The sequence below is a fragment of the Oncorhynchus gorbuscha genome, linkage group LG08, assembly GCF_021184085.1.
Source record: "Oncorhynchus gorbuscha isolate QuinsamMale2020 ecotype Even-year linkage group LG08, OgorEven_v1.0, whole genome shotgun sequence".
Classification (NCBI taxonomy): domain Eukaryota; kingdom Metazoa; phylum Chordata; class Actinopteri; order Salmoniformes; family Salmonidae; genus Oncorhynchus; species Oncorhynchus gorbuscha.
This window is the reverse complement of record NC_060180.1, coordinates 22,753,533-23,041,890: the sequence shown is the minus strand read 5'-3', so window position 1 is coordinate 23,041,890 and position 288,358 is coordinate 22,753,533. Positions and strand designations below refer to the sequence as shown.

General features: G+C 43.6%; 5 protein-coding genes across 11 annotated transcripts; 2 read left to right on the top strand and 3 right to left on the bottom strand.

Annotated features, from left to right (window-relative positions):
* Positions 1–51,862: 51,862 nt before the first annotated feature.
* On the top strand, positions 51,863–56,886 carry prph2b (peripherin 2b (retinal degeneration, slow)). Its single transcript, XM_046357906.1, has 3 exons — positions 51,863–52,857; positions 54,407–54,653; positions 56,345–56,886. Exons 1-3 carry the CDS (start codon positions 52,277–52,279, stop codon positions 56,549–56,551), a joined length of 1,035 nt encoding a protein of 344 aa, XP_046213862.1. The 5' UTR covers positions 51,863–52,276; the 3' UTR covers positions 56,552–56,886.
* Positions 56,887–61,789: 4,903 nt separating this feature from the next.
* Positions 61,790–106,513, bottom strand: ubr2 (ubiquitin protein ligase E3 component n-recognin 2). 3 transcript variants are annotated; one of them, XM_046358870.1, is made up of 46 exons: positions 106,324–106,510; positions 103,360–103,619; positions 102,825–102,903; positions 100,221–100,331; positions 99,915–100,045; positions 99,652–99,790; positions 96,204–96,266; positions 95,927–96,047; positions 95,563–95,670; positions 95,229–95,317; positions 92,634–92,732; positions 89,501–89,664; positions 89,240–89,339; positions 88,844–88,972; positions 88,423–88,606; positions 88,247–88,308; positions 88,036–88,146; positions 87,832–87,897; positions 87,608–87,730; positions 87,426–87,489; positions 87,134–87,258; positions 85,553–85,605; positions 85,220–85,371; positions 84,935–85,089; positions 84,695–84,797; positions 84,322–84,431; positions 83,917–84,000; positions 83,623–83,810; positions 83,299–83,498; positions 83,027–83,120; positions 82,698–82,856; positions 81,211–81,302; positions 80,946–81,009; positions 80,659–80,807; positions 77,511–77,566; positions 77,304–77,400; positions 74,125–74,192; positions 72,911–73,046; positions 72,593–72,689; positions 72,263–72,393; positions 71,273–71,381; positions 71,055–71,111; positions 68,542–68,619; positions 64,802–64,972; positions 63,796–63,897; positions 61,790–63,593 (listed from the first exon to the last, which is right to left on the bottom strand). In XM_046358870.1, exons 1-46 carry the CDS (start codon positions 106,405–106,407, stop codon positions 63,452–63,454), a joined length of 5,259 nt encoding a protein of 1,752 aa, XP_046214826.1. In that variant the 5' UTR covers positions 106,408–106,510; the 3' UTR covers positions 61,790–63,451. The 3 variants fall into 3 exon arrangements, with proteins under 3 accessions (XP_046214826.1, XP_046214827.1, XP_046214828.1); XM_046358871.1 differs by lacking the exon at positions 92,634–92,732 and adding an exon at positions 92,446–92,544; XM_046358872.1 differs by lacking the exons at positions 61,790–63,593; positions 63,796–63,897; positions 64,802–64,972; ... (5 more) ...; positions 72,911–73,046; positions 74,125–74,192 and adding an exon at positions 75,519–75,843 and having other exon boundaries at positions 106,324–106,513.
* A 911-nt stretch (positions 106,514–107,424) lies between these two features.
* On the bottom strand, positions 107,425–131,121 carry si:ch73-193i2.2 (transient receptor potential cation channel subfamily V member 5). Of its 3 annotated transcripts, none has more exons than XM_046358873.1 (21): positions 130,693–131,118; positions 130,293–130,434; positions 130,054–130,193; positions 129,835–129,921; positions 129,571–129,721; positions 129,306–129,467; positions 129,002–129,111; positions 128,755–128,878; positions 128,535–128,563; positions 128,304–128,407; positions 127,996–128,107; positions 126,360–126,530; positions 126,042–126,112; positions 125,743–125,910; positions 124,987–125,105; positions 124,633–124,837; positions 124,229–124,436; positions 124,005–124,090; positions 123,727–123,890; positions 123,217–123,289; positions 107,425–109,922 (listed from the first exon to the last, which is right to left on the bottom strand). In XM_046358873.1, exons 1-21 carry the CDS (start codon positions 130,774–130,776, stop codon positions 109,907–109,909), a joined length of 2,526 nt encoding a protein of 841 aa, XP_046214829.1. In that variant the 5' UTR covers positions 130,777–131,118; the 3' UTR covers positions 107,425–109,906. The 3 variants fall into 3 exon arrangements, 2 of the variants coding, with proteins under 2 accessions (XP_046214829.1, XP_046214830.1); XM_046358874.1 differs by having other exon boundaries at positions 128,316–128,407; positions 130,693–131,117; XR_006839929.1 differs by lacking the exons at positions 107,425–109,922; positions 123,217–123,289 and having other exon boundaries at positions 123,835–123,890; positions 124,229–124,378; positions 130,693–131,121.
* Positions 131,122–131,949: 828 nt separating this feature from the next.
* prkn (parkin RBR E3 ubiquitin protein ligase) lies at positions 131,950–228,334 on the bottom strand. The gene is made up of 12 exons (XM_046358875.1): positions 228,085–228,334; positions 219,324–219,487; positions 208,099–208,321; positions 206,005–206,123; positions 203,079–203,162; positions 202,832–202,947; positions 198,884–199,020; positions 140,668–140,729; positions 139,276–139,425; positions 134,334–134,420; positions 133,882–133,999; positions 131,950–132,168 (listed from the first exon to the last, which is right to left on the bottom strand). The coding sequence occupies exons 1-12, from the start codon at positions 228,089–228,091 to the stop codon at positions 132,059–132,061; spliced, it is 1,377 nt and encodes a 458-aa protein (XP_046214831.1). The 5' UTR covers positions 228,092–228,334; the 3' UTR covers positions 131,950–132,058.
* Positions 228,335–228,430: 96 nt separating this feature from the next.
* LOC124041361 lies at positions 228,431–252,928 on the top strand. 3 transcript variants are annotated; one of them, XM_046358868.1, is made up of 5 exons: positions 228,431–228,623; positions 246,335–246,476; positions 246,580–246,950; positions 247,913–248,141; positions 251,094–252,928. In XM_046358868.1, the coding sequence occupies exons 2-5, from the start codon at positions 246,338–246,340 to the stop codon at positions 251,213–251,215; spliced, it is 861 nt and encodes a 286-aa protein (XP_046214824.1). In that variant the 5' UTR covers positions 228,431–228,623; positions 246,335–246,337; the 3' UTR covers positions 251,216–252,928. The 3 variants fall into 3 exon arrangements, with proteins under 3 accessions (XP_046214824.1, XP_046214823.1, XP_046214822.1); XM_046358867.1 differs by having other exon boundaries at positions 228,431–228,667; XM_046358866.1 differs by having other exon boundaries at positions 228,431–228,685.
* The last annotated feature ends 35,430 nt before the right edge of the window (positions 252,929–288,358 follow it).

The following is a 288,358-nucleotide window of genomic DNA, read 5'->3' as shown; positions in this document are numbered from 1 at the left end:
GACCTCCGAGGAAGCCCCAAGCACCTATGGGCACTGTCCGCATGGGAGTACCCATGGAGAGGATCGCCATTGATCTCAATTGCCGCATGAACGAGACAGAACGCTACAATCGGGGTTCAAGACTATTTCACAAAGTGGGTGGGTGCCTACCTTCTGCCAAACGATCAAGCCGTGACCGTGGCTGACGTTCTGACGGCTGAATGGGTGTGTCGCTATGGAGCCCCACAGACACTCCACAGTGGTCAAGGCTCCAACTTCGAGTCTGAAGTCTTCCGAAGAATGCGTGAAATGTTAGGAGTCTAAAAGACTCGCACAACCCCTTTCAGACCACAATCGGACGGGCAAGTCGAAATATTTAATGTCTCTCTACAGAAGGCCACCACCACAGATCATTGTCATTGGGACTGGGACCTCATGATTCCTTTCGCCGTGATCGCCTATAGAGCAACAAAGCACAGCTGAACAGGGTTCACTCCAAACATGATGCTCCTTGGACGAGAAGTAACAGAACCCATCAACCTGAGCATGCCAAGACCCCTCCACAGTATGTGGCACAGCTACGAGATAGATTGGAACTTGCTCACCAGATTGCAAGGGATGCTTTGGGTCAGTCAGTGGAGTGTGCCAAAAAGCATACTTCATACTGGAACAGCTGGACAACTTGATTTACCGGATTCAAAAGAGTCCGAAAACAAAGGTGAAGGTTGTTCATCACGACAAACTCAAGTTGTACAACTCCCTCACGACTCTAGACAACAGCTGGGTGTTCACACACGCCGAAGCGTGGCAATCTGCAGAGGTCTTGTCGCCTTAGTCTGGATGCAGGACTCCACAATTCTGATCTGGATCTACCCAATCTGTTCATGGACGAACAAAACAGTGACAATGGTAGTGAGAAGGAAGCAGATTTTGCTTCTGATACCACTTCTTTTATGAGTGGGTCTGCGACACCAGATGGAGTTTAGTCGAATGGGGGTAGCATAATGCAACAAGGCCAAACATGGACTGTTACTCACCCTGCTTTGGGTCAAACTCCCACAGCGAGGCCAAAGAGGAACAAAAGACCACCGAACCAGTTAGGTGATTGGCTGTTGATGTTGAACTGAACTGTTACTTACAAACTGTTCTGGGACATTTAAAAAAAGGGCATTTATTTAACGTTGCATTATTGTTGTTAAAAAATATGGAGAGAAAAATAACAAAACACAGAAGGAGGTGGGATTGTAAATTGACGGCCTCAAATGATGTACAAGTCTTAATAAAAGTTAACTACTTCCGTGGAATTCCAGACTAACTCGAAATTAGCAGCGGATAAGATCCCCAAATGTGGGAATTACCCCAGAGCATCCGTAAATTGCTCTGGCCCTGGAGCTAGCAAGTGAAGGTCCCCCTGAGCTGTCACAACATACTGCCAAATTCTCTTAATCAAAATTGGAGGCGGCTTATGGGAGGGGAATTAACATTAAATTCTCCGGCAACAGCTCTGGTGGACATTCCTGCAATCAGCATGCCAATTGCACGCTACCTCAAAACTTGAGACATCTGTGGCATTGTGCTGTGTGACAAAACTGCACATTTTAGACTGGCCTTTTATTGGCCCCAGCACAAGGTGCACCTGTGTAATGATCATGCTGTTTTAACAGCTTCTTGATATGCCACACCTGTCACTAACAGGGATGTAAACAAATTTGTGGACAACATTTTACAGAAATACGCTTTTTGTGCTTACAGAACATTTCTGGGATCTTTTATTTCAGCTCATGAAACATGGGACCAACACTTTACATGTTGAGTTTATATTTTTGTTCGGTGTAGTTGCTTGACAAAGTCCTACATTTTCAGAAGGATAAATTATAAAAATGTTGACCCCTTGGGGGTCACAATTAACCCCTGTTGGCTCTTTTAGTGTTAAACACAGACTGGTGGGAGCGCAGGAGGACAGTGAAGGGCAGAGGGCGATGGAGGGATGAGGTTTTGTGTGTGTGTGTGTGTGTGTGTGTGTGTGTGTGTGTGTGTGTGTGTGTGTGTGTGTGTGTGTGTGTGTGTGTGTGTGTGTGTGTGTGTGTGTGTGTGTGTGTGTGTGTGTGTGTGTGTGTGTGTGTGTGTGTGTGTGTGTGTGTGTTTGGAGGGAGGGAGACCAGCCTTAATGAGACACAGGCACCTATCACCAGTCCTAACCTACTCCTTGTCTCTCTCTGTCTTTCCTGATTTATCTTCTGTCCTCACACTCTGTGAATATGCCCAGTCTCTCTGTCTGTCTCTCTGTTTCTGTGTGGTTCTGTGCCCTTGTGTTATATCTGCCTGCTATTTATCTCACTGGCCAAAGCCCTAATTTACACTCTTCAGCCACACAAATTTTTCTAGAAGGCGATACTCATTGGATAGACATGTATTTCTCAAGGAACAATGTGACCATCATTTGTGGATGGACTGGAGTTCCAACAGGGATCAGCATGGCCACCTCCAACGGGTGAGGTGATTATTGAGCTCATATAAGATAACTACCCTGCGGTGTATAATCACCTCTCCTCCACTTTGATTGACAGCTTAATGCTGTTGCCCCTGACGAAGGATTAGGCCAATGGAGCCTTTGTGCTGCTCAGAATGCCTCCACTAATAAAGACACACTGATCTCTGTTCAGTGGCCTCTCTGTGTGACAGGACTTTAATAAGCATGGGACTGATCTGTGATCAGAATCCTCACTCTGACAGGCCTTTAATGAAGAGAGGCAGGTCATAATGACATCGTACTGATGGGGGATGAAAGGTTTATAAGAAGGGAATTATTCGCCTCGTATAGGGCTGATGTAGCTACAACATATAACCCTTTACAGTGTGTGTGTGTGTGTGTGTGTGTGTGTGTGTGTGTGTGTGTGTGTGTGTGTGTGTGTGTGTGTGTGTGTGTGTGTGTGTGTGTGTGTGTGTGTGTGTGTGTGTGTGTGTGTGTGTGTGTGTGTGTGTGTGTGTGTGTGTGTGTAACTGTGTTTACTCAACACTTCACTCAGGTATAATTTATGAGCTCAGAATATGATTGGTAACGAAAGCGTCATGTTAAATTTAGTATAAAAAACATGCATTGACAACAATGGTCCTTTCAAAGCCAAGGCCTGGTGTATAAGCATGGTGTGCGTGTCCGTGCGTGTGCTTCCATGTGTGTGCGCATGCACGTCTGTGAGTCCCTGCGTGCTTGCCTGTATGCGTGCATCAGTGTATGGGTGTGTGTGATAGGTCCCTCAGGAATGCTGTACCAGTGAGATAAGCGTCCTCTCCCCTGCTACTTATTAGCGTTTATTAGAGACCAGAGGTCAACTTGGGGGCACGTACGCATCATCACACTGTGCCCCTTGTGCGGCAGCTGTCACAAAGAGCTCCTTTCTTCTCTTTATTACTACACTGCCCTTCACATATACGGACCCCACCATACACACACGAACACGAACAGTCGCACAGGCACACACACAGGCAAACACACATGCGGGCATGCACACATTCTCCCAAACCGTCATCGCTAACCGTTTTCAACATGTTGGTAATGTATTGAGATATGTGTAAAGATATAAATGTATCAATAAAGATGTATTAGTGTGGTGCCAGGACAACAGCCTCTCCCTCAACGTCAGCAAGACAAAGGAGCTGATCTTGGACTACGGAAATGGGGGGGGCCGAGCACGCCCCCATCCACATCGACGGGGCTGTAGTGGAGCGGGTCGAGATCTTCAAGTTCCTCTGTGTCCACATCACTAATGAATTATCATGGTCCAGACGCACCAACGCAGTCGTGAAGAAGGCACGACAAAAGCCTCTTCCCGCATGGGCCCTCAGATCCTCAAAAAGTTCTACAGCGGCACCATTGAGAGCATCTTGACTGGCTGCATCACCATTTGGTATGGCAACTGCTCGGCAAGGTGCTACAGAGGTTAACGCATACGGCCCAGTACATCACTAGGGCAGAGCTTCCTGCCATCCAGGACCTCTTTAACAGGCGGTGTCAGTGGAAGGCACTAAAAGGCCCTAAAAGACTCCACTGAAGTCCTTGACCGTTCTCTCTGCTACAGCACAGCAAGCGGTACCAATCCACCAAGTCTGGAACCAACAGGACCCTAAACAGATTCTACCCCCAAGCCATAACACTGCTAAATAGTTAACCAATAGCAACCTAGACTATCTGCAATAACCCCTTTTGCAGCTCTTTTGACTCAAAACACGTGCTGCTGCTACTGTTTATTGTCTATCCTGTTTCCTAGTTATATGTACATATCTACCTCAACTACGGCGTACCCCTGCACATCGACTCGGTACTGGTACCCCATGTATATATAGCCAAGTTATCCTTACTCATTGTGTATTTATTCCTTGTGTTATAACATTTCTATTATTTCTCCTTTTTTCTCTCTCCATTGTTGGGAAGGGCCCTTAAATAAGCATTTCACTGTTAGTCTACACCTGTTGTTTATGAAGCATGTGATAAATACAATGATTTGATTTGTATCTGTGTGTGTGTGTGTGTGTGTGTGTGTGTGTGTGTGTGTGTGTGTGTGTGTGTGTGTGTGTGTGTGTGTGTGTGTGTGTGTGTGTGTGTGTGTGTGTGTGTGTGTGTGTGTGTGTGTGTGTGTGTGTGTGTGTGTGTGTGTGTGTGCATTTCCATTTCCATTTGTGTATGTAAGTAGGCTATATCTGTATGTGTTGTGTGTAAGTGTGCATGCATGTGTGTGTGTGTGTGTGTGTGTGTGTGTGTGTGTGTGTGTGTGTGTGTGTGTGTGTGTGTGTGTGTGTGTGTGTGTGTGTGTGTGTGTGTGTGTGTGTGTGTGTGTGTGTGTGTGTGTGTGTGTGTGTGTGTGTGTGTGTGTGTGCATTTCCATTTGTGTATGTAAGTAGGCTATATCTGTGTGTGTTGTGTGACATGCCGTGTGTGTGTGTGTGTGTGTGTGTGTGTGTGTGTGTGTGTGTGTGTGTGTGTGTGTGTGTGTGTGTGTGTGTGTGTGTGTGTGTGTGTGTGTGTGTGTGTGTGTGTGTGTGTGTGTGTGTGTGTGTGTGTGTGTGTGACACCCTATAGCGGGAGTCACCAACCCAACATGCCATGACATGACACTTGTCGTTATGATTGTTAATTCGATTTGCGCAAAAGGACTTCAGCACCGCTTGTTTAAATCTGTATTAGATGAGCTTGACGATGCATACCGTGACCTGATTCTCCACGCTTGCGTAAGGTGGTTGAGTCGCGGGAAAGTACTGCAGCGATTGGTTGACTTGCTGCCCGAGATCAAATCATTTCTGGAGTCACGAAATGAGGAGCGTGAGGAAGTGTCTGATGATGCATGGCTGCTAGACTGAGGTTTCCTCACAGACATAACAGCAAAACTGAACCAGCTCAACTACGAGCTTCAGGGAAAAGACAAAGACGTGGCTACATGATTAGCGCTGTCAATGCCTTTAAGGGCAATGTGGGTGTGTGGGCAGTGTCCGAAATTAACTTCTTGGTTCACCTGCCAAGGAGACTGGTAGATTAAACAATCCACCAGCCAAGCATATTTTTTACCGTCAAAAATAATAAATGGCCTTTTTGTCTTACATTCATTACATTCATTTCAGTACTTCAGTATTTCATTGAGACGATAAGTTATTATGTTGAATATAAACTTAAAGAAGATTTGATCCTTTCAACATGGATACCAGAGGTCTCCAGGACAGGAAATGGTCCACCAGGGTTTCCAGTTCAGTGTCTCCAAAATCTAGAATAATTGTATACATTACATTACAACAAGCATCATGCAGTTTTAATTCTCAAACTAAAAAAATATGATCATGATGCTGAACCTAACCTGACTGACCTGTAATACAAAACATAATGTAACCTGACTGCCCTGTAATACAAAACAGAAAGTAACCTGACTGACCTGTAATACAAAACATAATGTAACCTGACTGCCCTGTAATAAATACAAAACAGAAAGTAACCTGACTGACCTGTAATACAAAACAAAAAGTAACCTGACTGCCCTGTAATACAAAACATAATGTAACCTGACTGACCTGTAATACAAAACATAATGTAACCTGACTGCCCTGTAATACAAAACATAATGTAACCTGACTGACCTGTAATACAAAACAGAAAGTAACCTGACTGACCTGTAATACAAAACATAATGTAACCTGACTGACCTGTAATACAAAACAGAAAGTAACCTGACTGACCTGTAATACAAAACAGAAAGTAACCTGACTGACCTGTAATACAAAACAGAAAGTAACCTGACTGACCTGTAATACAAAACATAATGTAACCTGACTGCCCTGTAATACAAAACAGAAAGTAACCTGACTGCCCTGTAATACAAAACAGAAAATAACCTGACTGACCTGTAATACAAAACAGAAAGTAACCTGACTGACCTGTAATACAAAACAGAAAGTAACCTGACTGACCTGTAATACAAAACAGAAAGTAACCTGACTGACCTGTAATACAAAACATAATGTAACCTGACTGCCCTGTAATACAAAACAGAAAGTAACCTGACTGCCCTGTAATACAAAACAGAAAGTAACCTGACTGACCTGTAATACAAAACAGAAAGTAACCTGACTGACCTGTAATACAAAACATAATGTAACCTGACTGCCCTGTAATACAAAACAGAAAGTAACCTGACTGACCTGTAATACAAAACAGAAAGTAACCTGACTGACCTGTAATACAAAACATAATGTAACCTGACTGCCCTGTAATACAAAACAGAAAGTAACCTGACTGACCTGTAATACAAAACAAAAAGTAACCTGACTGACCTGTAATACAAAACAGAAAGTAACCTGACTGCCCTGTAATACAAAACAGAAAGTAACCTGACTGCCCTGTAATACAAAACAGAAAGTAACCTGACTGCCCTGTAATACAAAACAGAAAGTAACCTGACTGACCTGTAATACAAAACAAAAAGTAACCTGACTGACCTGTAATACAAAACAGAAAGTAACCTGACTGACCTGTAATACAAAACATAAAGTAACCTGACTGACCTGTAATACAAAACATAATGTAACCTGACTGACCTGTAATACAAAACAGAAAGTAACCTGACTGCCCTGTAATACAAAACAGAAAGTAACCTGACTGACCTGTAATACAAAACAGAAAGTAACCTGACTGACCTGTAATACAAAACATAATGTAACCTGACTGACCTGTAATACAAAACAGAAAGTAACCCGACTGACCTGTAATACAAAACATAATGTAACCTGACTGACCTGTAATACAAAACAGAAAGTAACCTGACTGACCTGTAATACAAAACAGAAAGTAACCTGACTGACCTGTAATACAAAACAGAAAGTAACCTGACTGACCTGTAATACAAAACATAATGTAACCTGACTGACCTGTAATACAAAACATAATGTAACCTGACTGCCCTGTAATACAAAACAGAAAGTAACCTGACTGACCTGTAATACAAAACATAATGTAACCTGACTGCCCTGTAATACAAAACAGAAAGTAACCTGACTGCCCTGTAATACAAAACAGAAAGTAACCTGACTGACCTGTAATACAAAACATAATGTAACCTGACTGCCCTGTAATACAAAACATAATGTAACCTGACTGCCCTGTAATACAAAACATAATGTAACCTGACTGCCCTGTAATACAAAACAGAAAGTAACCTGACTGACCTGTAATACAAAACATAAAGTAACCTGACTGACCTGTAATACAAAACATAATGTAACCTGACTGCCCTGTAATACAAAACAGAAAGTAACCTGACTGACCTGTAATACAAAACAGAAAGTAACCTGACTGACCTGTAATACAAAACATAATGTAACCTGACTGCCCTGTAATACAAAACAGAAAGTAACCTGACTGACCTGTAATACAAAACAAAAAGTAACCTGACTGACCTGTAATACAAAACAGAAAGTAACCTGACTGACCTGTAATACAAAACATAAAGTAACCTGACTGACCTGTAATACAAAACATAATGTAACCTGACTGACCTGTAATACAAAACAGAAAGTAACCTGACTGCCCTGTAATACAAAACAGAAAGTAACCTGACTGACCTGTAATACAAAACAGAAAGTAACCTGACTGACCTGTAATACAAAACATAATGTAACCTGACTGACCTGTAATACAAAACAGAAAGTAACCTGACTGACCTGTAATACAAAACATAATGTAACCTGACTGACCTGTAATACAAAACAGAAAGTAACCTGACTGACCTGTAATACAAAACAGAAAGTAACCTGACTGACCTGTAATACAAAACATAATGTAACCTGACTGCCCTGTAATACAAAACAGAAAGTAACCTGACTGACCTGTAATACAAAACTAAAAGTAACCTGACTGCCCTGTAATACAAAACATAATGTAACCTGACTGACCTGTAATACAAAACATAATGTAACCTGACTGCCCTGTAATACAAAACATAATGTAACCTGACTGCCCTGTAATACAAAACAGAAAGTAACCTGACTGCCCTGTAATACAAAACAGAAAGTAACCTGACTGCCCTGTAATACAAAACAGAAAGTAACCTGACTGCCCTGTAATACAAAACAGAAAGTAACCTGACTGACCTGTAATACAAAACAAAAAGTAACCTGACTGACCTGTAATACAAAACAGAAAGTAACCTGACTGACCTGTAATACAAAACATAAAGTAACCTGACTGACCTGTAATACAAAACATAATGTAACCTGACTGACCTGTAATACAAAACAGAAAGTAACCTGACTGCCCTGTAATACAAAACAGAAAGTAACCTGACTGACCTGTAATACAAAACAGAAAGTAACCTGACTGACCTGTAATACAAAACATAATGTAACCTGACTGACCTGTAATACAAAACAGAAAGTAACCCGACTGACCTGTAATACAAAACATAATGTAACCCGACTGACCTGTAATACAAAACAGAAAGTAACCTGACTGACCTGTAATACAAAACAGAAAGTAACCTGACTGACCTGTAATACAAAACAGAAAGTAACCTGACTGACCTGTAATACAAAACATAATGTAACCTGACTGACCTGTAATACAAAACATAATGTAACCTGACTGCCCTGTAATACAAAACAGAAAGTAACCTTACTGACCTGTAATACAAAACATAATGTAACCTGACTGCCCTGTAATACAAAACAGAAAGTAACCTGACTGCCCTGAAATACAAAACAGAAAGTAACCTGACTGACCTGTAATACAAAACATAATGTAACCTGACTGCCCTGTAATACAAAACATAATGTAACCTGACTGCCCTGTAATACAAAACATAATGTAACCTGACTGCCCTGTAATACAAAACATAAAGTAACCTGACTGACCTGTAATACAAAACATAAAGTAACCTGACTGACCTGTAATACAAAACAGAAAGTAACCTGACTGCCCTGTAATACAAAACAGAAAGTAACCTGACTGACCTGTAATACAAAACAGAAAGTAACCTGACTGCCCTGTAATACAAAACAGAAAGTAACCTGACTGCTTCATCTCCTGACTCTGGCCAGTTGGTGAAGCTGACCAGCTTGGTGGCACACAGAACCCCTACACTGGTGAAGCTGACCAGCTTGGTGGCACACAGGACCCCTACACTGGTGAAGCTGACCAGCTTGGTGGCACACAGGACCCCTACACTGGTGTCCTGGAACCTGTCAGTCATACTCTCAACTAGTCTGTCGAGCATTTTGCCCTGTGAGGTGACGAGGGTCTTGCTGTCACCTCTGGTCAGCGAAATCCCCTCATATCTGTTGGCCGTTGTGGCCTTCATCATGGGCCCTTCTCTGATGACAACAGGCACATTTTAACATCCTTTCAGAATGTTCCTTTACAGCACACTCTCTCTCCCTCTCTTATTGACATAATCCTTTCTCTTCATTCTCTTCAGGTAAGTATTTCTTATTGCAGCTTAAATAAACATACCTGGTTATGTACTTCTTAAGTACTGCCTGTGTTGAGCACAAGGAGCTGTGGGCTTCTGCTATGGTGATGGTGGACCTCTGCAGACAGGTGGACAGGTTGCTATGGTGATGGTGGACCTCTGCCGACAGGTGGACAGGTTGCTATGGTGATGGTGGACCTCTGCAGACAGGTGGACAGGTTGCTATGATGATGGTGGACCTCTGCAGACAGGTGGACAGGTTGCTATGGTGATGGTGGACCTCTGCAGACAGGTGGACAGGTTGCTATGGTGATGGTGGACCTCTGCGGACAGGTTGCTCAGGTGTGTTAGTGTGTCATGCAGGAAGCCACAGAAGCCGATAACAACAGCCTCCCTCTCAGTACTGTAGTATTTCCTGGCCTTGGCCTGCTGGACACCTCAGACATTTTGGGCATCAGCAGATTGAATCTGAAATACATAAAGAACAAAGACATACAAACAGACAATGAATTGCTGTCCAAAAAAAACTATATTAGATATGACTCATTTTATCAGTCGATAAAGCATTGAAACATGATGTTACCAACGGTAACCGTGTTTGTTGTTATTTACTGGACATTACATATTGATGATGACTTTTGAAGAACTTAACATTGCAATCTAGAGCCACTACTTGTTCCAGGTGCTGGACAAGCCTCTGGTGATCTCACAGGAAGTGGTTCAGTGCACGCAATATGTGTCCTACCCATTGGGTCCCGCCAATTCTGGTGGGCACCAGTGGTGTGTGCCCAAGAGCAAGAGCCTGGAAGCTGTTTACCAGGTTTGCCCTGTTCAGCGGACTGGTTTAGTAGCAGGTGTAGAGCCCACTGAGGAGGTCTACTTTCTGAAACATCACGTTGGACCGGATGGCATCAGAAAAGGTCAGTTCAAGGCGGTTTTCCATACAGTGGATGCTGATGATGTAGGCCCTGGCCCCCTTCAGGCGGCTGACCACACCATTCTTGGTTCCGATCATCACAGCAGCTCCATCTGTTCCCAGAGAGACCAACTTGCTCCCCTCTACTCATCACGCACTCCCTCCATGATGGCACTGGTGGAGTTGCTTATGTGTGCCGCGTCTGCCTTCTCCACCGACTTGATGCCAACAAACTTCGACTCGATCTTGCCCTTGGGACAGAATCGGACATCAACTAACTCCTCCTCTTTCACAGAACTGTCTGTGGAGCCATCTGACACAATGGAGAGAAATTGGGTGGTTTTCAGATTCTCTCTGATGTTGTTTCTCTCCACCTCTGCAATATGGTGCATAAACTCTTTGGCCTGCTTCTCATTTCTATATGTTGAACCCACAGCGATTTCTTATTTTCCCCATCCAAACTGCAAAAATAAAACATCAAATTAATTCAATAATAACTAAATATACAATCATGTTATCCAATATAGCTGGCAGTTGATTGTGCTAAATGAGCCTTCTACCATTCGTTTACTTAAGGATCAACACTATAAGGCAGGTAAAGTCAATTGCTGTCACAATGCTTTAAAATGTAAACAGCATCTGGAGAACATTAATAATAATATAATAAAATAGAATGTTCCAGAGCCATAGGAGAGCATGGATATCCATGTCAGCATCAGTAGGCCTATCATTTTATGGTATTTATACACTATTTTGAGGTGGACCAAAGCTTATCAAGAGCTGAGAAATAACCTACAATACTGGACCACGTCTGCTAAATAGACTTGAAAAAGCTAGCTACAAAAGTACTAGTCTAGCTGCAAGAGTAACAGCATTTTCACTTCCTCGCACATCCACTCCAAGTCAGAAAGGGGTCTCGTCTTCTTGCCAATGGCATGTACAGTCCTAAACAATATGTTCATCTTCGTGCTGGTCTGCTCTGACATTGCCATTAGTGCCGTCACAGAGGGTGTCAAGAGGAAAGGCTCCGATTGAGCCCAGGACACAGACACGCAGGCAATGTGACACTTGCTGTGTTCACGGTCACGAATGTTCTCCAGCTTCATCGTTTTATTTCCGATTAAAAATTAGTTGTTTCTGCTTTTATCTTTAGCATACTGCTTCCCACATGTTTCAAGAGGGCCAGCATTGTTCCTGTTCCCAAGAAAGCTAAGGTAACTGAGCTAAACGACTACCGCCCCGTAGCACTCACTTCCGTCATCATGAAGTGCTTTGAGAGACTAGTCAAGGACCATATCACCTCCACCCTACCTGACACCCTAGACCCACTCCAATTTGCTTACCGCCCAAATAGGTCCACAGACGATGCAATCTCAAACACACTGCACACTGCCCTAACCCATCTGGACAAGAGGAATATCTATGTGAGAATGCTGTTCATCGACTACAGCTCGGCATTCAACACCATAGTACCCTCCAAGCTCGTCATCAAGCTCAAGACCCTGGTTCTCGACCCCGCCCTGTGCAACTGGGTACTGGACTTCCTGACGGGCCGCCCCCAGGTGGTGAGGGTAGGCAACAACATCTCCTCCCCGCTGATCCTCAACACTGGGGCCCCACAAGGGTGTGTTCTGAGCCCTCTCCTGTACTCCCTGTTCACCCACGACTGCGTGGCCACGCACGCCTCCAACTCAATCATCCAGTTTGCGGACGACACAACAGTGGTAGGCTTGATTATCAACAACGACGAGACGGCCTACAGGGAGGAGGTGAGGGCCCTCGGAGTGTGGTGTCAGGAAAATAACCTCACACTCAACGTCAACAAAACTAAGGAGATGATTGTGGACTTCAGGAAACAGCAGAGGGAACAACCCCCTATCCACATCGATGGAACAGTAGTGGAGAGGGTAGCAAGTTTTAAGTTCCTCGGCATACACATCACAGACAAACTGAATTGGTCCACTCACACAGACAGCATCGTGAAGAAGGCGCAGCAGCGCCTCTTCAACCTCAGGAGGCTGAAGAAATTCGGCTTGTCACCAAAAGCACTCACAAACTTCTACAGATGCACAATCGAGAGCATCCTGGCGGGCTGTATCACCGCCTGGTATGGCAACTGCTCCACCCACAACCGTAAGGCTCTCCAGAGGGTAGTGAGGTCTGCACAACGCATCACCGGGGGCAAACTACCTGCCCTCCAGGACACCTACACCACCCTGTGTTACAGGAAGGCCATAAAGATCATCAAGGACAACAACCACCCGAGCCACTGCCTGTTCACCCCGCTATCATCCAGAAGGCGAGGTCAGTACAGGTGCATCAAAGCTGGGACCGAGAGACTGAAAAACAGCTTCTATCTCAAGGCCATCAGACTGTTAAACAGCCACCACTAACATTGAGTGGCTGCTGCCAACACACTGACACTGACACTGACTCAACTCCAGCCACTTTAATAATGGGAATTGATGGGAAATTATGTAAAATATATCACTAGCCACTTTAAACAATGCTACCTTATATAATGTTACATACCCTACATTATTCATCTCATATGCATACGTATATACTGTACTCTATATCATCTACTGCATCCTTATGTAATACATGTATCACTAGCCACTTTAACTATGCCACTTTGTTTACATACTCATCTCATATGTATATACTGTACTCGATACCATCTACTGTATCTTGCCTATGCTGCTCTGTACCATCACTCATTCATATATCTTTATGTACATATTCTTTATCCCCTTACACTGTGTATAAGACAGTAGTTAGATTACTTGTTGGTTATTACTGCATTGTCGGAACTAGAAGCACAAGCATTTTGCTACACTCGCATTAACATCTGCTGACCATGTGTATGTGACAAATACAATTTGATTTGATTTGATTTGATTTGATATTGGCGACACACAGAAAACTCATCACCACAGCCTCCGTATCATACTGTAGCCAGCCTCTTGAAACTCCTTTATCTCCAAACCTCCATTTCTCACAAAACTTCTGTTTTTTTAAATGTGATTCGTCCTCCTTTTCGTAGGTGGGTTTTTCGTTTCAAAGGTTGGCTTACTCCAGGTAAATGTCACCACATAACAGGTATTGGATGAACGGTAAGTTAGCAGCAGACCCGCGGCAAGTGAGCGATGTCGAGTAGCTGATGTACAGTGCGGTAAACAGTGCCGTGAAACTAGGAGCATGAGAGACGGTCTGTGGTAGGCTGGCAAACATGAGTCATTTCCTCGAGCCATCATGCCAGATTTTATTACATTACTATTTTGGTGCAAACGTTTACCCGCCAGTGTGGCAGAAAGCCTTCTGAGATTTACTCGCAAACGGAAAATCGACCCGCATTTGGCGCTTGGCGGGTGTTCATTTCGGACCCTGTGTGTGGGCCTCTCAGCTGAGGAATGGAAGGCTGGTGCACTTCCCCAAACCTGGAGAAAATGTCGCAAAACATTGGAAACAAAGATGCTTTTCTCCCGCAAGAATTCTGTTCCCACCTGGAGAAACAGGCATACGAATTCAACAGGCTTTTTCAGGAGTTAACTGACATAGGGGAGGGAGGTTGTTGCATTTATCTCAAACCCTTTCCTCCCCAGTGAGATCGAGGAGATGTCCGCCAAGATTCCAGCAAGTGTTTTTCTTTACCAATCGGAGTTGACATGGAGATAATTGAGTTGCAAAATGACATCAAGTTGAAAGTAAGATCAAGAGACAGTGACTTTTGGGGTCTTGTAAACACTGAAAAGTTCCCCCTCCTTTCATCCTGCGGCGCTTAAGGTGAAGGCCTACTTTGGATCAACATATCTCTGTGAGATGGCCTTTTCACAGATGAAAATAATCATGTCAAAGAACAGGTCTTGTCTAACTAATTAGACATCTCACAGACAGTGTCGGACTTGCTGTGTCAAACTATGAACCAGACTACAGAGCACTTGCCGATAGTGTGCAATCACAGCCGTCACATTGAATGTGGTGTGGGGAGGGGATCTCATCCACAGCCATCAGAAGGAGTGAGTATTGCCAGTTTGAAATCTGTTTGTAGGCTACATAGTTTACAAAAGGATATGACCTGTGTTGTGTGTTGTTTGAAAAAGGGAAAGGCAAACAGTACTATACATGATTGGCTTAGGCCTGTAATGGACTGATTATTGAGGTTATATATGAATGGTGAAGGCCTGTAATGGACTGATTATTGAGGTTATATATGAATGGTGAAGGCCTGTAATTGACTGATTATTGAGGTTATATATGAATGGTGAGGGCCTGTAATGGACTAATTATTAAGGTTATATATGAATGGTGAGGGCCTGTAATGGACTGATTATTGAGGTTATATATGAATGGTGAAGGCCTGTAATGGACTGATTATTCAGGTTATATATGAATGGTGAGGGCCTGTAATAGACTGATTATTCAGGTTATATATGAATGGTGAAGGCCTGTAATGGACTGATTATTCAGGTTATATATGAATGGTGAGGGCCTGTAATGGACTGATTATTCAGGTTATATATGAATGGTGAGGGCCTGTAATGGACTGATTATTCAGGTTATATATGAATGGTGAAGGCCTGTAATTGACTGATTATTCAGGTTATATATGAATGGTGAAGGCCTGTAATGGATGGTGAAGGCCTGTAATGGACTGATTATTCAGGTTATATATGAATGGTGATTATTGAGGTTATATAGAATGGTGAAGGCCTGTAATGGACTGATTATTCAGGTTATATATGAATGGTGAAGGCCTGTAATGGACTGATTATTCAGGTTATATATGAATGGTGAAGGCCTGTAATTGACTGATTATTCAGGTTATATATGAATGGTGAAGGCCTGTAATGGACTGATTATTCAGGTTATATATGAATGGTGAAGGCCTGTAATGGACTGATTATTCAGGTTATATATGAATGGTGAAGGCCTGTAATTGACTGATTATTCAGGTTATATATGAATGGTGAAGGCCTGTAATTGACTGATTATTCAGGTTATATATGAATGTTGAAGGCCTGTAATTGACTGATTATTCAGGTTATATATGAATGGTGAAGGCCTGTAATGGACTGATTATTCAGGTTATATATGAATGGTGAATGAGTAATAGACCTGTGGAAATATTGAACAATGTAATATGACTGTTGTAACATGTTGAATGACAGTTGCACTTACTTCTGATTATACTATTTGTATAATTAAATGAATACTTTGCTTGTGACTGACAGGTAGCTAAATGAAGAATGTCAGAGTGGATCCACCTTGAGGCCTTGTTTTGTCCTCGTTTTTTGCAAGGGGTAGATGTTGGTGGACATTTGGACTTGGGATGTGATCTTAGGCTTGAAAAGGTTGGTGACCACTGACCTATAGTATAGTAAGCTTTTACACACACCCTAATTACACATTTGAGACATCAGATACCGTATATCCACTCAAGACACCGTGGGGGCACTTCTGGGAGTAATAACCACAGGTCAAGGTGGATCCACTCTTGTACTTCCGGGTTGGAGCGAGTGGTCGCATCGGCACTTCGCTCCCGCGGGTAGTATAACTTTTTCATTACATTTCATTATATTTCATTATAGCACAACGGTTTGATTTGTCTAATCTTAGCAATTTCTTCTCAGCTAGCTACATAGCCGTCTTTGTATCAAAGATAATTGCGTAATTATCGTATTTCGCCGTCCTAACGTAGTCTTCACTAGCCAGCTAGCTAACGTCCACTGATTAGCTGCACTGGAGAAACTATTACACTCATCTGAACGACTTGATTAGTGTAGTGTTAGCTAGCTACATAGCTGTCTTTGCTGTCTTCGTATCTTTGTATCCAAGATAATTGTGTTGTTTAGGTTTAGAGTGTGTAGTCTTAGAGTGATTATCTTAATTTACCGAGGTTAGCTAGCCAGCTATTTGTCGTCCTTAACGTAGGAGACTCTGCTAGCTAGCCAACGTCTTCTGAATAGAACTCAACAACCCGGTCGCATTCACAGGTAGTATCACATTTTCACTTCATTTCATTACAGTACAACGGTTTGATTTGTTTGATCGTAGCTAGCTACATAGCTAGCTACATAGCCGTCTTTGTATCAAAGATAATTGTGTAGTCTAGAGCGATTTTCTAGGTTCGCTAGCCAGCTATTGTCGTTCTTTTAACGCAACGTAACGTAAACAACACTGCTAGCTAGCCAGCTAGCCCCCGAATAGCAACACTGCAGAAACTATTACACTCAACGGAACGACTTGATTAGTGTAGTGTCAACAACGCACCCACTGCCAGCTAGCCTACTTCAGCAGTACTGTATCATTTTAATCATTTTAGTCAATAAGATTCTTGCTACGTAGCTTAACTTTCTGAACATTCGAGACGTGTAGTCCACTTGTCATTCCAATCTCCTTTGCATTAGCGTAGCTTCTTCTGTAGCCTGTCAACTATGTGTCTGTTTATCCCTGTTCTCTCCTCTCTGCACAGACCATACAAACGCTCCACACCGCGTGGCCGCGGCCACCCTACTTCTGTAGCCTCTGGAACTGCCAATCTGCGGTCAACAAGGCAGAGTTCATCTCAGCCTATGCCTCCCTCCAGTCCCTCGACTTCTTGGCACTGACGGAAACATGGATCACCACAGACAACACTGCTACTCCTACTGCTCTCTCTTCGTCCGCCCACGTGTTCTCGCACACCCCGAGAGCTTCTGGTCAGCGGGGTGGTGGCACCGGGATCCTCATCTCTCCCAAGTGGTCATTCTCTCTTTCTCCCCTTACCCATCTGTCTATCGCCTCCTTTGAATTCCATGCTGTCACAGTTACCAGCCCTTTCAAGCTTAACATCCTTATCATTTATCGCCCTCCAGGTTCCCCCGGAGAGTTCATCAATGAGCTTGATGCCTTGATAAGCTCCTTTCCTGAGGACGGCTCACCTCTCACAGTTCTGGGCGACTTTAACCTCCCCACGTCTACCTTTGACTCATTCCTCTCTGCCTCCTTCTTTCCACTCCTCTCCTCTTTTGACCTCACCCTCTCACCTTCCCCCCTACTCACAAGGCAGGCAATACGCTCGACCTCATCTTTACTAGATGCTGTTCTTCCACTAACCTCATTGCAACTCCCCTCCAAGTCTCCGACCACTACCTTGTATCCTTTTCCCTCTCGCTCTCATCCAACACCTCCCACACTGCCCCTACTCGGATGGTATCGCGCCGTCCCAACCTTCGCTCTCTCTCCCCCGCTACTCTCTCCTCTTCCATCCTATCATCTCTTCCCTCCGCTCAAACCTTCTCCAACCTATCTCCTGATTCTGCCTCCTCAACCCTCCTCTCCTCCCTCTCTGCATCCTTTGACTCTCTATGTCCCCTATCCTCCAGGCCGGCTCGGTCCTCCCCTCCCGCTCCGTGGCTCGATGGCTCACTGCGAGCTCACAGAACAGGGCTCCGGGCAGCCGAGTGGAAATGGAGGAAAACTCGCCTCCCTGCGGACCTGGCATCCTTTCACTCCCTCCTCTCTACATTTTCCTCCTCTGTCTCTGCTGCTAAAGCCACTTTCTACCACGCTAAATTCCAAGCATCTGCCTCTAACCCTAGGAAGCTCTTTGCCACCTTCTCCTCCCTCCTGAATCCTCCTCCCCCTCCCCCTCCTCCCTCTCTGCAGATGACTTCGTCAACCATTTTGAAAAGAAGGTCGACGACATCCGATCCTCGTTTGTAAGTCAAACGACACCGCTGGTTCTGCTCACACTGCCCTACCCTGTGCTCTGACCTCTTTCTCCCTCTCTCTCCAGATGAAATCTCGCGTCTTGTGACGGCCGGCCACCCAACAACCTGCCCGCTTGACCCTATCCCCTCCTCTCTTCTCCAGACCATTTCCGGAGACCTTCTCCGCTGGCTACGTCCCTTCCGTCTTCAAGATAGCGAGAGTTGCACCCCTTCTAAAAAAACCTACACTCGATCCCTCCGATGTCAACAATTACAGACCAGTATCCCTTCTTTCTTTTCTCTCCAAAACTCTTGAACGTGCCGTCCTTGGCCAGCTCTCCCGCTATCTCTCTCTGAATGACCTTCTTGATCCAAATCAGTCAGGTTTCAAGACTAGTCATTCAACTGAGACTGCTCTCCTCTGTATCACGGAGGCGCTCCGCACTGCTAAAGCTAACTCTCTCTCCTCTGCTCTCATCCTTCTAGATCTATCGGCTGCCTTCGATACTGTGAACTATCAGATCCTCCTCTCCACCCTCTCCGAGTTGGGCATCTCCGGCGCGGCCCACGCTTGGATTGCGTCCTACCTGACAGGTCGCTCCTACCAGGTGGCGTGGCGAGAATCTGTCTCCTCACCACGCGCTCTCACCACTGGTGTCCCCCAGGGCTCTGTTCTTGGCCCTCTCCTATTCTCGCTATACACCAAGTCACTTGGCTCTGTCATAACCTCACATGGTCTCTCTTATCATTGCTATGCAGACGACACACAATTAATCTTCTCCTTTCCCCCTTCTGATGACCAGGTGGCGAATCGCATCTCTGCATGTCTGGCAGACATATCAGTGTGGATGACGGATCACCACCTCAAGCTGAACCTCGGCAAGACGGAGCTGCTCTTCCTCCCGGGGAAGGACTGCCCGTTCCATGATCTCGCCATCCCGGTTGACAACTCCATTGTGTCCTCCTCCCAGAGCGCCAAGAACCTTGGCGTGATCCTGGACAACACCCTGTCGTTCTCAACCAACATCAAGGCGGTGGCCCGTTCCTGTAGGTTCATGCTCTACAACATCCGCAGAGTACGACCCTGCCTCACACAGGAAGCGGCGCAGGTCCTAATCCAGGCACTTGTCATCTCCCGTCTGGATTACTGCAACTCGCTGTTGGCTGGGCTCACTGCCTGTGCCATTAAACCCCTTCAACTCATCCAGAACGCCGCAGCCCGTCTGGTGTTCAACCTTCCCAAGTTCTCTCACGTCACCCCGCTCCTCCGTTCTCTCCACTGGCTTCCAGTTGAAGCTCGCATCCGCTACAAGACCATGGTGCTTGCCTACAGAGCTGTGAGGGGAACGGCACCTCAGTACCTCCAGGCTCTGATCAGGCCCTACACCCAAACAAGGGCACTGCGTTCATCCACCTCTGGCCTGCTCGCCTCCCTACCACTGAGGAAGTACAGCTCCCGCTCAGCCCAGTCAAAACTGTTCGCTGCTCTGGCCCCCCAATGGTGGAACAAACTCCCTCACGACGCCAGGACAGCGGAGTCAATCACCACCTTCCGGAGACACCTGAAACCCCACCTCTTTAAGGAATACCTAGGATAGGATAAGTAATCCCTCTCACCCCCCTTAAGATTTAGATGCACTATTATAAAGTGACTGTTCCACTGGATGTCATAAGGTGAATGCACCAATTTGTAAGTCGCTCTGGATAAGAGCGTCTGCTAAATGACTTAAATGTAATGTAAATGTAGGTCCCGGATCAGATATTATCTTCATCTTTGTAAAAGTTCAACTTAATTTAGGAATTGGGTAACCTGATCCTAAATCATGGATTAGGTTCAACCTATACCTTAGGCCCATTTTGTATTTGGCTTGTGATCGATACGGGTCAGGGTCAAAGGTTAGGGGTTAGTAGCAGGAGCAGTATGGCGCCATGGGGTGCTGATATATCCCCTGCCTGGGGGTTAAAATAGACAGTCCACCAGGCAGGGTCAACAGCACACACACAGCTGCTATGACCAGACGCCTGTCTCTATGACCCAGGGCCAGGCATTTACTGCAGAGCAATAACAGCATGACCCTAACCTGTTCTCTGTAGGTGTGTGAGGGAGTGGGGGTGGGCTTTGCGTGCCTCTGTGTCCGGGACTCCTTGCCTTTAGTAGGGCCAGGAGTTTTTCCTGGCATGAGCAGGAAAAACTCCTGGCCCAATGGAAGGTCTATTGAGCAATACTCTCTTGCTACTACAACATTTGATATCTCTCATTGGTGCATGCATCAGGTATAGTTGGTAGCTGCAGGCATCAGGGCTAATACACATTGATTGCTAATTGCTGCCACATTGGAGACCAACCTGTTGACCACGTAGTCCCTGGGTTCAGTAGAAGCGCCCCCCTCCTCCCATCCCAGGTCTGCACCGTCTCTGTCTTCCTCAAATCTCCTCTGATCGCTTGTGGATTCTTGGAATTCAGAGAAAGAACATAATCCAGGACCCGTCCACATCGACAGGGCCACAGTGGAGAAGGTGGAAAGCTTCAAGTTCCTCGGTGTACACTTCACTGACAATCTGAAATGGTCCTCAAACTCAGGGGGCTGAAGAAATTTGGCTTGGCCCCTAAGACCCTCACAAACTTTTACAGATGCACAATTGAGAGCATCCTGTCGGGCTGTATCACCGCCTGGTACGAAAACTGCACTGCCCACAACCACAGGGCTCACAAGAGGGTGGTGCGGTCTGCCCAACGCATCACCAGGGGCACACTGCTTGCCCTCCAGGACACCTACAGCACCCGATGTCACAGGAAGATCAAAAAGATCATCAAGGACATCAACCACCCGAGCCACGGCCTGTTCACCTCACTATCATCCAGAAGGTGAGGTCAGTACAGGTACATCAACGTTGGGACCGGGAGACTGAAAAACTGCTTCTATCTCAAGGTCATCAGACTGTTAAATAGCCATCACTAGCCGGCCTCCACCCAGTACCCTGCCCTGAATGTAGTCACTTGTCTCTAGCCAAAAGCATCTCAACATCAACTGTTCAGAGGAGACTGCGTGAATCAGGCCTTCATGGTCAAATTGCTACAAAGAAACCACTACTAAAGGACACCAATAATAAAAAATAGAATTGCTTGAGACCAAGAAACACGAGAAATAGACATTAGACCAGTGGAAATCTGTCATTTGGTCTGATGAGTCCAAATGAGAGATTTTTAGTTCCATCCGCCGTGTCTTTGTGAGACGCAGAGTAGGTGAACCAATGATCTCTGCATGTGTGGTTCCCATCGTGAAGCATGGAGGAGGAGGTGTGGTGGTCCTTTGCTTGTGACACTTTCAGTGATTTATTTAGAATTCAAGGCACACTTAACCAGCATGGCTATAACAGTATTCTGCAGCAATACGCCATCCCATCTGGTTTGCACTTAGTGGGACTATCATTTGTTTTCAAACAGGACAATGGCCCAACACACCTCCAGGCTGTTTAAGGGCTATTTGACCAAAAAGGAAAGTGATGGAGTATTGCATCAGATGACCTGGCCTCCACAATCACCCGAACTCAACCCAAATGGTTTGGGATGAGTTGGACCGCAGAGTGAAGGAAAAGCAGCCAGTGCTCAGCATATTTGGGAACTCATTCAAGACTACAGTGCCTTGCGAAAGTATTCGGCCCCCTTGAACTTTGCGACCTTTTGCCACATTTCAGGCTTCAAACATAAAGATATAAAACTGTATTTTTTTTGTGAAGAATCAACAAACAAGTGGGACACAATCATGAAGTGGAACGACATTTATTGGATATTTCAAAAAAAATAAACAAATCAAAAACTTAAAAATTGGGCGTGCAAAATTATTCAGCCCCTTTACTTTCAGTGCAGCAAACTCTCTCCAGAGGTTCAGTGAGGATCTCTGAATGATCCAATGTTGACCTAAATGACTAATGATGATAAATACAATCCACCTGTGTGTAATCAAGTCTCCGTATAAATGCACCTGCACTGTGATAGTCTCAGAGGTCCGTTAAAAGCGCAGAGAGCATCATGAAGAACAAGGAACACACCAGGCAGGTCCGTGATACTGTTGTGAAGAAGTTTAAAGCCAGATTTGGATACAAAAAGATTTCCCAAGCTTTAAACATCCAAAGGAGCACTGTGCAAGCGATAATATTGAAATGGAAGGAGTATCAGACCACTGCAAATCTACCGAGACCTGGCCGTTCCTCTAAACTTTCAGCTCATACAAGGAGAAGACTGATCAGAGATGCAGCCAAGAGGCCCATGATCACTCTGGATGAACTGCAGAGATCTACAGCTGAGGTGGGAGACTCTGTCCATAGGACAACAATCAGTCGTATATTGCACAAATCTGGCCTTTATGGAAGTGTGGCAAGAAGAAAGCCATTTCTTAAAGATATCCATAAAAAAGTGTTGTTTAAAGTTTGCCACAAGCCAACTGGGAGACACACCAAACATGTGGAAGAAGGTGCTCTGGTCAGATGAAACAAAAATTGAACTTTTTGGCAACAATGCAAAACGTTATGTTTGGCGTAAAAGCAACACAGCTCATCACCCTGAACACACCTATCCCCACTGTCAAACATGGTGGTGGCAGCATCATGGTTTGGGACTGCTTTTCTTCAGCAGGGACAGGGAAGATGGTTAAAATTGATGGGAAGATGGATGGAGCCAAATACAGGACCATTCTGGAAGAAAACCTGATGGAGTCTGCAAAAGACCTGAGACTGGGACGGAGATTTGTCTTCCAACAAGACAATGATCCAAAACATAAAGCAAAATCTACAATGGAATGGTTCAAAAATAAACATATCCAGGTGTTAGAATGGCCAAGTCAAAGTCCAGACCTGAATCCAATCGAGAATCTGTGGAAAGAACTGAAAACTGCCGTTCACAAATGCTCTCCATCCAACCTCACTGAGCTCGAGCTGTTTTGCAAGGAGGAATGGGAAAAAAATTCAGTCTCTCGATGTGCAAAACTGATAGAGACATACCCCAAGCGACTTACAGCTGTAATCACAGCAAAAGGTGGTGCTACAAAGTATTAACTTAACTCAAAGTATTAATTTTGCACGCCCAATTTTTCAGTTTTTGATTTGTTAAAAGTTTTTGAAATATCCAATAAATGTCGTTCCACTTCATGATTGTGTCCCACTTGTTGTTGATTCTTCACAAAAAAATACAGTTTTATATCTTTATGTTTGAAGCCTGAAATGTGGCAAAAGGTTGCAAAGTTCAACGTTGGCCGAATACTTTTGCAAGGCACTGTATATAGCTAGGAACACAAGCATTTCACTACACCCGCAATAACATCTGTTAAATATGTGTATGCAACCAATAAAATTTGATTTGATTGGTGGCCCAGATTCCACAGACCCTTTTGGCAGAGCACAGCAAGTTCAGAATCAGAGATGAGCATTTTTGGGGGTTTTAACCCATTTTATTTCTTCAACAGAAACTCAACTGATTCTTCACGTAACAAATGTGCGGGGGAAAGCTCACATAGTTTTATTGTATTTATTTAGCCTTTATTTAAATTTGAAACCTCATAACTTTATAGTGCACCAACGACTTTTACATTTCAGATCAGCGGAGGATAGGACCCACGCTGCAGCGGGTCAAGACTGTCATTGTTCTTTATGACCTCTTTGCCCTGTGTTCTACGTCTCCGATGACCTCCAGGGGGCACCAGACCTGCACCGACCACACCACTCTCCACACTCCCCCAGCTCAAACTCAAAGTGACAGATCTCCCTCACAATGAGGCGGGGATGTATTGTCTCATGGTCCCCATGGGAGTGTTCCCTAAAAGTCTTCAGTTTTCCACTTTCCCTGAGGCCAGAGGAGCGGGCCAAGTCTGAAGGGGAGAAGGCAGGAGGGTTCAGGGTTTCTGTGCACTCTGGCAAGGCCCGCTCAGCCCAACGGGACAGGACCCACAGAGCCTGAACCTCTCACTGGTACTGCTGAGATCAGACAGACTCTCAGCTGACAACTGTCTGTGTGTGAGAGAGAGAGAGAGCCCGGCTTCATCTGTCTGTGTACTCTACTTCAGTGTGTTTTAATGCATATGATGTTGTTGCGTTGTGTTGGTTTGTATGCTGTCTACTACCTTCCTGATGGTTTTTGTCTGTGCTGTACAGAAGGCAGTACTTATATTTTGTGCCATGTTGTGTTAGGGTTGATCTGTGCGCATGTATGCCTGCTGTGTGTGTCTGCGTGCGAGTGTTCGCATAAAGTGTGTTTGTGTGTGTCTGTAGGGAGCGTTCACATAAAGTGTGTTTGTGTGTGTCTGTAGGGAGTGTTCACATAGAGTGTGTTTGTGTGTGTCTGTAGGGAGTGTTCGCATAAAGTGTGTTTGTGTGTGTCTGTAGGGAGTGTTCACATAAAGTGTGTTTGTATGTGTCTGTAGGGAGTGTTCACATAGAGTGTGTTTGTGTGTGTCTGTAGGGAGTGTTCACATAGAGTGTGTTTGTGTGTGTCTGTAGGGAGTGTGGAGTGTTCTATAGAGGTGTTTTTGCAGCTGGATGAGAATAGCAGGAGACACCAGTGAAGCGGAGGCCCTCAGATCAACAGGGCTGTAACTGGAGAGGAAAAGCTGGAGTAACGGCCCAGCCTCTATCCCAAGCCAACGCACACACCCACGCACACACACACAGAGCGCAAACACACACACATTTCATCACACTCAAGCCTTCGCTGGCGTCCACCGCACTCACACCGTGAAGACTATGTTATATTTGTATTTTATATTTCCTCTCTCTCCTCGGCCTCATAACCACTTGTTTTTCTACTGAACACACCAGGAGTGTGTCTCTATGATTTATCTCTGTCTGATTTTACAGCCATGATAACATTTTATGTGGCATCGTTCAACCTGTGTGTGTGTGTGTGTGTGTGTGTGTGTGTGTGTGTGTGTGTGTGTGTGTGTGTGTGTGTGTGTGTGTGTGTGTGTGTGTGTGTGTGTGTGTGTGTGTGTGTGTGTGTGTGTGTGTGTGTGTGTGTGTGTGTGTGTGTGTGTGTGTGTGCGTGTGTGCGTGTGTGTGTGTGTGTGCCTGCCTGGAGATAATGGGAAGTGAGGGTTGAAGAGAAAAGTTTCTCCAGGACCCATGCTATGTTCAGAGTGTGTCTGGGCAGGTTGTGGTAAGGAGACCCCATGCTGGGTCTTGACATCCTGCAGCATCCCAGGGGTCAAAGGTCAAATAGCAGAGCTTATTTCATTTCCTGTCAGACAGTTAACACGAACAACACAGAGAGTATGCTAACTCTGCCTTGTGTAAATATGGCTGGTCGTTGTTTCACGTCTGGGCTGTTTCCCACATCTTGATAAATCAGGTTGTTTAAAGCAAAGGCTAATGGAAATCAAATGGGTACTTGCCAGTCGCTTGCATGCGTTCACATTTAACTGCCTCGTGAGAGATGAGTGCAGACGGGACTGTGGTTCTGTTCATCCTCCACATATTACCTCCCTCCTCTTCTCCCCTCCGTCTCTTCACTCTCTCCTGCTCTATCTGTCTGTGTACTGTACAGTATGTCTCTCTGTTAGAAAATGTTTTATGTGTCAACTTACCAAAAGCTGTCGAGTTGCCCAGACAGTAAAATTACCCAGAGCAGTCACTGTTAACGGCTTTATTCACTCACCTTTAGCCTCACATATCAAAACGGCATGTCAGGCCGTTCGACAAGAGGCGTTTTGGCCGGAGGGGGTTTGTATTCACGCCATGTCACTGACAGAAGAAATGTGCTCGTTTTTGGTGATGTGTCTTTTCTCACTTTTTTGGCTCAGGATTATTCCACCGACTGCACCATTTTCCAATTCAGTTACATCATAAAGAGGTGTGAGAGGCTGGAATGAGGGACAGTTGCAGACGCTACTCAAATGTCCCTTTCCACTTAAATGCTTTCAACTGAAAAGTCATTATGAATATCATTCAAATCATTTCCAAGCCGTTTTCAGTTGAACGTTGATATCTAAAGCATCTCTCATCGTATTGGGTTTAACAACAGCCACCAACTTTGACTCTTCCATCGACATGGGCAGTTCATAGAATTGAATTGTGAGTAGAGTAAGTCGCTATGATGGACAGGAAAGCGGTGATAGGTGTTTGTTTATACTCTACAGATCAGACACGCCGATCTTCTCTCTCTGGATCTGCAAGTCATTCCTTGCACTGCTCCAGCTCAGTCCACCCATGCCATTATGTACTGGACACAGACGTGTACACCCACCCACACAGAACAGCCACATGGAACACATACACAAACAAGCACACGCACGTTTACGCTTCTCTCTGGTTTCGACTGTCTGAAGTATGTGCGCACACTGACTGCTCGTTTGTTTTTCCTTCAGACAAAATTTTCCCAAATTGTCCCAATTCTATTGATTGAGTAATGGGCCATTTCGTCCCATCAGGCTGTCAGTCTGAGGGCTTGATGTGTGTGTGTGTGTGTGTGTGTGTGTGTGTGTGTGTGTGTGTGTGTGTGTGTGTGTGTGTGTGTGTGTGTGTGTGTGTGTGTGTGTGTGTGTGTGTGTGTGTGTGTGTGTGTGTGTGTGTGTGTGTGTGTGTGTGTGTGTGTGTGTGTGTGTGTGTGTGTGTGCGCGCGTGTGCGTGTGCGTAATCCTTGTGGTGACCAGAAGTCCTCACAAGCATAATAAAAGAAGGAAAATTCAGACAAGTGGGGACATTTTGCTGGTCCCCACAAATAAAAAGGCTAATTTAGGCTTAGGGGTTAGGTTTAAGGTTAGGTTTACAATTAGGGTTTGGAGTTAGGTTTTGGGGTTAAGGTTAGGGTTAGGATTCAGGTTATGGAAAATAGGATTTTGAATGGGATCCAATTGTTTGGTCCCCAAAAGGCTGGTAAAACAAACATGTGTGGGTGCGCGTGCGTGTGTGTGTGTGGGTGCGCGTGCGTGCGTGTATTGGGGGTAGAGGATGAGGAGGTGGATAAGCTGTCTATCACACAAGCACACAGCTCATCAGCACCCAACAGTGGCCAACTGAAGCTTGGTCCTTCACCCCTTTTCCCCTGTGTAGACTATTAGGCAGCTAGTATGAAAAACATGAATGCTAAAAGATGCATTATTCATAATAATTGCGTGGACAAAAAAGACAAAAGGGAGAGAAGAGGAGTAGCAGAGGATGAAGAGGAGAAGGATGAGGAAGAGAAGCCAGATGAAGGAGGAGGGTGGAGAAGAAGGGTGACGGTAGAGGAGGAGGAGGAGGCATTCCACAGGCTGTTGCAGCGACCTCAACATCCAGCCTATAAAAATAAATCACACATCTGCTTCCAATGAGGCTGTGACATATTAATGGTTTTATGCTTGTTATGAAATTCTTGTAACGTTCTCCTCCCTCTTCCTCCATTCAGGGAAGCGTTTATACACTCATCTTCGCCCTGGGGATTCTACTATCTGTTCATCACTCTCTCGATCACCGCAAAACGAGCTCCATCCTGCTCACCACATACAGTAAGTACACCTGAAAGGTCCCTTTCTTTACCCCACCCCCACCCTCCCTCCATCTTTCATTCATGTTGAGATACTCAAGCCAGTGGGGGTGTAGAGATTCACCAGCAACCACTATTCCAAAGGGACAGCTGGGAACATAGAACATAGAAGGCAGACAAACACAACAAAGACAGAGAGGTGAGAGTTGAGCTCTCTGCCCGTAACCTGTCCCAGGATGTCAAAACGGATGATTATAGATAAAATGAGGATTATGAACCAACACATTCCATTGTCCTCTCTTCCCCCACCTCATCATCACCGGGGGCCGGAAGCAGGGCTCGTTCTCACATGTGGCACTGTTTAGAGAACCGTCAAACCCAGGCGGAGAACGGAGGACAGAGAGGAGGGTGGCCACGGGCCTTTGAAACCCTCTGCAGGTCCTTAATTAGCCACAGACAACCATAATCCACTGTTTATTTGTGAGGGTGAGGCAGCTGAGGCCTGTGTGCCGCAAGGTAGGGCTGGAAACGGACTATCTAGGAGAGTGGCCATGTGGAAGTAACTGTGGTTTCCGTGACGATGAACTCAAAATATCCCTGTCCCACAACTTGAGTCCTAGGAGCTCTCAGCAGCATGCCAACTCCGGACAGAATTTTCTCAAGTTGACTAGAGTAGAGCAGGTGGATCCTACATATTTTCACTATGCACATTGAATTCCTTGTGAGGGTACAATTTCATGGAAAATAAGTGTGAACTAATTCTCAGCCAGGAGATGGCAGTGAGTGGATGAAGTTTTGGCATTGCAAACCAAGAGGTCAGTGGTGTCTTCACACATATGGCAAAGCCCTTCAGAGTGTGTGAGGGGGATAGACCATACATAATAAAATATTTAAAATGCCCTCCTCTAAGAATACCCTCCTCTAACACTTATGATAGGATTGTTTTGTGTCTCCATCAGTGACGTAGTGCAGTTTCGCAGGGCCCCTTCGGCAAGCTAATTTCCATTCATAAAAATATCAAAACAAAATGTTGGGCTTATGACGTGTTCATATGCGACCCGGGGGGGCCCGACCACCGGGGGGGGGTCCCCAAAGCTCATGGCTCCCCAGCCTTGCAGTGGGGCTGCGGGGGATGTGCTCCGCCTGTGGTCTCCATGTGAATAGTAATGATATAACATCTCACTACATAATCTCCCTGAATTGAAAGAGGAGTAAATACCTGTAAATCTAAGAATTAGGACAAACTGGAGACAAAATCACACAAAAAAAGATCTCTACGACAATTCATTATCAGGATTTGGACCCTTAAATCAGATCCAGCTTGTTTTTATCACATGTGGATTGAAACAATGTCATTTAACTTGGTGTCCTCTCCCCTTTTGCAGAGAGACCAATGTGACGATGATATTCATAGCTAGGGTGGGCTCACGTATGGGTGTGCCAAGGGTGTACCCATGCCTTCAGACACTGACGTACCCACCGACCCACTGTAGCTGGGTATAATAATACTGTTCTATTATGGATGGGCATGAGTGTTGCTGGGGCAGCTTCATTGCCGATCTGTGAGTGACTCTGTGCCTCTGTAAACGGATCGGACAGTAATTCACTGCAATCCCAAGGCTCACTCTAATCTCGTCACGTGTGTCCACAGCACGTCAATAATAGGGGTACCAGAACACACACACTTTCACTACATCCTCTCTAGGCGTTGTTTAACCACCCCTCTCACGACCTCCGTCTCAGCCCTGAAAGCTGTCCATCGATCAATCCTGCTGTCAAGCTCATTTCCCCACTCCTCAAACATTGGGGCCATGGTAGACCCAGTTTTCTCAATGCAAAAGCATTGTTCATCCCCTTGTTCATTGGATTTTATCCACTGTACATTTTGATTGGTCACCGAGAGGCATAGTAATGAAAAGCTTATTAACATAGTAATGCTCTTAATTAAGCTATCAGATAATCGAGTGCTGAGCTATCTCAATATCAGCCTATAGCACAGCTTGGTGTGGCAGCATGAACGCTATTCATCTTCAGAAATAAAAGGAAATAGTCCCTTTGAATAATTTCACACAAAAGAGATGCATATTGTAGCACACACAAACCCAGCACCAGGATAAAGTGACTAAGGGGACAGATGAAATCTTGCTTGTACCTGTCGTTTCCCCCCCCCCGTTAACGTTACAACCGCACAAAATGTTTCTAATGCCCTTTCAGACACCCCCGTAATGACTGAAATGGGCTCAATGGAAAACCTTGTCTTTCAGTTGCTTCTATAAGAATGCTAAAAGCTGCATCAGGGATTTAACACATCGTCTCGACACTTGTATCACAAGAAAGAGAAGACAAATACATTTTCTTTTTAAATGGGTGTTTTTTTGTAGAATGAAATTGAAAAAGGGTCTCATTTGATACAGTTGAAATGTTTACAAATTAGGTGTGCTGTACTCAAAGCAACTTCTGAAAACGAACACTCGGATTACAGTGATATTATGTCTGATCTTGCCAACAATGTAAAATATGTATAGATAGATGTAAATTAGAGTCAAGCGTGTTGATGTTTAATCTGAAGGTATCCTGCTATTGACATCTTTTTTGTTGAATTATGCAACAGAACGTGACAACAAGAGTAATTCATGAGGCAGTCTATACAGAGCAGATGAGTACAGGTAGACCTAGACAGAGCAGGTGAGTCCAGGTAGACCTAGACAGAGCAGGTAGACCTAGACAGAGCAGGTAGACCTAGACAGAGCAGGTGAGTCCAGGTAGACCTAGACAGAGCAGGTAGACCTAGACAGAGCAGGTGAGTACAGGTAGACCTAGACAGAGCAGGTAGACCTAGACAGAGCAGGTAGACCTAGACAGAGCAGGTAGACCTAGACAGAGCAGGTGAGTCCAGGTAGACCTAGACAGAGCAGGTACACCTAGACAGAGCAGGTGAGTCCAGGTAGACCTAGACAGAGCAGGTACACCTAGACAGAGCAGGTGAGTCCAGGTAGACCTAGACAGAGCAGGTACACCTAGACAGAGCAGGTGAGTCCAGGTAGACCTAGACAGAGCAGGTACACCTAGACAGAGCAGGTGAGTCCAGGTAGACCTAGACAGAGCAGGTACACCTAGACAGAGCATGTGAGTACAGGTAGACCTAGACAGAGCAGGTGAGTCCAGGTAGACCTAGACAGAGCAGGTACACCTAGACAGAGCAGGTGAGTACAGGTAGACCTAGACAGAGCAGGTGAGTCCAGGTAGACCTAGACAGAGCAGGTACACCTAGACAGAGCAGGTGAGTACAGGTAGACCTAGACAGAGCAGGTGAGTCCAGGTAGACCTAGACAGAGCAGGTACACCTAGACAGAGCAGATGAGTCCAGGTAGACCTAGACAGAGCAGATGAGTCCAGGTAGACCTAGACAGAGCAGGTGAGTCCAGGTAGACCTAGACAGAGCAGGTGAGTCCAGGTAGACCTAGACAGAGCAGGTACACCTAGACAGAGCAGGTGAGTACAGGTAGACCTAGACAGAGCAGGTGAGTCCAGGTAGACCTAGACAGAGCAGGTACACCTAGACAGAGCAGGTGAGTACAGGTAGACCTAGACAGAGCAGGTGAGTCCAGGTAGACCTAGACAGAGCAGGTACACCTAGACAGAGCAGGTGAGTACAGGTAGGCCTAGACAGAGCAGGTGAGTCCAGGTAGAACTAGACAGAGTGAGTACACCTAGACAGAGCAGGTGAGTACAGGTAGGCCTAGACAGAGCAGGTGAGTACAGGTAGACCTAGACAGAGCAGGTGAGTACAGGTAGACCTAGACAGAGCAGGTGAGTCCAGGTAGACCTAGACAGAGCAGGTACACCTAGACAGAGCAGGTGAGTACAGGTAGGCCTAGACAGAGCAGGTGAGTCCAGGTAGAACTAGACAGAGTGAGTACAGGTAGACCTAGACAGAGCAGGTGAGTACAGGTAGAATTAGACAGAGCAGGTGAGTACAGGTAGACCTAGACAGAGCAGGTGAGTCCAGGTAGAACTAGACAGAGTGAGTACAGGTAGACCTAGACAGAGCAGGTGAGTACAGGTAGACTTAGACAGAGCAGGTGAGTACAGGTACACCTAGACAGAGCAGGTGAGTACAGGTAGGCCTAGACAGAGCAGGTAGACCTAGACAGAGCAGGTGAGTACAGGTAGACCTAGACAGAGCAGGTGAGTACAGGTAGAACTAGACAGCAGGTGAGTACAGGTAGACCTAGACAGAGCAGGTGAGTACAGGTAGACCTAGACAGAGCAGGTGAGTACAGGTAGACCTAGACAGAGCAGGTGAGTCCAGGTAGAACTAGACAGAGTGAGTACAGGTAGACCTAGACAGAGCAGGTGAGTACAGGTAGACTTAGACAGAGCAGGTGAGTACAGGTAGACCTAGACAGAGCAGGTGAGTACAGGTAGACCTAGACAGAGCAGGTGAGTACAGGTAGAATTAGACAGAGCAGGTGAGTACAGGTAGACCTAGACAGAGCAGGTGAGTACAGGTAGACCTAGACAGAGCAGGTGAGTACAGGTAGACTTAGACAGAGCAGGTGAGTACAGGTAGACTTAGACAGAGCAGGTGAGTCCAGGTAGAACTAGACAGAGTGAGTACAGGTAGACTTAGACAGAGCAGGTGAGTGCAGGTAGGCCTAGACAGAGCAGGTAGACCTAGACAGAGCAGGTAGACCTAGACAGAGCAGGTGAGTACAGGTAGACCTAGACAGAGCAGGTGAGTACAGGTAGACCTAGACAGAGCAGGTAGACCTAGACAGAGCAGGTAGACCTAGACAGAGCAGGTACACCTAGACAGAGCAGGTGAGTACAGGTAGGCCTAGACAGAGCAGGTAGACCTAGACAGAGCAGGTGAGTACAGGTAGACCTAGACAGAGCAGGTAGACCTAGACAGAGCAGGTACACCTAGACAGAGCAGGTAGACCTAGACAGAGCAGGTACACCTAGACAGAGCAGGTGAGTACAGGTAGGCCTCGACAGAGCAGGTGAGTACAGGTAGGCCTAGACAGAGCAGGTGAGTACAGGTAGACCTAGACAGAGCAGATAGACCTAGACAGAGCAGGTACACCTAGACAGAGCAGGTGAGTACAGGTAGGCCTAGACAGAGCAGGTAGACCTAGACAGAGCAGGTGAGTACAGGTAGACCTAGACAGAGCAGGTAGACAGAGCAGACCTAGACAGAGCAGGTAGACAGAGCAGGTGACAGGTAGACAGAGCAGGCCTAGACAGAGCAGGTGAGTCCAGGTAGAACTAGACAGAGCAGGTGAGTCCAGGTAGAACTAGACAGAGCAGGTAGACCTAGACAGAGCAGGTACACCTAGACAGAGCAGGTAAATACAGGTAGACCTAGACAGAGCAGGTAGACCTAGACAGAGCAGGTAGACCTAGACAGAGCAGGTACACCTAGACAGAGCAGGTGAGTCCAGGTAGAACTAGACAGAGTGAGTACAGGTAGGCCTAGACAGAGCAGGTGAGTCCAGGTAGAACTAGACAGAGTGAGTACAGGTAGACCTAGACAGAGCAGGTGAGTACAGGTAGACTTAGACAGAGCAGGTGAGTACAGGTAGACTTAGACAGAGCAGGTGAGTACAGGTAGACTTAGACAGAGCAGGTGAGTACAGGTAGACCTAGACAGAGCAGGTGAGTACAGGTAGACTTAGACAGAGCAGGTGAGTACAGGTACACCTAGACAGAGCAGGTGAGTACAGGTAGGCCTAGACAGAGCAGGTGAGTCCAGGTAGAACTAGACAGAGCAGGTAGACCTAGACAGAGCAGGTAGACCTAGACAGAGCAGGTGAGTACAGGTAGACCTAGACAGAGCAGGTAGACCTAGACAGAGCAGGTACACCTAGACAGAGCAGGTAGACCTAGACAGAGCAGGTACACCTAGACAGAGCAGGTGAGTACAGGTAGGCCTAGACAGAGCAGGTGAGTACAGGTAGGCCTAGACAGAGCAGGTAGACCTAGACAGAGCAGGTGAGTACAGGTAGACCTAGACAGAGCAGGTAGACCTAGACAGAGCAGGTAGACCTAGACAGAGCAGGTAGACCTAGACAGAGCAGGTACACCTAGACAGAGCAGGTGAGTACAGGTAGCCCTAGACAGAGCAGGTAGACCTAGACAGAGCAGGTGAGTACAGGTAGACCTAGACAGAGCAGGTAGACCTAGACAGAGCAGGTACACCTAGACAGAGCAGGTGAGTACAGGTAGGCCTAGACAGAGCAGTTGAGTCCAGGTAGACCTAGACAGAGCAGGTACACCTAGACAGAGCAGGTGAGTACAGGTAGACCTAGACAGAGCAGGTGAGTCCCTAGACAGAGCAGGTGAGTCCAGGTAGAACTAGACAGAGCAGGTAGACCTAGACAGAGCAGGTACACCTAGACAGAGCAGGTGAGTACAGGTAGACCTAGACAGAGCAGGTAGACCTAGACAGAGCAGGTAGACCTAGACAGAGCAGGTACACCTAGACAGAGCAGGTGAGTACAGGTAGGCCTAGACAGAGCAGGTGAGTCCAGGTAGAACTAGACAGAGTGAGTACAGGTAGACCTAGACAGAGCAGGTGAGTACAGGTAGACTTAGACAGAGCAGGTGAGTACAGGTAGACTTAGACAGAGCAGGTGAGTACAGGTAGACTTAGACAGAGCAGGTGAGTCAGGTAGACTTAGACAGAGCAGGTGAGTACAGGTACACCTAGACAGAGCAGGTGAGTACAGGTAGGCCTAGACAGAGCAGGTGAGTCCAGGTAGAACTAGACAGAGTGAGTACAGGTAGACCTAGACAGAGCAGGTAAGTACAGGTAGACTTAGACAGAGCAGGTGAGTGCAGGTAGGCCTAGACAGAGCAGGTATACCTAGACAGAGCAGGTAGACCTAGACAAAGCAGGTGAGTCCAGGTAGGCCTAGACAGAGCAGGTGAGTACAGGTAGACCTAGACAGAGCAGGTAGACCTAGACAGAGCAGGTGAGTACAGGTAGACCTAGACAGAGCAGGTAGACCTAGACAGAGCAGGTGAGTACAGGTAGACCTAGACAGAGCAGGTAGACCTAGACAGAGCAGGTAGACCTAGACAGAGCAGGTGAGTACAGGTAGACCTAGACAGAGCAGGTGAGTACAGGTAGGCCTAGACAGAGAAAGTTTTCGTTGTTGCAGCCCTGTTCTAGCCTTTATGTTAATATATTCATATATGCAAACACACACCCTGTATTTATGCAAATGAAGCACATATAATTGTATTTATTTTAACACAAAAGATCAACCAAAAAACAGCTGATACCATTAGAAAATGTATATATTAGTACATTCTGAGAAAAAAGTAAAATTATACAATAAATTGTTTACCTAAATTCCCACCAAAATCCATGAACTCCATTTGTTATTTGTCCGTGCCAGTACAACGTGTTATGTACAAAAATCTGATGGATTTTAAACTTTCAAAACGTTTGGAGTATATTCATCCACTGTCCAACTGTTGCATTTATTAGAATGATTTTGAAAACCTTTGAACAATTTGAAGGGCCGTTGCTACTCTGTGTGTGTGTGTTTACGTTCTCTTTAAGATCCACCTCGTACTCGGCCAACATAACACACTGGTATTTGCTCATCATAGCTTCCTTTCACATCATGACCTCAGTGGCCTCTGCCTCCAACTCCTCATCCACTGCAGAGGGAAAGGTTTTAAAGACTGACAGCTTCCCTATAGTCTGGACTGAAGTCATGATAACCCATGTTACTGTACCATACCTAATAAAAAGTATGAGCTGGTGCAGACCCAGAGAAAACTATTTAGTGTAGAGGTGCTGACTAACAGCAAATAAACTGTAAACTATAAAAACAAAGAGATTTTCATGCTCTATATTTAAACTCCCGGTGATTTATTGGGTAAAACACAAACTTTTCCCCATCACTGTGCCTTCTTCAGGGTGATTTAGAGTACCGCTGTACCATACCTCCTCCTGTGGGTGTACGATGGTCTGGAAGCCATGGTAGGGCAGTAGGTGATGGGTAGCATCCTCCAGTGAGGTGAAGGGGGACACAATTGGGTCCAGGCATGGTATTGCGCTATCTGCTTGTAGATCCTCTCGCACACACATACACACACACACACACACACACACACACACACACACACACACAGACAGACAGACAGACAGACAGACAGACAGACAGACAGACAGACAGACAGACAGACAGACAGACAGACAGACAGACAGACAGACAGACAGACAGACAGACAGACAGACAGACAGACAGACAGACAGACAGACAGACAGACAGACAGACAGACAGACAGACAGACAGACAGACAGACAGACAGACAGACAGACAGACAGACAGACAGACAGACAGACAGACAGACAGACAGACAGACAGACAGACAGACAGACAGACAGACAGACAGACAGACAGACAGACAGACAGACAGACAGACAGACAGACAGACAGACAGACAGACAGACAGACAGACAGACAGACAGACAGACAGACAGACAGACAGACAGACAGACAGACCATCAGTAACTACCCCAGTTTAAAAGTCGGGTGTTATGGTTATACAGTTCAGGGAGAGGTCACCCAGCAGCTATAAGGACAGGTAGGTATGTCAACAGTTATTTACATTAGTGTCATACGGTGGCCACAGAAGGAGTCAGTTACTGTAGGAAATGGATTCCCCCGTTTAGCTGTGCTTCACTGGCAGATAAAGTAGTCCATTGATAAAGTAGTCCATTGATAAGGTAGTCCATTGATAAAGTAGTCCATTGATAAAGTAATCCATTGATAAAGTAGTCCATTGATAAAGTAGTCCATTGATAAAGTAGTCCATTGATACAGTAGTCCATTGATACAGTAGTCCATTGATAAAGTAGTCCATTGATAAAGTAGTCCATTGATAAAGTAGTCCATTGATACAGTAGTCCATTGATACAGTAGTCCATTGATACAGTAGTCCATTGATAAAGTAGTCCATTGATACAGTAGTCCATTGATAAAGTAGTCCATTGATAAAGTAGTCCATTGATACAGTAGTCCATTGATAAAGTAGTCCATTGATACAGTAGTCCATTGATAAAGTAGTCCATTGATAAAGTAGTCCATTGTGAATTGCTGAGTGACAGGTCTGTTATGTCCACCACACTATGGGAACATTGGGATGGAGGACCCAGCGCCCATCGGTGTGTCCACAATGAAGGAGGGGGTAAAACCTGCATTGAGACGTATCCGCTGTCCCTGCAGCAGACCTCCTCTCTTCAACTCAGTCAAAGGCCCGTTGGTACATGTCTAACAGAGCCTGGTGAAGAAAGCCCTGCTTCAGAACATGGGAGTTGTCCTCCTGGTGACCCACCTTTTTGGGAACCACTGATCTAAAGAATGCCTAGTAGTAGGCAACCAATCATAATCCATAGTGACTGAAGTGTAGAGATGCAGGGTGGGGGTATTGCCATGCTCCATGGTCACTATGGACAAAGGCAAAATAGAGGAGAGGCAGAAATGAGCTTGGAGAGCATAAAACACCTGGGTTTGTTGTGTCTGATATCTAAAAGGGCTAATCCATTATTTCTCAACTGTGATGCCAGCAGCCACATCCCATTTAGCAGTAGGCTTAGGAACAGGCTATAGCAGGATAAGAGAAGAGATTAACACCTCCAGGTGTCACCTTTAGAAAACAACCCAATGGGCACACCGCGTCATTTCAACGTTCATAATTGAGTAATATTTGGTTGGGACATTGGTCAATGAGATTACATCCTATATTCACCCAGGCAAAGATAGCATGCATATGTAGCAGTATAACTTTAGACCGTCCCCTCGCCCATCCATTGTCAGATATTTTGTTTATTTACACAACATATTGCGTTATCAATGTGCTTTATCTAATGGCAGAACCAAATCAACTGGATTGTGGTTGAGATTACATTAAAAGTACATGGTGCAAGTGATCAATGTTGTTCGAGATTCTGCACAGATTATTAAGAGCAATTGTGAGGATCTCCACAGACCTGTGGTGACCTATGTGTAACGGATGTGAAATAGCTAGCTAGTTAGCAGTGGTGCGCGCTAAATAGCGTTTCAATCGGTGACGTCACTTGCTCTGAGACCTTGAAGTAGTGGTTTTTGTGGAGCGATGGGTAACGATGCTTCGTGGGTGACTGTTGTTGATGTGTGCAGAGGGTCCCTGGTTCGCGCCCGGGTATGGGCGAGGGGACGGTCTAAAGTTATACTGCTACATATGCATGCTATCTTGAACATGCACGCTTTAAATTAATACATAAAGAAGACATTTATAGTAACAGTGACCTCAACATGTGGCCATTGATATGTTATTCATTTCAAGGTCGAATGTTACATTAGTTTGTAAAAGAGCTTCAACTTTAGTCTATTTATTGTATTGCAAAAGTAATATTGAATTATGTTTGGTTGACAACGCAACCAAATATTAACATTTAAAGGAGATGTAGATACTGCTTGGATAATTCCATCTGATCATGTCACGTTCTGACCTTTATTTCCTTTGTTTTGTCATTATTTAGTATGGTCAGGGCGTGAGTTGGGTGGGCAGTCTATGTTTGTTTTTCTATGTTTTGGGGTATTTCTATGTTTCGGCCTAGTATGGTTCTCAATCAGAGGCAGGTGTCATTAGTTGTCTCTGATTGAGAATCATACTTAGGTAGCCTGGGTTTCACTGTGTGTTTGTGGGTGATTGTTCCTCCAGATAGGGCTGTTTTGGGTTTTCACGGTTCTTGTTTTTTGTTAGTTTGTTCATGTGAAGTGATTTATTAAACCATGAATCAAAATAACTACGCTGCGCTTTGGTCCGCCTCTCCGTCAATGGAAGAAATCCCGTACAGAATCACTCACCACAACAGGACTAAGCTGCGTGGTAAACAGCAGCTGCAGAAAAAGCAGCAGCAGGAGAAGGAACAGCAACAACGAGGTCAGGATTTCTGGACATGGGAGCAGAATCTGGACTACACAACTTGGGAGGAGATAGACAGACAGGTGGGCGGTCGACCCAGGGAGAGTACCGGAGCCTGCCTGGGATTCGATGGAGCAGTGCAAGAAAGGCTACAGGAGAATGAGGTTGGCGAAGCCAGCACGGCAGTGCGACAGGCACGAGAGGCAGCCCCCAAAAATGTTTTTTTTTGGGGGGGGGCAGACGAGGTGTGGTACTAAGCCAAGGAGCAGACCTGAGCTCACTCCTCGTGCTTATTATAAGCAGCGCATTACTGGTCAGGCACCGTGTTATGCGGTTAAGCGCACAGTGTCGCCATTGCGTGCCCATAGCCCGGTGCGCTATAGGGCAGCCCCCTGAAAGTGCCATGCGAGTGTGGAACCAAATCAAATCAAATCCAATTTTATTTGTCACATACACATGGTTAGCAGATGTTAATGCGTGTGTAGCGAAATGCTTGTGCTTCTAGTTCCGACAATGCAGTGATAACCAACAAGTAATCTAACTAACAATTCCAAAACTACTGTCTTATACACAGTGTAAGGGGATAAGGAATATGTACATAAGGATATATGAATGAGTGATGGTACAGAGCAGCATACAGTAGATGGTATCGAGTACAGTATATACATATGAGATGAGTGTGTAGACAAAGTAAACAAAGTGGCATAGTTAAAGTGGCTAGTGATACATGTATTACATAAGGATGCAGTCGATGATGTAGAGTACAGTATATACATATGCATATGAGATGAATAATGTAGGGTAAGTAACATTATATAAGGTAGCATTGTTTAAAGTGGCTAGTGATATATTTACATCATTTTCCATCAATTCCCATTATTAAAGTGGCTGGAGTTGGGTCAGTGTCAATGACAGTGTGTTGGCAGCAGCCATTCAATGTTAGTGGTGGCTGTTTAACAGTCTGATGGCCTTGAGATAGAAGCTGTTTTTCAGTCTCTCGGTCCCAGCTTTGATGCACCTGTACTGACCTCGCCTTCTGGATGATAGCGGGGTGAACAGGCAGTGGTTCGGGTGGTTGATGTCCTTGATGATCTTTATGGCCTTCCTGTAACATCGGGTGGTGTAGGTGTCCTGGAGGGCAGGTAGTTTGCCCCCGGTGATGCGTTGTGCAGTCCTCACAACCCTCTGGAGAGCCTTACGGTTGAGGGCGGAGCAGTTGCCGTACCAGGCGGTGATACATCCCGCCAGGATGCTCTCGATTGTGCATCTGTAGAAGTTTGTGAGTGCTTTTGGTGACAAGCCAAATTTCTTCAGCCTCCTGAGGTTGAAGAGGCGCTGCTGCGCCTTCTTCACGATGCTGTCTGTGTGAGTGGACCAATTAAGTTTGTCTGTGATGTGTATGCCGAGGAACTTAAAACTAGCTACCCTCTCCACTACTGTTCCATCGATGTGGATAGGGGGGTGTTCCCTCTGCTGTTTCCTGAAGTCCACAATCATCTCCTTAGTTTTGTTGACGTTGAGTGTGAGGTTATTTTCCTGACACCACATTCCGAGGGCCCTCACCTCCTCCCTGTAGGCCGTCTCGTCGTTGTTGGTAATCAAGCCTACCACTGCCAGGGCGTATCGTGCCTGCTCAGCGGGTCTGGTCGCCGGTACGCAGTTTTGTTCCAGGGTATCCTGCGCCGGCTCTGCGTGCTGTGTCTCCGGGGCGCTGGGAGGGTGCACTGCGTCCTCTGCCTGCGCTCCGCTCGTGTCGGCAAATGTGGGAGTGGAGCCTAAGAGAGAGGTGCGTGTAGTAAGCACAGCCCGGTTCAACCTGTGCCTGCACTCTGGAGGGTCCGGGCTAGAGTAGTTGTCCAGCCTGGGGAAGTGGTGCCAAGGTTGCACACCAGAGCTCCAGTGCTCCCCCACAGCCCAGTCCTTCAGGTGCCTCCTCCTAACACCAAGCCTCCTGAAGGTCTCCCCAGCCTGGTGGTTCCTGTGGCAGCCCCACGCACCAGGCTGTCTCTCTGTCTCCTCCCTGCAGGTGGTCCCGCCTGTCCGGCGCTGCTGCCGGAGTCTCCGGCCTGTCCGGCGCTGCTGCCGGAGTCTCCGGCCTGTCCGGCGCTGCTGCCGGAGTCTCCCGACTGTCCGGCGCTGCTGCCGGAGTCTCCCGACTGTCCGGCGCTGCTGCCGGAGTCTCCCGACTGTCCGGCGCTGCTGCCGGAGTCTGAGGTGCCAGAGCCCCTGCCCCTCTGTCCCGAGCCCCTGCCCCTCTGTCCCGAGCTTCTGCCCCTCTGTCCAGAGCTTCTGCCCCTCTGTCCCGAGCTTCCGACCCTCTGTCCCGAGCTGCCCCTCTGTCCAGTGGGGTCATTGACAGGAGTGGCCATGGTTAGAAAGCCACGGAGGCGGACAATAAAGCGGACTAAGACAATGTTGAAGTGGGGTCCGCATACCCGCGCCAGAGCAGACGCCCACCCAGACCCTCCCCTATAGGTTAAGGTTTTGCGGCCAGAGTCCGCACCTTTGGGAGGGGGGGGGGTACTGTCACGTTCTGCCCTTTTATTTCCTTTGTTTTGACATTATTTAGTATGGTTAGGGCGTGAGTTGGGTGGGCAGTCTATGTTTGTTTTTCTATGTTTTGGGGGTATTTCTATGTTTCGGCCTAGTATGGTTCTCAATCAGAGGCAGGTGTCATTAGTTGTCTCTGATTGAGAATCATACTTAGGTAGCCTGGGTTTCACTGTGTGTTCCTGTCTCTGTGTTTTGCACCAGATCGGGCTGTTTTGGGTTTTCACGTTTCTTGTTTTTTGTTAGTTTGTTCATGTGAAGTGATTTATTAAACCATGAATCAAAATAACTACGCTGCGCTTTGGTCCGACTCTCCGTCAATGGAAGAAATCCCTTACAGATCATCTGGTTTAATACCATTCTTTAACTTTTATCTTCGGTTGAGTTGGAGAATCCAACATATCAGTACCTCGTAACTTGTAACTATTTATTGTATTTCAAAGGTGATTTTGAATTGTGTTTGTTTGTCAATGCAACAAAATATCAACATTTGAAGTAGTATCTTCTGCATGGACAGTTCCATCTGAACGATTTACTTAGTCTGGCTTTAATTCCAGTTTGTCAACAAATTAATGTTGGATTCACGTCTAGATTTCAACCAACAATCTGAGTTAAAGAAAAGGACTAAATCAAAGCTAATCGAATTTCCAATTGATTTAGTCCTGATTCTTTAACTTGGATTTTTTTGAGATGGATACTTGAATCCAACATATCAATTATTAATTTGTAGATAAATTGGATTTAAAGCCAGACTAAATAAGTTTCACAAATGGAACTATATAAGCAGAATATAAATATTGTTGATATTTTGTTGCATTGACAACCAAACACAATCCAATATCACTAAATAGGATTAGATGTACAATCAACCAGCTTGGAACCCTAGGCCTATACAGTTGAAGTCGGAAGTTTACATACACTTAGGTTGGAGTCATTAAAACTCCTTTTTCAAGCACTCCACAAATGACTTGTTAACAAACTATAGTTTTGGCAAGTCGATTAGGACAACTACTTTGTGCATGACACAAGTACTTTTTCCAACAATTGTTTACAGACAGATTATTTCACTTATAATTCACTGTATCACAATTCCAGTGGGTCAGAAGTTTACATACACCAAGTTGCCTGTGCCTTTAAACAGCTTGGAAAATTCCAGAAAATGATGAAATACATCCACAGGTACACGTCCAATTGACTCAAATGATGTCAATTAGCCTATCAGAAGCTTCTAAAGCCATGACATCATTATAATGACCATCGTTATGTTTGGAGGAAAAAAGGGGGATGCTTGCAAGCCGAAGAACACCATCCTAGCAGTGAGGCACGGGTGGCAGCATCATGTTGTGGCGGTGCTTTGCTGCAGGAGGAACTGGTGCACTTCACAAAATAGATGGCATCATGAGGGAGGAAAATTATGTGGATATATTGACACAACGTCTCAAGACATCTGTCAGGAAGTTAAAGCTTGGTCGCAAATGGGTCTTCCAAATGGACAATGACCCCAAGCATGCTTCCAAAGTTGTGGCAAAATGGTTTAAGGACAACAAAATCAAGGTATTGGAGTGGCCATCAGAAAGCCCTGACCTCAATCCCATAGAACATTTGTGGGCCTTCAAACCTGACTCAGTTACACCAGCTCAGTCAGGAGGAATGTGCCAAAATTCATTCAACTTATTGTGGGAAGCTTGTGGAAGGCTACCCAAAACGTTTGACCCAAGTTAAACATTTTAAAGGCAATTCTACCAAATACTAATTGAGTGTATGTAAACTTCTGACCCACTGGGAATGTGATGAAGGAAATAAAAGCTGAAATAAATAATTCTCTCTACTATTATTCTGACATTTCACATTCTTAAAAATAAATCCTCTTAGGGCTCGTGAACCGCTAGTGGGACACCTGTCGACGACATCTGGTGAAATTGGAGCGCGCCAAATTCAAGTTACAAAGTTGTAATATTAAACATTAATTTACATACAAATGACTTATATATTTTAAAAACTTCTTGTTAATCCAATTGCGTTGTTAGATTCAAAAAGGCTTTATGGCGAAAGCATACCATGCGATTATCTGAGGACAGCGCCTCATGTCAAAATACTTTTTCAACCAGCACAGGCTTCACAACATCACAAATAGCGATTAAATAAATCACTTACCTTTGAAGATCTTCCTCTGTTTGCAATCCCAAGGGGCCCAGCTACACAATGAATGTTTGTTTTGTTCGATAAAGTCCTTCTTTATATCCAAAAACATCTGTTTAATTGGCGCCATTGATTTCAGTAATCCACTCCTTCAACATGCATACAAACGAATCCAAAAAGCTATCGGTAAACTTCATCCAAAAATGTCAAACAATATTTCTATACAATCCTCAGGATATGTATATATGTAAATAAATGATCATATTTCAGATGGAAAGAATGGTGTTCAATAGGAAAGGAAAATAACGAAGCGCACACCCTCATTCACACGCGCCAAAAGCCTACTTCTCCTGTTGAGCTCACTTTGGAAAAACTACTATTACTTGTTAGTTTTTCAAGAAACAAGCCTGAAACCCTGTATAAAGACTACTGACATCTAGTGGAAGCCATAGGTGCTGCAATCTGGGAGATATGTTTATATATCGACCCATATACTTGCATTGGAAAGGCCTGTGACCTCAAAAAAATGTAATTCTGGGTTTTCCTCAGGTTTTTGCCTGCCATATCAATTGTTACACTCACAGACATTGTTTTAACTATTTTAGAAACTTCACAAGTGTTTTCTATCAAATTCTACAGATTATATGCATATCCTGGCTTCTGGGCCTGAGTAACAGGCAGTTTACTTTGTGCAAGATAATTCAGGATAATGCCCCCCAGCCTTAAGAAGTTTTTTTTAAATAATAAAAACTTCTTATCTACGTTACCTCAGGGACAGGCTCTCAATAAAGGTAAGGAAAGCCCGGTGAAATTCTGTCCCGAAAGTGCATGGATGTGAATAACAAAACTACAAATTCCCGATTAGAAGCTGGCTAATTTGGTAGGCTAATTTAACATGTACAGTTTATGATGTCTGTCACATCACATGAAGACCATACTAGTAGGAAAATGTTTATGTCCTATCTGTGCTAGTAAGTTATATTGAAATTGAATTTGCCTATTGAGTATTTCTTCTGTCATTATCTGCCAGGAAACCTCCATTAAATATCTAGCCGATTTTCATTGAACATCTGAAGAGTCTGCGTAGGCCTAAATAAAGGCTTTCTGTTGGATTATAAACATCACATAACTTCACATGAGCATTGGCTAGTATTATTCTCAGAAGTCACAACCAACCTGGGGGTTCAGATAGGCTACAGGTCAAGACAGTCAGCAACAGATTTTAGTGGTTCCCTTGTGTTGTTATGGTGGGGAACAATACATTTTGTACATGCCTATTCATACACTTAAAATACTGAAAGGCCTAGAGTAAACACTAAAACAAATGTGGACCACAAATTGGATTAAGGTTGGGCTGAACAAAGCTTTAGTCTCTGAGCCAAACACATAATTATTCAATTTTGCACTGAAAAAGGAAACTGCATCAGACACCTGCAATTTGTAAATGTTATGCAAAGGATTATGAAAGTGAATTTTCTAATTAGTTATATTCGTTGACTAATAAACACGAGCCACAAAATAATTGGAAAAGGGTGTGTCTTAGTGATATGTAGAGCCAGTAGAGAAAACTATACGGTTTTAATCAAATGCTGTGTGGAAAATGCTATTCTGCATGTACTTTTCTTTTTAACTAGTTTTGAACTGTGTATTTTGTGTTTTTTGGCTATTGGATTAAATGGTAGTTAATCAAATCAAATCAAATTTATTTATATAGCCCTTCGTACATCAGCTGATATCTCAAAGTGCTGTACAGAAACCCAGCCTAAAACCCCAAACAGCAAGCAATGCAGGTGTAGAAGCACGGTGGCTAGGAAAAACTCCCTAGAAAGGCCAAAACCTAGGAAGAAACCTAGAGGAACCAGGCTATGTGGGGTGGCCAGTCCTCTTCTGGCTGTGCCGGGTGGAGATTATAACAGAACATGGCCAAGATGTTCAAATGTTCATAAATGACCAGCATGGTCGTATAATAATAAGGCAGAACAGTTGAAACTGGAGCAGCAACACGGTCAGGTGGACTGGGGACAGCAAGGAGTCATCATGTCAGGTCGTCCTGGGGCATGGTCCTAGGGCTCAGGTCCTCCGAGAGAGAGAAAGAAAGAGAGAATTAGAGAGAGCATATGTGGGGTGGCCAGTCCTCTTCTGGCTGTGCCGGGTGGAGATTATAACAGAACATGGCCAAGATGTTCAAATGTTCATAAATGACCAGCATGGTCGAATAATAATAAGGCAGAACAGTTGAAACTGGAGCAGTAGCACGGCCAGGTGGACTGGGGACAGCAAGGAGTCATCATGTCAGGTAGTCCTGGGGCATGGTCCTAGGGCTCAGGTCCTCCGAGAGAGAGAAAGGAAGAGAGAAGGAGAGAATTAGAGAACGCACACTTAGATTCACACAGGACACCGAATAGGACAGGAGAAGTACTCCAGATATAACAAACTGACCCTAGCCCCCCGACACATAAACTACTGCATCATAAATACTGGAAGCTGAGACAGGAGGGGTCAGGAGACACTGTGGCCCCATCCGACACCCCTGGACAGGGCCAAACAGGAAGGATATAACCCCACCCACTTTTCCAAAGCACAGCCCCCACACCACTAGCGGGATATCTTCAACCACCAACTTACCATCCTGAGACAAGGCTGAGTATAGCCCACAAAGATCTCCGCCATGGCACAACCCAAGGGGGGGCGCCAACCCAGACAGGATGACCACATCAGTGAATCAACCCACTCAGGTGATGCACCCCTTCCAGGGACAGCATGAGAGAGCCCCAGTAAGCCAGTGACTCGGCCCCTGTAATAGGGTTAGAGGCAGAGAATCTCAGTGGAAAGAGGGGAACCGGCCAGGCAGAGACAGCAAGGGCGGTTCGTTGCTCCAGAGCCTTTCCGTTCACCTTCCCACTCCTGGGCCAGACTACACTCAATCATATAACCCACTGAAGAGATGAGTCTTCAGTAAAGACTTAAAGGTTGAGACCGAGATTGCGTCTCTGACATGGGTAGGCAGACCATTCCATAAAAATGGAGCTCTATAGGAGAAAGCCCTGCCTCCAGCTGTTTGCTTAGAAATTCTAGGGACAATTAGGAGGCCTGCGTCTTGTGACCGTAGCGTACGTGTAGGTATGTACGGCAGGACCAAATCAGAGAGATAGGTAGGAGCAAGCCCATGTAATGCTTTGTAGGTTAGCAGTAAAAACTTGAAATCAGCCCTTGATTTAATGCCAGGCACCACACACTAAAAGGGGAAAAAATATTTTTTTATCATATCACAATTAACTTTACCAGTTGAATGTTGCCTAAAAATCAACTATTTCCCTCTGGATGAGTCTGGAAAATATATCTAAGCATAAACACACACAATTTTGTGAATGCAGATGCTTTTGAAGAGGAAAAATATGAGTTGAAGTGTGGGAAGCGGAAATGGCAGTTGAAGACAAGCACACTGAAATTAGATAAATGCAAAATGCCTATTTAGACCCAATCAACATCTCTACATTTACATTTACATTTAAGTCATTTAGCAGACGCTCTTATCCAGAGCGACTTACAAATTGGTGCATTCACCTTATGACATCCAGTGGACCAGTCACTTACAATAGTGCATCTAAATCTTAAAGGGGGGGGGGGGGTGAGAAGGATTACTTATCCTATCCTAGGTATTCCTTAAAGAGGTGGGGTTTCAGGTGTCTCCGGAAGGTGGTGATTGACTCCGCTGTCCTGGCGTCGTGAGGGAGTTTGTTCCACCATTGGGGGGGCCAGAGCAGCGAACAGTTTTGACTGGGCTGAGCGGGAACTGTACTTCCTCAGTGGTAGGGAGGCGAGCAGGCCAGAGGTGGATGAACGCAGTGCCCTTGTTTGGGTGTAGGGCCTGATCAGAGCCTGGAGGTACTGCGGTGCCGTTCCCCTCACAGCTCCATAGGCAAGCACCATGGTCTTGTAGCGGATGCGAGCTTCAACTGGAAGCCAGTGGAGAGAGCGGAGGAGCGGGATGACGTGAGAGAACTTGGGAAGGTTGAACACCAGACGGGCTGCGGCGTTCTGGATGAGTTGTAGGGGTTTAATGGCACAGGCAGGGAGCCCAGCCAACAGCGAGTTGCAGTAATCCAGACGGGAGATGACAAGTGCCTGGATTAGGACCTGCGCCGCTTCCTGTGTGAGACAGGGTCGTACTCTGCGAATGTTGTAGAGCATGAACCTACAGGAACGGGCCACCGCCTTGATGTTAGTTGAGAACGTCGAGGGATCGAGTGTAGGTTTTTTCAGAAGGGGTGCAACTCTCGCTCTCTTGAAGACGGAACGGATGTAGCCAGCGGTCATGGATGAGTTGATGAGCGAGGTGAGGTAAGGGAGAAGGTCTCCGGAAATGGTCTGGAGAAGAGAGGAGGGGATAGGGTCAAGCGGGCAGGTTGTTGGGCGGCCGGCCGTCACAAGACGCGAGATTTCATCTGGAGAGAGAGGGGAGAAAGAGGTCAGAGCACAGAGTAGGGCAGTGTGAGCAGAACCAGCGGTGTCGTTTGACTTAGCAAACGAGGATCGGATGTCGTCGACCTTCTTTTCAAAATGGTTGACGAAGTCATCTGCAGAGAGGGAGGAGGGGGGGGGGGATTCAGGAGGGAGGAGAATGTGGCAAAGAGCTTCCTAGGGTTAGAGGCGGATGCTTGGAATTTAGAGTGGTAGAAAGTGGCTTTAGCAGCAGAGACAGAGGAGGAAAATGTAGAGAGGAGGGAGTGAAAGGATGCCAGGTCCGCAGGGAGGCGAGTTTTCCTCCATTTCCGCTCGGCTGCCCGGAGCCCTGTTCTGTGAGCTCGCAATGAGTCGTCGAGCCACGGAGCAGGAGGGGAGGACCGAGCCGGCCTGGAGGATAGGGGACATAGAGAGTCAAAGGATGCAGAAAGGGAGGAGAGGAGGGTTGAGGAAGCAGAATCAGGAGATAGGTTGGAGAAGGTTTGAGCAGAGGGAAGAGATGATAGGATGGAAGAGGAGAGAGTAGCGGGGGAGAGAGAGCGAAGGTTGGGACGGCGCGATACCATCCGAGTAGGGGCAGTGTGGGAGGTGTTGGATGAGAGCGAGAGGGAAAAGGATACAAGGTAGTGGTCGGAGACTTGGAGGGGAGTTGCAATGAGGTTAGTGGAAGAACAGCATCTAGTAAAGATGAGGTCGAGCGTATTGCCTGCCTTGTGAGTAGGGGGGGTGGGTGAGAGGGTGAGGTCAAAAGAGGAGAGGAGTGGAAAGAAGGAGGCAGAGAGGAATGAGTCAAAGGTAGACGTGGGGAGGTTAAAGTCGCCCAGGACTGTGAGAGGTGAGCCGTCCTCAGGAAAGGAGCTTATCAAGGCATCAAGCTCATTGATGAACTCTCCGAGGGAACCTGGAGGGTGATAAATGATAAGGATGTTAAGCTTGAAAGGGCTGGTAACTGTGACAGCATGGAATTCAAAGGAGGCGATAGACACATGGGTAAGGGGAGAAAGAGAGAATGACCACTTGGGAGAGATGAGGATCCCGGTGCCACCACCCCGCTGACCAGAAGCTCTCGGGGTGTGCGAGAACACGTGGGCGGACGAAGAGAGAGCAGTAGGAGTAGCAGTGTTGTCTGTGGTGATCCATGTTTCCGTCAGTGCCAAGAAGTCGAGGGACTGGAGGGAGGCATAGGCTGAGATGAACTCTGCCTTGTTGGCTGCAGATCGGCAGTTCCAGAGGCTACCGGAGACCTGGAACTCCACGTGGGTCGTGCGCGCAGGGACCACCAGATTAGGGTGGCCGCGGCCACGTGGTGTGGAGCGTTTGTATGGTCTGTGCAGAGAGGAGAGAACAGGGATAGACAAACACATAGTTGACAGGCTACAGAAGAGGCTACGCTAATGCAAAGGAGATTGGAATGACAAGTGGACTACACGTCTCGAATGTTCAGAAAGTTAAGCTTACGTAGCAAGAATCTTATTGACTAAAATGATTAAAATGATACAGTACTGCTGAAGTAGGCTAGCTGGCAGTGGCTGCGTTGTTGACTTTGTAGGCTAGCTGGCAGTGGCTGCGTTGTTGACACTACACTAATCAAGTCGTTCCGTTGAGTGTAATAGTTTCTGCAGTGCTGCTATTCGGGGGCTAGCTGGCTAGCTAGCAGTGTTGTTTACGTTACGTTGCGTTAAAAGAATGACAATAGCTGGCTAGCTAACCTAGAAAATCGCTCTAGACTACACAATTATCTTTGATACAAAGACGGCTATGTAGCTAGCTATGTAGCTAGCTACGATCAAACAAATCAACCGTTGTACTGTAATGAAATGAAATGAAAATGTGATACTACCTGTGAATGCGACCGGGTTGTTGAGTGCGAAGTTCTATTCGGAAGACGTTGGCTAGCTGTTGGCTAGCTGTTGGCTAGCTAGCAGAGTCACCTACGTTAAGGACGACAAATAGCTGGCTAGCTAACCTCGGTAAATTAAGATAATCACTCTAAGACAACACACTCTAAACTACACAATTATCTTGGATACGAAGACAGCAAAGACAGCTATGTAGCTAGCTAACACTACACTAATCAAGTCGTTCAGTTGAGTGTAATAGTTTCTACAGTGCTACAGTGCTGCTAATCGGTGGACGTTTGCTAGCTGGCTAGCTGGCTAGCTGCTGGGCAAATAGCAGTGTAGACTACGTTAGGACGACGAAATACGATAATAACGCAATTATCTTTGATACAAAGACAGCTATGTAGCTAGCTAAGAAGAAATTGGTAACTTGCTCTAAAAAGTAAGTTACCAAATATCATCCAGTTTGTAACATTCTCGATGAAATGACCTTTTAAATGTTGCAATTGAGTGTAGTGAGCTTTGAAATGATTGATGTATGTCCATTTTAAAGCTATTCAAGTTATTTAATTTTTTATATGAGGGTATTATCATATAATAAAGAAACTGTACATTTGCATCAAGTTGACATTTTTACGTTTATAAAAATAATCAAAAACAGGAGTAATGTAAAGCAGTTGGCTAGTGTAAAAAAACGTGGCACGGTGTTGTTGCCATTTGTACCCCACGCAACATTATACAAGATCACCTTTTCTACATGACTTTCTATGCCTGTCTCTCTGCTTGAAATCCATCCAGCTTACAGTGTATCAATGAAATTCAGACAACGAGTGGAATATATTGTTATATAAAACACAGATATTCAGCAGCGCATTGTACACTACACTATCATTCCAAATGGTAGTACATAAGAGTGATTCTTTCCACTTTTTCCCATTGAAGCACACAAACTATTTAAGTTAACTATGCACTATATCATTTTGGTTCAGCACGTATCAGTTTGAGCAGTTTGATTAAGTGATAGTTTGTGGTATTGCTAATAAATGACAAGAAAATCATATCAAAAGTAAAGTGAATAAGAGCAATTTGAAAAACAGATACTTAGATTGAATGCGTATCCAAATAGAAAGAGTGATTTGGTGCAGTGAACAAGGACTTTGTGAATTGGTTTGTTGTACTAGTTTTGAAACATGAGCCATGTTGATGATCGGTTTTGATTTTTGTACTTAGAGTTGTGAAAATGTACCATATATTTGTGAAAATGGTTCTGTTACAAAACATTAAGAACACCTTCCTAATATTGAGTTGAATCCTGTTTTGCCCTCAAACAGCCTCAATTCGTCGGGGCACAAACTCTACAAGGTGTCGAAAGCTTTCCACAAGCATACTGACTCATGTTGAGCCGGATGTCCTTTGGGTCCTTTGGATCAGTCTTGATACACACGGGAAACTGTTGAGCGTGTAAAACCCAGCAGCTTCGCAGTTCTTGACACACTCAAACCGGTGCACCTGGCACTTAAAATCATTTGTTTTTGCCCACTCACTCTCTGAATGGCACACATACACAACCCATGTTTAAAGACTTAAAAATCATTCTTTAACCTGTCTCCTTCCCTTCAACTAGATTCAGCCGGCGGGACAATTTCTTTCTTGGACAGATTTTGGCAAACACCCGAGGCAGTAGAGTCTTACTCTTAGAACACCACTCGCGCTGTCACTAGTTGGTTCACACTTGACAAGGTGGAAGTTCCTGCAGCCACAGGACCATCTCCAAGTTCTCCCCATCCCAGTGCAGCCCAGCACAGGTCATGTAGGAAGCTGACGCTTAAGCAACAAATCAATTACATGGTAAGAGAAGAGATTAAAACCCAAGGCTCATCTGCTACAAATGGGATCAGGGCTGATTAGCAGGGTTTAGGATGACGTACTGCAACTTTGTGGCTTGATCACTCTGCTACTTGCCTGGCTACCTCCTTTTGCAGGAAAAGGATCCACCTGGAATAGCTGTGTAGCCGCTATCCTGTCATTTTGGGGGGATTTTATGTGAATATTTGTTTTATCATTTTTGGTGGCAGACTCCTCTGTCCACCCAGCACTATGGACTTTCCTGATTTGAGGTTGGTCAGAATGGATATGAAGAGGGGAACCCTTGCCAAAACACATTCTACAGCTCCTTTCTGGAACGGATTACAATTTTCCAACTGAATCTCTCCACGGGAACCTTTGTTGCCTAAAGGTCAACTGAGGTCTTAACTGTTACTGAAGAAATAACATTGAAAAAACTAGTTTTTACTATTTTGTATATTCAAATTTGTATATATTTTTTTTATCCAAGTTTTGATTTCGGGAATAGTGTACACTCTGAGGTAAGCATGGTGTTGATGAAGGTAAAGTTTGACTTGCCGAAGCGAGTGAAGCTTGCCCAGGGCCTGTGGCTCATGTACTGGCTAGCCGTGATGACCGGCATTCTGGTCTTCAGTCTGGGGCTGTTCTTTAAGATCGAGCTCCGGAAGAGGAGTGAGATGATGGACAACAACGAGAGCCATTTTGTGCCCAACCTGTTGATTCTAGTTGGCCTGGCTGCTTGCGGGGTAAACGTTTTTGGCGGCAAGGTGTGCCACGACTCTCTGGATGCTTTGAAGTTCGCCAAGTGGAAGCCCATGGTCAAGGGCTACCTGATGGGCTGCTTCGCTTTCAACATCCTCCTGTTCTTCACAGCTCTGCTGTGCTTCTGCATGCAGTTCCAGTTGTACTTTTCCCTGGCTGAGGGTCTGAAGAATGGGATCAAATACTACAAGGATACGGATACACCTGGACGCTGCTTCATGAAGAGGACGTTGGACATGACCCAGATCGAGTTCCGCTGCTGTGGCAACAACAACTATAGGGATTGGTTTGAGGTCCAGTGGATCAGCAACCGCTATCTGGACTTCAGCAACGATGAGGTCAAAGAGTGAGTACTGAAATCAGTAGCCGACAGAAAGCAATGTTGGTTGGATCATGGTACCCAGAAGGCCTAGATAGGCCCAAAAATTGCCTGTAAAGTAAAAGCAGGCTAATGACTTGTTGACAGTGTCTCTGCGTGTCAGCCAGAACCAAGAAATCTGTCTTTCCACCAGAGCTCCTTGGCTTCGAGAAGATTCCTTCAGCCGTTCGATTGACAGAAAGGCTATTTTAGGAAAGAAGTACTGTTTTAATTCATGCCAAGTCTTATGCAACATAACCAACATTGCTGCTACATAGGAGTTGTTTCTCACTCCTGACCATAGTCTCCAGATTTACTCATATGGTCTCTTGTATTCTGGTGCAGGAAGCTGGGGACAGTAAATGAAACAAGGTAGCACTTGCTGTCGCTAGTGTAAGGTAGTGACAACTTAGTACATGTAAAACATACAAAACAAATAGTTTAATTAGGGGTATACCTTAAAGGGGGTCAGGGCAGGATAAATGTAGAGAGAATTAAAGAAGTCTTAGTGGGATGCAGAGGATACCAGTGTAAGTGGAGTCAGGCTCATGTGCCAGGTTCTGATAAGTAGATAATCTCCCTGGATCTAAATTCCACGTCCTTCAGAGCTGACTGTCCCCCTAAATCATAATAAGATGGCAGTTAACTGTCACCAATAAACTCTGACACTTAACAGAAACACACTACCCCCCTCTCCCCCCAATATTGTGCCTTGGTGGCAACTGATACTATATTTAGTCGATTTAGATTCTCACTTGAAGACATTGATTAAAGGGATAGTTCAGCCAAATGACAAGATGACACATTGGTTTCCTGACCCTGTCAGCATTCTACGGATAAGGGATGACAGCAATTCCTGCTCCGCTTTTGTTTACCTGGCCACTGTTTCAAATGTTAACTTGTGGGTATTCTTGGCCCAAATCCAATGCAAGTCAATGGTACCCATAGTAGCATGTTCATGCTTTATGTCCAAATCATCTATAAGTAACGACACAATCATTTTTAGAATATTTAGGATGGATGATTTGGACATTTAGAAAGTAATTCAGGGATATGTTTGGAAGTGTGTGGTAATGTGTGAATAGCACAAGTGTACCGGTGTGCATGTTGAAACGCATTCGAGTTAATTCATTAAAATGTGCATGTACAGAATACTTGACTGTGTGCATTGGGCATGCGTGTTCATATGTTAATTCACTGAAGAGATACCCGCTGTCTCTCTCACTCACGAATGATCCCATCAAGAGGGTCCTCATGAACCCGGGTTGTAAGTCGTCAACATTAGCCTGAAGCAATCCCAACTTTCCGCCTGTCAGCCAAGGCCTCTCTATATGATAAAGCTGACTGATCGCTTAGTCATACAGTTAGTCTAGACTGACATTTAACATGTGAGCTGTTGCCTCATTTCAATGCTTCACATTGTCTGCGTTATGGGACTGACGTAAACCTGTCACGTGGATGACCTGCCGTGTGTGTGTGTGACATGGCCGGCATGACTTGTGACGTGTCCCACGTGTCTCTCTTGGCCTTTCCACAGCCGTGTCCTGAGCAACGTGGAGGGGAAGTTCCTGATGGAGAGTGTGCCGTTCAGCTGCTGCAACCCCGGCTCCCCCAGACCCTGCATCCAGCACCAACTGACCAACAACTCAGCCCACTATGACTACGACCACCACACAGAGGAGCTCAACATCTGGACCCGGGGCTGCCGCGAGTCCCTGGTCGCCTACTACGGAGGCATGATGAACAGTATCGGGGGCCTGATGCTACTGTACATCATACTGGAGGTGAGAAAGAGAAGAATAGGGAAATGGCTGGGGGGGGGGGCATTCCCTGGATGTCCTGTCAACGTCCTTCACTTCAGAGGGTAGCTGGCGACGTGCTAAAAGCCACACGCAAACTAATTGATTAGCTGATTTGATTCAATTACACTTTTAAAAGGCACATGTGGGTAAGTAGTAGAGCAGGACTAGGCCCAGTGGTGTGGAGAACAGGGTAAAAAAAATGGAACAATTTAAGACTGTCCATCGGTTTCCCATTATTGGCCATATTGTAGAAGATGGCAATTTCTAACTATCTATCTCAGTGAGTATTAGTAGAAGTCCAGCTGGTCCAAGTTGGCCACAGCTGACCAGTTCAGTGGGCACACATACCAACCCTCCTGAATATTTTTCAACTGTAGGAGAACATGTGGCACTCACCAAGCCTAACTATCACCATAACGATGCCCTTCTTACAAGTGGGCACTGAAACATGCCTTTACATAGTTGGTCTTAGCACGCACTTGACTTTCATATAAATGACTTGCCAAAAGTAGACCTCTAGTGTCTGATCTATCTGCCCAGGCTTAAGTATCAAAAGTACATGTAACTGCTAAAATATACTTCAGTATCAAATGTATAAATCATTTCAAATTCCATATATTAAGCAAACCAGATGGCACAATGTGTTTTTCATTTATTGATTTACTGATAGCCAGGGGCACACGCCAACACTCATTTGTGTTTAGTGAGTCTTGCCAGATCAGAAGCAGTAGAGATGGCCAGGGATGTTCTTTTGATGTGTGTGAATTGGACCATCTTCCTGTCTTGCTAAGCACTCAAATAGTAACGAGTACTTTTGGGTGTCAGGGAAAATGTGTGGAGCAAAAAGTACATTGTTATCTTTAGGAATGTAGTGAAGTAAAAGCAACAATTGTCAAAAATATAAATAGTAAAGTAAAGTACAGATACACAAAAAAACGACTTAAGTAGTATTTTAAAGTATTTTTACACCACTGTGTGGGTGTGGTATACGCAGTGAGGGAGGATCAGGGTTAGAGGGGTTAATCTGGGCAGAGCAGAGACCAACAGGTAGCCTTCCTAGAAGCACTAATAGGTTTGCTATCTGGGTCAAAACAACAACACTAAATTGTAATTTTGTGCCAAATCCAAATTTGAGATCTGTGTCAATTCATTGATGTCAATTGATGTCCAATTGGCACCAATGGGAGATTTGATCTAAAAACCCAACCCACTGGGGGAAAATATTGTTTCAATGTCACTTCAACAACAAACAAAAAAAATGTGATGACGTTGAATCAACGTGGAAAACTAATTGGATTTGCAAAAAGTCCTCAACGTAAGAGAATGTGGTCTGTTTTTCATCCAACTTTTAATCTAAATCCAATAACATGGTTACATGTTTTGTTGATTTCACATTGAATTCACGACAGTTGACAGCTCAAACAAATGTAAATCAAAACTAGACGTTGATCTGACATCTGTGCCCAGTGGAAAGCCTTAAGTGACTATCATTTTGGTTGTCGATTTAGAGCAGTGATTAATACATTTGGAATCAGTGTTTTCTAAATCTAAACAAGAACAGGTACCAGAGATCTCTGGTGGTTCAGAGGCCATTAGGATTGTTTGATAATTACAGCATGTCCGTGTAAAAGGCTCTGTCAGTGACGTACATATCTGGTTGGTCTGGTCCTCAGGCAGGAGTGATGGTGGGCTTACAGTACCTGACCACTTCCCTGGAGACGATGGCCGACCCAGAGAACCCGGAGAGTGAGAGCGAGGGCTGGCTCCTGGAGAAGAGTGTGAAGGAGACGGTGGCAGACGTCATAGCAAAGATCAAGGGCCTGGTCGGTGCAGGGAACCATGTGGGGGAGGTTGACGAGGGGGTGGCCACTGTGAGTTGAAAGGGTCTCACCCAAAGGGACTATCGACGGGAGCTCAAAGAGAACTGGAAGGAGTGAGAGGAGAGACATCTTTCTCGGTGAAACAACACACACTCAAACATACACACACAGACACATCAATGGACACATGCACACACCCTTTGAAAAGTGAACAACTAAACCAACTCCTCACATGAAGGGAGAACCAAACTCAAAAATGTGAATGTACAGATGAAGTCGGAAGTTTACATACACCTTAGCCAAATACTAATAATTTGTCTAAGGTGTATGTCAAATTTAAAAAAAAAAGGTCAGTTAGGATCACCACTTTAATTTAAGAGTGTAAAATGTCAGAATAATAGTCGAGAGAATTATTTATTTCAGCTTTTATTTCTTTCCCAGTGGATCAGAAGTTTACCTACACTCAATTAGTATTTGGTAGCATTGCCTTTAAATTGTTAAACTTGGGTCAAACGTTTCGGGTAGCCTTCCACAAGCTTCCCACAAAAGTTGGATGAATTTTGGCCCATTCCTCCTGACAGAGCTGGTGTAACTGAGGCAGGTTTGTAGGCCTCCTTGCTCACACACACTTTTTCAGTTCTGCACACACATTTTCTATGCGATTGAGGTCAGGGCTTTGTGATGGCCACTCCAATACGTTGACTTTGTTTAAGCCATTTTGCCACAACTTTGGAAGTATTCTTGGGGTCATTGTCCATTTGGAAGACCCATTTGCGACCAAGCTTTAACTTCCTGATGGATGTCTTGAGATGTTGCTTCAATATATCCACTTAATTTTCCTTCCTCTATTTTGTGAAGTGCACCAGTCCCTGCTGCAGCAAATCACCCCCACAACATGATGCTGCCACCCCCGTGCTTCAAGGTTGGGATGGTGTTCTTCGGCTTGCAAGCATCCCCCTTTTTTCTCCAAATATAACGATGGTCATTATGACTAAACAGTTCTATTTTTGTTTCATCAGACCAGAAGACATTTCTCCAAAAAGTACGATCTTTGTGCCCATGTGCAGTTGCAAACCGGCTTTTTTATGGAGGTTTTGGAGCAGTGGCTTCTTCCTTGCTGAGCGGCCTTTCAGGTTATGTCGATATAGGACTCGTTTTACTGTGGATATAGATACTTTTGTACCTATATTTCCTCCAGCATCTTCACAAGGTCCTTTGCTGTTGTTCTGGGATTGATTTTCACTTTTCGCACCAAAGTACATTCATCTCTAGGAGACAGAACGTGTCTCCTTCCTGAATGGTATGATGCCTGCGTGGTCCCATGGTGTTTATACTTGCGTACTATTGTTTGTCCAGATGAATGTGGTACCTTCAGGCATTTGGAAATTGCTCCCAAGGATGAACCAGACTTGTGGAGGTCTACAATTTTCTTTCTGACGTCTTGGCTGATTTCTTTTGATTTTCCCATGATGTTAATTAAAGAGGTACTGAGTTTGAAGGTAGGCCTTGAAATGCATCCACAGATACACCTCCAATAGCCTATCAGAAGCTTCTAGAGTCATGACATAATTTTCTGGAATTGTCCAAGCTGTTTAAAGGCACAGTCAACTTTGTGTATGTAAACTTCTGACCCACTGGAATTGTGACACAGTGAATTATAAGTGAAATAATCTGTTTGTAAACAATTGTTGGAAAAATGACTTGTGTCAAGCACAAAGTAGATGTCCTAACCGACTTGCCAAAACTATAGTTTGTTCGCAAGAAATTTGTAGATTGGTTGAAAAACGAGTTTTAATGACTCCAACCTAAGTGTATGTAAACTTCTGACTTCAATTGTATATCCTGTCCATAATAATTCTGTATATATGTTAATCAGAGTATATTTTTTAAAGAAAAATAATGAAAGATATATTTGGGTTATCAAAACATCTGTACATGAATTTGAGCTTGTGAATATCTAGAAAATGTAATGAAATAATGAAATCTCCCCTCCCCGGGAATCCTCTCCATTAAAAATGATGGACCTACCCTGAAACAATCAAGCCTAACATAGTTGATCTATCCTCATGTCTACTAGTTTTACCCCCATGTCCTTTTTACACTCCACAACTTGTGTTAAGTGGACATGCAACCCAATAGCTACACAAAGATATGTATTTTTGTCAAGTATTCCAAAAATGTTCTTAGTCTGCTCAATTTAACTGCATTTTCTAATCCAAAACACATTGTCAATGCCTAATGCCACCCGGTCAATCGGTCACATACGTTCCCTCACGGCAGCTTAAATCGGGCAGCTGCGGAACCGGTGTCCTGGTTGTCCCTCCCAGCCCCCTCTCACACTGGCCCCTGGGGGGGGACGACACAGTGTCCCCATACAGGTCCCTCCAGAGCAGCGCCACATGCATTTACATCAATTCAACACACACTTGAACATTTATTGGTTATGTATCAGTGTTGCTATCTGGTTATATGTCTGCTTGATGTACGAGGCAGATTAAACTCTGAGGGGCTATAGTGGACTGACTGCCCAGATGAGGTGCTAGAAGCACGTATAAGGAGAAGGTTGTGTACTTTTTTTTTGAGAGTTAACAATGATCAGATTGGCAGTTTAAAATCAGCATACCCTTTATGGGCAGATAGCGATGCTGGTCAGTTTGCAGTGGATACAAAAAGTCTTATCAGTTGTCATATTTTTACTTTCTGTGTGATCACGATTTTCTTCCTTTGTAATATTGAGAGTTCATCTTTTCTGTAAATTTGGATTTTGAGATATTGTGTAAGATAAAAAATATAGAAAGAGAACAAGAGTCGGATTGTCTGTTTTGTCCATAAGGTTTTGTCTGACATGAGTCATTTCTAAATTGATACTGCACACTTAAAAATGTCCTGTCACAGACATATGTACTCACATTCATACATATGCTTTACATTTCACCCCTCATTCTCTCCCTTTGTGCTAACTTCACTTAAGTGACATGCTGGTTGCGGTAGGGTAGTACCGTATCCAAATGATGAAAAACGTCAATTAGGGAGAACCGGAGGTTCACAGCTGATGAGGGAGAGGAGGCGTACGTGTAAAGAACCCAGTAGGAACCCAGCTTTCCCTGATGGGATCATCAGTAACGTGTGGTTCCCACTCAGCAGGGATCCAATCCTCAGTTACAGGACAAACAAGTGACTAAAATCACTAGCTGTGCCACTTAGAAGAGATAAGTTGTCGCTAGTTATCAAGTCCCAATTGAGAAAGAGGTCTTCTGACTAATGGGTCTTCCAGGTTAAACAAAGGTTTAATAAGAGTAAGTGTTGGATAATACATGTCAAAGGGTTGAGGTATATCTAGCAAATACAATTTAAAGGATACTTAGGCTTACCTATACCCTTTTTAATGTGTCCCCTGATATGTTCAACTAAGCCATAAAAGGAGGTATCCTTACCTGAGGGGTAGGTTCAGTTGAGCAAGAACAGTAAATATAGTTGTATACGTGAGAGTGGTAGTGGGGGGGGGTAAAGGGGACATCTGTCCTCTGGAATATAGCTTAAAGGACCTAAAGCACAAACAGCTGCTGAGGAGATAAGAGCAGTAAGAGGCTTTGATGTGCAGCTTAGCCCCGTCAGGTGATTGCAAGGATAGGTGCCTCTGACGCAGGGAGATGCCCAAAGCGTCTTTGACCAGATGGGGCGGGCCAGCCTCTCTCCTGCAGAATTACAACCCAATTCCCCTCCAATCCTCAGGAGGCCTGGATATCTGTGCCAGAACGATAGATCTAATTACGGATGCTAGGAAACGTAATGATGCACATTTAAATACTGAAGTGGTTTGGGTTAGTTTTAACCTTGTCCCCAGGCTTGTGGCTGGGAATTATCCAAGGGAGACATTCTAATTGAAAATGTATTAAATTAAAACCTTTATTACCTATTAATAAGAATATGAATGCAGCACTTAAATACTACTCTGTGACTTCCCTAAAAAAAATCAAGTTTGAGTCTGGGAATGTTTCAAAGAAGCTTCCAAAAATATCTCGTACCTCACCTTGAATGTTTCTAACGTCAGCGTTGCTGTAATCCTGGTTAACCGCTGGTTAACTGGTTAAGTGTTCTCATTATACCAGCAGCTTTATTCTTCAACTGGGCCTTGGGAGCCTAATCTACTTTATTATCCTGGACGGTTTCCATGGTGGTTATACTGGGAGGCCCTGACAGATCGGAGATGGGCACAAGTGCTGCTCACAGCAATAGTGATATTAATATCACACAAGGTCACACACACAAAGCCCAGCAGGGGCCTTTGCATTAAAGGGTTATTGCGAGATTTTGTTCTACTTACCCAGAGTGAGATGAACTCATGGATACCATTTGTATGTCTCCATGTGAATTTGAGGGAAGTTGCTAACTAGCATTAGCACCATGCCTGGAAGTCTTCAGGTACTGCTAGCGTACCATAGTCTAGCCTTCGTCATTGCGCTAACGCTAGTAAGCAATGGCGCGGAAAACTACCTTCAAACTGCAGGTAGAGACACACAAATGGTTTCCATGAGGTCATCACTCTGGATAAGTAGGAAAAAGGCTTACTTGCCAGAATCTCGCACTAAGACCGGGTATTGGCAGGGAGGGACCTCATGATGACTCATAAAAAGTTAAAATCAAATCAAGATACATAGCTAGGTCCCGATTCAATATATTGAGATAATATATGTATTGAGATTAGACTTTGCAATAGGGTGAAAGTGTTGTAATACATGACATTTGAAATATGATACGAAAGTCTTAATGATTTTGCCAGGAAGAACATGTTTTTGCTGACAACTCAGTCAGAATGTTATATGTAATTGAACTGTTAAATGAACATAAACAAATATTACGATTCCAAGATTCGTAAGCCTTTGAATCGATTCACTATACATGCGGTGGTAATCGGTGGTGCTACTTGATTGTCTTGAAGCTGTTTTTAAGTGTAATGTAATTGATTGGTGAAGATGACAAGTATTGGGGATGACATCCATACAGCATTATACTCTGATTTTTATCTCAACTGTGTGAAATACAAATATATACATACACAATAGCCTAAATGTAGGCAATTTTGATGTGGGGTGGGGGGGGCAATGAGGAGATTCTGTCCCCCATGTGGGGACGCCTGAGTAGCGTTGCTAAGGCACTTCCAATGTTTTGGTCGAGTTAAATTGATCTCTACCACATCTATTGCAACAACAAAAAAGTATAGCAATATTGATTTCCCCCCCAGCCCTACCATTGTCTAGTGACTACTTCAAAGTACACCTCACAAATAGACAAGACTCAGGCATTCCTTTTCCTTTTTAATTAGGTATCATTTTACAATATAGTACAATGTACTCATTTATACAATAATTAACATATTAACAAGTCTGTGACATGAAAATAATGATGCAGCCTCGATATTGGGAGTGTGTTGAATGGGGGTGTGGATGGTTACCATAAGAATATGCCAAAGGAGTGATCGGAGGAAGAATTATAGAGCTTCAGGTCCCAGCATCAGGGAGACCCTGCATCAGAGAGCAGTGTGTGTGTGTGTGTGTGTGTGTGTGTGTGTGCGTTCCTCTAAAGTGCCTGCGTGTGATTCTCCTGTTAAGTTTCTGAGCTTTAAGGATGATATTTCAGGCTACCTGTCATGTCACACACTGCTGCCCCCGCTGTAGGTGTGGTAAATGGTACAGTCCAGAGACAACCTTATGATTAGGGCTAGGACTACCTGACCAAAAACACAACTCTGCGCTTTACTTATAGGCTAAAAGCTAGGTCCCAGAGTTGTTTTCCAGGTCAGGTCGTCAGGCAAACCCACAGGCCCTACTTATGACAGCTTCACAGTCCAGACATGGAAATAAGGTTAAAGGGATATGTTCCGGCACTCTTCTCAGAGATCAAAAAAAATGACAATACAAAAACAATTACCAAAACAAAACAAACCCCATCAATGCACAACATCCACGTCAGATAAAAAGCAAGAGCGACTACATGGCTCTCCAACAAACCACACACATATTACCACAAAAGGAAGAGGCAGCCTTGCAGTAAAGGCTCATATCAGGTTTCCTTAAATATAGTGTTATAAAAACAAATAGTTGACAACAGTCGGGATGCATTCAAAACGCACATAAACATAACCTGCAAAACGTTTCACACGCCAACATACACAAGGACAAATTGAAAAACCAAAACACAGGCACTCGGTTTGTTACTGCACTGTGCATTTGGGTGTCCATCAGACTGGAGAAAGTATTCAATGATTGCAGCAGGGGGGAGAATATACCTTTGTATTGGGGTCAATCAATTTCAGGACTTGAATTGAAATTCCAATTCAAAGCTGAAAAGCACTATTTATTTTCAATGAGGATTTTTCAGCTCTTGGGTTCAAACTTAAATTCATAGGAATTGAAATAGAATACTGATAAGGGCGCAATCTGACCTCACCTATAGACCTATCAGATGACATTTTGGCCCAAACTCTGAAATGAGCAGTCACTGGCTGACAAAAGCAAGGATGAAAACCTTGTGCTTACTCAAAAATGTTTAGTTTCAAAGCAATCCAACACGGCAGCCATCTATCTACCTTAGAAATAATTTAAATCGTATTTGAATAGGCAGAAATTAAATAACATTCCTATAAAGAAGTTATACTCTGGAGTATTCATGTTGCACCCGACCCCGGCGGCCCGATGTGTCAGCTAAATGCTTTAGAATATATAGATTTCATATTAAATCAGAAAGAAAATAGAGGAACACATTCTTTCCAGGGAGAAACAGCAAAAAGAAAAGGAGGAAAACATACATCCAGCCAGAGGGGGAGAGAGGGAGGAGCGAGAGAGGTGGGGCTCTGTTGCCATGTCCACCACGCTGCTGCTCTCCCATGTGCAGAGTCCCCCATGTTGGGAGAAGGGGTGTATCCGACTCTGGTGGGTGGGGACCTATAGTAACCTATGACATTCACAGGTGCTGCCAGTCGATACCCACCAGGGTCTGGTTGGCCTCCTGGGCGTGCCCTATTTCCTCTGTGACGCTGTGCTGGCGCCACAGCTTCTGGATCTTGCGGTAGCGCTGGCGGCACAGGTGCAATGGGTTCCCCCGCCTGGATAAAACAGAGATGTTTTAAAAACAGCAACACACACTACTGGACACCTTTCAGCACAGACCAATAACATTTACAGCAGTGGGTCTCAAAGTTGCTTCTGGGGGATTCTAATGAGTGCCGGTGTCTGTCCCAAACGTTTGAGAAGCCATTTTGAGAACCACTGCTGTACTGTAATGAGTGAATGTGCCGTGGTGTTCACCTTAGGCCCTGGTCCGTCTCTCCATAGTCGTCCAGGTAAGGAGGAGCGTAGAAACAGCCCTTAGTTTTACCAGACAGGAACAGAACCTGGCTCTCTCTCACTCTGGAACACAAAGGATAGCATTATACTTGCACACTCATGAACATCGGCAAATCTGTCATTTCGTTGTTGTCAAGTAACCATTTCTTTGTGCTCTGGGTGAAATGAAAATAGAGGTCTTTGACCACGCACAGTAATGGTGTGTTTGTCCATCGAAAGAACAATATGCAGAGAAACACTCAACCCTACTGTAAATGTGGTGGTGGATCTTTGATGTTATGGGGATATTTGGCTTCAAACTGGTCCTGGGGCCCTTGTTAAGGTCAACGGCATCATGAACTTTACCCAGTACCAGGATTTTTTTTTGCCAAAAAACCTAGTTGTCTCTGCCAGGAGGCTGAAACTTGGCCGCAAGTGGATCTTCCAGCAAGGCAATAACCCCAAGCACACATCAACATCCAAAAAAAAAAAAGTTAATTGGCCACAAAATCAACATTTTGCAATGGCCATCTCTGTCACGGACTTGAATCTCAATGAAAACCTGTGGTTGAATTGAAGAGGGTAGTTCATAAGGATATCAAGGATCTGGAAAGATTCTGTATGGAGGAATGGTCTCAGATCCCTCCCAATGTGTTCAACTCATAAAACATTTTAGAAAAAGGCTCAGTGTCGTTATCCTCGCAAGGAGTGTGTGCTGGAGTACTGAAAACAGAGGATCCAATCATCTTTCAGATGTATTTTTTAGTATTACTTGTTAAACAAATTCATTCTCTGAGCAAATGTATAAGTATACAATAACGTGTATAGATTTTTTGGGCATACAATACAGCTCAGGATTATTTACTTTATACAGTCTTTTTCTGCTCATCTTTATCAAGGCATTCAATAATTCCAGACCCCACTGTATACAGGCGCACATTTCAACACACACACACACACACACACACACACACACACACGGCTGTACCTGAGGAAGATGCCTACTCCGGCTCCGCAGGCAAAGGTGTGCGCGGTGCAGGCTCCCACGTCCTCTCCATCTAGCTCTGTCTGGCAGCAGTAGCTCTGTGAACACAGCATGGAACCACACACCAGGCACAGGGTGGGCGCACGGGACTTATCCCCACCCGACTTAGGGCACCTGGGGGAGAGCATAAACACACAGTTGGGGCCAAATGCACTACATGGCCAAAAGGTATGTAGATATCCACTCATTTTGAAGGGGTTCGGCTATTTCAGCCAGTATAAAATCGAGCACACAGCCGTTCAATCTCCATAGACAAAGACTGGCAATAGAATGGCCTTACTGAAGAGCTCAGTGACTTTCAACGTGGCACAGTCATAGGATGCCACCTTTTCAACAAGTCAGTGAGTCAAATGTCTGCCCGGCTAGAGCTGCCCCCATCAACTGTAAGTGCTGTTAATGTGAAGTGGAAATGAATAGGAGCAACAACGGCTCAGCCGCAAAGTGGTAGGCCACACAAGCTCACAGAATGGGACCTCCGTGTGCTGAAGCGCAAGGGAAAACGGTTTGTCGGAAGCTTCATGAAATGGGTTTCCATGGCAGAGCAGCCGCACACAAGCCGAAGATCACCATGCGCAATGCCAAGTGTTGGTTGGAGTGGTGTAAAGCTCGCCGCCATTGGACTCTGGAGCAGTAGAATGTGTTCTCTGGAGTGATGAATCACAATTCATTTACATGTTAGTCATTTAGCAGACACTCTTATCCAGTCACTGTACCCCAACTGTACACATTTCCAACTAATCTGTACCCCAGACAATTGACTCAGTACCAGTACCCCCTGTATATAGCCTCGATATTTATTGTGTTACTTTTTATTTTATTGTTTACTTTAGTTAATTTAGTAAATATTTCACAGTAAATGTCTACAGCTGTTGCGCATGGGACAAATAAAACTTGACTTATAATCGTGAGAGCATACATTTTTGTATTTTTTCATACTGGTCTCCCATGTGAATCAAACCCACAACCCTGGTGTTGCAAGTGCCATGCTCTGCCAACTGAGCCCCACCAGAGGACCAGATTCACCATTTGGCAGTCCGACAGACGAATTTGGGTTTGGCGGATGCCAGGGGAACGCTACCTGCTCCAATGTATAGTGCCAACTGTAAAGTTTGGTGGAGGAGGAAAAATGGTCTGGAGCTGCCCCCATGCACAAAGCGAGGTCTATACAGAAATGGTTTGTCGAGATCAGTGTGGATGAACTTGACTGAGCTGCAGAGCCCTGACCTCAATCCCATCAAACACCTTTGGGATGAATTGGAACGCCGACTGTGAGCCAGACCTAATCACCCAATGTCAGTGCCCGACCTCACTAATGCTCACGGCTGAATGAAAGCAAATCCCCGCAGCAATGTTCCAACATTTAGTGGAAAGCCTTCCCATAAAAGTGGAAGCTGTTATAGCAGCAAAGGGGGGGACCAACTCCGTATTAATGCCCATGATATTGGAATGTGGATGTTCAATGAGCAGATGTCCACATCATTTTGCCCATGTAGTGTACATTGGCACCATTGCACATTTCTTGACTTCGAGATAGGATAAAAAAACGTTCCCGTTTTAAACAAGATATATTGTCGCGAAAAGATGCGACTATGCATGTAATTGACAGCTTTGGGAAAAAGAACTTTTACGTTTCCAAAACTGCAAAGATATTATCTGTGAGTGCCCCAGAACTAATGCTACAGGCAAAACCAAGATGAAGTTTCATACAGGAAATGCCCCAGATTCTGAAGGCGCTGTGTTCCAATGTCTCCTTATATGGCTGTGAATGCACCAGGAATGAGCCTGCCCTTTCTGTCGTTTCTCCAAGGTGTCTGCAGCATTGTGACGTATTTGTAGGCATATCATTGGAAGATTTACCATGAGAGACAACATTTACCAGGTGTCCGCCCGGTGTCCTGTGTCGAAATTATTGCGTAATCTCTAGGTCCATGCGCGTTCCATTTCTTCAGAAGAGAAAGTCAACTGCCACGAAGGATTTATCATCGATAGATATGTGAAAAACACCTTGAGGATTGATTCTAAACATCATTTGCCATGTTTCTGTCGATATTATGGAGTTAATTTGGAAAAAAGTTAGCGTTTTAATGACTTAATCTTCATTTTTTTCTTACCCAAACGTGATTAAGAAAACGGAGCGATTTGTCAACAAATAATCTTTTAGTAAAAACTGAATATTTGCTATCTAACTGAGAGTCTCCTCATTGAAAACATCTGAAGTTCTTCAAAGGTAAATTATTTTATTTGAATGCTTTTCAGGTTTTTGTGAAAATGTTGCCTGCTGAATGCTAACGCTAAATGCTACGCTAGCTATCAATAGTTATCAATACTGTTACACAAATGCTTGTTTTGCTATGGTTGAGAAGCATATTTTTGAAATTCTGAGATGACAGTGTTGTTAACAAAAGGCTAAGCTTGAGAGCTAGCATATTGATTTCATTTCATTTGCGATTTTCATGAATAGTTAACGTTGTGTTATGCTAATGAGCTTGCGGATAGATTTACACAATCCTGGATACAGTTTTTTTCCGTAGCTAAACGTGACGCAGAAAACGGAGCTATTTGTCCTAAACAAATAATCTTTCAGGAAAAAAACTGAACATTTGCTATCTAACAGTCTCCTCATTGAAAACATCTGAAGTTCTTCAAAGGTAAATTATTTTATTTGAATGCTTTTCTGGTTTTTGTGAAAATGTTGCCTGCTGAATGCTCAATACTGTTACACAAATGCTTGTTTTTCTATGGTTGAGAAGCATATTTTGAAAATCTGAGATGACAGTGTTGTTAACAAAAGGCTAAGCTTGAGAGCTAGCATATTGATTTCATTTCATTTGTGATTTTCATGAATAGTTAACATTGCGTTATGGTAATGGGCTTGAGGCTGTAGTCACGATCCCGGATGGCTCGACGCAAGAAGTTAAAAGCCCAATGCAGTCAAAATTCTGTTTTTGCTGTGTTTTATATCATGTTGTAAAACAGCTGATGAAACTAACACTATTTAACAAAATTAATACAGCAATGTATTTAAACATTACTAGGGCCCAAACTCAAATCAGTGTTTGAGGGGTGCCTTCCACCAACTGCTCTCATTATAAGTTATGGAAGTGATTCAGATTGACGCATAAGGGTGTCTATATAGGGAAAAACACACGTTTTAAATAGATTGTTCAAAAGAACAGACATTTCCCACCTTTATTTCACCCCTCAAACACTGATGATTAAGAGCAGTTTGCTGCTGAAGAGTGGGCCAAATTGCCAGTAGAAAAAGGTACAGCAAGCTCAATGATGAATACAAGAAGCATTTGTCAGCAGTTATCTTGGCCAAAAGCTGTGCAACCAAATACTAGCACCAGGGTGCCAATCATTTTGTCTCTGCCATTTCTTTATTTTCTAAAAAGATTCATTGTCAATTTAAGTTTATAAAAAATAAAATTGGTTCTGCAATGTTGAAAATCAGTGTGGAGACCAACAATTTCAACTTATTTGCGAAGAAATAGGGAATTATTTAAGGAAAGTGCGATAAGTCCAAAAAATTTGACCGCAACTGTATTAGACATTCACTCTAAAAGGTCTTCCATAGGACAGGAAGGAGAGCAATGACATCCAATTGCTCCCGATTGTAACGTTGTAAGGCTATGCTATGACATCTCTGATGCACTAATGACAGTTGTTCGCTGGGCACTCACGTGAAGCTTGATGCTTGGTTTATGAGGGCACTGTAGTCATCTGGGAGGTCAATCAGGCTGTTGGACTCCCGAGGGAAACTGAACAGAGGAAGAATTAGTCAGCCCTAGAGCTCTTAACACCATCAACAACAAATTCTGTACAGTTCTTAAAAATAAAAATGAAAAACTTGACTACACCAGTGTTAATTTTGTCAACAATAACTAATGACGAAAAAACATTGTTCAACATTTCTGACGAAAACTAATGCCGATAACGAGACACCATGAATGTGTTACGAGAATTCCTTGCGAGAGTTAAGGACATTGAATTCAACATGAGGCTCCCATTCGTCCGTTTTTGTCCAATCATAAGCATGCATGGGGCGGCAGGGTAGCCTAGTGGTTAGAGTGTTGGACTAGTAACCGGAAGGTTGCAATTTCAAACCCCCGAGCTGACAAGGTACAAATCTGTCGTTCTGCCCCTGAACAGGCAGTTAATCCACTGTTCATAGGCCGTCATTGAAAACAAGAATTTGTTCTTAACTGACTTGCCTAGTTAAATAAAGGTCAAATAAAAATAAAATGCCTTTACAGAATGTTTAATGCAATCCTCTCATTGGCATAAGTAACGTCTTTCAGTAGCGCGGTCCGATTGAGCTGATCGGCTCTTCCACACAGCTCCCAGGCGGTCACCTCAGGTCACTCGTCAATCTTCTGACATGATACGCAGAACAATGTTAACTCTGTCTTACTTTCATGTAGGCTATTTTTGCTTTGATCATATCAGCACTATTCTCCTATGTGTGCTTTTACTCATCTGCTTTGTCGCGTTCCGCAAATACGCATGCAGTTTTTTCCTGATTGGACCCATGAATGCTACAGTATGCGCTGAATATTAGGAGTAAAGTAACATTTCTGGCAATGTTGGAAAGCTCAGATTTTCCCCTCGAAGGGAATCAGAGGTGTGGTCAATACTCTGCAACTGGATCCTGGACTTCCTGATGGAACGCCCCCAGGTGGTGAGGGTAGGCAAAAACACATCTGCCACGGTGACACTCAACTCAGGGGCCCCTCAGGAGTGTGTGCATATATCCCTATCCTGTACTCCCTGTTCAACCATGACTGCGTGGCTGTGCACAACTCCAACACAACTATCAGCAAGACATTGAGGGAGAGTCCACAAGTGGATCGCGGGCTACAGGAAAAGGCAGGCCGAACAGGCCCCCATTAACATCGACGGGGCTGTAGTGGAGCAGGTCGAGAGTTTCAAGATCCTCTGTGTCCACATCACTAAGGAGCTATCATGGTCCAAACATACCAAGACAGTCGTGAAGAAGGCACGACAATGCCTCTTTCCCCTCGGGAGGCTGAAAAGATTTGTCATAGATCTTCAAAAAGTTATACAGCTGCACCACAGAGTATCTTGACTGGCTGCATCACCGCTTGGTATGGCAACTGCTTGGGTAGTGGGGACGTCCCAGTATGTCACTGGGGCCTATCCAGAACCTCTATAGCAGGCGGTGTCAGAGGAAGGCCCTAAACATTTTACAAAGACTCCAGACACCAAAGTCATATACGGTTCTCTCTGCTACCACACGGCAAGTGGTACCGATGTACCAAGTCTGGAACCAACAGGACCCTGAACAGCTTCTACACCCAAGCCATACGCCTCCTAAATAGTTAACCAAATAGCTACTCAGACTAACTCATCACATACACTGCTGCTACTGTTTACCATCCGCCACTTTATTCCAGGCTGCAGTATTTGAACATATCTACCTTGTACCCCTGCACATTAACTCGGTACCGGTACTCCTTGTATACAGCCAAGTTATTATTACGTGTTTCACTTTTAGATTATTTCTACATTTTCTTTCTCTGCACTGTTTAATTTTTTTACAAAGCATGTAAAGAATAACATTTTATTTTGATCTGATCTTCTCCCCGAGCATAAACTGAAAATGGCAGGCATCCAACGTGTAGATATTACTCTGCCATTTCCTGGTTACTTAAAATTCTACACGCAAGAAAACAAGCACTTGAGTGTAGAGAATCACTGCACAACCTAAAATAGCAGTAAAATATATTCAATATTCAATAAATAAAAAATTATTTTCAGCTGTTAGATGCTGGTGGATAAAATTGAAAAGACTCCAGGGCGAATCTCCACCATGTTGCAGGAATATGGGAGTTGTTATTCGCCTAGCTTCCTCAAGGGGAAGCAAAGTTAGACATATTACCTTTAATGTGCATATGATGGAAGTTAAAGGTAAATATTTATTTCATGAAATAAAATGCATTGACTAATATGCGACTAACACTACACAAATTGCTAAAACTACACAAATTGCCCAGCGTTTTAATCGACTTTCAACCTAATAAATCTGAAATGACTGAAATGTATTTTAGTAAAAGGCAAACGAAAATAGCTGCCAAAATTAACACTGTACCACACAAAATCATTTATACCAATATCCAACCTAAGTAGTCAGAGTCTTCAACCCATCATATCACAGTAAAATAGCAGCACTGACCTCACGAGAACGCCACCTCCCTGAAGGGTCTGTCGTACACCTGGGTGAGAGCACCACCTACAGGACAGGAGGACACAATGCTAAATGAAATAAACTTTTCCCCCATCAGAGTATATCAATCAGTCATTCAGCTGGCACTTCTGAACCATTCAGAGGATACAAGAGGAGAAAAGACAGGTTACTGGTGCGCAACAAGAGAGAGCGAAAGAGACTCTTACCCGTACAGTAAGGGCTCCAGTAGCTCCTTTTGACTGTGGTAAAGCTGAAGCAGGTTGGAGGGCAGACTGAGGTATCCACAAAGTACCTCCCACTGACCAGGACACAGAGCTAGAAGAAACACAGAGAGTGAACATCAACAGCAAGGCTCTGTTTGAGACACACATACACTTGAATATAAGTGTAAGGTTGTGCCTATCATGGAATATCCACAATCAAGGCAAATAACCACAGTCACTGTTCGAACTGCAAAAATAAGGCACGCACTAATTGTCTCTCTTCTCTCCCCTCCTCTCTGCCGCTGTAGCAGTTGCCCACTTGTGTTGTGTTGCCTAGCAACCGGAGTAAACAATCACGCAGTGGTCATGTCTTTGGGTCAAGGATACAGACTTGGCTCTCGATTCAATCCATACAGCCGAAGTTCAATGCTATAGCGCGATTTAAATGTAAAGGCAATGTTCCCGCATTCACCGTAAATGCTGCATGTCGGCTCAATCGGAAATGACATTTAAAATTCCAAGCGCGCTATAGAGCTGAACTTTTGCGATATGGATTGAATCGAGCCCTTAACGTTGGCGAACCTAGTTGATTTCAACTTCAGTTTTTATAACCTTGACGATTCACTTTCGCTTATAAAATGTCCCACACTCACCAAGCAGACAGAGTGGTGATTCAGGTCAGATTTCAGCATCTTTTTAACACCTTTACAAACCAGAGAATAATTCCTACTGTAGCTGGTACAGATAATACTGGCTACAGCATCAAAGGGAGGGCATTTCTGAAGGAGAGAGTTTACGTTGGGAGGAGATGGAGACAGTTGGATATCTAGACAGATTATCATTCTTTTACACTGCTGCCATTGTGTCAAATATTATTTCAAATGAATGGATTGAAGGGTTATTTATGGCAGCTCTTTCATTCATGGTCTTCAGCCATTATTATCGGTTACACGATTATACAATTACGTGTGTGCGTATCCAAGTTGTAGTTACCATGCAGCTCTGGAGGCGTAGGAACCCCGTTAAGGTGGTGGAAGAAGAGTGCAGCTCCTCTCAGGTAGGGCAGGATGCCAGTCTTCACGCAACGCCACAGGTGCCAACCAGAGGCCACCTCAGGCAGGGAACTGTCACACACACACACACACACACACACACACAATTAGAAAAATCACACTCACAGCATGGTTCAAGCACAACGCGCGCATTACTGCGACAATACTGGGGGAAAAGCCGGCTGCTTAGTGGATAGGGTAGATGAGAGTGTCGTCGGGGGGGGGGGATTCACGGCAACGTGTCATATCTACAGAGTCAGTGTCGCCTCACCTGCCCAGGTGTGTTCTGAGGGTGTTGTAGAGAGCGCAGATGTCCTCCTCCTCCTCCCTCTCTGCTCCCCCACTCTCCTGCTCCATGGTCACCTCCTCTGTTGAGACACACACACACACACACACACGTTTGTTTGGTCCTTTCTCTACGCCGTACAAACACGTTTCATGTTTAACAGTGGTTAACTTCGACGACTCGTAAGAACCCTCTCCTCAACTATCCAAAAGGTAAGATTTTAGCTGGGGTTGAGAGAACTTTAAGATCCATGCAGACATTTCCACACACACAGTCCAGGTGTAGGGTGCTCGCTCTCCTTACCTGGGCCTGACGTGAGCAGCATCTGGACCATGTGAGCCACAGTGATGAGGTGGAAGAAGTGCAGCTGGACAGCGTCCACGCTCAGCCCTGAAGAGTCCTGGGAGTGGACCGACCCGTAGGACAGAACCACACTCACCTGAGAGAGGGATCGGTGTTGACTTAACATTTATATACCCAAATCACATTTTATTGCTCACATACACGTTTAGCAGATGTTATTGTGGGTGTAGCGAAAAGCTTGTGTTCCTAGTTCCAACAGTGCAGTAATATGTAACAATTTACAACGACACACAATTCCAAAAATATATATAATTCCATTAAGAAATATATAAAATATCAGAAGGAGCAATGTAGGACTAAAACATAGTAGAATATAATACAGCATATACATATGAAATGAGTATAGCAGTATGTAAACATTATTAATGTTTTATGGTGTGTCAACAATTGGTTTGCGTATGATCTGGGAGCCAAGAGATATGATATAACACTTGGAATGTATAGTACCAGTCAAAAGTTATGACACGCCATAATATGGACTTGGTCTTTTACCAAATAGGGCTATCTTCTGTATACCACCCTTCCCTTGTCACAACACAACTGATTGGCTCAAACGTATTAAGGAAATACATTCCACTAATTGAAATGCATTCCAGGTAACTACCTCATGAAGCTGGTTGAGAGAATGCCATGCGTGTACAAAACTGTCATCAAGGCCATTCCAGTGTTTTACTTGCTACATTGCAATTACTTTGCCACCATGGCCTTTTTTTGGCCTTTTACCTCCCTTATCTCACCTCATTTGCTCACATCGTATATAGACTTGTTTCTACTGTATTATTGACTATGTTTGTTTTACTCCATGTGTAACTCTGGTGTTGTTGTATGTGTCGAACTGCTTTGCTTTATCTTGGCCAGGTCGCAATTGTAAATGAGAACTTGTTCTCAACTTGCCTACCTGGTTAAATAAAGGTGAAATAAAATAAATAAAAATTTTAAAAGGCAAAGGGAGGCTACTTTGAAGAATCTAAAATATATTTGGATTTGTTTAAAACATTTTTGGTTACTACATTATTCCATGTGTTACTTCATAGTTGGTGTCTTCATTATTATTCCACAATGTAGAAAATAGTCAAAATAATGAAAAATCCTTGAATGAGTACGTGTGTCCAAACTTTTGGCTGGTTCTGTAGGTGTGATGGATGGGGACTCACCAGAAGGTGCAACATGTCTATGTCCAGGATACAGGGAGAGGTCTCCACCTGGGGGTCTGGAATCAATGCTACACAAAACACACATACCATCAATAAAAAAACTATACAACTCACAAATGCCTAGAACAAAAAAAAAAAACTCAACATATGCAACATTAATAACCTCTTAGAACTACCCCCTACTTTCCTCAATTTCCACCTGAAGACCTACACAAATCTAACAGCCTGTAGTTCAGGCACAGAACCAATGATATGAATATTCTTGGTACCATTTGAAAAGAAAACACTGAAGATTGTGTAAATGTGAATTGAATGTAGGAGAATATAACACAATAGATCTGGTTTAGATAATACAATTAAAAAAACCATACGTTTTTTATTTTTATATCATCTTTAAAATGAACAAGATAAAACAAACATTCAGATAGGATGATGGGGACAATTTCAGTGAAAAACACAAGAGGGCAACAGTACTTGTGCAAAGTTTCAGAATGATAACTTACAAAATGAGTGTGCTACATGACATTTATCATGAAGTCACCCAGATGTCCCACACAAGTAGCCCAAATGAACCCAAGTGGCCAAATTGGTGAAGGTATACATTTTGAAACAAATAACTATATACAAATGTCAAAATGGTTTTCTAACACACCCCCCCAAAAAATGGAGAAAAAAATAATATATACATTTACAAAATAATATGGGTAACTATTTACACACTTTCAATATTTGGAAGACCCTCAGTCCTCTATCAAATCAAATGTATTTATATAGCCCTTCGTACATCAGCTAATATCGCAAAGTGCTGTACAGAAACCCAGACTAAAACACCAAACAATGCAGGTGTAGAAGCACGGTGGCTAGGAAAAACTCCCTAGAAAGGCCAAACCCTAGGAAGAAACCTAGAGAGGAACCAGGCTACGGAGGGGTGGCCAGTCCTCTTCTGGCTGTGCCGGGTGGAGATTATAACAGAACATGGCTGAGATTTTCAAACGTTCATAGATGACCAGCAGGGTCAAATAATAATAATCACAGCAGTTGTAGAGGATGCAACAGGATAGCACCTCAAGAGTAAATATGAACAGTTTAGGGATCCATAGCCGCAGGCAGAACAGTTGAAACTGGAACAGCAGCAAGGCCAGGTGGACAGCGAGGAGTCATCATGCCAGGTAGTTCTGACGCATGGTCCTAGGGCTCAGGTCCTCCGAGAGAGAGAAAGAGAATTAGAGAGAGCATACTTAAATTCACACAGGACACCGGATAAGACAGAAGAAGTACTCCAGATATAACAAACTGACCCGAGCCCCCCGACACAAACTACTGCAGCATATATACTGGAGGCTGAGACAGGAGGGGTCAGGAGACACTGTGGCCCCACCCGATGAGACCCCCGGACAGGGCCAAACAGAAAGCATATAACCCCACCCACTTTGCCAAAGCTCTACACAATATTGTGCTGCTGATGCCAGGTGCCATAGCAGTCTCTTTCAGCTGTAAAGCTGAGGGTCACCAAGCATGTGGCGCAGTTGATGGGGGACTTAATTTTGCAAAGAACACAGCGACACCTCCATGCTGTGCCCTTTTGGCCCTGAGGCACATCCATGCCTGCAGAAATACATTTGGGCAGATGAACACCACTTGTGGCAGGAGCTGGATGAATCACCTTCAGTGGGGGGTGGAAACCTTGGCCCTGGGGGCTGCCATTTGGAGTCAGTGTCACTGTGAAAGAAAATGTTCAGTTAGAATAGTTTCACATATGAGCCCTGTATCAACAGGTATAATAAACAGATGAGATATGTATATATAGAGTACAGGGAACATAAGGTTGAATATATTATTATGACCTGCTAGATCTACTGTCTCTATATTATGACAGACCAGCTAGATCTACTGTCTTTATTAAATTACAACAGACCAGCGGTATCTACTGTCTCCATTTCACTTTGGCCATTGTTGTGGGCCTGCGCCCCCCTCAAATAGGCTATTTCATGTGGGTTGGGGTGGGGCGGCAGACACACGCATCTCACATTTCATGACATTACATGTTTATATATTGCTTCTAAAATAAATAAAAACATCTAATAATATTTTATATTATTAATTTCAAACAAGAGAATTAGCATGATAAGAACTTACCAGTCCAAAACGATGTCCTCTCCCGTTCAAAAATCGCTAAATGAATCATCCTACAACAATCCGTCTCACGTTCCCAATCAATTTATTCTGAAATTGTGTGTACATCTGTATATCTAGACTTAGATTTAGCTTTCCCTGACTTAGTCGCCATAATGATTGATATATAAACAGCTGAATATGCGAAACAACGCTGTGCGTAATATGTGTTTCTCCTTCCGGTATGAAACTTCAATAGCGAATTACTCTTTACGCCAGAGTTTACTACATGGGTTAGTCTTGCAACACATAAACATGACCTATTGCCATTTACCTCAGCTCATTGGCTATCTACCCAGCAAGATTTCAAGACGATCAGTGGTCATTGGGTTAAAATACAGTCAATCAACGAAACAGCGGGCAAATCAATGGTGCACAATGATGTCATGACTTGTTGTCTTCAAATAGGTTTCTTTCAGTCAATACGTCCTGCGAAATGGCCCATCAGGTTTGATTGTGTTACAAACAAACCAGTTGATTCCAGTGAAACCAAACATGACTGGAAAAGTCACGTTCTGTGTGGGTTATTTACCTGGAATGTATCGTCAAAAATGGAATGAGACGGAATTCACGACACAAGCGGTTCACAAAATGTTTCGTGTTAGGCTATATATTTTATCAAACAAAATATCATTCATTGTGTAACAATGAGCATTGAAATTGCAAACAGACGAAGATTGTCAAAGGTAAACTATTTAATTTAATGCAGTTTGTCATTATGTTACGCCTGTGCTGGTTGAAATTGATTTTTAGTTTTTTATGGGGCTCTATGCTCAGATAATCGCATCGTATTCTTTCGCAGTAAATCCTTTTTTAAATCTGACAACGCAGTTGGATTAGCAAGATTCTAGGCTTTCGATACATGAGACACTTGTATGTGATCACCGTATGTTGTACAATTTCAGCCCGCTCCCGGGTTCCATGCTCAGAGAGGTTAACACAACATGTGAATTTGAATTCAGGCACTGAAAAGACCAGCAGGTGCCCGTTGACAGTGTCTGTCCTACCTGCTACCAGTCTGATGTAGTGGCCCTGCACGGAGGGCTGAGAGGCTGCAGTCCAACACGCTGAGCCAAACCTGGCCAGGGAGCTCAGGCAGTCATCCTGCACACACAAACACCGGTGTCAAATATGTCTCGGCACCTCTCCACATAACACAACAACCTCGAAGTCCACTGACTCATAGGTCAGAAGGAGAGGTTATAGTCGTTTACCTGTCTGCAAGGTAAACTTCCAAATAAAGGCTTCTCCTCATCCACCAACAGTCGCTCTGCAAAATGAAAGAAGAAAAAAAAAAAGTCAGTTGAACATCACAGCGAGAGAAACGATTGTTGTGTTTGGACATCTGTGGGCCATTCTCAGCAACATATTAACTGACCCATTAAATAATGAAGACTTGACTAGGGCTGTGGCGGTCATGACATTTTGTCAGCCGGTTATTGTCACGCAAAAGACTGCCGGTCCCACGGTAATTTACCGCTAATTAACATAAAAAAGGCCTCCATGCATACAAGCCACTTTGAAACATCTACATTAAAAAGGAAAAAAAAAAAAATCCATTTACACCATCACAACAATTCAATTTATTTTAGTCAGGCCTAAATATACATTATGATATGAAGAGAATGTATTGAGTTGGCCTACGGTAGGTGTATGTTATCTGGCTATGGTCTATGCCCTAGGCTTGTTCATTTAGCTGACAAGATATATGAGACTTATAAGCATGCCATCATTGAATATTATCAGATTTTACAGTACGAAGAATATAATTGAACTTAGCTGAATAAAATATAAATGATATTTTTCCCATTACAGCACGAGTGCGCATATGAAGTGGCTATGTTGAGTGTAAAAGTGATCATTGGAAACAGGTCCTATTACGTTTTAGTAATGAATGATACAAACCTCAGAATGTCTTAGAAATCAAAACGTATATGGGCTGCATGGTGCGACTACAGTCTATTGAGGATTTGAGCAAGTAGCAAAAAAAAAAAAAAGCCTGTGCTCCGTTCCTTGCCTCAGGCTACACAGCTGTTCACCCATCAGACTATTCTCAATTTATCTGGTCTTCACTAATATGTAAAATGAGTATTAGTAAAATAACGATTTAAAAATGGGCAGGAACAGGGACAGAGGGGAAACAAAAGATGCCATCTGTATGCACTCAAACAGCCTAGTCAGTGAATGAAGGCTGAGCCCTTTCCAACGGTCTGTTTTGTAGGCTACTTTGGTTGTAGAGCGGATCACGTGCTCAATATGAGCAGCTGAGAAATAAACAAACACTTCATTCAGTCCATGCATCAACCACTGTTTGAGGAGCATGCTCTCGCTGCCAGACAGGTGATATACTGCCAAAACCCTGTCCGCCGTGGGCTCTCCAATCTTGTTCCTGCAGCTAACACAGTGCTTAATTATGGAAATCTGTTCATCAACATGTTTTTGCAACTACACATATTTCACTAAACTGTTGACAGCCCGTCTGCGTGCTCAAAAAAGGAATATAGGAGAGAGGAGATAGCTATTCAAAATAAAATAAAATTTCACTAATTCACTAATTGTAGGCAGCCCTTCACAATCAATCAATAGCATGGCCATGGGATGTAGGTTCTCATCCAGACTCATGGATATACATGTTGGAGCGTAAGGTAACCAGTCCATCCAGTATGCACAACACAGTCCACTCAAATGTCTTTACTTTCGGAGTATAGGCTAGACCAATTATATACCAAAGACATCTTAAAATCACTTTTATGTTTTCCTTCCATGCATAATATATGGTAGGAAATGGATGGTATAACGGCACAATCATCATTTTAATTCAGGGTTTTTTCGGGTTTGGGCTCATAAGCATTTGGATTGAATCGTCACTGTAGAAAGCACTGTCCATTTCGTTGTGTTAGGCTTTAAAACAGCATCCACCACAACCATGTTTTACACTGTTTTAAAAGTATGATAGACCTACTGTTCTGATGATAAGTGTTTGATGTGATTTTACATTGTATTTGCATTGATGTTAGTGGTTAGAGGGACAATAGAGCCCTGAGTATGAGGCCATTAGGACCTGACGGTAACAATAGAGCCCTGAGTATCAGGCCATTAGGACCTGACAGTAACAATAGAGCCCTGAGTATCAGGCCACTAGGACCTGATGGTAACAATAGAGCCCTGAGTACCAGGCCATTAGGACCTGACAGTAACAATAGAGCCCTGAGTATCAGGCCACTAGGACCTGATGGTAACAATAGAGCCCTGAGTACCAGGCCATTAGGACCTGACAGTAACAATAGAGCCCTGAGTATCAGGCCACTAGGACCTGATGGTAACAATAGAGCCCTGAGTACCAGGCCATTAGGACCTGACGGTAACAATAGAGCCCTGAGTACCAGGCCATTAGGACCGGATGGTAACAATAGAGCCCTGAGTATCAGGCCATTAGGACCTGATGGTAACAATAGAGCCCCGAGTACCAGGCCATTAGGACCTGACGGTAACAATAGAGCCCTGAGTACCAGGCCATTAGGACCTGACAGTAACAATAGAGCCCAGAGTACCAGGCCATTAGGACCGGACGGTAACAATAGAGCCCTGAGTACCAGACCATTAGGACCGGATGGTAACAATAGAGCCCTGAGTACCAGGCCATTAGGACCGGATGGTAACAATAGAGCCCTGAGTACCAGACCATTAGGACCTGATGGTAACAATAGAGCCCTGAGTACCAGGCCATTAGGACCTGATGGTAACAATAGAGCCCCGAGTACCAGGCCATTAGGACCTACCTGAGGACCGGTAGTACCAAGGCCATTAGGTACAATAGAGCCCTGAGTACCAGGCCATTAGGACCTGATGGTAACAATAGAGCCCTGAGTACCAGGCCATTTGGACCTGATGGTAACAATAGAGCCCTGAGTACCAAGGCCATTAGGACCTGATGGTAACAATAGAGCCCTGAGTACCAAGGCCATTAGGACCTGATGGTAACAATAGAGCCCTGAGTATCAAGGCCATTAGGACCTGATGGTAACAATAGAGCCCTGAGTACCAGACCATTACATTTACATTACATTTAAGTCATTTAGCAGACGCTCTTATCCAGAGCGACTTACCATTAGGACCTTATGGTAGTTAGCAAGTTGGGTACTACCAAAGCATGTCTAGAGTGCATTAAAGAAGATTACCATGACTCAAAAGTCATGGAATTTTACTCATGACTGCCGGTAAGTCACCACAACAGCCCTAGACTTAACTCAATCCCACATGTGCACCTTTGACATGGGTTTTATATCACTTTAAACTATGTTGGTTCTGTAATTCTTGTCAATCATCTTTTTTTTTCTGTCTGTGTGTGTCTGTCTGTATTACCGATAGACTGGATGGTGTAGGCACAGCTGCCCCAGCACATGATGGGCACGCGGGGGTCCTGCTCGTTGGGGTGCACCTTAAGGCCAACTTTGTAGGTCGCCGTCCCAAACGTCGTCAGCATCTCCTTTATGGTGCTGGAGTAAGGACTCCTGAAGAGACGGGTAAGTGAACAACATCAACAATCAGAGGAAGTCAATCAAACTAACCCAAAGATGTCTTGGTTTACTCCAAAAAGTATCTCTCGCTCATAAAATGGGTTACAATGTCAGTCATGAGCATTCACTTACATGGGTGTGTAGTCTATTCTAAAATTCTCAGTGGCAGGGCACTGCTCTTCAACAGCGTCAACACCTACACACACACACACACACACACACACACACACACACACACAGGTTAGTGACATAACATGAACGCATAGACACATTCTGTCGTATATCACTTCAGAAACACTCATCTCAATGCTGATATACAGTGACCTCTAATGTGTTACATTGAACATATGAATGTGTTGTGCTCTGATGAGAATGATCTGCGCGGGGTGGAACGCACCGACGGGCTGGAGTTTCCTGTGGGCAGAATGCATGGCCTTGATCTGCTGACCACTGATCTTTAGCCACTGACCCAGACCAGGCTGCTCACAACTGGAGAGAAGAAAGAGAAGGCAACTGGTCAGTGGACTCACACTTATGGAGAAGCATACAAACATGGGCTGGCCATTGCTTCTTAATTTGGCATGCTAATAACAAGGCTACTGGTATACACAGAGTTTACAAAACACTAGGAACACCTTAATATTGCATTGCACCCCCCTTCGATCCTCAGAACAGCCTCAATTCGTCAGGGGCATGGACTCTACAAGGTGTCTAAAGCGTTCCACAGGGATGCTGGCCCATGTTGACTCCAACGCTTCCCACAGTTGTGTCAAGTTGGCTGGATGTCCTTTGGGTGGTGGACCAGTCTTGATACACACAGGAAACTGTTGAGCGTGAAAAACCCAGTAGCGGTGCAGTTCTTGAAACAAACTGGTGCACCTGACACCTACCAACCATACCCTGTTCAAAGGCACTTCAATATTGTGTCTTGCCCATTCACCCTCTAAAAATGTCTCACATACACAATCCATGTCTCAACTCTCCGAAGATGTAAAAATTATTTAGCCTGTCTCCTCCCCTTCATCTACATTGATTGAAGTGGATTTAACAAGTTACATTAATAAGAGATCATAGCTTTTACCTGGATTCCCCTGGGTTCATCTACATCATGGAAAGAGCAGGTGTTCCTAATGTTTTGTACATGCATCATAACAATTCTTTGAATAATATTTATATATTTAACTAGGTAAGTCATTCAGAGCATAATTTATTTAACAATAATTTATTTAACCTGAATTGTATAAAAAAATTTTTAAAAACACATACATTTGCTAGCATGGTCTTTTCTCTTGAAACTTTTCTCAGCGTTCTCTATGTGAAAGTGTATGAATGACCTCTGTGTAGTTGTGGAGGTGACGACTGAGCGTTAGTGCCGAGTGAGCCTTGACCTCGCGTGAGAGGAGTGGTACTGTTGACGTCAGAACTCTCGAAGGGAATTAACTGGGGGGGGGGGGGGACTGGTTGGAGGTGAAAGAGAGGCGGGAGACCAGAGCGGATTCCTCTCGTGACAACCACTAATCAGTCGAGTGTGGTTTCCTGCATCCCAGTAGTCTTAAGCGGAATCCTCTCGTCCCCTTCATCTGCACCGATCTGAAGGAGCTGGACGGGTGAAAGCAAATTCCCATTGAGAATTCACTATCTGCATTCACATATCCATCATTTTCAGATGGGCACAGGTAAAGGAAAAGAAACCAAATTAGACAGAGGTGCACACCAAATTAACACGTGTGTGTCTGTAGCTGAGTTGGCGCTTGCAACGTTAGGATGGAGGGTTCGATTCCCGGGGTCACCCGTAAGTTAAATGTTGGCAGCATGACCAAGTCGCTTTGGGTAAAAGCGACGGATAAAAGGCATATATTATTATGATAGTGTGTGATTGGGTACCTGTTGGAGCCCTTGGTGCCGGGGAGCAGCGGAATGACGGTGTTACTGAGGCACTCGCACAGCGGACACAGGAACTCCCCGTTCCCCACATCGTAGCTGGTGTGGACGCGCAGTCTCTGCTGACGCCGCTGCTCCTTGGCCTGCACCGCCTCAAAATACCTGCACACACACGACAACGATTGAGTTTTAAACCCAAACAGTCAACTCCACAGGCCCACTGAATCCTCAAGATCCAAACGCTCCCTTTTACACAACCCCCTGTATGTGTCCTACTGCCCTGCCCCAGCGCTGTAGGACCAGGTTGTTGTAGAACCCCGAGTCTGGCTCACCTCTGCCAACAGTGAGAGTGCATGATGTGGCCACAGCTGCCTGTGTGCGTGCCAAACGACAGGTCAGGGTGCATGAAGAGAGGGTCGTAATGCTCTGGAAAACACAGGCAGGTAAGTCAAGCAATGCTAGTATATCAGTCACAGACAAAACACAAAGACAATACATCATCCAATCTGTGGTATAGGATGAAGTTACCTCTTGACACTGATCTAAGGTCAGTTTAACACCCCCAAAAGTTAAGATTAGGACTTGAGGGAAGTCTATCTCTCACCGGGGTCGTGAGGTGGTCTCTTGCGGTTCTTGGACATGACAGTGGAGCGCTGGACAAAGGCAGCCAGCACCATGGCCTTGCTGTCAGCCCTAATCTCCTGCTCCTCCTGGCACAGGATACACGTCACCACCTGCCTCTTCTCCCTGGGACGAGACCTCCTGGGACCCACACACACCAGGGCTGCGTCTGATGAAGTGGGGCTGCAGGAGACGGGGGGGGCAGCTTAGAGCTTGATTGAGTGTAGAGTAGGGATTGGGTTGTGAAATACAAGTGTGTTTGCGTGGTGGTGGTGTGTGTGTGTGTGTGTGCGCGCGTTGTCAGTACCTGTGCTCCAGTGAGGTAGAGGTGGAGGCGGAGGCATACAGCTCCTCTAGACTCTGCTGGAAGAGCTCCTTGTTCTCGTTGATAAAGTGTCTCTGCATCTCTGACATCTGGGCCATGATCTTCTCCCTGCGCAGGCGAGCCATCTCCGCTTTCCTCTTCCTCTCCGCCTTGTCCTTGTCACACACCATCTGCAGGAAGGGAAGACACAGACGCGGTATATTTGTCTATTAAATTCACGAGAAACCAAATAAAATGCCATCTAGGTGCATCTCCTCTTAGATGTGCCTGACCCACCTCTTCCTGACCGTGGCTCCCGCTGGCGGTCACAGTATAGGTGGAGGCAGTCAGCTCCCGCATCGTCTTAATGCTGGCCACCATCTGCACAGTGACACAATACTATTACCTCGTCAAAAAGTGAGACATCAATATAAACACGAGAACATATCTTCCTATTTTGTTTGACATAAGTCATTTTGGATATGCATGTGTCTCGAGGGACCACTAGTTGCACACTGTCCTATGCTGCCTCCTGGTGGCCATGGCATGTACAATATTGCAGTGAACCAACTGAAACACTTACATTTACATTTACATTTAAGTCATTTAGCAGACGCTCTTATCCAGAGCGACTTACACTTGGGTAAGGTGTCCTCTTTGAGAGTCGCATTGGTAGGGGAGGTTGTAATAATGTTGACCCACCTTGAGGATCCAGCGGATCATGTCCTTGTGGACCTCCAGGTGAGGGGCGTTCTGTAGGTTCTCCAAGAGGGCCAGGACACTGGCAGTGTTACTGGGGGCTTCCCCTGGACCTAGGACACACACAGCAGTTAAATACACAAGTTAAAAAAGTAATGGATATCAAACTAATGTTGCCCCCCCCCCCCAAAAAAGAATACCTGCACAGTGTCACGTTTGAATGACCCAGATTATTTTGAGCAACATTTCTAAGATTTTTATTTTTCAGCTCTCCTCTCACAGTTTCAGAGTGAGCGAGAGAGTTTGCAAAACAGGTCCTGAATTTCAGGCTAAAGACAACTCTGACTGGTATCCAGGCTAAGAGGGACTGACTCACGGGAGATTTTGAGGGTGAAGTTGAAAGAGACGTCGTGGTCTTCACTGCTGTTCTTCAACTGCTGCTGTTCCTCCAGCAGACCCATGCCTATTAGGTGGAGCACCTGGAGAGAGAGAGACACACACACACACGTTATGGACAGAGAGGCAGGCCTCTAATGTGCCTACAAATTAGCATAGTACGACACTGGAACACACACACTTTCCCTAACATGCACAGTGCGGTCCTGGTCTCCCTCACCCTCTGCAGCATTGACTCTGACCAGTGCCCTCCGCTGGGCTCCACAGCCCACTGCAGCACGGCTCCCAGCATCCCCAGCAGCACATCACACTGCAGAATATTCACCAGGCTGGCAAACAGCGGGGAGAACGGGGGCAGCATCGGAGGAGGCAGGGCTACAACAAACAGATTACTTGATAGACAGCTGAAAGACCACAACCAATCACCACAATAGTTACATAATCAATTCCATTTAAAGACGTGCTTCACGTATATAAAGGAGAGGGTTTCTATGAGACTCTTTACCCATGTCCTCTCCATTCTGTCGCTTCAGCTTTCTCTGGGCTTCCTCTGCCTTGGACTGGTCAGCTCGGGAGTAGTGGTGGAAGTAGAGGTTGAACTGCTTGGCACACTCTGGCCTGAGCTCATACAGCCCTCTGCCGGTCACGCCAGGCTTCCTGTGGGCAAAAAAGGACACGTTTGTGTGAGATGTTGGTCACTCTAGACTCAATGGGCGCATCATACATATCGAATTGTCTGATCTTTATTCAGCCAAGTCATCAGGAACAAACTCTTTCACATTAACAATCTGGGTGGTCAGTTTAAACTTCATGTAAGAAACTAGAGAAAGCGACTTACTTAAACGAAGCAACACAGTCGATCACTCTCTCCATACCAGTCTCCTTGTTCTCCTAAGGAAGGGAGAACAGTTCAACCTCTCTCCAAACACACACAGACAGTCTTGAAGAGGGCACAACAAAACCTTTCCCCCCTCAGGAAACTGAAAAGACTTGGCATGGGTCCCCAGATCCTCAAAAATGTCTACAGCTGCACCATCGAGAGCATCCTGACCGGTTGCATCACCGCCTGGTATGGAAACTGCTCGGCATCGGACCGTAAGGCGCTACAGAGACTAGTACGTACGGCCCAATACATCACTGGGGCCAAGCTTCCTGCCATCCAGGACCTATATAATAATAGGCGGTGTCAGAGGAACGCCTATAAAATTGTCAAAGACTCCAGTCACCCAAGTTAAGACTTTTTCTCTGCTACCGCACGGCAAGCGGTATCGGAGACAGAAGTCTAGGACCAAAAGGCTCCTTAACAGCTTCTACCTCCAAGCCATAAGACTGCTGAACAATTAATAAAAATGGCCACCGGACTATTTACATCAACCCCCCCCCCCCCCACCACCACCACCATTTGTTTTGTACAATGCTGCTACTCGCTGTTTATTATCTACATATATAATCACTTCACCCCTACCTACAAGTACAAATTATGACTTTAAAAAAAAAAACTTTAGTTTATTTGTTAAATATTTGAACTCTTCTTGAACTGTACTGTTGATTAAGGGCTTGTAAGTAAGCATTTCACGGTAAAGTCTACATTATACATCAAGCTGACTCGCGCTACAGAAACAGGATGGGCTGATCTGTGTTCCAGCTAACACAAGCCAAACTCTGTGCAGGGCTACTTAGTCTCTTGTGGACAGACTACATAAACATATGACCAAATTACGCACAATTTTAGTTAGACTAGCGTTTGCACCTCTTCTGCACTGCCTAGGTTCACCAGTAGGTGTCAGGGTAGTCAACGGGATACACTATTATTCCACGCAGTTAAAACATCTCATCCAAAGCTCCAGATGGTGTGTAGATCATGGGAAGTGGGAGCAATCAAAGCAGACTCGTTACGAGATATTCCAAGTGAAAACTGCAGTCGGGCAGTCAGCCTGAACTTATGTGTGGTGAAAAAGGGAGTGAGGGAGAGCGAGAAAAGGGGAGAGAGTGAGAGAGAAATATAGTAAGAGCGAGCAAGAAGGAAAGGAGAGAAACAGACAAAATAACACTGGGGTTAAAGTAACAAACAAAAAAAATCCCATGACTTGAAATTTAAGTCGATCTCAGATTGTCTAGAAAACTCTTGGTTGTACAGACTTTTATTTTTTAAAGACAGATAGGTTTGTCAGAATCATTTGCGGCCCAGAAAGAAGGGCAGTTTTACATACTTTCTATTGTTTTAGACATTCAAGTGTGGCCTGGAGTGTTTTTTAAACCAAAATAATACCCCCCCCCCCAAAAAAAAACCTTTTTACTCAAATCTCATACAATCACAGTGATGGAGAACTTGAACACTTGCTAATAGATAGAGAAATAGATAGCAAGAGAGCGGGAGACGTAAAGACAGAAGAGAAAGGGGCAGAAAGCAGAGCCTTACGTTCTCAGGCAGGGCCTTGACCAGCTCGCTGTGGGCCATGGGTCTGATACACAGCTGGTGAATGATCTCCCGCTTGATCTCGTCACAGCCTTCCACCTGGCCGACGCCAGCCTCAAAACGCTCACCTGAGACAAACGCACATACCCATCAGGTACTACCACCGCCGTCGTTAACATAAGGAAACAAGTCAAACAGAGGCTCCGAGTACACAAACACCACATGATGAAACACCCCCCCCACCACCCCCCCGGGCAACAAGTCCTAGTGAGCGGATGGATAGTGGGACACTCACCCACAACCATCATGATGAGATGCAGCATCTCCTCTATTAGAGTGTTGTTCTGCTGGACCACGTCCTAACAGAGATGTAGGGAGTCAGGTCAGACAGAGATGGACACACACACAAAAACTGAGTGCAAAGGAGTAAAAAAAAAAATCCAAAAGGAAGTTGTCATTGTGAGTGAGAGAGCAGACCTTGTTGGTGTTCTCCCTGTTGTAGCTCTTCCTGCAGTCGGCGGAGCTGAAGATGTGGTAGAGCTCGAAGCGGCTCAGGACTATCATCAGGAAGTGGTTGGGATCCATCATGGAAGCTCCAGCCTGGAGTAAACACAAACGTAGACGTACACAAACTTTGTTCAAGCCTGTAACACGTTGTTGACTGTTAAGAGTCATTAGGTTGTTAGCCGAAACAAACCGACCTGCAGCATGATAAGGTCCTTGTCAAACATCTCCACTCTGCACTTGACATTGTGGTAGTAGTAGATCTGCAACCAGAGTACACTATGAGCTCTCTTCATTATAAACACCAAGAGAAGAGCAACACATACACACCGCGTGTTAGAGTTCTGGTATACAGCGCAGGGGGAAGAAAGGCAATACGGTGGCGGACGGGGCGATTTTACCTGATTCACCAATGAGAAGCCATTTCTCCTCCACATCCCAGCGTGCACTTGGGCACAGAGGACCAGGCAGCGAAGGGGGTGTTCAATCAGCATGGGGGGGCTCAGCTCACTCTGTGGGCCATACGAGAGACTCATTAGAAGACACACACATTTACTAACAGGTAAGCTGAACATGTTCCAACCGTACACAGAGACACTCCTGCGTACTTACCAGTGGAAGCTGCTCAGGGAATCTGTAGGCCACCTCCATCTTACTGAGGAGAACGTGGAGACCTAAACAGAAAACCAGCAGTGACCATGTTAACAATGCGCTGACTCTTCTTCATCAATATCAAAGGCAAAGCATTAGTGGTCTGTCATTCAGCTGTGTGTGTGTGTGTGTCCTACCTGCAAGTAAGCGGGAAACAGGCAGGTGGATGCTGACTTTCTCCTGAGACACGCAGTAACGGATGGTGTCCACAGAATGTCCACACATGCTCAGTGTGATTGGCTGCTCTCCATCGGTGAAGCCACTGTGGCAGTGTGTAAGGGCTGTTAGGCACTTCTTATAGGCTTCAATCAGCACTCGTTCCTGTGCGCACACACACACACACACACACACACACACACACACACACACACACACACACACACACACACACACACACACACGGGAAGAAACAATAGGACCACAGGTGAGAGAAGGCAGCTGCGTGTTTGTGTGAGCGAGCGTTTGAGAATGTGAGTTTGTGAGAGAAAGCGAGCGTGTGTACATTCATGTGCATATGAGCGCGCGCTCACACACACACGTATATGTCAAGTCACTCACATCTGTGGCGCACCACTCCTGCATCATGGAGATGATATGTGTGAGCTTCATCTGCAGGGTGAAGGCTGCCTCCCACTCAGGCTCCATCTCTATGTGCTGGCCCACCTGCCTCACCACAGGGTCCATGCCCTGAGGTGGGAAAGACAGAAAGCACAGATGCTGTTCAACACGACGCCAAATTAACTAGAGACCTGGGATGGATCTAATTACTCTAATTTCCTCCATCTGCTCTGGTGTGAAGGAACTATGCGGGTGAAAGTATGTTTTCCTGCAAGCTAGCTAGGCAACCAACCATCTTATTTGTTCTGTTCCAAAGTGCCGCGCAGTCTCAATCATGCCCAGAGGGGTTGTAAACGCCATGTCTCCTACCACCACTATAAGGTGACCTGTCCTTACCTGCATGCACTTGAACAGCTCCAGGAAGGTGTCGAGTCCCTCCAGGAACTTCTCCCTGAGTTGGTCACTCCACTCTGTGGGCCGACTGATGAGGACGTACCTGCGCACACACAGCAACAACGTTTACAACCCATTCTGAAACACACACTCCACAGTGGTCAGTATGCTGTCTTTGTATAACACTCACACAACTAATCTACACACACTGTTATATTGCCCAGGGTGTGTGTGTGTGTGTGTGCGTGCACACATGCATCTTACTTGAGGTCTCCAATGAGGCTCTGTACGCGGCGGAACTTGAAGGCCTGCTGGGCGGTGTAGCGCTCAAACTGGAAGCGGCCCTGCAGGTCACGATGGCGCAGGTGGTCCACAAAAGTCCTGATGATTGTGGTCATCAGGTTCTCCTCTGTTATCAGCATGCGCGCCTGGGCCGGGAAAGGAAGAGGTTCAGGGGGCCTCAAGTAGTAGGAGTCATTCTGGAGTCAAATCATTACTACACACAATCTAAGCAAATCTATGTAAAAATGTGACAATATTCTACAGCCTGAAAGTAACTGTCCAGTGGAAATTGCACTTTTTAAAAGTTCAAATATAATGTTGGTGACTCATCCTATACTCCTATGTGGCCAAAGGATACATTGTATCTCAAACAGACCATTTAAACAAATGCTTGCCATTTCTTCAGAGGAAGATGCCATTTTCCTGAGGAGGAGCAGCGGGCCAATCAGTAGTCTACTCGGGTGAATATTTTTAATGACCGGTATACACCCAGACCAATCCAATACAGAAATGCTACTTTTTTTAAACATACTTCATTACCATTTTCTAGAAGGAAAACCATGTACACTCATATTTGTATTAATTATAGGTGATTGAAATCTGAAAACACTGGACAGTTACTTTAAATTAACACTACAGCATACCATTGGAATAGCATACGATTCTTTAACATTTTCTATGACATGGGTATAGTTATTACGACATGAAATGGGATGCTGACTGGATAATGTCGTTAAGAAAAATCACAAAATCTAACGTCAGTATAGCATGCCACACCCTTTTCAAAGAATCAATGTTGAGAATGGAGCTATTCGGAACATAACTAAGATGACACTCATGATTTAGATCAGTGGTTCCCAAACTGTAGGGTGTGCGGGGAACTCAGTCCGGTTTAGGGCTGTTACGATGATTGTATTACCACCACAGGCAGTCACGAGTCATGACCACAGTCAAATTCCATGTGGCCTTTTAGTCATAGTAAATAGAATAGGCTTCTCCAAGCTCTGATGCTGCTCAACATTTCTATAGGCTATGCAATTGCATGAGAAAACAGTTGATGGCCTCTATTAAAAAGAGGAGGATCCCATCAGCTTTCTAAAGACTAAGCCTACTATATTTATTTTTCAACTTTCCTAATATTAAGCACACTACTTCGTTTACAAAAGGAGCATCATCTACCTGGTTGGCATGAAAATGAACCATGGGAACAGAGTACTATTTAAGTGCATATTTTATTATTTCCCATGCCAAAACTAATTTCACACATATTATTCTCTATATGTAAAGACAACATTACATTAAGAATAGTTTGATTGGTGACAATATTAGCCTATCACTTATGAATGATATATTAACACTTGTGAATGATGCCCAGCTTGTGTGCAGTAAGGCCAGAAACAGAGCATGCCTTTGTCGACTTTCTCAAATCAGTCCCACACCTCATGTAGCCTAGCCCATACGCCTATATGTTTTGTAAAGTGGCCAAATAACTTCTTCAAATGAAGCACATTAATCTGCTTTACAACCGGTGTAGAGCCTAACTGGCATACATACACAGGCGGCACGTGAGTTTCAAGTTTGGGGAAGATCATTTTCACCTTTATAATTAAGCATTACATGCATAATCACATTTCCCGTCACTTTTGAGAACAGCGGTTTGCCGCTAATTGATTGTATTTTGGAACATTCCCGCTTATAACCTACTACCGTGTGCGCATTAATGCTCTCATAACGTGAAGCCTAATAGTTTATCAACATTTTAAGCTAAACATTCTGATCTGTTGCATCAGCCTCATTGCTTTTAAAAGTTTTTGTGATGCTAGTGGTTGTATTAATTTGGGATCGATCACATCCCACGTTTGGAATATTAATTGTTTTGCACTGAAGGTCAATAGAATAGGTAAACTCTTGTATTATGGGGGATAGTATTCGACACAGGCTGGTGCTTTTGCTGTTAATTAGGCCTACTCATACTCATTGGCTGATGAAAAGTAGGCTAAATGGGGTCAGTTCTTCTAACATCGAAATTCTAAGTTTCATGCAGCTTTTCATAAGAGTAACTAATTCTTTGTTAACTGCTCGAACAGAAGAACCACATGTGCGCAGTCGCTCAAATCGCTTGGAGAAAATATCCAGTGTATTTTAGTCATGTTCAATTGTATTCCTCATACTATAAAATATTGCCACGGAACTCCAAGCAAATCTTGTCTGCTAAATGAACTTGTGTAGCACACAGCCATATGGCATAGCCAGATCAGGACAATTCTGTTCTTGTGGAATAGAGAACATTTTCTTCATATCATGACAAAACTTCATGACTACCACAGCCCTAGTCCAGCTTTAAACTTACTCTTGAAAACGTTAATAGTAGAATGCACAAGGTGCAATTTCGAAATTGGGTAGTCATCATCAGTTCCTCTTGTCATGTCAGTCGTTGCAGACCATAGAGAGCTATTTATAACTCGTCAGAAATGTCCAGATCAACTAGTCCATGTCAGCTAATGTTTTTTTAGCCAATTGATTTTGAATACACATTAGACATGGCAAGAAAATGTGTTTTTAAAATGACAAAATGTCTATGCACCCCATGACAAAATGTGTAGAATTGCAGGAAATAAGCTTTAAAAACGTCCAAAATTCACTCCACCAAGAGGTGTGAACAGTTTGTGTCATGAACAGTGCTTGTGCCCACAGAAATAGACGTGGCATGTGTGTGTGAGCACGCAGAAGGGGAGGGATGTTCCCCAATGCTGGAAGGCTCCCCCTCCCCCAGAGTGAAAAAGTTTGGGAACCCCTGACTTAGATGGCCATACTTTCTCTCTATGGACGTGACAGCATCCATACTAAGTCTAAGATCCCTGAGGTTGTCAGCATGCATCCCATCTCGGATGGTACTATCTCACCCCGACCCTGCCGCCCGTACTCACCAGGGAGGGCACTGTGAACATTTGCACGGAGAGGTCAGTGACTGAGAACTCCCTGTCGTGGTCATCTTTCACATAGTCGCTCTGCAAGCGCTCATAATTCTAATGGTGTTGGCATGGGGAAGACAAGAGAAGAAGAGAAGGTGTGTGTGTTGAGAGGTGTGGTCAGGCGTGGGGTTGGGGTTACTCACCATGGTGGGGACGGTGAAGAGCTGAACTGACAGAGAGGTCACTGACACTACACGCTCGTGATCATCCTCCATAAAATCTGTCTGGAGGCGCCGGTAATTCTAAACGACAAGGGGGACATTCACCTCCTGGTCAAAGGGCGTGGGCCCCTTTCCCTCTCCTCAACCCCCCCACCCGCCCCAAATTCATTTCTAAGTTCCATGGAGAAGTAACCCCTAGACACAGATCTAGGATCAGCTTACTCCCCAAATCGAAAAACCTTAACCATTTGGGAGGAGGAAAGCAAAACTGACCTCAGATCAATGTCTAAGGGCAACTTCATCCTTCTCCCCGTTAAGCTTCTGAAGCCCTCCTGCCCTTGACCACCCAGGTCTCTGAAAGCATAGACATAGAATCCCAGAAGAGCATCAGGCCAATTGTGTCCAATCAAAGTTAGGGTTAAATACTCCTCCACGTAAGATTTTGAGTGGCCTATCTTATCCAACATCCTGGCTTCGAGTCTTAGCTCATGCGACCCAGTGAGCGCATATATCTATGCTCTCAGGTTCAGCTCAGGAGACCTGTAGAGCCTTGGCTCCGAGTGTGTGTGTGTGTGTGTGAGAGAGAGAGAGCAGAGCGGCCTTTGGAGTCAGACAGGGACCGGGAGTGTGTGGGCCTGAGTTACACGCCAAGCAGGCTGAGAGGAAATCCACCCAGGAGGACTGGTTAAAGGATGTGATGTAGTTAGTGCCCCCATCGAGGCTTTGTGCCAACACATTCACACAATAGTCTTCCGTTATATCAAACTTCCATTCAAGACAGTGTCCAATTCTCTGCAATAGCTACACCATACATTTACATTTGAGACATTGAGCTAGCACTTACAGTTGAAGTCAGAAGTTTACACACCCTTAGGATGGAGTCATTAAAACTCATTTTTCAACTACTCCACAAATGTCTTGTTAGCAAACTATTGTTTTGGCAAGTTGGTTAGGACATCTACTTTGTGCATGACACAAGTCATTTTTCCAACAATTGTTTACAGACAGATTATTTCACTTATAATTCACTGTATCACAATTCCAGTGGTTCAGAAGTTTACATACACTAAGTTGACTGTGCCTTTTAACAGCTTGGATAATTCCAGAAAATGATGTCATGGCTGTAGAAGCTTCTGATAGGCTGTGGATGTATTTCATTGCCTACCTTCAAACTCAGTGACTCTTTACTTGACATCATGGGAAAATCAAAAGAAATCAGGCAAGACATCAGACAAAATGGCAGACCTCCACAATCAGGTTCATCCTTGGGAGCAATTTCCAAATGCCTGAAGGTACTGCGTTCATCTGTACAAACAATAGTACGCAAGTATAAACACCATGGGACCACGCAGCCATCATACCGCTTAGGAAGGAGACACGTTCAGTCTCCTAGAGATGAACGTACTTTGGTGCGAAAAGTGAGAATCAATCCCAGAAAAACAGCAAAGAACCTTGTAAAGATGCTGGAGGAAACAGGTACAAAAGTATTTATATCGACAGTGAAACGAGTCCTATAATCGACATAACCTGAAAAGCCACAGTTTGCAACTGCACATGGGGACAAAGATTGTACTTTTCGGAGAAATGTCCTCTGGTCTGATGAAACACAAATTGAACTGCTTGGCCATAATGACCATTGTTATGTTTGGAGGAAAAAGGGGGAGGCTTGCAAGTCGAAGAACACCATCCCAAACGTGAAGCACAGGGGTGGCAGCATCATGTTGTGGGGGTGCTTTGCTGCAGGAGGGACTGATGCACTTCACAAAATAGATGGCATCATGAGGGGGGAAAAGTATGTGGATATATTGAAGCAACATCTCAAGACATCAGTCAGGAAGTTAAAGCTTGGTTGCAAATGGGTCTCCCAAATGGAAAATGACCCCAAGCATACTTCCAAAGTTGTGGCAAAATGGCTTAAGGACAACAAAGGCAAGGTATTGGAGTGGCCATCACAAAGCCTTGACCTCAATCCTATAGAAAATGCGTGGGCAGAACTGAAAAAGCGTGTGTGAGCAAGGAGGTCCACAAACCTGACTCAGTTACACCAGCTCTGTAAGGCTGAATGGGCCAAAATTCACCCAATTTATTGTGGGAAGCTTGTGGAAGGCTACCTAAAACATTTTAAAGGCACTGCTACCAAATACTAATCGAGTGTATGTAAACTTCAGACCCACTGGGAATGTGATGAAAGAAACAAAAGCTGAAATAGATCATTCTCTATTATTCTGACATTTCACATTTTAAAATAAATTTGTGATCTTAACTGACCTAAAAAGGGAATTGTTTCTAGGATTAAATGTCAGGAATTGTGAAAAACTGGAGTTTAAATGTACTTGGCTAAAGTGTATGTAAATTTCCGACTACAAATGCATGTAGATCAGGATTGAGTCCTCGCCCCTGCTGATGTGATGTTGACACATTAGTTCCTCATTAAAAAGGGGGCCAGCTGGAGATGCAGGTTCACAATAGCGCCTCCAGTGCTTCTAATGCAGAATGCACTGTGACTTTCCACATAGCTGTGTTACATTAGGTGGCCATACTGGTCCTTCAAATCAAGGGACGAAAGAAGAGGCTTACTTTTGCAAACTGGATAGCAAATAGCTTCTTGTATTTGAGGTCCATGAGAAGGCTGCTCATAAAGAGCTGGTGGTAGACATTCCTGGCCCCTGGAGTGGAAAACAGGTATTACTTAGAACAACTGTACTCACGGAAAGGCTGTTTATGTTTTATGTGCATTGCAGGAGACAGGGTGGGGGTCAGTCAATGCCATCCCAAATCAATCAAATCTCAAAGTAAATAGACATTTGCCATTTCTTTTCGATGAGGATTTTTCAATTATTGAGTTGAATTGAAATGTAATTGTCCCTAACCCTGGCAGGAGAACTAAAAGGACGCATTTCCTCCTCCTTACCTTTCCACATCTTGGAGTCACAGAGCATGAGTGTGTCCACCAGGGAGGAGTTCTCTCCCTCTGGCCCTCTCTCCAGGCCCACCTGACACAGGATCCTCCTCAGAGCGTCTACACACACAGATCATACACACACAAGGATACAAAAACAAAGCAAACAAGGATGTGTGGAGGGTCTTTAGCAAAAATAAAGACTGACGTGACCAAAACTTATTTTTCATCAAATAAACCACTTATGAAGTGGAATAAAAATTTGTAAAAAAGATTACAGGCTAAATTCTTTATATTTGAAGAGGATACGGAGTGTACAATCCAACGGCAGTTAGACATACTTCACATGCAGCTTGGAAAGAGGAAGAAGGCTGACCTGAGTATCCTATGACGTGGCCCAGCCAGTGGAGGGCTTTGAGAGCAAAGCACTGGTGAGCCACCACCGAGGAGTGCATTACCTGGACCCTCAAGGGCTTCGACTGACGACTCGTGTTCCTCTGCAGACGCGCACACACACACAGATTAATACACTCATGAACAATTACTGCAAAATAACATAGGTTTGATTGGTGGCTGCAGTGGAATGTGAGCATCTGTCATCTCATGACAATTTCAATGGAGATACATCCAGCTCCCCAGACCAGGCTACTCACCACAATGACTGACTTGGCCTGCTCACAGAACGCGAAGTCGCCAAAGCGCACCGATTTCCTTCCCTGTATAGTGGAAGATACAAGAGAATGATTACACATATATGAAGTATGGCTGGGAATTGCCAAGGACCTCACGATACTTAGGTGCCGATGCGATATGTACTGCGATTCTCACATACATACATATATATATATAGGATACCTCGATTTTATTGTAAATGTTCCAAATATATTGCTCAATATTTTTTTACATTTTACTTAACTAGGCAAGCCAGCTAAGAACAAATTCTTATTTACAATGACGGCCTAAACCGTCCAAACCCGGATGACGCTAGGCCAATTGTGCACCACGTTTGAGGATGTTCAGCCAGCAGACTAGTGCTAGCTAACGCTACCTGCTAGGGATGCACGATATATTGTTAAGCATATCGGAATCGGACGATATTAGCTAGAAAATACCAACATCGGTTCTATGTCTAGTTTAAAGCTGACGTGCATACCCATACAACGTAGGTAGAGGACGTGCATACCTATACAACGTAGGTAGAGGACGTGCATACCCATACAACGTAGGTAGAGGACGTGCATACCTATACAACGTAGGTAGAGGACGTGCATACCTATACAACGTAGGTAGAGGACGTGCATACCTATATAACGTAGGTAGAGGACGTGCATACCTATACAACGTAGGTAGAGGACGTGCATACCTATATAACGTAGGTAGATGACGTAATGATGCAGCGAAAAACACAGCGCTACACGTGCAACAGCATTCCTAACCTCGCCCACAATGTCTGCTGTGTGGATCTATTTTTCAAGTGTCAAAGGAAGATAACAAAAAGGCCATATGCAATGTTTGTGCTGCTATTATTTCCCGAGGGGAGAAAGTGAAATTCTTCAATACCACAAACCTAATTACTCATTTGAAAGTGCATCCCTCCCAGATGTTCAGCGACTACTTAGAACAAAAGCAGAAAAAAAACTAAGCGCACACTTCCAACAACTAAACACGTTCAAGTCCAGCAGTCATTTGAAAGAGTAAGAGTAACATTTCAGTGAGACAACTCAAAGGCGAAATCAATTAACGCCAAGATAATGGCCTTGACAATCAACCGTTCTCTGTCGTAGATGATGTTGGCTTTCGTCGACTGGTCGAGCACCTCGAGCCCCGGTACACACTACCAAGTAGGCGCTATTTTTCAGATGTTGCCCTACTGGAGTTACACAGTATTGTTGAAACACACATGCATGAGCATCTTGCTATGGGCGTCACTGCTATTAGCTACACGACTAACATTTGGACCAGCGATGTCAACCCCATGAGCATGCGGAGTCTGACAGCACAGTGGGTCGACGAGGACTTCGTACTGAGGAAAGCCGTATTGCATACTCAAGAATGTGCTGGTTCTCATACCGCTGCTGCCATTTCAATGGCATTTGAGAACATGTTTGGAACAAAGTACACACTGTGCTACCTGATAATGCACATGACAAAGGCTTTGGAAGAATGCAGAGTCACCAGTTTTCCATGCATAGCACACATGCTGCAACTGGTTGTGAACGAAGGTGTTTTGGACCAAGGCAGCATATCTGACAGTGGCAACAGGTAGGAAGATGGGTCATTTTAAAACACTCACAGCTAGCATGTAGCCGGCTGCAAGCAATACAGGAACAGCTTAAGAGTAAAAACGAAAAGGCTTAAGCAAGACATTTCCACCAGATGGAACAGTACTTTTTACATGACGGAGAGCCTGCTGGAACAAAAACGAGAACTTGGCGCGTAAGCCGACTGAGTTACCTGCAACAATCAGCACAAACCAGTAGACTCTCATTGAAAACATGAACACACTCCGAGCTCCATTCGAACAACTGATTCGAGAAATAGGCTCATCAACTACGTCGGCAGCAGACGTGATACCCTCTGTCATGGCATTGAAACACCTGCTCAACAAAACTGCCGACAGACTGTGAACAAGCGATTCAGTGGTATTCTCTTTGAGCCTCTTTACTGCGTCACCACCATGCTCGATGCTAGGCACAAGGACCGCTACTTCGATGCAGACAAAAAAAAAAACAGGGTTTATGTGAAATGTTACATACACCGCTGGACAAGATGGAACGGACACAGTGACAATGCGCTCCAAGGAAGAGGACCCGCGACAGAAGATGCCACGGACAGACAGAGCTGAAACTTCCCTGCTTGACATGCATGATGAAATCCTGCTTGAGAATGAAACGACTGAACAACAAAACAGCACAGCAAGTAATTGAAAGAAATAGTTTTTGATTGTTTTTCTGGTAATGGGGACATACAGAAATTCCAACAAAATAACTTTTTGGTCAGTGTGTGTGTCTCAGAGAGAGACTCGTATTGTCATTTTCTGTTACGACATCGGCCATCATTTGCCAATGTTGATCTATGCCTAATGATACTTTGGAATGTAGGAATAATGCAATATGTTGTATTTAATGTACTAACCCCATTTCTCATTATTTGCAGATACTAGCATACCTGACAGAACGTACTATTACCAGGAATGAAGATGCACTTGGATACTGGAGAAGTAACAAGCATCTTGGTGCTTCCCTGTACTAGAGCAGACAGTGAGCACCTTTTCAGTGAAGCTTCACACATTGTAGACGGAAAAAAGAAACGGACTCTCTCGAATAGGTCCTCTTTGTGAAGAAAAAACCTCCCCCTATTCGGGTAGTCATATTGTAGCCCAGTCATCTATAGACACTTGTTTTTTCATGGCTGGTATAGGTCAAGATTTTAATTTCATTTAAAACTAAGCAGTTTTGTTCTTTTGTTTATTTATTTTTTATTTCCCAAATGAAAGATGAGATGTGTTGTACATTTGCTCTCCTTTTACTAGTCAAGTCAGCTGAGCACATTTGAAAAGCTGAAGTTGTACCATTTTTAGCAGTTCAGGACAAGCCTAGAGACAGTCATATTTTCAAGCCGTTAAAGCTAAAATGATGAACTGCATTTTAGTTTCAACCAATATTTCTTTCAAAACAGTTAAGTTTCTCCATAGAGTCAAGATTGGATAGTGAGAAGAGACAAACAACTTAACCATCTTCGTAATGCGGGGCAGCTAAACTATTTGTGTCATGAACATCTGTTGTGCTAATAAAATACATTCATGGTTGTCATTTCTCTCAATTACGAGTTATTAAACAATCTGTTCCCAACTGAACATATGACACCTTGTTTCAACTATTTAACTGTACCGGAATGCTTAAAAGGTCGCTAAAATTTAAAATGTTGGTTACCGGTATCGGACACAAATGTCATATCGGTGCATCCCTACTACTTACAGTAGTAAAATAATGTTTAACTAATTAATACCTGGAGTCAAATATAGATAAAATATTGCAATATGTAACGATAAATGCCCCCCCCCATCACTAATATGAAGCCATTAGTCATTAACACACTCACATCTCTGTCTACTGTGGTGGCAAAGCTGACTGCTTCTTTCTGGGTGCAGTTGACTGCCTTCTGGAGGGTGTAGATGACTTGCTCGTAGGTGTGGACCTCGTCATTGAAGAGCATGCAGTAATAGGTGTCACCTCGGTCTCTGACAAATCAAAAAGACGTGAAGATCAACTGGCTAGAGATGAAAACCATTTTGTTGTCATGGCGACCAGCAAGAACATGACTTGCAATCACGAATGACTTCCTGTGTGCGGGTGTGTACGTACGGAGGCTCTAGGCCCGGGGGCAGCTCATCCTCCTTGTCCCAGGTGAGCATGTCCACGGCGTATTTCAGCACAATAGCGAAGACATTATAGCAGCGGGCAATCATGTCTGTTGACAGGTGAGCCAGGGGATCCTGCAGATACACAATCAAACAATGGTTGTGTCAACCTCAAAGAATGATTAAAGTGGCCATTAGCAATCTGTAACAACTTGTAACAATGTGTAGTAACAGCAGCGAATGAACGGTGTACTTTTATTAGATGTGAATGAGACATGATATACAGTCGCAGTGGCTGAGAGCTGCTCACCTCCTGACAAGAGTCACTGATGTTGGGCTCATGCTTCTGACAGTAAGGGCCCTTCTTCCAGGCCTCTGTGTCTCCACAATCACAGAACCCCCCTCCCCCAGAGGTCGTCATCTGAAGGGGAGACGATATGTGAGGCAAGACAACACAAGTACATGTACACAGTCATACGCAGCAGACAGAGAAGCTTCTGGATGGTTTACATTTGGAAGACTACAACAATGACCACCTTCTACAGCACCTGCATTGCCTTTAAATTGTTTAACTTGGGTCAAACATTTCAGGTAGCCTTCAACAAGCTTCCCACAATAAGTTGGATGAATTTTGGCCCATTCCTCCTGACAGAGCAGGTTTGTAGGCCTCCTTGCTCGCACACACTTTTTCAATTCTGCCCACAAATTTTCTATAGGATTGATATAGGACTCGTTTTACTGTGGATATAGATACTTTTGTACCTGTTCCCTCCAGCATCTTCACAAGGTCCTTTGCTGTTCTGGGATTGATTTGCACTTTTCGCACCAAAGTACGTTCATCTCTAGGAGACAGAATGTGTCTCCTTCCAGAGCAGGATGACGGCTGCGTGCTCCCATGGTGTTTATATTTGCGTACTATTGTTTGTACAGATGAACGTGGTACCTTCAGGCGTTTGGAAATTGCTCCCAAGGATGAACCAGACTAGTGGAGGTCTGCAATTTTCTTTGAGGTCTTGGCTGATTTCTTTTGATTTTCCCATGATGTCAAGCAAAGAGGCACTGAGTTTGAAGGTAGGCCTTGAAATACATCTACATCTCCAATTGACTCAAAAGATGTCAATTAACCTTTCAGAAGCTTCTAAAGCCATGACATTTTTCTGGAATTTTCCAAGCTGTTTAAAGGGACAGTCAACTTAGTGTATGTAAACTTCTGACCCACTGGAATTGTGATACAGTGAATTGTAAGTGAAATAATCTGTCTGTAACCAATTGTTAGAAAAATAACATGTCATGCACAAAGCAGATGTCCTAACCAACTTGCAAAAACTATAGCTTGTTAACAAGAAATTTGTGGAGTGGATGAAAAACGAGTTTTAATGACTCCAACAAAGTGCATGTACACTTCTGAATTCAACTGTACATACATCTTCCTGCCCTGAAGTAGTGTTTTAGAATGTTCTAGAACACAAACAAAGAGGAGTAAGACAAAACCAGAATACATAAGTAAGCACTCACGGTCATATTTTCCGCAGATCAATTCACCCTACCCCCCAATCCTAATCTTAACTGTTAGTAGGCCTAAAAACTACAGTATATACCTGACCCTGTATCAGTGGTTAGGGGCAACTTGTACCTACTCTTGGGTGAACAGAGGTTGAGACCTGAGGAGGATAGGTGCACCCATCCTGAGACTCACATGGCAGGAGAGTGGCAAGCCAGGCTAGGCCCAAATGGGATTAGCCTGCCTGATCCTCAGCCTGGATTCAGAGCAGCAACTGGATGACCCATCTCATGGCAATCACCCACTCACTTACCTACCCATTCAGCACTTCTACTGAAACCGAGGCAGTAGTGCTGAGCGATTTGAGGTCGGTTCCATTTTGGTTGAATTTTTTTATAATCATGTTTTTAGGTTATTACTATTTTTATTATGAAATAATTATAGAGCTTTTAATGGATATTCCAAAGTCAAAAATAGTGAACATTCAATTGCCAAAACATTCCATTGTCTGTGTCAGGTCCACATTGGGTAGACATCAATAGAAGAAATTAGGAAATTACTATGAAATATAATATTTCAGTTGTGTATATTACATAATGTACTGTCTTTAGTCATCCTATTTCGCTGGCCTGCCTAAGTATGCTGCAGAGCTGTCTGCCAAAATACATTTGACTAGCTCTTCAAAGTAAATAAGGCATTCTTTCACAAACCGTCTCTGTCCCTCTCGTCGTTGTGTACATTTCTCTCTCATGCGGTCTGTGTGCATATAACCTAACGTAGCAGGCGTAAAAGTGTATGCATCCAAAGAGTTGTATATAAATGATGAGATACTCATGCCTCTGCCCTAACAATGGAAGTCATTGTCCCAAAGGCAGGTGATAAGCCCATAGAAATGTATTGGGCTTATTTATTTTGGACAGATTTTGGCTAGAGTGAAACCTCTCGCTTTGCCTCTTCCTCTCTGATCCGTCTCTGTCCGAGCTGTAAAAAACAGGCGCAATGGATTATGGGCATTGTTGTTAATTACCAGGGCTATGCGGTGAACTAGGTTGAATATTTGCTTAGTGAAAACTACAACTCCCTTCCGCCCAGAGTCCCACAAAGTTCTCGACTTCTCTCGTGAATGATTTCTCTGTAGAGAAACAGCACGTTGGGCTCACAAATATTATTTATTTTAATAAATGGAAATCAAGTTATTGAACCAACGTGGGTCAATTAGTTGTTTCATAAACAAAATGACAGTTAATGGCTCAGCACTACTAGCCATTGTTTGGGCTGTTAGACTGCTTATACTGAACACTTATAATAATAATAATAATAAATGCCATTTAGCAGACGCTTTTATCCAAAGCGACTTACAGTCATGTGTGCATACACTTGAGTGTATGATAGAGGTTGTGTGGTCCTTCTTACCCTGTAGCGATGTTCTTTATGCACACTGCCCAGGAAACACTGCATACAAAGCACACAGGTGGGGTCTGCAGCACATTCCCTGCAGCAGAGAGAGCTAGATTGTGAGAGGAGCAGGAGGGACAGCAACAGTACCTAACATTGTCTTCCAGGGTTCCACCAGGTCATGTCTTGATCCCATGCTACCCTCTTACTCAATGCCAATACAAAGGAGGAGTTGTTCAGGAAAAATAGAAACAAAACTCATGGAATGGATGTTCAATTAGGCACATACAGTACAATAAGCATGGGAGTGCATTGCAATGGCTTTCCGTTGAACACACACTTGGGTGTGTATGGAATTAGCTAGTATGGTCAAGCTGATCCTGTAAACGGAAGTGACCTCGACCTTATCGAGACCGCACCGCTTACCAGGAAGCTTACGGTTTGACCTGAGACTTAACACAGGACCAACCTGACCCAATTCACAGGAAAGGACAGCTAGCATGTGTGTCTGTCTTTCTGTCTGCCTGTCTAACGAGACCTCAACTACACCCACCTGCATGAGTAGGTGGGCTCTCCCACTCTGAAGACGTGTCCACAGAGCTGTGATGGCTGGTTGTTCTGCTCCAGCTTGGCAAGGCCCGTGGAAGGGTCCTCCCCACACAGGTACCACTCTAGAGGGGCTTGCAGCAGCAGCTGGGCCAGCAGGTCCTCACTCTGGGGGTTCAGGTTGGGCCCCAGGCAGTAGATCTTAGGTACATAGCGGGCAAGGTGCTGGTATACCTCCTTGTACAGGTCAGTCACTTGGAGCCATTTCTGTGTAGAGGGGTGTTAACAGTGAGACATGAACATTACAACAAACCTGTTGTTAGCAGGACATTGAACACAGTCCAGGTCCAACTTGTATGAATTTGACTTAGTTATATTGGGTGGTCTTTATTGTATGCCTATAGGCAGGGCTCCAGACTGAGACCATTTAGTTGCATTTTGTGGCCCTTTGAGTGGTCTTTATTGTATGCCTATAGGCAGGGCTCCAGACTGCGACCATTTAGTCGCATTTTGTGGCCCTTTGACTTTTTAAATCATACTGGTTGCATCGGCGTGAGCTGCACATTCTACATGGTCACCTCACTCCAAAAGGCCTATTTTTTTTATTAGGAGGTTAAAACCATGGTCAGTAAGTGCAATTACCTCATGTTTCCTGTAATGAAAGTATCTGGCATGCCCCTTTGCCTGTTTTGCTGGGGCTTGCTGCTTTGATAAGCGAGTCACTCACTCTCGTTCTATATTAGAGCCCAACCTTTATGTTTTTTGGGGTCTGATACCAATTCCATTTTTTGGGGGGGACAAAACTTGCAAATGTATCTGCCGATATACTTTTTTTTTTTTCTCCATCCCGAATTCTCAAATTTCCACCCAAAACAAAAATCTTTCAAATGTTGATTTCTTATGTTGTTAAATTAAATGACATCATGAGAATGACCACAAGTGTTCAGATTAGTATGAGATTCCATTTTTTCATCCTATTTATTGAATATCGGTTATCAGTGGAAAAATCATCCGATACTGATATAGCGGTAAAAGGGCAATATAGTCCGATAACGTCGGTCGGGCTCTATAAAATATATCAGCCTAATAGTCAACCCACAATTCCTGGCAATCACTGAATCACTTGCATGAAATAGTAGCTATTTTTACCTATACAATGGAGGAACGAGAAAGACCAGACTACTGGAATTCTTTGCATGTAGGTCGTTATCAATATATCTAAACAAAAAATATATATAAATCACCTGCCCAATGGGGCAACCTCGGAGCAGGCTCAACTTCCATGACTGCTCAGTTCACATGCCCCAGGCAATAGGGGAACCCTTAAAGTCAATCCTAGCAAATAATAATGAATCAAATGACAGTGATAAACTAGCACAGTCACATCTAGTACATGGCATGTTGCGTCATATGTGGAGAGTGAGCTCTTAGTCTGGTATATAGCCTGCAGGGGGGCAGATGTCACATGTAGACAACATGTAGTCTTAGGCTGAGTGTAATGGGGAAATGAACGACCACTGAAGTTGATATTTCGTTTAGTGTGATCAACACAATGTTTAGCATATTTAGAATTAGACGCAATGCTTTTGTTATGGATTGTTCTCACATCTGTTGGTAATGATTGACACCAGAGCTACTGAAGGCCCAAGTACAAGGACACTATTGGCAATTTGATACATTTGCAATACATTCTGGCTAGCTAGGGAAGTATTCGCAATCAACAAGTGATGTATCACACTGGATGGGTCATGGGTAATGGAAAACATCTGTTTTACTGTTATTAACAATATGTGACTAGTAGGTAGAATTAATAACTCGCTAGTTGGCTAGGTTTGTGCAAATAGCTCAATTCAAGCTTTTCTGTAACCTGGCATCACTACCCCTCGATCAGATGAACAGCATATTTGCGTTTTGGTACAACAGAAGTACATTCATTTCCAAAGTAATGCTGTGAGGCAGTTGCAGTGCGTTCTTTGTTTTGTGGGGTACATTCATTCATTGTATGCATTAAATTGACTTGACAGAAATAGTAGCAAAAGTTTAATGTTGAACTTTTGTTGCACATATCCAGCAACAATATTGGATTACATCATGAAAAAGTTTGCCTGCAGAATGTATTATGCAGAATTGAAGCAACGACGCTGTTAGTCTGATCAGGGGGGCTACGATGCTAGCTGGTTAACGCCTCGACCACACCGACAGAGTCTATGCTTTGGGACACCAGAAGTACATTCATTTCCAATGGAACGATGCCGTTTAAATTGCAACATTGGCAGTTTTAGTGCGTTGTGTGTGGTGAATAGGTTGGATTTATCGAACGTATGCGAAGACGGTTAGACAGAAATGGTAACAGAAGATAAATGTTGACCTTTTGTTGCACACATATCGAGTGGTTGCTGTGTACTATTTTGCGTCAACACTGTCGGTGTGACCCAGGCATAACGGCCGAGCTCTCCCCAACTGGTTGTGTTAACAGGGCGGGTTTCACGGAGCGAATAAGGTTCATTCCCAACAACAGATATTGCGGGTTTGTTGGTACGCAAGTTGTACAGAATAGCTAACTACTGCTGCTAGTTATGGAACAACAACTGCTTGACGTTCAGACAGTGCGGCTAACAAATTATGTTGGCCGGCAATACGAAAAATACTGTCTGCCAAGTGACCCTAGCCTATAACGTTAGTATTGTTTAAAATAATCCTGGACACATTCCTACCAATATAACATAGCTGCTGTAGTATCGATTCCAATCAATATATTACAGTTATGCAATGCCGTAGGTTAGCTAATGCCAGTTAGCATTAGCTATGCTCCCGTACTGTAGCCTAGGCCATCATCATCATCGCATTGAAGAAAAACAGGTCGAGATGGAAAAATATAGAAATTAATATAGTCGATGGAATTGGTGCGCTCTGCACCATTTGAGAAGACACATCACACCAAATATATACACACATGGAAACTGTCACATACCAAAGCTGTGTCCTTGGCAGAGAAATTCAGGAATTCGGTACACAGAGCAGACGGTACTTCACGATCAGATTCTGCCGCCGCCATCTTCGTTAGCTAGTCCGTCCAATGTGGAAGGAAACGGATATCAGCCGTTCGTAGTGCGGACGAGAGTAGGGAAACTTTAAAGCTGACTAATGGAAAATGAGAGGCTGTGGGATCAACGATGACACAACGTGGTCAGGGAACAGCCCAGCCGAGGGGACTTTTTTATAAGGTGCACTGGGGACAGGAGACAGACTGTAGTAGCCTACATACTAGTAGTTGTAATATCATAATCAAAATATTCATCATTAATATTCTGATGGTGATTGTAGTGACATACTCCATAAAGTCTTGACAAAATATGTGCAAAACCTTTATTTACTGTACAATAATGTTGAGCATTTATCTAATGCCAGAGAGACCTGCCAGACATTAGCGGAACATTGTTAATTCTCGTTCAAAAGGCAGCATCATAAACTGACCAGATCAGTAAATTACAACTAAATGGTTGGTTCTTGATTCACCCAAACATTTAGGCCTACAAAGCTCTGGGATAACGGAGTCAAATAAATAGGCTAGATTGATAAAGAGGTCACTGGAGATAAACGATACAAATGGTGGGAAAAGTTTGGACACACCTACTCATTCTAGGGGTTTTCTTTATTTTTTTTACTATTTCCTACATTGTAGAATAGTAGTGAAGACATCAAAACTATGAAATAACACATATGGAATCATGTAGTAACCAAAAAAAGTTAAATATATTTTCAATTTGAGATTCTTCAAAGTAGCCACCCATTGCCTTGATGACAGCATTGCAAACTCTTGGCATTCTCTCAACCAGCTTCATGAGGTAGTCACCTGGAATGAATTTCAAATAGCAGGTGTGCCTTGGTAAAATATAATTTTTAGAATTTCTTTCCTTAATGCGTTTGTTGTGACAAGGTGGGGCTGGTATACGGAAGATAGTCCTATTTGGTAAAATACCAAGTCCATATTAGGGCAAGAACAGCTCAAATAAGCAAAGAGTAATGACAGTCCATTATTACTTTAAGACATGAAGGTCAGTCAATCCAGAAGTTTTTAAAGACTTTGAAAGTTTATTCAGGTGCAGTTGCAAAAACCATCAAGCACTATGATGAAACTAGCTCCCATGAGGACCGCCACAGGAAAGGAAGACCCAGAGTTACCTCTGCTGCAGAAGATAAGTTCATTAGAGTTACGATCCTCAGAAATTGCAACCCAAATAAATGTTTCACAGAGTTCACAGACCATCACATGATCGGTCTTTCTCACAGGCTACAAGTGAAGACAGACACATCGGGACTCAACTGCGTGGGGTGCGCGAGGTGCATATTTAAGATATTGGAAGAACTGTCCACATTTACTTTTTGTCAGCCAACAAGATGAGTAGGCCTAACGAACAGCAAAAACACTCGCCTATGTCAATCTACTATCCCCCATAGTACAAAAGTTGACCTATTATATTCTGTGCAAGAAAAAAACATAGTCTGGAACAGTTGTGGGATGCGATAGATCACAAATTAATACAACCACTAGCATCAAAAAAAACTTTTTTTACGCAATGTGGCTGACGACACAGATCAGAACGTTTAGCTTTGAATGATAAACTATTAGTCTATTTCTTCACATTATAAGTACAGCAATGCGCACATGGCAGTAGGCTATAAGCGTGAATGTTCCATTAGTGGAAAACACCATTATCAAAAGTGACCGCAAATGTGATTATGCATGTACTGCTTTTATATGATAAAGGTGCATTTATGAAACACACTCGCTGCTAATGTATGCCAGTTAGGCTCTACCCCCCTTGTAAAGTGGATTAATGATCTTAATTTTAAGAATTTATTTGGCCACTTTAGTTGTGAAACAAACCTTATCAAAACATATAGGCGTATGGGATAGGCTCCATGAGGTGTGACTATGATTAGAAAAAGTCGCCAAAAAAAGGCTTTGTTTCTTGCCTTATGCTGGGCATCATTCACATGTGATAATATATCATTCACAGGTGATAGGCTACTATTGTCACCCATCAGACTATTCTTGATATAATCTTGTCTTTACATATACTAAATGTGCTATATATACAATTGATATATAGATACGGTTTCTTGCTAAGATATCGACAGCTGAAACATTTAATAGGTGAGTTTAGGCCTTTCAAATTCCAAGAGAGAATAGCTAGTGTTGTCATTGTTTAAAAAAAAAGGTAATATTAACGACTTAATCGTTAGCTGTATTCTTAATAAGCCTATGGATGTGAAACAAGCTGGACCCACAGGGAAACCCACACATTGGTCATTCCCCACGAGAAGTGAACCCCGCCCCACCATGTGAACAATTCACTCCTCATCATTGTCTTATGCTGAGGGCAGCATCACAGCCATAGGCTAGGCTACGTGATTTTGTGTGGATAGCATACCTGAATATTGAGCCAACCAAATTGCGGTTAGTCTAAAATAAAATTGGTTGGCTCGTCCCCTTGTGTGTTGGCCTTAATGTGCTTATCGAAGGAGTCTTGAGCCTCCTTGGCAGTGGAAAAAACATCTGCGTTGGATTCTCGAAGCTCAAAATGAGTTTTGCATGGCGGATGAAGCCGCATCTCAGGTTTAGCTTGCGTAGCTGGAATCTCACCTCGTTGTAGCTCGCCCTCTTTTCAGCAGTTCAGCACTCAGATCGGGTTAGATGCTGAGCCTCTTCTTTGCATAGGTCGGAGCCCCTGAATCCGCTGTGAGGCGAACAATTTGTCATTTGACTTCAAAACTGTGGATTTGTACAATCATACACAAAAGATCCGTTCTGGAGAGGACTCGTACGTACGATGCACAATGTTTATCAGCGGCATGGGACCCAGTTTCTCCTGCCCAAACAGTTCATAGAAAAGATGGCTCATGAAGGAAGTTGGGTTGCCCGCTTCCACACCAGTTTCAAGTCCTGTGACCCCCACATTTAATTTATTTTTTGAGTTATTCTGTTTTCATTTTTAGGAAATGTATTTCAGGTCATGGAGTCGTCCTTCTGTCAGATTGGCCACTGTCTCTAAACTTTCCACTTTAGTTGAGTAGGTATCCACTCTTTAGCACTGCAAGAGCAGTGCAAGAGATTCGTTTATCGGTTTTTAATTGCAAGTCGAAGGCAGAGATAATGTTGTCACGATCAATTTCTCGGATAGTAGTGGCCAACCCCTTCGAAAAGCATTAAACATGTATGGCTATTTAGCTAGTTAGCTTGCTGTTGTTGCTAGCTAACGTTAATTTGTCCTATTTAGCTAGTTTGCTGTTGCTAGCTAATTTGTCCTGGGATATAAACATTGAGTTGTTTTATATGCTTCCATTTGACCTCTTTACCACATCTATTAGATTAACAAACATATACTGCATGTATTGTAGTCATACCATAAGATACCATCAATTATCTGAATAACCTAAAAACTGATAAGGAGATAGATGTTAGTTAGAAGGTTTCATCCTTGCTGTCTGGTCCTGGATCTCGTGTTGCTTGTGCAGTCTCTGTGGTTACAAGCATCTTCAGCATCAAGGAGTCAACCTGTTGAGGCCCTGAAAGATTGGATATGACAACACTCATGAGTTCAAAGTAAACATGTCAAATTGGACACTGCTGAGACACCCTGTGGCCATCTGCAGAGTGCACTATGCAATTACAGGCTTACAACAAAGGGTTTCTACATACACATGGGTTACGGATGTAACCTTGGTAGAATGTTTGGTTGCCAAACCACCTATGGGGAACTCCTTCCCTTCACCCGATGTGATTGAGATGCTTAATATCAAAAGATGTTTACAGTCACGCCACACCCTTACTGTACTCATGTGACCTGTCACTATAAAAGGCTGTGTGGTATGACATACTGTCTATTATGTCACTCAAATCTCACGGAGGTGGAGGAACGACATGAAAGCTTGGCCACCCGATACTCAGAGAACCAAGGTTACATCCGTAACCCAACGCTCTCTTTCATTTTCGTAACGGGTGCCAAACGAACTATGGGAGAGGCTGTACCGAATAGGTCGTTCGGACAACAGAGTGGGATAACTCACCATTTAACTTAGTCCAGATGAGTCCCTGGGACATCCTTGTATCCACCACAGGACGCAACAGAATATAATTACCCAACAGGGTAACACAGGATTTCAACTGTGATATAAAACTATATACACAAGCAAGGTGAAAGCTAGAACTTACAACATGAGGCTTCATTTGGGGGCAACAGCACCAATAGTGGAAAGGCTTTTTTTTAATAGAACATCCATCTCACTGATGGTTGATAAGTAAGTATGTACAAGGTTCATGGTATGCTCACTTATCTGGTTTGAGAGAGCGTGCAGTGTCCAGGACCACAGAGCCCACTGATGGTGTGGATTGAACATTGAGTCTATAGTACCTCATGAAAGTCATGGGTGTTGCCCAACTTGCAACAGCACAGGATAGTCCAGCGAGGCCCCTCTGAACAGGGCCCATGAAGTGGCCATACCCCTGGTGGAGTGTGCTACTATGCCATCTAAAGTTGGTCTACATGCTGCAGCGTATGATTGTGACTGCAACGTGCCAGTCTCTGCTTCGAGACAGCGCGCCCTTTGGTGTTCTCCCCATAACACACAAAGCGTTAGGTTTGACAAACACTTCTTGTTGCAGCAAGAGAAGCACTCAATGCCCTAACCGGACAAGTGTATGCCACTCACGACTCTCCTGTGAGAAGTGGGGAGGCAGGTGAAATGCCACTATGATCAAGGGCTGGTTAGCATGTGATGATGAAAGCACCTTAAGTAAGAAGGCTGGATTTGGCCGAAGCACTGCCTGAGATCCAACTTCTGCTAAAGTGAGACATGAAGGATGGGTAGAAGGTGCATGTGATTATCTAACATGCTTGGCTGAAACAATAGCCAATAGAAAGGCAGTCTTGACTGAGAGCTCATTAATCTCAAGTGAAGACAGGGCTGTAGCCTGTGGGCTACTTTCATGAATTGTGATACTAGAGGGTGTGCCTATGGTGATGCATCAATGTAGATGGGGACTCTTCTGTAGCTATAACCTGGAGGAAATCAAAATGACAGAAATTGGGCAGGAAGATGGCGATTCCGCATGGTCGACACACCACTTCCTGAACACATTCCACTTGTAGGAATACAGGGTTAGAAGATGCCCTGGCTGCCTGAACTGTATCAATTAAGGAGAGCAACCCTGCAGCTACAAGGTGGTCACACTCAGGTGCCACTCCCACAACTTCAGTATGCTGGGTTTGGGGTGCCAATGCTTGCCATTCGCTTGTGACAGGAGGTCCACTCGAAGAGGGAGTCCCCATGGTGGGAGGTTGTCAGCTGTACAAGGTCTGAAAACCAAGTAGAATTGACACACTCAAGACTGATCTTCCAAGACCTGACGGAGCAAGGAAATTGGTGGAAACACATACAGCAGCCCACTTGCCCATCTGTGTAATAGGGCATTGACTCCAATTGGGCCTGCCGGACCATTTGTGGAGAACCACATAGGAACATGGGTTGAGTCTTGCAATGCAAACAGATCAGTGGTGGCCTTTCCAAATTGCGCCCAGATCATCTCCACTACTGTAGGATGTATCCTCCAGTCTGAAGGAAGAGGGTCTCTGGAGAGGTCTGCTGCCTGATTCCCCACCCCAAGCAGGTGTTCTGAGGGATGTAAGGTGTCTGTTTGCCCAAAGCAGTAGCTCCCTTGCTACCTGGTGCAGTTCCATGGACCACAGTCCGCTCTGGCGGTTGATGCTTGCAATCACGGTTGTGGTGTCTGTCCGTATCAGTACATGTTGTCCTCTCAGTACTGGGAGGAAGTGCCGGAGTGAAAAGGTCAACCGCCTTGAGCTCCAGTACGGTGATGTGAGCCATTTTCCATGGTGCTGACCATACACCAAGGGCCCCTGACTGGTTCAAGACTGCTCCCCATCCCTGTAGGGAGGCGTCTATGGTCAAAATCACCCGGTTGTGAACTGCAACTAGAAGAACTCCACTGGGAATTTGAAGTGCTAGGCGCCACCATTGTTTTGTTCTCCAGCAACTCATTGATGTTACCAGCTTTTTGTGTTTTTCCCTTCTGGGACACAGATAGTGTCTGTTGTACATCTGCTCTATTGGCCGAATGTGGAGCAAGCCCAATGGTACAACATGGACTGCAGCAGCTAGGAGGGCTAGTAGCCTCTTACTCTTCTTGTGACATCACCTGTTTTCTCAGTTTGAATGTTGAAAGACAATTTGTCAAAGATGCCACTATTTCTGGAGAGTGTTGCTCGCATGACTTGAGTGTCCAGTGTCAAGCCCAGGAAGTGCACACACTGAGTGGGGACCAAAGAAGTCTTTTCCAAGTGCCTTATTAGTCCCAACTCAGAGATGTGATCTGAGACCATGGATGCGTGTGCCAAAGCTTGGCTTTGCGACCCTCCCTATATTAGCCAATTATGTAAGTAGTTCAGGAAGCTGACTCCTGCTTGGCGAAGTAGGTCTAGCGCTGCGCTTATGCACTTTGTGAAAGTGTGAGGGGCAAGTGAAAGGCTGAAGGGTAGAAAATGAAATGATGCGTCTTTCAGGTCCACTGTGGTGAACCAATCTTCCTGGTTGTACAAACTGAAGGATGGTTTTGATTGTTAGCATTTTGTAGCGCTGAAAGATGACTTTTCAGGCACTCTAGTTCCAGGACCAGACGGAGGTCTCCGCCCTTTTCTGGCACCAGAAAATAGATTGAGTAGAATCAGAATTAGTTTTGTTGCGCTGGCTCTACCTCTTCAATTGCATGCTTTTTAAAGGAGATTACTGAGTGTTTGCTTTTGAGCAAGGTTGCAAGCTGTTGTTTTCAAGACACGCCTGAAACGTGGGGATCGCTACCAAAATTGTAGTCCATAACCTTGTGTTAGAGTGCGTAACCATTGACCTTTTCCAGCTCAGGACCGAGGCTCTGCGTGCTTTGGTGCAGAGGGGACATGGCTTGCATATGGTTCGCCTCTGCCTCTTGGGTGACGCTGTGCTCCACCTCTTCGGTAGGGCTGAGAGTGTCTGTTCCTCCACTCCTGAGTAGGTGCAGCGTGAGTCTGATCCTGGCTTCTTGGCATTCCAGTTGGGGCCCTGGGACTGGAGTAATGGTTTGCTGGCTGATGCATTCTAGGATTTGGAATGAGGCGCTGAAGCGTCATCTGTGCTTCTCTGTCCTCCTTAGACACTTGGAGGAGGTGGGCCGCAGCTCCTACTGATAGAAGGCCAGTATTGCTGCTGAATTGCTAAGCCTAGCGACTGAAGTAGTGCTGTCATGTGTCCTGCATAGGAAGCGATCAGATGCCCTGCATCATTTGTTAGGCAGCTCTTGGTCTGAACTGTGACTGAGCGTAGCAGGCATAACAAGCGAAGCAAATTATTTGTCCCTACAGGGGAAAATGGGCAAAACTATTCTCATCTGCACCGTGAACTGTAGCTAAGCGAGTGCATATGCTTGGAATGGCAGGGGTTCTGTCATTTGGGAGGGCTGAGAGAGGGCTGATAGAGGTAGGTCTAAGAGTCCAGGTAGTGGACTGAGAGTAACTATGTAGAACACCTCAAGATAAAAACGTAATATTCAATATCGGTAAATTAGACTAAATATTAGCACTACACAATCTGGTGGGTGATAACCTTCAATCTGGATAACAAGACAAAACAAATCTTAAGACTAGAGAAATGTATCGACAAATACTACGAAAACAAGCAACACCCAAACATGACAGAGAGTAAGACAAGGGAACCTATTTCAAAATGAAAACGTGACTCTTCTACAGACTCAGACAACTTAATATTTTCACCACCGGGAATGGTAAAGGTTGAAACCATTCTTCTAAAATCAATAAATGACAAACTGGGCATACTTGAACTAGTCAGAGAGGATATAAAAGAGTTGAAGGCAATTCTCTAGATGAGTGTCGAAAAAGCTGTGACATTGGAGAAAGACACAAACAAGCTAAAAGAGACAGTCATGGGATTGAAACCGAAGTTAATGAACTTAAAGAGGAGAACACCAGTATGAGAGAAGTTTTACTTGACATACAGACTAGATCCATGAGAGATAATCTGGTATTTACAGGTATCCAAGAGAAAGAAGGAGAAGTTCCTGAATGTGTAGTTAGAGAGTTCCTCCTTACAGCGCTTCAGATCCCACGCAAAGCTGTTGACAAAATCCAACTAGAACGTGTACACCGTTTCGGACAGAAGGTAGAGGTATGAATGCCCAATGGTTGCCAAATTTACTTTCTTTAAAGATAAAATAATGGTTTAAAGCCTGGGAAAAAGACTTGCTGGCACGAAAATTGGCATGAATGATCAGTTCCCAAAGGAAAATGCAGAACGGCATAAAATGCTGTATCCAATAACTAATTGGAACACAAAATCACTAATTCATCATGATAAAGATAAAAACTCGGTAAACAGAAGGCACAGAATGTGTGGGAGGTGTGGTGTGTGTTTCTTTGGTGTTTGGGAAAGTGTGGTGTTGAGTGAGAAAGGAAATGGTTGCATATCCCAGAACCAATGTATTGCTGTGAGCAGGGGTTGTGAGAGAGCTTTCAATGTTGTTCAGATGAGGGATATCATTTTTATACATCTTATTTCTTTATTTATTGTCCTATCATGGTGGAACAGTGTTTTAAAATAAATTATACATCTAATCAATTTATTTATGATCCTATATTGATGGAACAGTCCACAACCCTATACACCCACCCGAATGAATGACCCAGATACTAAGGACAAGTCTAACTGCTTTATGGGCCTGCTGTAAGCAGTCTGTATACAGCCAATATGTGGTCGGAGACCTAGAGCAGCACTGCCCCCTCAACATTCTGAGCCTGCTTGGCAGGGTTGGTCCTGCAAAGCCAAAGCCCCCTAAAGGGAGAGCTATACTATACAATGAATTTCTCAAAGCTTCTAATGAGAACCTTGACAACCTTTTACCTAGCCGGTGGGGATTCCGGTGGGGTGCCCCCACCCAGGCAGTGGCAGTTCTGGCTGCAGTAACACATGGGGAGGGGGTCACACTCGGACATTCAGAGAGGGGCCATATTATTGTGGCACAAAATCAAAGGTCTGACTGCATGGAGATGCTTGGGAATATGGTCACTACGGGGGACCGTGTTGTGGATGTTTCAGGGGAAGGGGGTATATCTGACCTCCATCATCTAGGACGTGACAATGGTTAATAAAAACTCCCCATTTCCTCCCATTTTGTTTTACACAGTTTTGCAGGCCATCTCATTCAGCTGCAACTGTATATGCATTCATAAATCAAGACCTTTCTTTTGCCTACATTACTAGAAATATTAATAGCTAATAATGGAAAATAAGAAACAGGATTAAAAAAAATATATATATACAGTTGTCTGTCATAGTTGAAGTGTACCTATGATGAAAATTACAGGCCTCTATCATCTTTTTAAGTGGGAGAACTTGCACAATTGGTGGCTGACTAAATACTTTTTTGCCCCACTGTATATATTTATATGGCTACATATAATACAAATGGAGGTGAGGGCGATGGAAATGCATTTGGCGGTTGGTCTACTTCTGTTCTGTGAGTGGCACTGTGTGCTCTTTTTGAAGGATGGATCCCAGTCTCTTCAGGGCTATGGGATACGGGGGGGTCTGGGGTGGTCTGCTGGGCAATGGGATGACAACCCAACTCGGGATGAGGAGGGCTTTTAGCGGGTGGAATAGTGGGGACCAGTTGGAGGTTTACTTAGTAGCAATGCAAATATCATGGTCCAGCTATATAGACACTCAATCATCATATTACTTTTTAATGATATGTTTACAAACATATATTTTGATAAAGTGAATTGCAAGTTGTGTCTCATTACCATAGTAAGTGGTGAAATAAGTATAGCCAGTTATAATTGTAATGGCCTAGCAGATAATAAGAAAAGACGATCAGTATTTACCTGGCTAAAAGAGAAGGAATATAATATCTATTGTTTACAGGAAACTCATTCAACAGTTTTAGATGAAGTTTTGTGGGAAAAGGACTGGGGGAGGTGAAATATATTTCTCCCATGGGCAAAGGGGTGATGGTATTAATGAATAGTAATTCAAATCCAAATGTGCAAATTGTCCAAACAGATCATCAAGGTAGATGGATTATTTTAAATGTTATTGGACAGTTAACAGATATGGCTTATTAACTTATTCGGTCCAAATAATGATGATCCAAGCTTCTTTGAAAATAGATATAAGAATTTATCAACTCTACAAGCAACACTAGACTCTATTATTAAGGTGGGAGATTTTAATACGATTTTATATACCTCTATGGAGTGTAAGGGAAATCACACTACAAACTATCACCCTTAGGCACTTAAGGAAATCATGAATGTCATGGATATATTGGAATTAGTGGATATATGGAGGCTTAAATACCCTGACCTAGTGAGATATACATGGCGGAGGCTTAATCAAGCCTTGTCGTCTAGATTAGTTTCTTATGTCATTCTCTCTGGCACCATAAGTTTAAAAAGTGTTGATAGGGGACAGAATGCGGTCGGATCATCGCATAATTGGCATATACTCTTACAGAATTTCCACATGGGCGAGGATATTGGAAATTTAAGCAAAGCCTACGAGATGATAAATTGTTTAGAACTAGGACAGAATAATTTATAACTGAATTTTTTTCGACATAACATAGGTACAGCAGATCCCCCTATTGTATGGGACACTTTTAAATGTGCCTTTAGAGGCAATGCAATTCAGTACTCATCTATAAAACAAAATACATTTAGATCAAAAGAGTCCATATTAAAGAGTCATTCTCTCTGGCACCAAAAGTAAATATATAATTGATTCTGTGCCTCTATAATACAGTATTTATTTGAAGGACTAACAGAACAGATAGATAGCAATAAATACTGTACCATAGAGGCACAGAATAAGTTAGAGGAAAAACAAGAAGAAATGTAGGAACTTATTCAAGAAAGATCCAGTGCAATATCTATTATATATATATATATATATATATATATATATATATATATATATATATATATATATATATATATATATATATATATATATATATATATTTAATAAAGCGAACTGGATGGAATATGGGGGAAAATGCAACAAATTATTTTTCAATCTTCAATAAAGAAATGCTACCAATTTGTTTTTATCGAAACTTGTTACAAATGATGGAGCCAATGATATTTTGAAAGAGGAAGAAAATTACTTTAAGAATATGTTTTCATTTCAGACTCCTCCATCTCCACTAACCGAAGCTAATTGTATGGATTTGTTTCCAAAAAATGTATGTAAAATTAACATCTGTACAGATATTCTCATGTGAACCAAATTACAGAGGAGGAGGAACTTCTTGATGCAATTAAAGCCTTTAAGGTTGGGATGGCATACCAGTGTTATACCAAACATTTTTTGATATACTCAGAGGACCATTATGAGTTACCATTATCAGCATGTTTATTATTTGTATTTTATTAATTTGTATTTTATTAATTTGACCCCGTTTTTCTCCCCAATTTCGTGGTATCCAATTGTTTAGTAGCTACTATCTTGTCTCATCGCTACAACTCCCGTACGGGCTCGGGAGAGACGAAGGTTGAAAATCATGCGTCCTCCGATACACAACCCATCCAGCCATACTGCTTCTTAACACAGCGCGCATCCAACACGGCTCCGCACTAATGTGTCGGAGGGTACACCGTGCACCTGGAAACCTTGGTTAGCGCGCACTGCGCCCGGCCCACAGGAGTCGCTGGTGCACGATGAGACAAGGATATCCCTACCGGCCAAACCCGGTAGGGATTGCTAGACCAATTGTGCGTCACCCCACGGACCTCACGGTTACGACAGAGCCTGGGCGAGAACCCAGTCGCTGGTGGCACAGCTGGCGCTGCAGTACAGCGCCCTTAACCACTGGAGGCATTATTAGCATGTTTTAACCACTCCTATACAGTGAGGGGGAAAAGGTATTTGATGCCCTGCTGATCAGTCTATAATTTTAATGGTAGGTTTATTTGAGACAGAATAACAACAACAAAAATCCAGAAAAACGCATGTCAAAAATGTTATAAATTGATTTACATTTTAATGAGGGAAATAAGTATTTGACAAAACATGACTTAGTACTTGGTGTCAAAACCCTTGTTGGCAATCACAGAGGTCAGATGTTTATTGTAGTTGGCCACCAAGTTTGCACACATCTCAGGAGGGATTTTGTCCCTCCTTGCAGATCATTAAGGTTTCGAGGCTGACGTTTGGCAACTCGAACCTTCAGCTCCCTACACAGATTTTCTATGGGATTAAGGTCTGGAGACTGGCTAGGCCACTCCAGGACCTTAATGTGCTTCTTCTTGAGCCACTCCTTTGTTGCCTTGGCCGTGTGTTTTGGGTCATTGTCATGCTGGAATACCCATCCACAACCCATGTTCAATGCCCTGGCTGAGGGAAGGAGGTTCTCACCCAAGATTTGGCGGTACATGGCCCCGTCCATTGTCCCTTTGATGCGGTGAAGTTGTCCTGTCCCCTTAGCAGAAAAACACCCCCAAAGCATAATGTTTCCCCCTCCATGTTTGACTGTGGGGATGGTGTTCTTGGGGTTATAGGCAGCATTCCTCCTGCTCCAAACACGGCGAGTTGAGTTGATGCCAAAGAGCTCCATTTTGGTCTCATCTGACCACAACACTTTCACCCAGTTGTCCTCTGAATCATTCAGATGTTCAAATAAACCTACCATTAACATTATAGACTGATCATTTCTTCGTCAGTGGGCAAACGTACAAAATCAGCAGGGGATCAAATACTTTTTTCCCTCACTGTATAAATGGTAGACTAATCAGACAGGTTTTTTACATGGACGATACATTGGAGATAATATAAGATAAGTACTGGAAACAATAGAATACTATGAAATATTGGGGACACTAGCCTGGTTTTCATAGCTGATTTTGAAAAGGATTTTGATAAAGTATGACTGGAATTTATATATAAATGCCTAGAATATTTCAATTTTGGGGAACCTCTTATAAAATGGGTTAAAGTTATGTATAGTAACCCTATGTGTAAAATAGTAAATAATGGCTACATCTCAGAAACTTTTAAACTGTCTAGAGGAGTAAAACAAGGTTTTCCACTATCGGCATATCTATTTATTATTGCCATCGAAATGTTAGCTGTTAAAATTAGATCCAACAATAATATTAAGGGATTAGAAATCCGTGGCTTAAATACAAACGTCTCATAATACGCTGATGATTCATGTTTTATTTTAAAACCACAATTAGAATCCCTCCACGGCCTCAGAGGATCTAGATACTTTTGCTAACCTCTCTGGATTACAACCAAATTATGATAAGTGTACTTATACTACGTATTGGATCACAAAATAAAATGCAAATTTTACATTACTGTGTAGTTGACCAATAAAATGGTCTGACAGGTATGTGGACATACTCGGTATACAAATCCCAAAAGAAAGAAATGATCTCACTCCAATGCATTTTTATAGAAAGTTAGCAAAAATACATAAGATTTTGCTACCATGGAAAGGAAAATACCTGCCTTATTTGTGGAAAAATCACCCTGATTAACTCTTTAGTCATATCACAGTTTACCTATTTGCTTATGGTTTTGCCTGCACCTAGTGACCTTCAATTTGATTTGGAACGGCAAGCCAGACAAAATTGAAAAGGCCTATTTAAATAACGAATATGAATTCGGAGGTCAGAAATGATTAAATATTAAAGCATTAGACTAAAGTCATCAGTCATACAAAAGTTATACTTAAATCCAAACTGGTTCTCTAGTAAATTGGTAGGAATGTCTCACCCCATGTTCAAGAATGGCCTTTTTCCCTTTATTCAGATTACAACTGTTCACTTTCGGTTGTTTGACAAGGAAATAATCTTCAAAATATCGTTATTCTTTAAACAAGCCTTAGAAAGTTGGTTGCAATTTCAGTTTAATACACCTGAAAATACAGAACAAATAATACAACAAATATGTGGTTAAACTCAAATATACTAATTGATCAAAAATAAAAATAAAAATTGGATGAAATGTTTAAAAAAGGTATAATGTTCGTGAATAATATCATAAATAGGACTGGTGGAGTTATGTCACGCTCTACCCAAAATTACAACCAACTAATTGCAGCATTACCACAAAAATGGAAGAGGCAAGTAGAAGGGGTAAAAAAGTAAGGAACTGCATTAAAGAACATAAATGGTTAAAGAAAATTGTAATAAATAAAAACACATACCAATTTCATTTAAGGACCAAAAAATGGACAGCTGTGCCATATAAATTGGAAAATAGTTGGGAAAAGATTTTCGATGTACCCATTCCATGGCACATGGCTTATATATATATATATATATATATATATATATATATATATATATATATATATATATATATGTGTGTGTGTGTGACACGCAAAACAATGCCAGATTTAAAACTTAGAATTTTTTCATTTAAATTACTATACAAAATTATTGCAACCAATAGAATGTTATATATATGGGGGATACAATCTTCCCAGCTCTGCAGATTTTGCTGTGAGGAGGCAGAGTCATTCGATTATTTATTTTGGTATTGTCCATATGTAGCTCGTTTTTGGTCACGGGTCCAGGAATGGCTGAAAAATTGCTACATTTACCTTGAACTAACGCTACAGATAGCAATACTGATTTGAAAAGCCATGGTCGATCAATCAATAATATAATAATTATTTTTGCAAAAATGTTTATCTTGAATTTACAATATGTAGAAGCTATGAGAGTAGAAAGGTTCAGTACTTTGGAGAAGCATCTCAACACAGTTGAAAAATATATGGCAAATAGAAATCCAAAATGGATGGTGTTAAGCGATAGATGGGAGGAGTTGAATGGAGCTCAATTGTGGGACTAATAACAAGATAACACATGTAAAACATATGGTCTGTAAAGTGTATATAGGTTCAGAAATGTTGTAAAATATTACAGTTACAAATAGAAATCAAACTGGATGGACATCAGAAATAGAGGAAGGACTAAAAACAAACAGAATATAACTATTGTACAATAGATTGTGTCTGTAAAATGTGTATAATATGTATAAACTGAAGGTAGAAGCCAAAGTGTTATTGATTATTAGCTTACTCCAATTGGGGGAAGGGTGGTAGGGTTTGCAGGGAATAATAAAGGTATATTCTAAAAAAAATGTAAGTATATCTATATAGGTATGTGTATGTATATATATATATATATATATATGAATGTTTGTGTATGCATTTGGATATATGAATGTTTATGTATCCATATGGATATGTACGTGTATGTATATGGATATATATATATATATTTACCAAAAAAGGATAAGGTGGTTTGGAAATGATGCAGACAATTACATTGTTGGAACCATCCATCTTTCTGCAATATTAAGCTGATCCACCCCTTTACAAAAAAGAGCATTGGAGCTCACGCACAAAGTATTTAAACAACAGTATGGATGTCTCAGTCTTTGAAGAACTGAATTCATCAAACTTGGATGTGGACGCCATGGCAGTAAGTATATGTTCCATGTTGAGGTTCTTGTTTGCCCTCTTAAACATTCCGAAAACATTCCGATATTTTTGGTCGACCGTCATCCGATTCAACAAGGTTGGGGTTGGGTTTGGTACCGGCAGGGGAAGCCTGGCAAGTAGCTGCTCGAGGGCATACTCATTGGTTGCCATACGACTGTCCAGTGGATTAATCTCCGTGCGCATCTCAGTGTGTTGAGATTTGTGCCCAAGCACGGATGAGCGCTGAGGTTTATTGGGCGGCAGATCACAAGGGGAGTGAGACCTGTCATTACACCTGGAGCGTTTGGAATGATCATTCATCTGTGTAGTAGACTCATCTGATGAGAATCCAGAGGTCGAGATTTCAATGCTCTTGGTTTGAATTTCTGACAGTGAGTGCAAGAGCTGCTACTCTGTCCTGCCCCTTGAACATGTTCAGCTCCCAAGCAAAGAATGCAAAGTGTGTGCTCATCTGAGGCTGGGAGTTGTTTTTCACACGGTTGACATGAGTGGAACAACATCCCATGTACAGCACTGAATCAGTTTACAAAGAAAGGGCTTTCACATAAGAGAAGTGTGTTCCAAGAAAAAGGTAACCGTTGGCTCTGACCCACCGTGCTTCGGGGGCGAGACTCCCGCCTAAATATGTATCAAGGTATGTAGTCAAGCGTGGACTGTCAGTCTCGGCGTTGGTGGACTCAGTCAAGCGAGGACCGGTAGCCTACAGCACCGCTGAGCTCCGTAATCACAAGCTAGGGAGTGGTAATGCTGGATCAACGGGCTGGTGTGGAAGTAAAGCGGGGACTGGCATGACACTGCGAGTCAACAAGCGCCAACAGGTACAACAAGCTAACTAGCTACGGTAACTATGTGTGGCTAATTTAGCTAGCTAGCTACGAGCTAACTTCTGAGTTAAAGGAATAGACCCTAAACTAATTTGTGTACTAGCTAGTATGGAAAAACATGACAAAAAGCAATACAAGTTAGTGATTATGGGCAGGCACAATAACAAGAGTAGGTCATTCCGTAAGAAAATAATTAGAAGGGGATTAATAGTTATCTCGTAATGTAAAACACAAAGGTGAGAGAATTAAGAAAATACAGTATGTCATGCCATACAGCCTTTTATAGTGGCAGGTCACATGGGTACAGTAAGGGTGTGGCGTGTCTGTAAACATCTTTTGATATTAAGCATCTCAATCACATCGCGTGAAGGGGATGGAGTTCCCCATAGGTCGTTTGGCGACCCGTTACGAAAACTAAAGATAACCAAGATGCCTTAAACCAGTGATACCTCACCTGTATGGTGGCGCTTCGACGGGCTCTGACCCAGTGCTTTCTGCTGCCTTCACAGTCACACCACAGCCCACACCTGCACAGAGACAAAATAACGTCATCTGTCAGCTATGGACAGACAGGAGACAGTGAAACATAGCTATACTCTAACACAGAAATACACAGACGAAGCAGGCACAGGGACAGGTTATCATAGTAGGCCTCAAAGAAATAGAACTAGTGAAGTGCAGTCTGACTGGGTCAAAGACTAAACAAAGAGTAAAGTCCATGGATTCTAATTATATGGTAGAGCTTCTCTTATTTGAATGACAGAGTCATTCATGATGTCAGTTCAAATGACTACATCATGTGTAAAGACTATTAATCCAAATATGCACTCCCTCTGGATTTGAATGGACTTTACTCTTTGTTTAGTCTTTGACCCAGTCAGACTGCACTAGACTAGTTATCGGGTCTGTCTTAGTGTATAGACCCTGTATCGAAGGTTCTTTACGAGGTCAACATAATACTGACATGAGCTGGTCTGGGACTGGATCAGTTGGTGGATCAGGGCCTGCAGGTTCTTCATGTCTGCCCTCAGGGCACTGAGGTCCTGGCTCTGCTGGGTCTGGTCCACCTGGAGCCTCTGCAGAGTCTGCAGGTGTTCCCCCTGCACAGGGAATGAGAAGCACCTCTCCCTAGGAGAGACAGGAAGAGAGAGATCTTGACACAAGCCTGGGAATATTCCACAATACAGCATAGTTGTTCCATACTCCTAAAGTCAGGTAAAAGAGAGGCAGTGCTGTGCCTACCCTGAGGCCCTGTCACTCTCATCAGGTCGTCCTTGTTCGGGGGGATTCACTTCTTTTTGGATCTCCAGGAACTCATCTAGGGTCTCCTGGAGTGTCGGAAACAGGTAAAAAAGAGAAACAAGCACTCTACCTCCCTAAACTAAACCAACCCGCAGGCAGACACAGATATATAAAGGCATACAGTTCCAACGCAGGTGTTAAAGATGAATGTCCCATCCAGTCACCTTGATCTGAGTGGTGATCGTCTTCAGCTCAGCGTGCCGCTTTGAGTCAGTTCTGATGTCATCGTCGTATAACTCCCCAAGAGGGGCACAGAAGCGGTGGATGTGCTGGTCGTCATAGAAACGGCAGAGACGGGGCATGGATTCCTCCACCTGCAGGATAATGGCTGCTTGCTGCATTACTGCATTGGCCAGTGCATTGTCATACACCCTGACAGAAGAGATACATACTGATGCTGAGAGTGACGGATGCATACTGAGTCATATGTTTGTTTGTAGATAAACACGCAAACCTGGCGTAGACAAACAATATACAGTACTTGAGCACACACGAGTGTAAGCTGTAAAGGCTGATCAGCACACTATTGATCTGCTAGTTCGCCAAATATCATTTTAGCAGCCCGTACCTTTGGAAGGTGTCCGAGAGAAGGGCAATCATCAGGTTGACACACAGAATGGAGGACAGAGCCAGAAAGGTACCACAGAGGAAGTGGGCCATGATCGAGTCCACCTCCACCATGGCGTTAAACTCATACTCGTCCACCAGAGTGATGCGGTACAGGCTGTAGAGCAGCTGGGGTACAGTCCGCATACTGGGTATTGACGCCTGACCTGGGGAGGACAGTTCGCAGACAGACCGTAAATACAGTTGTTTGTGTATTTTGTATCACACCAGGACAGCTGCAGTAGCATATGCCATGTCATATTGTGGGTATGTTTCATAAAATATGCATGATCTTATGGTTTGTCTCCCAACGTACCTCCAAATATAATCCAGAAGGCACACGCGTAAGGGATAAAGATCTCTGCATATAGGAAGAGGAAACGTAGCACATCCCCCACAATCTTCCCCAGCATGACAATGAAAGGACCCATAACCCTGTACAGAATGAGGATCAAAGGTTGTGGTATTGGTGTGACGCTGTTGAATTTTCAGACGCAATGGCTCTAAGATCTGCTGTATGAGTTCAATGTGGGTTAGTATTTGGCTACTTTATGTTTGGAAATATCCAGACATGCTGTTCTAAAAAATGTGTATTTTGGATATGAGAGCCATGTCCATATGGGGGCCTATGAGCTCTAGTTCCTTCGTTGTCATGACCCCCGACTACAGGGGGGGGGGGGCGACACCTGTGGCACCCTATTCATGTGTTGTTGTCATGAAACCTGATAACTCCAGGTGTACCTATAGGGACGTTGACCAGGTGTCATTATTATTGTTGAGCTGCCCCATGAACACAATGCACTGTTCACGGGGGAAGCTCAGGCTTTTGGGTTTAGTTTCAGTTGTGTTTTTTGTTTGTTTTTTTCCTCAGAACCTATTGTTCCCTTCCATGATCCATTGGGTGCCAGAGAACAGTCATCAATGGTGGGGAAGGGAAGTAAAGATTCATTATTCTCCACCACAAGATTGGTGCTCTAAAATGAACGAATGCCTTGCACTTCCTCAGGGAGACAAGTGAAAAAAAAAGTTTAAAAAAGATCCCTAAAAGAGGACTCTTCAACAGTCTGATCACCTGAAGGCTCGGACATGTTTCATCAGCCGGAGCCAGAGGAAGATGATGACCACAGCGAAGAGGCGCAGGCTGTAGTCCCGCAGTGTTCCTCCAAGCAAGAAGATGTCTGCCACATGGATCCCGAACACAGCCATCAGCAGTATGTACACCAGCCAATCAAATATGTTCCTGTGACACAGCCAAATGAGATCCCATTGTCTGCTTGCCAGTTAGGTAATGGAAGAGCATTATTAAAGGGCCAGAGTTGCAACATATCCATATGAGATGTACTGTATCATATATAACACAAATGTGTTTACCAGGGGTCTTGTAAGTAGTTTCCCTTCATACGGTGGATCAACTTGATTTGCTCTTCCAAGAAATGTTTTTCCTTTGAAGCAGGAAGACAATTTTATTTTAAAGAAGATGTCAATTTGCACATTCTCAATGGGGATTACAACAACCTGTAGCCTTACAAATGGCATACTGCCAAAATAATGTATTGGGGTCAGGAGGACTTTTCCTTAGATCTTAAAATACATTTATTTTGTTTAATTGTGTAAGCCTAGATCAGGTCTAGAAACTTCACTAAATATGTGTGTCTGTGTGTGTCTCCTGGGTAAGAAAAGGTGCTGTACCTCGGGCCACATTGGGTGTGTGCAGCGCAGGTCATCGTTGGTGCGATGCTCACACCAACTCTGCCAGCTCCTTAGCTTCCTGCTGGAGCCTATCATCTCTGCCACTTCCCGGCCCACCTCCACCACTGTTAGCCCCAGAGCCACCACCACCCCAAACACACGCCACCAGTCCTGCAGGTGAATATACTTTTTATATTTAGATTTGTTTATTTGGATCCTCATTAGCTGTTACAATCACAACAGCTACTCTTCCCGGGGTCCACGATGACTTCATCAATGTCCAAACATCTGTATGACCTGTGACATTCTTCTGACCTTCATATTCACATTATTTCATTGTGGATCGAAACGAAGGACTGAAATGTGTGTGAATCTTAAAACATCACACTTTTAATGTAATTCTGAAGAGTTGATGAAACAAAAAATCATATCTATCTATATATACAGTTGAAGTCGGAAGTTTACATACACTTAGGTTGGAGTCATTAAAACTCCTTTTTCAACCACAGAGATGAATGTACTTTTTGTGCGAGAAGTGCAAATCAATCCCAGAACAACAGCAAAGGACCTTTGTTTTGGTGCTGGGGTAAACAGGTACAAAAGTATCTATATCCACAGTCAAAAGAGTCCTTTATCGACATAACATAAAAGGCTGCTCAGGAAGGAAGAAGCCACTGCTCCAAAACCGCCATAAAAAAAAGCCAGAGTACGGTTTGCAGCTGCACATGGGGACAAAGATCATACTTTTTGGAGAAATGTCCTCTGGTCTGATGAAACAAAAATAGAACTGCTGGGCCATAATGACCATCGCTATGTTTGGAGGAAAAAGGGGGAGGCTTGCAAACCGAAGAACACCATCCCAACCGTGAAGCACGGGGGTGGCAGCATCATGTTGTGGGGGTGGCAGCATCATGTTGTGGGGGTGATTTGCTGCAGGAGGGACTGGTGCACTTCACAAAATAGATGGCATCAAGAGGGAGGAACATTATGTGGATATATTGAAGCAACATCTCAAGACATCAGTCAAGATGTTAAAGCTTGGTCGCAAATGGGTCTTCCAAATGGACAATGACCCCAAGCATACTTCCAAAGTTGTGGCAAAATGGCTTAAAGACAACAAAGTCAAGGTATTGGCGTGGCCATCACAAAGCCCTGACCTCAATCCCATTGAAAATGTGTGGGCAAAACTGAAAAAGCGTGTGCGAGCAAGGAGGCCTACAAACCTGACTCAGTTACACCAGCTCTGTCAGTAGGAATGAGCCAAAATTCACCCAACTTTTTGTGGAAAGCTTGTGGAAGGCTACCTGAAACGTTTGACCCAAGTTAAACATTTTAAAGGCAATGATACCAAATACTAATTGAGTGTATGTAAACTTCTGACCCACTGGGAATGTGATGAAAGAAATAAAAGCTGAAATAAATCATTCTCTCGACTATTATTCTGACATTTCCCATTCTTAAAATAAAGTGGTGATCCTGATTTTGCGAGAATTAAATGTCAGGAATTGTGAAAAACGGTTTAAATGTATTTGGCTAAGGTGTCTGTAAACTTCCGACTTCAACTGTGTATATATATATATATATATATATATATATATATATATATATATGTTCCCTCTGTCCTTCACTTTCTCACCTCAGGGAAAACATAAGGCTCCTCGGTTCGGATGACAGACACAGAGATGGCCACGGTCGTCCAGGAGACTATAAACAGGAAGTTAAGGAGTAGGAGTATCCAAGCCCCCAACCTACAGAGACACCAGTTTACTATTCAGAGTGAAGTACTGAGCCACCATTCAGTACTGTATTAACAGTAGATCCCTTCAGCTACGTGTCTAACTGGTTAGGGCCTATGGTATATTTTATTTATGACAGAGCATGAGACTGGAAGGAGGAAGAGGGGTGACACACCTGCCACTCCTGTCTGGCAAAAGTCTCTCTCACCGATGAACTGACCTGCCATATAGTTTCCACTTGACATTGATGAGCTTCAGAACCACAGGGTGCATGATGAGATCCAACTTCCCCTGGTGTACAATGAACTCCAGCTGTGGTGAGAGAGAGAGAACAATTCTCGGGGGAAATTCATATCGCAATTATGATCAAATTAGTTGACTTAGTTTTCATCCATTATCACTTTATTTTGCTTGTTTAGCCTTAAAGAGTGGGACATACTGGTGATGTAGGCTCACTGGCAACACCCTCTGGAAGACAAAAAAATTGAAATGAGAGATCACACAAGTTTAAAAAAAAAAATTGTTTACAAGTCGGTTGCATGGTTTGACCCACTGAGTTAGGTGGTTAAACAGAGTGTATTTTTATTAGTGGGAGCATTGGCCATATAGGACATGTTGTTCTGTGTAAATAGCATATATATTTTGTTTCAGACTATAACCTTGTGAGCCCTGTCCTGGTGGATTCTGCTTGCAGGGTGGCTCTGGCTCCAGCAGGTGAAGGTAGTAGAACTGCTGCCTGGTCATCCGGTCAGTCACATGGAACTGGTTCAGAGCCAAATGAGCCTGACAAGACCAAAGAGAGCTGAACAATACTATTGGATGACCACATACAGAACCCACTCTATGACAACAACTAGCACATTGTCAGGGCAAACTATACAATTGGAGCATGTACTGCATATTTACCACTGAGGTCATCTTGTCAATCATGGCGGTGATGCAAAGCTGACCATCAGAGTCCTTTACCCCAGCATCAGCCCCTAGTTCCATTAGTGTCCGTGCAGCCTCACTCCTGTCTGAAAACACACAGGAGTACAACAAAAGGAGCATAATCAAGTACAGCAATAACTGTGTAATGTGCAATTTAGCTATTTGTAAGGTGAGATGGAGGGTACATTTCCATGTGTTTGGACAATAAAGTTGTGTTTTATTCTAATACAAAGTATGGAGTGTGAAATGCACACCCAGAGATACAATTAAAGGTATGAACCTAGGTTGGCAGCCAGTTGTAGAGGGGTTCTCCTTTTGTAGTCTCGCGCGGAGATGTCTGCCCCATACTGCAGCAGCACCTTGACTGCCCCCACCGCGTCATTCTTAGCAGCGTAGTGCAGAGGTGTCTGATGATCCATGTTGGTCTGAGCACCAATGTCGGCTAGACAGGACATGCATGTGTGAGCTACAGTACAAGACACATTCAAATCCCTCACCTACAGAAGTAACAGACACAAGTGACACAGACACAATTGACCTCTGACCTTTCCTCTCCAACAAGAAGTGGATCATCTCCTCGTAGTCCAGAGCTGCGGCCACGTGCAGGGGCGTGACCCCGTAGGAGTCAGGACGCAGAACATCAGCCCCCCTGTCCAGGAAGAAACGCATCACGTCCACATTCCACGCCCTCGAGATCTAGAACCAGGCAGAGGAGCCCATTTGAACACACAGTGGCTTCACTCACAACGATGCTGCCACAACAGAAGGTCTTTGAGCCATTTGATGACGTGTGAAGACTTCAGTCTCACCTCATGCAAGACAGTTTGTCCGTATCGGTCCGTTGAGTTGGGGTCGGCTCCATCTGCGATTACATCACTCAGGTACTGAAGGTCCACCTATGACCAAACCATATTATTGACTGTATGAATCATCACCAGCCTTCAATCAAACCACATCTAATCTATATATCTTACATCTATCTATACCTTTAGCCCCATTTTACAACGTAAATGCCATCCACCCCTCACCTCATCAGTGTCCTGATTGCTGGAAGCCAGTTCTCTGAAATGGTCTAGCAGTCTTTTATTGAGGTGGAAGCTTTTGTCTCCTCCATCTATGACATCTTCATCCAAGGCCAAGCCTTTGTACATGGTCTCAAAGAATTCCCCTTTAAACAAGAAGGTGATCACACAGCCTGATAGAGTGCAGAGTATTTGAACTCTCATCTAGGTGTACCTTGAGTTTGGCGTTTTATCTGCAATGGTACCTGTGGGTTTTCTCTTCACATACTGACGGCAGGCTCGTTTCCAGCGGCTGCAGGTGTATGACGCCCACTGGGCAGCTGCCCTCGCAGCACTGGACACAGATGCCTTCGAGATCGCACGTCCAACAACTGGCTGCTGTTCAGACTGCAGTGACACGCATACATCACACGACAGTACATAGAACTGCATCATAGCATGTACTCAAATGTCCAATTCTGAAATATATCACCCAGTAAGAAGTATAGTAACCCACTACTCTCTAATCATACACAGTTCGGAGCCTAGTAACCATTGAAAATGTATTGAGAGGTTTTCCGATTACTCCAGAAATGGAAAAAATATCAACAGATAACGACATTGAGAGGCAGACTGGTAAATGTCAAAGTGCCATTTTCTCCTCACCTGGTTGACAACTCCATCGGTCATCTCCATCTCCATGGCAGGGTTGTAACAGCCAGAGGCACTAACCCGGTTCAGTCTCCTCATCCTGCCGTGTTCCAGGCCTGAAGGCTTCTCTGTAAGCTCTTAACTACACAGCTCCAATATGACTGCGACCAGCCTACCAGTGTAGGTGCGGTAACTCTACAATGAGCAGCTATTTCCAAACAAAGGCTTTCACTCAAAACACAGGGAGTTGGTATATTCCGGTAGACTCTGAACCTGCTAAAGCCGTGTGATCCAGAGAGATGAGAAGTGGATTGTTGTTAGGCGGATATCAGGTAAAAGGAAAGTCTTCTGCAGGCCCAGTCACTGTTTTTCCTTCCAGCTGTTTGTTTACTAGTGAGCTACCTGCAGTACTGTACCTGAACAATATGGTACATTCTGACTCATGTGTTTGTTACACAACAGCCTTTATGTCAAAGTTGACAATGATGACACTGACAAAGCAATGGTCCTATCTTCTAATGTTTAACCGCTTTGGAGTTTGTCTGAGCTGTTAAGACATGTTGGAGAAACTGTGGACATGTTTATGGCTTCTTATCAGCTTATGTGTGTGCTCAGTACAGATGTATTGTGGCTTGTTAAGGTACATGTAATCACCGAGTGGCCCCACTCTTGACAAACCAGTTTCATGCGTAGATATAGGATTCCAATGGTCTTTTCATATGATTTTTTATCTTAGCTAAAGCATCCAAAATGACAACATCATGACTTGGCCATATGCAGCGACAGCTCAGAGTTGGACAGGACGTGGTTGCCATAACAATGTGACTGACAGGTGCCACAATAATGTCATAAGAAGGGTGGGGTGTTCGAAAAGCTAAAGTCCACTCTAGGGCAACAAAGCAGGTGGGGGGAAAAAAGACTAACAGACCATTAAGTAACAAAGACTAAAAGAGTGGTCAGCTGTAGCTCAGTTGATAAAGCATGACGCTTGCAACGCCAGGACAGTGGGTTCAATTCCCGTGACGACTCGTATGCCAAATGTACGCCCACATGACTCGTAAGTCAGCTAAATGGGATATATTATATAAACACAGACAACATTGTATTCTTTATAACAAGGTTGTGATGTACAATGCACACAGAGACAACCTTTGACAAGAAGGAAAAAATGCAGTGTAAATCCTTTATATTGTCCAGTTAAAGCCGGACAACCATTGTGCATTTATCTAATGTGACTGAAGGCAAATGAGGTCATTGATTAAGAGATTGTGATAGGTCAGGGCACAGCTTTATTGAGTCTTTTAAACACATGATTGATTTTGCGTTCCAGGCCCAGGCACGTATTCCTGAGTGGCGGCAGGGCCTTTCTGAGGTCTCAGAGTCAGCCAAACCAGTGGTTGCCCATACACTCCCTGTTCCACTCCACACGACAGATCCAGCACCACTCAAACTTACACTGGGCACGGGGACACACCATGTGCATACAGCCACCTGGGAACACAGTATAAAAACACAACGTTACAGACAAGCAAAAAGGAGAAGAGAAGTCTAAGCAAAAGGGAAAAGGACAATGTATGAAAGGATTTGAAATCTATTATACAGTATTGTTCCCACTGCGGAGGGAGGGGGGTTAAGGGGTTGGAGAAATAAAGGGCATATCGAAAACAATGTAGATATAGAACATATACAGTACCAGTCAAAAGTTTTAGAACACCTACTCATTCAATGGTTTTTCTTTATTTTGACTATTTTACTTTCATTGTAGAAAAGTGAAGACATCAAAACTATGAAATAACACATATGGAATCATACAGTATCCAAAAAAGTGTTAAACAAATATATTTTTTATTTGATATTCTTCAAATAGCCACCCATTGCCTTGATGACAGCTTTGCACACTCTTGGCATTCTCTCAACCAGCTTCACCTGGAATGCTTTTCCAACAGTCTTGAAGGTGTTCCCACATATGCTGAGCACTTGTTGGCTGCTTTTCCTTCACTCTGCAGTCCGACTCATCCAAAACCATCTCAATTTGGTTGAGGTCGGGGGATTGGAGAGAACAGGTTATCTGATGCAGCACTCCATCACTCTCCTATTTGGTAAAAATAGCCCTTACACAGCCTGGAGGTGTGTTGGGTCATTGTCCTGTTGAAAAACAAATGATAGTCCCACTAAGCCCAAACTAGATGGGATGGCGTATCGCTGCAGAATGCACAGCACCACCACACCATCACACCTCCTCCTCCATGCTCTACGGTGGGAAATACACATACGGAGATCATCCGTTCATCCACACCTCATCTCACAAAGACCAAAAAGCTCCAATTTGGAATCCAGACCAAGGGACAAATTTCTACCGGTCTAATGTCCATTGCTCATGTTTCTTGGCCCAAGCAAGTCTCATCTTCTTATTGGTGTCCATTAGTAGTGGTTTCTTTGCAGCAATTCGATCATGAAGGCCTGAATCACCCAGTCTTCTCTGAACAGTTGATGTTGAGATGTGTCTCTTACTTGAACTCTGAAGCATTTATTTGAGCTCCATTTTCTGAGGCTCGTAACTCTGATGAATTTCTCCTCTACAGCAGAGGTAACTCTGGGTCTTCAATTCCTGTGGCGTTCCTCAGTTCCTCAGTTTCATCATAGCGCTTGATGGTTTTTGCGACTGCACTTGAAGAAACTTTCAAAGTTCTTGAAATGTTCCGGATTGACTGACCTTCATGACTTAAAGTAATGATGGACTGTTTGCTTATTTGATCTGTTCTTGCCTTAATATGGACTTGGTCTTTTACCAAATAGGGCTATCTTCTGTATACCCCCCACCTTGTCACAACACAACTGATTGGTTCAAACGCATTAAGAAGGAAAGAAATTCCACAATTTAGCTTTTAAGAAGGCACACCTGTTAATTGAAATTAATTCCAGGTGACAACCTCATGAAGCTGGTTGACAGAATGCCAATCCTGTGTAAAGCTGGTTATTTGAAGAATATCAAATATAAAATATATTTTGATTTGTTTAACACTTTTTTGGTTTCATAGTGTTGATGTCTTCACTTTTATTCTACAATGTAGAAAATAGTAAAAAATAAAGAAAAACCCTTGAATGAGTAGGTGTTTCCAAACTTTTGACCGGTAGTGTATGTATATGTTGGAATAAGGATCAGAAAATGGATGGAGTGAGATGGAGGGATGTGCAGTGCCTTACCACTCTTTTCCACTGGGACCTTGCAATGTGGACATGGACGGGTGGTCTCGTCTATAGTCTCCTGCGAGGCCTGCTCCCACCGAGCCTGAAGAGCTGCCTCCTCGTCCACTACATAACCCTGGGGCGGGAGGTCAAGGGAGAGAGTAAAGAGAGACCAGGCCAGGGGTGGGGGTGTGAGAGACTGGGGGTTTATTTCTTGAGTGGATACAGTGAATAGTGTGCTGAAATTTGGTTGATTTAGGAATGCCATCTTGTGGCATGTTTTAAAACTCGAGTCATACATCAAACATATAATATCTCAAAATGAATCTTTACTCACAACTCTGAATTATGAGCCATTACAAATATGTTTCAGTGTCGCCTTTTTAGATACTAATGCTGGCCATGTGGACTGTAGGGGGCAGCAGAGACAGTGCAACAGTGAGCAGCACACAGCTGATTGGCTCAGTTACCTGCAGGGCTCCTCCTGAGACAGGTGATGACCTCACATGACATTCCCCCTCATGGAATCCTTCCTTACAGTCACGGCAGAACACAAACTGAAAGAAGACACACAAAATGTTGCCTTAATAATATGATCCCATTTAGTCACACTGAAAACCTGAACTGGGATGCTTCTTAATACTCTATAGTGGCTCCCTTTCCTTTCCAATGGACGCCAGCCATGAATTTGCTTACATCGGTATAGTTCAATCACAACACTGCAGGTGAAGGAAAGGAGACGTGGAGATTGTCTTCTTTTTTCTTTTACTATTAAGACGCACCCCTGGTTTCAAGGCATTTAATGACTGGCTGTATCTTCTCCCACAGGTTGTATACAAGTTCCTAAGATAGACAGTGGGTGGCGCCATCTCTATACGCTCCCCCACTAGGAGCCACCCAGCCTGCATGTGGAAGTAGGGAGCTGATACACACCGAATCCTTCCACAACCGGGATTAACTAGGAATCTAGAAAGATGCTTTGTATTTTTAGCTCGACTCCATCTTTTGAAGCGCAACAGTGATTTTGCACTTCATCAAAGGGGCTGGAGTTTTGAAGGAGAGGGGGCTTGTCGCCGTTTCTTTCTTTTATTATCTGCTGTTTTTAAGTGTGACTGATAGCAGCTCTCCTCTCAGGTCTGGGGGACAGACGCCTCTTTGTTTCCAAACTCCTGCATGGCGCCGCCTGTGATGAGACAAGGGGAGAAGAGGGGCGCTTCTGACAGGCGCTTTCTTCCTCCCCCTCCCTCGTTCTTTCCCACTCTTCCCTCAGATGAGCCTCCATCATCATCTTCGGCAGAGAACTCTGAACAGTCGCTTCATCAAACGCCCGTGGCGTATGCGCCAAAGCTTGTCTGAGACGCGAGGCGATGAGAAGTGAGGAGTCTCAGGACGCGTCACTACCCTGCACTGTAGCACGGTGACCTGATTGTCTGTGAAGTCATTTTGAATGGTTTTCTGCAACATTCAACAGTAACTTGTCTTACGTCTCACTTCAGCAGAAGCTTCGTATCACTACGGTTATAATAAACTCAAATTATAACTATATGACAGCAAGAGCCTATGACAGGTCTCTTCTCCTCCTGATCAGGTCTCTTGGTCAGGAGAAAATCCTCACCTCTAAGTTGAAGTCATTTGTCTAGCCGAGTTGGGCCGGGTGGGGCCAAGGTTTGCGGCTTGAGGGTTGGCCAGTGGGTGGGTTGCGTGGCTGGTACAGAGACAGAGCTGCCCAGTGGAGTGTGGAAGACTCATGAAGGGTTGCAGCAGGTTTCCGGTGGCTGACAAACCTATTTCCCCTCGCCTCCCTTCACTGAGCAACACAACGGATCACAGCACCCCAGACAGCACCCTCAGAGGGTAAACACACACACACACACACACACACACACACACACACACACACACACACACACACACACACACACACACACACACACACACACACACACACACACACACACACACACACACACACACACACACAGTCACAAAAACTGACATAGCCTAAGTCAACATTAAGTGATGTGCAGCCCTGTGCTGTTGCTCAGTATTGGGTGGATATCATATTGTAATGTAGATTCAGCACACTGCAGTGTCTGTCTCAGTACAGAATCATATGGCACATGTGAAGTTTTGAACTGAGGGTGACAGCAGCACTGGGAACTCTTCTAAATTAGAGCATTCTAGTGAAGCTCTAAGAAGAGCTCTGTGAGAGAGAGCTTACTGATGAAGTGGCAAAGTCGTTCCCTTCTGCCCTCCCTGACAGCCTTCCTTTCTCGCAATCTCTCGCTTCATCTCTCTCTCTCTCTCATATAAAGTGCATTCAGAAAGCATTCACACCCTTTGACATTTTCTACATTTTGTTGTGTTACAGCCTGAATTTAAAATAATTGAGATCGTTTTGTCACTGGTCAAACAATAACCTATAATGTCAAAGTGGAATGATGTTTGACATTTTTACAAATTAATGAAAAATAAAAACCTGAAATGTCTTGAGTTAATAAGTATTAAACCCCTTTGTTATGGCAAGCCTAAATAAGTTCAGGAGTAAAACGTTGCTTAACAAGTTACTTAATAAGTTGCATGGACTCACTCTGTGTGCAATAATGGCATTTAAGATGATTTTTGTACCCCACACATACAATTATATTTAAGGTCTAGCAGGGCATTTCAAACACAGATTCAACCACAAAGACCAGGGAGGTTTTACAATGTCTCACATAAAAGGGCTCCAAACAGACATTGAATATCCCTTTGAGCATGGTGAAGTTATTCATTACACTTTGGATGGTGTATCAATACACCCAGTCACTACAAGAAAACTGAGGATGAATCAACATGTTAGTTACTCCACAAAACTAACCTAATTGACAGAGTGAAAAGAAGGAAGCCTGTACAGAATAAAAATATTCCAAAACACGCATCTTGTTTGCAACAAGGCACTAAAGTAATACTGCAAAAAATGTGGCAAAGCAATTCACTTTGTGTCCTGAATACAAAGTGTTATGTTTGGGGCAAATCCAATACAACGTATTACTGAGTACCACACTACCTATTTTCAAGCATAGGGGTGGCTGCATCATGTTATGGCTATGCTTGTAATCGTTAAGGACTGGGGACATTTTCAATATAAAAAAATAAAGGGAATGGAGCTAAACACAAGCAAAATCCTAGAGGAAAACCTGGTTCAGTCTGCTTTCCACCAGACACTGGGAGATGAATTCACCTTTTAGCAGGACAATAACTTAAAACACATGGCCAAATCTACATTGGAGTTGCTCACCAAGAAGACAGCGAAAGTTCCTGAGTGGCAGAGTTACTGTTATCACTTAAATCTGCTTGAAAATCTATGGATAGACCTTAAAATGTTTGTCTAGCAATGATTAAACAACCAATTTGACAGAGCTTGAATCATAAAAATAAAATAAAAATGGGCAAATGTTGCACAATCCAGGTGTGGAAAACTCAGAGACCCAGAAAGACTCACATCTGTAATCACTGCCAAAGTTGTCTCTAACATGTACTGACTCAGGGGGTTGAATTACTTACCTAATAAAGATATATTAGTGCTTTATTTTTCAGAAATAAATATTTATTCATAAATAAATTAGATTCTTTCTTCCATTATAATATTTTTTGTAGATCGTTGACAGAAAAATGACAATTACATCCATTTTTAAACCACTTTGTAACACAACAAAATGTAGAAAAAGTCCAGGGGGGTGAATACTTTCTGAAAGCACCGTCAGAAGAAAAGAGTCTCTGACTCTCACACAATCACATCACTCAGAGTCTCTGACTCTCACACAATCACATCACTCAGAGTCTCTGACTCTCACACAATCACATCACTCAGAGTCTCTGACTCTCACACAATCACATCACTCAGAGTCTCTGACTCTCACACAATCACATCACTCAGAGTCTCTGACTCTCACACAATCACATCACTCAGAGTCTCTGACTCTCACACAATCACATCACTCAGAGTCTCTGACTCTCACACAATCACATCACTCAGAGTCTCTGACTCTCACACAATCACATCACTCAAGACACAAAACAAAGATACTCTCTTGCTGTACAACTGAAAATCACACAAACAAACACATTGGAGTACCAAAGACAGAGGAATATTTCACCATCATCTCTTTAACACACACACACACACACACACACACACACACACACACACACACACACACACACACACACACACACACACACACACACACACACACACACACACACACACACACACACACACACACACACACACACACACACACACACACACACACACTATATGAACACCCAAACACACCCTGCAGTTCTCCCTATCCAACCCTACAGCCCACCTCCCGTGTCTGCGCTCAGATTCAGTGCTTGGGCTCGTTTAACCTCGTCCCCAGGCTAATTGCAACCGAGAGCCGGCTGGTGGACGAGACTAGGACCTGCATGGTCCACAGAGATAAAATGTCCTATTGCATGTTTACAGGTCTCCTCTGCTGACCAGTGTCTATTGTACCCTGCGGCTGCAGCCGGGTCCGCCAGGGCCCATCTGAGCTGTACGTCGTACCAGAGCTGCAGCAAGGGGCTCCTAAAGCCAGCTCACAAACACGAGCAGGGAGGACATGAAAAAGACAGGGAGGCGGGCAATATTGATTTCTGTATGTGGTGTCTTTAAGAGAAGCCAGCTCACCAGTATCCTAAGGCCTTAAGCACCCCCCCCACCTCCCAAAAAGAGAACTGCATCTGGGGGAGTGTTAAAGTGATAGGATCCTTGTCTTAAAGTAGCAGCCTGACACTTATAGAGGCTTTATCTGCTTCCCACAGACCTCTGGATGGACTGGAATGAATGTGCACATACACACACCACCACCCTCTCAGTCAAATCAAATGTATTTCTAAAGCCCTTCTTACATCAGCTAATATAACAAAGTGCTGTACGGAAACCCAGCCTAAAACCCCAAACAATGCAGGTGTAGAAGCACGGTGGCTAGGAAAAACTCCCAGCCACCGCGCTTCTACACCTGCATTGCTTGCTTTTGCTCAATGTCACCTGGGATCTTATGGCTACACATTTATGTATGCTCCCTCCCTCTCTCCCTGCCTCCCTCATCTCCCTCATCATCTCTCTTCCTCTCTAAGCCAGGCTGCTGTTAGTGGAGACAGATAGATGGAGAGATTGAGATATAGACTGAGATACTGTAGGTGAGCGATGAGCCCTGTAGCGACCCCAATTCTGCTCCCCTGTGATGAAGATGGCGGTGTTTGCAAACATGCAATCAGTCGGCACTAATGTATACTATCTCCTCATCTTTAAATCGGGTGGCTAATTAGAGAACATCATGCAACTCGTTTTATAACGACATCTCTTCACGTGTCGTGTGCTTGCGCGTATGCATGTCTCACCCCGCACCCTAAACCGTTGCTGAGCAGACACTGGATCATCCTCTTGTCCTCCTCAGGCAGCAGGCCTGCTCCACATCCAGGGGCTGGACACAACACTCCTCCCATCTGGAGGAGACACTCCTCGGCTGCATACTGCTGGTACCGCTCATACTGATATACACACAGAGAGAGAGAGAGAGATTCATTCATTATTTCATTATCCGTTTTTGATGGATTTGAAATAAATTCATTTCCGCTTCGACAATATGGTATTTCATGTCTTTAAGCATCATTTTATTGACATTTATTGAGAGAAGGAAAAAGGCTGGGGCAAAAGAGAGGTGCACTCATGCATACGCACGCACGCACGCACGCAACGCACGCACGCACGCACGCACGCACACACACACACAAACACGCGCACACGCACACGCACACACACACACACAGCATTATGACCAGACACATAGTCATGCTAATTGTGTCTCTGTGACAAGGCTAATTGACGCATGCCTCAATCATACATCTGCATAAAGGCTCAGCTCAGAAGGGGCTTTCTAACCATCCGGTTCACATCACTTATGCTTTCAGAGTGGCGCGTTTCACTGAGCAATGGAACCACAGGGCAAGCTTAGAGTTGGCTAAGCATTCATATTCAGAATTCAAAGCCCCGCCAATAACTCACTCATGCAACAGGAGCATCGTTTCATCACTTCATTATGTTTACTATTGCAAATGTGCTAATCCTATGTCGGAGTAAATTGAAATAATGTTGAAGAGAGTATGTTTGCCTGAAGAGTCTCAGGAGTGAACAATGGCGCACGGTCCTTATTGTTTATAATTTCCCTTATTAGTAAGCTACTTCAAAATGACACTATTTTACAGTGGAAGTATAGAAGTGTGGAAGATAAGGAGGAGTATAGGGCATTCAAATTCAAAGCCAGATCCACTGCTTTCCACTACCTTGTAGGGTCAGATTTTTAATACCCCTGGCAGAGGGGGTGAATGAAGAGTATTGAGTGGTAGAGTAGAGAATCAGTCACTCCCTCTTAAAACCGACTCATGCTCTTCCTGGCTGAGGTTCTGTGAGATGGATGGAGAGAGAGAGAGAGAGAGCGAGAGATGTTGCTCATTTGGGACGGACGTTAGGCTAGTTGAAGGGTGGGCTGGTAGCTCAGTTTGTAGAGCATGGAGCTTACAACACCAGGATAGTGGCAGACACTGTATTGTAGCACCAAATGAGACAATTAAAGCACTGTTAGATGTGACAGAGAGACCAGGAGCATATTTCCCTTGTGACCTGAGTAAGACAGGAAGGCTGAGGTTGATGCTGGGTGGCGGTGGGGATGCTAGTTTCCCTCTAGATAGGATAGATAGGAGTTTGTTTGTTTGGGGTCACTGTTCAGGACTCACCTGTTCATCACCTAGGGCTCGGAAGTGATGCAACTCCGTTATGAGAGAGTCTGGGCAGCCAGCTAGAGATAGAAATAGAGGGAGACATTTGAGGTGAATAAAATTGGTAAGGAAAGGGAAAGAAAAAGAGGAGAGGGAAAGAGAAATGGAAGAGAGAGATTGATCTTTGTCAATGAGCGAACTGAACACAGCCATTTGTGCACAACAGGCAAACACCCACACACTCATTGGAAAAAGACGCACTGTTATATACACCTCATCCAGCACAGGTCAACCGCGAGAGACAAGGCCCCTCATCCCAGCCCAGAAGTTCCCAAGAGGAGCAGAGTAGTAGAACATACAAGGGGGATGTTGTGTCATAACGGTCCTCCGTCTAGCTGACAGGATCATCTCAAACAACCGAGGCTCACCTTTAAATCTACATAGGATAATCACACAAGGCAAACCCAACGCTGAATGCATGTGGGTATGTTTGCTTGTGTGCGTGACACAGCAGGTGCGTGGGGTCCTCTCCTCTTTTAACAATCTTTTTGTTCATCATATGAGGTTAGGATTAGACATAAGGTTAGCAGTGTGGTTAAGGTTAGGGTTTAAAGCAGATTTTAAGAAGGGAAATTGTAGAAATAGACGGGGTTTAGCCATAGTTATGACTTTTTGGCTGTGGTAACTAGTGACAACCCTAGGTCAGCCGCCAACTCTGCGCCCTGTGTTGTCTCTGTGCCAGACTCCTGCCCAGAGGAGGAAGATGGACAGCGTCCCTCTCCCTCTATATCCCCTGATGATAGCGGTGGCCTCTCTCTGTGATATATCTGCGCACTCACACCACTGTCAGAGAAATATTGCTGCCTATTTATGGCTGAGGCCAATCCAAGCTGTGTGGTGGTCTCAACCCCAGGCTAGGCCAAGCAAGTGTCTCAACCCCAGGCTAGGCCAAGCAAGTTTCTCAGCCAAGGCTGGGCATTGCTGCTGATGGACTGTGAGTCTGAATGAATGAATGAATTAATGATGTATGTGCGTGGCTGTGATTTTCACTCCATTCTCTCAATGTTGATTCCCTTCAGTACAGTGAAGTGATTGCATTCCGGACCTCAGGAGGAGCTGCAGGACAATTCCCATTTTACAGGGAGGTGATTCTCTGAGAATGAGTGATCAGCTCAATCTCATCACCGTGGTCAGATGTGTTTAGTGGTATGAGTATTGAGAGGAATTCATGTATTTCCCTTTCCTGTCAAAGGCATATAAAATCCCCAAGCCAACGACCCCATAGGCGGACAGGAAATCAAGACATGCCCCTTGGCAAACAAGCAGCTTTTGTAACACTAACACTGAAAAGACTTGAACTTAACCTAGCCCAGGTCTGGGGACCCTAAGGACAGAGTAAGTACTAGGTCCATAGGAAACTTATATCCAACTTCCAACTGTCCATGTTTCTTTGTATAGAGCCTGTCTGTGAGTAGCAGAACAAGTCAGACAATCTCCTGCATAGACACCGTTAGCTGTAGCTTGAGCCCTGTAGGCTCCAGCATGCTAATGTCGCTAATCTCTCCTTGGGTCTCCTATGCCACAGCGCCGCCGCCACGGTCTCACTGTTCTTATGCAAATCCCTCCGACGAACGCTAATCACGCAGCCCGAGTTGGGAGGGACATTCCGATGGGGAGAATGTGAAAAGGAAGAAGATAGAAAAAAAACACAAGACACCGACTTTTGTCTGAACGTAATTAAAGATACAGACAGCCGGCGACAGGGACAGAGTGACATGACGTTTCCATGGTGATGTGGTGACAGAGGAGCGGCCCTTGCAGATAGAAAGCGAGTGACAGAGAGAGGCAGAGTGACAGAGATTGACAGACAAAGTCAGACAGACACAGATAACAAAGGGAACAGAGGAACAGCCATAAGAGAGAGAGAGAGAGAGAGAGAGAGAGAGAGAGAGAGAGAGAGAGAGAGAGAGAGAGAGAGAGAGAGAGAGAGGAGAGAGAGAGACAGACAGACAGACAGAAAGAAATGGAAAGAGGAAGGGGAGGGGATAGACAGATAGGGAGGGATTCTCTAAGTAACATCTCTCAGAACAGAAGACATACGAGTAACTAAAGTTTGAGGTCACAGGTCAAACAAAGGATTCTACACCCGGGGTGCGTTCAGTACGACAGAACGGTGTCATGCAGGTGAAAGAGGACCCAAAAGCGACTTGGCGAAAACAGAGTCTTTAATCCAGTAAAGTAAATACAAACAAAAAAACAACTTTCACTCGAAATGACGAGGACAAACTGGAGACTCGATCTTGAACAGCAGGTGAACAGCAGGTTGCCTCGGGAAGGCACTTGAACCAGACAGACTCAGACACCTGCTCACCACGCAGCATCTGAGGAAAACACGACACGACAGGGCGATACACAATCACAGCACGGTGAATTCTAAACAAGGAACCGACAGGACAGGAACGGAACACAAAGGAAGAAATAGGGACTCTAATCAGGGGAAAGGATCGGGAACAGGTGTGGGAAGACTAAATGATTGATTAGGGGAATAGGAACAGCTGGGAGCAGGAACGGAACGATAGAGAGAAGAGAGAGCGAGAGAGTGAGAGAGGGAGGGGAGAGAGAGGGATAGAAAGAGGGAAAGAACCTAATAAGACCAGCAGAGGGAAACGAATAGAATGGGGAGCACAGGGACAAGACATGATAATAAATGACAAACATGACAGTACCCCCCACTCACCGAGCGCCTCCTGGCGCACTCGAGGAGGAATCCTGGCGGCAACGGAGGAAATCATCAATGAGTGAACGGTCCAGCACGTCCCGAGACGGAACCCAACTCCTCTCCTCAGGACCGTAACCCTCCCAATCCACTAAGTATTGGTGACCCCGTCCCGAGAACGCATGTCCATGATCTTATGTACCTTGTAAATAGGTGCGCTCTCGACAAGGACGGGGGGGAGGGAAGACGAACGGGGTGCGAAGAAAGGGCTTAACACAGGAGACATGGAAGACAGGATGGACGCGACGAAGATGTCGCGGAAGAAGCAGTCGCACAGCGACAGGATTGACGACCTGGGAGACACGGAACGGACCAATGAACCGCGGAGTCAACTTACGAGAAGCTGTCGTAAGAGGAAGGTTGCGAGTGGAAAGCCACACTCTCTGGCCGCAACAATACCTTGGACTCTTAATCCTGCGTTTATTGGCGGCTCTCACAGTCTGTGCCCTGTAACGGCAAAGTGCAGACCTCACCCTCCTCCAGGTGCGCTCACAACGTTGGACAAACGCTTGAGCGGAGGGAACGCTGGACTCGGCAAGCTGGGATGAGAACAGAGGAGGCTGGTAACCCAGACTACTCTGAAACGGAGATAACCCGGTAGCAGACGAAGGAAGCGAATTGTGAGCGTATTCTGCCCAGGGGAGCTGTTCTGCCCAAGACGCAGGGTTTCTGAAAGAAAGGCTGCGTAGTATGCGACCAATCGTCTGATTGGCCCTCTCTGCTTGACCGTTAGACTGGGGATGAAACCCGGAAGAGAGACTGACGGACGCACCAATCAAACGACAGAACTCCCTCCAAAACTGTGACGTGAATTGCGGGCCTCTGTCTGAAACGGCGTCTAACGGGAGGCCATGAATTCTGAATACATTCTCAATAATGATTTGTGCCGTCTCCTTAGCGGAAGGAAGTTTAGCGAGGGGAATGAAATGTGCCGCCTTAGAGAACCTATCGACAACCGTAAGAATCACAGTCTTCCCCGCAGACAAAGGCAGACCGGTAATGAAGTCTAAGGCGATGTGAGACCATGGTCGAGAAGGAATGGGGAGCGGTCTGAGACGACCGGCAGGAGGAGAGTTACCCGACTTAGTCTGCGCGCAGTCCGAACAAGCAGCCACGAAACGGCGCGTGTCACGCTCCTGAGTCGGCCACCAAAAGCGCTGGCGAATAGACGCAAGAGTGCCTCGAACACCGGGATGACCAGCTAACTTGGCAGAGTGAGCCCACTGAAGAACAGCCAGACGAGTGGAAACAGGAACGAAAAGGAGGTTACTAGGACAAGCGCGCGGCGACGCAGTGTGCGTGAGTGCTTGCTTAACCTGTCTTTCAATTCCCCAGACTGTTAACCCGACAACACGCCCATAAGGAAGAATCCCCTCGGGATCAGTAGAAGCCACAGAAGAACTAAACAGACGGGATAAGGCATCAGGCTTGGTGTTCTTGCTACCCGGACGGTAAGAAATCACAAACTCGAAACGAGCGAAAAACAACGCCCAACGAGCTTGACGGGCATTAAGTCGTTTGGCAGAACGGATGTACTCAAGGTTCTTATGGTCTGTCCAAACGACAAAAGGAACGGTCGCCCCCTCCAACCACTGTCGCCATTCGCCTAGGGCTAAGCGGATGGCGAGCAGTTCACGGTTACCCACATCATAGTTGCGCTCAGATGGCGACAGGCGATGAGAAAAATAAGCGCAAGGATGAACCTTATCGTCAGACTGGAAGCGCTGGGATAGAATGGCTCCCACGCCTACCTCTGAAGCGTCAACCTCGACAATGAATTGTCTAGTGACGTCAGGAGTAACGAGGATAGGAGCGGACGTAAAACGTTCTTTTAGAAGATCAAAAGCTCCCTGGGCGGAACCGGACCACTTAAAACACGTCTTGACAGAAGTAAGAGCTGTGAGAGGGGCAGCAACTTGACCGAAATTACGAATGAAACGCCGATAGAAATTAGCGAAACCTAAAAAGCGCTGCAACTCGACACGTGACCTTGGAACGGGCCAATCACTGACAGCTTGGACCTTAGCGGAATCCATCTGAATGCCTTCAGCGGAAATAACGGAACCGAGAAAAGTAACGGAGGAGACATGAAAAGAGCACTTCTCAGCCTTTACGTAGAGACAATTCTCTAAAAGGCGCTGTAGAACACGTCGAACGTGCTGAACATGAATCTCGAGTGACGGAGAAAAAATCAGGATATCGTCAAGATAGACAAAAACAAAGATGTTCAGCATGTCTCTCAGAACATCATTAACTAATGCCTGAAAAACAGCTGGCGCATTGGCGAGACCGAACGGCAGAACCCGGTACTCAAAATGCCCTAACGGAGTGTTAAACGCCGTTTTCCACTCGTCCCCCTCTCTGATGCGCACGAGATGGTAAGCGTTACGAAGGTCCAACTTAGTAAAGCACCTGGCTCCCTGCAGAATCTCGAAGGCTGATGACATAAGGGAAGCGGATAACGATTCTTAACCGTTATGTCATTCAGCCCTCGATAATCCACGCAGGGGCGCAGAGTACCGTCCTTCTTCTTAACAAAAAGAACCCCGCCCGGCCGGAGAGGAAGAAGGCACTATGGTACCGGCGTCAAGAGACACAGACAAAATAATCCTCGAGAGCCTTACGTTCGGGAGCCGACAGAGAGTATAGTCTACCCCGAGGAGGAGTGGTCCCCGGAAGGAGATCAATACTACAATCATACGACCGGTGAGGAGGAAGGGAGTTGGCTCGGGACCGACTGAAGACCGTGCGCAGATCATGATATTCCTCCGGCACTCCTGTCAAATCGCCAGGTTCCTCCTGAGAAGTAGGGACAGAAGAAACGGGAGGGATGGCAGACATTAAACACTTCACATGACAAGAAACGTTCCAGGATAGGATAGAATTACTAGACCAATTAATAGAAGGATTATGACATACTAGCCAGGGATGACCCAAAACAACAGGTGTAAACGGTGAACGGAAAATCAAAAAGAAATAGTCTCACTGTGGTTACCAGATACTGTGAGGGTTAAAGGTAGTGTCTCAAATCTGATACTGGGAAGATGACTACCATCTAAGGCGAACATGGGCGTAGGCTTCTCTAACTCTCTGAAAGGAATGTCATGTTTCCGAACCCATGCTTCGTCCATGAAACAACCCTCAGCCCCAGAGTCTATCAAGGCACTACATGTAGCACCCGAACCGGTCCAGCGTAGATGGACCGACAAAGTAGTACAGGACTTTGATGAAGAGACTTGAGTAGTTGCGCTCACCTGTAGCCCTCCGCTTACAGATGAGCTCTGGCTTTACTGGACATGAATTAACAAAATGTCCAGCAACTCCGCAATAGAGGCACAGGCGGTTGGTGATCCTCCGTTCCCTCTCCTTAGTCGAGATGCGAATCCCTCCCAGCTGCATGGGCTCAGTCTCAAAGCCAGAGGAGGGAGATGGTTGCGATGCGGAGCAGGGAAACACCGTTGATGCGAGCTCTCTTCCACGAGCCCGGTGACGAAGATCTACCCGTCGTTCTATGCGGATGGCGAGAGCAATCAAAGAGTCCACATCTGAAGGAACCTCCCGGGAGAGAATCTCATCCTTAACCACTGCGTGGAGTCCCTCCAGAAAACGAGCGAGCAGCGCCGGCTCGTTCCACTCACTAGAGGCAGCAAGAGTGCGAAACTCAATAGAATAATCCGTTATGGACCGTTCACCTTGGCATAAGGAAGCCAGGGCCCTAGAAGCCTCCCTACCAAAAACTGAACGGTCAAAAACCCGAATCATCTCCTCTTTAAAGTTCTGGAACTTGTTAGAGCAATCAGCCCTTGCCTCCCAGATAGCTGTGCCCCATTCTCGAGCCCGGCCAGTAAGGAGTGAAATGACGTAAGCAACCCGAGCTCTCTCTCTAGAGTATGTGTTGGGTTGGAGAGAGAACACAATCTCACACTGCGTGAGAAAGGAGCGGCACTCAGTGGGCTGCCCGGAGTAGCAAGGTGGGTTATTAACCCTAGGTTCTGGAGGCTCGGCAGGCCAGGAAGTAACAGGTGGCACGAGACGTAGACTCTGGAACTGTCCAGAGAGGTCGGAAACCTGAGCGGCCAGGTTCTCCACGGCATGGCGAGCAGCAGACAATTCCTGCTCGTGTCTGCCGAGCATGGCTCCTTGGATCTCGACGGCAGTGTAACGAGCGTCTGAAGTCGCTGGGTCCATTCCTTGGTCGGTTCCTTCTGTCATGCAGGTGAAAGAGGACCCAAAAGCGACTTGGCGAAAACAGAGTCTTTAATCCAGTAAAGTAAATACAAACAAAAAAACAACTTTCACTCGAAATGACGAGGACAAACTGGAGACTCGATCTTGAACAGCAGGTGAACAGCAGGTTGCCTCGGGAAGGCACTTGAACCAGACAGACTCAGACACCTGCTCACCACGCAGCATCTGAGGAAAACACGACACGACAGGGCGATACACAATCACAGCACGGTGAATTCTAAACAAGGAACCGACAGGACAGGAACGGAACACAAAGGAAGAAATAGGGACTCTAATCAGGGGAAAGGATCGGGAACAGGTGTGGGAAGACTAAATGATTGATTAGGGGAATAGGAACAGCTGGGAGCAGGAACGGAACGATAGAGAGAAGAGAGAGCGAGAGAGTGAGAGAGGGAGGGGGAGAGAGAGGGATAGAAAGAGGGAAAGAACCTAATAAGACCAGCAGAGGGAAACGAATAGAATGGGGAGCACAGGGACAAGACATGATAATAAATGACAAACATGACAAACGGTGTTAAAAGTTTCATTCAAGGGAAATTGTACTGTACTATATGGCCCAGAGGACAATCGTGTATGGTGTGCTGAATGAGTTTTGTAATTTAAAAATGGTCAAACTCAAATTGACCACGCCACACCCATCAAACGGGAGCAGATGTATTTCATAATAAGAATGCTGCCCACTGTTTTGGGGAATTGTGTCGTTTAGTACAAACATTTACATTTACATTTAAGTCATTTAGCAGACGCACAAACGTAGTAAACATTGAACCGAACTGAACGCACCCCCGGATTTAATGTTGTGCCATTTCCCATCACTCTGCTGCTTATCCGAAAGAACAACTAGTTAAAAAGGAGATCAACTTCTTTCAGTGTCAAATCAATTCACTCAGCGCTTCCTTAATGACTGTTATTTAGCCGCCGTGCTTGATAGTTTATTGATCCCTTCATAACAGTGTGTAAAATTGCCTTAAGACAATCGTTTTAAACTTGCGCGACTGAAGGGGAAAGACGGGAGTCTGAGGATGTGGAGGGGCTGGAATGGTCAGTTATCATCTGTACATGGTGATGGTGCACCAGCTCAATCAGTAAAGCAGAAAGTTTCACAAGACATTTTTGGTTTTGGCTCTGTACTCCAATACTTTGGATTTGAAATGATACAATGACTGTGAGGTTAAAGTGCAGACTGTCAGCTTTAATTTGAGGGTATTTCAATCCATACTGGGTGAACCGTTTTGTAAATATTCCCCACATTTTAGAGGACCAAAAGTATGAGACACACTTGTGTGTATTAAAGTAGTCAAAAGTTTAGTATTTGGTCCCATATTCCTAGCACTCAATGATTACATCAAGCTTTTGACTCCACAAACTTGTTGGATGCATTTGCTGTTTGTTTTTGTTGCGTTTCAGATTATTTTCTGCCCAACAGAAATGAATGGTAAATAATGTATTGTGTCATTTTGGAGTCACTTTTATTGTAAATAAGAATATGTTTCTAAACACTTCTACATTAATGTGGATGCTACCGAATCGTGAATAATGATGAGTGAGAAAGTTAGACACATAAATACACTATATATACAAAAGTATGTATGTGGACACCCATTCAAATTTGTGGATTCGGCTATTTCAGCCACACCCGTTGCTGACAGGTGTATAAAATCGAGCACACAGCCATGCAATCTCCATAGATAAACATTGCCAGTAGAATGGCCTTACTGAAGAGCTCAGTGACTTTCAACATGGCACCATCATAGGATACCACCTTTCCAACAAGTCAGTTGGTAAAATTCCCTGGTCAACTGTAAGTGCTGTTATTGTGAAATGTCTAGGGGCAACAACGGCTCAGCCACAAAGTGGTAGGCTACACAATACACAGAACGGGACCACTGAGTGCTGAAGCGCATAACAATAGTCTGTCCTCACTACCAAGTTCCAAACTGCCTCTGGAAGCAACAATAACTGTTAGTCAGGAGCTTCATGAAGTGGGCTTCCATGGCCGAGCAGCTGCACACAAGCATAAGATCACTATGTGCAATGCCAAATGTCAGTTGGAGTGGTGGAAAGCTCGCCGCCATTTGACTCTGGAGCAGTGGAAACTTTGGAGTGATGAATCCCGCTTCACCATCTGGCAATCCAAAGGATGAATCTGGGTTTGGCGGATGCCAGTAGAACACTACCTGCCCCAATGCATAGTGCCAACTATAAAGTTTGGAGGAGGAATAAGGATCTGGGGCTGTTTTTCCATAGGTCGGGCAAGGCCCCTTAGCTCCAGTGAAGGGAAATCTTAACTCTACAGCAAACAGTGACATTCTGGACTTTGTGGCAACCGTTTGGGGAAGGCCCTTTCCTGTTTCAGCATGACAATATCCCCTTGCACAAAGCAGGGTCAAAACAGAAATGTTTTGTCGAGATCAGTGTGGAAGAACTTGATTGGCCTGCACAGAGCCCTGACCTCAACCCCATTGAACACATTTGGGATGAATTGGAATGCCGACTGCGAACCAGGCTTAATCACCCAACATCAGTGCCCGACCTCACTAATGCTCTTGTGGCTGAATGGAAGCAAGTCCCCGCAGCATCCCAACACGCAGCTTATGACGATCACGATTTGATTTGATTTCACACCAACTGTGCTAATGTAGCAGCTCCAGTGTGACTGACTGTGCATTGCTAATGTAGCAGCTCCAGTGTGACCGACTGTGCTAGGCTAATGTAGCAGCTCCAATGTGACTGACTGTCCTAGGCTAATGTAGCAGCTCCAGTGTGACTGACTGTGCTAGGCTAATATAGCAGCTCCAGTGTGACTGACTGTGCTAGGCTAATGTAGCAGCTCCAATGTGACTGACTCTCCTAGGCTAATGTAGCAGCTCCAGTGTGACTGACTGTGCATTGCTAATGTAGCAGCTCCAGTGTGACTGACTGTGCATGGCTAATGTAGCAGCTCCAGTGTGACTGACTGTGCATGGCTAATGTAGCAGCTCCAATGTGACTGACTGTGCTAGGCTAATTAATGTAGCAGCTCCAGTGTGACTGACTGTGCATGGCTAATGTAGCAGCTCCAGTGTGACTGACTGTGCTAGGCTAATGTAGCAGCTCCAGTGTGACTGACTGTGCTAGGCTAATGTAGCAGCTCCAATGTGACTGACTGTCCTAGGCTAATGTAGCAGCGCCAGTGTGACTGACTGTGCATTGCTAATGTAGCAGCTCCAGTGTGACCGACTGTGCTAGGCTAATGTAGCAGCTCCAGTGTGACTGACTGTGCATGGCTAATATAGCAGCTCCAGTGTGACTGACTGTGCATGGCTAATGTAGCAGCTCCAGTGTGACTGACTGTGCTAGGCTAATGTAGCAGCTCCAGTGTGACTGACTGTGCATGGCTAATGTAGCAGCTCCAGTGTGACTGACTGTGCTAGGCTAATTAATGTAGCAGCTCCAGTGTGACTGACTGTGCATGGCTAATGTAGCAGCTCCAGTGTGACTGACTGTGCTAGGCTAATGTAGCAGCTCCAGTGTGACTGACTGTGCATGGCTAATGTAGCAGTTACGGTGTTACTATGCTACAGTAGGCTAATCTATTCGTTTCTACTGTTATGTATGTTTTGTGAGATTTGGCCAGCGGACGATTATTATTCACCCCGAGGGGAATGATTGTTCTCTCATCTACTGATTCACTGGGGATTCTCTGTGTGTTGTAAAATATTATACCGTGCCTTCAGAAAGTAGTCATAGCTCTTGACTCATTCCACATTTTGTTGTGGATAAATGTATGTTTTTTCTAACCCATCTACACACAATACTCCATAATGACAAAGTGAAAAAGTTTAGAAATGTTTGCAAATGTATTGTAAATGAAATAAATCAAATTTACATGTAATTTCAAAAAGTGCTCTAATTTCTAAACAGTTCACCTGGTATGGAGAAAAATAACCTAAATTTTAACCTCAATTGTAACCTCTTTTCAAATCTAAAGTGCTGAAGTACAGAGCCAAAACAAAAAAAACTAACTAGATTTCAGCCGCGGCCTGATTTTGTCTTGAGAAGATGGTTGGGTGCCCGTGAAAATAATTACAAATAATTTGTAGACTGCAAATTGGCCGCAAGAAGCCAAAACAGATATAATGTTTGATTAAAACATAACCATTTCAAACCTTGCTTACATTTGTATATGATCACGTATGTCTCTATTATGCGTTAAATTAAAATCACTTGGAGCCGATTTCCTGTTGGGTTATTTACAGTCCATTACGCTCAGAAAACTTGGGAGGCCAAATAAAGCCACCCGCAGACCAAATTTGGCCCACCAGTTGGGGAACCCTGTTGTAAAAGCCCTGTTGGCAGCGATTACAGCTGTGAGTCTTTCTGGATAACCAGCAGAATACCAGCCTGCATCCCACTGCTTGCTTGCCTCTGAAGCTAAGCAGGGTTGGTACTGATTGGTCCCTGGATGGGAGACCAGGTGATGTTGGAGGGCCAGTAGGAGGCACTCTTTCCTCTGGTCTAAAAATATATATATTCTAATGCCCCAGGGTAGTGATTGGGGATGTTAAATGGGTGTCCTCACTCTGTGGTACGAAAAAGATCCCTTTGCATCATAAGAGTAGGGGTGTTAACCCAGGTGTCCTGGCTAAATTCCCAATCCTGCTGAAAGGGGAATTCATCTCCCAGTGTCTGGTGGAAAGCAGACAATCTAGGATGTTGCCTGTGCTTAGCTCCATTCCCTTTATCCTGAAAAACTCCCCAGTCCTTAATGATTACAAGCATATCCATAACATGATGCAGCCACCACTATGCATGAAAAATATGGATTGGGGTACTCAGTAATGTATTGTATTTGTCAAAAACATACTGTTACACATATTCAGGACAAAAAGCTAATATTTTTTTCAGTATTATTTTGGTGCCTTGTTGCAAAGGATGCATATTCTGTACAGGCTTCCTTATGTTCACACTGTCAATTATGTTAGTATTGTGGAGTAACTATAATGTTGTTGATCCATCCTCAGTTTTCTTCTATCACAGCCATTAAACTCGGTAACTGTTTTAAAGTCACCATTGGCCTCATGGTGAAATCTCTGGGTGCTTTCCTTCCTCTCCAGAAACCTCTCTAGCAACTGAGGATGCCTGAATCTTTGTCGTGACAGGATAGTGTATCAATGCACCCAAAGTGTAATTAATAACTTTTACCATGCTCAAAGGGATACTGTTTTCACCCATCAACCAATATGTGCCCTTCTTTGCAAGGCATTGGAAAACCTCTCTGGTCTTTGTGGTTGAAATTCAACTGAGGGACCTTACAGATAATTGTATGTGTGGGTTACAGAGATGAGGTAGTCATTCAAAATTCATGTTAAACACTACAGTGCACACAGAGTGAATCCATGCAACTTATGTGATTTGTTAAGCACATTCTTACTGATGAACTTATTTAGGCTTGTCATAACAAAGGGCTTGAATACAGTTGTAACACAACTGAAGGCACTGTAACTGTACTGACACTGATGCAGTGGAGACTATGAGAGTGGAACTGGAGCGGAGCGATCCCAATTTGACTGGAGCAGAGCTAGATTCCCAAAGGCTGGAGCGTCCGCCTTCTCACCCGCTCCAACTTTGCTCCAGTAGCGCTCACTACACGAGCTCAGGGCATGACCGGCTCAGCATGCATTTGTAGTCTACTTGTTTGCTACTATAGCCCCTTGCTTTCACTAGTCACAGAGTTCTCAAAATATTTTCATAAAGAAACTGAGAAAACACACTAAATCAAGGTGACTTACAAAGATGAGGACCAAGAGCAAGAGAGGTAGTGTGGTGATGTAGTGTCCACAACTAAAGAATCAATGTGGAATCTGAAAAGACACGTATCCCGAAAGCATGATGGTTGTACTTACTATGTGCACGTGCTAAAAGAAAGGAACGAGGTGGGTAGATAAAACTAAGTGTCTTGTAGCAAAGTATTTATAAACTAAAAATCAGATCTCTTAAATGTTTTGTTCATTTTTGTTCCATTATCTATACAATAGGCCATTTGATATTGTCCCAATAGGCCTGGCATACGTTCCACGTTCCTTTTTATGCATTGGTTTATTTGCCTAAAAACTTTTAGGTCTATATATATATGTATGTATGTATGTATGTATGTATGTATGTATGTATGTATGTATGTATGTATGTATGTATGTATGTATGTATGTATGTATGTATGTATGTATGTATGTATGTATGTATGTATGTATGTATGTATGTATGTATGTATGTATGTATGTATGTATGTATGTATGTATGTATAAAAAATACAAATCTGCATTTCTGCCCAGCCAGGAGAGGACCTGCTCTGCTGCTGGCCGGCTCTCCAGGCATCATCACATGAGCCTGAAGCCACACACTGGCCAAACAGTGTGAATGAATTCAAAGGCACTAAGTCATTTTTGGTTTAATTCGCATTTAATTCTAAGTAAGTCACAGCCTATATATGCAATTTATAAACAATAATGATTAATACAACAAAATGTTGTTTAGACGCTGAGCGCTTTATGTCCTTACCAGCCTATTGTGTCGCACGCTCAAATGCTTCACAATGTATTTCTTTGTAGGCTATAACTTTGAACTAATATAGCCTAAATAATTAACCTTTGTTCCTTCTTAGGCTCCCGGTCTGGCTCCTGACTTATTTAGAGAGTTATATGCTGTTTAATATGACATGTATCCTATTTGAAATGATGTGTGCTTCTTACATTTACCTTTTCATCTTTTTATCAAATACTTTTCATCCAAATCCATATGGTTTACTTCAAAACCAAATGGGAGGTCCAGGTAGTCACTAAAATAGATGGGTGTTGGTTAAATTGTGATTTTAATGAATGGAGCACATTTGGAGAGGCAGTTGTTCTGTTCCCGTGACCGTGGAGCGGTTTTTAGCGGAGCGGTTGGAAAGGACATGGAGCACGGAAGCGGTGCGTAGACACTGGTCCTTGAGCAAGGAGGGGGATTTCCAACAGCTCTGATGCAGTGCAATTCTGTTGTTTTGTGTGAATATAAGTCTATTGATCTGTCATCAGTTAATCACTAACATCTAGAACAGTACCAATCCTTTTCTCTAGAGACATTCTGAACTCTAAAAGCCTTTCTAGTACAGCACAGGTATGAAGACGTATGGTCTTGCTATTTACTATGCACGGGCCGATGTCGGCATCTTTTGGGCCGTCTTAAAAAATATATATATTTTTGGTGCAGTCCCGACCGGCCTTGATTTCAACGTCCTCAAACATCTGGACCGGCCTTGATTTAACCCAAACATAGACATCTAGTATTCTTTCAGATTTGGTCCAGTTTGGAGAAAGCAAAGCACAACACAGTACAGTTCAGCACAACAGAGTAGATAATAGTATAATGTACTGTATTGTAGAGACGGACAATATGGAAAAGAAAATGCACATTGATATTTATAGCACAAATGTATCGTAATCTGTGATAAATTACGATAAATATTTTTGTTGGGGGGGAGGGGGTAATAGAGCTGGCGATATGGAAACAAATGTAATATCATGGTAAATGTAATACTACAATATATATATATATGCAGTACCAGTCAAAAGTTTGGAAACACCTACTAATTCAAGGGTTTTTCTTTATGTTTGACTATTTTCTACATTGAAGAATAATAGTGAATACATCAAAACTATGAAATAACACATATGGAATCATGTAGTAACCAAAAAAAAGTGTTAAACAAATCAAAATATATTTTAGATCTTATATTCTTCAAAGTAGCCACCCTTTTCTTTGATGACACACACTCATGGCATTCTCTCATTTAGATTCATGAGGTAAAATAGCCCTTACACAGCCTGGAGGTGTGTTTTGGGTCATTGTCCTGTTGAAAAACAAATGATAGTCCCAATAAGCGCAAACCAGATGGGATGGCGTATCGCTACAGAATGCTGTGGTAGCCATGCTGGTTAAGTGTGCCATTGTAGAAAATAGTAAATATAAATATATATATGCGTGTGTTTTTTTAAGGACAGTTATATTAGCAGGGCTCTAAACATTTTTTTTCCAGCGCCAAGTAAACACAACTGAGATGGTAACCTGATAAAAACTATTTCATCTAACATATACAGAAAATACATGATCGATATTTTGATGTTCAACCTGTCAAAATGCACATTTTTGTACATATTGGCCTATATTATTTGCATCCTGAGGAAGTGGGACCTCAAAACACTGAGCTGGATTGATAACGCTAAATAGGATATTATTTCTATAGAGCCATGTTGGCTAAAACGATGAATCTATCAGGAAATAGGCTAATGTCCTACAAAAACCTTCCAGCGCTAGGCCAGTTCAACATCACATTTAAAAAAGTGTATTGGTCACATACACAGTTTAGCAGATCTTATAGCGGGCGCAGCGAAATGATTGTGCTACTTGCTTCTAACAATGCAGTGAAATGTCAAACAAGTACACAAAAAGTACACCAATTCAATTAACAACCCAAATAGCACTGTAACAGTAATCAAAATGCAAATCTATAGGTATGTACTCCAGAATTATTAACACAAGATATACCAAGAATGATATGTACAGCAGTAGATACAGCAATAGTATTCAGAACCCTAGACTTTTTCAACATTTTGTTGCTTACAACCTTGTTCTAAAATTGATTAAATTGTTTGCTTCCCATCAATCTACACATAAATCTACACATAATAAATCTACACATAATGACAAAGCAAAAACTTTGAACAGAAAATGGAAATATGACATTTACATATATATTCAGACCCTTTAATCAGTACTTTGTTGTAGCACATTTGGCAGTGATTACAGCATCGAGTCTTCTTGGGTATGACACTACAAGCTTGGCACACCTGTATTTGGGGAGTTTCTCCCATTTTTCGCTGCAGATCCTCTCAAGCTCTGTCAGGTTGGATTGGGAGTGTCTTATGACTTGTAGATAACCTGTAGCCAGTGGGTTTGGCGACGAGTATGAAGTGAGGGCCAACCAACGAGAGCATACAGGTCGCAATGGTGGGTAGTGTATGGGGCTTTGGTGACAAAACAGATGGCACTGTGATAGACTGCATCCAGTTTGTTGAGTAGAGTGTTGAATGCTATTTTATAGAGGACATCACCGAAGTCGAGGATCGGTAGGATGGTCAAGTTACGAGGGTATGTTTGGCAGTATGAGTGAAGGATGCTTTGTTGCGATATAGAAAGTCGATTCTAGATTTAATTTTGGATTGGAGATGCTTAATGTGGATCTGGAAGGAGAGTTTACAGTCTAACCAGACACCCAGGTATTTGTAGTTGTCCACGTATTCTAAGTCAGAGCCGTCCAGAGTAGTGATGCTGGACGGGCGAGCAGGTGCGGGCAGTGATTGATTGAATAGCATGCACTTAGTTTTACTTGCGTTTAAGAGCAGTTGGAGGCCACGGAAGGAGAGTTGTATGGCATTGAAGCTCGTCTGGAGGTTAGTTAACACAGTGTCCAAGGAGGGGTCAGAAGTATACAGAATAGTGTCGACTGCGTAGAGGTGGATCAGAGAATCACCAGCAGCAAGAGCAACATCATTGATGTATACAGAAAAGAGAGTCGGCCCGAGAATTGAACCCTGTGGCACACCCATAGATACTGTCGGAGGTCCGGACAGCAGGCCCTCCGCTTGGTAAACCAGGCGAGGCAATCATTTGAGAAACCAAGGCTGTCGAGTCTGCCAATAAGAATGTTGTGATTGACAGAGTCGAAAGCCTTGGCCAGGTCGATGAATATGGCTGCACAGTAATGTCTCTTATCGATGGGGGTTATGATGTCGTTTAGAACCTTGAGCGTGGCTGATGTGCACCCATGACCAGCTCTGAAACCAGATTGCATAGCGGAGAAGGTATGGTGGGATTCGAAGTGGTCAGTAATCTGTTTGTTAACTTGGCCTTCGAAGACCTTAGAAAGACAGGGTAGGAAAACATATCAAACAGATATCGGTCTGTAGCAGTTTGGGTCTAGAGTGTCACCCCCTTTGAAGAGGGGGATGACCGCGGAAGCTTTCCAATCTTTGGGAATCTCAGACGATACGAAAGAGTGTGTGTGTAAGTAGAACAAAACACATTGACTCACACTACTTGTAGAGAAACGCCAATGACATCCTTCTCTCTTTCATGTTGTCGAAACAGTCTGACTCTGTCATACACTACACGCTTGTAGATGTTATCCTAGGCTGCCTGGCTAAAATGCTTTAAAATCCTGTCATTTTCATCATAGGTACACTTCAACTATGACAGACAAAATTTGAAAAAAATCCAGAAAATCACATTATAGGATTTTTTATGAATTTATTTGCAAATTATTGTGGAAAATAAGTATTTGGTCACCTACAAACAAGCAAGATTTCTGGCTCTCACAGACCTGTAACTTCTTCTTTAAGAGGCTCCTCTGTCCTCCACTCGTTACCTGTATTAATGGCACCTGTTTAAACTTGTTATCAGTATAAAAGACACCTGTCCACAACCTCAAACAGTCACACTCCAAACTCCATTATGCCCAAGACCAAAGAGCTGTCAAAGGACACCAGAAACAAAATTGTAGACCTGCACCAGGCTGGGAAGACTGAATCTGCAATAGGTAAGCAGCTTGGTTTGAAGAAATCAACTGTGGGAGCAATTATTAGGAAATGGAAGACATACAAGACAGCCAATTGGTGGCTGACGAAATAATTTTTTGCCCCACTCTACATCCTTTTTGCAACAAGCCACAAAAATAATTTTGCAAAAAATTGGCAAAGCATTTCACTTCCTGTCCTGAATACAAAGTGTTATGTTTAGGGAAAATCCAATACAACACATTACTGAATAACACTCCTGTCACGCCCTGACCATAGAGAGCCTTTTTATTCTCTATTTTGGTTAGGTCGGGGTGTGACTAAGGTGGGTAATCTAGGTTGGTGTATTTCTATGTTGGCCTGGTATGGTTCCCAATCAGAGGCAGCTGTTTAGCGTCGTCTCCGATTGAGAATCATATTTAGGCAGCCATTTCCCGACTGTTTTTTTTGTGGGATCTTGTTTTGCGTTAGTGCATGTAGCACCTCTGATGTTACGGTTCATTGTTTGTTTATTTTTTTGTTTGGAAGTTTCACGTCTCTCCACACAACCGTGACAACTCCATATTTGGTGGCTACATAAAATATTTACTACATAACATACATAATATTTAAAACAAAAATAATGACAGTACCCAAATGACTAAAAAGAACCCAAAGGCAAAAGCAAATCTGAAAAGGTGTGTTTTAAGATCTCTTAAATATGTCCACAGTTTCAGCCCCCCTCTCTGGCAGGCCATTCCAGAGGCAGTAACTAAAAGCTGCCTCTCCATGCCTCTTGGTCCTAAGCTTTGGGATAGTTAAAAGGGCAGTGTCAGAGGACCTGAGGGACCTACTGGGTACATAACTTAAAAGCATGTCTGACATGTATTGGGGTGCACAATTGTGGATGGGTTTAATAACCAAAATACCTAGGTTTTTTTTACATGGTATTTTATCTTTATTGAACGTGAATTTCAATGTGAGGCCAGATTCTGTCTATGTGCTTTGGCTCCAACAATATGTACTTTGGTCTTGTCTTCATTTAGCTCCAGGAAGTTATGAGCCATCCAAGTATATAAATCACTAATACGGTCTAATCATTTATCCGTGGAGCTGAAATGTAAAGCTGTGTATCGTCTGCGCAGCAGTGAAAATCCATGCTGTGCTTTCTGATGACACTGCCAAGTGCATTCGGAATGTATTCAGATGCCTTTAATCTTTCCACATTTTGTCATCTTACAGACTTATTCTAAAATGGATTAAATAAAACAAATTCCTCATCAATCTACACACAATGCCCCATAATGACAAAGCGAAAACAGGTTTTTAGAATTACATGTTTTTTTTTATGTACTTAACTATGAGACTCGAAATTGAGCTCAGGTGCAACCTGTTTCCATTGATCATCCCTGAGATTTTTCTATAATTTGATTGGACATAATTTGGAAAGGAACACACCTGTCTATATAAGGTTCCACAGTTGACAGTGTACGTCAGAGCAAAACCCAAGCCATGAGGTCGAAGAGACATGATACCAAAACATTTCTGCAGCATTGAAGGTCCCCAAGAACACACTGGCCTCCATCATTCTTAAATGGAAGACGTTTGGAACCTTCCGAGTGCTGGCCACCCAGCCAACCTGAGCAATTGGGGGAGAAGGGCCTTGGTCAAGGAGGTAACCAAGAACCCAACGGTTAATCTGAGAGAGCTCCAGAGTTCCTCTGTGGAGATGACAGAACCTTCCAAAAGGACAACCATTTCTGCAACACTCCACCAATCAGGCCTTTATGGTTGAGTGGCCAGACGGAAGCCACCCCTCAGTGAAAGGCACATACAGGTCCTCTTGGAGTTTTCCAAATGGCACCTAAAGGACTATCAGACCATGAGAAACAAGACTCTCTGGTCTGATGAAACCAAGATTGAACTCTTTGGCCTGAATGTCAAGTGTCGCATCTGGAGGAAACCAGGCAACGCTCATCACATGGTCAATACCATCCCTACGGTGAAGCATGGTGGTGGCAGCATCATGCTGTGGGGATGCTTTTCAGTAGCAGGGACTGGGAGACTAGTCAGGATGGAGGGAAAGATGATCGAAGCAAAGTACAGAGAGATCGTTGATGAAAATCTGCTCCAGAGAACTCAGTAAGTACACAGCCAAGACAACACAGGGAGTGACTTCGGGACAAGTCTCAATGTCCTTGAGTGGCCCACCAAGAGCCCGGACTTGAACCCAATCGAACATCTGTGGAGAGACTTGAAAAATAGCTGTGCAGAGACACTCCCCAACCAACATGACAGACCTTGAGAGGATCTTCAGAGAAGAATGGGAGAAACTCCAAAAAACACAGGTGTGCCAAGCATGTAGTGTCATACCCAAGAAGACTCAAGTACTGAGTAAAGGGTCTGAATACCTATGCAAAATATAATTTACATTTGCTGAAATTTCTAAAACCTGTTTTTGCTTTCTCATTATGGGGTATTGTGTGTAGATACAGTTGAAGTCGGAAGTTTACATACACCTTAGCCAAATACATTTAAACTCAGTTTCACAATTCCTGACATTTAATCCTAGTAAATATTCCCTGTCTTAGATCAGTTAGGATCACCACTTTCTTTTAAGAATGTGAAATGTCAATATAATAGTAGAGAGAATGATTTATTTTAGCTTACATTGTTTAACTTGGGTCAAACGTTTCAGGAAGCCTTCCACAAGCTTCCCACAATAAGTTAGGTGAATTTTGGCCCATTCCTCCTGACAGAGCTGGTGTAACTGAGGCAGGTTTGTAGGCCTCCTTGCTCGCACACTCTCTTTCAGATCTGCCCACACATTTTCTATGGGATTTAGGTCAGGGCTTTGTGACGTCCACTTCAATACCTTGACTTCGATGTCCTTAAGCCATTTTGCCACAACTTTGGAAGTATGCTTGGGGTCATTGTCCATTTGGAAGACCCATTTGTGACCAAGCTTTAACTTTCTGACTGATGTCTTGAGATGTTGCTTCAATATATTCACTTAATTGTCCTGCCTCATGATACCATCTATTGTGTGAAGTGCACCAGCCCCTCCTGCAGCAAAGCACCCCCACAACATGATGCTGCCACCCCCGTGCTTCACAGTTGAGACGGTGTTCTTCAGCTTGCAAGCCTCCCCCTTTTTCCACCAAACATAACGATGGTCATTATTGCTAAACAGTTCTATTTTTGTCATCAGACCAGGGGACATTTCACCAAAAAGTAGGATCTTTGTCCCCATGTGCAGTTGCAAACCGTAGTCTGGCTTTTTTATGGCGGTTTTGGGGCAGTGGCTTCTTCCTTGCTGAGCGGCCTTTCAGGTTATGTAGATATAGGACTTGTTTTACTGTGGATATAGATACCTTTGTACCTGTTTCCTCCAGCATCTTCACAAGGTCCTTTGCTGCTGTTCTTGGATTGATTTGCACTTTTCGCACCAAAGTACGTTCATGTCTAGAAGACAGAACGCATCTCCTTCCTGAGCCGTATGACGCCTGCGTGGTCCCACTTGCGTTCTATTGTTTGTACAGATGAATGAGGTACCTTCAGGTATTTGGAAATTGCTCCCAAGGATGAACCAGACTTGCAGGTCTACAATTTTCTGAGGTCTTGGCAATTTCTTTTGATTTTCCCATGATGTCAAGCAAAGAAGCACTGAGTTTGAAGGTAGGCCTTGAAATACATCAACGGGTACACCTCCAATGGACTCAAATGATGTCAAAAAGCTTCTAAAGCCTTCTAAAGCCATGACATAATTTTCTGGAATTTTCCAAGCTGTTTAAAGGCAGAGTCAACTTAGTGTATGTAAACTTCTGACCCACTAGAATTGTGATACAGTGAATTATAAGTGAAATAATCTGTCTGTAAACAAATGTTGGAAAAAATACCTATGCATGCACAAAGTAGATGTCCTATCCGACTTGCAAAAACTATAGGTTTGTTAACAAGAAATTTGTGGAGTGGTTGAAAAACAAGTTTTAATGACTCCAACACAAGTGTATGTAAACTTCCGACTTCAACTGTAGATGAGGGGGAAAAAATGATAGAATTTTAGAATAAGGCTGTATCATAACAAAATGAAGAAAAATATAAGGGGTCTGAATAACTTCTGAATGCACTGTGTAAACTAAACAGTACAGGACCCAAAATCGAACCTTGTGGAACACCACGTGATATGTATTTTCTCTGAGTTATGTTCACCAAGGGTGATAAAAAAAATATTGACTGGTCAAATTGGTCCTAAACCAATTTAGAACTGGACAGGCCTCCTCTCTAGTATATCCAGAAGGGCGTCATTTGAATGCTGCACTTAAATCCAAGAGTACAAGGACAGAGAGTTGTTATGCATCTGTGTTGGATCTAAGTTTATTTACCACTTTAACTAAGGCAGTCTTTGTGCTATGGTGGGCATTATTTTGTTTTAGCTGTTTGAAACCAATTTCTCCAGAATTTTGCTTAAGAATGGAAGTTTGGCCAAAAATTGTTAAGAGCTGAACAATCTTGATTCATTTTCTTCACAAGGGGTTTCACCATATCAGTTGTTAATGCAGTGGGGAAAGTGCCTGTGAACTGGGAGTGATGAACAATAGCTTACACTTCTTCAGATATGCAATTAAAAACTGTTTTGTAAGAAGTTGGTGGGGATAGAATTGAGAAGGCAGATAGAAGTTAAGTTGTGATATCACTTTCCTGAGCATGTCTGTGTCAACAAGGGAAAATAAATCCATAGTGCCTTTACGTGGTAGGCTAGAGCAAATATCACACTTCTTATCAGGTGTTGTTTGACTGATACCCAGCTTAATATTGGTTATCTTATCTCTGAAATAAGCCGCACACTCATTACATTTATGTGTTGGGCTGAAAGTTCACATAGGTTTTAGGGGGGATGATTTATCAGGCCATCAATTGTTGAGAAGAGCATTCCCTAATTACTCTGATTAATATTGATCAAGTTAGAAAAATGAATCCGTCTGGCATTTCTAATTGCCTTGGTATATATGTCAAGTTACTCTCTCAGAATATCATAATGGACCTGCAACTGACTTTCTCCACTTCCGCTCTACATTTCTGCAATTTCTCTTTAATTGAATGGCAAGAGTGTGGAGTGTGCAAAGCTGTCATCAAGGCAAACGTTGGATACATTGAAGAATTTAAAATATACTTTGATTTGTTTAACACTTTTTTGGTTACTACATGATTCCATATGTGTTACTTCATAGTTTTGATGTCTTCACTATTATTCTACAATGTAGAAAATAGTAAAAATAAAACCCTTAAATGAGCAAGTGTCCAAACCTTTCACTGGTACACTATATTCAAAGTTATTTGAAAAAACATTGAATTTGGCCCAACAAAAACACATTGAATAACACAGTTGTACATGGCAAATCAGACAGTCAACAAATGTATAAGGAATATGGTTTTGAAGTGTCTGTCCTATATCTGAGAGACAGTCATACCTCTTCGAAATGAGGACATCCGCAACAGTGTTCAGACGACTGTCGTAAAGCTTGTGCGTGTCGTAGAGCTAGACAATCGACATAGTCGTGTTCATGAGAGTCTCATCTTTCGATGGTGGTGATTTATTAGTCTGTAGCTCACGTCAATCTGGCTTTACATAGAATTATAACCATTTTTGTGTCCGAATCCTCTTGTGTAGAGAAATACCACTTTCAAAAGACTCATGTTATGGAATAGGCGCAAACTTTAAATCGACGGAAAGAGGGGATTGAGCTGCAGGTACACCTTGTGCTGGGGACAATAAAAGGCCACTAAAATATGCAGTTTTGTCACAAAACACAATGCCACAGATGTCTCAAGTTGAGGGAGCGTGCAATTGGCATGGTGACTGCAGAAATGTCCACCAGAGCTGTTGCCAGAGAATTGAAGGTTCATTTCTCTACTATAAGCCACCGCCATCATTTTAGAGAAATTGTCAGTACGTCCAACCAGCCTTTCAACGACACACCACGTGTATGGTGTCGTGTGGGCGAGCGGTTTACTGAAGTCAATGTTGTGAACAGAGTGACCTATGGTGACAATGGGGTTATGATATGGGCAGGCATAAGCTACGGACAATTAACACAATTCCATTTTGTCGATGACTATTTGAATACACAGTGATACCGTGACGAGATCATGACGGCCCATTCATCTACCACCATCACCTAATTTTTCAGCATGATAACGCATGGCACAATGTCGCAAGGATCTGTTCACAATTCCTGGAAGCTGAAAATGTCTCAGTTCTTCCATTGTCTGCATACTCACCAGACATGTTACCAAATGAGCATGTTTAGGATGCTCTGGGTCAACGTCTACGACAGCGTGTTCTAGTTCCCGCCAATATCCAGCAACTTTGCACAGCCATTGAAGAGGAGTGGGAAAACAGGCCACAATCAACAGCCTGATCAACTCTATGCGAAGAAGTTGTGTCTCGCTGCATGATATCTGTCTGGTTTTCTGATCCACACTCCTGCCTTTCTTTTAAAGTATCTGTGACCAGATGCATATTTGTATTCCCAGTCATTTGAAATCCATAGATTAGGGCCTAATGAATTAATTTCAATTGACTGATTTCCTTATATGAGCTGTAGCTCAGTAAAATCTTCTAAATTGCTGCAAGTTGGGTGTATTTTTGTTCAGTATATTTGAAACGTCCTAAAAAGACATCTTCTCACCTTTCACTCAGAACCTCAAATTAACCTAACCTGAACGTTTGGAAAACACATCTTTTAGGCATCTTTTCAATGCCATTTTGCTCACTGGGTCCTTTCCCAATTCCCATCTTTAAAACATTGTGCGCATAGCAGGTTAAGGTTGTGCCTCCTGGGGAACAGGTGTGTGTGTGTGTGTGTGTGTGTGTGTGTGTGTGTGTGTGTGTGTGTGTGTGTGTGTGTGTGTGTGTGTGTGTGTGTGTGTGTGTGTGTGTGTGTGTGTGTGTGTGTGTGTGTGTGTGTGTGTGTGTGTGTGTGTGTGTGTGTGTGTGTGTGTGTGTGTCTAGATCTCTGTCATTATTAGGGCTTGGTCATGAGCAGGGGCTGTGGGAATGGGCTGAGGGCCTCTACTAATAGGACAGGCAATAGAGAATAAAAATGAGCAGGGTATCCAAGCAAGCAGACAGACACACATCTCCCTCCTTCTCTCTCTCCAGCCTGATGGAGAGCAGGGCACAAGGCTAGTATGACCTCAGGAACAGAGACGTGTAGCTTAAAGGAAGACTGATATGGTCATGCTCACACAGGCAGAACAGCCACAGCCATACAGTATTAAAGACTAGAGAACACCGGTGGTCACTGGATCTCATACGGTCACAGCCAGTCATGCAATCACTCTGATTACAGAGACAGCAAGAGAGACGATTAGCATACGAAAGCACAATCAAACTGGTGGTAGTTAAAGAATGCTTCATTATGAAAACAGAATCGCCCCCGGCCCGCCATAATCCCCTGTGGTATCAGGAGTGTTCCACAGACATTTCCCAATAAAGATACAGCCGTTCAAAAAGAGGCAGCTTGCATCTCCTCCCTCTGATCAATCCGTTTCGTACCCCTCCGGTTAATGATTTCACACAGATCGTCAGCTTAGATCAGGGGTTCTCAAACCTCTCCGCAGGGACCCCCCAGACGTTTAACAATGTAGTTGTAGCCCTGAACCTACTGACCAAGCTGATTCACCTAGTCAAGAGCTTGATAATTAGTTGACCATTTGAATCCGGTGTGCTAGCTGTGCAATAGTTAAAATACATGGAACCGCTGGGGGGTCCTCAAGGAGAGGTTTGAGAACCCCTGATCTCTTAGATAAGAGATCATAACAGATCAGACAGGCTCTATAGTTGGTACTGTTCTGTCTGTCTGTCTGTGTGTCTGTCTGTCTTTCACTAAGCCATCGTTAGACCACAGGGCCTGTCTGTTAGCACAGACACTATGCTGACTGCAGAGCAGCCAGGCTTAATGACCCAGTTAATAAGCCCATGGTTAGAGGGGAGATGGCTTATTCTACCAGCCTGAGTCTGGTCACATACAGACTGGTTCTAGATCTAAATCTACATAGAAAGAACTGAGAAGATGATTGTCTAGTACTGCTGGAGAATTGAATAGAATAAACCCTGTGAATAAAAGGTTTTTACTAGCCTTCCCTGAGCTGTTTGAACTCGCTCCTTTGAGACGGCAGGGTTAGGTCGAAGGGTTAATGGCATCATTTTAAGATGTCTGGTTTTTGGAGGGGATTTAGAATATATATTTTTTAAATACAGTAACAGTGAAAGGTTTGGACACACCTAATCATTCATTTTCTTTATTTTTTAAAACTATTTTCTACATCATAGAATAATAGTGAAGCTATCCAAACTATGAAAAAACTCATGGAATCGTTTCGCAACCAAAAAAAGTGTTAAACAAATCAAAATTGATTTTATATTTGAGATTTTTAAAAGAGCCACCCTTTGCCTTGATGACAGCTTTGCACACTCTTGGCATTATCTCAACCAGCTTCATGTCACCTGGAATGCATTTCAATGAACAGGTGTGCCTTGATAAAAGTGAAATTTATTTTCTTCTTAAAATGCATTTGAGCCAAATCAGTTGTGTTGTAACAAGGTAGGGGTGGTATACAGAAGATAGCCCTATTTGGTAAAAGACCAAGTCCATATTATGGCAAGAACAGCTCAAATAAGCAACGAGAAACAACAGTCCATCATTACTTTAAGACATGAAGGTCAGTCAATCCGAAAAATGTCAAGAACTTTTAAAGTTTCTTCAAGTGCAGTCGCAAAAACCATCAAGCGCTATGATGAAACTGGCTCTCATGAGGACCGCCACACTAAAGGAAGACTCAAAGTTACCTCTGCTGCAGAGGATAAGTTCATTAGAATTACTAGCCCCAGAAATTGCAGCCCAAATAAATGTTTTACAGAGTTCAAGTAACAGACATATTTCAACATCAACTGTTCAAAGGAGACTGTGTGAATCAGGCCTTTATGGCCGAATTGCTGCAAAGAAACCACTACTAAAAGGACACCAATAAGAAAACAAGACTTGCTTCAGCCAAGAAACACGAGCAATGGACATTAGACCGGTGGAAATCTGTAATTTGGTCTGATGAGTCCAAATTTGAGATTTATGTGAGGTATCTATGACCAAAGATTTTTACAGAGTGAAGGAAAAGCAGCCAACAAGTGCTCAGCATATATGGGAACTCCTTCAAGGCTGTTGGAAAAGCTTTCCAGGTGAAGCTGGTTGAGAGAATACCAAGAGTGTGCAAAGCTGTCATCAAGGCAAAGGGTGGCTACCAAATATATTTTGATAGGTTTAACACTTTTGGTTACTACATGTTTCCATGTGTGTTATTTCATAGTTTTGATGTCTTCCCTATTATTCTACAATGTAGAAAATAGTAAAAAATAAAGGAAAAACCCTTGAATGAGTAGGTGTGTCCAAACTTTTGACTGGCACTGTATTTCAAGGAAAGGTGGACTGTATAAGGAGGTTTCGACTGGTTCAGAATGCAGATGAATTGAGGAGATAAAGCAGGAGTCCAAATAGCAGGGTTTTATTCCACACACATGGGGAAAGCGTGCAGGATAAGAAATGGTTGTGGTGTAATAGGGAAATACAAGAGGGAGAAACAAGCATGACATGTTTCTCTGTTAACAAGTGCAAAAAAAACACACAAAAAAATGGATAAACTGAAATATCTTACATGCTGGACTGGCAAGAATTTGCACTAAAAATGGCAACAGCATATCAAATGTAACATCAACTAAAATGATCTTAATATTAACATTTACATATTCATGTATAAGGACCAACAGGATACGGAAGACGGGAGGGGCGCTAATGAGCAGAGTGGAGACAGGTGTGGGTGAGTGGCAACAATATGTATTTTACACTATCAGTGCAAAATACATATGTACTGGCCAGTCCAGTCCCAGACGGATGCGTTAGCCCAGAGGGCCGAGCTGGAAGGGCCTGCATGGTTTGTATCCTTCATGAGGAATTTTCCCCCTTTACATCCCTGTTAAAGACCGAAGCAATTCTGGACAAGGTCAGGCTTTTGACAAACGAGTTCCATTACCGGCGTTCACCTTTTCCTCCTGGCTCAAAGTTAGCACAGCGGCTGTCTACTAAAGCTCAGGCAAGTGTGGTTTACACATTTTCTAATGGCCCCTGTGTGACAAATGACACAGTATCCTTCCCGGCCTGGTCCCAGACCCATTGTCAGAAGGACATCACACACACCTTATTCCCCAGGAATCAACACTTTCTGTCTACACACACACATTGTTTGGTGTGTGTGTGTGTGTGTGTGTGTGTGTGTGTGTGTGTGTGTGTGTGTGTGTGTGTGTGTGTGTGTGTGTGTGTGTGTGTGTGTGTGTGTGTGTGTGTGTGTGTGTGTGTGTGTGTGTGTGTGTGTGTGTGTGTGTGTGTGTGTGTCTGCATGTGTATGTTGAAGGGTAAACTAGACCGGGGAGGAGGTTTTTGTTGAAGTTCTATCAAATTAGATCCACCTGCCGCTGAGATATTATTTTTGGAAGGAGAGGGGGAACACACACCCTAGAGATACACTCGCATCGCGTTAGGAGTACACAAACCTACACTAAATTGTGTCAAATATTCCTTTTGAAAGTCACACTGACACATGCAAGAGAGCAATAAGAAGGGAAACTTTCCATCACACACACACACGAGCACACACACTTCTGAGTGAGGAAGAGTGATGATAACTGTCGAAAACTGACAGTGACACATTTTGGTCCCACACCTGCAAGACTCACATTACAGAGCCCTTGGTGGGCAGAATCCCAGCGTTTCCATGGCAATACACAAAGTAAGAACCAATTGCCTTCACTTCAAAGGCTGCGGGACTTAAAAGCAGTGCGGCAGAGAGAGAGAGCACCTTATCTCAGCTTCTGATGGCAAAGCCCTTTAACAGGCATTATGTTCACATGCATTCAGCACAGCTTCATTTGCAGTAAACCACTAGATAGCACTGCGAGAGGGGAGGAGGAAGGAGAGAGGAAGAGTTGGCAGAAGTGTCCACAAGTGCAGGAAATGTAGTCCCAGAGTATGTCCTCCCTCTCGCAGGAGATTAAATGAAGAAATGAAGAATGAAGAAAAACATATTGCTGAAAGACCGTTCAGAGCCCTATGACCTACTTTAGACACCCCAAGCAAAAGGACTGTGTCTGACACCAAATCCTCCAGACACATAATGCCGATTGCGAGTCCAAACAGTTCATATATGTTTCACCTTTAGAGGCGCCTTTCTCTTTCCTCGATGCCAACTGTGTCTTAGAGCAGGCTGTGCTCAACCTTCACGCAAGAGGAAAATATTCTATTCAAGGTGGATGTTTATTTGTCACCCTGTTACAATGGTGCTTTGACAAAGGAGCTTCTGCGACGTGAGTCAGCAATTTACAAACATTTATTGAATGGAATTAAATTAAGGCCCTGAACCTTCCTTCAAATTTATACGGTGCATTTGGAAAGAATTCGGACCCCTTCACTTTTTCCACATTTTGTTACATTACAAAATGAAACTGTCATTTTTTTTCATCCTCGTCAAATCTACACACAATACCCCATAGCGACAAAGCAAAAACAGGTTAAGAAATGTTTACACATTTATTGCGAATTTAAAAAACAGAAAAATCACAATTACATTCAGACCCTTTACTCAGGACTTTGTTGAAACACATTAGGCAGCGATTACAGCCTCAAGCATTCTTGGGTATGACACTACAAGCTTGGCACACCTGTATTTAGGGAGTTTCTCCCATTCTTCTCTGCAGATCCTCTCAAGCTCTGTCAGGTTGGATAAGGAGCGTCGCCACTCAGCTCTTCTCAGTACTCTCCACAGGTGTTCGATCAGGTTTAAGTCCGGGCTCTGGCTGGGCCACTCAAGAACATTCAGAGACTTGTCCCGATGCCACTCCTGTGTTGTCTTGGCTGTTTGCTTAGGGTCATTGTCCTGTTGGAAGGTGAACCTTCACCCCAGTCTGAGATCCTGACCGCTCTGGAGCGGATCTCTCTGTACTTTGCGCCGTTCATCTTTCACTCGATCCTGACTAGTCTCCCGCCGCTGACAAAAATCCCCACAGCATGATGCTGCCACCACCATGCTTCACCGTAGGGATGGTATTGGCCAGGTGATGAGTGGTGCCTGGTTTCCTCCAGACGTGACGCATGGCATTCATGCCAAAGAGTTTAATTTTGTGTCATCAAACCAGAGAATCTTGTTTCTCATGGTCTGAGAATCCTTTAGGTGCCTTTTGGCAATGTCCAAGCGGGCTGTCATGTACTTTTTACTGAGTAGTGGCTTCCATCTGGCCACTCCACCATAAAGGCTTGATTGGTGGAGTGCTGCAGAGATGGTTGTCCTTCTAGAAGGTTCCCCTATCTCCACATAGGAACTCTGGAGCTCTGTCAGAGTGACCATAGTGATCTTGGTCACCTCCTTGACCAAGGCCTTTCTTCCCCGATTGCTCAGTTTGGCTAGGTGGCCAGCCCTAGGAAGAGTCTTTGTGGTTCTAAACATTTAAGAATGGTGGAAGGCACTGTGTTCTTAGGGACCTTCAATGCTGCAGAAATGTTTTGGTACCCTTCCCCAGATCTGTGCCTCGACACAATCGTGCATCAGAGCTTTACGGACAATTCCTTCGACCTCATGGCTCGATTGTTTCTCTGACATGCACTGTCAGAGCACAACAAGGTTTGTGGCTTTCCAAATCATATCCAATCAATTGAATTTACCAGAAATGGACTCCAAACAAGTAGTAGAAAAATCTCAAGGATGATCAATAGAAACAGGATGCACCTGAGCTCAATTCCAAGTCTCATAGTAAAAAGGTCTGAATACTTATGTAAATAAGGGTCTCTTTTTATTTGATAAATTTCTAAAAACCTGTTTTTGCTTTGTCATTATGGGGTATTGTGTGTAGATTGATGAGGATTTTGTATTTATTTAATACATTTTAGAATAAGGCTACAGCTTGAATTTGGAATGGATTCAATTATGATTTGTGGTCACTGGCCAACACACAATACCCCATAGTGTCAAAGTGGAATTATGTTTCTTCTTCCCACTGTAGGTCCATCAGTCGGGCAGTGAATTTCAAACACATATCAATACAACCAGTAACTACAAAAGATACAGATGTCTTTCCTAGCTCAGTTGCCCGAGAGGAAGGAAACCGCTCAGGGATTTCACCACAAACCAAATGGTGACTTTAAAATAGTTACAGACCCAATACAAAACATTACTGAGTACCACTCCATATTTTCAAGCATATTGTTGACTGCATCATGTTATGGGTATGCTTGTAATTGTTAGACTAGAGAGTTTTCTTCGATAAAAAAAAACAAATGGAATGGAACTAAGTACAGGCAAAATCCTAGAGGAAATCCTAGTTCAGTCTGCTTTCCACCATACACTGGGAGATGAATTCATCTTTCAGGAGGACAATAGCCCAAAACACAAGGCCAAATCTACACTGGAGTTACTTACCAAGAAGACAGTGAATGTTCCTGAGTGGCAAAGTTACAGTTTTGACTTAAATCTGCTTGAAATCTATGGCAAGACCGGAAAATGTTTGTTTAGCAATGATAAACAAGCTCTTGTAGATTTACCCAGAAACACTCACAGCTGTAATCACTGCCAAGTTTCTTCGACAAAGTATTGACTCGGGGATGTTAATATTTATGTAAATTAGATATCTCTATTTCATTTTCAATACATTTGCTAAAATTTTTAAAAACATGTTTTCACTTTGTTATTATTGGGTAATGTGTGTAGATGGGAAATAATTACAATATTATCTAATCCATTTCGAATTCAGTTTGTAACACAATAAAATGTGGAATAAGTCAATGGGTATAAATACTTTCTGAAGGCACAGGTATAAAGCATCTACCCCCTTCACCTTCTCTATCAATTCAATAAATAGCATCATCTGTCCTCATCCTGTCTACAGGATGCTATGGTTCCTCCCAGAAGCGTCTAGTGCAGGAGCCTAGTGTATAATGGCACAATTTCGGAGAGGCAGTTTGATGGGTTGAATTCGGGTCACATCTGAATACGGCTATGTTTAGCTCTCATTCCTGTAGAGCTCCATTGTTGAGCCAAAAAGCCTCTTAGAAAGTGAATGAGGCTTCTGATTCCCAAGGTGTTGTCAGCACTTCCACAGGAAAATAAAGATTTAGAGAAGCAGAGGAAGAGACTTGAGACGGAAGACTCTTGATTTTCAATTTTAAAGAAGCCGCATACACCTAGTAGCCTATACATCAGACATTCAACCATAAAACTACAGGTGGAAAAGATTGTGGGAAACAATTCAACAAAGCTGTGAGAAACCCTATTGTACTTCTTGGCATTCACATTCGTGGCGTATAGCGGCTATATTGTTTGAGCTAGAGTCTCGGAAAATATTGCATTTAAAAGAGGTGGGTCCATAGCTATATACCTAATTTGGTGCCAATTGGTCCTGCGATTCAGGAGAAGACGTCTTCATGTCAACATCATAAAAAAATCATTCAAAAATATATGAAAAGCATAACACCTGATCTATTTGATTTTGATTTCTGATTTTTGGCAGGCGTGGTAAAGAGTACAGAAGTACCTCATCCAAGGGTAATAAGTCCAATTTGTCCTGATGTTGGGGCTGTGGGGCCACAGGGCTTGAACCCAGCTAATGGCTGCTTGCAGCTACATTTCTTGAAATACAGTACCAGTCAAAAGGTTGGACACACCTACTCATTCAAGGGTCTTTCTTTATTTTTAATATTTTCTACATTGTAGAATAATAGTGACGATGTCAAAACTATGAAATGACACATGAGCACACAAAGTTAAACAAAACCTAAATAGACTTTAGATTCTTCAAAGTAGCCAACCTTTGCCTTGATGACAACCTTGCACACTCTTGGCATCGCCCATGACCTTTTCTATGTGAGAAATAAATATTCCAAACAAATTCTGGGACAGTGGTGGGATGCGACAGATCCCAAATTAATACAACCAATAGCGTCAGAAAAACCTGCTCCAAGCAATGAGCCTGACGTAACAGACAAGAATGTTTAGCTCAAAATGTTGATAAACTATTAGGATATTTCTTCACATTATAGGCACAGCAATGCACACAGGGCAGTAGGCTATAAGCGCAAATGCTCCATTAGCTAGAAAACACCATTCTCAAAAGTGACCACAAATGTGATTATTCAAACAAGTAATGTAATCATGTAATGCTTCTATTACTTGCACATCTACCATTCCAGTGTTTAATTGGTATATTGTAATTACTTTGCCACCATGGCCTATTTATTGCCTTACTACATCCCTTATCCTACCTGATTTGTACATACTGTATATAGACTTTTTTCTACTGTATTATTGACTGTATGTTCATTTATTCCATGTGTAACTCTGTGTTGTATGTGTCGAACTGCTTTGATTTATTCTTGGCCAGGTCGCAGTTGTAAATGAGAACTTGTTCTCAACTAGCCTACCTGGTTAAAAAAAGGTTAAATTAAAAATAAAAAAAATATCAAGGTGCATTTATGGTGAAAATGATCTTCCTCAATTTTGAAACGTACGCGCGCTGTGTTTGTATGCTAGCTAGGCTCTACACCCGTTGTAAAGCGTATTAATGTGCTTCATTTTAAGAAGTTATTTGGACATTTTTGTTGTGATACAAACCTTGGAAAAGAACATGGGCCTATGGGCGAGGCTACATGAGGTGAGAGACTATGACTAGAAAAAGCAGCAAAAAAAAGCATTCACTGTTTTTTGCCTTATGCTGGACATCATTCACAAGTGATAGGCTAATATTGTCACCCGTCATACTATTCTTGACTTAATCTTGTCTTTACATATACTAAATAATATACATGTGTGAAATTAGTTTTAGAATGGACAATAACCATGCACCTGTCTTGAAATGGGCAGCGAGAAAGAATACATGCCATCATCTATTCACTTACAGTGGGGCAAAAAAGTATTTCGTCAGCCACCAATTGTGCAAGTTCTCCCACTTAAAAAGATGAGAGGCCTGTAATTTTCATCATAGGTACACTTCAACTATGACAGACAACATGAGGGGAAATAATCCAGAAAATCACATTGTAGGATTTGTAATTAATTTATTTGCAAATTATGGTGGAAAATAAGTATTTGGTCAATAACAAAAGTGTATCTCAATACTTTGTTATATACCCTTTGTTCGCAAGGTTTTCACAAGGTTTTCACACACAAAGTCTTCACAAGGTTTTCACACACTGTTGCTGGTATTTTGGTCCATTTCTCCATGCAGATCTCCTCTAGAGCAGTGATGTTTTGGGGATGTTGCTGGGCAACACGGACTTTCAACTCCCTCCAAAGTGTACCTATGATGAAAATTACAGGCCTCCCTCATCTTTTTAACTTTTCAACTTGCACAATTGGTGGCTGACTAAATACTTTTTTGCCCCACTGTAAATAGCAAATGGACAACGCTTTTCCAGTGTTTTTTTATGCCAGCCAGGTAGGCTATACCATTGTAAATAGAAGCAATGTGCTTAATATTAATAAAGTTGAGAAATAATTATATAGTAGGCCTAACCTATAGAAAGCTGATAGGATCCTCTTTTTAATAGAGGCCATCACTCTGTTTTCTTACACCATTGCATAGCCTATAGAAATGTTGTGCAACATGAGCTCATGGGCTCTCATGAAGTGTTTAGAGGGACAATATAGTGCTGAGGACCAGGCAGTTAGAAACTTTGGTAGGCTACTAATGACCATCCGTAGCATCAGAGCTTGGAGAAGCCTAATTACCTTGACTAAATGGTCACGTGGAATTTGACTGCATTCATGACTCGTGACTGCCGGTGTGGCATTAATACGGTCACCGTAACAGCCCTAGTTGTGGGTTTGATTCCCACGGGGGATGAGTATGAAAAAGTAACTAAATGTATGCACTCACTACTTACTGTAAGTCGCTCTGGATAAGAGTGTCACCTAAAAGACAAAATAATATGTTTTTAATCATTAAAAAATAATAATAATATTAATGTTGGGAGCCCTGTTTACATGTTTTTGTAATTGACTTCTGATGTCTTGATAGGTTGGGAAACTTGAGAGGAAGCTAGGGAAACTGTTGGGGAAACTGTTTGGCGTGAATGCTTGATTGTTATTATTTGTGGATTGCGTTTCATATTCGATTTTTTTCTATTCTGCAGGGCTCATTTGACCTCCTGCTTAAATAAACGTTTTTAAAAAGCAGGTCACGTTCATGTAAAAAGAGCAGGTCACGTTCACTAAGAAAGAGGAAGAATCCTTCAACCCGGACACAGAATTGTAGGGAAAATCCATCAGAATTACAACTCAATTTCCACTTTAATAACTAGCTGAAACAGAAAACAAAAAAACGGCCCTTTTCATAAAAAGAGTGTGCTCTGAATCAATACTCATAAAAGTGTGGTTAGTGTCTCCTCAGCAGATAGATGTACGTGCCATATTTCAGCCTCAAGCTTCCGGCCACTGATAAAGGTGGATTGAAGGCCTCCAAATCTCATTTTTTTTAATGTCATTCTCATCCATGAAGGGCAGCTGGGCACACAGACAAGGGCCTACGAGAGGACTGTATGCAATCTACAATAATGAGAAAATAGAAATCTGTGTGTGTGTGAGAGAGAGAGAGAGTGCATGGCCTCATTTAAATAACATGTACTAACAAAGTGGATATTAGTAAAAATCGATCATTTCTGTTCTAACATGGCAACAATGCTGTTACTAAAATCTCATTTGGACATAACTGGTTGTGTTAGCTTGCTTCACTTTTAAGTAGTCCTTTCAGGTGTAGACCTTTTCTTACATAATGCTCCCGTTCTGATATGCTTGTAGCAAACCTATCCATTTAGAAATCGCTGGAGGAAGTTGCCGTCGTTTTTAAGTGTAATGCTGTTGACTGGTAACGATGACATGAACATGTACTGGGGATGACATCCATACAAGCTTAATAAACTTGCGCCTACAATTGTTACCCTAGCATAGTGTCAAATACACATACAGTGCCTTCGGAAAGTATTCAAACCTCTTGACTGTTTTCACATGTTTTTTAGGCTACAGCTTTATTCTAAAATGAATTAAAATTGTGATTTTTCCAAAAAACAATCTACACAATACCCCATAATGAGCAAGCAATAATAGGTTTAGAATTTTTTGCAAATTTATTAAGAAAATACAATATTTACATAAGTATTCAGACCCTTTACTCAGTATTTTGTTGAAGCACCTTGGACAGCAATTATAGTCTCGAGTCTTCTTGGGTATGATGCTACAAGCTTGGCACACCTGTATTTGGGGAGTTTCTTCCATTCTTCTCAAGCTCTGTCAGGTTGGATGGGGAGAGTTGCTGCACAGATATTTTCAGGTCTCTCCAGAGATATCCGATTGGGTTCAAGTCTGGGCTCTGGCTGGGCAACTCAAGTACATTCAGAGACTTGTCCCGAAGCTTCTCAAGCATCGTCTTGGCTGTGTGCTTAGGGTCGTTCTCCTGTTGGAAGGTGAACCTTCGCCCCCAGTCTGAGGTCCTGAGCGCTCTGGAGCAGGTTTTCATCAAGGATCTCTCTGTATTTTGCTCCGTTCATCTTTCCCTTGACCCTGACTAGTCTCCCAGTCCCTGCTGAAGAAAAACACCCCCACAGCATGATGCTGCCACCACCATGCTTCACCATAGTGATGGTGCCAGGTATCCTCCAGATGTGACGCTTGGCAATCAGGCCAAAGAGTCTTGGTTTCATCAGACCAGAGAATCTTGTGTGTTTAGGTGCCTTTTGGCAAACTCCAAGCGGGCTGTTATGTGCCTTTTACTGAGGAGTGGCTTCCGTCTGCCAGGTTCTCCCATCTCCAAAGAGGAACTATATAGGTATGTCAGAGTGACCATCAGGTATTTTTCATCACCTCCCTGACCAAGGCCCTTCTCCCCCGATTGCTCAGTTTGGCTGGTCGGCCAGCTCTAGGAAGGGTCTTGGAGGCCACTGTGTTCTTGGGAACCTTCAATGCTGTCAAAATTCTTTGGTACCCTTCCCCAGATCTGTGCCTCGACACAATCCTGTCTCGAAGGATCTTGCTCTGACATGCACTGTCAACTGTGGGACCTTATATAGACAGGTGTGTGCCTTTCCAAATCATGTCCAGTCAATTGAATTTACCACAGGTGGACTCCAATCAAGTTGTAGAAACGTCAAGGTTGATCAATGGAAACAGGATGCACCTGAGCTCAATTTCGAGTCTCACAACAAAGGGTCTGAATACTTATGGAAATAATGTATCTGTTTTTTAATTTTCCTATTTTTAGTGGGCCCTTGTTGCGTGATACATAAGGTTTAGATTATCTAAGAAAAAAACATGCTTATTTTCATTGTAAAAAGTTTCCATGTAAAAAAAACCTCAAATGAAATCAAAAAATAAAGTGAGGAGAGGTTACCTTACATCCCACCCACAAACAATGTTAAGAATGACAAATATACAGACTAGATTAAACAAAAAGCTGGAAGGAAGGAAAAATATTCATCAATATCACACTGCCCGACCAACATCAGACACAAGTGGCCGTTTGCATCAGTCTCCCCCAACGAGCTCACCTTGAGAATCCATCTTCACAATCCACATCTCCTTTTCAATTACTGTCTCTCCAGCTTCCTATTGATCCATCTTTCCTTTCTTCAATTTCTGTCCCGACATACTTTCACATGCACTCTTTTCACTTAATGTCTCTCCTCTCACTCCCTATATATCTCTAATTCTCCCTCCCTCTCAACATCTCTTAGAGTTTTTGTTCTCCTCTTTGTGGAAGGCTGAGTTAGAGACGAAAGAGAGGGTCACCACAGACATACACACCTTCACCCCTGGTCCCTCGCCTCAGCTCCTCCACAGTCAACACTTCCACTAGAACCCCACAGGAAGTCTGCCTGAACACAAACAGTGTGTAATTCACACACTCCATCCCTGCCTCCCTCCCACCATCACTGCCTGTTCCTGTCAGCCTGGGCCAAACACATAGGCAGATTGCACATCAATCTGGCCCCTCAGATGGTGGAAGTATAACTGTTTTTTGTTTAGTTTTTTTCAATCCACATTTCCAATCTATTAATTATAGGCTAATTATGTCTTTGATTAAGGAGTGTGTGGCGCACTGCGCCCTCGCAGGCCTGACAGCCACCATGATGAAGATTAATGGAGCTTCAACCACCGCTCTGATGAAACGTTAATACCACCGGTAAGACAGACACACACACACATACAGTGCCTTGCGAAAGTATTCGGCCCCCTTGAACTTTGTGACCTTTTGCCACATTTCAGGCTTCAAACAAAGATATAAAACTGTATTTTTTTGTGAAGAATCAACAACAAGTGGGACACAATCATGAAGTGGAACAACATTTATTGGATATTTCAAACGTTTTTAACAAATCAAAAACTGAAAAATTGGGCGTGCAAAATTATTCAGCCCCCTTAAGTTAATACTTTAATACCATTCCATTGTAGATTTTGCTTTATGTTTTGGATCATTGTCTTGTTGGAAGACAAATCTCCATCCCAGTCTCAGGTCTTTTGCAGACTCCATCAGGTTTTCTTCCAGAATGGTCCTGTATTTGGCTCCATCCATCTTCCCATCAATTTTAACCATCTTCCCTGTCCCTGCTGAAGAAAAGCAGGCCCAAACCATGATGCTGCCACCACCATGTTTGACAGTGGGGATGGTGTGTTCAGGGTGATGGAGCTGTGTTGCTTTTACACCAAACATAATGTTTTGCATTGTTGCCAAAAAGTTCAATTTTGGTTTCATCTGACCAGAGCACCTTCTTCCACATGTTTGGTGTGTCTCCCAGGTGGCTTGTGGCAAACATTAAACAACACTTTTTATGGATATCTTTAAGAAATGGCTTTCTTCTTGCCACTCTTCCATAAAGACCAGATTTGTGCAATATATGACTGATTGTTGTCCTATGGACAGAGTCTCCCACCTCAGCTGTAGATCTCTGCAGTTCATCCAGAGTGATCATGATCTTGGCTACATCTCTGATCAGTCTTCTCCTTGTATGAGCTGAAAGTTTAGAGGGACGGCCAGGTCTTGGTAGATTTGCATTGGTCTGATACTCCTTCCATTTATATATTATCGCTTGGACAGTGCTCCTTGGGATGTTTAAAGCTTGGGAAATGTTTTTGTATCCAAATCCGGCTTTAAACTTCTTCACAAAAGTATCTCGGACCTGCCTGATGCGTTCCTTGTTCTTCATGATGCTCTCTGCGCTTTTAACGGACCTCTGAGACTATCACAGTGCAGGTGCATTTATACGGAGACTTGATTACACACAGGTGGATTGTATTTATCATCATTAGTCATTTAGGTCAACATTGGATCATTCAGAGATCCTCACTGAACTTCTGGAGAGAGTTTGCTGCACTGAAAGTAAAGGGGCTGAATAATTTTGCACGCCCAATTTTTCCGTTTTTTGATTTGTTAAAAAAGTTTGAAATATCAAATAAATGTCGTTCCACTTCATGATTGTGTCCCACTTGTTGTTGATTCTTCACAAAAAAATACAGTTTTATATCTTTATGTTTGAAGCCTGAAATGTGGCAAAAGGTCGCAAAGTTCAAGGGGGCTGAATACTTTCGCAAGGCACTATATATATATATACACTGAGTGTACAAAACATTAAGAACACCTGCTCTTTCCATGACAGACTGACCAGGTGAATGCTATGATCCCTTATGAATGTCACTTGTAAAAATCAACTTCAAACCAGTGTCGATGAGAGGGAGGAGACGGGTTAAAGAAGGATTGTTAAGCCTTAAGACAATTTAGACATGGATTGTGTATGTGTGCCATTCAGACAGTGAACGGGAAAGACAAAATATTTAAGTGCCTGTGAAATGGTTATGGTAGTATGTGCCAGGCACATCGGTTTGTGTCACACTCAACAGTTCCCTGTGTCTATCAAGAATAGTCTACCACCCAAAGGACATAGAGTCAACTTGACACAACTGTGGGAAGCATTGGACTCAGCATGGGCCAGCCTCCCTGTCCATGCTCTGACGAATTGAGGCTGTTCTGAGGGCAAAGGGGGAATGTGTTGTACACACAGTGTATTCGCATGCATGCAAAAACACAGGTATGCACACACACACACACACACACACACACACACACACACACACACACACACACACACACACACACACACACACACCTTCAAATGTTTTAGGTCACTTAGAAATGTCCTTGTTTTCCATGAAAACATAGATGAAATTAGTTGCAAAATGAATAGGACAAAGAGTCAAGATGTTGACAAGGTTACAAATCATGATTTTTAATTAAAATAATAATTGTGTCCTTCAAACTTAGCTTTCGTCAAAGAATCCTTTGTTTGCAGCAACTACAGCCTTGCAGATCTTTGGCATTCTAGTTGTCAATTTGTTGAGGTAATCTGAAGAGATTTAACCCCATGCTTCCTGAAGCACCTCCCACAAGTTGGATTGGCTTGATGGGCCCTTCTTACCTACCATACGGTCAAGCTGCTCCTACAACAGCACAACAGGGTTGAGATCAAGTGACTGTGCTGGCCACGCCATTATAGACAGAATACCAGCTTCTTCCCTAAATAGTTCTTGCATATTTTGGACCTGTGTGTTGGGTAAATTGTCCTGTTGTAGAAGGAAATTAGCTCCAATTAAGCGCCGTCCACAGGGTAGGGCACGGCATTGCAAAATGGAGTGATGCCCTTCCTTCTTCAAGATCCCTTTCCCCCTGTAGAAATATCCCTCTTTACCACCACCAAATCACCCCATTGCCTCCAGCTTGCTTGACAGAGGGCATCAAGCACTCCCCCAGCATCTTTCATTTTTTATGCATCTCACGAATGTTCTTCTTTGTGATCCGAACACCTCAAACTTAGATTCGTCTGTCCAGAACACTTTTTTTCCAATATTCCTCTGTCCAGTGTCTGTGTTCTTTTGCCCATCTTAATCTTTGCTTTATATTGGCCAGTCTGAGATATGGCTTTTTCTTTGCAACTCTACCTAGAAGGCCAGCATCCCGGAGTCGCATCTTCACTGTTGACGTTGAGACTGGTGTTTGGCGGGTACTAAACTCAGCAACAAAATAAATGTCCCTTTTTCAGGACCCTGTCTTTCATAGATAATTCGTAAAAATCTAAACAACTTCACAGATCTTCATTGTAAAGTGTTTAAACACCATTTCCCATGCTTGTTCAATGAACCATAAACAATTAATGAACATGCACCTGTGGAACGGTCGTTAAGACACTAAAAAACGGTGTCCTAAGTTCTGAAAACTTAGGACACTAGAGGCCTTTCTACCAACTCTGAAAAAACACCAAAAGAAAGATGCCCAGGGTCCCTGCTCATCTGCGTGAACGTGTCTTAGGCATGCTGCAAGGAGGCATGAGGACTGCAGATGTGGCCAGGGCAATAAATTGCAATGTCCGTACTGTGAGATGCCTAAGGCAGTGCTACATGGAGACAGGACGGACAGCTGATCGTCCACGCAGTGGCACACCACGTGTAACAACACCTGCATAGGATCAGTACATCCGAACATCACACCTGCGGGACAGGTACAAGATGGCAACAACTGCCCGAGTTACACCAGGAACGCACAATCCCTCCATCAGTGGTCAGACTGCCCGCAATAAGATGAGAGAGGCTGGACTGAGGGCTTGTAGGCCTGTTGTAGGGCAGGTCCTCACCAGACATCACCAGCAACAATGTCGCCTATGGGCACAAACCCAACGTCGCTGGACCAGACAGGACTGGCAAAAAGTGCTCTTCACTGACGAGTCACGGTTTTGCCTCACCAGGGGTGATGGTCGGATTCGCGTTTATCGTCGAAGGAATGAGCATTACACCGAGGCCTGTACCAGGGAGCGGGATCAATTTGGAGGAGGAGGGTCCATCATGGTCTGGGGCGGTGTGTCACAGCATCATCGGACTGAGCTTGTTGTCATTGCAGGCAATCTCAACGCTGTGTGTTACATAGAAGACATCCTCCTCCCTCATGTGGTACCCTTCCTGCAGGCTCATCTTGACATGACCCTCCAGCATGACAATGCCACCAGCCATACTGCTCATTCTGTGCGTGATTTCCTTTAAGACAGGAATGTCAGTGTTCTGCCATGGCCAGCGAAGAGCCCGGATCTCAATCCCATTAAGCACGTCTGGGACCTGTTGGCTCGACAGGGTGGGGGCTAGGGCCATCCCCCCAGAAATGTTTTGCAGGTGCCTTGGTGGAAGAGTGGGGTAACATCTCACAGGAAGAACTGGCAAATCTGGTGCAGTCCATGAGGAGGAGATACACTGCAGTACTTAATGCAGCTGGTGGCCACACCAGATACCGACTGTTACTTTTGATTTTGACCCTCCCTTTGTTCAGGGACACATGATTCAATTTCTGTTTGTCACATGCCTGTGGAACTTGTTCAGTTTATGTCTCAGTTGTTGAATCATGTTATGTTCATATAAATATTTACACATGTTAAGTTTGCTGAAAATAAACACAGTAGACAGTGAGGACGTTTCTTTTTTTCCTGCGTTTATGTAATGAAACTGCAACTTGAGCACTTGTGAGGCGTCCGTTTTTCGCAAACTAGACACCCTAATGTACTTGTCCTCTTGCTCAGTTGTGCACCGGGGCCTCCCACATCATTATTTTCTGGTTAGAGTCAGTTTGCGCTGTTCTGTGAAGGGAGTAGTACACACCAGTGTATGGGATCTTCAGTTTCTTGTCAAATTCTCGCATGGAATAGCCTTCATTTCTCAGAAAAAGAATAGACTGACGAGTTTTAGCAGAAAGTTCTTTGTTTCTGGCCATTTTGAGCTTGTAATCGAACCCACAAATGATGATGCTCCATATACTCAACTAGTCTAAAGAATACCAATTTTATTGCTTCTTTAAATCAGAACAACAGTTTTCAGCTGTGCTAACATAATTGCAAAAGGGTTTTCTAATGATCAATTAGCCTAAAATGATAAACTTGGATTAGCTAACACAATGTGCAATTGGAATACAGGAGTGATGGTTGCTGATAATGGGCCTCTGTCCGCATATGTATATATATATTTTTAAATATATATCAGCTGTTTCCAGCTACAATAATCATTTACAACATTAAAAATGTCTACACTGTATTTCTGATCAATTTCATGTTATTTTAATGGACAAAAAAGTGATTTTCTTTCCAAGTCAAGGAAATGTCTAAGTGACCCCAAACTTTTGAACGGTAATGTATGCAGACACCCGCCCACACACCCGCACACACTGTAGACATCCCATCAGTCCATTGAAATCAGCCAACAGGTCAGTCAACAAGGCCAAACACACACTGACCAAAACACTGACAGTGGTGCACCTAGAACAGGAATCATGCCCTGTAATGTCGTCTGTATTCTACTGTTCTAGTCCAGTGTCAGTGATGAGTGATTGAGTTGAGACAAGGCTATACTATACCACGCCTGTGCTTCATCTTCTTTTTCATCCATCATTTATCCCTTTGGATTGGGGGCTGTTTTGTCTTCTATTATTTAAGATTTGGCTTTCCCCTCTTGAAAATCCTCCATATCTTATCCCATAATACATTAAACAAAATAAAAAACAAGAGCTGTGCAGCCGAGAGATGGGCTTTGAGGTTCTGGAGTTCAAAGGCAGGAAGACAGCACATGGGGCCGGATAGACTGGGGGTAGGGGAGGCTGAGGCGGAGGGGGGTAAAGAGCCCTCACTGGGATAGAACAGTCATCTCTAGAGGAACTGGAGTCTTCCGTCTCAATAGTAACTCTTTTACCATGTCATTTCTTCAATGCTCACTCACACACGGTTGGAAACAAAATTGTAATACAAATATTGTAATCAGATTACATATTGTAATCAGATTACAGATAATTTAGAAAGGCTAGATTGTTACTTCAAATTCAGAAAGGATGTTTGTGGAAAAACACTGACACCTTTCTGTTTTCTCAATGACATTAAATCAAAATGTGCAACAGTGTAATAAATAATAACAATGCAAAACAATACACGCAAATCCTCAAGAATGTTATTTAAGGAATTAAGAAATATCAGAACGAGCAACGTGAGGAGCCTGGAATATATACACACACACACACACACACACACACACACACACACACACACACACACACACACACACACACACACACACACACACACACACACACACACACACACACACACACACACACACACACACACACACACACACACACACACACACACACACACAGTGAGGGGATAAAGTATTTGATCCCCTGCTGATTTTGTACGTTTTCCCACTGACAAAAAATGATCAGTCTATCATTTTAATGGTAGGTTTCTTTGAACAGTGAGAGACAGAATAACAAAAAAATCCAGAAAAAATAATGTCAAAAATGTTATAAATTGATTTGCATTTTAATGAGAGAAATAAGTATTTGACCCCTCTGCAAAACATGACTTAGTACTTGGTGGCACAACCCTCGTTGGCAATCACTGAGGTCAGACGTTTCTTGTCGTTGGCTACCAGGTTTGCACACATCTCAGGAGGGATCTTCTCCAAGTCATTAAGGTTGAGGCTGATGTTTGGCAACTCGAACCTTCAGCTCCCTCCACATATTTTCTATGGGATTAAGGTCTGGAGACTGGCTAGGCCATTCCAGGACCTTAATGTGCTTCTTCTTGACCCACTCCTTTGTTGCCTTGGCCATGTGTTTTGGGTCATTGTCATGCTGGAATACCCATCCACGACCCATTTTCAATGCCCTGGCTGAGGGAAGGAGGTTCCAATTTTTTTCTTGGTGACTATGGTCTCAGCTGCCTTAAGATCATTGATAAGATCCTCCCGTGTAGTTCTGGTCTGATCCCTCACTGTTCTCATGATCATTGCAACTCCACAAGGTGAGATCTAGCATGGAGCCCCAGGCAGAGGGAGATTGACAGTTCTTTTGTGTTTCTTCCATTTGCGAATAATCGCATCAACTGTTGTCACCTTGTCACCAAGCTGCTTGGCGATGGTCTTGTAGCCCATTCCAGCCTTGTGTACATCTACAATATTGTCCCTGACATCCTTGGAGAGCTCTTTGGTCTTGGCCATGGTGGAGAGTTTGGAATCTGATTGATTGATTGCGTCTGTGGACAGGTGTCTTTTATACAGGTAACAAACTGAGATTAGGAGCACTCCCTTTAAGAGTGTGCTCCTAATCTCAGCTCGTTACTTGTATAAAAGACACCTGGGAGCCAGAAATCTTTCTGATTGAGAGGGGGTCAAATACTTATTTCTCCTCATTAAAATGCAAATCAAAACATTTTTGACATGCGTTTTTCTAGATTTTTTTTGTTGTTATTCTGTCTCTCACTGTTCAAATAAACCTACCATTAAAATTATAGACTGATCATGTCTTTGTCAGTGGGCAAATGTACAAAATCAGCAGGGGATCAAATAGTTTTTTCCCTCACTGTGTGTATATATGATGTTGTGTATAGACATTATGGACAGTATATGAATAGAAAAGGTGTGTACAGCAGTAGTTATACACTCACCAGAAAGTTAATTAGGTACACCAATCTACTACCGGGACAGACCCCCCCCCCCCCCCATTCATTTTCCTCCAGAACAGTCTGAATACTTCAGGGCGTGGCTTCTACAAGGTGTTCAGAAACGTTTGTTGCTCAATTGGTATCAAGGAACCTAATGTGTGCCAGGAAAACATTCCATAAACCAGTACATCACCGCCACCAGCCCGTACCATTGACACCAGCAGAAAAATCCTGACTCTGCCGTCAGCACGACTCAACAGCATTCGTCGGCGCAGGCGATGTTTCTCCACTCCTCAGCTGTCCAGTTTTGGTGATCGCATATCCACTGGAGCCGCTTCTTGTTGTTTTTAGATGAAAAGAGTGGAACCTGGTGTGGTCGTCTGCTGAAATAGCCCATCCGTGACAAGCATCGACGAGTTGTGCGTTCAGATATGCCATTCTGCACACCACGGTTGTACTTCCCTGTTATTTAACTGTTTCTGGCCAACCTGTTAGCTTGCACGATTCTTGCCATTTTCTTCAACCTCTTTCATCAACGAGCTGTTTTCGCCCACATGACTGCCGCTGATTGGATGTTTTTTGTTTGTCACATCATTCTCGGTAAACCCTATATACACTGTCATGTGTGAAAAGCCTCAGGAGGTTGGCCGTTTCTAAGATGCTGGATTCGGCACGCCTAGCACCGATGATCATACCACACTCAGTCACTTAGGTCACTCGTTTTGCCCATTCTAACGTTCAATCGAACAGTAACAGAATGCCTCAACGCCTGCTTTATATAGCAAGCCACGTGACACACAGTCTGTAGGAACGATCCATGTGTGTGTGAATGGGGTACCTAATAAACTGTCCGGTGAGTGTATAGGAAGAGCCTTGACTAGAATACGTTATATACAAATGAAGTTTGTAAAACAGTATATAAACATTATTCATGTGACCAGTGTTCAATCACTATGTACATAGGACAGCAGTCTCTAAGGTACAAGGTTAAGTACCGGGTGGTAGCCGGCTAGTAACAGTGACTCACGTTCAGGGCATTCAATCTGCATTGAAAATAGGCACAAGTTTAAGTTTTTTCCACCTGAGTGTGTCTGACCACAAGTGAGAAACCACTATGATGACCCACCAAATGCATTTGATGGATCCTTTTAGTCTTTTTCCAATGCCTCTTAAGCAGAAAATAATACAAAAAGTAACAAAGTAATCAGATTACGTTACTGAGTTTGGGTCAGTAAAAGTTACATTACTGATTACAATTGTGGACTGGTAACTAGTAACTGTAATGGATTCCTTTCAGAAAGTAACCTATCCAACCCTACACACAAACACACTTCAATTCACTTTACGTGAAAAGTTTGCAACTTTCTGCCCAAGACTCAGCTCTGGGAGTAGAACCAACAACCTAATGGCAAATAGCCCATACTTTTGACTACAGATATTATTGGACAATTCAGAGGGTTTTGTATCCTTCTCTGTCAGTTTGTTTTTCTTCCTCTCCCTCATCCCTGGGGACTAGCATGGTTATGCGTGTTGTATTTGTGATCTCCTACTTCTCATGCATCTCCTGAGAGGGGAAACAAAACACACTGGAGGGTGTATAAACACACTGGAGGGTGTATAAACACACTGGAGGGTGTATAAGGACTCTGTAAACACACATAAAGCCTTCCTCTCTCTGCCTCTGGTTTGTCACAGACTGTGTCTTCAGGAAGGAGAGTGTGTGGATCTCACCGAAGAGTCTGAACCTGTGCCACACACACCACCCACATACTCCTCTCACAAAGCAGAGTCTCATATATGCCTGGTAACTCTGCCAGATCACCTACACATTTCATCAGCACTCCCTATTAACTCATTACATACTGCTTAACAGCCTTTTGGGGCGATTCCAAGCCAGCGGGAGTGAAAAATATTTTTGGCAAGTCTCACATATATATTTAATTGGGAGGAAAGCTGTTTGACATGCTTTTTACATTTGTATCACAAATCATTTAAGAATAATCATGATGAAAGTGGCCATTTCAGGCCCTTTTAGACCTATACATGCCTCCTGTAAGGCCTTGTGGTCTGTACATGACACAGAAACATCTTGGTGTCATTCTAATCCTTATTGCAACATTCCCCAACTGGCGGCCCACTCTCCGTTTTCTGAGCCAAAATGTAATAAAAAAACAAAACTTAATTTATGTGTTTGTTTTTCTATTGTTGCACATAAGAAATCAGCAAATCAGCTCCAAGTGATTTTAATTTGTGGAATTTGTTTGTATACAAAATGTAAACAAGGTTTGAAATGATGTTATAGTCACATATTATAATATACATCCATCAGATGTAGTGATCATTACATTGTAGCCAGATCTAGGTCTGTGGTGTGCCTTTTGCCTCTCGGTAGGCTTTTCATTGTAAAAAAAGAATAATTATTCTTAATGGACTTTTAAATAAAAGGTCAAATATTTTTTTTTAATGGAGGGGCAACCAGACACTGCACTTAAAATAAAATTGCTTATTCCACATACGAATAAGCATGCACCCATTAAAAATAGAATTACTGTAAAAAATGTTAAATCCCTGTGGAGTTACAAGGAATTGAAAAATTGTATGATTTATAGGGATGCGGCAAAAGGAATGGAAAATAAGTCTTGCTGCATAGCTGATTGGCAAACATACTGTAAATTGAGAAATCATGTGACTAAATAGAACAAAAAGAGGACAAATCTACAATGAAACAAAGATAGATGATATAAAGAACAATAGTAAAAATCTTTGGGGCACCTTGAATGAAATTCTGGTCAAAAAGACGAACTCGGCTCCATCATTCATAGAATTAGATTGCTCATTCATCACAAAACCCACTGATATTGCCAAGTACTTTAATGATTTTTTTTCAATGGCAAGACTAGCAAATTTAGGCATGACATTCCAACAACACATTTTGAACCTACACATCCATGCATAACTGACCAAATTATGAAATATGTTCATTATAATTTATAATTCTGTAAAGTGAGTGTGGAATAGGTGAAACAATTATTGTTGTCTATCAACAATAACAAGCCACATGGGTCTTACAACTTGGATGGAAAATGACAGAGGATGATGGCGGAAGATATTGCCACTCCTATTTGCCTACAGGAAATCTAAGCCTACAGAAAAGTGTATGCCCTCAGGCCTAGAGGGAAACATAAGCCGTTATGCTACCCAAGAATAGAAAAGCACCCTTTACTGGCTCAAAACAGCCAACCAATCAGCCTTATACCAACCCTTAGTAAACTTTTGAAAACAAATAGTGTTTGACCAGATACAACGCAATTTCACAGTAAACAAATTAACATCAGATTTTCAACACGCTTTTAGGGAAGGGCATTCAACATGTACGGCACTTACACAAATGACTGATGATTGGCTGAGAGAACATTGATAATAAAAAGTTTGTGGGAGCTGGTTTGTTAGACTTCAGTGCAGCTTTTGAAATTATCCTTCATAATCTGTTTCTGGAAAAACGTATGTGTTTAAGGCTTTACATCCCCTTCTATACCGTGGCTCGAGAGTTACCTGTAACAGAACACAGAGGGTGTTCTTTAATGGAAGCCTCTCTAACATAATCCAGGTAGAGTCAGGCATTCCCCATGGCAGCTGTCTAGGCCCCTTACTTTTCAATCTTTACTAATCACCTACCATTGCCTTTGAGTAAAGCTTGTGTGTCTATGTATGTTGATGACTCTATACACATCAACTACCACAGCAAGTGAAATCACTGCAACACTTAAAGAGCTGAAGTCAGTTTCAGAATAGGTGGCAAGAAATAAGTTGGTCCTAAATATTTCAAAATCTAAAAGCATTTTATTTGGGGTAAATCATTCACTAAACCCTAAACCTCAACTAAATCTTGTGATGAATAATGTGAACATTTAGCAAGTTGAGGAGACTAAACTGTTCGGAGTAACCCTGGATTGTAAAACTGTCATTATCAAAACAAATTGATGCAACAGTAGCTAAGATGGGAACAGGTCTGTCCATAATAAATAACTGCTCGCTCTTCTTAACAGCGCTATCAACAAGTCAGGTCCTGCCGGCCCTAGTTTTGTCACATCTGGACTACTGTCCATTCGTGTGGTCAGGTTCCACACGGCCCAGAATAGCCAGGTCGCAGTTGCAAATGAGAACTTGTTCTCAACTAGCCTACCTGGTTAAATAAAGGTGAAAGAAAATAGGGCAGCACAGTTGGATCTTAAATCTACACAGAGAGCTAACAATATATATATATATATATATATATATATATATATATATATATATATATATATATATACATATACATATACATATACATATATATATATATATATACATATATATACACATGTCTAGCACAAAGTAGAGGAGAGATTGACTTCATCACTACTTGTATTTGTGAGAAGTACTGGCATTTTGAATGCGCCGAGCTATCAGTAGAATGTATGCACACATGACTGTAAGTCGCTTTGGATAAAAGCGTCTGCTAAATGGCATATATTATTATTATTATTATTAGTTTAAATTACTAGCACACAGCTCAGACACCCATGCATTCCCCACAAGACATGCCACCAGAGTTCTCTTCACAGTCCCAAGACCAGAACAGACTATGGGAGGTGCACAGTACTGCATAGAGGCATGACTACATGGAACTCATTAAGCAGTAAAACCACATTAAGCAGTAAAATCATATGTAAAAACCAGATCAAAATACACCTTATGGAACAGCGGGGACTGTGAAGAGAGACACATAACATACGCACTATACACAAACGTGGTAGATATGTGGTAGAAGAGTAGTAGCCTGAGGGCACACACTTAATGTGTTGTGAAATCGAATGCAATGTTTTTAATTGTATAGAACTGCCTTAATTTTGCTGGACCACATAAATAGTAGCTGCTGCCTTGGCCCGCGGCTGAATGTAGTTGATGATCCCTGACTTATAGTGTGCTCTAACATAAGGAGTAGGTCTAGATTCTGAAATACACATTCCCATTCATTTATTCAACATAAAAAATATGAGTATCTCAAAACTACCCTTTTTGATTTAGTTCATTCTAAGACATTTTGTTTAGAACAATATATTTCATTTGTTGACATTCTCAACTTTTTCGGGGCGGCAGGGTAGCCTAGTGGTTAGAGCATTGGACTAGTAACCGGAAGGTTGCAAGTTCCAATCCCCGAGCTGACCAGGTACAAATCTGTCGTTCCGTCCCTGAACAGGCAGTTAAACCCACTGTTCCTAGGCCGTCATTGAAAATAAGAATTTGTTCTTAACTGGCTTTCCTAGTTAAATAAAGGTTAAATATATATATAAAAAAAATGTACAAACTGGCGGACCGGGGTCCAGAACTTACTGATGTTAAGAGGTTTAATAGTAGAATATACAAGACTCAATTTCTAAATTTGGTAGTGTAAAGGTCCAGCTTGTTATGTCATTCACTGAAAGATCTTATTTTTAACCAGTCAGAAATGTCCTGTTGATCACCTACTGGCAATGTTAGCTAGATGGGTAAGTTAGGTAAACCAGCTATCATGCCCAGATTACATGCAGAGTGGCCTTGACCTCCAGGGGGCCCCCGTTGATATGGTTGAGTCACTCTGGTATCAGAACACACATAAGACATGGCAAAATGTGTAGAATTGCAGGAAATTATCTTTAAAACTGCTAAATTGTATCTCCACCCCATGGCAAAATGTAGATAATTGCAGGGAATGAGCTTTAAAATGGCTAAATGTTCTCTATGCCAACAAGAGGGATGGAAACAGTTTGAACATATTTGGATCGTGAGGCGGGGGTTTGTTACTACGCCAGTAAATGGCAATATCCAATTTGCTTACCGCCCAAATAGGTCCACAGACGATGCAATCTCAACCACACTGCACACTGCCCTAACCCACCTGGACAAGAGGAATACCTATGTGAGAATGCTGTTCATCGACTACAGCTCGGCATTCAACACCATAGTACCCTCCAAGCTCGTCATCAAGCTCGAGACCCTGGGTCTCGACCCCGCCCTGTGCAACTGGGTACTGGACTTCCTGACGGGCCGCCCCCAGGTGGTGAGGGTAGGCAACAACATCTCCTCCCCGCTGATCCTCAACACGGGGGCCCCACAAGGGTGCGTTCTGAGCCCTCTCCTGTACTCCCTGTTCACCCACGACTGCGTGGCCACGCACGCCTCCAACTCAATCATCAAGTTTGCGGACGACACAACAGTGGTAGGCTTGATTACCAACAACGACGAGACGGCCTACAGGGAGGAGGTGAGGGCCCTTGGAGTGTGGTGTCAGGAAAATAACCTCACACTCAACGTCAACAAAACTAAGGAGATGATTGTGGACTTCAGGAAACAGCAGAGGGAACACCCCCTATCCACATCGATGGAACAGTAGTGGAGAGGGTAGCTAGTTTCAAGTTCCTCGGCATACACATCACAGACAAACTGAATTGGTCCACTCACACTGACAGCGTCGTGAAGAAGGCGCAGCAGCGCCTATTCAACCTCAGGAGGCTGAAGAAATTCGGCTTGTCACCAAAAGCACTCACAAACTTCTACAGATGCACAATCGAGAGCATCCTGGCGGGCTGTATCACCGCCTGGTACGGCAACTGCTCCGCCCTCAACCGTAAGGCTCTCCAGAGGGTAGTGAGGACTGCACAACGCATCACCGGGGGCAAACTACCTGCCCTCCAGGACACCTACACCACCCGTTGTTACAGGAAGGCCATAAAGATCATCAAGGACATCAACCACCCGAACCACTGCCTGTTCACCCCGCTATCATCCAGAAGGCGAGGTCAGTACAGGTGCATCAAAGCTGGGACCGAGAGACTGAAAAACAGCTTCTATCTCAAGGCCATCAGACTGTTAAATAGCCACCACTAACATTGAGTGGCTGCTGCCAACACACTGTCATTGACACTGACCCAACTCCAGCCATTTTAATAATGGGAATTGATGGGAAATGATGTAAATATATCACTAGCCACTTTAAACAATGCTACCTTATATAATGTTACTTACCCTACATTATTCATCTCATATGCATATGTATATACTGTACTCTACAACATCGACTGCATCCTTATGTAACACATGTATCACTAGCCACTTTAACTATGCCACTTTGTTTACTTTGTCTACACACTCATCTCATATGTATATACTGTACTCGATACCATCTACTGTATGCTGCTCTGTACCATCACTCATTCATATATCCTTATGTACATGTTCCTTATCCCCTTACACTGTGTATAAGACAGTAGTTTTGGAATTGTTAGTTAGATTACTTGTTGGTTATCACTGCATTGTCGGAACTAGAAGCACAAGCATTTCGCTACACTCGCATTAACATCTGCTAACCATGTGTATGTGACAAATAAAATTTGATTTGATTTGATTTGATATCCAGCCGGACCTTTGCCATCTAGAAAATGTGACCAGACCTTGTCAAATTGTAGTTGAGTCCCCTGCTCTACAAGTACATACAATTTCCAGTGGGGTCTCTGCTAATTATAAAGTTTTGATCCATTTTATGAGCACCACCAACACAGTGAATGGTAAATGGATTTAAAAAGGGACCTCCCTCTGCTGGTGATTTTCTGAATGTGCAATCCTAAAGGAGGGCCGTGATTGGTTAACGACCTATAAATGTACATTTCTATGTCTAAAATGGGTCCCATCATTAAAAGTACCAGAGAGAACTCTGGAAATCTATTGCGTTTGAAGAGTATATTGTTACAAATCAAATAATAAGTTGAAACAAAAAGGGTCATTTTAACATATTCATATTAATGTTAAACAAATGTAGGTGAAAATCAGTATTTTAGAATCGAGACATACTCCATATATTAGAGAACACTATAGGTAGTATAATAACACCAAGATGTTGTCTGTATCATGTACGATTAACAGATCATTATGTCTCACAGGAGACATGTATATGTCTAAAATGGGACTAATGGCCACTTTCATCATAATTTTCTCAAAAATGGTTTGTGATAAAAATGTAAAAAAGCATTTAAAATCATCCTTCCTCCCAATTCAGTTTCTATGTGAGAATTGCCAGAGCAAAACGACATTCTGCTCCTGATAGTATGGAATCACCCTCTTATCTAATCTGTGTTTGTTGTTTATAATGTCCCAGTAGATGCTCAAACTGTTCCCTGCTCCTCTTTCTTTGGCCCACGGTCTGGTTATTATTAATATGTGTGTGGTTGCAGGAATATTAAAGATCAACCGGAGATCTTGGTTCCTCACAGGATTATTAATCCATAGTAGATAAAGGTCTTCACGGGAGTATCAATCTACAGCCGATGCACGTTTCTTGCACAAATACTTATGTGAAGCATATACAAATCCTCCCAGGAATATAAATCTAATGCAGATACAGGGCCCAAAATGAATATTAATCAAGAGCAGATAGTGTTTTTTACATGATTATATTGCTAAAGCAAATGCATATATCCATGAAAATAGACAGATATGGGACCATACAGAAGAATGTGCCACCAGTAGTTCCCTGTCCTATCAGGTAGATAGTTTTTTTTACGAGATCTCAGTATCTGTGCTATTACAGAGACGGTGCCTTGTGTTGCACGGCAGAGGCTGCAGGCACTGGCTGGTATTTATGGACATTTCTCACTTGCTGATAAAGTGTCAAGCGCCGAGTCCAACAGGTGCAACTGCAATTCCACCTTATCTTTCTTCTCCCCCAGCCGGCAGGCTGGCTTAGCATGTTTAACATGCAACCCGGGTCACCATCCACGCCCGGAGACCCCAAAGAGACAGGGCAGGAAATTAATCTTGGCACCTTGTGACAACCCCCAATGTATCCCCCAATATTTCACTGTGCAACATAATGCATGTATGAAGAAGGTTTGTTAGTACTGCCGACTCTACAGTTCCTGTGTGTGCGATAGTGTTTGCTTGACAGGCTGACCCCGACTGAAACCCCTTGGAGGGAGGACAAGATTGAGTCTTAGGCTCCCTCTCTAAGGGGGTCAGAGGTTATGAGAGAGACAGGCTCTAAGGTTTCACTGTTGCTGTCGGGAAATATTACCGTAGGTAATAATCATGAAAGAGAGAAAATAGAGAAAATTATGAACAGAAAAACTGTGTCTCACACTACATGTCACTCAAAGAAGTTAGATCTCCCGACTACTCAAAAATGGTCGAGAGAGGAGGGTGACAGAAGAGAAATGTAGGAGCCAGAGATATATAAAGAGAAGGAGAGAGGGTATAGAGATATTATGCAGATAGCTAAAGTTACCTATAAAGAGCAAATGCTCTGAGTGAATGTTAAAACGGGGATATTCTGCAGGGTTTTATGTCTTTGAACACTGTAATATAGTTGTGTGCTAAAACCTCATCTCAAAAGAAGGTTAGGTCTTTTTTTGGCTCCGGCTTAGTTTTCTCAGTGAAAAGCTGCCGCCAGCCTTCCTAGCACAAACTCTTTATCGGATTGGCCAATCTTTATTTCAAACTCAGCGGTCGCCGGCTTGCAACTTCTCTCCTTTCATCCATGCCTTTTGGACAAGTGTGCTTTGGCTGGGCTGTTGAAAGTTATTTAAAAATGGAAATGGCATTTGTGGGTGAAGTCTGACCTTTCTGCCAAATCTCCTGTCTGCAGACGCTCAAACAGTGATGATCGCCTGAACAAACAGACTAGGAACGGCACTTGGCAAACGGGCCACAGGGTGTGTTTTTGCACGCACGCACGCACGCACGCGCACACACACACACACACACACACACACACACACACACACACACACACACACACACACACACACACACACACACACACACACACACACACACACACACACACACACACACACACACACACACACACACACACACACACACACACACACACACACACACACACATAATTCCATAGCCAAGGCTAAAACATACCCACTCTCAAACACCTGCTAAACATAGAGAGAGAGAGACACATCCACTTTACAAAGCCGCATCTGGCATTGAGAAGAAAGGGTGTGGATATCAAAGTGAACAAACTCCAACATAAGTGTTCCTCTCTTGTGTGAGTAAGAGAGAGGAATAAGTGAGGCTGGAGAAGAAAGAGGCAAAGATAGGGAGAGAAACAGTTAGACGTGAGGGGCAATAGTAAAGAGAAGCGCGAGAGAGAGAGAGATAATTTGGTAAAGATCAGACCTAACCCACTCTATCAAAGTAGTCAAATTATCTCAACAGAGAAAAATGTCCTCATGTGTGCTAACTACAGTTGAAGTCAGAAGTGTACATACACTTAGGTTGGAGTCATTTAAACTTGTTTTTCAACTACTCCACAAAATTATTGTTAACAAACTATGGTTTTGGCAAGTCGGTTAGGACATCTACTTTGCGCATGACAAGTAATTTTTCCAACAATTGTTTACAGACAGATTATTTCACTTATACTTCACTGTGTCATAATTCCAGTGGGTCAGAAGTTTACATACACTAAGTTGACTGTGCCTTTAAACAGCTTGGAACATTACAGAAAATGATGTCATGGCTGTTGAAGCTTCTGATAGGCTAATTGACATCACTTGAGTCAATTAGAAGTGTACTTGTGGATGCATTTCAAGGCCTACCTTCAAACTCAGTGCCTCTTTGCTTGGCATCATGGGAAAATCAAAAGAAATGAGCCAAGAGCCCAGAAAAAAAATGTAGACCTCCACAAGTCTGGTTCATCTTTGGGAGCAATTTCCAAATGCCTGAAGGTACCACATTCATCTGTACAAACAATAGTATGCAAGTATAAACACCATGGGACCACGCAGCCGTCATACCGCTCAGGAAGGAAGGAATCTCCTAGAGATGAACGTACTTTGGTGCGAAAAGTGCAAATCAATCCCAGAGCAACAGCAAAGGACCTTGTGAAGATGCTGGAGGAAACAGGTACAAAAGTATCTATATCTACAGTAAAACGAGTCCTATATTGACATAACCTGAAAGAAAGAAGCCACTGCTCCAAAACTCCCCCCAAAAAGCCAGACTACGGTTTGCAACTGCACATGGGGACAAAGATCGTACTTTTTGGAGAAACGTTCCTCTGGTCTGCTGATACAAACATAGAACTGTTCGGCCATAATGACCATCGTTATCTTTGGAGGAAAAAGGGGGAAAGCTTGCAAGCCGAAGAACATCATCCCAACCGTGAAGCACGGGGGTGGCAGCATCATATTGTGGGGGTGCTTTGCTGCAGGAGGGACTGGTGCACTTTACAAAATAGATGGGTGTCATGAGGGAGGAAAATTATGTGAATATATTGAAGCAACATCTCAAGACATCAGTCAGGCAGTTAAAGCTTGGTCGCAAATGGGTCTTCCAAATGAACAATGACCCCAAGCATACTTCCAAAGTTGTGGCAAAATGGCTTAAGGACAACAAAGTCAAGGTATTGGAGTGACCATCACAAAGCCCTGACCTCAATCCTACAGAACATATTTGTGGGCAGAACTGAAAAAGTGTGTGCGAGCAAGGAGGCCTTACAAACCTGCCTCAGATACACCAGCTATGTCAGGAGGAATGGGCCAAAATTCACCCAACTTATGGTGGGAAGCTTGTGGGAGGCTACCCAAAAACTAAACTTCTGACCCACTGGGAATGTGATGAAATAAATAAAAGCTTAAATAAATCACTCTCTCTCTACTATTATGCTGACATTTCACATTCTTAAAAAAAAAAAGTGGTGATCCTAACTGACCTAAGACAGGGAGTTTTTACTAGGGTTAAATGTCAGGAATTGTGAAAAACTGAGTTTAAATGTATTTGGCTAAGGTGTACGTAAACTTCCGACTTCAACTGTATATCGGCCCAATAGAATCCCCATACTTTAACGATGACAGCTTTTCCGTCCTAAAAGGGGAGATCAACAATTTCCAGGCTCAGGGACATGTACTAGTCTGTGGTGACCTAAATGCCAGAACTGGACAAGACCCCGACACCCTCAGCACACAGGGGGACAAAACATCTACCTGGAGGTGACAGTATTCCTTAAACTCATATGCCCCCTAGACATAACTACTACAACATAATCAATAAAAACAGTTCACAACTCTTGCAGCTCAGCTCTGTCATACACTGAGTATGTACAGTACATAGTCAATGGTAGGCTTGGAGGGGACTCCTATGGTAGGTACACCTGTAGCTCATCTCTTGGCAGTAGTACTGTAGACTACTGACCTCAACCCAGTCTCTTAGAGCGTTCACAGTCAGTCCACTGAGACCCCTATCAGATCACAGCAAAATCACGCTCTACTTGAACAGAGCAATGCTCAATCACGAGGCATCAAAGCCAAAGGAACAATAATATTAAGAAATGCTATGGATGGAAGGAAAATAGTGTGGAAACCTACCAAAAATCAATTAGGCAACAACACATGTAATCCCTTCTGGGCAATTTCCTGGACAAAAGGTTTAACTGTAATAGTGAAGGTGTAAACTTGGCAGTAGAAAACCTAAACAGAATATTTGACCTCTCAGCTTCCCTATCAAATCTAAAAACGTCAAGCTGACAACCTAAGAAAATGAACAACAATGACAAATGCTTTGATGAAGATTGCAAAAACCAAAAGAAATTGAGAAACCTAATCAACGAAAAACAGAGACCCAGAAAACCCGAGCCTACGACTTCACTATGGTGAATCAATAAACAATATAGAATACAAAGAACAAAGACAAACAGAGAGAGCGAGAACGAGATAGCTCCCTCTATCAGTGGTGGAGGGTTAGTGGCCTTCCCCAGAGCCCCATTACACAGTGACCTGTGTCCTCCTGGGGCAGTGTGTGTGTGTGCCTGTGACAACAGAGCTCTGATTCCATCTCCCCCTCGCTGCAGCCTGGGAGCAGCCACAATCCATCACTGACAGGCCCCTCACACAGTCTTACCACAACTAGCACCCACACACACCACAGTCCGACCACAACTCACAATCTTACCACAACTCATACAGTCTCTTGCCAGAACTCAATAGTGCAACTGACTTACATTCACACAAGTTTACCTGCACATGGAAGTGAGTAGCCAACATCTGGGTGGTGGATGAATTGTCGCTCGTTGAGGCGGGTCACACAGTACATGTGGAAGCAGTCTAGACAAATGACATGGCGGTCTGGACACTGGGACACCAACACTGGACTCCTACAGAGTGGACAGACGAAGAGACATTTCATACAATGAAGAATCAATGACTTGAAACAGACATAGAGATATATATAAATAAATTCACACACAGTTGAAGTCAGATGTTTACATGCACCTTAGCCAAATACATTTAAACTCAGTTTTTCACAATTATTGACATTTAATCCTAGTAAAAATGCCCTGTGTTGGGTCAGTTAGGATCACCACTTCATTTTAAGAATGTGAAAAGTCAGATTAATAGTAGAGAGAATTACTTCTTTCAGCTTTTATTTCTTCCATCACATTCCCAGTGGGTCAGAAGTTTATATACATTCAATTAGTATTTGGTAGCATTGTCTTTAAAAATGTTTAATTTGGGTCAAACATTTCATGTAGCCTTCCACAAGCTTCCCACAATAAATTAGGTGTATTTTGGCCCATTCATCCTGACAGAGCTGGTGTAACTGAGTCAGGTTTGTAGGCCTCCTTGTTCGCACACGCCTTTTCAGTTTCGCCCACACATTTTCTATGAGATTGAGGTCAGGGCTTTGTGATGACCACTCCAATACCTTAACTTTGTTGTTCATTTTGCCACAACTTTGGAAGTATGCTTGGGGTCATTGTCTATTGGGAATAACCATTTGTGACCAAGCTTTAACTTCCTGACTGATGTCTTGAGATGTTACTTCAATACACTTGTAAAGTGCACCAGTCCCTCCAGTAGCAAAGCACCCCCACACCATGATGCTGCCACCCCTATGCTTCACGGTTAGGGTGATGTTCTTCGGCTTGCAAGCCTCCCTCTTTTTCCTCCAAACATAACGATGGTCATTATGGCCAAACAGTTCTATTTTTGTTTCATCAGACCAGAGGACATTTCTCAAAAAAGTATGATCTTTGTCCCCAAGTGTAGTTGCAAACCATAGTCTGGATTTTTTATGGCGGTTTTTGAGCAGTGGCCTCTTCCTTGCTGAGTGGCCTTTCAGATTATGTCGATATAGGACATGTTTACTGTGGATATAGATAGTTTTGTACCCGTTTCCTCCAGCATCTTCACAAGGTCCTTTGCTGTTGTTCTGGGATTGATTTGCACTTTTCTCACCAAAGTATGTTCTTCTCTAGAAGACAGAACAAGTATCCTTCCTGAGAGGTATGACGGCTGCGTGGTCCCATGGTGTTTTTACTTGCGTACTATTGTTTGTACAGATGAACGTGGTACCTTCAGGCATTTGGAAATTGCTCCCAATTATGAACCAGACTTGTGGAGGTCTACAATTTTTTTCTGGGGTCTTGGCTGATTTCTTTTGATTTTCCCATGATGTCAAGCAAAGAGGCACTGAGTTTGAAGGTAGGCCTTGAAATACATCCACAGGTACACCTCCAATTGACTGAAATTATGTCAATTAGCCTATCAGAAGCTTCTAGAGCCATGACATAATTTTCTGGAATTTTCCAAGCTGTTTAAAGGCACAGTCAACTTAGTGTATGTAAACTTCTGACCCACTGGAATTGTGATACAGTGAATTATAAGTGAAATAATCTGTCTGTAAACAATTGTGCACAAAGTAGATGTCCTAACCGACTTTCCACAAATTTCTTGTTTACAAATTATAGTTTTGGCGTGGTTGAAAAACGAGTTTTAATGACTGCAACGTAAGTGTATATAAACTTCCGACTTCAACTGTATGTATATATTAAACTTATTTTCCCTTTCGTACATCATTACAACACTATATAGCCATAATGACATTTGACATGCCTTTATCCCTTTGAGTGTAATGTTTACTGTTCATTTTTGATTGTTTACTTCACTTGTGTTCATGATCTATTTCACTGGTTTTGGCAATGTAAACATGCGTTTCCCGCGCTGGTAAGTGTCTTGTTCTATCACAGGCCACAGGGGGGATTCATTTAGTGCGGGAGGCAGGGGAAAAGCAGCAGTGCGAGACCGGAGGTCTCAGAGGAGCTCTGATATACCATGGCTGCTACAAAGACAGAGGGGCCAGGGATACTGAGCGAGAGCGAGTGAAACAGCTCACCACTAACACACTAACATCCACGCAGGTGAGTGTGGTCTTCCTCTCTCTACATCCCTCTTCTGTTCCTCACCTGTTCTCCTTGTCCCTCATTCTTGCCCTCTTCTCACAGACAACGTCTCTCCCCAACATCTCCACTTGACTTTATGTATTGCTTCACTCCATTCAATTGCAAATGACATCAATGACTCAATTAACTGACCTGGTTGAGTAACGCCTAAACAAATTAAATAAACTAAGCCAGTCCAACCTCGGCCAGAGAAATCCTTCAGACCTTCGCCTCTCCTAGGTTGAACTTGCTTGCATACAGCACCTACTGTACATATTATTGTACTCAAGAAGCCTAGCAACCACCCACTCACTCAGCCAAAGCACATCTTGTTACTTCTGAAAGTATGAAAAACAGAGCACAGAGGGTAGTTCTCAGAAGCATACTTTGTTCATGCACATTTCAAAGCACGCATCAACGCAAGCGTCAACTGAAATATTCCCAGGATTGTTGACGTAATATGATGCAACCACGTAACAAATAATGTAATATTTCCAGAAAAAAAATGGTGGCTGGTTTTGAGCTGAAGCGATAGAAAATGAACTCGGACTTCGAGAATGAAAAGTTGACTGATTACAATAGTTTATCTTAATACGTTAATAAATACATACAGTGTTCATTTTTGGCATGTTTAACTGCCTAGAATATCCATAGACCGCAGGCTAACTGACAAAAAAATTGGTAACTACCGACCTACGAAGAATTCGTAGCCAACATTGGCCAGCTACCTTTCAAAACATTAGTTGTAGGTCATTTGTTGACATGTTAAACTAGCTGGCTATCTAGATTAACACGATTCACATATAGCTGGCTGATAATTATGAAGTTGCGTTTGCTTTAACGTAGTTATCTCGTGTCATCTGTATTAGTCAAAGGTAATGCAGTAGCGGGAGAGTGCGTAGTGCGTCTCAAATGTACAATTGCATGCATTCTCCACACGCTCGTCCACCAAAGAACGTTTGCAAGAGAACGTACTTGGGGGAATGAACTCGGAGCGGGAGAGTATGGTAGTATGCATATTGAGAAACGCCCCCTGTATTAGTCTCACAGTAGTAACCCTGTGACTGTGGTTTCCTCATTCGTTTGCCCTTTTAAACAAACCAAAGAGCTGATTGTGCTAAGTGGCGGCAGCAAGGCGAGAGGAACGCCGGGAAAAACAAAGCTTCACTCAGGAGGGTAATTGTACGGCCCCACTTCAATCACGCTCGTAGCGGCGAGTCCTTGATTTGAGACGAGGGCGTCTGTGATTGGGCTCCATTGTATCGGATGCGGGCAGCAGGTGACGGACTGGCCCTCCCTTCTTTTGTCCTCTGTGGGTGAGGCAGTGACAGTATGGCCGCCGTCATCACAGGGATGGGGAGGCTGACCTTCATCTGTTATATGCCACACTGACAGAATCACAGCTTTGTTTGCCTGGAGCCACTGATTGTAGGAGGGAGAGACTGCAGGAGGGAGAGACAGGGCCAGGGGGGTGCGTCTGTCTACCTGCCAGCAAGTGCGCGCGTGTGTGTGTGTGTGTGTGTGTGTGTGTGTGTGTGTGTGTGTGTGTGTGTGTGTGTGTGTGTGTGTGTGTGTGTGTGTGTGTGTGTGTGTGTGTGTGTGTGTGTGTGTGTGTGTGTGTGTGTGTGTGTGTGTGTGTGTGTGTGTGTGTGTGCCTAAGTCGGTCTATTGCTTTCATGTTAAACATGCTACTTATATTAGGCCGATATAGAGGCTGCACAGACAATATTGTACACGTACTTACATGATATCTGTGCAGGCAATGCATGGGACATCCCGCACATTGGGCATGACGAGGTCCAGGGCCACAGACGTGTCATCATCAGAGGTGGGGTGGGCAGCACACTTCAGGTAAAACTCCTATGGAAGGCAGATAAGAGACAGAGGTACATGTTGTTTGGTGGAGGTGTGGTCATGTTATGAGATTGTAATTCCGTTGTGGTGGCAGTGAGGGGGTTTTGAGGCGGTTGTGGATAGTTCACTGGTCTCACCGCTACTCTGCCAAGGCAACCCTCTGATTGACAGACGCCATGGATACGCTCTGGGAGGAGGACATCGTCCCAACATGACGGGCCCTGGGAGGAGAGAGACTTTTTACTTTAACGGGACTTCCCCATTACACTAAAAACACCCTTTACCCCGCCCCACCCACCACACACAAAAATGTATTGCATGCCACCACAACCTCCACAAACAAACCCATTACACAGTATACAACACAGTACAGCACCACATTACAACTACAAGGGGGCAAAATAGTATTTAGTCAGCCACCAATTGTGCAAGTTCTCCCACATAAAAAGATGAGAGGCCTGTAATTTTCATCATAGGTACACTTCAACTACGACAGACAAAATGAGAAACCCCTCCTCTCTAGCCTTAAAGACCCCCCCACCCCCATAAGCCCCATACCTCCTGAAACATCTCCACACTGTTAATCATTTTATAAAACTCAAATCCAGCCTATGGCCAACTTGGCTTAGCCAAACAAAAACAAAAATTAAACAAAACACATGTGGCCCTTTCACTGCTTGAATACCTGAGCCACATCACAAACATCTCCACAGAGAAGACCACCCCCAACCTCACACACAGAAAGTCCAACAGAGACAGTAGTTGCATTATCCTGGCACAGAAGGAAAAAACAGTTATTGCACAAAACGGACACCCCGCCCTGACTCCGGGGTCAACCCGAGCCAACCAGCTATTGGTGGCCAGGGCTCCTCCAATGGAGGTCCCCTGACCAGACTTCTCTTTCACTGTTAGCCTAGGCAACGGTTAGCCAAAAGCTACCGGGATAGCACCCTGGAAACAACTGCATTTTTTCCCTCCCAAATCCAAATAAAAATATAGATTTTGAACGCCTATGCCCACCTGCTGTGCATACTCTTGGGTGGGGAGGGGTGTAGGTCAGCTATCCTGCTGCCATTAAACATCCCTGCAGGGTGACTGAACGAACAGACCTTAAAGGGATCTGTGGGTTGTGGAAAATGGGCTCCTCCCATGGTCCAGGCGCTACACCCCCCTCGTGTGGGCCTTAGCAGCTGCCAGGCCCTCAGCACTACAGAGTAAAAGTCAGAAACCCCTGTTGTGTTCAGCCTCTCTGGCCTCATGAGGACGAGCTGCCGGTCCAGCCCTCCTCAACAGAGCACACGCTGGTTCAGACATTGATTGCTTGGTGCATCCTTATTGTTTTGGGAGGATTCCCCCCACCACCCCACCCATCCTCCTCTGTTCTGCCTGCACGCAGCTCATTAGCATAAGCATTTAAACATTCTGACAGCGGCCTTAATAAGCCTCTGAAAAGGTTAAGAAAATCATTACTCCCTGTTGGGTGGGAGGAAGCAGGGGTAGAGGGAGGGGACCCTGTGTGCCTTGGTGGTGGGGCATGAGATTACACACACACGCACACACCTGCTCAGAGAGAGCCAGGAAAGGTCACACAGACCCCTGATGTGTCTACGCACCACACACACAAACACCCTTGAATATAAATGATTAATGAATCATTTAGAAACCCACCCGTATTCCTCTCCCTCTACTTTCGGAGGGGAAGCGGATTCAACGTCTCCGTTTCGCAAAGTTTTAATTTGATTATTGTCTAACTTACAGGGTTTATCTCTGCGCCAGCTGTGCTCATCTCGCAGCATTGACCGAGGTATGCGATCGGTGGGCAGAAGAGGGACCCCACTCGATTGGCTAAACTGATTGGCCAGTTGAGGACACCTGTGCTCACTTCAGTTGATCTATTACAGTCCCTGTGTCAATAGAGCACACTGAACAAGCACAAAAACAACACACACAGCCTTTTTCTAAAAGCATCGGGCACACACACTGAGAGCAGCATGCTAATTAACACCTACTCTGATACCAGGCTCAGGAACAGGGACCTACTGTGAGCCTCATTTCCTGTCTCCTACACTCTCACCTAGGTGACTGAGAGGCCCCCCGGCTATACACACACCTATGTAACTGACAGGTCGGTCTCATGAGCAATCAGTTTCTCCTGGATGTATGGGGTCAGGGAGGGTTGGGTGCAATGGAGTCTGTGAGGCTGTGGTTGTGAGAGATAGCAGTGTGAGTGGCAGTTTCAGCTGGGCTGTGGTCAGGTATGGAGACGACAGTGGTCAGAGAGGACAGAGTGTAACTCCGGATACTCTGGGTCGTCTGGGTATGAGAAGGGAAAGGCGATTTGAAGGGACTGACTGGGGTCCTATCCAAGCTTGAGGTACTGTATCACCAGCCCTGGCAGGAAACTGGAACGGAGAGTGGACAATGTTGCCATAGTAACAGTGGACAAACAGATGTCACTCAGTCGTAGTCTAAAGAATGGCAGGATCCTTATTTGTGGGAGTCCTGCCCATTCACACACACACACACACACACACACACACACACACACACACACACACACACACACACACACACACACACACACACACACACACACACACACACACACACACACACACACACACACACACACACACACACACACACAGAGACAGAGAGAGAGAGAGAAGTCCCATAAGGACCAGAGGTAAATACGGCCGCAGGCTGAACAGACAGGCAGAGGAAGAGTCTACTGTCACTGTGGAGATGTGACAGATTTCCTCCGTTTGAGAAAATAACAATAACAGTGTTATGCAATAACAAAGGAGGGGATAGATGGAGGGTAATGTGGGATTATTGTTCACTGTGGATCTACCGGTCGAAGCTCGAAGCCATTGTGCGTAGATAAATACACATTTTACTCAGTTGAGCAACAGAAAGGATTCACGGCGTCAAACAAAATGTGACTTTGTTGTATTCTGAGAAACAGCGCATCTTAAACGCAGTACTTCTGTCAGTGAGAGTTGCTCCGTGGAAGTGGCTCTTGGCTACAGTATTGTAGTCTTCCATTCTTGCTTGACATACCCGGCTCAAGGTGAGGGTTCCCTGCTTGCAGGCTCGGCAGCGCACGCGTAGCTTCCCCGGCTGGATGGCCCGGCACACACTTTTGCAGTACACATAGAAGCTGCTGTGAGGTCTGGGCTCTGTATGGGAACACAACCACACATTCTGTCAGAGGAGAAACAGTAGCAGATTGTAGCAAGGCTGAAATGAAGCCAGTGGACTCAGCAAATGGTGACATAGGACATTTGATGGTAGAACATATGAGTTGTAAGTGTACTATGCCCTATATTGTGCAGTAGAAAAACATCCATTGTATTTCATGGTCCTCTTTAGTTTGAATAGATGGACACTAAGACTTTTGCATTATGCGAGGACGATGACACAAGGACAAGGGACATCTCCAGTCTGTAGTCTGTCTGGCTGCAGCCCAGAACACAGACACACTGATCCAATTAGCGGAGAGAAGCAACCAGACGTCTTTGTGGCAGATGATTTATTAAAGAGAGGAGGACGTGTCCTGCATGCCTCATTTAAAGTCACCACACCATACAGACATCCATTCATACACACACACACACACACACACAGCGAGAGGGACCAGGAAGAAACAGCATTCTCATTAGAGCTAAAAGCATGGGGGCGCTGGAGTGGGCCGCGCTACCTTGACACGATTCCCAATAAAAATGGGGCGGAGTGGCTTTAAGCCTTCGCATGTCTAATTTATGTTTCCTGGGAGAGAGGTCTCCATTATGGTAATGACTTTACAGGAGGATGGAGGGAGAGCCTACTGATCAGAGGGGGCAGATAAAGGAGACGTTATGGTGGGTTGGGTTGAGAGACAGAAGCAGGAGAGTGTTTGAGGGTAGACAGAAGGAGGCGAGTGTTGGAAGGTAGACAGAAGGAGGCGAGTGTTGGAGGGTAGGCAGACGGAGGGTAGGCAGAAGGAGGGTCGGCAGACGGTGGGTAGGCAGACGGAGGCGAGTGTTGGAGGGTAGGCAGACGGAGGGTAGGCAGACGGAGGGTAGGCAGACGGAGGGTAGGCAGACGGAGGCGAGTGTTGGAGGGTAGGCAGACGGAGGGTAGGCAGACGGAGGCGAGTGTTGGAGGGTAGGCAGACGGAGGGTAGGCAGACGGAGGCGAGTGTTGGAGGATAGGCAGACGGAGGGTAGGCAGACGGAGGCGAGTGTTGGAGGGTAGACAGAAGGAGGCGAGTGTTGGAGGGTACACAGAAGGAGGCTAGTGTTGGAGGGTAGGCAGATGGAGGGTAGGCAGAAGGAGACGAGTGTTGGAGGGTAGACAGAAGGAGGCGAGTGTTGGAGGGTAGACAGAAGGAGGCGAGTGTTGGAGGGTACACAGAAGGAGGCTAGTGTTGGAGGGTAGGCAGATGGAGGGTAGGCAGAAGGAGACGAGTGTTGGAGGGTAGACAGAAGGAGGCGAGTGTTGGAGGGTAGACAGAAGGAGGCGAGTGTTGGAGGGTACACAGAAGGAGGCTAGTGTTGGAGGGTAGGCAGACGGAGGCGAGTGTTGGAGGGTAGTAAGACGACAGCTTTAAAAAGGTTTGCCTTTGAGCCGGGATACAGAGGTCAAAGCCAATACCTGTATATATTTTCCATTTCCCACAGATGTCTGGAGACCGACTGCTGAATCCCAATCAACCGTTTAGAAGGCTGCATTCAGGGAGCGGTTGTACTGTTCAAATGGGGCACGAATGTCAAGGCCACAGAGTCACTTCTGAGCTCCCTGCGTGTTCATGCACACCCAAATAGGACTTGTGTCATTTTGGCACCTTGGCTTGTCTGTGTCATTTTCTATGCTTTTAGAGTTTATGGAACACCAAACAGCCAAGATACACATACACCGAGTGTACAAAACATTAGGAACACCTGCCCTTTACATGACAGTGACCAGGTGAATCCAGGTGAAACCTATGGTCCCTTATTGATGTCACTTGTTAATTCCACTTCAAATCAGTGTCAATGAAGGGGAGGAGACGTGTTAAAGAAGGATTTTTAAGCCTTCAAACAATTGAGACGTGGATTGTGTATGTGCGCCATTCAGAGGGTGAATGAGGGCAAGACATAAAGACTCAGTGTATTGTCACATGCGAACACACACCTGTGTGTTCATTCTCTTCCCTGGCTCTCTGCTCGTCATCAGTTTCCAGTATGACAGCCAGGCCGGTGGAGGTAGTGGGCAGGCGGGAGGCGGTGAGGTCCAGGCGGGTGAGGCTGTCCACCCCTCTACCCAGACGGTGCTGCAGGGCCAGGTCAGAGCACCGGCCCGACCCCGGGGGAGGAAGCACCACGTGCACGGTACTCTGCTCTGGGAGGTCACAGCCCTGTAGGTCAGGTAAACAGAGAGAGAGAGAGAGAGACAGAGAAAGACAGTTATTTAAACCTCGGTTTAGCACATGTAGATCGTCTGTCTATGTACAGTTGTCACATTGTAGTACACAAACCTGTTGACAGATTGACCAGCCATAAAATGAAATCACATACCACTGCAGTAAATTAGATCAAAACACATCAAAAATGCCTAAAGATATGGATCATACAACTACTAACTTTTTTTTAAATGACCTAATCTGTTTAGGTACATCTCCGTTTTATAATTTCCAATACAGCTGCTGTACCATTTCAGGGCAACACATTTTCTATCTACCCCAAAATTCACAATTAAAAAGTGTTTTGTTCAACATGTCACTGAAATTATATGCAAATCCATCAGTCATATTAGATCTAAACCCCTCCATTGATGCAGAAGTAGGCTAAACAAACAGGGTCTGGCGTTAATCACTGACGATAGCTTACTCTCCTGGAAAGCTTTCAAGTTTCATTTTTGAAGTTTGTCTCCCTGAAGTTTCTTTGTAGCTCTCAGTGTGGGAGAAAATACAAAATAAAATGTTTTAAAAAACACACTCTCCCCTGTCAAAAACCATATAGTCGGGTAAACAACAACAGGAAATGTTTGTTTCAAAAACACCAGCATTTCACTGGAGGAGAACTAGTGAGCTAACAACTAAGCATAATCAAATCTCACATGCAACTCGGGTGCGAAAGAAAATATGAAAAGAGAAACAGTTCTGAAAGGTGTGCTTGTGTCACCAGCTGTCAAAGCTTTATCTTAAAGGGTTACTTTTCTTATAATGGTAGCAGCCATTCCAAATCAGCCCCAGCCTAGTGCTTACACCTGCAGCAGTACACTAGATCTGCAAAGACTGGAAAGGATCCAAGTAGATCTTTTATAATTCGGCAGGAAATGAATACATTGGCATTTGTTTCGTGGAGTTCATTTTCTGAGAACGGAGTCAAAATGTGTGATGCAAATCAGCTGCGGCAGGTAGCGCAAACAGGTCCTAGTTAAAGCAAAAGAGCTTATGAGAGTGAGAGAGAGAGTGTGAGAGAGAGTGTGAGAGTGAGAGAGTGAGAGAGTGAGAGAGAGATGCAATAGCGAGAGGGAGAGGTCCTCATTTGTGAACTAATCCATAGAAGGGAGATAATTTCACCCCCGATATATAAATATAAAAACAAAAGGTGTTTGATCTGATTCATTTTCTCAGGCTCAACAGCGTGGATTTGTTTTTTTGTTAATGATATGGCGTTAATGAAGAACCTGTGGCAGAGGCTGGAAGTTCTACTATGCGAGACGGCTAGCACAGCTCAGACGGTACGATGGATCTGGAGCTAGCAGCTTTAGCTATACAGCCAGACTGAGGAAAACTAACTAGGTCGTTCCACCAATTCAGTGCCTTCACCTAATTGAAACATTCTGTCACAAAGAGCACACGTTAACTTTATTTTCTTTAAACGTGTTGTTTTCCCCATCTCAAAAATACTACAGTAAGTGCCAAATAAAGTAACATGGTTGGCTGTAACAGGATTGACGATTTCATCTTAAATCAGCCGTGAATCCCCTTGTGACAGGGGAAATGGAAGCTTGTTGTGTGCAACAGGGCGGGGCAGTTACATGCAAGCTTCACCTTAAAATGATTCACTAAATCACATTAAATAAATATTTATAATCAGAAATGACTTTTTCAAAGCAACAAACTAACTAAGGACTTTACAATGGTGGTGAAAACTTGGAGACATTTGGGGGTTAAGTGGGTTAAAATCATCCTAGAAGTCATGAGAGGGTGCATGGAGGGACATGTCAAAATGCTGATTTTGGCACTTGAGCAAGTCTTTACTAGTATAGTAAATATAATCTACTGAATTCGCCATGAGGTCTATATTAAAAAGGGCATTTCATTAAATATAACATGCTTTTCAAATGTAATATTGGTGCACAATTTCTACTTAAAATATCAAAGGGACGCAAGTGGCAACCATTTCCTGGAATGACAACTATAATTAGTTAAATAGAGACCAATATATTTAAGATTGATATTCCCATTGGTCTCTATTCAAACCCGAATTCAACTGTATGGAAGAGTTGATCACTGCAAAGCACTTTGTGACTACTGCTGGGGTGCAAATTCCTTTATGAATTAAATCGGATTGATTTGTTGATAGCCCCTCCGCAGCTCTGCCACATCAGCTTTACGTTACTGCCGTTTGTGACCGTTTGATGCATTACTTTACTGCGGTCTAGAACCCCTGATTGTAACCAGGGAGGTGAGTAAAGATAACGACAGCGTGGCTACTTTCATGTTCCTTCAAAGTCAAATGTCTGGTTTTATCAACATTTGGCAACAGTAGTTGACAGACCTGATATCAAATAACTTCCGGTTACACACACACACACACACACACACACACACACACACACACACACACACACACACACACACACACACACACACACACACACACACACACACACACACACACACACACACACACACACACACACACACACACACACACACACACACAAGCCTAAATCTACCTTGGCTTGACTGTTGAGATGTTTTTTTTTTTAATCTAATGTAAAAGGCAGGTACAAACGTGGAGCTAAATAAGACACAATTGACTGACATTGAAAACTAAATATCCTTTCCAATAACCGCAACACACAACAAATTGAGCATCGGCAGCGTAAGTACATCTGTGCTCCCCACAGGTGTTTAAAGAAGGTCTCCTAGCGGCTGATTCCTCTCCCAGACACTAATTGGAGGCATCAGAGGCCCAGGGAGCATGAGTGTATTCATGTTGCATGCGTGTGACCTTTCCACACTCATCCTCTGCTCTTAGGAGGGCCAGACCAACAAGTCTGTAACCACTATTTTAATGGACAATCTGCAAAGGACCTGTGAATTGCCCCATGACTCATGAAGGTGGTTTCGACAACATCATCAATAATTGCATTATAGATCAAGTCATTTTGGGAAAAACGTCAGCTGTAATATGCTTTTTCTGCACAGCAACATCGGCCCATTGGGAATTAATAATGTTCATTGAAGTGAGGTGAATTGAACTAAACTGACTGTTTCCCCTGGATAAAGGTAGGAGTCACTTGAGCAATGTCGCACAATATCAAACAAGTAACACTAAACCATTCAAGGCCGCAAAGTGAAAGATACAGGAGTCTTTAGTGGCTCAGTCCCTAGCATGCAGACAAATGTTTGTGAAAGATACAGGAGTCTTTAGTGGCTCAGTCCCTAGCATGCAGACAAATGTTTGTGAAAGGCTGAGCAAAGCACCTGAAATCATGTGAAGACTGTGAATAATGTGGGCTGAGACTCCCAACTCCCTGTGCAGCTCATTCTCTACAGTGAAAAAGCTCAGCGCCACTCTGCAAAAAGAAACAGTGTCTGTGCCGATTGTTTCACTGCAATTAGCAGGATAAAGCTCCTTGTCTTATTATATGGTTGAACAAAGTGGCAACCCAAGGACAAGGAGAATCAACTTGTCTTGTATGAGGTGGGGACTCACTCCTTAGAGTACCTGTACATCAGACATCAGACATGCAACAGCGCCTCTTCAACCTCAGGAGGCTGAAGATATTTGGCTTGTTACCAAAAACACTCACAAACTTTTACAGATGCACATTCAACTGAACTGCCTGTTCACCCCACTATCATCCAGAAGGCTAGGTCAGTACAGGTGCATCAAAGCTGGGACCGAGAAACTGAAAAACAGCTTCTATCTCAAGGACATCAGACTGTTAAACAGCCATCACTAACATTGAGTGGCTGCTGCCAACATACTAACTCAAATCTCTAGTCACTTTAATAAGTAAAAATTGGATGTAATAAATGTACCACTTGTCACTTTAAACAATGCCACTTTATATAATGTTTACATACATATGAGATGAGTAATGTAGGGTGTATACTGTACTCTATACCATCTACTGCATCTTACCTATGCCGTTCGGCCATCGCTCATCCATATATTTATATGTACATATTCTTATTCATTCCTTTACACTTGTGTGTATAAGGTAGTTGTTGTGAAATTGTTAGATTACTTGTTAGATATTACTGCACGGTCGGAACTAGAAGCACAAGCATTTCGCTACACTCGCATGAACATCTGCTAACCATGTGTATGTGACCAATAAAATTTGATTTGAGACCACACCTGATTAAGATAAATCTGACATGTTGTAATTTAGGCCGTGTCATTTATGAGTAAAAGGAAGGGATGGAGCAGGAGGGATAACAAAGAAAAAGAGAGGGGGAGGAAGGGCGACGTGGAAGGGAGAATAAGAGAGGAACTCGTAGGCTACTGGAAGAGAGCGCGAGAGAGAGAGGAGTAGAAGGAAGTGAGAGAGATGGCACTCCCTCGGGGATGAGAAAGCTAATAGAGCACATAACAGTGAACGCTCCTCTCGTCACTACAAAATGTCAGAGGCACACATCTCAGACTGTGGCAGTTAAACACCAGTGACTAGCGACTTGTCTGAGCCTAGAGGCCTGGCACTGTGGCGTTCAGACTCTCTGGGACCGATGACAACGTGACACGCATAGCAACAGCGCTTTATCTGGCTGAGTGACCCGGCGTCAGAGTCTGCTAACTAACCAGGGCCTGGTTTCCCGATAGCGGTGGAACTTAGGTTTATGAGTGTTTTAACGACGCATCTTTCCCACAAATTGAACATGTATTTCCCTAAACACCACGGAGAGAGATTGCTAAGTGCATTGTTGGATAATGGCGCCGGGCGGGGGGGGTGGCTGCCATGTTACGGGCTTGTAACTTATTTTTTGTACATAGTGTTGATGCTACCGTTTCTTATGACCGAAAGGAGCTTCTGGACATCAGAACTGCAAATACTCACCTCAAACTGGATGAAGATTATTTATTTAATGAGTCTCGACATGAAGGATATAGTGCTTTCTCGAGACCATTCGCATGAAGAAAAGACGGAGAAAGAGGGGGCAGAGGTCGTGGTGCCTTCTGAGACATCGTAGGCAAATGGATAAACCACCACTACCATCCGTACTATTGGCCAATGTCCAATCATTGGAAAATTGCCTGGAAGATCTACGATTAAAACTATCCTATCAACGGGACATTAAAAACTCATATGCTCACTTCGAGGCAAGCAACACTGAAGCATGCATGAAAGCACCAGCTGTTCCGGATGACTGTGTGATCACGCTCTCCGTAGCCGATATGAGCAAGGTCAAACAGGTCAACATTCACAAAGCTGTTGGGCCAGACGGATAACCAGGACGTGTGCGCAAAGCATGCGTGGACCAACTGGCAAGTGTCTTTACTGACATTTTCAACCTCTCCCTGACCAAGTCTGTAATACCTACATGTTTCAGACCACCACAGGGACCACTTTGTCCCTGTGACAAAGGAAGCAAAGGTAACCTGCCTAAATTATTACCGCCCCGTAGCACTCACGTTGGTAGCCATGACGTGCTTTGAAAGGCTGGTCATGGCTCACATCAACACCATCATCCTGGAAACCCTAGACCCACTACAATTCGCATTCCGCCCCAACAAATCCACAGATGACACAATCTCAATCGCACTCCACACTACCATTTCCCACTTGGACAAAAGGAACACCTATGTGAGAATGCCGTTCATTGACTACAGCTCGGCGTTCAACACTATAGTGCCCACAAAACTCATAACTAAGCTAAGGACCATGGGACTAAAGTCCTCCCTCTGCAACTGGATCCTGAACTTCCTGATGGGCCGCCCCCAGGTGGTAAGAGTAGGCAACAACACATCTACCACGCTGATCCTCAACATCTGTCGCCCCCCTCATGGGTGCATACTTAGTCCCCTCCTGTACTCCCTGTTCACCCACGACTGCGTGGCCAAGCACGACTCCAACACAATCATTAGGTTTGCTGATGACACAACAGTGGTAGGCCTGATCACCGACAATGATGAGACAAAAATATAGGGAGGAGGTCAGAGACCTGGCAGTGTGGTGTCAGGACAACACTTCTCCCTCACTGTGAGCAAGACAAAGGAGATGATCATGGACTACAAGAAAAGAAGGGCCGAACAGGCCCCCATTAATATTGACAGGGCTGCATTGGAGCAGGTTGAGAGCTTCAAGTTCCTTGGTGTCCACATCACCAACGAACTATCATGGTCCAAACACACCAAGACAGTCGTGAAGATGGCACGACCACACCTTTCCCCCCAGGACAGTGATAAGATTTGGCATGGGTCCCCAGATCCTCGAAAATTCCTACAGCTGCACCATCGAGAGCATCCTGATCGGTTGCATCATCGCCTGGTATGGCAACTGCTCGGCATCTGTCCGTAAGAGGGTAGTGCTTACGGCCCAGTACATCACTGGGGCCAAGCTTCCTGACACCCAGGACCTATATACTAGGTGGTGTCAGAGGAAGGCCCCAAAAAATTGTAAAAGACTCCAGTCACCCAAGTCATAGACTTGCAGTGCGTTAGCAGAGAAAACAGTGGTACCGGAGCGCCAAGTGTAGGACCAAAAGGCTCCTTAACAGCTTCTTCCCACAAGCTATAAGAATACTGAACAATTAATAATGACCTCGACTAACAGGTGCCCCCGCACATTGACTCGCTACCGGTACCCCTGTATATAGCCGCATTATTGTTATTTTATTGTGCTACTTTTATTTTATTTAGTAAATATTTACACAATACTGACGACTGCGCAGCGCCTAGAGCAATATTACCACTTAGGCCTACTGCTGCAAATATTAAGGTGGCTTATTTGAATGCTTACCCTATAAAAATGTATTAAATTATTGATTTGGCACACCACTGAGCACATGTTAAATACATTAAATACACTGCTCAAAAAAAATAAAGGGAACACTAAAATAACACATCCTAGATGTGAATGAATGAAATTTTCTTATTAAATATTTTTTTCTTTACATAGTTGAATTAAAAATTATCAATGGAAATCAAATTTATCAACCCATGGAGGTCTGGATTTGGAGTCACACTCAAAATTAAAGTGGAAAACCACACTACAGGCTGATCCAACTTTGATTTAATGTCCTTAAAACAAGTCAAAATGAGGCTCAGTAGAGTGTGTGGCCTCCACGTGCCTGTATGACCTCCCTACAACACCTCATCAGGAGCATGCCCAGGCGGCGGATGGTCTCCTGAGGGATCTCCTCCCAGACCTGGACTAAAGCATCCGCCAACTCCTGGACAGTCTGTGGTGCAACGTGGCATTAGTGGATGGAGCGAGACATGATGTCTCAGATGTGCTCAATTGGATTCAGGTCTGGGGAACGGGCCATCAATGCCTTCCTCTTGCAGGAACTGCTGACACACTCCAGCTACATGGAGGTCTAGCATTGTCTTGCATTAGGAGGAACTCCAGCTACATGGAGGTCTAGCATTGTCTTGCATTAGGAGGAACCCAGGGCCAACCGCACCAGCATATGGTCTCACAAGGGGTCTGAGGATTTCCTCTCGGTACCTAATGGCAGTCAGGCTACCTCTGGCGAGCACATGGAGGGCTGTGCGGCCCCCCAAAGAAATGCCACCCCACACCATGACTGACCCACCGCCAAATCGGTCATGCTGGAGGATGTTGCAGGCAGCAGAACGTTCTCCACGGCGTCTCCAGACTATCACGTGTCACATGTGCTCAGTGTGGACCTGATTTCATCTGTGAAGAGCACAGGCAAATGAAAAATGTCCTGCACGGTGTTGGGCTGTAAGCACAACCCTCACCTGTGGATGTCGGGCCCTCATACCACCCTCATGGATTCTGTTTCTGACCGTTGGGGCAGACACATGCACAATTGTGGCCTGCTGAAGGTAATTTTGCAGGGCTCTGGCAGGGCTCTGGCAGTGCTCCTCCTGCTCCTCCTTGCACAAAGGTAGAGGTAGCAGTCCTGCTGCTGGGTTGTTGCCCTCCTACGGCCTCCTCCACGTCTCCTGATGTACTGGCCTGTCTCCTGGTAGCACCTCCATGCTCTGGACACTACGCTGACAGACACAGCAAACCTTCTTGCCACAGCTCGCATTGATGTGCCATCCTGGATGAGCTGTACTATCTGAGCCACTTGTGTAGGTTGTAGACTCAGTCTCATGCTACCACTAGAGTGAAAGCACCGCCAGCATTCAAAAGTGACCAAAACATCAGCCAGGAAGCATAGGAACTGAGAAGTGGTCTGTGGTCCCCACCTGCAGAATCACTCCTTTATTGGGGGTGTCTTGCAAATTGCCTATAATTTCCACCTGTTGTCTATTCCATTTGCACAACAGCATATGAAATTTATTGTCAATCATTGATTTCACAGAAGTGTGATTGACTTGGAGTTACATTGTATTGTTTAAGTGTTCCCTTTATTTTTTTGAGCAGTGTATATTGAGACAAATTACAGACAGTAGCCTAGAAGCAGCAAAATAGAACTCGATTGAACATGAAATGCATTTAAATATGTTTATATTTCAATGGAGTCATCTCAGTTTTCATTTGAAGCATATTTATATGTAGCTTGTTTGTATGAATTGCAAAGACATTGGCCATTTTGTATTTGTAGTCAACTTTCTATCCATCTCTCTGTGACAGTTATCGGCTGTCACAGAGAGATAGATAGAATCACATGGTTTATGTTTAGCACAGATCTTCTGTGAATAAAGTGACGAAGGAGGGGAAACGACAACAACAAAAAAGCATGCGCGTGCGTCCGTCATCATGCTGATTTTGTACATCCACACCAGACACGATCAGGACAGCAGGTTGAAAAATCAAGACGAACTCTGAACCAACAATATTCATTTGTGGACAGGTTGAAACACATGAAACATTCATGGACATTTAGCTAGCTAGCTTTATGTTGGTAGCTAATTTGTCCTGGGATATAAACATTGGTTTGTTATTTTACCTGAAATGCACAAAGTCCTTTTTTTCCCTGTATCTTTGTACAATTTTACTCTGACAATTAATTCACAGATAAAAGGGTTTCCAGTAATATCTTCTCCTGTGGACTTTATATGGCAGTTGGCAACCAACTTTGAGGTGCATTTCCACCACTGAATGGAGTGTGGACCTCAGGTCAGTTTCCAATCACCCATGTGGGTCTATGCTCCTAAAAACCAATGAGGAGATGGGAGAGGCGGGACCAGTTTGGACACACCTACTCCTTCAAGGATTTTTGTGCAAAGCTGTCATCAAGGCAAATGGTGGTTACGGTTGAAGATTCTCAAATATAAAATATATTTTGATATGTTTAACACTTTATTGGTTACTACATGATTCCATATGTGTTATTTCAAAGCTTTGATGTCTTCACTATTATTCTATTAGAAAATTAGAAAATGGTACAAATAAAGAAAACCCTTGAAAGACTAGGTGTGTCCAAACTTGACTGGTACTGTATGTGTACATTTATTTGGTAACGTGAGCGGTGTGGTCAGCATGTTAGCTGTTCTACGAGTGGTCAGAGGCAGGCGTTAGATCACGAGCGTTTCCAAGTGCAACGTTAATTACGATGTTTTTTGGGAAACAGCTCAGAGACTTAACGATGCTCCTATGAAGGTATTAACAATGAATGTAGCCTTAAATTGCTTTTGGGAAATCAGGCCCAGGCCCAGGCCAAGCAGAACAAGAAGGAAGGATTTAATGCTGGAATGGTTTCATATCTGGTGCCATTTGGAGATGTTAAGGACTAGGTGTTCTCACTTGCTCTTATACTCTCTGTGTGTGTGTGTGTGTGTGTGTGTGTGTGTGTGTGTGTGTGTGTGTGTGTGTGTGTGTGTGTGTGTGTGTGTGTGTGTGTGTGTGTGTGTGTGTGTGTGTGTGTGTGTGTGTGTGTGTGTGTGTGTGTGTGTGTGTGTGTGTGTGTGTGTATATTCTGTATAGGCTTACTTATCATTATCATTTAAAAGCACATCTTAATAAGCACCAGTAAAATAATCTAGCATCATTACTCAAGAAGAAGGTGAGTAAATCAGCGAGCACATTAGGGATTTATTGATCAAAGCATCAAACTGAGAACATTTTGCTATTTCAACCGAGCTTGAGTGCAAAAACTGATCCATTCCTTGCCCTCAGTTATTTGCTATGAATGGTATTCCCGCTTCACAAATGTAGTTCAAAATTCAACCAATATAAATGACTGAGAAAGTAAGCATACACCTAGAGCCAAAACTGGAAACACGCACAGAAAGGGTCATCTTCGTGTCTGCTGAATGACGTACAGTAAACACACACACTAGTCGCCTTCATGTCAACTGAAACACATGAATCATTGGTCCAGACACAACCAATGAGAGAGTGATGGGTGCGTCTCCACGTCATTCTCAATAACTTTGTGCCCTCATGCTTCACTCAATGCTTTGAGACCCTTTATTCGCCCCAAACCCTTGGGGACAGACAAAGCCATTCCGTACACAGGCTGACAAACACACAGTGTCTCAATTATACTCCAGGGGGCAGAGTCGAGTCACAACGCTACACCCCCACTGTGCTAGCACCACCATCAAAAGCTGAGACCCACACTTACTCCAGCCTCAGGAGCAATCTATCAGGGGGAAATGGAGCTCAGGTATAAAATGTGCAGAGACAGCAGAACTGACTGGAGAGACACAGTCGGGAGTCAGAGTGGGGAGTGTGTGTGCCTGGCTCCCCAGCCGCTCCCTGTGATCCTGACTGTTTTGATGCATAATTAAGATAGTCAAATTTAATGAAGCACTGTGGACTAAAGTTCACGGGATCCCCAGGCTCTGTTTACACTGTTGAGAGTCAGGATGGGGAGAGAATGCCAGGCTTCTAGCCTTCACCGGAAACACTGTGTAGAGAGTGAAGGTGTGAGTGTGTGCACCCATGTGTAAGCGTGTGGTGGGGAAATTAGGGCATGAGTAAACAAAAAGACACACCCTACCACTAATTGCTATACAGATAACCACACACACACACACAGCACAGTCAAAAAGACAGGGTCGAGTGAAATGGGAGAATGATGGCCTTACCTGAAGGGTACAGTCGCTGAGCAGCTCTCTGCCAGCAAAGATGACTCTCAGCTGCTCCGGCTGTACCCCCTGCAGCCTCCCCACCTTCTCCTTCAGCACTGCGATGCTGGCCCCCTCCTCTAGCTCCACTGGGAAGCCATGGCTGGAGTTAAACCTTACATACACTGGAGAGACAGAGAGAGGAGAGACTGGTGAGATAACTCAGAGACAATTGTGAACAATAAACAGAGAATGAAGCTTGAGAATGAGAGAGAGAGAGAGAGAGAGAGAGAGAGAGAGAGAGAGAGAGAGAGAGAGAGAGAGAGAGAGAGAGAGAGAGAGAGAGAGAGAGAGAGAGAGAGAGAGAGAGAAATAGATGCTTGTGTCAAAAGAGGCAAAAAGAGAATGAGACAAGAGGCCTAAGGGGTCAGAGAGCAGAGAAGAGAATAAAAAGGCGATAAGCTAGACATAGGGGACCTTAACACAGAAGAGGAGGTGGACAGACAGTGGAAGTGGAGAAGAAAGAGAGGGAAAGTGGGTCCAGAGGAGAGAGAACAAGAGAGGACATGAGGAGAAATAACGGGAATCAGGGAGAACAGATGATAGACAGGAGAAAACAAAGAAACAGGATTTTAACATTCAGCCGGCTAAGCCAATATGAAAATCCCCGAACCCTTCATTAAGATGAGTGAGATTTGGAGCAAAGGTATTCTTTCCTGCTATCATTTCTATTTATTATTTTAATTGAAATGAGTCAACCTTTTCAGAGCCCCTAGAGGCAAGGAGATACATTCAGGACTGTAAAATGGCTGATCGGGGAAATGTCTGCAATCAAATTGGAAATTATGAGCCAATGGAGATGTGTAGACTACTTAGGCATGTTTAAACACACACTGGTTTTGATATGTATTTATTATGGATCCCCACTCTTACTGGGGCACAGTAAAAATGAAGGCAGTAATATACATAATAATATCCTTTTTAAACATTAAAAAAACATTTTACAACACGGTGCCCTCCAGACTCTACTACAACACACAATCCAGGTGTAAGTGTGTATGTTGTGTGTGTTTGTATGTGTGTGGTTGAAGGAATACATAATGATGCGAGGTGAATAGACAAGTGAGCACACACACACAAAAGCATATAGACTAAGCATACACACATAGGCAATTCCACGATAACGAAATTACGTTGAGTGTCCGATTTTTCACTTAAAAAATGTACAGTACCAGTCAAGTTTGGACACACCTACTCATTCAAGGGTTTTTCTTTATTTAGACTATTTTCTACATTGTAGAATAATAGTGAAGACATCAAAACTGCTGGAAAAGCATGCCTCATGAAGCTGGTTGAGAGAATGCCATGAGTGTGCAAAGCTGTCCTCAAGGCAAAGGGTGGCGACTTTGAAGAATCTCAAATATATTTTGATTTCTTTAACACTTTTTTGGTTATTACATGATTCCATATGTGCCATTTCATAGTTTTGATATATTCCCTATTATTCTAGTAGAAAATGTAGAAAATAAAGAAAAACCCTTGAATAATTAGGTGTCCAAACTTTTTTATTCTACAATGGTACTGTATGCCAAACAAAAACAGAAGATTTGACAAAAACACATTTACAGGAATAACTGTGCAGGTGCAAAGTTTGATAACATTGATTATGGTCAAATGTCCCTCAATTGTATTCTGTCACCAAACTTTGTATCTGCATAGTTCTTCCTGTAAATGTATTTATGTAAAATGTTCTGTGAAAATTGTTAAAAGAAGTCCGTGTGCATAGAGTTGTTCAACTTTGAAATCAATGGGTCTAGTTTGGCATACATTTTAAAGTGAAAAACCTGAGTCTCAGCATAATTCCGTTACAGCAGAATTACCCACACATTGAATACACCCACTGACACATACACGTAAGCTAAGCATACACAGAAACATCTTGTACACACACTAACACATACACAGTGTGGAGTAGTCATGGGAACGCAGAATTAATCATAGTTATTACAGGAATTTAGATCGTTTTAGTTTCAGATTTAATGACTGAGGAGAAAAAAAAGGTATTCTTCCATTTGGTGCTTAAGGAGTTGACTCAGTTAGGTGATTGCTTGCTGCCAATGTGCGACATTCCCTTTAGAAGTGTTTCTGCAACATTATTCTGAGACAAATATACTACAAAACCTTCTGAGATTGTAACAAGAAAGTGGACAGACACCATTACGCTATCCGTTTGAACCCATGCTACATCACATCACATACCTGATTTATCTACACAGAAGAGACTACAGTACCTCAAGTCAGAGCAACATCAACAATGACCACTATGACACAACCGTCTCTCGGTTGACTGATCTCTGGCAGCACTACAGCCAATCCAGTCCGAGCTATGGCCCAAAGTGAATGAGGAAAAGGGCTGATTCTAATTTGTCCCGTCACTGAGATTTCCATAATGTCTCTCATTGTTTTGCATCCCAATCCAAGTGGCTAACAAATGAGTAAATTCCTCCTTTGTCATGTTCCATCACAGAAGCTGTCAGTTTGGTGATGGGGCCATAACGTGCACAGGTTACCAGAGTTCTCAGTCTGGGGAGGAAGAGTGACAGAATGCAATCATGTAGCACCACCTCCACCAGGCTGGATTACCAAGCAGAGAGCTCACTGGAAGGCTAACAACTCACAACATAGTTCCACAAACCTGGCTGGGATGCACAGAGAAGAACACCAATACTTCCATTCCCAAAACAGGCATTTTCACATAATAAGAAGAGAGAGAAAGAGATGGCGGGACAATCTAGACTGGAGAAAAATCCAACTGTCAAAACCACTCTATGCATCACGAAATGTGTGTTATTTACTGTTAATGTCCCATGACAGTAATTCAAAAAGAGAGAGGCAGAGAGATGCGATGTCACTCAGACCAAGGGGGCAGGAGCGGGGCAGGGAGGGTATCACGGCCAGCCAATGCTTTGTGTCTGGGCGGAGTGGCAGGCGGCCAGATCAATACGGACCGCACACAGGCAGAAATATGAAGACAGATTGGCTCAACTCTCAACTGCTGCATCGGAGGGAAATGGGTCTGGGGACTCTTTAGTGCAGGAGGGAGGTGAGAGGAGAGATGATGTGAGAGGAGAGGGAGAGATCGACTGGGGGGGGGGGGGTTGAAGAGGGAGGAAGAGTAAAGCTGCTATGTGGAGAAGGCAGGGAGTTGAAAATGTCTCTGTAAAAGGACTCCCTTCATCCTAACGACAGCAGCCCAGGACTTGATCGCTCCAGGGAGTTAAACCCAGTGCAGTTTCCCAAAGGGGCCCTGTTAGGCTCTCCAGACGCGAATGCAATGCTATCAGAGGGCTTGGCTGAGCCACCTGTCTCCTTTACGAGTGCACTGACCACGTCACTACTTTCTTCTTCCTATTGATTAGGGATAAAGCACCCAAATGGCCCTGGCAAAACCGCCGTAAAATACTGCCAACCCCATAGGTCCGAATTTCCCCCGCACATAACTATAAAGAAGATGGATTCCTCAATTCCAGAACTCACTTTGAGCAATTAAGAGAATAAATTCCCATCCAACACTGGGGCTAAGAGCTTTTCTCCCTCCACCTCCCTCATTTCTTGAGCCTTATCCTGATAGCTAGTACAGTCAGGTGCAGCATTTGGTCATGTCTGACGGGTGCTGTGGAGCGTTGCTGTACGGTAGTGTACGATGAGCCCGGTTCAGGACCGGGCTATCCATCGTGGAGGCTAGCAGCAGCTATGGGGCCAGTGCCAGGTGACTGTCCACTGGAGGATTCTCTCTTAGATCAACGGTCGGGTGGATTCTGGAGCGCAGCACCCGTTCGTCAGCTGCCCCCACCGCAAACCCGACCCCGGTGCATGAAAGCCAGGAAATAACCCCCCCCCCCCTCCATCTGTCCTCGCTTATTACATTTGGAGGAAGCGGCCATGTCTGCAGAATGGAGCCTCCAGGAATACCACCATCCCCCCCATTGCAATATGTGGCCAGACTACATCCCCATACAATACCAAGGGATGGAGATAAATAAGTATGCCTGGAGATAAGACTGCAGCGAAGCTGTATTGGGTCTGTGTACACACAGTGAGCAGAGGTGTAGCTATTTGGGACAGATATGGTGTGATAGTACTGTACGTCTGCTGGTTTATTGGAACACTGGCTGGCTGCATTACCTCACTAGGCAAGCAGTGTCACGTTCTACCAATAGCACAAAGATGAAGAAGCTAAGATTGCTTTGTGTGTTCTGTGGGTCTACCACAACAGGAACAGAAAATGCAAAGAAATGATACAATAAAAAATGATTTCTAGGTTATTTTCATCAGCAGATATCAGTAATGATAGAAACTGTACTTGGCAAATTCAATGAAAATATGATAAAAATTGATGTTTAGAAGAATAACAAATGTAACAAGTTCTTATGTGAGCCCTCTGTTGCTGTAGTTGCTTCGACTGTGCCGTCTGGCTCTGCCAAGCTGCCTGTCATAGCTCCATCTGACGGGGACAGAGACAGAGGGAAGTCATTAACAATGGTAATCAGCCTGCGTCTGCCACCTGCAGCACCTCAAGTGGGGCAGAGCGACAAACGCATGTACACATGGCTGGGCTCTGTCAGAGAGGTAGACAGAGTCGCTAAGGTAGAGCAAAGTCACATTCTCCATATTGATCATCCAGATATGTTGTTGATGTCGATGCCAATCAGAATATTGTCCAGATAACAAGCCATGTAGAGAACAAGTGCACATTGACCCTTCATCAAACAATGTAATTCTGAAACAAAACTGCAGATAAAAGCACTTCTCTGGTCTGTGAACACTCCACTGAAACCCCTGAACAACTCAGAGAGGCAGAGTGCGTACTGAAAAGGTAGGCTGTACTATATTAGCTGGATAGAAGCCCAGGGGTATCAGCAAAAGGCCAGGTGTTCCTACTCATTCCCCTGATCTTTCAGATCCATATTGCCTGCCTCCCCCATTTCCCCTCTCCTCCTTCCATCTCCATTTCATTTCTCTGTGGCAGCCATCTCACCTGCGCCCTTGCCACTTCCCTGTTATTAGCGCTGTGGCTGCTGGCGGTACATATTTGCATGAGAGCCACTGTAACCAATTCCAATTTCAGCCAGAATTTGTTTTCCCAGACCCCATCTGCGGCTTTTCATTAGAAACTGCGGCGTTCGGTGAAAGGCACCGGTTGAGTTTCAGGTGGCCATTCATTCGCCAGCGGCACTGACGCTTTAAATCATTCGGGGTCTAATCATTGACTAAACAATAAAGCATTGATTCAGGGAAAATGACTCAAAGAGAGATGTGCTTAGAGGAAAAGGACTGGAGTCCCCAACAGTAAAAGAACTCTAGATCAGGAACTGGCTTGCACACACACACACACACACACACACACACACACACACACACACACACACACACACACACACACACACACACACACACACACACACACACACACACACACACACACACACACACACACACACACACACACACACACACACACACACACACATTATGAGAGAGCATGTCCTGTGGGGATGTGCTGTATGTTTTTGTGCTTGAGGCAGAAAATCAACAATTGAACTACAATGACCTAGACTCCTGGAGCAACGCGCAAAACTACACACAAAGCTCTATCATGAGACTCTCCTACCGTCCCTCCACACCCCACCAAGGTGACCTTGGCATCATCTCAGTGGGGCAATACCAGGACCTGGCAAAGACAAGGGGTGATACAAACCCATTGAAAACCATTGAGGATTTGGGTTTCTTCCCTTCAGCCTGGTGACCGTGTATTTACCTCGCATTCAACATTGATTGACAGTAATACAGTCATTATCCTCTTGGATTTCCGAGAGGCTTCTATCTTTTCCAGAGGCAATTAGGCACTAACACTGCGCCAGCCCTATCGGAGTAACTGTCCCTTTCTGACCACTGCTGCTCATTCTTCTGTGTACCGCTTGCTCCTTCTCTCCCTCCTGCTCTCTCAATCCATTTCTTTCAACCATGTCTCTCTCGCTGCCTCCTTTTCATGACAGCCAGCTTTGGAGATATGAAAACTTGTGATTGACACACCAATTTCCTTTCTGCCATCACACACTGATGCCCAGATTTCTCAAGATCCTCTTCCTCTGTGCCTCCAGTGAAAGCAATAAATGGGAATAAAAACACATCGGAATTCAGATAAAGAGCTAAAAGACCTATTGAATGTAAATGTGTGGTTATAACGGACGCCATTTGAAACTCCACATATTTTCTCCAAAAGCCGTTGCCTTTGTGTCACTAGTGTTTGTTTTACTCCCAACCAACCATGGGGGTCAAGGAATGAAATACACAATTAGGACTTTTAACAAAAGGGGCATAACATTCATTTTTGAGGAAGGACATGCTGCATGTCTGATATCCCTTGGATCTTTGACGAAAGATGCCCTTTCACCCACTCATTATCATACACCTATCCAGATAATATTGTTAAACATATGTTAAAGTAGGCAAATACCTTGTTACACTCCTACCCAGTCATTCCATGGCCCCAAAGATTATACAAGTTCAGGGCTAGAACACAGCTTATGATCTACCATGTGCAGTTTGTTTGGGTCGAGGGCTGTCAAATCATTGATATTGCTTGACATTACATTACATTACATTACATTACGTTATAATATCTGCTAAACTGCGTGTGCAGCCGATTAACTTTGATTTGAATCAGTGGGAGTCTAGCTTGTCGTGGCTGAGTTAACTAGTCTGTAGTCATAATTAGTCTGTCTAAAACCCACACATTCACTCCTTCTCCACTGGAAACTCTAACCTGCCACACTCTAGTGTACACTCTTTGGCAAAGGCCTACGTTCACAAGACTGCTGAACTCAACGTGAAGGAAATGACAACACACCACTGCAATGGAATCACAAGAGAAACGCAGAAAGCGAATGTGGATACATATTAAAAGAAAATTATTCTTGGCCTGGAGTCAATGCAAAGGCAAGAAAGATACTTAGCTGCAACAATCCAAAAATCAATAGCAATTTATTCTCTCCTTGGTCTCCAAACAGAGCGAGTAAATAATCCTGACCCCTCTCTCGCCTGTCCCAGGAGTACACTGGCGTCTCTCCCTCTCGCTCTCCTCAGCCTCTATCGCAGACTTCTCTGGCCCCTTGGAGTAGCACCGCTCAGACTCAATACCTACTGCCACACAGTCCTGCTCCGCTAGAAAGACATAGCCTACGGCAATTGGTAAGGATTTGGCAATTCACAAGGCAGGTAGTCCAGGTGTGTTTGATTCCCCTCTCCTGTGTTGTTTACATTTTTACACTTTAGTCGTTTAGCAGACGCTCTTATCCAGAGCCACTTAGAGTAGTGAGTGCATAAATGTTCAAACTTTTGTACTGGTCCCCCCGTGGTAATCAAACCCACACTCCTGGCGTTGCAAATGCCATGCTCTGCCAACTGAGCCACATGGGACATGTTGTTTATGCCTAGACTAATATATATATATATATATATATATATATACACATAAATTTAGTCATTTGCATTTTAATATCATATGAGCAAGATATCTTCCTAATGCAGACTCAGCTATAATTACAACTTGCTGTATTATCAAGGTGATTTAAAAATACCCGTTTCACATGAATATAATGACATTCCCCATAATAAAGGTCTGTTTTCTTGTGATAGACCTAGTTCTGGGGCCCCGGCGTGCACGATCATCAACATGAGAGAAATATTGGCCCTTCAGATTTCCTAGATGATGACTTTTCCCTCCCTTCAACACTCCCTCTCATCCCCTTCCCTCTATAGGCCTAGTGCAACTTATTACTAGACGAGCACCATTCAGCCAGCTCAAACCAAACCCCATCTCCTGGGGATGTGTGAGCCTGAGACAGTCTCAGAGTTGATGGGCCGGAGACTCAAGACACAATCGATCCGTCTTCCTCAGACCTTCACTCCCGAGCTTCTCAAAATCTGACAATTCAAGAGGATGGAAAGGCTATTTAATTCTCTGGAGATATACCTCAGATTAATGTTGCTCTTGCCTTCAGGTTTAGCGAAGTTTATCCGAGACATTTCTTGAGAGCATCTCTCGATTTTCTGTTTGCTCCGAGATGACAACAGTCTTCCTTCATATTCTAGGAGTAGAAGTGTCAGTAAAACTAAACCTTAGAAATCGACCGAAGAAACACCTTCTGGCCCTCCAAACAAAGTGTTTGAAAATAATAGGCAACTGAGTGACACCATTTTGATAACTTAGCAACAGGTATAGACTTAGACCTTTTGCAGAAATCTGAACACCCTGAAAATATATCATCTTTGTCCTATACTTGACCTTGTATTGATAGGAATAAAAGGAAGATTAAAGTATGAAACATGTTGCCAGATAGTGGTTAATTCATGGTGTGCTGTCACTCAAACACCATCAAAAAACCTGGCCCAGAACATCTGGCTACAATGTATCTGTCATTGGCTGGCACGTGGCGTGGATTTGACAGTGTCAGCTGTATGTTCACGTGAACATGTAGTAGAGCTGTTCACCTTATAAAATTATAACCCAGCAAGGTGATAGTACATCTTGTAAGGATGAATGCAACTCTCGTGTACACACATATGGGCTATTGTACAAAACAGCAGCTTGTTATATTGTCAACTGACCAATAGCAAGCCAGGCACAAAAACAACTATCTCATGCACAAGGCATCACGGGTTCGTGGAAATGCTGTTATTCACAAAATAACCTAGAACTCACTACAACTTTCTCACATACCAATCATGCTGGGGATGTAGCTACGTCCTCTGGTTTTATTAAGGTGAAGAACTTCATGTCATACGACTGCTGGGGATCTCCATTACAGTATTTGCAAGTCTCGAGGACTATGGGAGATGGAGTCCTACTTGATTCCGTATTATTACGATCTAGTTAAATGTACCTGGCAGCGTCCAAAATAGCTTTTGAGCTGTTTCATATTGCAACATATTTTACATACATTGTACCAGACAGAATCCTTCTACGGACGTATCCAATAGGTGCAAAAAAACACATTCGGAGAGAGAAAAATACAAACTTGAACTTGACGTCATACCGGAAACGATCACTTTAAACACCGGATATGTTTTTTGACAGCATGCTTGCTTTCACTTTCAATGTTTTGATTTGATAATGTCAGTTGATGACAACAAACACGCGACTATTGCACATTGAAACGGAGACATTACCATTTAAGGAAGAAACGACGAGTCACTTTTAGGATATTCTATACGATAATATGCAAGAAATGCTGGAACCACAGCCGTGTAAATGTGAGGGTGAGCGGAATCAAGAAAGCGTCCTACAACAAAGAATAGACACGGTTAGCATTGGCAATAGAGTAAGATGTTTTCTCCTCTGTATTACCTAGCTACTTCAACTAATTGCACATTAGTGTTTGTTTGGTCACATTTGGAGACATTAACTGTGATACTACATTGGCGTACGGAGTGTTCATTCAATGGCTACTGCAGGTGGCCAGCTGCATATCATGGAATCAATCCACCAACTCGGTTTTAGGATGATGAACCATCCACACACTAGCGGTCAGTTAGCTAACTACTGTAGTTACAAAGAGTAACGTTAATACTAAATGCGAAGCCTAGTGATGTTATCTTCAATGTATGCTATTCAAATTCTGAAGCCAACTAGAGAAAGAGAGTCCATTGACTCTCCAGGACATGACACTGCTGTGGCATGAGTAGTTGCTCAATTGGGCTAATTAGCTAGTAAAGTATAGCACCTGCCACACAACAGGTTTCTTTCCACTGCTCAATGTTGCATGCGTCAACTACATCTACTGTGCCGTCGGGAAGCAGATTGCTATTACATACGATGTGGTTATTTGACATGTAAAATACCTATCCAGTCTTTGTAAGATCTGGCATGTGGCAGTAACATCTGAGCAGGTGAACAGAATCAAAAGAGGTGTACCTGCCAGATTACATTGCAGATGCCTGCAAAATCTCACCATGCCTGGACAGGTATGCAAACGCCTTCACAGTTCACTTCTAGCTGGGAAGGAACTCTTGAGCTGTGTTTGAATACTCAATCTAACTGAACTATTTGTGAGTGAATTGAGTATGTAGTATGCTTATTGGTCATAGTATGGATATAGTTATTATGACAAAAGTTCCCGGATGTCGTACTAAATTCGCCAAAATATGAAGTATACGCGCAGAGGACACTATTTCCATATTTTGGGCCCATAACGCAATTCTTCAGGAAATAGGAGTGGCTATATGTCATTTTCAGATTTGAAGAAGATGATGGAAAATATGCAGTTGAAGTACGAGAGCAGATGCAAATTCATTACTTTAACTGATGATGACAAATGTTAAGAAAATGTTGAGCAATGTAATAAAGTAATGACTTTTCAAATAAGTTACGTTACACGTTATGTTGGCTGACAATTTGTTAGCTACACTGTCCTTACGCATGTCCTTATAGCATATAATTACAGCAGTCTCTACCAGTATGTTAGTTCGCCACTTATACATCAAACTTGCCAGTATGTTAACTAGGGGTTATCTAACTAACTACCCAACGTTTATTGACTTGATTATTCCCTCTTAGCTTAGCTAAATGGTATAGTCAGTCGGGTGCGTTCATAAATTTGCTCTGACTATATACTCCGATTTCAGGGCACTCTCATCTGAGTGTACTCGAGCGCAGAATAATGAATTTATGAGCGCTCAACTCCTGTTGAATATGGTCGGTGTCAGTACACATCTGCCAAAGGCACAATTACAATTTTGCCAGCAACACAGTTAGTCACCGACGCTCTGGATAACATAACTTCCTAACCAGCTTTGCTAGGGCGAGTAAAATGGTCAGGGTGGTCACTCTTATTTGTGTCTGGAAGTAGCTAGCAAGCTAGCCAGTGTTAGCTTGGGTGCTTGACTGCAGTTGTATGGTCATAATGCTCAAATTCAACTCTACTTCTCCAGTGTACACCATGAATTTACAAACGGACAATCTAACAACGCTCTGAATTTACAATCGCACTCCACATTGAATTTACCCGAAGTCGTAAAATATCTAACTAGTAAATTGTTATGCTAACTAGCTAGCAAGAGGTCGCATAGCAACAATATTAACTTCCGGTAGACGGGCAAAGAGCTAGTACGCTCAACTGAAAGCATACGGTTAATTTACAGTATACTAAAATGAACTCATAGTAATATAATGAAACAGGCAGGGATCAGGTCTGACACCCTTTTTAGATGTATAATTTTTGGAGATATAATGTTCTGATGATCAGAATATAGTCGTATCAACTAAAATATATGTATACTGAACAAAAATATATACTCCGTGATTTTACTGAGTTACAGTTCATATAAGGAAATCAGTCAATTGAAATAAATAGATTAAGCCCTCATCTATGGATTTCACATGGCGGCGGCGCAGCCATGGGGAGCCCACTGGGGAGCCAGGGCCAGCTAATCAGAATGAGTCTTTCCTCACAAAAGGGCATTATTACAGACAGAAATACTCCTCAGTTTCATCAGCTAACCTGGTGGCTGATCTAAGATGATCTCACAGGTGAAGAACCCGGATGTGGAGATCCTGGGCTGGCATGGTTAGACGTGGTCTGCGGTTGTGAGGCCGGTTGGATACTGCTAAATTCTTTAAAACTATGATGGAAGCAGCTTATGGTAGAGAAATTAACATTCAATTCTCTGGCAACAGCTCTGGTGGACATTCCTGCAAGTCAGAATGCCTTTTGCATGCTCCCTCAAAACTTGAGGCATCTGTGGCGTTGTGTGACAAAACTACACATTTTAGAGTAGCCTTTTATTGTTTTAAGTAGGGTTTCACGTTTTTGGGAATATTCAGAAGTGGAAACTTTCCATGGGAATATATGGGAATTAATGGGAATATATGGGAATTTAAATGTAGATGTTTTTTGCATTGGATACAGTGGGGCAAAAAAGTATTTAGTCAGCCACCAATTGTGCAAGTTCTCCCACTTAAAAAGATGAGAGAGGCCTGTAATTTTCATCATAGGTACACTTCAACTTTCACAGACAAAAAGAGAAGAAAAAAATCCAGAAAATAACATTGTAGGATTTTTAATGAATTTATTTGCAAATTATAGTGGAAAATAAGTATTTGGTCGCCTACAAACAAGCAAGATTTCTGGCTCTCACAGACCTGTAACTTATTTTTTAAGAGGCTCCTCTGTCCTCCACTCGTTACCTGTATTAATGGCACCTGTTTGAACTTGTTATCAGTATAAAAGACACCTGTCCACAACCTCAAACAGTCACACTCCAAACTCCACTATGGCCAAGACCAAAGAGCTGTCAAAGGACACCAGAAACAAAATTGTAGACCTGCACCAGGCTGGGAAGACTGAATCTGCAATAGGTAAGCAGCTTGGTTTGAAGAAATCAACCGTGGGAGCAATTATTAGGAAATGGAAGACATACAAAACCACTGATAATCTCCCTCGATCTGGGGCTCCACGCAAGATCTCACCCCGTGGGGTCAAAAAATGATCACAAGCCTACCATCAGCAAGGGCATTGAATATGAAACGTGGCTGGGTCTTTCAGCATGACAATGATCCCAAACACACGCCCGGGCAACGAAGGAATGGCTTCGTAAGAAGCATTTCAAGGTCCTGGAGTGGCCTAGCCAGTCTCCAGACCTCAACCCCATAGAAAATCTTTGGAGGGAGTTGAAAGTCCGTGTTGCCCAGCAACAGCCCCAAAACATCACTGCTCTAGAGGAGATCTGCATGGAGGAATGGGCCAAAATACCAGCAACAGTGTGTGAAAACCTTGTGAAGACTTACAGAAAACGTTTGACCTCTGTCATTGCCAAAAAAGGGTATATAACAAAGTATTGAGAGAAACTTTTATTATTGACCAAATACTTATTTTCTACCATAATTTGCAAATAAATTCATAAAAAATCCTACAATGTTATTTTCTGGATTTTTTTTCTTCTCTTTTTGTCTGTGATAGTTGAAGTGTACGTACCTATGATGAAAATGACAGGCCTCTCTCATCTTTTTAAGTGGGAGAACTTGCACAATTGGTGGCTGACTAAATAATTTTTTGCCCCACTGTATATTTACCATATCATATGGAGACGGAAACATAAACCTTTTACCTTATCATAAGTAGACATAATTGCAAATGACTAAATCCTTCCAATAAAAAAACAATTCAGTTACGAATTTAACTTTAATTAAATGAGTCGACTCTTCACATAGGATGATTTCAATGAACAACAAAAGAAAGGGAATATTGAATGATCCCCAATGATCCATCACATCTCCCAAAAACTTTTTGAACATACAGTTGAAGTTGGAAGTTTACATACACCTTAGCCAAATACATTTAAACTCAGCTTTTCACAACCTGACATTTAATCCTAGTAAAAATTCCCTATTTTAGGTCAGTTAGGATCACAACTTTATTTTAATAATGTGAAATGTCAGAATAACAGTAGAGAGAATGATTTATTTCAGCTTTTATTTATTTCATCACATTCCCAGTGGATCAGAAGTTTACATACACTCAATTGGTATTTGGTAGAATTGCCTTTAAATTGTTTTACTTGGGTCAAACGTTTCGGGTAGCCTTCCACAAGCTTTCAACAATAAGTTGTGTGAAATTTGGACCCTTCCTCCTGACAGAGCTGGTGTAACTGAGTCAGGTTTGTAGGCCTCCTTGTTTTCACACACTTTTTCAGTTCTGCCCACAAATGTTATATAGGATTGAGGTCAGGGCTTTGTGATGGCCACTCCAATACCTTGACTTTGTTGTCCTTAAGCCATTTTGCCACAACTTTGGAAGTATGCTTGGGGTCATTGTCCATTTGGAAGACCCATTTGCGACCAAGCTTTAACTTCCTGACTGATGTCTTGAGATGTTGTTTCAATATATCCACATAATTGTCATTTCCTCGTGATGCCATCTATTTTGTGAAGTGCACCAGTACCTCCTGCAGCAAAGCACCCCCACAGCATGATGCTTACCACCCCCATGCTTCACGGTTGGGATGGTGTTCTTCGGCTTGCAAGCCTCCCTTTTTTCCTCCAAACAGAACGATGGCCATTATGGCCAAACAGTTCTGTTTTTTTTTCATCAGACCAGAGGACATTTCTCCAAAAATTACGATTTTTGTCCCCATGTGTAGTTGCAAACCGTCGTCTTGACTTTTTAATGGCGGTTTTGGAGCAGTGGCTTCTTCCTTGCTGAGCTGGCTTTCAGGTTAAGGTTATATAGGACCTGTTTTACTGTGGATAACAATACTTTTGTACCTGTTTCCTCCAGCATCTTCACAAGGTCTTTTGCTGTTGTTCTGGGATTGATTTCCACTTTTCGCACCAATGTACGTTCATCTCTAGGAGACAGAACGCGTCTCCTTCCTGAGTGGTATGATGGCTGCGTGGTCCCATGGTGTTTATACTTGCGTACTATTGTTTTGATTTTTCCATGATGTCAAGCAAAGAGGCACTGAGTTAGAACGTAGGCCTTGAAATACATCCATAGGTACACTTGCAATTGACTCAGATTGTCATTTAGCCTGTCAAGCTTCTAGAGCCATGCCATCATTTTATGTAATTTTCCAAGCTGTTTAAAGGCACAGTCAACTTAGTGTATGTAAACTTCTGACCCACTTGAATTGTGATACAGTGAATTATAAGTGAAATAATCTGTCTGTAAACAATTGTTGGAAAAATTACTTGTGCCATGCACAAAGTAGATGTCCTAACCGACTTGCAAAAACTATAGTTTGTTCACAAGACATTTGTGGAGTAGTTGAAACACTTAGGAGTCATTAAAACTTGTTTATGTAAACTTCAGACTTCAACTGTACATCTGTAAAATGATAGTCTAGAAACTAAAGCTTTGGTTTATCTTCCTCTCTAGCTTCCATGTCTTCTCCCTGGACCTCCTCAATGTCCACCTCTTGAACATCAGACTGAGGCCTCATTTTCACTGTCACTTTTCAACCTTGTTGACGGTGGCTCGTTATCAGGCTCAAAAAGCCTCAAATTTGCCCGGATGGCCACCAATTTTTCCACCCTTGTATTGGTCAGCCTGTTGCGTGCTTTGGTGTGTGTGTTCCCAAACAAGGACCAGTTGCGCTCTTGAGGCGGCTAATGTTGGTGGATTTGGAGGATGATTGAGGCAACAGGGGAAAGAGTTTCAGATACACAAAGTCCCTTCCACCAGGTGGCTGATGAGATATGTTGGCATGACTGCCATATTGCATCTCCATCCCAAAGCTCTTGCTTGGAAGTGTACTTCGCCAGACTGCCAAGAACCTTGCCCTCATCCAGGCCAAAGTGGCGAGACATGGTAGTGATGACACCATAGGCCTTCTTGATCTCTGCACCAGACAGGATGCTCTTGCCAGCATACTTGGGGTCCAACATGTATGCTGTGGCGTGTATGGGCATCAGGCAGAAGTCTTCACGCTTTTTGATGTATTTCAGAATTGCAGTTTCCTCTGCTTGGAGCAACAGTGAAGTGGGCAGGGCAGTATGGATTTCTTCTCTGACAGCAGACAGGATGGCATTTTCTCCCTCAATCCGTGCAATGGCTGCTGCAATAGGTTTCAGGAGTTTCGGGCTGCTTACAGGAAGATCCTCTTGATGGGGCTGTCCATATCGGCAGACTGTGATATGGCCATTTCTTGGAGATACTCCTTCCCCTCCAGGAGACTGTCAGACATGATGACAACATGTGTATGACATGTGTGACAGGTCTATGCTGAGCGCAGAACATTCAGAAATCTCTTCCAATACACATTGCCTGTGAGCATCATAGGTGAACCAGTTGCATAAACAGCATGAGCAAGACATTAATCAACATTTATCGGACTATGTTCCTCCATTGAGTAAAAAAAACTTCTGATTCCAGGAGGACAATGAGCTGTTGCTATCGATAAGGTGTCTGATTCATCATTTTCACCTCGAATGGGAGTAGAGCGACCTTTGTCAGGGGTTGCTTGTTGTGAGCGCTGTACACAGCTTTTCCTTCAACATTAGCTGCAGTGAAATGTCTCCACACATCAGATAGTGCCCGCAGAATTTTCCTGTAAAGATAAAAAATAAAAATACAATTCCATGTACAGATATATAGTTCAGCAGTTAGATTAAACAACTCCTTTGTAAGATAAAATTTTTAAAATTAAACATGTATGGAACCAGGTGAATTAACACTCCTCAGTTAGCAGACTCAAGCAAGCTAAAACCCACATGGTAGCAAAAACTAACTAGCAGAAATCGTTAAATTAGAAATTATTTAAACACACTTTGCTGTATGCTACTATTTACTAGTTAACAAAAATCATGTATGCCATATAAAATATATTCACCCCACCCAGTATTGTAATCAAAACTTAGCAGAAAGCATGTCGTCCTTGGCTCAGACAGTGTAGTAGTGTGGGCTCAATAGCATCTCATTAGTGTGCAAGATCTTGAGAATCAGCTGTACATGTGATGGAAGAATGCACTGTGCATGCAGAGGGTTGCAATTCCATTGAATTGGGGATAGTTTAACCAAAATATGACAAGACATAGAATTGCCTTATGTGAATCCCACATAAAATATTCACTATTATAAACAAACTTTTTTTGACAATTTTAAGCAGAATTCCCCAAATTCCAGGGTTTAAATTCCCATGGAAAATTTCTGGGAAAATTCCAGAAATTTACCGAAAAGTTTCCGACCCTTTGCAACCCTAGTCTCCAGAATAAGGTTCACCTGTGTAATGATCATGCTGTTTAATCAGCTTGTTGGTATGCCACATCTGTCAGGTGGAAGGATTATCTTGGCAAAGGAGAAATGCTCACTACCAGAGTTGTAAACCAATTTGTGCACACAATTTGAGAGACATAAGCGTTTGTGCTTTTGGAACATTTCTGGGATATTTTATTTCAGCTCATGAAACACGGGACCAACACTTTACATGTTGTGTTCATCATTTTGTTCAGTGTAATAGGGAAATTCCACAGTAACGGAATTATGCTGTAACTCAGATTTTTCACTTTGAAATGTATGCCAAACGAAACCATTGGTTTCAAAGTTTAATAAACCATGCAACTTTATGCACAAGTGTAACGGATGTGAAACGGCAAGCTAGTTAGCGGTGGTGCGCTCTAAATAGTGTTTCAATCGGTGATGTCACTTGCTCTGAGACCTTGAAGTAGTGGTTCACCTTGCCCTGCAAGGGCCGCGGCATTTGGGGAGCGATGAGTAACGATGCTTCGTGGGTGACTGTTATTGATGTGTGCAGAGGGTCCCTGGATCGCGACAGGGTATGGGCGAGGGGACGGTCTAAAGTTATACTGTTACACAAGGACTACTTTGAACAATTTACACGGAACATTTCACAAAACACATTTACTGGAAGAACTGTACAGCTGCAAAGTTTCTGTTCAGAATTACAGTAAAATCTCCCTCAGTTTTTTATGCGACCACATTTTCCAAAAACGCTGTTAAATATCTGCTCGGAATTAAGACACAATCATAGACCTCTATGTTTCACAAGTTTGGACATGACTGTACTGCACAGTATAGTACAGCACCACACAGCATAGTAGAGTAGGGCTGGGAATTGCCATGGACCTCACGATGCGATATTATCGTGATACTTACAGTTGAAGTCGGAAGTTTACATACACTTAGGTTGGAGTCATTAAAACTCGTTTTTCAACCACTCCACAAATGTCTTGTTAACAAACTATAGTTTTGGCAAGTCGGTTAGGACATCTACTTTGTGTATGACACAAGTCATTTTTCCAACAATTGTTTACAGACACATTATTTCACTTGTAATTCACTGTATCACAATTCCAGTGGGTCAGAAGTTTACATTCCCTAAGTTGACTGTGCCTTTAAACAGCTTGGAAAATTCCAGAATATTATGTCATGACTTTAGAAGCTTCTGATAGGCTAATTGACATCATTTAAGTAAATTGGAGGTGTACCTGTGGATGTATTTCAAGGCCTACCTTCAAACTCAGTGCCTCTTTGCTTGACATCATGGGAAAATCAAAAGAAATCAGCCAAAAATTGTAGACTTCCACAAGTCTGGTTCATCCTTGGGAGCAATTTCCAAACGCCAGACGGTACCACGTTCATCTGTACAAACAATAGTACGCAAGTATAAACACCATGGGACCACACAGCCGTCATACCACTCAGGAAAAAGAAAATAGAACTCTTTGGCCATAATGACCATCGTTCTGTTTGAAGGAAAAAGGGGAGGCTTACAAGCCGGAGGAAACACCATCCCAACCGTGAAGCACGGGGTGGCAGCATCATGTTGTGGGGGTGCTTTGCTACAGGAGGGACTGGTGCACTTCACAAAATAGATGGCACCATGAGGCAGAAAATTATGTGGATATATTGAAGCAACATCACAAGACATCAGTCAGGACATTAAAGCTTAGTTGAAAATGGGTCTTCTAAATAGACAATGACCCCAAGCATACTTCCAAATTTGTTGCAAAATGGCTTAAGGACAACAAAGTCAAGGTATTGGAGTGGCCATCACAAAGCCCTGACCTCAATCTTATAGAAAATTTGTGGACAGAACTGAAGAAGCGTGTGCGAGCAAGGATGCCTACAAACCTGACTCAGTTACACCAACTCTGTCAGGAGGAATGGGCCAAAATTCACCCAACTTATTGTTGGAAGCTTGTGAAAGGCTACCTGAAACATTTGACCCAAGTAAAACAGTTTATGGGCAATGCTACCAAATACTAATTGAGTCTACAGTGGGGCAGGGACTCAAATCCTGCAGTGCCAGACGTGTCCCCCTGCTTAAGCCAGTACATATCCAGGCCCGTCTGAAGTTTGCTAGAGAGCATTTGGATGATCCAGAAGAAGATTGGGAGAATGTCATATGGTTAGATGAAACCAAAATAGAACTTTTTGGTAAAAACTCAACTCGTCGTGTTTGGAAGACAAAGAATGCTGAGATGCATCCAAAGAACACCATACCTACTGTGAAGCATGGGGGTGGAAACATCATGCTTTGGGCTGTTTTTCTGCAAAGGGACCAGGACGACTGATCCGTGTAAAGGAAAGAATGAACGGGGCCATGTATCGTGAGATTTTGAATGAAAACCTCCTTCCATCAGCAAGGGCATTGAAGATGAAACGTGGCTGGGTCTTTCAGCATGACAATGATCCCAAACACACCGCCCGGGCAACAAAGGACTGGCTTCGTAAGAAGCATTTCAAGGTCCTGGAGTGGCCTAGCCAGAATTCAGATCTCAACCCCATCGAAAATCTTTGGAGGGAGTTGAAAGTCCGTGTTGCCCAGCAACAGCCCCAAAACATCACTGCTCTAGAGGAGATCTGCATGGAGGAATGGGCCAAAATACCAGCAGCAGTGTATGAAAACCTTGTGAAGACTTACAGAAAATGTTTGACCTCTGTCATTGCCAACACAGGGTATATAACAAAGTATTGAGATAAACTTTTGTTATTGACCAAATACTTATTTTCCACCATAATTTGCAAATAAATTCATTAAAAATCCTACAATGTGATTTTCTGGATTTTGTTTCTCATTTTGTCTGTTGAAGTGTACCTATGATGAAAATTACAGGCCTCTCTCGTCTTTTAAGTGGGGGAACTTGCACAATTGGTGGCTGACTAAATACTTTTCTGCCCCACTGTATGTAAACTTCTGACCCACTGGGAATGTGATGAAAGAAATAAAAGCTGAAATATATAATTCTCTCTACTAATATTCTGACATTTCACTTTCTTAAAATAAAGTGGTGATTCTAACTGACCTGGCAGGGAATTTCTACTCGGAGTAAATGTCAGGAATTGTGAAAAACTTGTAGTTGGCTAAGGTGTATGTGAACTTCCGACTTCAACTGTAGGTGGCGATAGGTATTGCTATTCTCACGATTCAAGGTTCCAAACATTGCTCACCGTGTGTCTGCTGCAGAGGGACAAGATAGAGCCATGAGAAATAGAAATTAAAATGCTTGAAAACAAATTGGCTCCCTTTTTTAAAAGAAGATGGAGAAAACACTATGAAGAAAAAATACTGGCGTTTTGGTGCAGGTACAGCCATCTAGCACAAAAATGATATTGCGACATTGTCAAGACGATACGTTATATCATAAAAAATAATATCCCAATATGTAACTATTGATTTCCCCCCCCATCACTACAGTAGAGTTCAGTAAACTACAGTGGAGTACATACAGTAAATGCAATACATTATACTGTACTCTACTCTAGTGTGCTCTACTGTACTGTAGTACTGTATTCTACTTTTCTTGACTGTACTTTACTGTTCTCTGCTGTGGTCTACTGTACTGTGTTATCCAAGCTTGTGAAACATAGACGTCTATAATTGGTTCAGATTTGGTCCAGCCAGGGCAGCTAGACCAAATTTCAATTACTTTTCAACATCCATGGACATCCTGTGTTAGTCGGTGCTCAGTAGATGAGGATGCGTGTTACAGTAAATGAAAAGAGGGTAGCTGGTAGGTGTCAGTAAGAGCCGGTAGAGATTACATTAACTTGGAGAAGGAGGGGAGGGAGAGTGAGACGGAGGGGTTGTCCAGACTGTTTTCACAGTCTTGCTTAGACCACCAGATGACGGAAAGAGAGATAAAACAGTTATCAGTATGCCAGTGGAAGGGAGGATAGTAGCAGCTGACCAAACTGGGGTTTGTGAATACTATGTTTTCCCATTGTTGCCAATTTTAAAAGTAGTAATTCCATTACAGATTATTCAGTACTTTCATTACGGATTTGGTAACATAATTATGTGTTTTAATCACTTAAAGCTGCAATATGTCTCTCTTTGGGCAACCCGACCAAATTCATATAGAAATGTGTTATGAAACTATAATTCTTATTGAAAGCAAGTCTAAAAAGTGGTAGACCTGTTCTATATGCATTATTTCTGTATGCTTCACGTGCTTAAGTTTTATTTTTACTTTCGGTTTTGTACAATATTTTTGGTTCTGGAAAATATATTTCACAGCAGTTTAGATGTTACCATTATTTTCCACACTATACTTGCTTGTTTTGTCACAAAGTAAAATTAGGCTAACTATTAGAATTTTGCAACCAGGAAATGGCATAGTTATTTCTGCATAGTGTATCTTTAATAATTCATAATCTTGATATCTATGAAAACACTATATCTAATTGGTAGGTCTACCTTCTTGTTTCTTCTGTGAACTTTCATTATCCACCCTCAAGAGGGAGAGAAATTTGAAATGATCTTATAGATGTGTGGGATTTTGGTAACGGAATTACATGGCACAAGGCATGTTTGTTAAACTTACGGAATGCAACTCATTTCTCAAACTATAGTGTTGATATTAGTTGACAGGGGTCTTTACTTCAACATTGTGTTTCGATGTATTTCTAATACCTCTTAAGACTTTCTGGTAGATGTTTTCTAAAAACCCATCTGTTTGACCAGAAATCAAAGCCTTTGTTTATTCCACATTTTTAGGATGGAAAATTGTGGAAAAATGAATATGCTTTTACTTTAAAAAAAAAAAAGTATGTATAGAGAGAGATATTTTTAGCTTTAATTTGACACCGAATATGACATACTCCTATGAACTTCACATGCTGATAGTCATGGGTCCTTTTACATGGAAATGCCCAGTATCGGCTTCATTCTGTATTTTCCACCTATAGAACTTGTATAAAATAACACTAGATGTTATTTCACTGTTGTCAGAGGGATGCACAAAGAAGACTGTACAGCTCAACTGCTAAAATATTGGGATTCCAGGTTTATTCCAACATGTCAGATTGCCTTGTTTTCTACCTCTGCCTTGTAGAAATGTTTGTTGTGTACACTTTAATAAATGCAAGGACCTGTTAAATCCGGGAACTGGTAAATGATGTAAACTTCATTAATATTCAAATTGAAAATGCATCAACGTAATGTTTTCTGCATCTCTTCAAATATGATGTGGCATATAACAACCCAACTTCCATGGTAAAATAATTGACTAAACACGATTCAATTTGCATATTAATGAGTGAGATGACAGATTATAATATTTGCCCTTTTTTCCCTTTCCCTTCAGGGAGCAACCATAATTTCAGGCATCTTATTTTCCTGGAATAGCTGATGGCTTTGAAAAAACAAATGGATAACTTTAAGAACAATGAAACTTAATTTTAATTGAATGTTCATCAAAGCCTTTCTAGTGACATTTTTGTTTCCATGTGAGAGGAATTCTAAGTATGTATACTGAAGAAAAATATAAACTCAACATGGGGGCGGCAGCGGAAGGTTGCGAGTTCAAACCCCTGAGCTGACAAGGTACAAATCTGTCGTTCTGCCCCTGAACAGGCAGTTAACCCACTGTTCCCAGGCCGTCATTGAAAATAAGAATATGTTCTTAACTGACTTGCCTGGTTAAATAAAGGTAAAAAAATAAATGTAAAGTGTTGGTCCCATGTTTCATGAGCTAAAATAAAAGATCCCAGAAATGCTCCATACGTACACAAAGCTTATTTCTCTCCAAGTTTGTGCACAAAATTGTTTATATCCCTGTTAGTGAGCATTTCTCCATTGCAAAGATTATTCACCCACCTGACAGGTGTGGCATATCAAAAAAAGCTGATTAAACAGCATGTTCATTACACAGGTGCACCTTGTGCTGGGATCAATAACATGCCACTTTAAAATGTGAAGTTTTGTCACACAACACATTGCTGCAGATGTCTCACGTTTTGAGGGAGTGTGCAGTTGGCATTCTGACTGCAGGAATGTCCACCAGAGCTGTTTCCAGATAATTGAGTGTTAATTTCTCTACCATAAGCTACCTCCGTTGTTTTAGAGAATTTGGCAGTGCGTCCAACTGGCCTCACAAGCGCAGACCACTTGTAACCTCTCCAGCCCAGGACCTCCAGATCTGGCTTCTATACCTGAGGGATCATCTGAGACCAGGCACTTGGACAGCTGATGAATCTGAGGAGTATTTCTGTCTGTAATAAAGCCCTTTTGTGGGGAGAAACTCATTCTGATTGGCAGGTCCTGGCTCCCCAGTGGGCGGGCATTTGCCCTCCAAGGCTGTGCCCCTGCCCAGTCATGTGAAATCCATAGATTACGGCCTAATTTATTTATTTCAATTGACTGATTTCCGTATATGAACTGTAACTCAGTAAAATCTTTGAAATTGTTGCATGTTGTGTTTATAGTTATGTTCAGTATATATAATTAACCTCACCAGTTATGTTTTGGCCTAGCTTTTTTGGTAACTTGCTAATGGAAGTGTTCTTTTACCCATAAATGCTGTTATTCATCCTCCTTCTTGCTTCATACGTGTTTGTCACGGTGTTCTGTGAATGCCTGTTACCATTTTCTGTCAAAGGTGACACATTTAAACTTAGAAATAGCTTTAAAATACACAGAGCCTTTGAGGAAATTATAGTTTTTTAAATGTCAAGACAATTTTTCATTTGTAAAAGTCCTATTGAAAAACCAGGTTACCATTTAATTCCTGTAAGAACTACAATTGAATGATCTGAATGCCCTCTTCCACTTCTTTGGGATCTTGACATCAGTTGAAGTCAGAAGTTTACATACACCTTAGCCAAATACATTTAAAATCAGTATTTCACAATTCCTGATATTTAATCCTAGTAAAAAAAAATATTGTTTTAGGTCAGTTAGGTTCACCACTTTATTTTAAGAGTGTGAAATGTAAGAATAATAGTAGAGAGAATTATTTACTTTAGCTTTTATTTCTTTCATCACATTCCCAGTGGGTCAGAAGTTTACATACACTCAATTAGTATTTGGTAGCATTGCCTTTAAATTGTTTAACTTAGGTCAAACGTTTTGGGTAGCCTTCCACAAGCTTCCCACAATAAGCTGGGTGAATTTTGGCCCCTTCCTCCGGACAGAGCTGGTGTAACTGAGTCAGGTTTGTAGGCCTCCTTGCTCGCACACGCTTTTTCAGTTTTGCCCACATATTTTCTATAGGATTTGAGGTCAGGGCTTTGTGATGGCTACTCCAATACCTTGACTTTGTTGTCCTTAAGCCATTTTGCCACAACTTTGGAAGTAAGCTTGAAGTCATTGTCCATATGGAAGAACCATTTGCGAAAAAGCTTTAACTTCCTGACTGATGTCTTGAGATGTTACTTCAATATATCCAAATAATTGTCATTCCTCGTGATGCCATCTATTTTGTGAAGTGCACCAGTCCCTCCTGCAGCAGTCCCTCCCCCTTTTTCCTCCAAACATAATGACCAGAGGACATTTCTCCAAAAAGTACGATCTTTGTCCCAATGTGCAGTTGCAAACCGTAGTCTGTTTTTTAAGGGCGGTTTTGGAGCAGTGGCTTCTTCCTTGCTGTGTAGCCTTTCAGGTTATGTCGATAAAGGACTCGGTTTACTGTGGGTATAGATACTTTTGTACCCATTTCCTCCAGCATCTTCACAAGGTCCTTTGCTGCTGTTCTGGGATTGCTTTGTACTTTTTGCACCAAAGTACGTTCATCTCTAGGAGACAGAATGTGTCTCCTTCCTGACCGGTATGATGGCCATGGTGTTTATACTTGCGTGCTATTGTTTGTATAGATGAACGTGGTACCTTTAGGCATTTGGAAATGGCTCCCAAGGATGAACCAGACTTCTGGAGGTCTACAATCTTTTTCTGGGGTCTTGGCTGATTTCTTTTGATTTCCTGTGATGTCAAGCAAAGAGGCACTGAGTTTGAAGGTAGGCCTTGAAATACATCCACAGGTACACCTCCAATTGACTGAAATTATGTCAATTAGCCTATCAGAAGCTTCTAGAGCCATTACATAGTTTTCTGGAATTTTCCAAGCTGTGTAAAGGCACAGTCAACTTAGTGTATGTAAACTTCTGACCCACTGGAATTGTGATTATAAGTAAATTATAAGTGAAATAATCTCTCTGTAAACAATTGTTGGGAAAAAATATGTGTGTCATTCACAAAGTAGATGTCCTAACCAACTTGCCAAAACTATAGTTAACAAAAAACAAGTTTTAATGACTCCAACCTAAGAGGATGTAAACTTCCGACTCTAGCTGCCATATGGAGAAAAGTGACAAAGCGGCAGTGATCGAGCCATAGATGGGAGGTGTTATAAGTGTACAGCAACCCCTTTGTTGCGTTTTAGCCACTTAAATACTCTGCTTGACGTCACAACCTAGACCACTAAAGAAATATATATATACTGTATACAGTGCCTTCGGAAAGTATTCAGACCCCTTTACTTTTTCCATATTTTGTAATGTTGCAGCCTTCTTCTAAAATTGATTTTAAAATAATAATAATTACAATCTACACACAATACCCCATAATGACAAAGCAAAAACAGGTTTTTAGAAATAAAAACAGAAATATCACTTTTACATAAGTATTCAGACCCTTTACTCAGTACTTTTTTGAATCACCTTTGGCAGCAATTATAGCCTGGAGTCTTATTGGGTATGAAACTACAAGCTTGCCACACCTGTATTTGGGGAGTTTCTCCCATTCTTCTCTTCAGATCCTCTCAAGCTCTGTCAGGTTGGATGGGGAGCGTTGCTGCACAGCTATTTTCTGGTCTCTCCCGAGATGTACGATCGGGTTCAAGTCCGGGCTCTGGCTGGGCCACTCAAGGACATTCAGAGACTTGTCCCGAAGCCACTCCTGCATTGTTTTGGCTGTGTCCTTAGGGCCGTTGTCCTGTTGGAAGGTGAACCTTCGCCCCAGTCTGAGGTCTTGAGCGCTCTGGAGCAGGTTTTCATCAAGGATCTCTCTGTACTTAGCTCGGTTCATCTTTGCCTCAATCCTGACTAGTCTCCCAGTCCCTGCTGCTGAAAAACAACCCCACAGCCATGCTTCACCGTAGGGATGGTGCCAGATTTCCTCCACATGTGACATTTGGCATTCAGGCCAGAGATAAATCTTGGTTTCATCAGACCAGAGAATTGTGTTTCTTATGGTCTGAGAGTCTTTAGGTGCCTTTTGGCAAACTCCAAGAGGGCTGTCATGTGCCTTTTACTGAGGAGTGGCTTCCGTCTGGCCACTACCTTAACGTCCTGATTGGTGGAGTGCTGCAGAGATGGTTGTCCTTCTGGAAGGTTCTCCAATCTCCACAGAGGAACTCTAGAGCTTTGTCAGAGTGACCATCAGGTTCTTGGTCACCTCCCTGGCCAAGGCCCTTCTCCCATGATTGCTCAGTCTGGCCGAGCAACCAGCTCAAGAGAGAGTCTTGGTGGTTCCAAACTTCTTTCATTTAAGAATAATGGAGGAGACTGTGTTCTTGGTACCCTTCCCCAGATCTGTGCTTCGACACAATCATGTCTCGGAGCTCTATGGACAATTCATTCAACCTCATTGCTTGGTTTTTGCCCTGACATGCACTGTCAACTGTGGGACCTTATATAGACAGGTGTGTGCCTTTCCAAATCATGTCCAATCAATTGAATTTTCTAGAGGCGAAAGAAACGCACACCTATTTAGGCAAAGGTGCTGGCTAGCGGAATAGAACACTTGGAAAATTAAAGGAGAGCCGCACACTCTAGGGGCTCAGATGCAATAATTGAATAACCTAATATCCAACGTTTCAACAGACAAACTGTCTTCATCAGGGTATAATGATCAATAATCAATTGAATTTACCACAGGTGGACTCCAAGTTGTAGAATCATCTCAAGGATGATCAATGGAAACAGGATGCATCTGAGGTCAATTTCGAGTCTCATAGCAAAACGGTCTGAATACTTATCTAAATAAGGTATTTCTGTTTTTTATTTTTAATACATTTGCAAACTTAATAAATACCAGTTTTCACTTTGTCATTATGGGGTACTGTTTGTAGATTGCTGAGGATGTTCTTTTTTTTCATTTAAGCCATTTTAGAATAAGGTTGTAACGTAACAAAATGTGGAAAAAGTCAAGGGGTCTGAATACTTTCCAAGTCTCTTCTGATTGAGTCAAAACCATTCACTCATCAGTCACCTGCTTTTCTCTTTCCTTCACAGACCATGAAGATGGAGACAGATGTATTTAACCCTTCCCACACTGCAGAGCTCCAGTTCCTCAGGTCACGGGTTCGGGAACTGGAGAAAGAGAAGGCCGAAATGGCGGCTGAAAACCAATGGCTACAAAACATGCTAGTAAAGGGTGAGGATGAGTAAGGTCAATACAGTTTTATAATTCACCTGCTCTAAATTGATCACTTTCCCTCATGCGTGATCCTTCTTAACTTTGTGGTGTCATCCCTCAGAGATCCCTGACCTGCTTTCTACCATGTGGCAGAACTTGGGCCAAGCCAACCAGCCCCTCCACCCTGCAGTGTCCCCAGCAATAGTGAGGGGCGAGAGCTACACATACACACACCACTCTGTGTCAGGACAATCTGGCCGACGGTTCAGTCCCCCACTTCATCATCAGCCCATGACTCAGGACGACGTGAATGGAAGCATGTCAAACTTTGGACCCGAGATGGCCATCAGTGAGCACAGTGTGGACAGAGACTTAGAGCTGAGTGACATCTCAGAGGACGACAACCCTCACAGCTCTCTGTTTGGCTCAGCAGCCGACCTACCCGGGATGAGGACATGCTCAGAGACAGACTGTGTTAGTGGGACGGGCCATGTAAGGAAACTTGCTGTTCATTCCAGATAAAGACAGATTGTTAACTTATAGCGGCCATTAACATTTATTTTATTTTACTAGGCAAGTCAGTTAAGAACAAATTCTTATTTTCAATGATGGCCTAGGAACAGTGGGTTAACTGCCTGTTCAGGGGCAGAATGACAGATTTGTACCTTGTCAGCTCAGGGGCTTGAACTTGCAACCTTTCGGTTACTAGTCCAATGCTCTAACCACTAGGCTACCCTGCCGCCCACATATCGAGACCATTGGACTATATGGTTCTATCTGAAATGTTTGTCTAAAATGAGTTAGTCACATAATTGATCTTTAGATAGTTCTACATATGTCTGAGAAGTTAGTAAAAATGTGAAATATGAAAAACTAGAAACCCATTTGAACTTGGCGCTGTAAGGATCTATCTGCAATCCAATCACAAGCCTGAACAAATACAGACGGACCAATCGAAACACGTCTTTGCCTTCTCCCTCTAAGTATTGTTGAGTGAAGACCATAATATTTCTGAGGATAGTAATACATTTCTTATGTATTTGATGTGTCTGACTATCTTGATAAAATAGTGTTATTTTATCATTAATGTATTCAAATAGCTACGGTTTTCTTAAAATCTGAACATGTCTTTACATCAGAAGTGTCTTTATATAGCCTTATTGAACCCAGACTGACATTTAAAGAGCCAGAAGGTTCTATATGCAGTTGCACCCCCCTCTCAGGATTTTGATACTCTGCACTTTAAGTACCTTTTAATGGTTTATGAAAGAATAATTCACTACAAAACAGTTCTGAGATCTGGGATCTGAAAACTTTGGTACTCAATATCTATGCTTTGCGCAGATAGAACCAAATAGTCCGAAGGACACGATATCGATCCTCCAAAGGTTATGGAGGTCTAAAAGGGTTTTGATTCTGATCACATTCGCACTGTCTCCCAATTGGCTGTGCAGGTAAACCAGGTGGAGGTATACCCATGTTCCGGCGTCTTCTGTGAAATGCGGTCTTGGCATGCAGCAAATCAGACGCAGTCTCCCACGGCGATGGCGCGCACTCTGTTGCTGGGCGTGTTCGACATGGACACCCTGCTGAACAGCAACCTGCGAGGGGGGCGGAGCCGCAGACCAACCTTCCCCAACCACCGCACCGCCCTGGACCCACACAAGCTCAACGCCATCTACAGTAAATGATAACCTGATCCTCAGCCTTACAAACAACCTTTACCAACTTTCATTGTATTTTTCTCCAATTTCACTTGGTCATTCATTGGTGAGTGGAAGCACTCACCTTCTCAATCATTAGAAAGATACGGTGGGGTCTGAAATGATTGACACCTGTCATAAAGATGAGCAGTAATGACTGTATGAAATAAATAATTCAAATAGCGATATTGTATGCTCCAAAAATTGGGATATTATATTACTTTAAACTCATACAATCGCTCAGAAAGGTAGGGATCAAAATGATTGACACCACTAAAGATTATTCTAAGTAAAGTAGTCCAAAGGTTTGTAATCACAATTTTGTAGTCATTGCGTATTAGTAATATGGGACAAAAATAACAAACTTGTTGGATGCATTTGTAGTTCGTTTTGACTGTTTCAGATTATTTTGTGCCCAACAGAATTGAATGCTAAATAATTTATTGTCATTTTGGAGTCACTTTTATGATAAATAAGAATAGAATATATTTCTAAACAATTCAACATTAATGTGGATGCTACCATGTTGATTATAGATAATTTACAGAGGGTCAAAGATCATACCCCCAAGACATGCTAACCTCTCACCATTACCAATAACAAGGGAGATTAGCATTTTATATCATACCTTCAAGACATGCTAACCTCTCACCATTACCAATAACAGGGGAGATTAGCATTTTATATCATACCTTCAAGACATGCTAACCTCTCACCATTACCAATAACAGGGGAGGTTAGCATTTTATATCATACCCCCAAGACATGCTAACCTCTCACCATTACCAATAACAGGGGAGATTAGCATTTTATATCATACCTTCAAGACATGCTAACCTCTCACCATTACCAATAACAGGGGAGGTTAGCATTTTATATCATACCCCCAAGACATGCTAACCTCTCACCATTACCAATAACAGGGGAGATTAGCATTTTATATCATACCTTCAAGACATGCTAACCTCTCACCATTACCAATAACAGGGGAGGTTAGCATTTTATATCATACCTTAAAGACATGCTAACCTCTCACCATTACCAATAACAGGGGAGATTAGCATTTTATATCATACCTTCAAGACATGCTAACCTCTCACCATTACCAATAACAGGGGAGGTTAGCATTTTATATCATACCTTAAAGACATGCTAACCTCTCACCATTACCAATAACAGGGGAGGTTAGCATTTTATATCATACCTTCAAGACATGCTAACTTCTCACCGTTACCAATAACAGGGGGGAGGTTAGCATGTCTTGGAGGCATGATCTTTGACCCATAAGGGGCACATGCCCCCTCAGTATATCATTATCATTTGTTGTTGTTGTTTCTCTGTACTACTTCTTGCCACCTAACCATTTTATGAAGTTGGCTTTAGCCAGATAGGTTCCCAATCTCCCAACCTCATAATATATATTTAGGGGTGTCAATTATTTTGACCCCTGCCTTTTTGAGCAACACAATTATTACTTGGACCAATGAAAGCCGGTCCAAGGCAGCCGTTTTTATCTAAATATGAAATCATTTCTAGGTAACAATGAAGTACCCGTGATTGTTTTAAATTAAAATGGTTAAAAAATATTTAAAAAGCTTCTTAGCAAAGAGAGATTTCTCAATCAAGAATTTTGCTAAGACTGTCTTGGGGTGGTCTGAATGGGAAGGGTAAACTGTAAACTAGCTGTTATTTGCAGAGAGGTTTGGAACTCTCTTTCTTATTCATCTATCAACTCATTTACTGCCTGGTGAGGCTAAAACCCCATCTGACAACAACAGGCTGATAATTCAGGCTTTTCAAACTGCTCTTACACTAAAATGGAATTATCATCATTTTCACAATGTCACAGTATTATATCAACCTCATAGTATGGAAAGAACACTTCCATTAACAAGTTACCAAAAAAAGATAGGCCAAAACATAACTGGTGAGGGTAATTATATATACTGAACAAAACTATAAACACAACATGCAACAATTTCAAGGTTACAATTTATATAAGGAAATCAGTGTATTGAAATAACTTCATTAGGCCCACCCACTTGGGATTAGTTCTTACCCACAAATGGGCTTTATTACAGACAGAAATAGTCCTCAGCACCCCCCAACCCCCTTCAGACGATCCCGCAGGGAAGAAGCTGGATGTGGAGAGTCCTGGGCTGGCGTGGTTACACGTGGTCTGTGGTTGTGAGGCCAGTTGGATGTACTGCCAAATTCTCTAAAACGACATTGGAGGCAGCTTATGGTAGAGAAATTAACATTCCATTTTCTGGCAACAGCTCTGGGGAACGTTCCTGCAGTCAGAATGCCAATTAAGCTTTTTGTGTGTATGGAACATTTCTGTGATTTTTTTAAATTTCAGCTCATGAAACATGGGTCCAACACTTTACATGTTGCGTTTATATTTTTGTTCGGAGTATATAAAACACAGGAAATTCACGTTTTGGACTGTACAAACAAAGTATTTTTCTCTGAGCATTACTATAAAATAATATAGTTCCCCAATTTTTTTTTGCATACAATATAGCTCAGTATTTTAATGAATTATTTTATACCGTCATTATTGCTCACCTTTTTCAAGGGTGTCAATAACTCTGGACCCCACGGTATCTCACTGATACAGTTGAAGTAGCATCCCAAAACTGAATCATTTACACATGCATTATTAGGTTGCGCTTGAGTGCTGTGCCACCGTAATTCAATAAAAAAAAGTGAAACATGATTTAGAGAAGATGAGGATTGAGAGGGTGTGTGTGGCGGAGGCGGCCGGGCCCATTTCCGATCCAGTAAGCCCCCTTCATTCATCATCATTTTGTTTTTAATGGCCTGACAGCTCTGGCAGGGCTGAAAAACGGCTGTGTTCCTTACTGTCACTCCTGCGCCGTCCACCCTCCTCCAACTGTTGTTGTGCTGTCGCTCTCTCCCTCCGCAGATGCCACTCTAGCCCGCTTCCCATTGGCCAGGAAGGGACAAATTGGCACCGGCATCAACTCCAAGCTGTCTGAGATCCGGTTCCGATCCAGGAGAGCCAACCGGGACCCCAGTTATCTATGAAGGACTGTTCCTGCCCACACACCCTGTTGTATCAAATCAACATTTTAGTTCTAGTATTTTATCACATTAACCGTTCAACTGTATCAGTATATGATTACATGCGCGTGCAGAATGTCTTGCCTATGAATGGTAAAAGGACTCATAAGATGGACTAATGCTAGAGGAAGGATTCAAAGCCAGTGGAACAACGTACATAAGAACCGGCTTTGATGGTTAAATTCCCACTCTGTCGCCGACCAATTATTCGTAAACCACACATGTGAACGGTCCCCGGGGTAGTCTCTCTGACTGACCGAGATGCATAGATCCAGGACAGCTGATCCATGTGTGACCAACCAGTGGAGGACGGGAGGCTTCAGTCATGTCTTACCAGACAGACGCCTCTCTGTCGTTGACCTCTACCCACTTAGACAAAGGAGGCAAGAGGGGATTGGAGGGAGGCCAAACTATATTTCTCCATTGATTTCTCTGATCCTAGGCATTAAGCTCACTCCTAAAGCTCCATTACCAGCCCCAGGTCCCCTCTGCACCCTCTCCTTCCAATCCTCTCCTTCCGCCTGAGAGGAGAATCAATTTGTGGCCCCCACCCACCCAGCCTTCCCCAGAGGTGTCACAGCTCCCCATGCCTAATGGACCCACAGGTACTCTGAGCCTCCAGCAGGATGACAGAAGAAATTCATTCATCTTAAAGGACCTAAACAGTGTGTCATTCTCCCCAAGTTCACCATGTCCACAGAGCCCACATGAAGAGAACATGACTGGGGATTTGGCCTGATGCATATATGAAGTATTGGATTAGATGTAACCGTTGGTAATGAGGAACGGTCAAGTTGTTGTTTTATATCCGGTCATGTCTGATGTTCAAGATATTGAATGTTTGATGCGAATGCATTAAAAGATTGCTGTTTTTCATTGCCCTTCATGTTGTCTCTCTCTAGTCATCGGAACGATTTGAGAAATTACGCATTAACCAATTGCTTATCAGCTACTTAGTTTTCGGCAAATGAGAAAGAGAGAGGAGAAGATGATAGGCAATGAATCACTAGCCCATTGGTAAATTGAAATATCCATTACAGTAGTCCACCTACTGGGCATACCACTTCATTTGAACGTGAAGAAATGGGTATTATTTGGTTGATACGTTGATCAACGAGATTAAAACCTATTTTCAACCATTCAAAACGACTATGCATTCAACCATCTTAAAGCACAACCAAATTCGAATGGAAAATCAATGTCTATTTTTTGGTTTAGTTGTCACCTAAATGTGTTATCGCTACGCTTTCAACCATTTAAAAGCACAACAAAGTTCAAATGGAAATGCAGTGTCATATTTTGTTTATTTATACAACAACTTAATGTGTTATCACTGTGCTTCATTGAATAGCACAACCAAATGACACGGATTGCAATTGAGATTATTGACGTACACGGTGTGCAGAATGCAGTGGCTATACAGTAACGCTATACATGACTCAGGGTCTCCGCTTCACAGCGGTCTTGACAGACAATCTCTCTGAACTTGAGCACCGCGCAGAAGTTGCCCTTATCCCTAGCGCTAATTTGGCTACTTTTGCACATTTGTTTGTTGTCTGAATGAGGGAAATGCTGTAAATTACGAGGACTTGTTGTACACTGAGTATACAAAACAGGAACACCTGCTCTTTCCATGACATACCCTAATCAGGTGAGTCCAGGTGGAAATATGATCCCTTATTGACATCACCTGTTAAATCCACTACAGTGTAGATGAAGGGGAGGAGACGGGTTAAAGAAGGATTTGTAATGCTTGAGACAATTGAGACATGGATTGTGTATGTGTGCTATTCAGAGGTGTGAATGGGAAAGACAAAAGATTTAAGTGCCTTTGAACGGGTTATGGTAGTAGGTGCCAGGCGCATCGGTTTGAGTGTGTCAAGAACTGCAACACTGCTGGGTTTTTCACTCTCAACAGTTTCCCGTGTGTATCGAGAATGGTCCACCATCCAAAGGACATCCAGCCAACTTGACACAACTGTGGAGTCAACATGGGCCAGCGTCCTTGTGGAATGCTTTCGACACCTTGTAGAGTCCATGCCCCAATGAATTGAGGATGTTCTGAGGGCAAAAGGGGGTGCAACTCAATATTTGGAAGGCGTGCCTAATGTTTTATACACTCAGTGTATGATAAAATATGGATATATTTAATATGCTCTTTTAACCTACCCTTTAGAATGCCTATGTTAGCAACTCTGAATCTATTAGGTGGATATTCCACAACAATCACTCTCAGTAGGGCTGGGCTAGGTTAAAGGAATACTTTGGGATTTTGGCAATGACCCAAATGTATCTACTACCCCGGAGTCAAATGAACTCGTGGAAGCCATTTTTATGTCTCTTTGTCCTGTATGAAGGAAGTTAGAAGTAGTTTCGCGAGCCAGTGCTAACTAGCATTAGCCCAATCACTGGAAGTCTATGGGTATCTGCTAGCATGCTAACAGATACCCATAGACTTCTACGCATTACGCTAACGCTAGTTAGCAACTTTATTCAAACTACACGCAGAGACATACAAATGGAATCCACGAGTTAATCTGACTCTGGAGAAGTAGGTAAAAGGGCCTCATTGCTAAAAACCCTTTAATACCCTGGATGACAGACCAACGGGATAGGTGTAGATAGATCAACTCTCCAGTCGGACATGCTGCCCAGCCTATTGTTTTTTTTCTTCTAGTGGATATTACGTTGACGATCTGATGTTGTGTCAAAGGTGCAAATTCAACATATTTTATCTTTGGTTACCATGATGACATAAACCTGTGGTTGAGAATTCAGCCTCAAAACAACAGTTTATTTTTCCAATGTCTTTTTCCACATAGATTTCACATCACAAATGACTTTGAAACAATGTTTATTTCACCAGTTTGTACCCAGTGGGAATTGACCATTTGCAGAGAGACACTCTGCTAAGTAGGCTACACATGCATGACTCTGCTCTTTCATCCTCAGGAGTCCCTGAGCTCACATGAAATTGAAATTTTGTCCATTAATCAAATATGGTCAATCGCAATTTTTAATGAGACTGAATGAATGTAATATCTTCATCCTGAGCCCCTAAACCTAATCCAGTAATGTAGTCCCTATCCATTCCTTCATCAGAGATGACCTGTAAAGCTTCTCAACTGTCTTTAGTCACAGACAACTTCAACACTGGGGACTTAACAGCCCCTTGTGGGTGTTTGTCCTGGTCCCCATTTCTATCCACTGACAGCCCCTGTCCTGTTTCTTGTGGCCTTTTTGTTCTGTGTTGATACATATTCAATAAGCCTGCATTCCATTTAGCTCCAGGGTGGGATGACAACTTCTGATAGTAAAGATAACCTGTCTCCAGAATTCATTCTTGCCTCTGACAGAAACTTAAATGCCAGGGACTGCTATTAAACCAGGCATCAACTCATTTGACCCCTCTTCCTCAGCCCAATTAATAATTGAATGACTTTAGCTTTTCTCTCTCTGTCTGTGCAGCAGCCAGTCTTCTCACCTAGCCTCCCGGTTGAGGAGAGTAGTTGTTTTCAGAAAGGAGAGAAAACAATCAAAGCAACCCCGACAGTGTGTCTAGTTTAGGGGAGGATCTCAATTGCACACTTCTCACGTTCTTTCTCCTCAAGGATTCTCCCTATATGCTCCCTATATCCCTGGCTATGAAACCAATATGGGGTTCTGATATTTTCACTTATCTGCAACGAAACAAGACTTGTCCACAGGTCAAAGGGCGGCTGCACAGCGAGACAGGAGACATCATCAATAATCCCTGAATGTCAGGGAAAGGTGAAATAATAAGAAGGAGAGGAAATAACGAAGCTCCCTCCTGTGAGAGATAGAGGGAACAGACAGACTCCTCACAGTGAGATGTCTACTGGCTAGGTTCTGAGAGGTAGACAGCACTGTTATCAGATAGAGACAGGAAGATACACAGTGTGACACAAACGGACACTGGATAGGCTGTACGACAGGTACAGCCAGAAGAGGATGGGCCGTCCCTCTGAGCTGGGTTCCTCCTTAGGTTTCATCCAAGGGATTTGTGCGAGCCAATGTGCCTATGGTAATGTTTTGGATTTTGCTTGCTCTTTGGGATTCAAATCAAATGTTTTTTCGTCACATGCTTCGTAAGCAACAGGTGTGGCCTAACAGTGAAATGCTTACCGATGGGCCCTTCCCAACACTGCAGAGAGAAATCTTTTGGGGAGAAATTATAGAAAAGTAAAACACGGAAAAATAGGTACACAATGAGTAACGATAACTTAGCTATATGCAAGGGATACCAGTACCGAGTCGATGTGCAGGGGTACGGGGTAATCGAGGTAGATATGTACATACAGTATAACTAGGAATAAAATGGCAGATAGTAGCAGCAACGTGTGTGATGAGGCAAAAAACATTTGTGCAAAAAGTGTCAAAGCAGATAACCAAATAGTGTAGATATCTGGACTAACTACACTATGTTAACAAACTATTTACACGTTTTATGGCTTAGGGGTAGAAGCTGTTCGGGTCCTGTTGGTTCCAGACTTGGTGCATTGGTACCGCTTGCCGTGCAGTAGCAGAGAGAACAGTCCATGACTTAGGTGTCTGGAGTCTTTGACAATTTTTAGGGCCTTCCTCTGACACCGCCTGGTATAGAGGTTCTGGATGGCAGAGAGTTCGGCCCCAGTGATGCACTCGGCCGAGCCCACGGCACTTCCCTCTGTAGCGCCCTGCGATCAGATTCCAAGCAGTTGCCATACCAAGCGGTGATGCAGCCAGTCAAGATACTCTCAATGGTGCCGCTGTACACATTTTGTTACGATCTGAGTGCCCATGCCAAATCTTATCAGCCTCCTAAGGCAGAAGAGGTCTTGTTGTGCCCTCTTCACGTCTGTGTCGGTGTGTTTGGACCATAACACATCCTTAGTGATGTGGACACCGCAGCTCTCGACCTGCTCCACTATAGACCTGTCGATGCGAATGGGGGCGTGCTCGGCCCTCCTTTTACTGTAGTCCATGATCAGCTCCTTTGCCTTTCTGAGGTTTTTGTCTTGGCACCACACTGCCAGGTCTCTGACCTCCTCTCTATAGGCTGTCTCAGCGTCACAGATGATGAGGATTACTACTGTCATGTCGTCGACAAACTTAATGACGCTGTTGGAGTTGTGCACGGCCACGTGGGTGAACAGAGAGTACAGGAAGGGACTAAGCACGCTCTCCTGGGGTTCAGTGCGGCAGATGTGTTTTTGCCTACCCTCACCACCTGGAGGCGTCCCATCAGGAAGTCCAGGATCCAGTTGCAGAGGGAGGTGTTCAGTCCCAGGGTCCTTGGCTTAGTGATGAGCTTGGAGGGCATTATGGTGTTGAACGTTGAGCTGTAGTTAATGAACAGGATTCTCATGTAGGTATTCCCTTTGTCCAAGTGGGAAAGGGCAGTGTGGAGTGCAGTAGAGATTGCATCATCTGTGCATCTATTACGGCGTATGCCAATTGAAGTGGGTCCAGGGTGTCTGGGATGATAGTGTTTATGTGAACCCTGACCAGCCTTTCAAAGCATTTCATGGCTACAGATCTGAGTGCTATGGGGCGTCATTTAGACAGTTTACCTTGGCGTTCTTTAGCACAGGGACTATGGTGGTCTACTTGAAATATGTAAAGTGCATTTGGAAACTATTCAAACCCATTCACTTTTTCCACATTTTGTTAAGTTACAGCTTTATTCTAAAATTGATTAAAAATAAATAAATTCTCATCAATCTACACAAAATACTCCATAATGTCAAAGCGAAAACAGGTTTTTCAAAAGTTTTGTAAATGTTTTAAAAATAAAAAAACAGAAATCCCTTATTTACATAAGCATTCAGACCATTTGCTATGACACTCGAAATTGAGCTCAGTGTCACACCCTGATCTGTTTCATCTGTTTCGTGCTTGTCTCCACCCCACCAGGTGTCTCCTATTTTTCCACATTATCCCCTGTGTATTTATACTTGTGTTTTCTGTTTGTCTGTTGCCAGTTCATCTCATCAAGTCGTGTTTTTTTGTGTGTTACCTTCTCTCTAGTTTTGTTTTCTAGTCTTCCCTGTTCCGACCTTTCAGCCTGCCCTGACCTTGAGCCTGCCTGCCTGCCATTCTGTCCCTTGTTGACTCTGCCTTGGATTACGAACGTCTGCTTTCCCTCGACCGGCCCTTTTGCCTGACCCTTTGTGATAATAAATAAATATTCTGACAACCGAACCATCCGCCCCCTGTGTCTGCATCTGGGTCTTATCCTCAGTTCTGATAGTACAAACTGGCCATGACTGACCCAGCAGACTCACACCAGCTCCACACTGCTGTCTCCCGGCAAGGAGCCACCATTGGAAGACAGGAGGAGCTACTTCAGAACCTTATTGAAGGACTCCATACCTTGGAGGAACGTCATGACCATATGTTAGACTCATTACTGGAGCAAGCCACCAGGAAACCTCCCAGGCGCTCAGTAACCTCGCTACAAGCGATGCTTCAACCACCCCAAAACACGCCACTTCCATCATTTTTTGTGATAAAGAAAGTTTGACCAAATAAAAATCCACCACTGTCAAAAGTCGCTTTGGATAAAAGCGTCTGCTAAATGGCATATATATATATATATATATAAATGGATAGAAATGACAATCTTTAGAACACTTCTCCTATACAGTGGGGCAAAAAAAGTATTTAGTCAGCCACCAATTGTGCCAGTTCTCCCACTTAAAAAGATGAGAGAGGCCTGTCATTTTCATCATAGGTACACTTCAACTATGACAGACAAAATGAGAAAAGAAATCCAGAAAATCACATTGTAGAATTTTTAAATGAATTTATTTGCAAATTATGGTGGAAAATAAGTATTTGGTCAATAACAAAAGTTTATCTCAATAGTTTGTTATATACCCTTTGTTGGCAATGACAGAGGTCAAACGTTTTCTGTAAGTCTTCACAAGGTTTTCACACACTGTTGCTGGTATTTTGGCCCATTCCTCCATGCAGATCTCTGCTAGAGCAGTGATGTTTTGGGGCTGTTGCTGGGCAGCACAGACTTTCAACTCCCTCCAAAGATATTCTATGGGGTTGAGATCTGGAGACTGCCTAGGCCACTCCAGGACCTTGAAATGCTTCTTATGAAGCCACTCTTTCGTTGCCCGGGCGGTGTGTTTGGGATCATTGTCATGCTGAAAGACCCAGCCATGTTTCATCTTCAATGCCCTTGCTGATGGAAGGAGGTTTTCACTCAAAATCTCATGATACATGGCCCCGTTCATTCTTTCCTTTACACGGATCAGTCGTCCTGGTCCCTTTGCCAAAAAACAGCCCAAAGCATGATGTTTCCACCCCCATGCTTCACAGTAGGTATGGTGTTTTTGGATGCAACTCAGCATTCTTTGTCCTCCAAACACGACGAGTTGAGTTTTTACCAAAAAGTTATATTTTGGTTTCATCTGATGTTTCCACCCCCATGCTTCACAGTAGGTAGTGGCTGACTAAATTCCTTTTTGCCCCACTGTAGCTGCCGTTTCCATCACAAATCCCAATCCTTTTTTATGTATTTGTTCATAAACCTGGGTCTGTGGAAACCTGGTTCTGACTAGAGGGAGTACAGCTACGACCGGAAGTGATTTTTTTTCGTAGCAGGTTAGAATAATTCAGAAGGCAGGTTAGGAGACATAGGTTAGAAAAAGGGTTAGGGTTAGCTAACATGCTCTCCTAACCTGCTGCAAAAAGTAACTAGTCACAACATGGAAACTGCCTGGATGTGTGTGTGTGTGTGTGTGTGTTTGGTGCGGGGATCCCCTATGCCACGGAAGGCGTAGCTCTTCGAACCTTAATCGCACAAAGCATTTTATTTGGCATTGAACACTATTTATAGGGAATACTATTTGTATTCTACACCTTACTTTGCTCTAGCTGACCCTCTTCAATGTACTCTGAACTTTTAGTATGAGGCTTTTGCAGTACACTCAATCCCACCAAGTGTGGGGTCAGAAAACCCTGTCACCAGCAGGTGGTGCACTAAGTATGGTGCTTCAGGGGGCAGGGAGAATACATGGGTGGAGAGAGGGGGGTAGGTGGGGCACAGAGAGAGGTAGATGAAGGGAGAGAAGAATGTGGATGAAGACATGGAAAAGGTGATATGACAATCGTTCTTTTATGGGTATGTTTTGGTACCCAAAGAATGACACGTTCATATAACGTGTCATTGATTCTATTGCAGAAGTTGTGTGATAAATTCACAGAGTATTAGGGTTAGGGTTCAATGGTAGCCGACAACATCGGTTAACTTCTGATGAAAGGACGCACAATTGAGACCAGTGTCTCATTTTCAATGGTGCCCTGTTAAAGACACAATAACAAGTACATTACTTGTATGTAGGCCATGGAAGAACTGGGAAATGTTCAGCTTCCAGGTTGGTGTTCAATGGTGTAATTTAGTTTCATGAACATGGTTCAGTTAATATGCACAACACCAGATTCCCTCCCTCTCGTACCTCATCTTTGTTTTCCCAGTGGGCCCTTTCATAACTATGAATTATGCAATAATCATTTAAGAAAATATATATATGTATCCAACGTTGTTCCTCTCCCTCTTCGACGCAAGATCATTTAATTTGCAAGTGTATTATAATTAAGGTATTCATAGCAATTACTGCTTCATGTAATTATTGAAATAAGGGGTCTTCATTCATCACGGCTAGATTGGAGTAGTGCCTGTCAAGACACCCAGATCATTTCTGCACAGAATTATTAAGGAGTGGGATGCCTGTGGTCAAATTGTACAGCACTGCATCAATTTACTGCCCAAGAGGTTCTGGGGTGAGCTCAGTGACGCTGTAGGATAACATTATGGAGGTTGATGAGGAAAATGGCAACTCAATCCATGTAAAATCAGTTTGACTGTATGAGTAGTAGCCTACTGTTTTAAGTAAGTTGAAAACTGAAACGACTTCAGATGAATCAGAAATGTGTTTTTCTGTGCCTGGGTTATTTTTCTATCTGTCTCTTTTGATGTGAGGCACTCCTTTTTACACGGAACAAAAATATAAACGCAACATGCAACAATTTCAAAGATTTTACTGAGTTACAGTTCATATAAGTAAATCAGTCAATTGAAATAAATTCATTAGGCCCTAATCTATGGATTTCACATGACTGGAAATACAAACATGCATCTGTTGGTCAAAGATACCTTAAAAAAAAGTAAGGTGTGGATCGGAAAACCAGTCGCTATCTGGTGTGACCACCATTTGCCTCATGCAGTGCAAAACATCTCATTCAGAAAGAATTGATCAGGCTGTTGATTGTGGCCTTTGGAATGTTGTCCCACTCCTCTTCAGTGGCTGTGCGAAGTTGTTGGATATTGGCGGGAACTAGAACATGCTGTCCCAAACATGCTCAATGGGTGACGTCTGGCGAGTATGCAGGCCATGGAAGAACTGGGAAATGTTCAGCTTCCAGGAATTGTGTACAGATCCTTGCGACATGGGGCTGACAATGGGCCTCAGGATCTCGTCACAGTATCTCTGCACATTAAAATTGTCATCAGTAAAATGCAATTGTGTTCGTTGTCTGTAGCTTATGCCTGCCCATATCATAACCCCACCGCCACCATAGGGCATTCTGTTCACAATGTTGACATCAGCAAACCTTTCGCCCACACAACACCATACACACTACCCGGTACAGTTGAAACTGGGATTCATCAGTGAAGACCACACTTCTCAAGCGTGCCAGTGGGCATCAAAGGTGAGCATTTGCCCACTGAAGTCGGTTACGACCCCGAACTGCAGTCAGCTTCCCTGAGATGGTTTCTGACAGTAATTATTTGATTATGCAAACCCACAGTCTGAGATGATTCCGCAGGTGAAGAAGCCAGGTGGGAAGGTTCTGGGCTGGCGTGGTTACAGGGTGTATGCAGTTGTGAGGCCAGTTGGACATACTGCCACATTCTCTAAAATGATGTTGAAGGCGGCTTATGGTGGAGAAATTAACATTCCTGCAGTCAGCATCCCAATTGCACACTCCCTCAACTTGAGACACCTGTGGCAATGTGCCGTGTGACAAAACTGCACATTTCAGAGTGGCCTTTTATTGTCCCCAGCACAAGGTGCACCTGTGTAATGATAATGCTGTTTAATCAGCTTCTTCATATGCCACACCTGTCAGGTGGATGGATTATCTTGGCAAAGGAGAAATGCTCACTAACAGGGATTTAAACAAATTTGTGCACAATCTTGGAGAGAAATAAGCTTTTTGCGTGTATGGAACATTTCTGGGATCATGAAACATGGGACCATGTTGTGTTTATATTTTTGTTCAGTGTATTTGCGTCAGAGGTGTTTGTTGCTGCTCACCTGCATCCCCCTATAATTTATTTTCTCCAAAAATAAGTAATCTTCGAGGACTAAGATTGTGTCAGACTGACACTGGAAAATCACAAAGACCTGCTCGTATTTGCTACAGTGCATAAGCTTATATTTAGTCATTCACAAGGAAAATATTTGTATTTCAATGCAATGCAGTAATAGAGTGGTACTCTGGCTGTGAGAGATGAGGAAAGCTTTGGCCCTGGCCCCTGGATATGTGCTCAGTCCCAGGCCCCTGTGCACTATGGATTGGAGTGGGGGGGCTGTGCTCTCCTTCTCCCTGCCTCTGCTCTTTGTCCACTGTCCTTGGCAGCCCTGCAAAGAGCACCAGTCCTCTCTGTGTCATTCAAGGGGAAATAATATGATATTGTCTTCATTAAGCAGGCCATGTTTTAGGAAGCCTGGGCCTTGAGCAGGGCAGAGATGCTGGACAGAGAGGGTGGGTGGTGGTTGAGGGGTGGGATCGGGAATGGAGGGGGGGCACCGCGACTGAGCAGAATCCTCAAGCGAGGCCTTCTTTGTCTCCCTCTGTTTTATGGTTGGTTACTGTGGAGATTCATATTCAAATGAACCTGGGCTGTGAATAGTTGGTTCACACACTACATTGTGAACCCCCCTTGATTATAGCTAATTACAATGACGAATGAAACACTAAAGAGAAAGCAGTCTCAATCAAATCCGTGCTCAGGCGTGAAACCCTTTTGCAGTGTTTTGGCAAGCTGCGTGCAAAGCTTTCTGGGGGGTTTTGGGTAGTGAGGGGCACCCTTGTCTTAAGGAGAGAGCTGGTTGGCTTTGGCACTTGCCAAAACAACCTTGGATAAATGACCAGGGATGGCTGGTTCACCGGCAGTGCAAGTCTGGAGCTTTGCCGTAAACCATGACAGCTTTATTGGATCCAGACCAACCCCAGGAGCCTGTAGAAGTGACAGACACTGATTAATGTTGGTTTTATGTAGCACAATAGCTACTAAGTCCCTCCCCAGCATTAATGATGCAAGGGTATAGAGGTGACATTGAAGAAATGTTCATAGATCATCTCAACAGTGTGTGTGTCACAGATATATGATACACAGATTATGACACCGAAGCACACAACCTGTTCTGTCAGTGTGTGTGTGTGTGTGTGTGTGTGTGTGTGTGTGTGTGTGTGTGTGTGTGTGTGTGTGTGTGTGTGTGTGTGTGTGTGTGTGTGTGTGTGTGTGTGTGTGTGTGTGTGTGTGTGTGTGGTGTGCAGTACTTTGAAGTCACACGATTTCCTTCACCCCTGAGATCACTCTGCTCTCTAACTGTGTAATGCCTGCTCCTGACAAGGGGTCAGGTTACCCCGTACCTTCCTAAGTCCACCTCACCCTGCTTCCTTTGACAGAGTCAATACAAGCCACATGATTTCCCTCAGGAGAACATGAGAGCATAGGCAGGAGGCTGGAGGGAGCCACCGGGCAAATCCACCGGGCAAAGCCACCGGGCAAATCCACCAGGGCAAATGTCCATTCTTAGAAAGAGGTCTGTAGGATCAAATTTGTCAACAGTCACAAATCCTGCCAGTCAACATAATCATCAGAACTATTGAATTCCACATAGAAACATTAACAAATATTTTTCATCCTATATAGAATATACAGTACCAGTCAAAAGTTTGGACACGCCTACTCATTCCAGGGTTTTTCTTAAGTGTTACTATTTTCTTCATTGTAGAATAATAGTGAAGACATCAACATTAGTGAGGGGCACCCTAAATAATATTTGGTAACACTTTATTTGGCTCCCGAGTGGCTCGGCGGTCTAAGGCACTGCCTCTCAGTGCTAGAGGTGTCACTACAGACACCCTGGTTTAATCCAGGCTGTATCACAACTGGCAAAACATACCACACAAGGCAAACCCTTCCATTAAACTATAGCCTACTTCTAAACAGCATTTTTGTTTTATAAAATTTTCTGAAATTTAACATATTACATTATCCTTGTAATTGTAATTGTGCACACATTGATGTCAGACATTTACCTACCTCAATGCTCTGTTGCTGATGACTGGGATGAATGGGGGTGTCCTCGGATGGGGCCACAGTGTCTCCTGACCCCTCCTGTCTCAGCCTCCAGTATTTATGCTGCAGTAATTTATGTGTCGGGGGGCTAGGGTCAGTTTGTTATATCTGGAGTACTTCTCCTGTCCTATTCGGTGTCCTGTGTGAATCTAAGTGTGCGTTCTCTAATTCTCTCCTTCTTTCTTTCTCTCTCTTGGAGGACCTGAGCCCTAGGACCATGCCCCAGGACTACCTGACATGATGACTCCTTGCTGTCCCCAGTCCACCTGGCCATGCTGCTGCTCCAGTTTCAACTGTTCTGCCTTACTATTATTTGACCATGCTGGTCATTTATGAACATTTGAACATCTTGGCCATGTTCTGTTATAATCTCCACCTGGCACAGCCAGAAGAGGACTGGCCACCCCACATATGCTCTCTCAAATTCTCTCTTTCTTTCTCTCTCTCGGAGGACCTGAGCCCAAGGACCGTGCCCCAGGACGACCTGACATGATGACTCCTTGCTGTCCCCAGTCCACCTGACTGTGCTGCTGCTCCAGTTTCAACTGTTCTACCTTATTATTATTCGACCATGCTGGTCATTTATGAACATTTGAACATCTTGGCCATGTTCTGTTATAATCTCCACCCGGCACAGCCAGAAGAGGACTGGCCACCCCACATAGCCTGGTTCCTCTCTAGGTTTCTTCCTAGGTTTTGGCCTTTCTAGGGAGTTTTTCCCAGCCACCGTGCTTCTACACCTGCTTTGCTTGCTGTTTGTGGTTTTAGGCTGAGTTTCTGTACAGCACTTTGATATATCAGCTGATGTACGAAGGGCTATATAAAGAAATGTGATTTGATTTGATTTTGAATGCAGGATACAGGAGCAGGAGAAGACACCATCTTTGTGACTGATGACCGACATAAGGGCATGTACGTACGTAGGTCTATCTGGCTTATATGATGATGATGGTCATGATGCTTCACGACAGTGTCATAAAGTGTATTTTCTTAGTCCAAGTAAAGTGACACAGGATGGTCAGAATGCTGCTTGGCAGTGTCATGAAGGGTATTTTCTTAGTCCAAGTAGTGACCCAGGATAGAGTGAGGGCATTGTTGCGTTCCAACCCCTGGAACAGAGGCTGCTACTATGAACCGCTAAGGAAAGCTGTTAACTACATTTACATTTACATTTAAGTCATTTAGCAGACGCTCTTATCCAGAGCGACTTACAAATTGGTGCATTCACCTTATGACATCCAGTGGAACAACCACTTTACAATAGTGCATCTAAATATTTTAAGGGGGAGGGGGTGAGAAGGATTACTTTATCCTATCCTAGGTATTCCTTAAAGAGGTGGGGTTTCAAGTGTCTCCGGAAGGTGGTGATTGACTCCGCTGTCCTGGCGTCGTGAGGGAGTTTGTTCCACCATTTGGGAGCCAGAGCAGCGAACAGTTTTGACTGAGCTGAGCGGGAACTGTACTTCCTCAGTGGTAGGGAGGCGAGCAGGCCAGAGGTGGATGAACGCAGCGCCCTTATTTGGGTGTAGGGCCTGATCAGAGCCTGGAGGTACTGAGGTGCCGTTCCCCTCACAGCTCCGTAGGCAAGCACCATGGTCTTGTAGCGGATGCGAGCTTCAACTGGAAGCCAGTGGAGAGAGCGGAGGAGCGGGGTGACGTGAGAGAACTTGGGAAGGTTGAACACTAGACGGGCTGCGGCGTTCTGGATGAGTTGTAGGGGTTTAATGGCACAGGCAGGGAGCCCAGCCAACAGCGAGTTGCAGTAATCCAGACGGGAGATGACAAGTGCCTGGATTAGGACCTGCGCCGCTTCCTGTGTGAGGCAGGGTCGTACTCTGCGGATGTTGTAGAGCATGAACCTACAGGAACGGGCCACCACCTTGATGTTAGTTGAGAACGACAGTTTGTTGTCCAGGATCACGCCAAGGTTCTTAGCGCTCTGGGAGGAGGACACAATGGAGTTGTCAACCGTGATGGCGAGATCATGGAACGGGCAGTCCTTCCCCGGGAGGAAGAGCAGCTCCGTCTTGCCGAAGTTCAGCTTGAGGTGGTGATCCGTCATCCACACTGATATGTCAGCCAGACATGCAGAGATGCGATTCGCCACCTGGTCATCAGAAGGGGGAAAGGAGAAGATTAATTGTGTGTCGTCTGCATAGCAATGATAGGAGAGACCATGTGAGGTTATGACAGAGCCAAGTGACTTGGTGTATAGCGAGAATAGGAGAGGGCCTAGAACAGAGCCCTGGGGGACACCAGTGGTGAGAGCGCGTGGTGAGGAGACAGATTCTCGCCACGCCACCTGGTAGGAGCGACCTGTCAGGTAGGACGCAATCCAAGCGTGGGCCGCGCCGGAGATGCCCAACTCGGAGAGGGTGGAGAGGAGGATCTGATGGTTCACAGTATCGAAGGCAGCCGATAGGTCTAGAAGGATGAGAGCAGAGGAGAGAGAGTTAGCTTTAGCGGTGCGGAGCGCCTCCGTGATACAGAGAAGAGCAGTCTCAGTTGAATGACTAGTCTTGAAACCTGACTGATTTGGATCAAGAAGGTCATTCTGAGAGAGATAGCGGGAGAGCTGACCAAGGACGGCACGTTCAAGAGTTTTGGAGAGAAAAGAAAGAAGGGATACTGGTCTGTAGTTGTTGACATCGGAGGGATCGAGTGTAGGTTTTTTCAGAAGGGGTGCAACTCTCGCTCTCTTGAAGACGGAAGGGACGTAGCCAGCGGTCAGGGATAAGTTGATGAGCGAGGTGAGGTAAGGGAGAAGGTCTCCGGAAATGGTCTGGAGAAGAGAGGAGGGGATAGGGTCGAGCGGGCAGGTTGTTGGGCGGCCGGCCGTCACAAGGCGCGAGATTTCATCTGGAGAGAGAGGGGAGAAAGAGGTCAGAGCACAGGGTAGGGCAGTGTGAGCAGAACCAGCGGTGTTGTTTGACTTAGCAAACGAGGATCGGATGTCGTCGACCTTCTTTTCAAAATGGTTGACGAAGTCATCTGCAGAGAGGGAGGAGGGGGAGGGGGAGGAGGATTCAGGAGGGAGGAGAATGTGGCAAAGAGCTTCCTAGGGTTAGAGGCAGATGCTTGGAATTTAGAGTGGTAGAAAGTGGCTTTAGCAGCAGAGACAGAGGAGGAAAATGTAGAGAGGAGGGAGTGAAAGGATGCCAGGTCCGCAGGGAGGCGAGTTTTCCTCCATTTCCGCTCGGCCTTCCGGAGCCCTGTTCTGTGAGCTCGCATTGAGTCGTCAAGCCACGGAGCGGGAGGGGAGGACCGAGCCGGCCTGGAAGATAGGGGACATAGAGAGTCAAAGGATGCAGAAAGGGAGGAGAGGAGGGTTGAGGAGGCAGAATCAGGAGATAGGTTGGAGAAGGTTTGAGCAGAGGGAAGAGATGATAGGATGGAAGAGGAGAGAGTAGCGGGGAGAGGGAGCGAAGGTTGGGACGGCGCGATACCATCCGAGTAGGGGCAGTGTGGGAAGTGTTGGATGAGAGCGAGAGGGAAAAGGATACAAGGTAGTGGTCGGAGACTTGGAGGGGAGTTGCAATGAGGTTAGTGGAAGAACAGCATCTAGTAAAGATGAGGTCGAGCGTATTGCCTGCCTTGTGAGTAGGGGGAAGGTGAGAGGGTGAGGTCAAAAGAGGAGAGGAGTGGAAAGAAGGAGGCAGAGAGGAATGAGTCAAAGGTAGACGTGGGGAGGTTAAAGTCGCCCAGAACTGTGAGAGGTGAGCCGTCCTCAGGAAAGGAGCTTATCAAGGCATCAAGCTCATTGATGAACTCTCCGAGGGGACCTGGAGGGCGATAAATGATAAGGATGTTAAGCTTGAAAGGGCTGGTAACTGTGACAGCATGAAATTCAAAGGAGGCGATAGACAGATGGTTAAGGGGAGAAAGAGAGAATGACCACATGGGAGAGATAAGGATCCCTATGCCACCACCCCGCTGACCAGAAGCTCTCGGGGTGTGCGAGAACACGTGGGCGGACGAAGAGAGAGCAGTAGGAGTAGCAGTGTTATCTGTGGTGATCCATGTTTCTGTCAGTGCCAAGAAGTCGAGGGACTGGAGGGAGGCATAGGCTGAGATGAACTCTGCCTTGTTGGCTGCAGATCGGCAGTTCCAGAGGCTACCGGAGACCTGGAACTCCACGTGGGTCGTGCGCGCTGGGACCACCAGATTAGGGTGGCAGCGGCCACGCGGTGTGGAGCGTTTGTATGGTCTGTGCAGAGAGGAGAGAACAGGGATAGACAGACACATAGTTGACAGGCTACAGAAGAGGCTACGCTAATGCAAGGAGATTGGAATGACAAGTGGACTACACGTCTCGAATGTTCAGAAAGTTAAGCTTACGTAGCAAGAATCTTATTGACTAAAATTATTAAAAATGATACAGTACTGCTGAAGTAGGCTAGCTGGCAGTGGCTGCGTTGTTGACTTTGTAGGCTAGCTGACAGTGGCTGCGTTGTTGACACTACACTAATCAAGTCGTTCCGTTGAGTGTAGTAGTTTCTACAGTGCTGCTATTCGGGGGCTAGCTGGCTAGCTAGCAGTGTTGATTACGTTACGTTGCGTTAAAAGAACGACAATAGCTGGCTAGCTAACCTAGAAAATCGCTCTAGACTACACAATTATCTTTGATACACAGACGGCTATGTAGCTAGCTATGTAGCTAGCTACGATCAAACAAATCAAACCGTTGTGCTGTAATGAAATGAAATGAAAAATGTGATACTACCTGTGGAGCGAAGCGGAATGCGACCGGGTTGTTGAGTGCGGAAGTTCTATTCAATAGACGTTGGCTAGCTGTTGGCTAGCTAGCAGTGTCTCCTACGTTAAGGACGACAAATAGCTGGCTAGCTAACCTCGGTAAATTAAGATAATCACTCTAAGACTACACGCTCTAAACTACACAATTATCTTGGATACGAAGACAGCAAAGACAACTATGTAGCTAGCTAACACTACACTAATCAAGTCGTTCAGTTGAGTGTAATAGTTTCTACAGTGCTGCTATTCGGTAGACAGTGGACGTTTGCTAGCTGGCTAGCTGCTGGGCAGATAGCAGTGTAGACTACGTTAGGACGACGAAATACGAAGTTGCAATAGAAGTGCTGACTGTTTCACTTTGTTGTCCTCTTTCTTTTCCTTTTTCTTCTGTCCTTCTTTTGTCCTTATTTTGTCTTCCTTTCTTCTGTTAACTAGATATTTTTTGTTGTTATTCTTTGTAAGCTAGCTAGCTTCTTCCAGGAGAGTCCCTAGCAACTGCTTAGCAACAAGTAAACAATTCTGCTAGCAATTCACCTAGCTAAGATAACTGTACAATTTTATGAAAAAAATAGTTAATTTTTCAAAAGCCTGTCTTGTTTAGTTTGTTCCTTGTTTTGTCTTCTATTGAGTCTTGCAGTTCTCTTGATTTTTTCGATGTACTTCACTCTAAAAAAACATTTAAATCTCAATAAATACAGGAGCTCATTTTTCAGCAGCTGCTCAATTAAACTAAATGTCATACCAAACATATTATGGCAATAGCAAACACTTTCACACATTCTCAAACACATTACAATCCCGTTTTCTCAATATTGTCATGATGTAGCTAGAACTAGCTCTCTGCTATTCATGTAGCAGATGATCTCATTTGTGTTTGTTTAGCTAACGTTAGCTACCCTATCACTAAAGATGGTGGTGTGCAAAACCACTAAATACATCAATGTAATGCATTGATGAGGCAACAGTACATCTGATTCACTCTATACAGTGTAGGCTTTACAGTGCTAATTGTACAAACAAATTATAGAAGCGGCCGGTGTATTAAATGTAACAAAAACCCATAGTTAGCTAGCTAACAACAACTAGCTAGCTAACATTGGCGGTTAGCATGCGACTGTTAGAGACACATTCAGAAAAATTAACCTTCTAAAATACATATAATTGGCGTAGTTCATATGTAATAATTTAAATACACTTAATACGAGCCATCATTTGTAAAAATAAGTAAAAAAACACAACAACAAAGAACATTTAAGAGCCAAAATGTTTACAGCGAAAATACATTTAATCTGAGACGTCATCTTGTCTCATTCACATACAAAGTTACCTAGTTTAGCTTGGCTGTCCTTGTCCCAGGATGGCCTTGTCCCATCGCATTCTAGCGACTCCTTGTGGCAGGCCGGGCGCATGCACACTGACCACGGTGGCCAGTTGTACAGTGTTTCCTCCGACACATTGGTGTTGCTGGTTTCCGAGTTAAGCAAACAGTGTGTCAAGAAGCAGTGCGGCTTGGCAGGGTCATGTTTCAGAGGATGCTTGCCTCTCCCGAGTCCATACAGGAGTTGCAGCGATGGGACAAGACTATATCACGAAAAAGGTGTAAAAAGTACAAAATAAATGTCAAAAACTCATCACAGTTTAGATAAACATGTTATCTCTAGATTTAAAAATAAATAAAACAATTGTTATAAATGTTACAAACCTGAAAACAGAATGAATAAGGAGACACAGACAATTTACATTTTTTTCCACAATATATGAGGCATGTCTGCAGCTAACAGATCGAATGTCTCCCCCTGGTGGTAGGACTAAGTATATACTTATATTGAATGTGCACTATGCATAAATCGGCTCGACATATCCTGGTCGCTAAAATTCTAATGGTTTGCTCATTTCAGTTTATGTGACAGAACAAGTAGTCATTGCGTAAAGAATCATTGTGAAATATATTTTCCATAACCGAACATATTGTATTTTCAGCTGTTTGAAGCTGGTGTACAAAACTAAATGTAAAAGACGCAAACGAAATGTAAGAACGGGAATCATAGAAATGTAGCGAATAGAACAGTTCTACCGCTTCTTAGACTTGCTTTCAATGAGAATGACAGATCTTTAACTCACTTTCTATGTGAATTTGTCAGGTCACCCCAAAAAGTTACATATTGCACCATTAAAGCAAAACCATGGAGGACTACAATAATAATGTTGTGAACAAACAAACGTTGATTCCAAAATAGGAAAATGTATCAAATCTACAGTATCACAGGACATTTTATGTTGTTGTAAGGGTAATATACTGAACAAAAATATAAACTCAACATGCAACCATTTCTAAGATTTTACTGAGTTAGTTCATAACGAAATCAGTCCATTGAAATAAATGAATTAAGCCCTAATCTATGGATTTCACATGACTGGGAACACAGATATGCAGATCCACCCCCAAATGGGCGTGGATCAGAAAACTAGTCAGTATCTGGTGTGACCACCATTTGCCTTATGCAGCGCAGCACATCTCCTACACATAGAGTTGATCAGGCTGTTGATTGTGGCCTGTGAAATGTTGTCCCACTCCACTTCAATGGCTGTGCGAAGTTGCTGGATATTGGCGGGAACTGGAATATGCTGTGATGCACGTTGATCCAGAGCATCCCAAACATGCTCAATTGGTGACATGTCTGGTAAGTATGCAGGCCTTGGAAGAACTGGAACATTTTTATCATTTTCAGTGACATGGTGTTGTGTATTATTATGCTGAAACATGAGGTGATGGCGGTGGATGAATGGCACAACAATGGGCCTCGGGATCTCTTCATGGTATCTCTGTGAATTCAAATTGCCATAGATGAAATGCAATTGTGTTAATTTGTATTTATTATGGATCCCCATTAGGTCCAGCAAAATTAAGGCAGTTTTAAAAACATTACAATACATTTACAGATTTCACAACACACTATGTGTTCTCAGGCCCCTACTCCACCACTACCACATATCTACAATACAAAATCCATGTGTTCCCGTGTGTATAATGCCTATGTTATCGTGTCTGTGTATGCATGTGGCTGTGCCTTATGTTTGTGTGGCTTCACAGTCCCTGCTGTTCCACGAGGTGTATTTTTATCTGTATCTTAAATCTAATTTTACTGCTTGCATCAGTTACTTGATGTGGAATAGAGTTCCATATTGTGGCACCTGACCACACGACTGAACAGTAGTCCTGGTGCAACAAAACTAGGGCCTGTAGGGCATGCCTTGTTGATAGTGCTGTTAAGGCGGTAGAGTAGCGCTTTATTATGGACAGACTTCTCCCCATCTTAGCTACTGTAGTATCAATATGTTTTGACCATGACAGTTTACAATCCAGGGTTACTCCAAGCAGTTCAGTCACCTCAACTTTCACAATTTCCACATTATTTATTACAAGATTTAGTTGAGGTTTAGAGACTGATTCATAATGGTGGCATGTAGCCTAGTGGTTAGAGCATTGGGCCAGTAACCGAATGGTTGCTGGATCAAATCCCTGAGTTGACAAGGTAAAAATCAGTCGTTCTACCCCTGAACAAGGCAGTTAACCCACTGTTCCCCGGTAGGCTGTCATTGTACATAATAAATCAATGTCTGCAGCCCATACCATAGCCCCACTGCCACCATGGGGCACTCTGTTCAGTCAATACCATATGTGTAAAGGATTTGTATTCATTCTTGCTATATTCTCGCATCAGCAAACTGCTCGCACACACAATGCCATACACGTGGTCTGTGGCTGTTTGGACGTACTGCCGAATTCTCAAAAATGACATTGGAGGCAGCTTATGAAAGAGAAATTAACATTCCATTCTCTGGCAACAGCTCTGGTGGACATTCCTGCAGTCAGCATGCAAATTGCACACTCCCTCAACTTGAGACATCTGTGGCATTGTGTTGCATTACCAAACTGCACATTTTAGAGTAGCCTTTTATTGTCCCCAGCACAAGGTGCACCTGTGTAAAGATCATGCTGTTTAATCAGCTTCTTGATATGCCACACCTGTCACTTGGCAAATGAGAAATTCTCACTAACGAGGATGTAAACAAATGAGTGCAAAAAAATTTTGAGAGAAATAAGCTTTTTGTGCATATGGAACATTTCTGGGATCTTTTATTTCAGCTCATGAAACATGGTACCAACACTTTACATGTTACGTTTATAATTTTGTTCAGTGTAATATAAACCAGATATATGGTCACGTACGTGATAGGCCTGTCAGTCATAAGTCCCAAAGAGGCTGTTTTGTACAGCTCCTGCATTCATCCCAGTCTTCAGTGACAGAACAATGGTAATAAAATGGCTAATTCTATGAATTGTTAGATTTATACTGTTTACAGGTAGAATGGAATGGTCTGCTTGTGTGGTAGGATTTGTGGGCTTTGACACAATATAAAATATTGCATTATGTCACAACACGTCTAAATATATGTGTAATGGCAATGCTATGACCAGGTTATGCGAGTTATGACACACTATGGTTATAATCGTTATGACGCTAGGTGTGAAATAAAGTGTTACTAATAACATTGAGTAGTTGAAAGTAAGTCCTCAGTTTGTTTCTGACACAATCTGTTTTTGATAGTATGTTTGGAGTGAGGTTGGGTCTATGTAGGCTACATTGACTTCAGATTTTTCCCAACAAAGGACACCATCATTTCGGTGTGTAGCTAGGTATACTATCATTCATCCATGGTTGATTGGATATTTGGACGTTTAGAAGTATTTGCCATTAGATCTATGAATAGGATGCAAAATCAATATATACATGTATATATACTGAATATAGGATGAAAAAGATATTTAACATTTATACATGCAATTCTCAATTTCAACGTATACAGTTGAAGTCGGAAGTTTACATACACCCTAGGCAAATACATTTAAACTCAGTATTTCACAATTCCTGACATTTAATCCTAGTAAAAATTCCCTGTTTTAGGTCAGTTAGGATCACCACTTTATTTTAAGAATGTGAAATGTCAGAATAACAGTAGAGAGAATGATTTAGTTCAGCTTTTATTTCTTTCATCACATTCCCAGTGGGTCAGAAGTTTGCATACACTCAATTAGTATTTGGTAGCTTTTCCTTTAAATTGTTGATCTTGGGTCAAATGGGTAGCCTCCCACAAGCTTCCCACAATACGTTGGGTGAATGTTGGCCCATTCCTCCTGACAGAGCTGGTGTAACTGAGTCAGGTTGGTAAGGCCTACTTGCTTGCACACACTTTTTCAGTTCTGCCCACAAATTTTCTATGGGATTGAGGTCAGGGCTTTGTGATGGCCACTCCAATACCTTGACTTTGTCGTCCTTAAGCCATTTTGCCACAACTTTGTAAGCACGCTTGGTGTCGTTGTCCATTTGGAAGACCCATTTTTGAACAAGCTTCAACTTCCTGACTGAATATAGCCTCATGATGCCATCTATTTTGTGAAGTGCACCAGTCCCTCCTGCAGCAAAGCACCCCCACAACATGATGATGCCACCCCCGTGCTTCACGGTTGGGAAAGTGTTCTTCGGGCTTGCAAGTCTCTCCCTTTTTCCTCCATACATAAAGATGGTCATCATGGCCAAACAGTTCTATTTTTGTTTAATCCGTCCAGAGGACATTTCTCCAAAAAGTAGGATCTTTGTCCCCATGTGCAGTTGCAAACCGTAGTCCGGCTTTTTTATGCCGGTTTTGGAGCGGCCTTTCAGGTTATATCGATATAGGACTTGTTTTACTGTGAATATAGATACTTTTGTACCTGTTTCCTCCAGCATCTTCACAAGGTCCTTTGCTGTTGTTCTGGGATTGATTTGCACTTACACCAAAGTACATTCATCTCTAGGAGACAGAACGCGTCTCCTTCCTGAGCGGTATGACGGCTGCATGGTCCCATGGTGTTTATACTTGCGTACTATTGTTTGTGCAGATGAACTTGGTACCTTCAGGCATTTGGAAATTGCTCCCAAGGATGAACCTGAATTGTGGAGGTGTACACCTTTTTTTCTGAGGTCTTGGCTGATTTCTTTGGATTTTCCCATGATGTCAAGCAAAGAGGCACTGAGTTTGAAGGTAGGCCTTGAAATGCATCAACAGGTACACCTCTAATTTACTTAAATTATGTCAGCCTATCAGAAACTTCTAAAGTCATGACATTATTTTCTGTGAATTGTCCAAGCTGTGTAAAGGCACAGTCAACTTAGTGTATGTAAACTTCTGACCCACTGGAATTGTGATACAGTGAATTATAAGTGAAATAATCTGTCTGTAAACAATTGTTGGAAAAAATTACTTGTGTCAAGCACAAAGTAGATGTCCTAACAGACTTGCCAAAACTATAGTTTGTTTACAAGAAATTTGTGGAGTGGTTGAAAAATGAGTTTTAATGACTCCTACATACACCTAAGTGTATGTAAACTTTGAACTTCAACTGTACATAGTTGAAATTAGATTGACATAACAACCTGTTATTCAGATTAAGTCAATGTTTTTAAATTCAAATTTTACCCTAATTTCAATGTGTACTACGCTGTTTGAAATGAGATGAAAACTTTTTCAAATCCAATATACTTTCCACATCACAATATGTTGTTAAATTACATTGAAGCTATCTTGATTCAACCAGCGTGTGCCCAGTGGGAATACATACCTTGCCTTCGGAACGTATTCAGACCCCTGACTTTTTCCACATTTTGTTACGTTACAGCCTTGTTCTAAAATGGAGGTACATTTTTGGGGGGGCAAATGTATTAAAAATACAAAACAAACTTTTATTTACAAAATAATTCAGACCCTTTTCTGTGAGACTCGAAATTTAGCTCAGGTGCATCCTGTTTCCACTGATCATCCTAAAGATGTTTCTTCAACTTGATTGGAGTCTCCCCTGGTAAATTCAATTGATTGGACATGATTTCGAATGGCACACACCTGTCTATATAAGGTCCCACAGTTGACAGTGCAGTTCAGAGCAAAAACCAAGCCATGAGGTCAAAGGAATCGTCCGTAGAGCTCCGAGACAGGATTGTGTCGAGGCACAGATCTGGGAAAGGGTACCAAAACATTTCTGCAGCATTGAACAGTGGCCTCCATCATTCTTAAATGGAATACGTTTGGAATGTAAGGATGTTTGGAATGATGTAAGAAGGGCTTTATAAATACATTTGATTGATTGATTGGAAACACCAAGACTCTCTCCTAGAGCTGGCTGCCTGGCCAAACTTAGCAATCAGGGGAGAAGTGCCTTGGTGAGGGAGGTGACCAAGAATCCAATGGTCTCTTTGACAGCTCCAGAGTTCCTCTGTGGAGATGGGAGAACCTTCCAGAAGGACAACCATCTATGCAGCACTCCACCAATCAGGCCAATCGCAGGAGTGGCTTAGGTACAAGTCTCTGAATGTTCTTGAGTGAACTAGCCAGAGCCCAGACTTGAACCCAATCAAACATCTCTGGAGAGACCTGAAAATTGCTGTGCAGCAACGCTCCCCATCCAACCTGACAGAGCTTGAGAGGATCTGCAGAGAAGAATGGAAGAAACTCCCCAAATACAGGTGTGCCAGGCTTGTAATGTCATACCCAAGAAGACTTGAGGCTGTAATCGCTGCCAAAGGTGCTTCAACAAAGTACTGAGTAAAGGGTCTGAATACTTGTGTACATTTCAGTTTTTTATTTTGTATAAATTAGCAAAAAAAAAGTAATGATCCTGTTTTTGCTTTGTCATTATGGGGTATTGTGTGTAGATTGATGATACAAAATGTGGAAAAGGTCAAGGGGGGTCTGAATACTTTCCGAAGGCACTGTATAAAACACATTAGTATTATGATGATGACACTACAGTCCCCCCACAAGATAATGGGCAAATAGTGACTACTTGAAGCTGAAATAAATTAAGCTGTAATAGTATTCATAGCAAATATTAGCAGTAATAGTTGTAGGAATGGCTGGAATCATAGTGCTGGAAAAGGAATAGCAGCACCACTTTATAAACAAGGGCGTCCTGTGGTTTATGATGATAATATTACTCAATGTGCTTGAAGCTTGGCGTTCCTTAGGGTTCCCGTCAAATGCGGAGTTGTGTGTGTGTGTGTGTCAGTAATAAAACTGTCAATAGCTATACGAGGGACTATAATGGAGGCTGTGACGCCCCCGGAGCCCCCATCCTCTCCCAGCCTTTGTGCTTACTCAGGGTCTGTGTCCTTCAACCGACAGCTCTTTGAAATGGTCCGGGACAAGGAGAAAAAGGAAACTCTCTCTTTAATTAGGTTTTTTAGTGTTTAGCTGCTTCCTCCAGTTGATGGACTTTATTGGTCACAAAGACTCACACCCACAGATCCACAGATGGGTTAGTGAAGGTGGTGGAGAGATGCTGTGAATGGTAGTCAGTAGATATAGGACTCTATAGTCCTAACAAGAGATCTCTATTTACCTCGACTGAGATTGACAAAAACAGTACTCACATTCCATCTATCCTCAGTACGTAGTCTCAGCACTACCTAGATGAGATATGGTGAGAGGAAAACTGCTCTCTCCCCCCAGGAGTCTGGTTTGCACGGTGTCCCTCCAGCTGAATGGTAAGATGTTATCACATGAATCAGATTGCACATTCCCCAACCAACACTGGGCATGTTTGATCCATAACCTTTGTGTTTGATCCAGAGAGATGGTTAGGATCTGATGCTAGATCAGTCAAACCTTCATAGGTGGGTGACTACACTGATAGGAATGATGATGATGATTATGAAGACCTTTATCATCGACACCAGGCAGTTGTGGCACGGTCATGTGAACCGACATTCCATTAGAAATGTCACATTATTATAAGGCCGATGCATCTTCCGTGGAGATTAAGCATGATGGAGATGACTGTGATCAAATGTCTCATTTGCATATCCCTTTCATGCATTCCGCAGAATGTGAATTTCCTTGACATATGAAATGTTCATGTGTTGAATTTGTGTTTGTATCCTTATTTGACAGAGAACCTTTATTGCGAGATGAAGGCGTGGAGATTCGCAGAAATACCATTGGCTCAGAGAGATTTTGAAACGGCTCACCAGATAGCGAGTGAAGATTTGTTGTCTATGTCAAATGAAGAAAAGCTTATGGCTTGATAAGCTAGGGGGAAATGCCAAACAGTAACATTTCCTCTCAGGCGTTCCATGGTACTTCTTTCCCAGCTAAATGAAGCAGATCTACCAAAACAGAGGTAAAGGGGTTTCTGATGGACTCAGATTGATGTGAAAAATGGACAAACTGTGTCTCTCTTAACATGACAGTTTTCCATTAAGATAGTCCAGATTTGACCATGGATGGCATGTTGTGTACATGTAACAATGACATGATATTAGATGGGATGGTGACGTCGTTCATTGAAAATGATAGGGCAGTAGCATGCTTCTCACTGTCCCAGCAGACCCCCCCCCCATCACACACACACATACATGCACACACACACACACACAGACGAGCACACACACATACACACACACACACGTGCGTACACACGCATGTATGTACACACACACACACACACACACACACACACACACACACACACACACACACACACACACACACACACACACACACACACACACACACACACACACACACACACACACACACACACACACACACACACACGACGAGCACACACACACACACACACACAACACCATCAGAGAGATAAGAGAGTACAGACAGAAACAACAGGAGCAGGCAGTCTAAACACGAGCCAGAGATGCTATCAGCATCACATATTTGTGTTTGCGCATCAGCTGGGGGAGGAAGGGAGGAAGTTGAGTTGAGGAAGTGTGTGTCGTGTCTTTACTATCATTAACTGAAGACTGATAGTTTTAATCAAAGATTCTCTGTAATTAGTTATTGCGCGATTGGACTGATTAATCATGTAACCGTAATTACTAGGAAGTCGGGGCACCAAGGAAAAATATTCAGATTACAAAGTTATCATTTCCTAAAATAACTTTTCAGATATTTTATCTGATCAATTAGTCTTCGAATTAATTAATTATTTACTTTACCTCACGTTAGTCTCATTCCAAACGTCGTAAATTGTTGGTTATCTGCACAAACCCGGTCTTCACTATGAGTCTTCCATACATCAATTGTCTTAAATAATTTATTTATTACTAAGTAATTCACAGAAATGCATAAACAAACAAACAAGGTAAATGTGTTTACATGAAATGATAGGAGAATGTGCCCTAGTGGGCTAAACTGGCATGGCGGCTTGTTAGATAAAAGGGGAAGTGGGGGGTTGAAATGCGACACGTGAACGCTCACTCATTCAGGAACAATTGCAATCAATATATATATTTACGCTCAGTGTTTCTTTTGTAGAATTGTCCTTCTCTCTCCCTCTCTCTCTCTGTCGTGGCTATAGTGGGTAGTTCAGAGTGACATTAATTTGTTTTGTTATAGAATGACTGTTTCGGCGGTTGTCGTTCTTCGCGTTCAATGATACCGAATTCCTAGCTGCAGACTAGTAATTAACATCAAAGACTTGTTCTTATTCTGTCGGTATCGATAGTCTAAGAGTTTAACCACGTGGTATGGTTAAAATATTCAGCAATGGTCTAGAACCTTTGTCCTCCTAATGGAGAAAAACATGGCCTGCAACCTTTAGCCATCTCGTAATTGAGGTAAGCTCGGTCTGCTGATCGTAATCCCGAGTGGGGGTTGTATTGGAACATGAAATTTGTCCGTACCTCAAGTTCTGTGAGGTGGAAGGATTTCCTTGATCCTCTGTGAAAATGTACTCTCTCTATACTGTGTCCATGAGGAGATCCTCAGGAATTTACGACGTCTCTCTGACCACAGCAACCTAGTTGAAGGAGGAAAGGGGGAGGCAGGGAGAGGGGGATGGGGCTTGCTATACCCAAAGAGGCCAACGTCATGACATGTGCGTGGTATGAGAGATTGAAAATCTTGAGTGATAACTCTGGAGGTATTTTCAGTGTAATACACTATTCAACCAACAGAAGGCAGGACCTCTAATCCAGCCCACATGGAGAGATGGAGGGGGTCAAAGAGAGACAGATATTTCTCTTCCTTTTTTCTGACATATGGATTTGTGATGATCACCAGTGCTCTGGGCCATGGTGGACAGAGACAGAATTAGGTTCATCACAATGATGGAATGAATAGGACACAGAAAACATGGTTCACAATTACTGTATCTATAAGTCTCTCTCTCTCTATGTACACCACTATGTTAAGATGAAGGTGGTGCATTATTTGCCGCAGGGAGAGAGACCCGGATAGACCTCTGGATTCTCCTCCTCAATAGAGAAGTCCACTCCCCAACCATGGCATTCATAGTCTGCAGGTTTTCACCCACACTCACAATTACTATTTATAACCGTCATTGCATAGGAATTAAATTCCCTCCATCTGAAATCAACACAATCTTTCCCATCCGCTCAGATTCCTAAAGGAGATAGGATAACACATGGGAGAAAGTAGGGGCTCAGTGTGGAAAAACAGGCCTTTGCAGTTGGAGAGACCAGAGTGAAATGGCCATGCTGGGAGTTGTGAAAGGCCAAACAGAAAAGGAACTGGGGACTGGCCTCCAGCCCTGAGGAGGGCTTTACTTTGCAGTGAATTGGTGAAGCCGGACCTGGCTCCAAACCCAGTGGCAGCACTGTTTGGCCAGCACCAAGGGCTGTTCTCATTCTACGTGACGAGGATACCAATGCCAGAAAACTCATGGGAAGGATTGGTGGGAAGTGTAGGTGGGTGTTTAGCTGCATTTAACTCCAGTGTCCATTTATAAGAAGTCATAAAAGACCCCTGACATACAGTTGTTAAGTGTGCAGACATGAGTGCTACTGTGGTGGAGGATTTGCAAACGTTACGTGCCTAACATTGCTTTAGAGTGGAGCCTGTAGCCCAGCTAGGCACCATTTGGTTAACACTTGTGCACAGGCACGCACACACCTGCTCGGAACCCAGCGAAGCATTACTCTAATGATTACACCATACACGGCTGCTCATACACTGTAGCCCTGAGTAAAACGAGCTGATCAGTTCGATGTCAGTGCATGAGCAGTTCCTTCTATGGTACCAGTGAGAGGTTTTCACTGGTACGCATCGCGACCAACCCAGTTCTAGCAAATGTGAGGCATCTTTTTTGTATTATCATCACAGTGCTGATCTACACAAAAAAATAAGAGTGGCCCTCGTTGACCTGGCTTAGGTATGTTTTGTTGATTTTTCTGTGGCCTGGATATGTATCAGTCCACAGAGTGGGCCCCGCTCCTCTGTTCGCAAGCCATTCAGCTGTCAGCACACATTAGACCAGAGCTTCATCATAGAGTCCTGAGCAGGCGCTCGGATTCCCTCTGATGTTCCCCGGCTAACCAAATCTAGTCTATCTCTCGCAAAGGTAAAATGTAATTACGTTATTTTTTCATCTTTGGTTGTTGTTGTTGTTGTTGTTGTTCATTTAAATGACAATGATCTTGCTGCAGCACTGACAGCAGGTAAATATATTCCCCTAAGCCGGATAATATGGCTTTCCGTCAGCTATGGCCAGACAGTATCCACAGTTGGGTAGGAAATTAATCACTGTATTTGTACAAACAAATATGTATAGAAAAACACACACTCACATTCAGAAATACAAAAGCTTCTTTTTTTTCACAAGCAAACGCGACATCTTTGATCTTCTCAGTATAGTGCCAGTGTAATGAATGTATATTGTGATTTGTCTGTCGCTTTAGCCCTCTCTCTTGCTCTAACACGATGTGTCACAACCTTCCCCAGAGCACTACAAGTGGATCAGAGTTTGCCTGGTGCCTTTGAGCAATCGCATTGCCTGAGGTTGGACACAACATTATGCCGAGGAGGTTGTGATCAACTTTGAGAAAATTCGGACAGCTCCTGGAGCACAAGCATACTTTTAAAAAATATGTCAGATGCATAAAACAAACTTAGTAGGGCTCATTATGAGCAACGATGACGGTGACGGACCTCATATCACAAACATGTTGTACATCAGCGGGACGGTGTGGATGCTGGCTGGTTTTGAAGATCAAATCAATGATCATTGATGAATCACATAGCCTGGTGTGTAATTCTTAATGCATTACCTCATGAGGTTTATATGACTGTACTAACTCATAGATACAGTATTAGACAGTTGGTGAGCTGAGTGTTCATATGATACGCACTGTAGACAGTGGATGCAACGCTTTTTGAGTGCTAATCATGGAATGACATACTGTATTTATATTTTTTATTTAACCTTTAGTTAACTAGTTAAGTCAGTTAAGAACAAATTTGTATTTACAATGACTGCCTTGGTCAGGGGCAGAACCAAATATTAAATCCAGCAACAACCCGTTACTGGCCCAACGCTCTAACTACTAGGCCACCTGCCGGCCCATATACTACTTTAATATATATGTATTAAAGTAGTCAACAGTTTAGTATTTATCCCGTATTCCTAGCACTCAATGATTACATCAAGCTTATGACTGTAAACTTGTTGGATGCATTGGCTGTTTGTTTTGGTGGTGTTTCAGATTATTTTCTGCCCAATAGAAATTCATGGTAAATAATGTAGTGTCATTTTGGAGTCACTTTTATTGTAAATAATAATATAATATGTTTCTAAACACTTCTACATTAATGTAGAAGCTACCATGATTATGGACAGTCCTTCATGAATCATGAATAATAAGTGAGAAAGTTACAGACACACAAATATCCTACCTCTCACCATTACAAGAACAGGAGAGGTTAGCATTTTCTTGGGGGGGGGGGGTATGATATTTGTTGATAGACTGCACTTTAACCTCATAGTCAATGTATAATTTCAAATCCAAAGTGCTGGAGTACAGAGCCAAAACAACAAAACGTTTGTCCCAATACACTTGGAGCTCACTGTATCTGCTGCTGGACATATCATTCTTAGTATATCTTCTAAATTATTCCGTTGTTCACACTTATAGATTGCATTTTGATTACTGTTCTTGTACTATTTGGATGGTGAATTGGATTCGTCTCAACGTTCTCAATTTCGTTTCTTCTTTTACACTTTTTGACATTTGTATTATTTGTGTTTGCAAATGTATTAAACATAAAAAACAGAAATATCTTATTTACATAAGGTTTCAGAGCCTTTGCTATGAGACTCGAAATTGAGTTCAGGTGCATCCTGTTTCAATTGATCATCCTTGAGATGTTTCTACAACTTGATTGGAGTCGACCTGTGGTTTATTCGATTGATTGGACATGATTTGTCAAGGCACACACCTGTCTATATAAGGTTGACAGTTGACAGTGCATGTCAGAGAAAAAAACTAGTTATGCGGTCAAGGGAATTGTCCGTAGAGCTCCGAGACAGGATTGTGTCGAGCCACAGATCTGGGGAAGGGTAACAGAACATTTCTGCAGCATTGAAGGTCCCCAAGAACACAGTGGCCTCCATCATTCTTAAATGGTAAAAGTTTGGAACTACCAAGACGCCAGGCCACACTGAGTAATCGGGGAAGGGCCTTGGTGAGGGAGGTGACCAAGAACCCAATGGTCACTCTGACCGCTCCAGAGTTCCTCTGTGGAGATGGGAGAACCTTCCATAAGGACAACCATCTTTGCAGCACTCCACCAATCAGGCCTTTATGGTAGATTGGCCAGACGGAAGCCGCTCCTCAGTAAAAGGCACATGACAGCCCGCTTGGAGATTGCCAGAAGGCACCTAAAGGACTCTCAGACCATGAGAAACAAGTTTCTGATGAAACCTAGATTGAACTCTTTGGCCTGAACGCCAAGCATCACGTCTGGAGGAAACATGGCACTATCCCTAAGGTGAAGCATTGTGGTGGCAGCCTCATACTGTGGGGATGTTTGTCAGCGTCAGGGACTGGGAGACCAGTCAGGATCGAGGCAAAGATGAACAGAGCAAAGTACAGAGAGATATTTGATGAAAACCTGCTACAGAGCGCTCAGGACCTCTGACTGGGGTGAAGGTTCACCTTCCAACAGGACAACCACCCTAAGCACACAGCCAAGACAATGCAGGAGTGGCTTGAGAGGATCTGCTAAGAAGAATGGGAGAACCTCCCCAATATATAGGTGTGTCAAAGCTTGTAGCGTCATACCCAAGAAGACTCAAGGCTGTAATCACTGCCAAAGGTGCTTCAACAAAGTACTGATTAAAGGGTCTGAATACTTATGTAAATATGATATTTCCGTTATTTTTTACTAATATAATTTTGCTACATTTCTAAAACCCTGTTTTTTCTTCGCCATTATGGTGTATTGTGTGTAGATTGATGAGCGGAGAAACATCAATTTAATCCATTTTAGAATAAGGCTGTAACGTAGCAAAATGTGGAAAAAGTCAAGGGCTCTAAATACTTTCCGAATTCACTATATATCAAGAATCCAGTATGCAAAAAAAATATGTGCTGTGTATCAACAGTGTAGCTAAAATACAAAGTACATTAGTAGAAATATTTGAATGATTTATTTCAGTGCAAAACTGTAAGTGTGTATGTAAATACACTAAATGACAAAAAGCATGTGGGCACCTGCTCGTCGAACATCTCATTCCAAAATCATGGACATTTATATGGAGTTGGTTCCCCCTTTGCTGCTATAACAGCCTCCGCAGACTTTTCACTAAATGTTGGAACATTGCTGCCGGAACTTCTTCCTTCCATTCAGCCAGAAGAGCATTAATGAGGCGGGCGCTGATGTTGGGCGATTAGGCCTGGCTCGCAGTTGGCGATCCAATTCATCCCAAAGGTGTTCGTTGGATTTTAGGTCATGGTTCTGTGCAGGCTAGTCAAACTCTTCCACACCAATCTCAACAAACCATTTCTGTATGTACCTCGCTTTGTGCACAGGGGCATTGTCATGCTGAAACAGGAAAGGGCCTTCCCCAAACTGTTGTCAAAAAGTTGGAAGCCCAGAATCGTCTAGAATGTCATTGTATGCTGTAGCATTAAGATTTCCCTTCACTGGAGCTAAGGGGCCTAGCCCTTATCATGAAAAACATCCCCAGACCATTATTCCTCCTCCACCAAACTGCACAGTTTGCACTATGCATTCGGGGCAGGTAGCGTTCTACTGGCATCCACCAAACCCAGATTCCTCCGTCGGACTGCCAGATGGTGAAGCGTGATTCATCACTCCAGAGAACACGTTTCCACTGCTCCAGATTCCAATGGCGGCAAACCTATTTCATGAAGCTCCCGACGAAGTTATTGTGCTGATGTTGCTTCCAGAGGCAGTTTGGAACTCGGTAGTGAGTGCTGCGACCAAGGACAGACGATTTTTAAGCACTGTGCACTTCAGCACTCGGTTGTCCCGTTCTGTGAGCTTGTATGGCTTACCACTTCACGGCTGAGCCGTAGTTGCTCCTAGACCTTTCCACTTCACAATAACAGTACTTACAGTTGACCGGGGCAGCTCTAGCAGGGCAAAAATTTGACAAACTGACTTTTTGGAAAGTTGACATTCTACGATGGTGCCACGTTTTAAGTCACTGACCTCTTCAGTAAGGCCATTCTACTGCCAATGTTCATCTATGGAGATTGCATGGCTGTGGCCTTGATTTTATACTTTATTTTATACACCAGCCAGCAACAGGTGTGGCTGAAATTGCAGAATCCACTTATTTGAAGGGGTGTCCACATACCTTTGAGTATAAATAGTGTATGTAAGTGCATATGTTGTGAGTATGAGCTGTGTGTGTGATTACTTGTGTGGGTTTCTTTTGTGAGTGAGTGTGCTTAACCTGGTAGGTGGCTGGTGATGGCTGTTTAACAGATGGCCTGGTAGTAGAAGCTGTTTTTTAGTTTATCAGTCAGATGCACCTCTACTGCCTTGGTTCCGGTGACTGAGGTCCTGAATGATATTCTTGGCCTTCCTTTGACACTGAGTGCTGTAAATGTCCTGAAGGGCAGGCTGATGCGTTGGGCTGACCGCAGCACCCTCTGGATAGCCATGAGAGCAGTGTAGTTGCTGTACCAGGCGGTGATGCAGCCCGACAGAATGCTCTCAATGGTGTATCTGTAGAAGTTTGTGGGAGTCTTAGGGGCCATGCCAAATTTATTTAGCCACCTGAGGTGTTAGTAGTGCTGTGGTGAGACCATTTCAGGCCCTCAGTGATATGCACACAGAGGAAATGGAAGGTTTTGACCCTATCCACTGCGGCCCAGTCGATGAAGATGGTGGCGTGATCCCTCCTCTGTCTCCTGTAGTCCATGATCAGCTCTTTGTTTTGTTGACATTGAGTGAGAGGCTATTTTCCTGACACCACTCCGCCAAGGTGCTAACCTCCTCCCTGTAAGCTGTTTTGTCATTGTTGGTTATCAGGCCTACCACTGTCATGTCATCAGCAAACTTGATGATCAAGTTGGTGTCATGCGTGGCCATGGCTGAACAAGGAGTACAGGAGTGGGCTCAACACACACCCTGACACACCCCCATGTTGAGGGTCAGAGTGGCAGAGGTGTTGTTGCCTACCCTCACCACCTGGGGTTTGCCTGTCAGGAGATCTAGGACACAGTTGCAGTGGGAGGAGTTCAAACCCAAGGCCCCGAGCTTAATGATGAGCTTTGAGGGCATTATGGTGTTAAAAGCGGAGCTATAGTCGATGAACTGCCGTGCCCTGATCTGTTTCACCTGTCCTTGTGCTTGTCTCCACCCCTCCAGGTGTCACCCATCTTCCCCACTTATCCTCTGGGTATTTATACCGGTGTTGTCTGGCTGTCTGTGCCAGATTGTCTTGTTTGTCAAGCTTACCAGCGTTTGTCCTGTCAGCTCCTGTCTTTTCCCAGGCTCTCCTTTTCTCATCCTCCTGGTTTTAGACCCTTGCCTGTCCTGACCCTGTACCTGCTCGCCTGACCACTCTGCCTGACCCTGAGCCTGCTGTCCTGTACCTTTGCTCCATCTCTGGATTATTGAACTCTGCCTGTCCCTGACCCTGAGCCTGCCTGCCGTTCTGAACCTTTGCTCCATCTCTGGATTATTGAACTCTGCCTGTCCCTGACCCTGAGCCTGCCTGCTGTCCTGTACCTTTGCTCCATCTCTGAATTATTGAACTCTGCCTGTCCCTGACCCTGAGCCTGCCTGCTGTCCTGTACCTTTGCTCCTACTTTGGATTATCGACCCATGCCTGCCTTGACCTGTCGTTTGCCAACCCCTGTTGTTACAATAAACATTGCCACTTCACACAGTCTGCACTTGGGTCTTACGTTGATACCTGATATGAACAGCATTCTCACATAGGTATTCCTCTTATCCAGGTGGGATAGGGCAGTGTGCAGGTCAACAGCAATTGCATTGTCCATGACTCTGTTGGGGCAGTATGCAAATTGTAGTGGGTCAAGGGTGTCGGTATGGTGGAGGTGATATGGTCCTTGACTAAACTTTCAAAGCACTTCATGATGACAGACGTGAGTGCTACAGTGGGATAGTCATTTAGTTCGCTGACCTTACAGTAGCTTGCTTGGGTACAGGAACAATGGTGACCATTTGAAGCAAGTGAGGTTGACAGACTGGGATAGTGAGAGGTTGAAAATGTCCTTAAACACTCCAGTCAGCTGGTCTGCGCATGCTCTGAGAATGCAGCTTGGTATGTTGTCCGGGCCGGCAGCCTTGCGAGGGTTAACACACTTGAAGGTTCTACTCACGTCAGCTACAGAGATCGGGAGCCTGGAGTCCTCTTGAGTGTTATGCAGGTGAATGAGGACCCAAAAGCGACTTGGCGAAAACAGAGTCTTTAATCCAGTAAAGTAAATTTACAATCATAAGGCATAATTCCACTCGTAATGACGAGAACAGACTGGAGACTCGATCAAGAACTGCAGGTTGCCTCGGGAAGGCACTTGAACGTAGCAGACTCAGACACCTGCTCACCACGCAGCATCTGAGGGAAACACGACACGACAGGGCGATACACAGACACAGCACGGTGAACAATAGACAAGGATCCGACAGGGCAGAAACGGAAAACAAGGGGAGAAATAGGGACTCTAATCAGGGAAAAGGATAGGGAACAGGTGTGGGAAGACTAAATGATTGATTAGGGGAATAGGAACAGCTGGGAGCAGGAACGGAACGATAGAGAGAAGAGAGAGAGGAAGGGAGAGAGAAAAAGGGGAACGAACCTAAAAAGACCAGCAGGGGGAAAATGAACAGAGGCAAAAGCAAAATGACAAGACAATCTAAGACAAAACATGACAGTACCCCCCCACTCACCGAGCGCCTCCTGGCGCACTCGAGGAGGAATCCTGGCGGCAACGGAGGAAATCATCAATAAGTGAACGGTCCAGCACGTCCCGAGACGGAACCCAACTCCTCTCCTCAGGACCGTAACCCTCCCAATCCACTAAGTATTGGTGACCCCGTCCCCGAGAACGCATGTCCATGATCCTACGTACCTTGTAAATAGGTGCGCTCTCGACAAGGACGGGAGGGGGGAGGGAAGACGAACGGGGGTGCGAAGAAAGGGCTTGACACAGGAGACATGGAAGACAGGATGGACGCGACGAAGATGTAGCGGAAGAAGCAGTCGCACAGCGACAGGATTGACGACCTGGGAGACACGGAACGGACCAATGAACCGCGGAGTCAACTTACGAGAAGCTGTCGTAAGAGGAAGGTTGCGAGTGGAAAGCCACACTCTCTGGCCGCAACAATACCTTGGACTCTTAATCCTGCGTTTATTGGCGGCTCTCACAGTCTGTGCCCTGTAACGGCAAAGTGCAGACCTCACCCTCCTCCAGGTGCGCTCACAACGTTGGACAAACGCTTGAGCGGAGGGAACGCTGGACTCGGCAAGCTGGGATGAGAACAGAGGAGGCTGGTAACCCAGACTACTCTGAAACGGAGATAACCCGGTAGCAGACGAAGGAAGTGAGTTGTGAGCGTATTCTGCCCAGGGGAGCTGTTCTGCCCAAGACGCAGGGTTTCTG

Coding starts and splice junctions, on each gene's coding strand:
- si:ch73-193i2.2 (XM_046358873.1), bottom strand. CDS start 130,776: ATGAGGAGACTGAACCGGGTTAGTGCCTCTGGCTGTTACAACCCTGCC. Junction 128,564..128,754: donor ACCAGGACAGGGCTCACAAG/GTTATAGTCTGA, acceptor TTTGTCTTCCAG/AGGGTGTTGCCAGTGAGCCT. Junction 123,290..123,726: donor CCAGTCCCAGACCAGCTCAT/GTCAGTATTATG, acceptor GTCTCTGTGCAG/GTGTGGGCTGTGGTGTGACT.
- ubr2 (XM_046358870.1), bottom strand. CDS start 106,407: ATGGCGGCGGCAGAATCTGATCGTGAAGTACCGTCTGCTCTGTGTACC. Junction 100,332..102,824: donor ATAAAGAACATCGCTACAGG/GTAAGAAGGACC, acceptor TCTCCCCTTCAG/ATGACGACCTCTGGGGGAGG. Junction 83,121..83,298: donor GAGACCACCTCACGACCCCG/GTGAGAGATAGA, acceptor TGTGTTTTCCAG/AGCATTACGACCCTCTCTTC.
- LOC124041361 (XM_046358866.1), top strand. CDS start 228,584: ATGCAAGAAATGCTGGAACCACAGCCGTGTAAATGTGAGGGTGAGCGG. Junction 228,686..246,334: donor CGGTTAGCATTGGCAATAGA/GTAAGATGTTTT, acceptor TTTCCTTCACAG/ACCATGAAGATGGAGACAGA. Junction 248,142..251,093: donor CAAGCTCAACGCCATCTACA/GTAAATGATAAC, acceptor CTCCCTCCGCAG/ATGCCACTCTAGCCCGCTTC.
- prph2b (XM_046357906.1), top strand. CDS start 52,277: ATGGTGTTGATGAAGGTAAAGTTTGACTTGCCGAAGCGAGTGAAGCTT. Junction 52,858..54,406: donor AGCAACGATGAGGTCAAAGA/GTGAGTACTGAA, acceptor GCCTTTCCACAG/CCGTGTCCTGAGCAACGTGG. Junction 54,654..56,344: donor TACTGTACATCATACTGGAG/GTGAGAAAGAGA, acceptor TCTGGTCCTCAG/GCAGGAGTGATGGTGGGCTT.
- prkn (XM_046358875.1), bottom strand. Junction 134,000..134,333: donor TCTCAGGAGGAGCCCTGCAG/GTAACTGAGCCA, acceptor CTCCCGCCCCAG/GGTTATGTAGTGGACGAGGA. Junction 132,169..133,881: donor GGTCCCAGTGGAAAAGAGTG/GTAAGGCACTGC, acceptor CTGTGTTCCCAG/GTGGCTGTATGCACATGGTG.